Raw genomic sequence first — 287,551 nt, forward strand, 5'->3', positions numbered from 1 at the left:
TATAGGGCAAGAAGGGGGGAACCAAAGTTTGATGAGAGAGGAAATGATTGAATTAACAGAAAACAGGAGAGCAAGATGACCCAACCTGAATGATGTTTAGGGCTCATTTGGACATTCTCTGGAACCAATAAGCAGTATACAAACTGCCCATAACCAGGGCCGTAAAGAAAACAGTTCATTTAGGTTTGGGATTTTCCAGGTAGATGAACTGAAAAAAGAAAAAAAAAAGAGGAACAATGGAGTTTAGGGTTGTTTAGGTTGACAAAACAGTGAAATTATAGTTCATGAAATCTAACCTAGATCAGGTGGGAGAATAAGAGGGGCGCTTGAGTGGCTCAATCAATTGAGCATCCAACTCTTGATTTCTGTTCAGGTCATGATCTCACGGTTCATGGGTTCCAGCCCAGCCCCCACAGGCCTCTCTCTCTCTGTCTCTCTGTCTCTGCCTCTGTCTCTCTCTCTCTCTTTCTCTCTCTCTCTCTCTCAAATAAATAAACTTTAAAAGTGAAGGAGGGAGGGGCACCTGGGTGGCTCAGTCGGTTAAGCGTCTGACTTCGGCTCAGGTCATGATCTTGAGGTTTGTGAGTTCAAGCCCCATGTCAGGCTCTGTGCTGACAGCTCAGAGCCTGGAGCCTGCTTCGGATTCTGTGTCTCCCTCTCTCTCTGCCCCTCCCCTGTTCACACTCTGTCTCTCAATAATAAATACACATTAAAAAAAATTTTTTAATAAAAAAAAGTGAAGGAGGGAGAACAAGAAAGGAATTGAAAGACAGCTGATGAGGGTCAATGAATGAAGGTGCCAATGAGGTTGAAAAAAGCTGTAGGAGTAGTTAACAGACAATTTGGAAGGAGAAGAGATTGTAAAGAAGATGTTTGAATTAGTGATTCTGAAACTGACACAGTTATGATGACAGGGTCCAAAGGGTGATGGAAGGAGTAGGTGACTCCTGTGAAGTCAAGGAAAAGGATATTGAGATCAAAGAAATGAGTGGCCAGGACCCTAGTGGACAGATCATCTTGTTGATTGTTGAAGTCACCCAGGATAATGACAGGGCTTATGGTAGAGGGAAATAATTGGCCAAAGTCTTTGCTTGACTGAAGGGGGAGTTACATGAATACAGCAGATAAGGAGAAGAGAAAAAGAATTAAGCAGGTGAGTGGCATGGGCCTCAGAGAAGCTGGCTGTTCTTTTTCTTTTTAAGCAAAGTGTAAGAATAATAGCCAGAATATAGCAATAAGAAGCAAAACAACAACAATCCCACCTCTGTTAAAGGAAAATTTTTAAAAACTGTAAAAAAATTAAAATCATGGGATACCTGGGTGGCTCAGTCAGTTGAGTGTCTGATTCTGGATTTCAGCTCAGGTCATGACCCAGAGTCATGGGATCAAGTCCCAAGTTGGGTTCTGCCCTGAGGATAGAGCCTTCTTGGGATTCTCTCTTTCTCCCTCTGCCCCTCTCCTCTGCTCAAGTGGTCTCTCTCTCTCTCTCTCTCTCTCAAAAGAAAAGAAATCTTTAAAAAAATTAAAATCATGACTTATACAGATATAAAATGAAATGTGTTAAAGGTTTTAACCACTATTAATAAGTTAACCAGTGAGATGTCCAAAGGTGAATCCACATTTATAGGTCGGGAAAATTGAAGTGAACTTGAAAAGAAAGCAAAATTGACTTCTACCCATATTGGAGGAGGCTAGTCCACTAAATTTCCACTGGACAGAATTTATTTCATGTCTATAGACAAGAATTAGTATGCATTACTATTAGTTCTCTACAGTTTACAGAGTTGTAAAATAACTCAAAAGCAACAAAAAGCTAGGGGCACCTGGATGGCTCAGGCAGTTAAGTGTCTGATTTCAGCTCAGGTCATGATCTTGCGGTTCGTGGGTTGACCCCCAAGTTGGACTCTATGCTGACAGCTCAGAGCCTGGAGTCTGCTTTAGATTCTGTTGTCTCCCTCTCTCTCTGCCCCTCCCAAATTTGTGTTGTCTCTCTCTTTCTCAGAAACAAATAAACATATTTTAAAAATTTTAAGCAATACAAGGCTAGAATCAGATAACCTGAAGAATGCTTAGTTTTCCATTGGAAACACCGGTTATAGTTTTTGCTTATATCAAATTCTGTCTATAAACAGCACCATTTGGGTGGGGCAACAGGAATATCTGACTGACTGAGAGTCAGCCGGATTTTAATAAAGATAAATGGAAGAGAAAGCTTGACAACACAGGGACTTTTGCAGGTTATGGATAATGAGTTCCGGAGAGCATAGTGGAAGGGTTTGGAAGGTAGGATGAGGTTGGGAAAGAGGCAAGGATGTAGAGTAACATAATAAGTAACATAATAAGACATAAGTAAGTAATAAGACATAACATAAGTAACATAATAAGACTTTCCACCTGTGGTTCCCAATGCAAGAGTGGGTTTGCCCTCTTCCCCTAGGGTTGTTGCATAAAACACAGGAACCCAGTTAAATTTGGATTTCCAATAAATAGAGAATAGGATTAAAAAAATAAGTACCTCCTTTTGTTTTGGTTTTTGCTTTTGTTTTGTTTTGTTTTGTTTTGTTTTGTTTTGTTTTGCTAAATCTGACAACCCTACCCTAAGGGGACTCTTGTCACTGTTTGGGGGAGTTTTAGATTGTCACAACCGATTGTGCGGGGAGTACTATTGGTATTTGGTGTTTAGTAGGTTGAAGCCAGGGATGCTGTTAAATAACTTACAATGTACAGGAAAGTCCCCACAAAAAGAATTTTCCAGCCCAAATTGTCAGTAGTGCTCAGCTTGAAAAACCTGGTACTTGAATAAATGATCTCCAAATTTTTTATTATCACAAACTCTCAACATGTTATAACATGAACCCACATTATCAATACATTGTATGTGTGTAATAATGCCCTAATTTGTTGTGGACATTTTTAAATCATAAAAATGTTTTAAAATTTAAAAATTAAAGGATAAGATGAAGATGAAAGAAACATAATATTTTAAAATATAAAACTGTTTATTACCTTTTTGCTTCCACGACCTTGTTTTTAAAGTAAACTCAATTTGATTTTAATTCATTTTTGAAATGATGGTTTAATATACTATAATAATATTTTCAAACTTTGTACCTATTATCTATTACTTGGTTTTAATGGAAATGAAACTCACAAAGATATAAAGGATCCAAATGGAAAAATATTTAGCTGGACTTACTCAAACATGGGAAAAATATTTAGCTGGATTTACTCAAACATGAAAGTAAAAAAATTTTTTAGTGTTTATTTATTTTGAGAGACGGAGAGGGTGAGTAGGGGAGGGGCAGAGAGAGACAGAGAGAGAGAGAGAATACCAAAAGGCTCTGCACAGTCAACACAGAGCCTGATGCAGGGCTGGAACCCACGAACCTTGAAATCATGACCTGAACCAAAACCTAGAGTCAGACACCTAACCAACTGAGCCACCCAAGTACCTGAAACATGAAACTAATTTTTAAGTCCCATTCAATTTTATTCAAGTCCAGCTAATTAGTTTTTATTTTCCAGGATATCAATCAGCTGCATTTGCAAATTGATCAGAAGATGTTATATTTTTACTAAATATATTTAAAATCCACTGGATCTCTATTTTATTTGGAAGATTCTTAAACACAGTAGAAAAGTATTTCCAAAGATTTATGTGTGCAAATATGAGCATTTTTATAAGTGACATACTTCCAACAAGACACCTGGGTGGCTCAGTACATAGAACATGTGACTCTTGATCTTGGGGTCCTGAGTTTACACCCTATGTTGGGCATAGAGCTTACTTAAAAATAATAATAATTTTTTTCTATGTTTTTTGGCAAAAAACCCACCAAAACGCTTCTTAATATCACTTTTCAAAATATTTATAGTAGCTTTCAAAAAGCAATTGTTTTCTCATTCATTACACTATGGACTTTAGCTTGAAGGAACAGTTTCAAAACATGGGTTTTTTTTTGTATTTATAAAATAGCATACTATTCACAGCCACCTTGTTGAAAAAGTCAGCAAAATTTGAATGTCTTGTTTGTTTGGTTGGTTGGTTGGTTGGTTGGTTTTTTCAGCTAGAGAGAGAGAGAGAGAGAGAGAGCAGGGGCAGGGGACAGGGACAGATGGAGAGAGGGAATCCCAAGCAGGCTCCGTGCTCAGCACAGAGACTCACTCGGAGCTCAGTCCCACAACCCTGGGATCACAACCTGAGCCAAAATCAAGAGTCGGACGCTCAACCAACTGAGCCACCCAGGCGCCCCAGAATGTTTCTTTTTGTGAAAGAAAAGTCAGGTATTTATAGGTTCTGACAACTATTTTAATACTTTGACCAGAAATGCCTAGCAAATCTCTGAGTGAAGCCAAATACCTTTGTCATCAGTCCCCATTCCATCACAGACCACTGTATTATAAAGATTCCGCTATTTAAGTCTTGTTTCTACAAAAATGAACACACTGATGTCATCTCATAAGCACAAAAAATGTAAGATGGGCGAGCACCACTATCAGTCCATCTGCACTGTGGAACTCCTATCTCTCCCTCAAGATTCCAAAATGACTCACAACCAGCTGGCATCCAGACCAAATAAGGATACCAGTGTCCATCTGTATATTGAATAGTAGCAAACCTGAATTTCTTAAATTTTTTTTTTAGATTTAAAATGTGAATAGAAATCTAACATTTTCTTTTAACATTCTGATGGACCATCATGTACACCCTGGATGTGCCCATCCTACTCCACTCTGGGGACAATTACTTTAGAGGATGGGGTAGCCTGGGACCATTTCCACATTATTGCTGAGGAACATGAGGCCTAGACAGGCTGCAGTAAACTGAAGTCAAGAGAAGCCTGGGTTAGAGTTTACTAAAAGGGCTCCATCATTCATCAGCTCTGCAGTCCTGTGCATAATACATAATCGCAGTCCTTCTGTTTTTACATTTATAAAATAGAATAATATTGTAAAGTGGAGATAATACCTCATGGGGGTTGATGTGAGGATTAAATAAAATAATTTTGTTAATATAACCATAATACCTTTCTTAAACCCTCACAAATTAATCACATTCCCCAAACCCTTGCCCTTAGCCTTGACCTCTATCCTCCATTTATGAGGATCATGGAGGCCGTCAGTTGAGAACTCCTTTAATTTTAAGGCTCCTTATCACAAAACTCCTCTTATCCAAGCACAGTGCTTTCACTGTGCTCTGCAACCATCTCATGTTATCTCCTCATGGACCTTGTTCCATCAATTATCCGCTTTTTCCTATGTATTAATCTATTCCAATGCTACTGGCCTTTTCCCCTAAGTTGGAAACCATGTCCAAGTGTCTCCCAACACTGAAAAAATGGAAAAAAATTTTTTTAACTTAGGTAATAAGCTAAAATCCACATTTATGTTCTTCCTTTATTTCTGAAAGGACACTATAAATAATAGCTTACTTAGTATTTATAGATCTACTTCACTATTTTATTTTTTTATTTTTATTTTTTTTTATTTTTGGGACAGAGAGAGACAGAGCATGAACGGGGGAGGGGCAGAGAGAGAGGGAGACACAGAATCGGAAACAGGCTCCAGGCTCTGAGCCATCAGCCCAGAGCCTGACGTGGGGCTCGAACTCACGGACCGCGAGATCGTGACCTGGCTGAAGTCGGACGCTTAACCGACTGCGCCACCCAGGCGCCCCTCTACTTCACTATTTTAAACTGCATAACAATGTTCCATAGTCAACAAATATTTCTTGAGTGTCTACACTGTTCTATGCACTAAAGATATAGCAGTTAACAAGCTGGAGTGGGAAACAGAAAGTCAGTGAGGTAAACAAGTAAAATATATAATATTTTAGATGGTGATAAGTACTTTGAATTTAAATTTTTTTTGTTGTTTATTTTTGAGACAGAGAGAGAAACAGAGCGCAAGTGGGAGAATGGCAGAGAGATACACACACACAGAATCTGAACCAGGCTCCAGGCTCCAGGCTCCAGGCTCCAAGGTGTCACCACAGAGCCTGACTTGGGGCTCAAACTCACGAACTGTGAGATCATGACCTGAGCCGAAGTTGGACACTGAACCAACTGAGCCACTCAGGCATCCCAAGTACTTCGAGTTTTAAATAGAGTGGTCAGAGAAAGCATATCTGGGAAAAGTGACATTGAATAAAGATTAAAAGAAGGTGAAAGAGAAGCCTTTATGAATATGTAGGAGAAGAACATTCAAAGAAGAGGAAATAGCATCTACAAATGTCCTGAGTCAGGAGAATGCTTGCCATTCAGTTATAGTTAACAGTATCCATATATAAGTGATGTTAAGCACTACTCACATTCAGTCAAGGTCCTATCTGAATATACTAAACCAAAAGACTAAATTGTAAAGTTAACAGCAACCAGCAATCCTTATATAAAACAAGAGGAATCAGGAGAGAGATTCTTTTTATGTACACACAGAAAAAGTTACAAGAAAATAGGCATTGCTGTTATTGTGCTCATTTATGTAAGTGGTCACAGGTCCTAGCTGACATTTATAACTGTTGTCTTCCACTATCCATTGATTATTTCCTTTGCCCTCCACTAGAACCTTTGGGTTTTTATCTGGTGGGGTGAACCAAACTTTCATTCCTGAATCTCTCTCAGGGTCCTACTTTTTTCTGACTGCTTTAATTTCCCATCAGTCTTTCCTATTAGATGTGGAAGTGCTCAGAAAATCCCCTGGATTTCAGAGAAACTCTTGGGAAACTGTCCCTATTATGTAGCAGAGACCCAGTTCCCCCTTGGTATTTAGGATCAGTCATCTCACTCAGTGAGTAATCCATTTTTGGCTGTTGGTCCCATGGCATGAAGAGCCCAAAATGGCTAGATGACATCTCAACTTCCCATTCAATGGAATTATTGTATTTGTGGTAGAAGCATTTCCCTGTTGGAACTAAGGCTTCCAAACCAACAGAACTCAAAGTTGAAGAAATGGGAAGTAAAAATTCTAGAAGTAGATTATTAGGTGTAAGAAAGGGAAAAGCCACTTCTATTTCCCACCTTTGATTTGTGGATCTGTTCATTCTGGCTATAGAAGAGACAGCATTATACATTGAAGGATGTGTTAATTTTGGAAGATAATCCCAATCTTTCAAGATGTCCTCTCTGCACTGATATTGGCATTGAAACCAAGCCATCACTAGGTTGTTCGGACATTCCATCAGACTAGCTGCTTCTGGATAATGGGGTATGTGGAAAGATCAATGAATTCCATAGACAAGAGCCCATTAGCATGCTTCTTTTTTGGTGAAATGTGTTTCCTGATTAGAAGCAATGCCATATAAAACACCATTATAGTAAATACGCATTCTGTTTAAATCCATGGATGATGGTGGTGCTGGCCGAAGTACCATATGAGCAGGGAAGATACAATCCATACCCATAATATACATCTATTTCAATAAGGACAGATTGCTGTTACCTCTGTGATATAAGGAGCCCAGTGTAATCAATTTGCTACTAATTGGCTGACTGCTGCCCCAGGGAATGTCATACTGAGGGTCTAGCCTAAGTCTTTATTGCAAGTATGTGAGGCTTCCTAGGGGCTTAGCCAGGTCAGACTTATTAAGGGGAAGCTGATGTTGTTGAATCCATGCATAGTCTTTATCCCTGTAACATGGCCATGTTGTACTCGAGCTCCTTGAACAAACACTGCTATGTCTGGAAAAAGATAGAGTGACATTTATACTATGTGTCCTCTTGTCCGTCTGATTGAGAGCCTCCCCTTCAACAGATGACCTTTTGTGAGCATTTTTATTGAACTCAAATATCGTTATAGCTTGCCCATTGGAAAGGTCCATTCACATACCTCTTCCCCACACCTTCTTTCTAATTATCTTCAAAGGCCTCTATTCTCTCCAAGTCTCCTAAGCATGCAATGAAATCATTAGCAACTACCAGTTAATTAATCAGTATATATCTGTTCTTCTGGCCAGTTCACCATCCAGATAGAGTGGACAACCAAATGTATTTTTTGGAGATCTACCCACTGAGAGGATTTTGCTTCACCACTATCTTTCTAGGATTTTCCAGTTGAGGGTTGTAATGCTACAGCAGTATCTCCTATTGGGTGCAGAAGTATCTGAAAACCAGGCATGACACAGGTAACTTACATTGGTTGATTTTCAAATGTTAAATCAACTTTCAGTTCCTCAAATAGTTTTTATCGTTTCTTGATCATTCTGACTGGAGGCTTGTGGGTTTTATTAATTCAAAAAAGCAAGCTTTTGTTTGCATTGTTTATTGCTATTTTTGTCTATTTTCTATTTTGTTGATTTCTGCTTTTATCTTGATTATTTCCTTCTATTTCCATTGGGCTTAATTTGCTCTTATTTTCTAATTCCTTAAGGTGAAAATGTAGATTGTTGATTTTAGATCTTCTTTTAATATATAAACATTTAAAGCTATAAATTTCCCTGGAAGCACTGCTTTATCTGTATCCCACAAATATCAAAATGTTTTCATTAACATCCATTTAAAAATATCATCTTTAAAAAATTTTTTTAAATTTTTTAATGTTAATTCATTTTTGAGAGAGAGAAAGAGACAGAGTATGCATGGGGGAGGGGCAGAGAGAGAAGGAGACACAGAATCTGAAGCAGGCTCCAGGCTCTGAGCTGTCAGCACAGAGCCCCACATGGGGCTCAAACTCACCAACTGTGAGATCATGACCTGAGTCTAAGTCAGGCGCTTAACTGACTAAGCCACCCAGGCGCCCCTAAAAATATCTTCTAATTTCTCTTGATTTTTTGACTTGTGGATTATTTAGAAGTATGTATACTGATTTCCAAATATTTTTAGTTTTCTTAGAATCTTGTTATTTATAACTAATCCCAGTGTCAGAGAAACTTTCTTTTAAATTGTCAATGTTTAAAAATTTATCAGTACTTGTTCTTTGGCTTCACATATAGTCTATCCTGGTGAATATGCCATTTGCCCTTGAAAAGAATGTGTATAGTTGTTGGGCATTGAGTTCTATTAATGTCAATTAGGACAAAGTAGTTAATCGTGTTGTTCAGTTCTTATATGTCTTTGATGGTTTTCTACCTGGTTGGATTGTCAGGTTAAAGACTATAAAAGAAAATTCACCTCATGTCATTACTTGTAAGTGTTGACTCCCTGTCAGAATCTACCTGCTTTTGTTCACTCTCCAGTGCCTTCAGGGAGGTGTTTTTATGGTGTGTTTTGTCCAGAGTTTATGTCTCGTCCAGCACAGGGTCTTACTAGAAATACCATAAGTGGGTAATTCCAATAACATTTTATTAAGCTATCCATTTAACTTAGGACACCAGGATCAATCACCCACTGCCAAAGATTCTTACATATCAAAACTTTCTGAACACCATTTCATTTCTGCTACTCCTTATGATAATTGTGCCTACATTGTTTTTTTTTATTTTTACCTGTTAAATAAGCTTTTTATTTTAAAATATTTTAGATTTATAAAAAACTTGTGAAGATAGAATAAAGAGTTCCCATATATCCCCCACCTAACTTCCCCTATTATTAACATCTTATCTTAGTATGGTACCTTTGCATAATTAATGAACCCATATCATTACATTGTTATTAATTAAAGCCCATACTTCATTTAGATTACTTTAACTTTTACCCGATAATCCTTTTTATGTTCTAGGATCTTATCAGGGATACCATGTTACATTTAGTTGACATGTCTCCTTAGGTTCCTCTTGGCTGGGACTTTTCCTTGTCTTTGATGACCTTGACAGTTTTGAAGAGTACTAATCAAGTATTTTGTCACTCAATAGGGATTTGTCTGATGTTTATCTCATGATTAGACTGGGGTTGCCTGGCTGGCTTAGTTGGTAGGACATCTGACTCTTGACCTCAAGGTCATGAGTTCAAGACCCACAGTTAGGTGCAGAGATTCTTAAAAAAGAGAGAGAGAGAGAAATGAGGGACAGAAGCAAAAAAGCCTGGGGCTATGTGTTTTGGGAGGAAGGCCACAGAGTGCCATTTTCATCAAATTATATCAAGGATATTGCTATGGACTGGATTGTGTCCTTCCTTAGCCCCACAAATTCATATGTTGAGCCCTAGGCCCCAATTTGACCCTATTTGGAGATAGGGCCTTTAGGCTTTAATTAAGATTAAATGAAGTAGTAAGGGTGGGGCCTTGATCCAATAGGATTAGTGTCCTTATACAAGAGACACCAGAGATCTCCCTCACCCTCCATCACCTGAGGACATAGTGAGAAATGGGCCATCTATAAGCTAGGAAAAGAGTTTTCAACAGAAACAGAATTAGCCATCACCTTGGTCTGGGATTTCTCCGCCTCTAGAACTATGAGAAATAAATTTCTGTTCTTGAAGCCACCCAGTCTATGGCATTTTGTTATGGCAGTCCTAGTTTTTTTAGGCAGTCCATACATATTACTTATAGCCTTGATAATGTGGCTAAGGTAGTTTTGTCAGATTTCTTCAGTGTAAAGTTACTCTTTGGGCACCAACCCAGATGTCATCATTCCAGTTTCAGTGTCATCCCCTTCCCCATCATTGCCTTATCTTTCACTAGAGAGTTCTGGCATGGCTATGAAATCAACTTATGTTGTAATTCTGAAATCTGCACAATTAAATTCTATGTTTGATTTTCAGCAATATTAGTTTGTAAGTATAAAAAATAAGCGATTCTTTAGGACTGCCAAAGAAGCTTTCTCTGTCACTTGAACTGAATGTTTAATGACTTGACCTTTTCCATTTCTTATATGTGTTCTTTGTGGGGAGCAAATGAAGCCACTCCCAACATAGAGTTGTTACTGTCTACATTACCATCAAACAGTCATACGTGACTTCAAAGCGTTTGCTTTAGTGGGCACTCCAACACAAATGACTAAAGGTGATAAGTTGATCATTTATGATGCCACTACATCCCATTTCCCACTGACAACTTGCTCAACGTTGCATTTGAATTTAAGGATATAAACAAATCAACCCCAAATCCTATAGCTGAAAGTCAGCCTCCTAGAACTATTCTTGGGACCATTTTCTGTATTAGTCAGTGTTCAACAAACTACAGCAGTTACCTTAACTAAGAAAATTCATATAAACAGTTATTGGAGATATCATAGGCATTGGAGAACTGAAAAGAGAAAGTGGGACTAAGAAGTAGTAACTGCAAGAGGTAGATGGGGAAATAAAGAGTCAAGGTTGGGATCGTTGGGATTAAACACTTGAAGGAAGGGCCCTCGGGAGCTGGAACCCAGACCTTAAAAACACGCTACCTGACTTATACTGGTAGCTCAGTAGCTCAGTGGTGGGCCTCTTCGTGACTCAGACCTCTGAGGGGGTTGCTGCCTAGCTGGTACTGGTCCCTCTGAGGAATGTGATAAGGCTAGTTCTGGGAGTATGGAAAGGAGTCCAGGACTACTGCTGGCATGTGACTGGATAGAAACAAAAAGTGAACAGGAAGGAGCAGCAGTCCCTTCTCCCTTCTTCCTGCCTCTCATCTCCCACTATTGACTATTGGCAGGAGCTAACAGAGAGCCAGTCTGGTGAAGGAAAAGTGTGAAACGCAAAGACCCAGCCTCAGCACCACAAAACTAAGCATAAACGGCTTGAAGCTGAGGAACAGCTTCTTTATTACCAGTACAGTTAGACAATCATTGCTCAAATTATATACAAAAAGATGAAGGGGAGGCAGGAGTCTAGGACATTTCACCGATTTCTAGTGTTCGTAACTGAATGAATAGTGGAGAAAGGTAGAATAAATGTGGAGTTGAGAGTTAGAAAGGAGCTAGTTTGCGGCATGTGAAAAGATCTGCTGGGGTTGATAAATTTAGTTTGAGAAGCCTGGAGTCTAATATAGTACAATTCAAAGTGTAGTCTTTGGACTAGCTGGTCTGTAATGTAAACAAAAAAAAAATTGCAGTAAAGTATGTATAACTTAAAATCTATCACTTTAATCATTTTACAACTGTGGTAAAAAATATATATATATACATATACATATATAATTTAAAATTTACCATTTTAACCATTTTTTAATGTACAATTCCATGGCATTAAGTATATTTACATTGTTTTGTAACTATTACCACCATCCATCTCCAGATTTTTTCCATCATCCCAAACTGAAACTCCGTGCCCAATAAACAGTAACTTCCCATTCCTCTCTCCCCCAGCTCCTGGTCACCACTATTCCACTCTAGTCTCTATGAATTTGACTCTTCTAGCAACCTCATGTAAGTGGTATCATGCATTATTTGTCCTTTTGTGTCTGGCTTATTTCACTCAGCATAAATACCTTCAAGGTTCACTCCTGTTGTAGCACGTATTATAATTTAATTCCTTTTTAAAGCTGGAAAACATTTCACTTTCTGCAATTTGGGTTTTTTTTAAATGCATTTTTATTTATTTTTAAAGTAGACTCTACTCCCAATGTGGAGCTGGAACTCATGACTCTGAGATCAAGAGTCACATGCTCTATGACTGAGCCAGCTAGGTACTCCGCAATTGGCTTTTATCAGTCCTCAATAAGATAAAAGTTTGTTCCAGAATGTGAAGTATCTATGTCAGCAAGCACAGTTTTGTAGGAAGAATTTTTCAGTGAAGGAAACAGTATGGTGATTTACATTTTGGAGCAAGGTCCCTTTTTCATTGCTTTGAGTAGCACTGGGAGTAGGTATTTAGAGACAGCTTTTGACTGGAGATTCAGAAATCATTATTGTGTAAAAGAAAAAAAAATTCAAACTAGAACCAGAATGCATTTTTTTCATGTTGTAATTTACATCTGCCTTCGAGGGAGAAATGAGAATTTCTGATAAAATGCCTACACAAAATCCTAATAAAACTAAAGGGATTAAAACTTCCAAGAAGCCAGTTATGCACCCAGTCACCTTTCAGTTCAGAGTGTAGTGAATTTCACCAAATATTCTTTTTTTTCTTGTAACTAATCTAAAGTGATTTTTCTTTTTTTCTTTTTCTTTCTTTCCTTCCTTCTCTCTTTCTCTCTTTCTCATTCTTTTCTTTCTTTCTTTCTTTCTTTTGAAAGATTTTAAGTAATCTCTACACCCAGTGTGGGGCTTGAACTCACAACCCAGAGATCAAGAGTTGCATGCTCCATGGACTGGAAACAGCCAGCCATCCCTAAAATGATTTTTCTAACCAATCTCTTTTCCTCCCAAATATCCCTACCAAAAATAAATCTTTGAATTGGACTTCTCTTTTTTTTTAATGTTTATTTATTTTTTGACAGAGACAGAGTGTGAGCAGGGGAGGGGCAGAGAGAGAGGGAGACTCAGAATCTGAAACAGGCTCCAGGCTCTGAGCTGTCAGTACAGAGCCTAACGCAGAGCTCGAATTCACAAACCCTGCGATCATGACCTGAGCTGAAGTTGGATGCTTAACTGACTGAGCTACCCAGGCACCCCTGAACTGGATTCTTTTTTTCTTTTTCTTTTTCTTTCTTTCTTTCTTTCTTTCTTTCTTTCTTTCTTTCTTTCTATATTTATTTATATTTTTATTATTTTTTTAAATTTACATTCAAGTTAGTTAGCATATAGTGCAATAATGATTTCAGAAGTAGAATCCAGTGATTCATCCCCTACATATAACACCCAGTGCTTATCCCAACAAGTGTCCTCCTCAATGGCCCTTGCTCATTTAGCCCATCCCCCACCCACAACCCTCCAGCAACCCTCAGTTTGTTCTCTTATGTTTTGTCCCCTCCCTGTTTTTATATTATTTTTGCTTTTCTTCCCTTTTGTTCATCTGTTTTGTATCTTAAATTCCACATATGAGTGAAGTCATTCTGTGACTAATTTCCATAATACACTCTAGTTCCATCCATGTTGTTGCAAATGGCAAGATTTCATTCTTTCTAAATGCTGAATAATATTCCATTGTATATATAGACCACATCTTCTTTATCCATTCATCCACCAATGGACATTTGGGCTCTTTTCATACTTTGGCTATTGTCGATAGCATTTCTATAAACATTGGGGGGGGGTGTGCCCCTTCGAAACAGCATACCTGTATCCTTTGGATAAATACCTACTAGTGCAATATCTGGGTCGTAGGGTAGTTCTATTTTTAATTTTTTGAGGAACCACCGTATGGTTTTCCAGAGTGGCTGCATCAGTTTGCATTCCCACTGAATTGGACTTCTTAAAGGATAATAGTAAATAAAAAGAAAAGAAAAGAAAATTATGAATCAGATGCAGATATGGAATAAATACATGTCAAAGATTTGACTTAACTCATTATTTAATGAAGGATCTGGAAAAGATGTTACAATCAGTTCAAAGGAAAACCCAAAAACCAAATATCTAAGCCTATCAAAAACGTTGACATACATTTTCTCAATATACACAAAGCTGGCTTATTAAGAGGTGTGGGGGAGTGGGGTTGTCAATAAAAGCTTCACCTAACAGCATTTATTTGCACATCTAAAGACAATAATTATTTGCATTATTATCAGCTTTCTACAAATTAACATATATCTCTTCAGCAGTGTAAAACAGCTCAAAAACTATAGAAGGCAGAAACACCATAGAATCTGGTAAGTAGGAAGGGTATGCTTAGAACAATGCAGTTTTCTATTTCCCGATAATCTTTTCGCCCATTTAGAAGTATCCTACTATTGGCCTTCTTCATTGTTGTAAGATGCTAAAGAAAGTTTAATGTATGCTCATAACAAAATTATCTGAAAATTTTTTCGTATACACTTGGCTTCTAACGTTGGTTGCTGATGTGGGAAAGTGAGGTAGGAATCTTGAAAATATGAAAGTAAGTAATTTTCACTGAATCCTCATGTTTTTAGTATGACACCCCATTCTTTTTGTTGTTGTTAATTTTTTTTTAAGTTTATCTTTTTATTTTGAGGAAAAGAGCAAGCAGGGTAGGGGCAGAGAGAGAGAGAGAAGGAGACAGAGAATCCCAAGCAGGTTCTACACTGTCAGTGCAGAGCCTGATGTGGGGCTCGATCTCATGAACCAGGAGGTCATGACCTGAGCTCAAATCAAGAGTCGGATGCTCAACTGACTGTGCCACCCAGGTTCCCTAGTATGGCACCCCTATTCTTAACTAGACAAGGTATCTTCTACTTTATCGTCTCCAGGGAATCAATCCTAAACCTTCTGCAGGGTTGGCAGCTAGGAAGGAAATCAGGTGGTCCAACTGCTTCTGAAATAGACTTTTAACCAGTTATTCTGCTTTTCATCCCAACTTTACCACTGCTTCTTGAGGTACCTGGTGCTTTCAATTCTTGAGGCTTTTGGTGGTTTTGTAGGGCAAACCAGGCTTGCTTTTGGCCTGTCCTTTGATAGATGAAGAAGAGTCTGCTAAGTCAGTTCCCACTATCCGTCTGCTTTCCAGCTTCCAAAATGTTAGTGATTTTATCTCCTGTTCTCTAAGAGACTGACTATACAAACAGAAAATAGCCAGGTCTCATATGACAGTAGAACTCTGACCCATGACTTCTACAGCAACCACCAGCCTGGGAAGCCAAACCACAGCTTCTGAGTCAAACAGCCCAGAATGGTTAGAGCTTGTTGATGGGTCTGCTTTTTTATATTTTGCCCCTACTTCCAACACAGGACCAACCAGAGAAAGCCAAACCAGTCACATAAGAAGCCTGGCTTTTGTCAGCCCATCTCCAGTTTCCCCATTACAATGGCCGCCAACCATATCTGAAGCTGCCCCTGTTTTCATTATAAAAGTTTCCCACTTGTCTGCCTGCCTTTGAGTCTTTGCCAATTGCGAGTGATGGTGGCCGACTCTCTGCTAGGTTTACTCTCATTTTGGTCGTCTGCTTTTTCTATATCTTTTTTACCTTGAAGTTTTGTTTTTTCCCCGTTTTTACTTATTTTTTTATTTTTTTTAATTTTTTAATATTTATTTATTTTTGAGAGAAAGAGAGAGCACGAGCTGGGGAGGGGCAGAGAGAGAGAGGGAGACACAGAATCCGAAGCAGGCTCCAGGTTCTGAGCTGTCAGCACAGAGCCCGATGCGGGGCTTGAACCCATGAACCATGAGATCATGACTTGAGCTGAAGTTGGACACTTAACCGACTGAGCCACCCGGGCGCCCCTTGTTTTCAAAGAGAGATTTCAGTAGGAAGTAGAGTTACATGTGGCTCACTCCATCATCTTAAACTGGCATTCTCTTTGTGTGTGTGTGTGTGTGTGTTTGTGTGTGTGTGTGTGTGTGTGTGTGTGTGTGTGTGTGTGTCTGTGTCTGTGTCTGTGTTTCTGACTTAGATGTCAGGAATCCACTTTTACCCTCCAGCTTCAGAAGGCCCACACATAACATTTGCTTTTCTTCTTGCAAACATGGATACAAAATTCAACACCCATTCAAAGTCCTCCAAAGAATCTACTGGAACTAAAACATTAGAGGATGATACACAATTGACTTTCCTGACCCTTACCTATGAGAGATAGAGGATGAGGTTACATTATGTGTACACATCCCACACCAAAGAACTTAAACTCAACTCCCCAAATGCTTTAAACGTTTCTTTCTCCCTCAAAGTCTCTCCTCTGAGATGTCTTTCTCTTTCTCCCAGGAAGCTGGGAGCCTTGCTGACTCCTCCCTTTATCTCTGATTGCTCCCTGAATTTTCTAATTCCTCACCCTTTTACCCTAGGAAGCAGTTCAGCTCAACCTCCATGAGCACCACTCACTACAAAACAAAAGGAATGCTGATTCACCAGCCTTTCAACCCCTATTGTTAGGTGAACTTGTCCCATGGCAGTGAGAGTCTCACCCTCATTTCATTTTATTTCATTAAAAAATATATATTTATTTATTTTGAGAGAGAGAGAGCCCGAGCACAAGGAGGGGTGCAGACAGAGAGAGGGAGAGAAGAGAATCCCAAGCAGGCTCTGTGGTGACAGCTTGGGGTGCTATCACACAAATTGTGAGATCACCTGAGCCAAAATCAAGAGTTGAACACTTAGGGATGCCTTGGTGGCTCAGTCAGTTAAGCATCTGACTTCAGCTCAGGTCAGGATCTTATGGTTCGATCTCATGGTTCGTGAGTTCGAGCCCTGCTTCGGGCTCTGTGCTGACAGGCTCAGAGTCTGGAGCCTGCTTCAGATTCTGTGTCTCCCTCTCTCTCTGCCCCTCTCCCACTTGCACTCTGTCTCTCTCTCTCAAAAATAAATGAGCATTAAAATAATAATAATAAAAAAAGAGTTGGATGCTTAACTGACTGATACACCAGGTGCCCCAGTCTTACCCTTATTTTAAAGGGTCTTCATGAATTTCTTCTTTTCTAAGAAGTAGTTTCAGTCTAGCTCTTTAGAAGAGAGAAAAAAGTTCCATATATCTCTAAACCACCAAAAAAAGGATACCTTTTCTCATTTGATAACAAATCGTCTTTTTGTCTTTCCAACTAGCTTGTAAGCTTCTTGAGTGCATAGCTACATATTTTTATAATCTGTATAGTACCTAATAATATTACAAAAGTTTATAGAAGGGATCAGTGGACAGAAAGGATAGATAGAATTTTGATGGAAGGAAATAGGATTTTCAGAAAGAGCCTCTTTAGTGGTTCCTCTAAGCTTTGACCTTTATCTCCAACACACTAAACAAATCCAATAAAGGTGTTTTGTTTTCACCTTTATTGTGTATCTTCAAGGCTGGGCCCTGTATTCAACAGGGTTTTTGTTTGTTTGTTTGTTTGTTTGTTTGTTTGTTTGTTTTTAAGATGTTATTTTTAAGTAATCTCTACATCCAATGTGGGGCTCAAACTCACAACCCCAAGATCAAGAGCTGCATGTTCTACCGACTGAGCCAGCCAGTTTTAGTCAATTTGTGTGGTATGCATTCAGTATTAATACCTTTCATTTCATGTATCAGTTAGGGATTGGGTTTCATTGCTGGTAACAAAGACTTCACTGTAGTGGCTTAAAAAATTAGTTTATTTTTTGGGGCACCTGGGTGGCTCAGTGGGTTAAATGTCTGACTTGGGCTCAGGTCATGATCTCACAGTTGATGAGTTCCAGCCCTGTGTCGGGCTCTGTGCTGACAGCTCGGAGCCTGGAGCCTGCTTCGGATTCTGTGTCTCCCTCTCTCTCTCTCTGCCCCTCCCTCACTCACGCTCTCTTTCTCTCTCTCTCTCTCTCTCTCTCTCTTAAAAAATAAACATTAAAATTTCTTTTGTAAAAATTAGTTTATTTTCTAATGTAAAAGAAGTCTAGAGGTAGGTAGTTCAGGGTTAATATGGAAACCAGAGAAGGCATCAAGGATCCAGGTTTCTTCTCTCTCTCCACTCCACCCTCCTAGGCACCTGGCTTCCATCTTCAAAGTGCCACTGTGGTGGCAGAGAGCTGTTGGAGCCCCAGCTATCAAGTCCTAGTCTTAGCAAGAAATAAGTGGAAGGCTAACAACAAAAAGGCTTGTGACAGTTGTCTGTCCCCTTTTTAAGAACTACTGAAAGTCTAGGGGCACCTGGGTGGCTCAGTCGATTGAGTGTCTGATCTCAGCTCAGGTCATGATCTTGTGGCTCGTGGGTTTGAGCACCACACCACACAGGTTGTCAGCGGGGAGCCTGCTACAAGTCTTCTGTCCCCCTTTCTCTCCACCTACCCTGCTCACGCTCTCTCTCAAAAATAAATAAACACTAAAAAAAAAAAAAAAAAAGAACTACTGAGAGTCTAGTGCAAAAACTTTTTTTAGACCTTACTGGCCAGAACTTAATCACATGGCCATATCCATTACCAATGAAGACAGAAAAGAAATTTTGGGGAAATGCAATTTAAGTGCATTTTTAAATGCAATTTTAATTTTTTTTTTAAAGACACATTTATTCAACATCATGATCAGATTATTACATTTAGCAATCAATAGCATGGGCACAAAAAAACAATCTACGTTAAAACCATTTGTTGGAATGCTTTACACTTTCCATAGAACAGAAACTAAAATAACCTGTTATACAATTAGTCACAAATACAGTCTTGAGTTTTTTGCCCATACACATGAGTATTGTCTAAAACATGTCTTCTTTGTAGCAGTTAGGCCCTGCCACCACTGTGCTTGGCTGGGTTCACAAATCTGTTATAACCTGTAGCTTCCCTGTCACTTCTCTGGCTCTCCTCTCCTGCTAAGCTTTGTTTCCTGGCCGTAATTAAAACCTTCTGCCACCGCCATAGCCACTGCTGCTGGAACCACCATAGCCACCTTGGTTTCATGGTTTGACAAAGTACTGGCCTCCACCACCATAGGGGCCAGGGCTTCTGCCTCCAAAATTTCCTCCTTTCATGGGTCCAAAATTTGAAGATTCATTGTTGTAATTGCCAAAATCATTATAGCTTTCACCACCTCCAAAGTTGCTTCCATCGTTACCAAATCTGTTATAGCCATCCCCACTGCCACCATATCCACTACCCCTTTGATTCCCACCACAGCTACCTCACCCACTGAAGCTTCCTCCATGACCAAAGTTATTCCCACCAAAACCACCTCCATGACCACCACCAAAGTTTCCAGAGCCACTTTGACCTCTTTGGCTGGATGAAGCACTAGCCATCTCTTTCTTAGACAGAGTTCTCCTGACTTCACAATTGTGACCATTCACAGTATGGTATTTTTGAATGACAATCTTGTCTATAGAGTCATGGTCATCAAATGTTATAAAAGCAAACCTCTCTTTTTGCCACTGCCTCAGTTAGTCATGATTTCAGTCACTCCAATTTTCCCATACTGTTCAAAATAATCTCTTGGATGATGTTCTTAAATTTTTTTTTAACATTTACTTATTTTTGAGAGACAGAGAGAGACAGAGCATGAGTTGGGGAGGGACAGAGAGAGGGAGACACAGAATCTGAAGCAGGCTTCAGGCTCTGAGCTGTGAATACAGAGCCCGACACAAGGCTCGAACTCACAAACTGCGAGATCATGCCGAGCTGCAGTCGGACGCCCAACCAACTGAGCCACCCAGGCGCCCCTCTTGGATGATGTTCTTCAGTGTCTTCTTCAATGCCACCAACAAAAATCTTTTTCACAGTTAAGTGGGCACCAGGTCTTTGAGAATCTTCTCTGGAGACAGCCCTCTTTGGTTCCACAACTCTTCCATCTACCTTGTGTGGCCTTGCACTCATGGTTGCATCCACCTCTTCCACAGTGGCATACATGACAAACCCAAACACCTCTGGAGTGCTTGGTGTTTGGATCTCTCATAACCACACAGTCCGTAAGCATTCCCCATTGCTCAAAATGGCTCCTCAGACTCTAACCGGTTGTTTCAAAGCTCAAACCTCCGATGAAAAGCTTCGGTAGCTGTTCAGGCTCTTTGCGAGACTCTGACTTAAGACATGATAGTGGTGGGAGGGGAGACTTTAATGATGCTTCCTCAGCAGTGTCCACGGGCAGAAAGCTTAAATGTATTTTTTAAATCCCCCCTGACTTTTGCTACTAGGCAGAGGGGAGAATGGAGATATTGGGTAGGCCACTGGCATTTCCTGCCATTGTTCCTCTTGAATTTTCTGTCTATGACATCCCAGGGTTTGGAATTAAGTTGTCCTCAAAATCAATGAATAAATGAATAAAGCATTTTTAGAAATGCAGCTCATGGCACAATATTCTAAATCAAGCAGCTCATGGCACAATATTCTAAAATGAATTGACTTTATTTCTAGGACAGTTTTAGGTTTACAGAAAATTTGAACAGAAACTAGAGTGTTCCCATACACTACTCCCCCCACCCCAATACACACATACACATACAGTTCCCCCTACTATTAAATTTTGCACTGGTGTGGTACATTTGTTTCAACTGACTAACCAATATTGATAAATTATTACCAACTAAAGAATATAGTTTATTTTAGTGTTTTCCCTTTGTGTTGCACAATTCTATATGGGTTTTGATACATGCATAATGTCATGTATCCCCCATTACAGTATCATACAGAATAGTTTCACTGCCCTAAAAAATCCTCTGTGCTCCACCTATGCACCCCTCTTTTCCTCCCCAGGAACGCCTAGCAACCACTGATCTTTTTACTGTTGCCACAGTTTTGCCTTTTTTATAATGTCATATAGTTGGAAACATACAGTATGTACCCTTCTCAGACTGGCCTCATTCACTTAGCAATATGCACTTAAGATTCCTCTATGTCTTTTTGTGGCTTGATAGCTCATTTCTTTTTATTGCTGAATAACATCCCACTGTATGGATGTGCCACAGTTTGGTTATACATTCACCTATTGAAGAACGTCTTGGTTGCCTTCAATTTATGACTAAAGCTGCTATAAACATTTGTGTGTAGGTTTCTGTGTGGACTTAAGTTTTCACTCATTTGAGCAAAAACCTAGGAGCATGATTTCTGGATCATATAGTAAAACTATATTTAGCTTTGTAAAAAACTGACAAAATATCTTTAGAAGTGGCTGCACCATTTTGCATTCCCACCAGTAACGAATGAAAGTTCCTGTTGCTCCCATATCCTCATCACCATTTGGTGTTATCAGTGTTTGAATTTTAGCCATTCTAAAATGATTTAGCCATTCAATGAGATGATGTTATCTGTTTGTTGTTGTTGAGACAGAGAGAGACAGAGAGGAAAAGGGGAAGAGGGAGAGGGAGAGAGAGGAAGAGGGGCAGAGGGAGAGAGAGAGAATCTTAATCTCAACACAGAGCCTGATGTGGGACTTGATCCCATGACCTTGGGATGATGACCTGAGCGGAAATCATAAGTCTGATGCTCAACTGATTAATCCACCCAGGCGCCCCTCTAATTGTTGTTTTAATTTACAATTTCCTAGTTACATATAATGTTGAACATCTTTTCATCTGCTTATTTGGATAGCCTATATCTTATTCAGTGAGGTGTCTATTCAAATCTTTTGATCATTTAATTTTTTTATTTTTTATTTTTGAGAGAGAGAGAGCACGCACAAGGGTGAGTGAGGGGCAGAGAGAGAGGGAGAGAGGGAATCCTGAAGGGGTAGAGCTCACCTGATATGGGGCTCAAACTCACAAACTATGAGACCATGACCTGAGCTGAAGTGGGACACTTAACCAACTGAGCCATCTAGGAGCCCCACTTTTGGTTACTTTTTAATTGGGTTGTTGAGTTTCAAAATTTCCTTGTATATTCTGGGTAATAGTCTTTTATTAGATAAGTGTTTGCAGATGTATCCTCTCAATCTGTGGCCTATCTTTTCATTCTCTTGTCTAATCATTTTTTTGGCATAAAGTTGTTCATCATATTTTGCAGTTTCTTAAATCTCTGCTTATTTTATATCCCCCCTTAAATAAACATTATTTATTTGTTGCTACTTCTCTTTTATCTAGATCAATCTCACAGGAACTTGTTTTATTAGTCTTTTCAAATATCTAACTTTAGTTCTTTTGTTCATCTATCACATCTTTTTCTATTTTATTAATTTATTCTCTGATCTTTATCTTCTTCCTTCCTACTATTTTGGATTTGTTTTTTGTTTCTTCTACTGTATTAGGATGATCACATATATTTAATTTTTAGTTTTTCTTATTTTAGAGTGTAAAAGCATATAAGGTTATTAATTTGCCTGCATCCTATAAATTTTCATATATAGTATTTTTATTACCTCTCAAATCTATTATTATAACTTTATTTCCACTGGGATTTTTTCTTTGATCTTTCAGTTATTAAGATTTTTTAAAATCTTCATCGCTTCTCGGCCTTTTGGCTAAGATCAAGTGAAGATTTTTTAAAATCTTCAAATATATAGAGTTTTAAAAATAATTTTGTTATTGACTTCTAGCTTAATTGTACTAAGATCAGAGAATGAGATCTGTATGATAGCAATTTTATGCAATTTGTAGTAAATTGCTCAATGGCCTAAATAAAGGTTAATTTTCTTAAGTCTTCTTTGTAAGTTTTGTTTTGTTTTTTTGTTGCTGCTTCATTGTCCTTTATTTTTTTTTAATTACTTTATTTAAATTCAAGTTAGTTAACAATGTTCTATTAGTTTCAGGAGTAGAACCCAGTGATTTGTCACTTACATATGACACCCAGTGCTCATCCCAACAAGTGCCCTCCTTAATGGCATCACCCATTTAGCCCATCCCCTTCCTGATAAGTTTTAAAAGTATTTGTGTTCTCAAAATGCTGGATGCAGAGTTCTATACGTGTTCCTTAGAAACTGTTAATTAATGGTGTTGGAGATACTCCAGCAATGACTGGTGATTCTTGGATATATTTACCTATGTAGATGTTATTGACTGAATGTTTTGTGTCTTCTCAAAATCCATATGTTGAAAACTAACTTCCAGTATAATGATATCAGGAGGTGGGGACTTTGGGAGGTGATTAAGTCATGAGAGTGGAGCCTCATGAATGAGATTAGCGACTTATAAAAGAGGCCCACAAGAGCTCCTTATCTCTTGGCCAAGTGAGGGCACAATGAAAAGACAGCAGTCTATAAACTAGGTGGCAGGCACTCACCAGACAAAAAAAATCTGTCAGCACCTTGATCATGGACTTCCCTGCCCCAAAACTATGAGAAATAAATTTATGGTTTTTTTTCAATGTTTATTTATTTTTGAGAGACAAAGCATGAGCAGGGGAGGAGCAGAGAGAAAGGAAGACAGAGAATCCGAAGCAGGCTTCAGGCTCTGAGCTGTCAGCACAGAACCTGACACAGGGCTCAAACTCCTGAATGGTGAGATCATGACCTGAGCTGAAGTTGGACGCTTAACAGACTAAGCCACCCAGGCACCCCTAAATTCCTATTGTTTATAAGCCACCTAGTCAATGGCATTGTGTTACAATAGTCCACACAGACTAAGACAAAGAATGAGGTACTAAAAAGCTGACTGGGAATCCTTTATGCACAGATGGGGCTTGTTGGGTTGGAACTTCAATGTAGGACCCAGACAATTTATTATGGTGTAGGGGAGGAAAATTTGTTTCCTCTACCCTTCTAGATTCTTCTAGCTGGTCTATTAATTAAATTGACATAAGACAGATTAACAGAAGAAAACAAATTGAGAGTCCTATAAGAATGAGACCCAAGGACAAGTCAGGCAATTGAGGCTTAAATGCCATCTTAAGTTAAAGAATAGAATAGAATAGAATAGAATAGAATAGAATAGAATAGAATAGAATAGAATAGGCCTGGGGATTCAAATGGGAGGAGGGGAACTCCCAGGACAATAAGAAGAGCAGGTATTTGGTAATTAGATATTTGCCCTGCTGTACATTAAAAGTTATTAAAAGTTATCTCTGGTAATAAGTCTCTTTCTGAGCCAGACCCCCATTTTAAATTCTTTATGTAGTTAAAAGACAGGTAAAACTTTTCTTTAAACCTGTTGGGTCTTAATTGCCTTTAGTTCAAAATAATCCACATGTCAAAATGGCATATGTTGGTGTCATGTATTCTGCTCCTCCTCAATGGGATTCCTCAAATGTCAATATTCTGTCATTCCAATCAAATTTATGTCTTATAAAATTACACTGAGATTTGTTTGTCTGCTATTAACTCCATTCCTATTCTTATTTTTAAATGTTTTTTTAATGTTTATTTATTTTTGAGAGAGACAGAGACAGAATGCAAATGGGTTGGAGCAAAGAGAGAGGGAGACACAGAATCTGAAGGAGGCTCCAGACTCCGAGCTGTCAGCACAGAGCCCGATGTGGGGCTCGAACTCACGAGCTATGAGATGATGACCTGAGCCGAAGTCGGATGCTTAACCAACTGAGCCACCCAGGTGCCCCTCTCCATTCCTATTCTTTTTCTTCTTTGGGTTTATAAACTTTTCACTCCTTTACTTTCATTTTTTTTAAAAAAAAAAACCTTTTTATTGAAGTGTATATGCATCCAGGAAAGTGTCCACAAATATGTAACATGAACACACACATAAACCAGTGCTCAGATTAAGAAACAGAACGTTATCAGCACTTCATGAGCCTCCTCATGCTCTCTTCCAGAATCATTACTTTACGTTGACTTCTAACAGCATGGATATTTGGGTAGTTTCCAGTTTAGGGCCGTTGCCAACATGAGTATGGGTTTTTTTGTATATGTCCATTCAGTGAACATATGTACACATTTTTGTTGGGCTTATACCTAGGAGTGAAACTGTTGGGACAGAGGCTATGCATATATTTAGCTTTAGTTGATCCTGCCAAACAGTTTAACAAAGTGATGGTACCCATTTATTTACCCTCAGAAGCATATGAGAGCTCTGGTTGCTCCACAACCTTGTAGATCCTTGGTGTTTTGTGTCTTTTTCATTTTAGTCTTTCTGGTGGGTATGGTCTCTCATTGTGGTTTTAATTTGCATTTCCTTTTAACTTTTTTGTTTGTTATTTTAGATGTTTCTGGATGGAGCAGATTAAAATGCAGGGAGTTAATCCTCTACATCTGCCATAAATTTCCCCCTTATGGGTACTTACCTAAAGGAACTTAGAACTTCTTTTCCTTTACAGGAGGCAATATAATCTAGAGAATGAGGGCAACATGCTTTGTAAGAAGATATACTGAGGTTTGATTCACAGCTCCAATGCTTACTTGCTGCTACCTTGAGAAATTTATTTAACCTTTCTCCATTTTATGTAAAATGTCACTGATAATAGTACTGTTTCAGGAGGTTGTTGTGAGGATTAAATGAGATAAAATACATAAAACAATTTGCAAAGTTTCTAGCACAGTGCATGTACACAGTCAACAATGGCATCTATTATTGTACTTTACATTGTTTATGCACATCGCATTTCTCCTTCCGTTACACATTCTATGACAAAATAACAACACAGAGCACACATTAGCTTCTTCAAATATAATAGTTGCTGATAAAGACCGGTTGAATGATTTTAAATATAAACACAAGGTATTGTGGTTATTGTTATACAAGATGGCATAATTATTGTAATGGCAATGGTAGAAAATGCACTGCTACTCAGGAATACATTATTTAAACAAGTGTCTGTCTTATTTACCTTTATCATTTAACAGTTAAGAAAATTAGAGCAGTAGAGTAGCATTACTGGAGCTAATTAGTAATAACAATTAGATGTTCCATATTGCATTTGAGAGGGTTCCAGAGGCCACTCCTTTCAAAACCCAAATCAAAACAAACAAAAATACCACCCCAGAAACAAAAACACAAATACCCTTTTCTGAAGAGACGATAAGCCTTTCCAATTTTAACAGATCCTTTGTTCAGCACTGGAGAAACTGGGGCGGGCACAGCTGCCCTAGCAGCTACCGTACAATATGGCGTCGCCCATTTGTATACACCGGCTGGGATTACATCCTCCTAGCCCGTCGCAGGACCGGAAGTGGCTTCGGCCCTAGTGGATCCGGGTGGGTGCGCGCAGGTGGCGGTGGAGGGTTCCAGCTCTTCAGCGTGAGGTGCCGCAGGTGTTCGGTTTGGGTCCCGGTCGCAGGTGAGTGAGGATCAGGGACCCGCGAGGCCTTTCACCCGCCTCTGCGAGGGAAGGAGGGGGTTTCCAGTGCCGATTGAGGGGAAGGGTTGTGGAGCCGGCGATGTCACTGTCTGCGGGGGCGACTTATTGCGCGGACCCCGCCGTCCCCAAGCGACTTGGCCCAGCCCTTCCTTCTTCCCCTACCCGGCGCGGCCTCCTCGCTCCCCTGCCCCGCGGCGGTTCAGCACCCAGGGGTGCGACGAGGGCTCTCGTCCCGGGCCGCGGCCACCCACGCGCCCTCTCGAACTCCCTTCGTCTCTCTTTAGGAGCACGTACCAAACCTTCATGGTTTCTAGACCCAGTCAGCTCAAAAGGAGGCACCGCCCACAGCACCTGGCAACTCCTTGGGCGCCGCTGCGTGTTCCACGCGGCCACAGTGACAGTTTCTCCCCGAGGTTCGTGGGGACCTGCCCCCGCCTCTGCTGTTACCACCCCTTTCCTCCCAGACCACACCCGCTGCTCTGGGCCTTGCTGGGAGCCACCTCTTTTCTCGCATCCCTGAGATCAAAACTAGAACCCTAGTGGTTAGTGCACAATTGATCCTTGCTCATTAAAAGAAAAGCAAACCCAGCCCTTTCTAAGCTTTTGATATACTGATTGGACGCAAACTCTCTTAGGTGCCCATGCCTTGGAAACATTACATTACTTTTACCGTATTTTAAAAATTGTATTACATGGTTAGAAGGAACCTCCCGGGAAGATTTTGTTAATTATCAGAATTAGGAAGTGCGGGAGACAAGCAGTTTATTGGGGGAAGTAATGATTGGTTTTGGTCAAGTTCAGTTAGTTTTAAAAAATGTATTTATTCTTTTATATTTATTTTAGTTGCAGTCCATGCATACGGTCCTAAAAAAAAAATCATGTAAGAAATTTAAAATGGATAGTTGATCTCTTTCCATCTCCATCTTCTTTAATTTCTTAGCCCTAAAGTAAGAACTGTTACCAGTTTGGGATGTGTGTGTGTGTGTGTGTGTGTGTGTGTGTGTGTGTGTGTGTGTGTGTTTCTCTTTCTCTTTCTTTACATTTATTGACAAGTGTTTGTTCATATAAGTTACATGCATGTAAGATTTCATGTTAAATTTTTACTGACATACTTTGCAAATACAGCATATTGTACCTATTCAGCAACTTGATTTTTTATACTTAAAAATGGGCCTTGGAACTTTTTATTTGTCCATATGTAGAGAAACCTACTTTATTTTACTTGCTCTGTAAATTCCATGGTATATTAAGATTTCACAGTATGAGAAGTTCCATAGATTGTTTACAGTTAGACACAGTGAGGCAGAGAACATCCTTCCAAATGTGTGTGTGTGCCCATGTGAACATTTCAAACCTGCAGATTGAATTGCTGGGTGGGAGGGTGTGGACATCTAAGGCTAAACTGCCCACCACCAGTGTATAATGATGTCTGTTTCCCTAGCTCTTTAAAAATTTTTTTTTTCAACGTTTATTTATTTTTGGGACAGAGAGAGACAGAGCATGAACGGGGGAGGGGCAGAGAGAGAGGGAGACACAGAATCGGAAACAGGCTCCCAGGCTCTGAGCCATCAGCCCAGAGCCCGACGCGGGGCTCGAACTCACGGACCGCGAGATCGTGACCTGGCTGAAGTCGGACGCTTAACCGACTGTGCCACCCAGGCGCCCCTCCCTAGCTCTTTTAAACATGTGATGCTATCAATCTTTTTCATTTTTGCCCATCTAGTGGGTGAAAAATGATTCTAATTGGTGTTTTAATTTGTACTTACCTAGTTACCAGTGAGACTGGGAATCTTTTCATGATTGTTGGCTATTTGCATTTCCTGTTTCGAGAAATGTCTCGTTTTTATTGTTTTTTTTTTAATATATGGTAGAGTTTTATGTATTCTGGATATCAATCTTTTGTCATTTATATCTGTTTTAAGTATTTATTCCTAACTTAGTGCTTTTTTAATGTTGATTCTTGCCTTTTAACTATATGGCACTTTGTCGAACCATAGACATTTGAACGTATCTGTCTTTCACTATGTGTATTTTGTATTTTGTGGCTCTCATTCCCTATCTGAGTGGTTCTCCAGTGGGAGATATTTTGCCTTCCAGGGACCATTTGGCAATGTGAGGAGACGTTTTTTTGGTTGTCTAACGGGGGTCATCTACTGAGCGGAAACTACAGATGCTGCTAAACATCTTACAATACACAGGAAAGCCCTCCATAACAAAGAATTGTTCTGGACTAAAATGTCAATGGTATTGAGGTTGAAGAGCCCTGTTTTACCCTAAGGCACATCAGGGTTTTCTCTCTCTCTTTCTCTCTCTCTTTTTTATAATGTTTATTTTTGTGAGAGACATAGTGCAAGCGGGGGAGAGGCAGAGAGAGAGGGAGACACAGAATCCGAAGCAGGTTCCAGGCTCTGAGCTGTCAGCTCAGAACCCAATGCGGAGCTTCAACTCGTGAACCATGAGATCATGACCTAAGCTGAAGTCAGATGCTCAACTGACTAGGCCACCCAGGTGCCCCTAGGTTTTCCTCTTATGAGTATATTCTCTTCTATAAATTCTTGTATGTTTGAGTTTTTCTTTAATTCCTCACACACATCCAGTGTGTATGTGTGCGTGTGTGAATGGTGAGTGCATAATTATCATTTTCCCAACAGTATCACTCTGAATATTAAATCTATCCTTGACCCATTAATCTAAAATGTCACGTTTATCATTTACTACTTTCTCACACCCACAGTCTGTTTCTGGACTCCCTTCTGCTTTGTGACCTGGTTTTCTGTTTTGCAGGACCAATTCCACAGTATCCTATGTTCAATACATATTTTGATATCTAGTGGGATAAATACTCCCTTATATTTTTACTGTCATTTTATTGAAACTCATATACTTTTTCAGCTCACATACTCATTTAAAAAACATTTGTGGGGGCTAATCTTAGAATTTCTTTTCCTGACTTTTAGAATTAGCTTGTCAAGTTTTTTTTTAAATGGCTTTATTGAGATGTAATTTATATAACTCATTGTTTAAAGTATACACTTCAGTGGTTTTTTTGTGTGTGTATTCACAGTTGTGCAGCCATCATCACAATCTGATTTTGGAACATTTTTCGTCACCCCAAAAAGAAACCTGTGCCAGTTAGCAGTCATTCCCCATTTCATTCCCCAGTACCTGAGCCCTAGGCAACCACTAATCTTTCTGCCTTTATAGATCTGAATATTTTGTATAAATGGAATCATACAATTTGTGGTATCTTGTGACAGGCTTCTTTCACTCAGCATAATGTTTTCAAGTCTCATCCATGTTGTGGAATGTATCAGTACTCATCATTTTTTTTTTACCCCTGAATAGAATTCCATCCTATGGTGTGTTTGTTTCCTAGGGCTACAGTAACAAAGTAACACAAACTGGGTAGCTTAAACTAACACAAATGTATTCTCTCACAGTTCTGGAGGCTAGAAAGTCCAAAACCAAGGTGTAAGGAAGGCTACTCTGTCTCTGAGGCTCAGGGGGAGAATCCTTTCTTGCCTCTTCTTAGCTTCTGGTAGTTGCTGGCAATCCTTGGCATTCCTTGGCCTGCTTCTGTCTTCACATGGTCTTCTTCCCTGAGCGTCTGTCTTTACATGCTAAATCTCTCTGTGGGAGCCTGTTTCTGTGTCTCTTCTCCATTTAAGGACACCAGTCCTATTGGATTAAAGGCCCACACTACTCCAGTATGACCTCGTTTTAACTTGATTATGTGTGCAAAGACCTAATTTTCAATAAAGTCACATTCACAGGTACCCCTGGGATGTCAACATATCTTTTTCAGGGGCACAATTCAACCCATAACATTATGGAAATGGTATATTTTATTTATCCACATCAGCTGAAGGACATATACACTGTTTCCACTTTTTTGGCTATTATGAATAATGCCCTTAAGTATGTTTTCATTCTTCTTGGGTATATACCTAGCAGTGGAATTGCTGGATCATATGGCATCCCTATTTTTTTTTTAATATTGTTATTTATTTTTGAAGGAGAGAGAGAGAGAGAGACACAGAGCATGAGTGGGGGAGGAGCAGAGAGAGGGAGACACAGAATCCGAAGCAGGCTCCAGGTTCTGAGCTGTCAGCACAGAGCCTGACAGAGGGCTCGAACCCACGAACCATAAGATCATGACCTGAGCTGAAGTCGGATGCTTAATTGACTGAGCCACCCAGGTGCCCCAAGCATCCCTATGTTTAACCATTTGAGGAACTGCCAGACTGTTTTTCAAAGCAGCTGCACCATTTTATATTCCTACCAGCAATGTGCGAGCATTCTAATTTCTCCATATTATTGCTAGCACTTATTATCTGTCTTTTTGATTAGAGCCATTCTGGTGGGTGTGAAGTGGTATCTCATTGTGGTTTTGATTTGTATTTCCACAATAGCTTTTCAAGTGCTTATTGTCCATATGTATGTCTTCTTTGAAGAAATGTCTGTTCAGATCCTTGCCTGTTTTTAACCGATTTGTCTTTTTTTATTATTGAATTGTAAGAGTTCTTTATATATTTGAGATACATGCTTTTGCCAGATATATGCTTTGCAAATATTTTCTCCCATCCTAGGGTTGTCTTTTCATTCTCTTGGTGGTCAATTCATTCTTTAAAGAGTTTTTAAAAATTAGGTTGGCATTGCATTTATATGTTATTTTGAATATTTCTGTGAAACAATCTTCTCCTTATGAAAAAAAGTAGTTATAGTACTTTTTGCAGAAAGTTGATGAAAGGATTACATGAGCAATGTATACTTGATTGTGTATAATATGTGGTACTTAGCACACGATACATGCTCTGCATATGATAGCTACTATAATATATCTCTGCTCCTCCAGTCTTCTATATCTTCAGTAAAGTTTTCTATTTTTCTTCATATCAATCTTGCACATTTCTTTTGAGTTTATGCCTAGGGTTGTGTGTGTGTGTGTGTGTGTATGGTTGTTTTGTGTGTTGTTTTTAAAAAGTGTATGTTGCTATTATGAGTGAATTTTTTCTTTATATTCTTATAGTGGGTTTGGAAAGCTATTGATTTCATATTCATCGAACTTTCAAAATGATAAGTTGTAAAATGTATGACTTTTCTCCTTATGTAGGTGATACTAATGCAGCCATTCTGTTAGGATACATGGCTCCTTTTTTTTTTTTTTTTCTTTCTTTCTCTTTTTCTTTTTCTTTTTAATGTAAGCTCTACCTCCAGTATGAGGCTTGAACTCATGGCCCCGAGATCAAGAGTCGCATGCTCTTCACGTGACTGAGCCAGCCAGGTGCCACCCCCCACCCCCACCATGGCCCTTTTTCGTTCTGCCTTCTTCTGCACTGATTTGGATCTTCTTCCCTTCCCAGATCACTGTTGAGTCTCCCAGAGGTCTTCCTGTCTCTTGCCTTACTCTTTTCCAGTCTAGTACCGACACAGCCACCATGGTGTTCTTTGAAATATGAGTCTGATGCTGACACTCCCCTTATAAGTCTGTTACTGGCTCTCCATTACCCATGAGGTTTTATCTTGTAAGGTAATTTTAGGGCCCTCATGACTCAACCTGTATCTACTCATTCCAGCATCATCTGTCTCTGTTTCCTTATATGTACATTATGCTCTGGCACAGCACTGCCCAAATATAATATGAGCCCCATAAATAAAGTTTTCTAGTAGCCACATTCAAAATGTAAAAAGAAATAAAGCGAACTTAATTTAATAACATGTTTTATTTAACCTAGTACATCCAACTGTTATTTCAGCATACATATGAAAAAGCAATGTAGAAGTCATATAAATAGAAATTTTAATAGAAGTTCCTAGGGGTGGGAGAGATGGAATGGGAAGTTGTTTAATGTGTACAGAGTTTGTGTTTGGGACGATGAAGAAGTTCTAGAAATGAATAGTAGTGATGCTGCTCAACACTGTGAAACGTAGTTAATGCCCCTGAGTCATACACTTCAAAAATGGTTAAAATGGTAAATTTTGTGTTAAGTATATTTTACCAAAATAAAAAAGGTCCACCTTAAAAACTCGGTGTGAAAATTGTCAATAACATACTTTTACTTTTTTTGTGCTGAGCCTTCACAATTCTGTATTTTACACTAACAGTATGTGTTAAATTTACTTGAACCTTTTCACCTATACTGCGCTGCTCTGTGCCTTCCGTGTCCTCGCACACGCTGGGCCGCCTGCCCGGAGTGCCTGTCTGCTGTCTGCGTGTGCACCTGGGCAGTGTGTGCTCATGTTTAACACCAGCACCAATCTCAGATGCCCTCTCTCCCAGCGAGTGTTTCTGTTGATAATACCCGCACTCCTTCCTTTTGGCCATCCCCGTGCTGTGTGTGCTTCTGTTGTTGGTGCTCTCTCACTGCATGGCAACTTGCTCACCACGTGAATGTCTCCTTTTCTGAATCCTGCATTTCTGGAAGCAGACGGTGCCTTTTAACTCTTTTTACCTAGAGTCCGGCGCAATGTGTGTCTTCCTGAAAGTGCTACATACACTTTTGCTGAACGAATCCTTTGGCCGGGAAAAAACCTGCACAAAACCTCTCCGTGTAAAAATGGGTTTATATGTTTTTTGAATGTTGTCAAGAGTTCCCTCCTGCTTGCTCCTTCCAATTTCCCTGTGAGGCCTTTCTTTTACGTGGGCCACACATGACAAAGAATAAGTCGGGAATCTTACCATATGCCTGGGAACTTCATATCTGAGGGAGTCCTTCTCAATGGAAGCAAATCAGTAATATTTTGTAAAGCTTTTTCTACTTTAATGTCACCTTATTTTAATGTCATGAAATAGGGAGATAGTGTGAAATGCAAAAGAAAATGGAAAAAATGAGTAAAAACACGTGAGAAGATGTTATTTTCTTTGAAAACAAAAATTCACTTATCTATGCAAAATGATGTTTAAGTTGAGAGGGAATGCACAATCAGGATGCAGAGTGGTCTCAGAGGATGAAACATTTGGACATTTGGCTGAAACAAACAAGATGAAATTTGAAAGAAATGTAAAGTTTTGGATTTCAGTGCAAAATATAAATCATAAATATATGAAGTGGGGAACTCGTTTTGGTATCTGTGAATTTTAATTTACCACAAGCTTTATGTGACCCACCATTGGGTTTCTTGTACTCAAAAACAAATCATTTGGTACAGCATCCATAAAATATAGGGCCCAGACCCTAGGAAGTAATAGTACCAGTGTCATTCACACCAGTTGGACCCTATCTCAAGTACTGAGTGCTGACCTGGGTGCCACATTTAAAGAGATCCATTGACAAACTTGGAGGTGTTCAGAGGTATCTGCCCACAACGATGACCTTCCCAGGTCACTGGAAGGCTGCTTAGATTAAGAAGAATGTTCTAAGGGGAGTCCTAAGAGCTGTCTTCACGTATTTCACAAGCTCTGAGGAGGGAGTAAACACTGTCATCACTGCAGAGGCTGGACTGAACATCAAAGAGAGCAATTTCTAAGTAGGGAACTTTTGCAAAATACAAGGACTTTCAACAAAAACTCCCCTTAAGGTACTGAACTCTGTTCCTAGAAGGATTCAGGTAGAGACCAGGTCAAGATCTGTTAAGACTAGCACGGAAAGGATTCTTGACTTGTGCAAGAGCTTAATTTGCCTTCTAAATTTTAACTCTATAATTCGTTGATTTCCTTTAATAGGAGTTCTGTGGTATCTAGTAAGAACTGGCATTTATTGAACCCTAATGTCCTAGCCAATCCTGTGTTGTAGAGACTATCTTTCCCATTTTGCCAGTGAGGAAACTGAGACTTAGAGAAGTTCAGCTGACACTTAGAGAAGAAATTCGGGGAATTGCCCAAGTTCTATAGCTAGCAAGTGGCAGGGGCTGTGTTTGAACCCAAGGTATTTGACTCTAAGGCCCATCTCCTTACCCTCTACCTGAAGCTGCTCCCTGAATGTGTTAACATATTTGTTTCATTCATTAAAATGTGATTTATTTCAGGAATATAATCACGTCTTAAGTGTTGAGTGGGATATTTACATGGCCTATCTCTGAAAATCATGAATTAAAAAAAGTATTTTTCTCATTATGAATAAATATACATACTTGCATAGAATTTGAAAAACCAAAGTTATTCATAAGCCTACTACCCTTCGGTAACTACTGTCATTAATTTGATGTTCAATTACTGTGTCCAGTTTTAAAAAAATAAAAGCAGCAGATTGTTTCAGTCAGGGGAAATGTTGAGGCACTGAAAGCTTTGGATACCAGAGCGTGCCCTTAGAGAGGTATCTTAGTCTGTTTGGGCTGCAAAACTAGAATACCACAGACCGGGTGAATTATAAAAAACAAAAATTTATTTCTCACAGTTCTGGAGCCTGGAAGTCCAGGATCAGGGTGCCGGCCTGGTCAGTCCTGGTAAGAGCCCTCCTCCAACAGGCAGACTCTCCACTTCTCACACTGGCAGAGATCAGAGAGAAGCAAGCTTTCATAGGGTACTAACACCGTCCACGGGGGCTTCAGCCTCATGACCTCACCGCATTCTCATCAGCTTCCAGAGGCTCCATCTCCTAGTACCGCCACACTGGGGGGGGGGGGGCGAGTTTCAACATAGGGATTTTAGAGGGGCGCAAACATTCCGCTTATAACACAAGATTTGATTTTTCTCACTTCTAGCCCAGTATTGAACCATAATGCTTCTTTGTGGCACCAAGGCTCACTCAGTAAGGGGAAAAATACTTTTTTCACTGGAATAAACAGATTTTTGTAATATGATGATTGAAATAGAGACATTTATCATAAAATACAATACCTGGAATTGAGTTGTATTCATTCGATGAATATTTATTGTTATCATCTCTGTGGCAATTGTTGGATATGCATATATATGCAGTATTATATATAGTATAATATATATACTATATAGTAAATATGTAGTATATACTATATAGTAAACATATAGTATATACTATATAGTGAACATATAGTATATATATATATATGGGTGTGGGTGTGCATGTATATGTAATATTGAAGAAGCCAGGTAAGGTCCCTGTTTTCATGGGGTTTACAGTCTGGTGGGAAAGATAGACAATGAATAAATCAACAATTATCAGGCAGGCCAACAGGAAAAAAAAATTTGACAAATATGTACACCTGGGTAACCCAAGCCCCCATCAAGACATGGAATGTTATACAATTCTGGAAAGTTCTCTCTTGCCTGAAATGCTCTTCCCTAGAATTTTTCCTGACTGGCTTTTTTTTTTTTTTTTTTTTTTTTGATACTCAGTGTTCAGCTTAAATGTCTCTTCCCTGTAACTCACCCTACCCCCCAGAGGCAGCTAGTGTTCAGATCTTTTTCTACCATAGATTAATTTTAGTTGTTCTGGAACTTTGTATAAATAGAACCATACAGTAACTCTTTTGTATCTGGCTTCTTTCACACAGCCTAATGTTGAGATTCACGCATTTATCAGTAATTCATTTCTTTTTGTTATTGCCAAGTAGTATTCCATTGTATGGGTGTACCAACTGGACTTTTTCTAGGGTTTGGCTATTATGAATGAAGCTGTTATGAACATACTTATACAAGTCTTTCTGTGGATAGATTTAATTTATCCAGCTTGGGACTCAGAGGACTGTACTAAATCTGATGACCTCCATCTCAACTCTTCATTACATGGATGTCGAGATTCTCAATCTGTCCCCCATGTCTCTGCTATGTTTTCTACATCTTTCTCTCTGTGCTACATTCTGGGTGAGTTCCTCAGATTTATCTTCAATTCACTAACTCTCTCTGTCTGATCTACTATTTAACCTGTCTATTGAGTATTGAACTTTTAAACAATTTTAGCAAGTATTTTTTTGTATGTAGAATTTCTACTTTATGTTGTCTCCTGTTCATGTTTTAGATTTTATTTTCCTTAATTTCACTGAGTGTTATTTAAGTTCCTTTCAGATTTCAGATATGGATGTTTTTGTTTGATTCTTATGTGAAATATTTTTATTGGCTGTAGGGTATTTTAAAATTTTTGTTTTGTTTTGATTCATTTGTGAGTATTCTTCTAGGGACTGGTGTTGTTGGAAGTACTGCATGTTTCCTGGGTGGTAGAAACACACACACACACACACACACACACACACACACACACACACTCCAACCGAATTCACAAATTCTAACCATTTTTGCTTTAGTTTCTTTGGTTTTCAATTTTTTTAACGTTTGTTTATTTTTGAGAGACAGAGAGAGAGAGAGACACGGGGCGAGTGGAAGAGGGGCCAAGAGGGAGACACGGAATCCGAAGCAGGCTCCAGGCCCTGAGCTGTCAGCACAGAGCCCGACATGGGGCTTGAACTCACGAACCGTGAGATCATGACCTCAGCCAAAGTTGGACACTTAACCGACTGAGCCACCTAGGCGCCCCTTAGTTTTAGTTTCTTTAAAGCTAGTTTCTTTAAAACTTAGAGTTTCCTTTTGTGAGGATAATGTGAATTTGGGCCCTCTACTGCCTCACAGTGCAGGCCTGGGGATCTGCCTTCTCATGAGGAGTTCTGTTCATACTCTCAGCCTTGGGCGGGTGCTTGCCTGGACCATGGTAGTTGAACCCTTTCAGTTTCCTGTTCATGGACAAGGCAGCACTTCCCGGGTCCCAGCTGTGCCCTGGGCCTGTGGCCTAGACTTCTGGCCATGGACTGGCAATAAAGCCCAGCACTGAGGCTGCTAGGAGTTCTGGTCTGTGCCCTCCCCCCCACTCCCACATATCTCCCACCCAGGAGTTCCAGGGTTCCCTGTTTCCATTTCTGGCAGCTGATGATTTCCCTTTCTTTTGAGTTTAACTCTTTATTAAACATTTATATTTTTGATGTTTTCTCCAGCATTTTGTATTGTTTAAAGTGGGAAAGGGAAGAGTTTTTTTTTTTAAACGTCTTTTCAGATTATTTTAACTAGAAATTTGTGCAAATTCTTGAATCTCATTAAGCCTTCAGTAAAAGTACTGGAGAAAGTACATGAGTACTTAGGACTTAGTACTTCTGCAATAAAGTAAGTATTTTAAAAATAACACAGCTATTTTCTTGTTTTCATTAGCAGTGTAATAATTGTGTGATTTCATTTTTTATCCCCCCCCCCCCAGTTAATCCATGCCTACATGATTATAGCCCAGGGTTGTTGTAACTATTAAATTATTTAAAAAATAATTGTTATTGGAGTGCCTGGGTGGTTCAGTCAGTTAGGCATCCAACTCTTGATCTTGGCATGATCTTGTGGTTCGTGTGTTCGAGCCCCATGTTGGGTTCTGCGCTGACAGCACAGAACCTGCTTGGGATTCTCTCCCTGTCCCTCTCTCTCTGCTCCTCCCCTGCCAAAACAAATAAATAAACTTAAAAAAATTATTATTGAAGCTTTGAAAGATGATAAAAATAGTACACCTTCAGTGGGAAACTCTCGGCCATAGAAAAGTGTAGGCAGCATCTAGCAGGTCACCGTGTCTTTGGCAATACAGATTGTAGGCCAGAATCCACAGGTGGGTGGCACGGAGCCCAGAGTGTTTTTGTTTGGCTGGCACAGTGAATTTGTTGCTGACACTTAAAAATAGTGACATTTCACATAAAATTTAGATACCTGACTTCCCTTGAATAATGGCGTTATATGACTACACTGGGCCTGCTTCCCAAATGGGATCAATTACTTTGTGCCAAACGGTGTCTGCCTCATGATCGCCCTGTGTGACTGAGGCTAACAGCCACTTACCATTTATTGTTACACATTTACTGTCGTTATGTAAGTAGTACAGAAACAGCGCTGTATGTCCATTTCTCTGTCAAAAATAGGAACACAAAAGGTAGATGGAGAAAACCGTGTGGTATAGGAGAAATGGAAGAGAGACTGTTATGTGGAGTTTCCCTGACTGAAATGATCTGCCATTCTTATTGTTTATTTAATTGTGTGAAATAATTGAACATCACACTGATAACTGGTTACCTAAGGGTAGGAGGATTATAATTAATTTTAATTTTTCAAATTCCATACACGTATATGTATGTTCAGACACCCTGTTAATGCCTGATTAAGGGAGCACTGGGCAGCTGGTAGAATGCAGGGGCGTTTTCTTGGCTGAGAATGAAGACCGAGAAAGTACAAAAGTGAAAAAGTTAAATATCACTTTTTCCATGTGGAAATTTGTAGCTCTTTCTTTCTTTCTTTCTTTCTTTCTTTCTTTCTTTCTTTCTTTCTTTCTTTCTTTTTTGTTGTTGTTTAGTTTGTGGACACATGGGTTATAAGTGGAGCACTTTTTAGGGGAAAACATGTTTCCATATAGGTTTAAATTCTGTATATAAATATATTGTTGCCATTTGTTTTGCAGATTGTGGGATTACTGATATGCTTTCCTAAGCCGCAAAAAAGTTGAAGATGTCTAAATACTTAACGGCTTTGACAGTGACCACCCTTGTCGGTGTGGCTGTGGGGGGGTTTGTCCTGTGGAAGGGCATCCGGTGCCGGAGGAGCAAAGCGAGCCTTGACCCCTGGCAACGGCGGAGGCAGCAGCAAGCCCCGGGCAGGAGGGAGCAGCCCCCTCCAGCAGACGACCAGCTGCACTGCGGTGCCCCCAGAGCCTCGTGGGAGGAGAAGATTCTCGAAGCAAAGGTGGTGACTGTGTCTCACGAGGCAGAGTGGGACCACATCGAGCCATTGCTTAGGAGTGAGTTAGAAGATCTCCCAGTACTTGGAATTGACTGTGAGTGGGTAAGTTAAAAAGCAAAAATAAACCATGTAAATCTTTTCTGCTTTTCTAACTAGGGACCTTGAATAGTCAAGTAGAGGATAAGACTAAAGGAGAATTAGCTTGTTCTCAACTAGCTCATAAATAGAATTTAGCAGACGGAGAAGCTGCTTCTCTCGTCAGGAGGGGAGAGTGCTTAAAATCATGGGTTCTGGAGTGAGACAGATCTGTCCGAGTCCCATTTTGACCGCTTATTCTGTGAACTCAGACAAGCTACTTACCTTCTCAGAGGCTCATGAACTTGTTTGTCGTAGGGCTGTAATGGTAGCTCCCTCCCAGGGCTTTTCAAAGGAGTCAAATAGATAAGCCCTATAAAGGGTTCAGCATGATTTTCACATATAGTAAGTACTCATTATACATTAGCTCCTATTAATATTTTAAATAGTATTTTCATAAGGATGCCATGGAGAAGTTAGTTAAGGAAGTCTATTTAAATGGGAATTATTACACAAAGTAGCATTTAAAGAGATAACATTAAAATCTGAAATACTGTTTGCTCTCAGCCAGGTACTTTGCTGTTTGTTTGCAGCATCTCATTTAATTTCCACAGTAAATCCCGTGTGGGAAAATTCTATTGTTACCTTCACTTTACAGATAGGAGATGGGAGGCATAAAAAAGTAATCGCCGTTTGAGCCCAGGGCTTTCCTAACCATCTGGTTCATTTTTCTAATAGGTCTTCTTTGGGGAGAGTCGTTATTACATAGTTGTGATGAGGATCACAGGGTGCGTCTGTTCCTCTGTTATTCTGATTCACGGAGTGAACTTTAATCTCCTTGAAACAGAAGATATTACATAACTATAAATAAATCATAGTTATCATTCCTTGTTGATGTATATCTTATCCGATATATGTCTTTTGGATATGTAGAACATGGCCTACGGCCAGGAAGTGTAATCAGAAGAGGCCCTAAGCAGAATAGGTGCCACCAAATCGGGTCCCAGATTTGGTAAGAGGTCAACCAGATGCCAGGGATGACCACGAACGAGAACACTTGACAGCGTCCAGAAGGGTTTAGTAGTCACCCAAGACCTTAGGCCCGCTCAAGGGATTTCATCGTATCAGCAACAATAGTTGTTTCTGCCAGTGAGCATGGGTCATCAGGACAGCATTGGACACTTCTGGTCGATTCTGTATATGAAATTCTATCATTTTAGAAATAGTCCAACAATAATAGAAGAAAACATCACTAAACAGTGAGCTGTAGTAGATTAGGAACATTCACTTTTGCCAAGCGCCTTGATTTTCTAACTAAATGAAGTATAACTGCAGCCGCAGGGTAGTCTGAAGTGAGTGGTTAGTAACAGCGGTTGATTTAATAATGTTTAATTACTGTAGCAGAGATGTGGATAAGTTAAAGTGGCAAATAACCCAAAACCCACTTCATTTTGGCTTTGGATAAGTATTGAATTCATGTTGGATGCCACATCTTCAGGTGTGATTGCATTTCCCTGTTTGCTGCCACAGAAAAGCTTTATGAAGAAAATTATTCTTCCTTGTTGTCGCCATTCTTCCATTTCCCTTTCTCTTTTTAAAAAAATTTTTGTTTTAAATGTTTGTTTATTTTTGACAGAGAGGGAAACAGAGTATGAGTGGGGGAGGGGCAGAGAGAGAGGGAGACACAGAATCTGAAGCAGGCTCCAGGCTCTGAGCCATCAGCACAGAGCCCGATGCGGGACTCAAACTCACCAACTGTGAGATCATGATGTGAGCCGAAGTCGGATGCTTAACTGACTGAGCCACTCAGGTGCCCCTCCCTTTCTCTTTTATTCACTTGTGTGTGCTTGTATAGTTGACGTTTTTGTTCTTGTCTAATACAGTGAGTATTTGTTTGGATTTACCAAAATGTTTACCTTTTTCTTTGCTCATTTTTTCCTTAGGATCATTTTCTTTAAGGTCATTCTTAGAAGTTTATGTCTTCAAAGCTCATTAAACTAGTTGTCATTGTTCTTGTTTTGAAAGTGTCTTTAGTTTGCTCTTAAGCTTGAAAGAAAGGTATTTTACTGGATACAAAATTCTAGCATGGCAATTTATCATCATTTTCAAGACAGTATTCCATTGTCTTCTGGCTTCTGTTGTTGCTGTTTAAAATGACTATCAGACTAAGTGTTGATTCTTTGTAGGTAATCTAACTTTCTGTAGCTCCTTTTAAGATCTACACTTTGAGTTTGTGGTCCTGAAGATTCAGTATGATGAGGCTAAGTGTTCTTTCTGTATTACCAACATGGGATTCTGAGAGATAGGTAGAAATGAGGATTGACATCTTCTATCAATTTTTATTTTATTAGTAGTATTTTTTAAAGAAGTCATTGCATTTTCTTTCTTTTTTTTAAGCTTATTTATTTATTTTTGAGAAAGACAGAGAATATGTGTGTGAGTGGGGGAGGGGCAGGAGAGGGAGAGAGGATCCCAAGCAGGCTCCATGCCATCAGTGTGTAGCCCGACACGAGGTTCGAACCCACGAACGGTGAGATTCACCTCTGAAATTGAGAGTTGGACACTCAACTGCCTGAGCCACCCAGGCGCCCCTCTTTTATCAATTTTTGAATTCTCTTTGCAGATTGTCTTTACCCTGTTTGTTCTTCTCTCCACCACCCCCCCCCCTTTTCTTTCTCATCTTCTCCCTCCTCTTCCTTCTTTCTTGCTGTAATTTGATCAGCTCTATTCTCAACTTTTTATGTTATCCTACATATCTGGTAATCTCTTTTATATTTAACATATTGTAGTCTCTATGGATTCATTTTGCACGGTTTCTTTAGGTCCCTTTTACAGTCCCCTTTTTCTTTATTTAGTTTTGTCTAATCTGTTTTACTTGCCCCTGAAGTCTTTTTTTTTTAACCTTTTTATTGTGAAATAAAACACATCAAGAAAAGTGCCTGAACCGAAAATAGCTAAATGATTTATCTAAAGAGAACAGCTGTGTAACTAGAAACTAGGTCAGGAAATAGAAGATTGCTAGTACCCCAGAAGCTCCGCTTATAATCATTGTCCCCCAACAGTTATCATTATCCTGATTTTATAGTATTTACATTCTTGTTTTTCTTTATACTTTTACCACTTATGCATGCATCCCTAAGCACTGTAATTTAGATTTGCCTGCTTTTTAAATTTAATATATGTGAAACCGTAGAGTATGTATTCTTTTGTGTCTGACTTCTTTTGCTCAACATTGTGAGATTTATCTATGGTGTGTGTGACCGTGATTCTTTGCCATATAGTAATCCCTTGTATAAATATATCATGATTCACTTCATCCATTCTAATATTGATGGGCATTTGAGTTTGTGGTTTGGAGCTCTTACAAATAATGTTGCAATAAATTTATGGACACAATATTATTGGGCATATGTATCTAGGAGTGGAGTCCTACATCATAGAATTGTGTGTATGTTTAACTTACATGGATGATACCAAACTGTTTGCTAAGGAGGTTTTAACTAATATACCCTCCGGTCAGTATCGTATGAGTGTAGCCATTGTTCGGCTGTTTTCAGAAGTGGTTATACTGATTTAACCTCCCACCAAGGCTGTCTTTGTCTGTATCTCGTCAACAGTTGGTACTGTTAGATTTTTATTTTTAATTTTTGTTTATTTTTTGGTACTGCCAGATTTTTATTTTTATTTATTTGGGACTGTCAGATTATTTACTTTTTTACTAAGCCATTTTTTAATGCCTCTTTATTTTTAGAGAGAGGGCATGCATGCACAAGTCAGGGAGGAGCAGAGAGAGAGGGAGAGAGAGAATGGCAAGCAGGCTCTGTGCTGTTAGCCCAGAGCCTGACATGGGGCTCCATCCCACGAACTATAAGATCATGACCTGAGCCAAAATCAAGAGTCTGACACTTACCTGACTGTGCCACCCAGGCATCCCCACATCTCCTTTTTCCATTCATCAGTTGACGGGCACTTGGGCTGATTCCATAATTTGGTTATTGTAGATAATGCTGCTATAAACATTGGGGTGCATATATCCCTTTGAATTAGTATTTTTGTATTCTTTGGGTACTGCAGTTGCTGGATTATAGGGTAGTTCTATTTTTAACTTTTTTGAGGACCTCCATACTGTTTTCCAGAGTGGCTGCATTGGTTTGTATTCCCATCCACAGTGCAAGAGGGTTCCCCTTTCTCCACATCCCCTTTCTCCACAACCCACCGTGCCTGTTGTCTCTTGTGTTGTTGATTTTAGCATTCTGATGGGTGTTAGATGGTATCTCATTGTAGTTTTGGTTTGCATTCCCCTAATGATGAGTGACATTGATCATCTTTTCATGTGTCTGTTGACTATGTGTAAAAAATGTCTATTTGTATCTTCTGCCCATTTTTAAATTGGATTATTTGTGTTTTGGGTGCTGAGTTTGTAAGTTCTTGATATATTTTGGAATCTAACCCTTTATCAGATATGTCATTTGCAAATATCTTTTCCCATTCAGTAGGTTGCCGTTTAGTTTTGTTGATAATTGCCTTTGCTGTACTATAAAGTTTTAATTTATTTATTTTATTTTTTGGTTGAGCATCTTTTTACATTTTATTGATCATTTAGATATCTCTAAGTGGCAAGTCTCTTGCCCCTTTTTCTTTGATTTGTCTTTTTCTTACTGATCTATTATAGGAGTTCTTTTTACATTCTGGGTATGAATCCTTTGTGAGTTAAATGTATACCTCGAATGTTTTCTCCCATTCTGTAAATTGCCTTTACATTATTATTTTTTTAAGATTGTATTTTTTTTTTAAAACATTTTATTTAGTTTTGATACAGGGAGAGACAGAGCATGAACAGGGGAGGGTCAGAGAAAGGGAGACATGGAATCTGAAACAGGCTCTAGGCTCTGAGCTGTCAGCACAGAGCCCGACGCGGGGCTCGAACTCACGGACCGTGAGATCATGACCTGAGCCGAAGTCGGCCGCTTAACCGACTGAGCCACCCAGGTGCCCCTTAAGATTGTATTTAAAAAAAATTTTTTTTTTAATTTTTATTTTTGAGAGAGACTGTGAGCGGGGGAGGGGTAGAGAGAGAGGGGGACAGAGGATCTGAAGTGGACTCTGCGCTGACTGCAGGAAGCCTACTGCGGGGCTCGAACTCACAAACCGTGAGATCGTGACCTGAGCCGAAGCCGGGAGCTCAACCAACTGAGCCACCTAGGCACCCCTTAAGAATGTATTTTTAAGTAATCTCTACACCCAGCATGGGGCTCGAACTCATCACCCCATGATCAAGAGTTGCATGCTCTACCAACCGAGCCAGCCAAGCACCCCGCCTTTACATTCTTTTTAATATTCTCTTTTGATGATCAGAAGATCTGTATGGTACAGTTTAAGAAGTCTTATCCTATTCCTATGCATAAAGATATTTCCTGTATTATTTTCTTGGAGTTTTATGGCATTAATCTCGCACATTTAGATTTATGATTCACCTGAAATTCATTGTGTGTGGGGGTGGGGCTGCGAGGTAGGGTCAAGTTTTATTTTTCCCTCATATGGATATCCACTTGTCTTACCTAGTACCATAAATTGAAAAGATAAACCTTTCCTCACTGCTCAGCAATGCCTCTTTACCTCAGAACATATTATCTGTATGAATAGATCTGTTTATGGGCTCTCTAATAGTCTGTTTTGTTATTCTTGCACCAGTGATCACAAACTATCTTAGTTCCTGTTGTTTTATCATGACTCCTGATACCTAGGACAGTGATACTTGCTATCTTGTTCTTTTTCCAGAATATCTTCATCTTAGTCCTTTGCATTTCCTTATACTTTTTAAAACCTGCTTTTCAGGTTCTACAAAAAAATTCTTGATATCTTGATTGAGATTGTATTGGCATCAGTAGATCAATCTGTGAGGAATTAACTGCTTAGAATATTGAGTTTTATAACCTAGGAATATTTATTTAGATCTCTAATTTCTCTTAAAAATCGGTAGTTTTCTGTGATTTTAAAAATTCTTTATAAATGAAATCTTTAAAATTTTTTTGTGTTTCTGGTATATGGAAATGCAGTTGATTTTTATATATTTCTCTTCTATTAAGGACCCTTAATAAACTCATTAATTCAAATTACTTGTAGATTCTTTTGGATTTTTGTGTACACTCTTATATCATTTGAGAAGTGACCATTTTCTTTCTTTCCAGTCCTTACATCTTTTGTTTCTTTTCTTACCTTACTGTACTGACTAGGATTACAGTGTAAGTGCCCAGTAGAAGTGGTGACAGTAGGCATCCCTGACTCATTCCCTATCCCAAAATGACAGCTTTCAGAGGTGCCTAGGTGGCTCAGTCAGTTAAGCATCCGACTTCGGCCCAGGTCATGATCTCACGGTTTGTGAGTTCGAGCCCTGCATCAGGCTCCCTGTTGTCTACACAGAACCTGCTTCGAATCCTTTGTCCCCCTCTCTCTCTGGCAGTCCCCCACACTTGCTCTTTCTCTTTCAAAAATAAGTAAACATTAAAAAAAATTAAAAGACTAAATAAATTTTTAAAAATGACAGCTTTCAACATTTTCATGTTGAATACGATATGTGCCATGTTCGACAATGCCGATGTTTGTTTGTAGATCCCTTTACCAGATTAAATACATTGAATTCTATTCTTGGTTTGTTAAGAGTTGTTTGGTTTTTTTTTTTTTTTCATTATGAACAGTTGTTGAATTTTATCAAGTACTTTTCTGTATTTCTTGAGATGACTATGTAGTTTTTCTCCTTTATTCTGTTTTTGTGGTGAAAGACATTGGTGTTTTAATTTCTGGAGTAAATCCAAGTTGGTCCTGATGTCTTTATTCTTTTTATACATTGCTGAATTCATTTTGCTAATGCATTTTAGAGGATTTTTTTAAAACTATGTTCATGAGAGTGATATTGGATTATAATTTTCTTTTCTAGAAATGACCCTGTCTGATTTTGAGTAAAAGTTATATTGGCCTCACACAACAAGTTAATGTTGTGTTCTCTGGAAGAGTTTCTATACGATTTCATTCTTTTTTGGGCACCTGAGTGGCTCAGTCAGTTAAGCGTCTGACTTGATTTCAGCTCAGGTTGTGATCTCACAGTGGTGAGATCAAGCCCTTTGTTGGGTTCCATGATGAGCATGGAACCTGCTAAAAATTCTCTCTGCGGGGCACCTGAGTGGCTCAGTCGGTTAAGTGTCCGACTTCGGCTCAGGTCATGATCTCGTGGTTCACGAGTTCGAGCCCCGCGTCGGGCTCTGTGCTGACAGCTCAGAGCCTGGAGCCTGCTTCGGATTCTGTGTCTCCCTCTCTCTCTGACCCTCCCCCCATTCATGCTCTGTCTCTCTCTGTCTCAAAAATAAATAAACATTAAAAAAAATTTTTTTTAAATTAAAATAAATAAATAAATAAATAAAAATTCTCTCTGCTTCTCCCCATCCCCTGCTTGCATGCATGCTGTCTCTCTTTCTCTCAAAAAAAAAAAAAAAAGATTGTCATTCTTTTTTCCTTAAATATTTGATTAGGATCTACTGGTAAAGCCATCTGCAGTTATTTTTTTTTTAAGGGAAGTGTTTGAATTAGGGATATCATTTTTTAATAGTTTTGGGGCTCTTCAAATTTTCTATTTCTTCGTGTCTTTTAAAAAAAAGTTGTTTATTTATTTATTAAGTAGTCTCCACATCCAACAGAGGACTTGAACTCGCAACCCTGAGATCCAGAGTGGCATGCTTTTCCAACTGAGCCAGCCACGTACCCCATCTTCATGTCTGTTTTGGTAAATTATATTTTTCATCAGAATCTGCTTTCAAATTTTAAAATTATGAGCATAAACATGTTTATAATATCTTCAGGTTTTTTTCCCCAATCAGAAGGATATGTAGAGTTGGCTCCCTTTTCCTTCTTGACATCATTTATTTGTGCTTCTCTTTTTTCTTGATTTCTCCTTCTATGAGCTTATCAATTTTATTAGTCTTTTCAAAGAATCAACTTCTCACTTTGTTGATCTTCTTTATTGTATGTTTGTGTTTTATTTCATTGATTTCTTTTCTTTCTCTCATTTTTTTCTTCGACTCACTTGGGTATAATTTGCTCCATTTATTCCTCAAACTACTTTAATCTGACTTCCTACTATACTACCCCACTGAAACTGATCAAGTTGATGGCTTTCTTGTTTTCGAATCCAGTGGACACTTATTTAATAATCCAGTGTTATTCTAGCTGTCAAAAGCACCTGCACAGTTCCTGCATAAGACATTCTTCTTGGCTTTCGTGTCTTCATACTTTTCTGTCTCCTATCAGTATGATTCTTTCCTCTTTTCCTTCTTTTTTTTTTAAATTTTATTTATTTTATTTATTTTTATTTATTATTATTTTTAAAAATTTACATCCAAGTTAGTTAGCATATAGTGCAACAGTGATTTCAGGGGTAGATTCCTTGATTCCCCTTACCCATTTAGCGCATCCCCCCTCCCACAACCCCTCCAGTAAACCTCTGTTCTCCGTATTTAAGAGTCTCTTATATTTTGTCCCCCTCCCTGTTTTTATATTATTTTTGCTTCCCTTCTCTTATGTTCATCTGTTCTGTGTCTTAAAGTCCTCATATGAGTGAAGTCATATAATATTTGTCTTTCTCTGACTAATTTCGCTTAGCATAATACCCTCTAGTTCATCCACGTAGTTGCAAATGGCAAGATTTCACTCTTTTTGATTGCCAAGTAATACTCCCTTATATATATGTACCACATCTTCTTTATCCATTCATCCATCGATGGACATTTGGGCTCTTTCCATGCTTTGGCTATTGTTGATAGTGCTGCTATAAACATGGGGGTGTATGCGCTCCTTCGAAATAGCACACCTCTATCCTTTGGATAAATACCTAGTAGTGCAGTTCCTGGGTTGTAGGGTAATTCTATTTTTAATTTTTTGAGGAACCTCCATACTGTTTTCCAGAGTGGCTGTACCAGCTTGCATTCCCACCAGCAGTGCAAAAGAGATTCTCTTTCTCGCATCCTTGCCAACATCTGTTGTTGCCTGAGTTGTTAATGTTAGTCATTCTGACAGGTGTGAGGTGGTATCTCATTGTGGTTTTGATTTGTAGTTCCCTGATGATGAGTGATATTGACCATTTTTTCATATGTTGGCTGGCCATCTGGATGTCTTTGGAGAAGTGCCTATTCATGTCTTTTGCCCATTTCTTCACTGGATTATTTGTTTTTTGGGTGTTGAGTTTGGTAAGTTCTTTATAGATGTTGGATACTAACTCTTTATCTGATATGTCGTTTGCAGATATCTTCTCCCATTCCATCGGTTGCCTTTTAGTTTTGCTGATTGTTTCCCTCGCTGTGCAGAAGCTTTTTATTTTGATGAGATCCCAATAATTCATTTTTGCTGTTTCCCTTGCCTCCAGAGACATGTTGAGTAAGAAGTTGCTGCGGCTGAGGTCAAAGAGGTTTTTGCCTGCTTTCTCCTTGAGGATTTTGATGGCTTCCTGTCTTACGTTTAGGTCTTTGATCCATTTTGAGTTTATTTTTGTGTATGGTGTAAGAAAGTGGTGTAGGTTCATTTTTCTGCATGTTGCCGTCCAGTTTTCCCAGCACCACTTGCTGAAGAGACTGTCTTTATTCCATTGGATATTCTTTCCTGCTTTGTCAAAGATGAGTTGGCCATATGCTTGTGGGTCCATTTCTGGGTTCTCTATTCTGTTTCATTGATCTGAGTGTCTGTTTTTGTGCCAAATGTATATTTATTTTTGAGAGAGAGAGTGCAAGCAGGGGAGGGGCAGAGAAAGAGGGAGACACAGAATCCGAAGCAGGCTCCATCCAGGCTCTGAGCTGTCAGCACAGAGCCCAACGTGCGGCTCGAACCCATGAACCATGAGATCATGACCTGAGCTGAAGTCAGACGCTTAACCCACCGAACCAGACAGGCGCCCCTAAAGAGATTTTTTTAAAATAGACTTTTTAATAGTGTGAATTTTACTAATTTTTAAAATTTGGTACAAGTTTTTAAATATGTGGAAACCAAAATAATGGTAATATTAAACATGTCTGGGGATCAACAGATGTGTCCATGGACCACAAATTTATGTCCTCTAATCAACATTCTTTTCTTAAGTGATCTCGTCTGCCTTATAGCTTTAAATACCATTGACATGCTGATGACTCTTAAAATTAGAACTCTAGCCTTTTATGTCCACCTGTCTACTTGGTGTCTTCCCTTCAAAGGCTAATAGTCATCTCAAACTTACCATGTTCCCAACAGAACTTTTGAGTTTTCTTCCCAAACCAGTATTATCCTTAGTCTTCTCTACCTTTAAGATGAAAGTCAGGGAGACATTCTCCCCACTAAGGGCTGACCAACAGAAATGATAAGATTGAAAATCAGACACAAACAGGCAATTATGGTATGCTGAGTTTCTTCAGTGGCAACATATGTAGAAATTCATAGAAATGGTTGTGGAAATAACATAGCACGCTACCAGATAGAGGTATGCATTTCCAGATCCCCCTGAATTACTCATGGTAATGTATAATTATATGTAAATCACATGTACAAAATGAGGTTTCTGCCATGTTTGAGAAGCCAAAAGATGCCTTTCTCTTGGGAAGGTGGGGATGGACATGTTAAATATCTTTCTGGCCCCTGGCTCCTGCCTGATGTTTTCTAGAGTCTCTAGCTACAGATGTCCTCGCTCGATGGATGCAAATAATTGGTGCACTAAAGATTGAATGAAGTGAAGGTCGTTTTCCAAAGAGCATTGTTCTACAGGCCCAGGCTTCAAGCCTGCTGGAGGTCTACATCCTTTTCCTTACTATTAACCCTTTTCTGGTAATACTTCCTAGTGCTGTCTCCAGAATAGATGTTGCATCCATGTACTTCTCTGCCTCTCCTCTGCTTCCTCCCTAGCCTAAGCTTCAAGGGTCTCTTCTGTAGACCTTTGTGGTACCCTCCTGAGTTGCCTCCCAGCTTGGACTCTTGTGCACCTACGGTCCCCACACCCCGTATGGTAACCAAAGTGAACTTTTAAAAATGAAAATCAGATCATGTCAGTCCTCTGCTTAAAACCATTTCATTGCTTTCAGTAAAACCGAGATATCTTAATTACTTACGTTTACTTAGGGACTTACATGCTCTGGCCTCTCTCAGCATCTCTGATTTGTCTCCTATTCTTTTCCCACCCTATTTTTTTTTTTTTTTATCCTCCTATTGTTACTTTCTAGCCTCATTAAGCCTTTATTGTGTCACTTAAACAGGATAAGCTCATTCATATCTCAAAGCCACGGTCTAAATTTAACTGAAACATGAACTCCACAGACTAAGAACGCTTATTAATCTGTTCAAGTCCAGAAGATGGTCCCAGATCATTCTTTACTCTCTGCTGCCACCATGGGGTCATTTGAAGAATTGTGGGCTTTTCTAGAAAGTTGTACAGCTCTGGACTTTTAAGAATCCTGAAGCCCAAATAGATTATCCACTGGCCCTCAGGAAAGAGACTCTTTAAACCAGTGCTCTCTAAGTGAATCACTGGAATACAGAAAAAGTTTCCATACAAAAATTTTGTCCAAACTTTGATGCTTCATGGCATCATTCATTAAAAGTTTTTACTTTTGTGTATGTTTAATATTATCTGTGACATATTAGGATAGTACTACATGTTTATAATGTATAAATGCATACGTATATATATGTTATGTATGTCACAGACATTTTTATGAGTTGACTAATCTAAAGAACACTGGATTAAATAATGCTAATGAAATTTAAATGTGTCTTTTTTTTTTTTTAATTTTTTTTTCAACGTTTTTATTTATTTTTGGGACAGAGAGAGACAGAGCATGAACGGGGGAGGGGCAGAGAGAGAGGGAGACACAGAATCGGAAACAGGCTCCAGGCTCTGAGCCATCAGCCCAGAGCCTGACGCGGGGCTCGAACTCACGGACCGCGAGATCGTGACCTGGCTGAAGTCGGACGCTTAACCGACTGCGCCACCCAGGCGCCCCTAAATGTGTCTTTTTTTGTTGTTTTATTAAATATAATGTTGGTAAGCCAAGGATTCCATTGTTTTCCATAAGTAGTCAGTGATGTCAAGGCGAAAAGATACTAGGAAGCAAAAGGGGGGAATGTGAGAAAGACTAGATTAGATGTCTTATTCTTTAAGCCAAATTGACTCTGCTAAAAGCATTATTCTTCCAATGACACATTCCACATAAATTGGGTACCTATTTGAATCATAAACATTTGAATTCCTAGTGGAAAAACTGTATGTGATCCATTGGATCTTAAGCACAATCCCGAAACAGTATTAAAAAGACAACTTACTATCTAGTTATTTATTTAAAGTATTTTAGACAATGGAACACTACTCAAAAGATGTACAGAGATCCAGCCTTAGGAATTTGCAGTGAGTATTATGTCACATTAACAGTGCTAAATATTAGAAGAAGAGATGTTTAGCTTTTTCTTGGAGAGCTGGTATATGGAGGAAGGGAATTCTTCACTGATAAAAAGCCACATCTGGATGAATTGTTATAGAACAGGAACCAGTAGTCAAGTTTCTTGTAGGTCTTTTTTGACCTTGGCTAAGCCCTAAGAAATAGACACCTTAGAAATCAAACTGGCATGCTTTGTTTGAGGATATGGAAATAACCCTCATTGATAAAGCACTGCCTGAGGAAGGAGATCCTAAGATTTTGTGAGTTGGGCCATGATTTTACTTAGTGAAGTAGAAGTCAAAGACAAGGGCTCTCTGGATTTTGTTTTTAACAGAAGGTCTGTGATCTTAACTATTTCCTTTCTGTGGTTTTGGTAACCTCAACTCTGAAATATCCTACCTCTGATTACTTGTAACACTTTGAGTCACTCCTTTGGTATTTACCATGCAATTTGTGTAGATTGTACCCTACTAATAAGGCTCTAATCCCTAAGGCAGGTTCCATCTGTTACATAACTTCATATCCACGGTGGCACCTAGTACAATGCCTAGCCCTCTGATACATAGCAGTGAGAGAACTGCATTGCCCAGAGCAGCGTTCCCTGCTGTGAATATTTTGGGCAGATGATTGGTTGTCGTGAGAGGCTGTCTGGTACCTTGTAGGATATTTGGTAGCATTCTGGCCTCTACCTGTTAGATACTTGTGCACTGGCTCTCCAAGTTGTGACAACCCAAAATTTCTCCAGACATCGTCAGATGCCCCTGGGATGTGGGAGGGGGGTGCAAATGAATCTTGGTTGAGAACTGCCCTTCCAGATTTGGGAATTTGGGTTCTAGTCCTAACTTTGTCATTATCCCTCCTCGTTCAGGCAAACTGCTTCACCTGTAGGTCCTAAATTTCCTGTCCCGAAAAATGAGAAGGATTGGAATTTATTGGATGTTTAACCTGGGTTCAGTGGATAGCTTTAGAGGACTTTTCATTAATGTGAATTTTGCATGTAAGTTTTTCTAGGAATGACTTCTTAGCTGTCAGCTCTTTTCTCCAGCTTTGAAGTAACTATCTGTTACCTCAAAAAGATTAAAACTAGATCAGTTAATATAAAAAGTTATTTCCATCTCTTAAGATATAAGGATCCTAGCTCAGGCTCAGTATACATTTTTTTTTTCTTAGTGAACACCATTTGTGATCATAAAATGCTGAGAAAGCACCTTGGGCTACCAGGATTTATTATATTGGCAGTGCCGCTTACTTCTGGTACTGTTTCCTCCCTCTTTTCAAAAATTGGATCTTGAGGCAGTAACGATAAGGTAAATGAGTAGAGTTGCTAGCATGCGTGTTGGAGAGTCTGGGTAACAAAAAGGGTGTTTATCATTTGGCGCTCTACCTCTTAGACTTTTTTCACTTAGACTTTTAAAACCAGTATGTTTCACGTGACTCAGCCACCGCTCCTCTGTGTCACCATTTATGGACTGCTCACATTTCAGGCTCACGTTTGGGGCCCTCAGTAACCTTTGTTTAGGCTGCTGCTTCACAAAGTCCATTGTGCTTGCTGGCATCGGCTCATCCTTTGATTTGAACCAAAATTTGGCCAGCCACTTCCCTTGGGAAGTTAAGGAATTACTTCTTAGACTTTTTCTTGCCAGTTTCATGTTGTACTTGGTGCTGTGGTAGGGTATGAACTGTGGCCCTGTTTTCCTCTTGCAGGTGAATTCGGAAGGCAAAGCCAGTCCCCTGTCACTCCTTCAAATGGCCTCCTCGAGTGGCTTCTGTGTCTTAGTTCGCTTGCCAAAGTTGATCCGTGGCGGAAAAACACTACCAAAAACATTATTGGATATTTTGGCAGATGGCAGTATTTTAAAAGTTGGAGTAGGATCTTCAGAAGATGCCAGCAAGCTGCTGCAGGACTATGGCCTCGTTGTTAAGGGGTGCCTGGACCTCCGGTACCTAGCCATGAGGCAGAGGTATGGTTTGTATGAGTGCTTCGATTCCTGTAGCTGCGGGGCAAATACTTTAGCAAGATTTGTAGATTACTGAAAACGCTAATGAAGCATCTAACATTTTTTAGAAGCCTAGAGGCTTCTGAGATGCATGTAAATTTGTGAGGAAGAATTCCAACTTCTGAGAAGACTGCATTTATCCACGGTTGGTTTTTTCAGATGAAACATCGATGAGGTGCCCACCATAAGCTACAGGTTGTAAACTGATGGCCCCACCAGCTAAATTAGGACCGCAGGTTTTGTTTTTGTTTTTTCCCCGTATGATATATTTGGAGATTTTTTGTGTAAATCCAGAAGATTTAATGTAAAAGTCTGTATTTTGGACTGCTTTTGAAAAATCAGATGGTTTGACTATGGGAGGTCAAATGGTTCTACATGGTGACAATTCCTGGGGAGCAGTTGGCCTCTTTAGAGGCGCATGTTCTGTTCAATTTGCAGGAGTCCCACCTCTCCCTTTGTAACCCCAACTCATCCTAATAAGCATTTGAGTTTGCAAACCCTGCTTTAGGCCAAAAAATTTGGTAGACCTAATCCTTTACTGGGAGGAGGAGAGATTTCCCTTTTCCTTGGAATTCTGTTCTTACAGAAATTCTATCCTAACTTTTTTCTCAGGGAGTCAGAATTACCTTCTCATGTATAATTACAGGTCCTCATTTCAGTAATGTGGAGTGAAGCAGCCTCTCTCCTTGCCTCAGGTGACACTGACATTAAAGTTTGGAGGATTTGATAAACTAAGAGAAGGACTGATTAAAATCTCTTTTTATCATAATTTTTCAGGGTAAAATGAAATTTTAGTTTAGTATTTTGGCTTATGTAAATAAGACTTGTGATTTTTTTCAAGAAATACATTAAAGTATTTACTGTAAAAAATTGTAAATCTGTAGAAGTATTTGGAGTGTAACAGCAAAAGCCACCATTCACCGGGCCTGCCTCCCTGGGCACTGCCTCCCCAGAGGTGCCCACTGTTACTCTCTGCTGTGAGACGCGGTGAGTATAGTAGCTAAGAGTTTTTGTTGTTGTTGTTGTTGTTTTTTAAATAAATTTTTAAAAATAAATTTTTATTAAAAAAATTTTTTTTAATGTTTATTTTTGAGAGAGAGAGAGAAAGAGCACACAAGCAGGGGAAGGGGGGAGGGAGAGAGGGAGGGAGGGAGTCAGGATCTGAAGCAGACTCCATGCTGACAATGCAGAGGCCGACTCAGATCTCAAACCCACGAACCAAGAGATCATGGCTTGAGTGGAAGTCTGACACTTAACTGAACCACCCAGGTGCCCCTAGTAGCGAAGAGTTGACCCAGGAGCGGGCTGTGTGCTAGCCGCTTAGCAGCTGCGTGGCCTCGGGCAAGTTACCGAGCCTTGCTGTTCCTCACTTCCCTCTTTTGCAGCAATGATTACGTATGTTCCCTCCTCCCAGGATTGGTGTGACGGTTACATGAGTTAAACTATGTGAAGAATCTAGAAATAGTGTTTCACACAGAGACAGTGCTGTGGAAATTTCAGCCATTACTGTCCATCGTCATCGCTGCCATCTTCAGTGCTATCATCCGATTGGCTTGTCCTTCCAGATCTTTTCTGTGTGATTACAGTCCTCTCTGAAACTTAGAAATTAGAGGGGCACCAAATTCTCTGTTTGACTCAGCGCAGAATGGCCACGTCAAGGTGCAAACTTGGCCCAAACTGAGTATTACCATGAACTCCTCTGGAAATAAGAATGAAGTATTTATCAGGCCTTTCAGTTTTTAATGAAATTTTATTAAAATTTAAAAATTATTATTTTATTATTAAACATGTTAGTAGTAAAATTAAAAGTTTTTGACATCATAGTTTAAGAAATTTCACATTATAGTGCGAGAATTCTACTTTGCACCATTAGTTTGCTCCTGATGTTTGCCATAAGTAGTTGTTATTTTCAGTTGACTTTGGGAGGAGCACATTTTTTTTTTTTTTTGGTAATGCTGTCTTCTTTTCACTCTTCTTTATATTTTGTATTTTATGTTAACCAAAGATAATTTATTATAAAGATAAAGTGTTGTATGTAAAGACTTGGGAATCTTTCGTAGTGAAATTTGGAATTGGTAAGGTAGCGTCTTGTTTCTAATTCATCTTCAAGAAATGTGAAACCTTTCCAAACAGGACATTTAAAAAAGACTAATGACCTAAGTGGAATTAAGTAGCTTAAAAATTAAGTACTGTCCATCAGTGAGGGTAATGATCTCAAGAATCGTGGAATATCCGTGCTTGAAAAATTACACGGCTATCAAAATGAATGAAATAAGTACATTTGTACTTATTATCGTGGATGGAAGTCTCTGATACATTAATAGAGCAAGTTTCACAGCAAAAATCAAAACAAATACCAAAAAACTGTATCTCCTCCTCCGCCTGACCATCTGTTTATCTATTTGTGCACAGAAACAGTCTGGAGGGGCCACACCACACTGTGAAGGGCCATTATTCCTGAGGAGAGGAAGTGGGGGGTGTAGGCTTTCACTTGTCACCCATTAGGCTTCTCTATTGTCTGAACTTTTAATAATAAGTATTCATTACTTTTATAATTTCTAGTAAAACAAAAGAGAGGTTCATGTCACCCCCAAATCCTTCATTTTCACTAATTGAATGAAGACATTGTGTATTTTCCCTCGGTATGTCTGGACCTGTTTTTGCTTTTTAATCAGCGCTGCTTTTGGGGGGGTAATGAAATCTGTCAATTACTGCTTGTTTTTGTAGGGAAAGGCTTTCTTTTCTTCATCATCGTAATGATTTCATTTCCTCCAGTACCTGAGGGAGTCCTGCATGTCGTAACCGTAACTGTAACCGTAGCGTGAACCCCCACCACCAAGCTTCCTGCTCTAAAACTTCTAGTCTCTCACTTGGTAGCCAGGATGTCAGCTCCGCTTGTGTAGACCAGTGTGTTCTTAACTTCACATTTATTTCTTGTTTAGAATCTCCAATCCTTGAACAAATTGATTTTTTCCACCATCCTGCAGCTATTTTAATCAGAAAGTGTTTGAAGGACTGAAAGGTTATTTGGTTTTTTTTGTGCCTTCATCTGCTCAGTGAAAATAGCATTATCATTTTTTCAACTTTGAAAAGTAATTACGTGAACACTAGCCAATTCAAATACAGAAAAATAGAAAGAAGGTATATAATCACCATAAATCCCATACCCAGAGAAAATATCACTAACATATGATTGGTATCTTTCTAGTACCCCTTTGTGCCATGTCTCTCTCTTACCTAGAATCACACACATACATCTGTTATGTGGTATGTATATTAACATGAACCACAACATATTTTCTCCCACAGTCTCTTTTTACTTAATATGTCATTGACATCTTTTTTTTTAATGTTTATTCATTTTTGAGAGACAGAAAGAGAGACAGAGCATGAGTGGGGGAAGGGCAGGGAGCGAGGGAGACACAGAAACCAAAGTAGGCTCCAGGCTCTGAGCTGTCAGCATAGAGCCCAATGTGGGGCTCAAACTCAGGAAGTGTGAGATCATGACCTGAGCTGAAGTCGGACGCTTAACCTCCTGAGCCACCCAGGGGCCCCATTCTTTTTTTTTTTTTTTTTAACGATTTAGTTTATTTATTTTTGAGAGAGAGAGGGAGCATGAGCAGAGGAGAGACAGAAAGAGAGGGAACAGAGGATCCAAAGCAAGCTCCATGCTGACAGCAGTGAGCCTGATGAGGGCTCAACCGAATAAGCCACCCAGGTGCCCTTGTCATGGACATCTTTTCACGTCAAAATAGGTACACATCCTTTTTTTTTTTTAAGTCTATTTATTTTGAGAGGGAGAAAATGAGCAGGGGAGGGGCAGAGAGAGAGAGAGAAAGAGAGAGAATCCCAAGCAGGCTCTGCAGTACCAGTGCAGAGCCCAATGTGGGGCTCAGACTCCCAAACAGTGAGATCATGACCTGAGCTGAAATCAAGAGTTGGACGTTTAATCGACTGAGCCACCCAGGCGCCTCCCACTACAATCTTTTTTTAAATAGCTATAAGGAATTTAATTCCATAGATATTTAACTAATCTTTTGTTGATGGGCATTTAGGTTTTTTCCAATTATTTGCTACTATAAATAGTGCTGCAGTGAAGATCATTTTATGTACATTTATTCTTAGGATAAATTCCTAGAAGTGGAATTCTGGAATCAGAGGGTTTTTATGGTCAAAACTTTGATAGTTATTTATTGCTAAACTATTTTCCATAAAGATTGTAAAAATGGACAGTTCATGAATTTTAGATCAGACTACTCCATCAATAGTAGTTATATTTATTGATTTTTAATCTTTGCAATATGATAAACAAATTGTATATAATTTTTATTTTGTTTGATGTCTAGTAAGATTGAGTATCTACCATCTGTTTTTGGCCATTTATATGTCTTTTTTGACTTGCCTGTTCTTCTTTTGCCCATTTTTGATGCATGACTTTACTTATTTCCTTGTAGAAACAATTTGCTCTGTAATGGGCTTAGCCTGAAATCACTTGCCGAGACAGTTTTGAACTTTCCACTTGACAAGTCCCTCCTGCTTCGCTGCAGCAACTGGGATGCCGAGAATCTTACTGAGGACCAGGTACTTCTTTTGTTTGTTTGTTTGTTTTAAGTTTTTTAGTTTATTTATTTTGAGAGAGAGAGCACAAGTGAGTGAGCAGGGGAGGGGCAGAGAGAGGGAGAGAGAATCCCAAGCAGGCTCCGTGCTGTCAGCACAGAGCCTGACGTGGGGCTTGATCTCATGAATGGTGAGAACATGACCTGAGCCAAGATCAAGAGCTGGACGCTTAAGTGACTGAGCCACCCAGGTCCCCTGACAACCAGGTACTTCTTATCAGAGTAGTTGAAGAATGGAAGAGCCATTGTTTATGACGTATAGTTGTTTTTAAAATTGTAATCTTCAAATATAAGTATTGGGTGGAAATACTTTAAAATAGACTCATTGAAGGTAACTGTTCTATAGTATATAAATAGTACTTAAGTAGCAGAATAAGAGTGCCTATTCTATTTTTTTAAGCATTTACTATATGGCAGGCCTTTTAGAAAATGTAATTTTTAAAATGATGAATACAATTATAATTAGAAAAACAAAGTGTTATAAGACTTATTATATAAGAATTAGTAGTTCCCCGTCTTCCTCCCCTCACTGGCAACCGATTTCATTTATTTCTGGTAATTACTATTATATTTTTAAATTATGTACATATATTATTCTTTCTTATTTTTATATTGTCTTTGACTTCTTACTGTGGAAGACATGATTTAGTACTCATGTGTTTCCTCTGTCCCCAGACAAATACTGAGTCCCTTTTCCATCGTCCCAATATAGGTAAATCATCATTTTTATCAGATTCATATCTACTTATATTGGTATTATTTATAGCTGAGCCACATAGTAAGCTGCAATTAAGTTTTTCCTTACACAACTTTTTGCTTTCCTAGGACTAATAATTGTACTTCTGTTTGCTTTGTTTTCTATATACCTGTTAACTCTTTCAGCCCCAGACTTTTAACGGGACCGTCCATCTTTTCTCCAGTGGTTCAGACACAGGAGGTGACTTACTCCTCTCGCTTTCCCTTGGAGCCATCCCTTCTAGAGCCCTTTGTCACCCTGCTCCTTTCAGGAGCCCTGCTGCCTAGCTCTGATGCTGGAATCTGCATTTACCATCATCCTGGGGATTCCCTTCAGCTTTCTTCTGTAGTAGATCTTCTGTCTTCCGAACTCCATGTCTTTTCCCTTTCTTATCTGGGGTGCTTTAAGAAAGGGAGCATGGGAAGTTAATTTATGACACCTTGTGTGTCTGAAAAGATATTGGCTTCCCTCTATTAACTGATAGTTTGGCAGAGTACAGCATTTAGGGTGAAAATCATTTTCCTTCAGAAATTTGAAGGTACTCTTCCCTGTCTTATAGCTTCCAGTATTGATACTGAGTACGTCACTTGTTTTTCTTTCTGGAAAATCTTTACTTTATTCTTAGTTATTAAAATTCATGATGATACTAATTAGTGTGGGCTATTTCTCATTATAGCATTAGAATTCAGTGGATCCTTTCAATCTGGAAGTTCGTGCCTTTTAGTTCAGGGAATTATTTTCGTAATATTTCTTTGAAAACATCCCTCCCTTCTGTTTCTAGAATTCATATTATTTGGATATTGGATCCTTGAATTGATCGGCCTACTTCCTAAGAAAAATATTTTCTCTCTGATTTTTCTATCTGTATTTTTTGTTTTATCTTCTAGGAAATTTCCTCAAATTTGTCTTCTAACATTTCTATTGAATTTTTAATAATTCCTATCATAATGTTAAGTGACAAGAGATTCTTGGTCTCCTCTGAATATTCATGTTTAAAATAACTTTGTTTTTGTTTAATGGATGTAGTATCTTCTATTATCTTAGAGTATTAAAGATTTCTGAGGTTTTCTTCTGCTTCCTGTATTGCTTTGTTTTCCTCTGAGTTCCTTATTTGAAATGTTTGATTTGGTCTTTGAATTTCGCATTAAAGATTTTTCTTAAATGTTTAGATCCTTGGCTGTCCATTCATAGTTAAGGACACATTAAAAAGCTGATTGGGCACATCAGCTGATGAATGCATAAATAAAATATGGCATACCCTTACAATGGAGTATTACTCAGTACTAAAAATGATACATACTATGACAGGGATGAGTCTTGAAAACATTATGCTACTGAAAGAAGCTAATTGCAAACACATTTTGCATGACTCCATTTTTGTGAAATATTTCAGAATATACAAATCTATAGAGACAGAAAATAAATTAATAGGTTGCCTAGGGCTGGGAGAAGTGGAGGATGACTGCCAGTGGGTCAAAGGTTTCTTTTTGAGGTGATGAAAGTGTTCCAACGTTGATTATGGTGAATGGTTGCACAATTCTGCAAGTCTGTTAAAAATCCTGAATCTTGCACCATCTATAAAAAGACATTTTTGGAACAATTGGAGATGTTAGAACTGTATATTATTGTATTTTGCCACTGTTAAAGTTCTTGGGTGTGCTAATAGTGTGATTATGTAGAAGAATGTTCTTGTTCTTAAGAAGTACACACTAATGTATTTAGAGATGAAGGACTATAATAGCTGCAACTTAATGTTGCAATGTGTTCAGCCAAAAAGAAAAAAAAAGTGTGTGGTGTCCATATCATAAAGAGATAAAGCAAATGTTGACAATTATGAATGTCAGGTGGCATTATTATTTAACTTTTCTGTGAGCTTGAAAATCTTAAAAATAAAAAGTTGGGGAGAAAAAGTTAATTGCTATCAAATTTGAAACCAGATTTGTGATCCTTATTGTGAGAATTCAGAATTTCCAAAGTTTCTTATTCATGCTTTATTTAAAGTGTTTATTTTTTGTTCTAATTATGAACATAATGCTTAATGAGATTTTAGAAAATACAGAAAATGATATTTAAATTTTAATTTAAAAATTTTTTAATGTTTATTTATTTTTGAGAGAGAAACAGAGCACAAGTGGGGTGGAGGGGCAGAGAGAGAGGGGAACAGAGAATCTGAAGCAGGCTTCAGGCTCCAAGCTGTCAGCACAGAGCCCGATGCGGTGCTTGAGCCCACAAACTGTGAGATCATGACCTGAGCCAAAGTCAGATTCTTAACCGACTGAGCCACCCAGGTGCCCCTTAAATTTGAATTAAAAAAAATGGATTGAGAACACAGCAAATATGGCCAGTGCTTTTGGGCCAGTGGGCCTTATTATCAGTACCTACAGATTATAGTCACATGTCAGTAACTGGAACTCTTTTTTCTCAGGCTACTCAGTGTCTCCAGAAATGAACCATCTAGTCTTCTGCCAAAGGGGTATAAGCCCCTCTGCTTATATTCTGGTAGCTGAGTGGGAAAAGGTGCTGGTAGTTTTACCAGTCATTATGTAAACTTTCCCATAATCCCTTTCTCAGATGACATTTTGCCCCCACCCTCCACCAGACCTGTTGTTACTGGATCCAGATCCTCTGGGAGTTAGCCCATTATATGACTTAAACTTTTACTCTTTGGGGGGTTAGAGAAGGAGTAATTGCCAGCCCTGTGGTGTAAAGGAGAAGATCTAGGGTTTTTTGTTTTTTTTTTTTCAAGTTTATTTTTGTTTATTTTGAGAAAGAGATAGAGAGCAAGCAGGGGAGGGGCAGAGAGAGAGAGGGAGGCAGAATCCCAAGTGGGTTCCATGCCATCAGTGCAGAGCCCAGTTCAGGGCTTGAACTCACCAACTGTGAGATCATGACCTGAGATGAAATCAAGAGTTGGACGCCTAACTGACTGAGCCACCCCGGTGCCTCTGGTTCTAAGTGTTCTTTTTGGAGACTTTCACCTTATCCTATTATTCTCACCCCTGCTTGTACCCTTGCTTTCCCAGATACCTGGTGCTTCCCATTCCTTATGCTTATGTTCTGTGGCTCAAATTAACTTAATTCTTGGATTTTTGGCTTCCTTTAGGCCTAGGTTTTAGCCTTCTCTTGTTTGCTGAGTCAGTCACTGCTTGTTCACCCTTCCAAAATGTTGTTATAGAAAAGCTTTAGCACAGCTGGTACCTTAAGGTTAACATCCTTCCTGAGAGAGAGTTTTCGGAGTCATACTATCTGAATTTGTTTTTTGCAGCTGTTTCTGACTTTCTGTGACCCTGAGTAAGTCACTTCTTTGTGCCTTGGTTCCTTCCTTCCTTCCTTCCTTCCTTCCTTCCTTCCTTCCTTCCTTCCTTCCTTCCTTCTTTCCTTCCTTCCTTCCTTCCTTAACAATTTTAAGGTATAACTAACATACAGCAAAATTCAGCCATTTAAAGTACACAAAATGAGGCACCTGGCTGGCTTAGTCCGTAGAGCATGTAACTCTTGATCTTAGAGATATGAGTTCAAGCCCCACATTGGGCATGGAGCCGACTTAAAAAAAAAGTATACAAATCAATGGACTTTAGTATTTTTACAGAGTGGTACAACCATCACCACAATCTAATTTTAGAAGATTTTTGGTGTGCCCGAGTGGCTCAGCCGGTTGAGCGTCTGTCTCTTGATTTAGGCTCAGGTCATGATCTCACAGTTTGTGAGATTGAGACCCTTGTCGGGTTCTGTGCTGACAGCCTGGAGCCTGCTTGGGATTCTCTTTCTCTCCCACTCGCTCTGCCCCTCCTCATCTTGCACCCTCTCTCTCCAAATAAACAAAAAACATTAAAAAAAATACTTAAAAAAGAACATTTTTATCACCCCAAAGAGAAACTCCATATCCATTAGCAAGTCACTTCCCACCCTATGCTCACCCCCACCCTAGCACTAGGCAGCCACTGATCTACCTCTTGTCTCTATAGATTTGTCTGTTTTGGACATTTCATATCAATGGAATCATATAATATATGATCTTTTGTGATTGGCTTAATTTACCATGTTGTCGTGGGTCATTCACGTTGTAACGTTTATTGGTACTTCATTTCTTTTTATTCTAAACAATATTGTATGGATATATAGTACATTTTGTTTATACATTCATCAATTGGTGCATTGCTTTCATTTTTTGGCTATTATGAAAAATGCCACTATGAATATTTGGGCATAAAATTTTGTGTGGACACATGTCGTATGTTTTTACTTCTTTTGGGTATATACCTAGAAGTGTAGTTGCTGGGTCATGAACTTTGTGTGTCACTGAGGAACTGCCAGACTGTTTTGCAAAGTAACTACATCATTTATATTCCAATTAGCAATGTATGAAGGTTCTAATATCTGCATCCTCACCAATGCTTGTTATTGCCTATCTTTTTGGTTAGAGCCATCCTAGTAGGAATGAAATGGTATTTCGTTGTGGTTTTGATTTACATTTCCCTAGTGACTAATGAGGCTGAGCATCTTTCCATGTGCTTATTGGCTATTTAAAAATAAGTTATGGAAATTATATATTGTAGAATATATATTACAGAAATATCTATTTAAATCCTTTGCTCGTATTTTGATCGAGTTGTTTGTCTTTATATTGTTGAGTTTTAAGAGTTCTTTATATATTTTGGAGACTAGTCCCTTATTAGAGACGTAATGTGTAAATATTTGCCTCCGTTCTTCAGGTCATCTTTTCACTTGCTTGGTGGAGTTGTTTGAAGCACAAAAGGTTTTAATACTGATGAGGTCCAGTTATCTATTTTTTCTTTTATCACTTATACTTCTGGTGTCATAGCCAAGAAATCATTGCCTAACCCAAGGTCATGAACATTTACCCCTATGTTTTCTTCTAAAAGTCTTAGTTTTTAGCTCTTACATTTAGGCTTATAATTTTTGTTTGGATCCAACTTTATTCTTTTACATGTGGCCATCCAGTTGTCTTTTTTAAAATTTTTTTTTCAACGTTTATTTATTTTTGGGACAGAGAGAGACAGAGCATGAACGGGGGAGGGGCAGAGAGAGAGGGAGACACAGAATCGGAAACAGGCTCCAGGCTCTGAGCCATCAGCCCAGAGCCTGACGCGGGGCTCGAACTCACGGACCGCGAGATCGTGACCTGGCTGAAGTCGGACGCTTAACCGACTGTGCCACCCAGGCGCCCCTCATCCAGTTGTCTTAACACCATTTGATGAAAGTGCTTGGGTTTTCTTATCATTTGAAAACAGTGTTAAAAAGCACTTTAAGCTCTTCACATTGAAGCACACTCCTTTCCTTTGAGAAACAGCCTGCTGATCCGGCTGATAGATGTGTAGATTGTTGAGTCTAGGTGGAAAATTTTACCCAAATTGTTTTATTCTAAAAGCATAACAAATCCTTCCTAATAGTATTGTTTACCAGGCTTGGTTATTAAAGGTAAATTAAAGGAATTTTAAAGTCTTTACACCCTTTGTTGGGAAAAGCTATTGATTATAGATTTGACTACTTTTATTTATGATCAGCCTTCCTGTCACCAGTGGCTTGGGAGAATGACTTACCATTTTTAAATAAATAAATTCCAGAAATGGGCCCTTTTGACTTTTGATTTGAGGCCCATGCTTGAAACCAATTTGTTTTCCACATCTTATTAATAATGGCAGGTTGTTTCTGATTGACAGTCACACAGGCCTCTTAATGAATCTTGCTTTCAGGTGTTCTAGAGGATGACCACCTCCAAAGTGAATTTCGTGTTCTGGTTGTCAAACTTGTGGTAACTGGCCTCACCTAAACTTGACAAAAATCTGTCCATCAGGTTTGGTAGCAGAGAGAAAGAAACTTCACTAATTTATATATTGAATAGGATTATTGAGCATTTAGAGTAAGGCACTATTTTAGCTATTTTAGTTAAAAACAGAGACAGGAAAGAAACATGAAGATTCATTATACTATTCGATTTACTGTCGTATAGTGTGAAATGTCTCATAATAAAAGGTTGTTGAGAAGTACATGGTACATCTTGAATTAGAATCCTAAAAATTGTCTGCATCTTTGTGATTGAGTTGGAAATTGCTTTCTTTGCTTTGCCTTCCAGATTCCACTGATCTCTGACTTTTCTCTTCAGGTAATTTATGCTGCCAGGGATGCCCAGATTTCAGTGGCTCTCTTTCTCCATCTTCTTGGATACCGTTTCTCTAGGAATTCAACTCTAGATGAGAACGATGACCACATGAGCTGGAGGGAAGTCTTGGAGAAATGCCGGGATGTGGTAGACATCCCGTTCCGAAGCAAAGGAGTTAGCCGATTGGGGGAAGAAGTTAATGGGGAAGCAGCAGAAGCCCAGCAGAAGCCCAAAAATAAGAAGTCTAAGATGGATGGAGTGATGCCAGGCAACCACCAGGGGAGAGACCCCAGGAAGCACAAAAGAAAGCCCCTGGGGGTGGGCTACTCGGCCAGGTAACTGAGCTGTACCCTGTCTGCTGAGACTCAGAGGCCCAGCCTACAGCAAAAGGCACGATGCCTCATCTTGGGTCTGGGGACAAGGTTCTATGCTAGGATAGCAGAGGTGCTGTAGGGGTTAATTTTATTTTTCTTTTCCTTCAAGGACATTTGGAGCTGTTTTTTGATCTATTTGTGTATTTTCCTCCTTTCCCCCTTCTTTTGCTTTTTAATTTTTAGACAGTTGGAGTAGAAAGAGGGAGAACTTAACCGAGCTTTGTCACTGATCCTCATATGACCTTAGACTTGTAACTTCTCCAGTTATAAATGAGGGTATAATTATTACTCCTTCCTTGCTCGGGATAGCTGCGAAAATGAATAACATGAATTGCCTCCTACATTTCAGAAGAAATGCATCATCTGATTTCCTGTTCATTTGGTATTTGATTATTTAGAATGGCATCCAGCTCTAAGCCAATATTATTCTCTAACCAGTGAGAGTTTCTCTGTACGACTTATGCCTCTATTGCAGAAAGATGACTAATAAGTACTTTGGAGTGGAAGCTTGGTCCCTGTAGCAGAGTGCCTTTAGGAACTGGATGATTAAATTGAAGCAAGTATTGCGTTTGAGCCAGAAATAAACTCCTGTGGCCCTCATTACTTCAGCCTGAAATTCTTTAATTTTAATTTACTTTGTTTAACCCAGTGATTACTCTGTAGAGCAGTTTCTTGGTGCTTGCTCCTGTTCACTTTCACAACAGAGCTGTGTAAATACCACCCAACTTACTTCCTGTCCATAAATATAAAGACTAGCTAAATGAACTCATTTTTAGTTCCTAGCCCCATGCAGATGGAGGAACAAACATGATTTTTTGCCCTACTTGTTTTTTCCCATAAACGTAATGTTTGACCCTAGTATCGAGAGTAGCTGGGGTCACTCAGAAGACAGCATGGGAAGGCAACTGATACCTTGACCCATGGTTAGCTTTCAGTCTTAGATTAATCTCTGCCTTCCCTGCAGAAAATCACCCCTCTATGATAACTGCTTCCTCCATGCTCCTGATGGACAGCCCCTCTGCACTTGTGACCGAAGGAAAGCTCAGTGGTACCTGGACAAAGGCATTGGAGGTTTGAGACTCACCTGTCCTATTTCATCTACATTTAGGTGCATGTGTGGTCCAGCAGGAGTGGGGAAGAGGGACACGGGGCAGGGAGGGATAGAAGAAGGCAGAAAGAACTTGAGACAAGTGAGACGTGGCTGTTCAGTTGTGATTTCTGTCTGCTTAGAGACTCAGGCCCAGCCTCCAGCAAAAGGCATGAGGTCTCATCTTGGGTCTGGAGAGAAGGTTGTATGGTAGGAAAGTAGGGGTGCTCCAGGGGTATTTTATTTTTCCTTTCCTTCAAGGACATTCGGGGCTATCTTTTTATCTATTTGTGTGTCTTTTTCTCCTGTCTCCCTTCTTTCACTTTATAATTTTTAGACAGTTGAAGAACTAACATAAGGAGAAGTTAATCTAGCTTTGTCACTGATCCTAATATGACCTTAGACCTATACGTCTTCAGTTATAATCGTGATCTCTGGTGGATACAACAGAGAACAGTTCAGGTGGGGCTTCCTTCCTGAGGGAGAGGTAGGCAAACACTCACCCTTTTTCTTTTTCTTAAGAGCTGGTGAGCGAAGAGCCTTTTGTGGTCAAGCTACAGTTTGAACCTGCGGGAAGACCCGAATCTCCAGGAGACTATTACTTGATGGTTAAAGAGAACCTGTGTGTAGTATGTGGCAAGAAGGACTCGTACATTCGGTGAGTGTGGGGTCTGGCCACCCAGATTCTCTGCCTCTGATGGAATTTGCCTTTGTAGCCACATATGGAACCCTCGGGGGCCTTGGTTGAATCTGTCCACTTTGGCTGAAAGACTTGTCCATGGCGGTCATCCCAGTTTTCCTGAGAGCTTCTGAACTCTGTGTGGCCTTGCTATAGTGTCCCCCACCTATCCTGAGACCAGTTCTTGGTTTCCGGAACGTAACACTCTTTCTCAGTGACAGTTTGCCATGAACAGAGTGATTCCCTTTTGCTTACAGAAAGATCAGAGACCATTTCCTTCTGAAGCTGCCTTTCTCTGTGTGTTCTTATAATCCTTCCTTGAGTGGCTCACAAGCTGCACCTTGGTACTATTCGTGGAATACAGGCATACCTCAGATATATTGCAACTCTGGCTCCAGACCATCATAATAAAGCAAACACCACAATAAAGTGAGGCAGGAGCGCCTGGCTGTCTCAGTCAGTGGAGTATGCCACTCTTGATCTCGGGGTTGTGAGCTCAAGCCCCACGCTGGGTGTACAGATTACTTTAAAATAAAATCTTAGGGGTGCCTGAGTGGCTCAGTCAGTTAAGTGTCTGACTAGCTCAGGTCATGATCTCGCGGTCCATGAGTTTGAGCCCCACATTGAGCCTCAGTGCTGACATGACAGCTCAGAGCCTGGAGCCTGCTTCGGATTCTATGTCTCCCTTTCTCTCTGCCTCTCCCCCACTCACGCTCTGTCTCTCTGTCTCTCTCTAAAAAAATAAACATTAAAAAAATTAAAAAAAAATCTTAAAGTGAATGAGTCAAATGAATTTTTGATTTCCAGTGCATGTAAAAATTACATTTACACTGCACTATAGTGCACTAACATTATGTCTAAAACAACAGTGTATATATTTTAATTTAAAAATACTTCACAGGCACTTGGGTTGCTCAGTCGGTTAAGTATCTGACTCTTGATTTCAGCTCAGGCCATAATCTCACGGTTTGTGAGTTTGAGCCCCACGTTGGGCTCTGCACTGACAGTATGGAGCCTGCTTGGGATTCTCTCTCTCTCTCTCTCTCTCTCTCTCTCTCTCTCTCTCTGTCCCTCCTCCACTTGCATGCTTTCTCTCTCTGTCTCTGTCTCTCTCTCTCAAAATAAAGAAATAAACATTAAAAAATATATTAAAAAAATACTTTATTGCTGGGGTGCCTTACTGGCTCAGTAAGTAGAGCATGTGACTCTTGATCTTGGAGTCATGAGTTCGAGCCCCACATTGGGTATAGAGGTTATATACATACATACATAGAATACTTTATTGCTAAAAAATGCTAACCATCTTCTGAGCTCTCAGTGAGTTGTAATTCTTTGCTGGAGGAGGGTCTTGCCTCGATGTTGATGGCTGCTGACTAATCAGGGTGGTGGCTGCTGAAGGTTAGGGTGGCTGTGGCAATTTCTTTTTTTTTGTTAAATTTAAAAATTTTTTAATGTTTATTATTTTGAGAGAGAGAGAGAGAGAGAGAGAGAGAGAGAGACGGAGCTTGAGTGGTGGGGGGAGGGGGCAGAGAGAGAGAGAGGGAGACACAGAATCCGAAGTAGGCTCCAGGCTCTGAGCAGTTAGCAAGAGCCCGACACGGGGCTCAAACCCATGGACCACAAGATCATGACCTGAGCTGAAGTTGGTTGCTTAACTGACTGAGCCACCCAGGCGCCCTGACAGTTTCTTAAAATAAAATGACAAGGAAGTTTGCTGCACTGATGGGTTCTTCTTTCACAAACATTTTCTCTGTAGCATGTGATGGTGTTTGATAGCATTTTACTCACAGTAGAACTTCTTTCCAAATTGGAGTCAGTCCTTTCAAATCCTGCACTGTTTCATCAACTAAGTTGACATAATATTCTAAATCCTTTGCTGTCATTTCAACAATCTTCACAGCATCCTCACCAGGAATAGATTCCATCTCAAGAAACCACTTTCCTTGCTCATCGATAAGAAGCAACTCATCAGTTAAAGTTTTATCCTGAGATCACAGCAATTCAGTCCCATCTTCAGGCTCCACTTCTGATTCTAGTTCTGTTGCTATTTCTACCACATCTGCAGTGACTTCTTTTGCCCAGGGGCTGCAGAATAGATGTGCTAGCAGACATGAAAACAATATTAATCTTGTGTATCTCCATCAGAGTTCTTGGGTGGCCAGATATACTGTCAATGAACAGTAAAATGTTGAAAGGAAATTTTTTTTTCTGAGCAGTAGTCTCAACAGTGGGCTTAAAATAGTCAGTAAACCATGTTGTAAACAGATAGGCTGTCATCCATACTTTGTTTTTCCATTTAGAGAGCACAGGCAGAGTAGATTTAGCGTCATTCTGAAGGGCCCTAGGGTTTTTAGAATGGTCCATGAGCATTGGCTTCGACTGAAAGTCACCAGCTGCATTAGCCCTTAACAAGAGAGTCAGCCTGTCTTTTGAAGCTTTTAAAAAAATTTTTTTTTAACGTTTTTTATTTATTTTTGAGAGAGAGAGAAGAGAGAGAAAGCACGGGAGGGACAGAGAGAGAGAAGGACACAGAATCCAAAGACAGGCTCCAGGCTCTGATCTAGCTGTCAGCACAGAGCCCGACACGGGGCTCGAACCCACGAACCGTGAGATCATGACCCGATCCGAAGTTGGATGCTTGACCGACTGAGCCACGCAGGCACCCCTCTTTTGAGGCTTTGTAACCAGGCGCTGACTTCTCTCTAGCCATGAAAGCCCTGGTTGGCATCTTCTTCCAATAAAAGGCTATTTCATCCACACTGAAAATCTGTTGGTTACTGGAGCCACCTTCATGAATTATCTTAGCTGGATCTTCTGGAGAACTTGCTGTAGCTTCTACATATGCACTTGCTGCCTCGCCTTGCACTTTCATGTTGTGGAGATGGCTTCTTTCCTTAAACTTCCTGAACCGACCTCTGCTGGCTTCAGACTTTTCTTCTGCAGCTTCCTCACCTCTTAGCCTTCACAGAATTGGAGAGGATTAGGACCTTGCTCTGGATTAGGCTTTGGCTTAAGATAACACTGAGGTTAGTTTGATCTTCTGTTCAGACCACTAACCTCTCTCTATGTCAGCAGTAAGGCTGTTTCATTTGCATCGCATTTATGTGTTCACTGGAGCAGCACTTTTAATTTCCTTCGAGAACTTTTCCTAGGCATTCACAAGTCGGTTAACTGGTTCCAGAGGCATAGCTTTTGGCCTGTGTCGGCTTTCCACACGCCTTCCTCACTCAATGTAATCACTTCTAGCTTTTGATTTAAAGTGGGAGACGTGCAACTCTTTCCTTCACTTGAACACTAATAGGCCATTGTAGGGTTATTAACTGGCCTGATATCAACATCATTGCATCTCAAGAAATAGGGAGGCCCCAGGAAAGGGAGAGAGAGACAGCGCAATGGCCAGCTGGTGGAGCAGTCAGAACACACATAACATTTATTTATTGTTTTCATGGTCTTATATGGGCATGGTTCATGGGGTCCCCAAAACAATTACTGTAGTGACACCTGTGCTCACTTATCACAGATTAGCATAACGAATATAATAATAATGAAACAGTTCGAAATGTTGCAAGAATTACCAAAATATGACACAGAGACAGGAAGTGAAAAAATGCTGTTGGAAAAATGGGGCCAGTAGACTTGCTTGATGCAGGGTTGCCACAAACTTTCAATGTGCAAAAAATGTAAAATCTGCAGGACACAATGATATGAGGTGTGCCTGTATTTGGATGACCTGAAGGCACACTTTGGGTTTTCTCCCTGGCTTCTGTGGAATAATTCACTTTCCTACGTTCTCTTCTTACAAAGTGAGACAAATAATTGTTGCTCTTAAGAGTTTTTCCTGAGAGCTTAGTTCTCCTTAGAAAACACTGCTGGGCCTTGATGAACCATGGAAATAGTCTGAGTGAGGGATTTCTCAGGTAGAGGAAATTGGTTTTTTTAGGTCACCAGGCTTCCAGAATTTCAGAAGTAGAGGTTGCCTGCTACATGCTTTGAGAGTTATTTTCTAGATATTAAAGGCCATTAGTATTTTTTTTTTTCCATTTCTCTGATACTCTTCCTTCTGGGAATACAATCTTGGCAAAGGTGGTTATTAGCCTCCCTCTGCCATTGGCCCTCCGCTGGCTCTTGAGGGCAGGTGGTATGAACCTACTTCTAGGAGAGAGGAAACTAAGGCACAGGTAGCTACGCAGGCCGAGAGTGGAATAGGTTGTACTGCCTGTATGTAATCTCTGTTGGATTGTGGTGCCCAAGGCTTCTCAGTCATGTTTAGGCCCAGATGAGACTCCAGTAGCCCGCCTGCTAGCTCCACATGTGTGCCGTGTCATCTGCTAATGAGCTCTGCCTTCTGGGTGGGCTTGGCAGGAAGAACGTGATTCCACACGAGTACCGGAAGCACTTCCCCATTGAGATGAAAGACCACAACTCCCACGATGTGCTGCTGCTCTGTACCTCCTGCCATGCCGTCTCTAACTACTATGACAACCACCTGAAGCAGCAGCTGGCCAGGGAGTTCCAGGCCCCCATTGGCTCTGAGGAGGGTCTGCGGCTGCTAGAAGACCCTGAGCGCCGGCAGGTACGTTCTGGGGCCAGGGCCCTGCTGAACGCGGAGAGCCTGCCTGCTCATCGGAAGGAGGAGCTGCTGCGAGCCCTCAGAGAGTTTTACGACACAGACACAATCACGGATGAGATGCTTCAAGAGGCTGCCAGCCTGGAGACCAGGTACACAAAGGGTGGAGGAGTGACCCAGAGCACTGACCCTGACCACTCGGTGAGGTTGCTTGCCAGGTGGGGGGCGTGCATAGCCTGTGTCATCCCGTTACGTGTGTAATGGCTTAAAATACCACGGGACTGGGATAGTACAATCTGAGAATTTCCTTTCCATAGGAGACTTGTCTTCTGTCATTAACCCTTTTAAGGTCATATATGTCCGGTCATTTTCATGATTAGCAGGTGAGTTCAAGTGCGGTGGAGTTGTGCCTTAGAGATTCTATGCAGAAGTAAATCCTAAAGTCAGCACAGAAGATGAAAATCATACTCAAAAAATATCCTCAAGTCTCTGAAGTTGCCCATGAGTACGGTGTATGTGGGGTTTTTTTTTGTCTCTCACCGTATCCAGATCGGTGGGAACTGAGACCAGGGGATTCATGTTTGCTGTCTCACCTGGACTCAGGGTACTGGCCCATTGAATGGAATATTGGCTCTAACCATTTAAGTTACTTTTCTCCTTTTCCCTTCCTTCTTTGCTCCCTCCTTCCCCACGAATACATGGTTGAACTTACAGGACTTAACTCGGTGTTCCCAAATGAGAAGCTTATGGTCCTAAGAAATGAATGGGTGCATGGCTGAGGTGAAAAAAATTCTGCATCACCTGCTGTAGTTTTGCTTACCAACTGTCTCTTTTCCAGTCGTACTAGGGATTGAAATAATCGAGCTGATAAGTTCACCAAACAGAATGCGATGCTGTTTGCCTATAGAGTTTTGTTACCAAAAAATCTTAAATATAGCAGCAATTATCAAACAAATATTTCTAGATATCTTCATCTATTTAACCCAGCTAATAAACTTTCTATAAATTGCCTTAATTAGTTCTTATAACAAACCTATGAAATAGGATTTAGATTTCTTACTGGTAACTGCTCACATTGTATCTTGCATTTTTTTAAATCTTTCAAAGTTAATAAAACATTACTGAGTTTTATTCTTATAGCTACCTTGTGAGTCTGTAAAGTAGATGTTATTTTCCAAGCTTTGTGTTAGCTACCCTGAGGTAAAGTCAAATAACTTGCCAGGGTCCTATGAGAAATTAAGGGGACAGGTTCCTTTAACCGGTTCCCAGATGTATTTGCTAAAACAGGCAAACTTCCCCTTTCACCACAGACCTTTCTAACAAATCACCTGCTGACTTGGATAGAAGGATGCTGGATTTGGATGTCTGGGACTGGGAAGAAGAGCTGTTTGGGAAAAGATAGGCTAGTTAGTGGCACTCTGGTGAGCTAAGCAATAGTGTCTGCAGACCCCCGGAGAGCACCAGCACTGTTAGGATGGGGAGGGGGTCTTGAGAGTGGGGCGTGGATGCGTGGAGGGGAACTGAGTCCATGGGGTACCAGCTTCCTTGAGAAATTAGCCTTTCCTCACAGGAGGTGAACACACTGTTCGCATGGCAACAGAACAGTTTTTAAGGCCTCCGTGCTTAGGAAGGAGGCAGGGATTCATTTTCCCATTAAACAGCACCAGCTGCACAACTGAATATTTCATGGGACTGAAACAGGTCTCTCATGGATGTGGTTTGGCGTTCTTTTTTTTTTTTTTTTTTTAAGATTCTATTTTATTTTTTTAAAATTTGTTTATTCTGAGAGAGAAAACAGCATGAGCCAGGGAGAGGGAGAAGGAATCCCAGGCAGGCTCGCTCCATGCTATTCGCACACAGAGCCCGGCGTGGGGCTCAGTCCCATAAACTGTGAGATCATGATTTGAGCTGAAATCAAGAGTAAAATGTTTTTTTTTGTTTTTGTTTTTTTTTTTAATATATGAAATTTATTGTCAAATTGGTTTCCATACAACACCCAGTGCTCATCCCAAAAGGTGCCCTCCTCAATACCCATCACCCACCCTCCCCTCCCTCCCACCCCCCATCAACCCTCAGTTTGTTCTCAGTTTTTAACAGTCTCTTATGTTTTGGCTCTCTCCCACTCTAACCTCTTTTTTTTTTTTTTTCCTTCCCTAAGAGTAAAATGTTTAACCAACTGAGCCACCCAGATGCCCCTAAGATTTTATTTATTTATTTATTTATTTATTTATCTATTTATGCATGAATGCATGCTTATTTATTTTTGAGAGAGCGTGAGTGGGGAGGTGCGGAGAGAGGGGGACAAAGGATCCGAATCAGGCCCTGCACTGAAACCAGAAAGCCTGACGCAGGGCTCAAACTCACAAACCGTGAGATCACGACCTGAGCCGAAGTTGGATACTCAACCGACTAAGCCAGCCAGGTGCCCCGGGATTTGATTTTGAAGTAATCTGTACACCCAACGTGGGGCTCAAACTTATAACTCCAAGATGAAGGGCTGCATGTTCCACCCACTCAGCCAGCCAAACACCTCCATCTTTTTTTTTTTTTTTTTTTTTTAATTGAAGTGTAGTTGACACAGGGCCACACAACATTACATTCGTTTCAGGTATACGACAGTGATTCAACAAGTTTATATGTTATGCTGTTCTCATCACAAGGGTAGCTACCATCTGTGACCATAGAACGCTATCACAACACCAGTGACTGTACTGCCTATGCCGTATGGTTTGGCATTCTTTCCGTGAGAAAGAAGACACTAGAGAAATGTACCACCTTGCATTTTACATTCAGGTATTACAGTGTTATGAAAAATTGGAATATGTGGGGTGATGTATGGTTCAGAATGAATAATTAAGATTTTTTTTTTTTGATGTTTATTTTTTGAGAGAGAGAAAGAGACAGAGCACGAGCAGGGGAAGGGCAGAGAGAGAGGGAGACACAGAATGTGAAGCAGGCTCCAGGCTCTGAGCTGTCAGCACAGGGCCTGACGCGGGGCTCCAACTCACCAAGAGTTCGTGACCTGAGCTGAAGTCAGGCGCTTAACCGACTGAGCCACCCAGGCGCCCCCAGAATGAATCATTTAAAAGAAAGGCGAGTAACCGTGGAGTCAATAAAAGACCAACATTCTTTACTCGTCAGTCAGACACTAGGGCCCTGTAGTGGGGGCTGAGCCTTGTGCAGGGAGGGGCCTCCCCACAAATGTAGCTCAGCATCCCAAATACCTTGTGTTGGATTGTGTGCAATATGTCCAAACCACTTCTTTAAAAAGGCAGGTATAGGGAAGATGTTTTTAAAAACATTAAAGTAACCAACCCTTTAGAAGTCCAGCAACCTCCTCACATGCCCTTGCTGAAGCCCCTTGGCCCGCAGCATTTGGAGCCGTCTGTGAGACTATCCTGTGCTTGTTTTCCTCAGACCCTTGTACTTTGTGTCTTGCCAGGATTTCCAATGAAAACTACATTCCTCACGGGCTGAAGGTGGTGCAGTGCCACAGCCAGGGCGGGCTGCGCTCCCTCATGCAGCTGGAGAGCCGCTGGCGTCAGCATTTCCTGGACTCCATGCAGCCCAAGCACCTGCCCCAGCAGTGGTCAGTGGACCATAACCATCAGAAGCTGCTCCGGAAATATGGGGAAGACCTTCCCATCAAGCTGTCGTGATAGCTGCTTTCCTCCCAGGTTAGGACAGCTGGGAAGCTGAGCCAAGGTGGGAAAGTCACCTCTTCCCATGTCATTCATTGTCAGAGCCTAGTGTCGCAAGTCGGAATGCTAACCCACACTGATCCCAGGATGCTTCTGGTGGAGCAAGGCTGTTGCTTCCAGGGGAGCTTACGGGTTTGAATTTTAGTCGGGCAGGGTGAGAATTCTTTTTCCCTCCCTCTTATTTTATTTTTGTGAACCAAAGGGCCTTGGCCTTTATTTTACTTTCTTTCTTTTGCTTTCCTTGTACGGACAGCAAATGAAGGATTCTTCCCTGAAGTGACTTGTCAAGTTGCTCAGGTTTTTAATACATCTCTTCCCTGTGCAGTATGTTGGTTTTTCTGAAACAGGGGCAGTCAAGGATTTTAATCTCATCGGGTTAGGAGGGGAGAAAACGTTCTTCCAGAGGTTGGAGGGTCAGATTTGTTTTTCCCAGTTCAAGCACATCTTCGTGATAAATTCCTTGGCTTCATGCTCTCCCACGACTCACCTGGTTGAGATCCATCCCATCTAGGTCACTTTGGTTTATTTCCATACTTGAGAATGCTCCCGTTTCCACGTCCAGGACCACAGCAGCGACTTCCTGCCATATGCTTCCACCCGAACACTGGAGGAAATCCTTTTCTGGAAGTAGGCCTTGAAGCTGGCTGGGGCAGAGAGAAGCATAAGCAACCACCTCTCAAGAGAACTTTGATACCTGCTCAGCTTTCCCTTTCATGCTGTTTGTTGTCTGTTTGTTGTAGTCCTCTTGTCCAGAAGTGCAAGGTTTTTAGCTTAATCCCTTTCTGAGAGGAAGATTATCTTCTGTCAGAATCAATGTCAGGCCCCTTCCGTGTTCTGTGTTCCATCAGATTTGTAACACTGACCTCTTTTAAGCACTTAATTCTCTCCTGGAGTCCTTTGGTCAGGTTGCCTTGTGAGGATTTGTCCACCTCCCCTCATGCCTGGGACTCAGTTAATACGTTCAGATGTTCAAAACGGTGGCGTTTCATCTTTTTATGTGAGGCCACCACTTTGAGCATGAAATAAAGTTTTAGTAGTGATTAGTATTTTTTCTAAAGTTTTAGGAAAACTTTTTTACCTTACAAGATCTTAGAAATTTGAAAAAGAATTTTATGGCCAGAATCCAACAGGAGCTGTTTTGAAATCGTGCCCGAGTTGGTGATGGTTGTTCTAACACTGATAAATAAAACTTCTTCTAAGCACAAAGCTCACTGATGGTAAATGTAAACCTTTTTTCTTCACAGCTTTATAGAATTGGTAACTATTCTTGGGGGAGGGGATATTTGCCCTTCAGGTCCCTGCCGTGGGGGGGGCAGGGTGTGCCCAGTGTGTGCCCAGACGCACCACATACAGTGCGGCCGCAGCCCATCCCCGAACGGTCTGCAAACGAGTGAGCACATCTTGCGTTTTGCTCCTCTGCCCCTGCATTCCCCTTGTCCTCAGACAGGCATTTCTGGGATCTCAACTGGAAATCCTTGAAAATGAACAGTACCTTGGGGACGGGATGTTCGGTGCGGTTATGATGGGTTATTATGGGGCATGCGTGGCAGTGGCTGCACCCCATGCTCGGGAGTCCCAGGGGGTGGAGAACCACAGACTGAGGGGTGGTCAGCAGAGCAGGCAGTCTTGCCACAAGGTGGCACTCATAGATTTTGTTTTATATTCATTCTTGAGAAATAGGGCTTTTATACATAGTTCCTGAACATAACTGATGACTTAGGTTTCCAAATTTGTGGTAGCTGATTTGGGGTCATTTTGATAAGTTTACCAGAAAAACTTCTTCTTCTGAAACAGGGAGGAGGGCGCTTTCATTCTCTTCTCCTGGGATCCTCATGCCAAGAGGAGAGAAACACATACGAGGTCATTTAGGTGCAGCGGTTGCTGTGGGAAGAAGGAATCGATCCTGCCAGCAGACCTTCCTGCGTGGGCAGCCAGCCTAGAGGGAGCAGCTAGCCCGGCACACGGCATTTCTGCTCCTTCTCACAGGTTACAGTGTAGATCTGACTCTTTGTTCTCTGAGTCAGCCTTGGACTGCAGCAGACTTTGCCTAAGATGGTTGTGATCTCAAATGAGATATCTTATGGTAGACATATTATAGAACAAATATTTATTGGTTTTTGCTGATAGAAAAGTAGTGTATGTTCGTTAGAGCTGAGTCTAAAGAAGGAATAAAAATCACGCATCTTCCCTCCGTCTAGAATAGAGCTGACCTTTGCTGGTATGTCCGTGACTTTCCTTTCACTAGTTAAAAATGCAAACGATAAAAGCAAAATTCAGAGTTATACGTATATACAGCTTGGCATCGTGTTTTTTCCCTCTCACTTAACATGGCATCACAAGAAATTAATTTCCTGTGAAAGATTCCTGGTGGCTCTACCTTACTTTAGTTGTCCATTCCCTCACTGTTGAAAATTATGGTTGTTTGAGATCCTTTGTTAATGGCAGAGATACTGGGATGAGCTGTCTTTTGGATAAACCTTTGACCATACCTTTGATACTTTCCTTAGGATAGAATCCTAGAAATTGGATGGGGAGGCAAGGGCTCACATTGCTGGAGTGAGGATCAATCGATACCACCTTTGAGGAGTATATATCAAGGGACTGCTTCTCTCTGACCCTCTAGCTCGTGTCCCAGGGCACTTGCTGTGCTTCCATGAGAGCAGTAGTGAGAGGACAGGGTCATGGCAGGGGCCTCTGTGAGTGTGCCGTGATGGTTGTATTTCTAGGCTCAGAGTCTTTTCTCTGCTTCCCCTTTGTCTCCCGTCCTTTACTGACTCATTTCCCCTTACAGTCAATATTTTTTGGAAACGCTATTTATTTTAAAATAAAAAAGGTAAAATAAAAGTTACAGTTCTTTTTTTGTGTGTGTGAAACACAAGCAATCAGAGATTTGCTCTCCTGAAGTGAACAAGGTCCAATACTTAGGGATTTGTTGCTTTTTAAGCGTGCAGCCGTAAGTTACTTATTCTATCCACATCACGGATGGAGATCCGATGACAAAATGTGTTCTGTTGAAATAAAGCCGTTTTAATCCCTCATTTTAGACTCTTAGGAACCCAGCAGGCAGAAGGAGCTTTTGTTCAGCATCCTTTACTACCTGTTCGTTTGGAGCCCTAACATCTGACTGTAATTCAAGTTCTTGGTTTACTTTACCTCTCTGAGTTTTTCATTCATTCATTTATCCTTTCCTCTTTTTTTTTCCTTCATTATGTCTCATCCTCATGAGAGGTATCACTTTTTACTTTTAAAGAAGATAGTTTCTCGGTATGCTAGTTTACTGATTATTACATATTTTATTTATTATTTAAAAAAAAATTTTTTTTAACGTTTATTTATTTTTGAGACAGAGAGGCAGAGCATGAATAGGGGAGGGGCAGAGAGAGAGGGAGACACAGAATCTGAAACAGGCTCCAGGCTCCGAGCTGTCAGCACAGAGCCCGACGCGGGGCTTGAACTCACGGACCACGAGATCATGACCTGAGCCGAAGTCGGACGCTTAACCGACCGAGCCACCCAGGCGCCCCAAGATTATTACATATTTTAAAAGGATCCTTCTTTCTGATCTTTTGTCTTTTCTGTTGAGTAGTGGCCATTTTTAGAGTACCTAATCCTTTGGGAATACAGTGAGAATCAGTCTTTCTTGGATGAAATAAGCTGAAAGAGGATGTAAGAATGACCTTGTTATGATTGAACTCTTGGTCCAAATAACATACACATAATGCATAGTCCCCTGAATACTTTTGCTTTGGAATTCTGTGATACACTGTATGTATTCACCAAGTTGTCTCGTCGTGCTGGAGCCTCATACCTTCTGCTTGTCCCCAGTCTTGCAGCGGTTTCACGTCAGGTGATGGAGCAGGGCTTATATACAGCCGGATAGCTTACTTGTTCAAATTACCTATCCTGCCAGCCTCCTAGGAGATGTGTTAGTCACCCCCTTTGCTTGAGGCACTAAGGCCCTTGCTTTAATGCCAGGATGTTATTTGGGAGGGTGAGAAGCACATTAGACTGTTATTTCCATCTAACTGGCTCTGTCTGTGCCCCACTGTTGTTGGAGGACCCTAGATACGGTGGGTTACTGGACCAAGTGGGTAATCGTTTGGGGGATAGTCAAGAACTGACTTCCTTTGCATCGGAATAGGGAATGTCAGAGGACCTAGTTCACCTATCCTGGGTTGAATCCTCTTCTAATGTAGTGCACGCTGCCTTAAAAGGTCATTCTCTGCTCTGAATGGAAGTAGTTAATCTCCTACCCAACAGACTGAACTCAGAGCATTTGCTTTCCTTCTGACTTCCTTATTCGTTACCCGTTCTTCCGTTTTCCTCTTGCGAAATGGGTAGTCTGTTGCCTTTCTGCCTGCATAAGCTCCAAAAGTTGCTGAGTTTGAAGTCAGCATTATTATAAGCATGATGTGTGGTCCAGAATATTCCTGAGTTAGAGAGGCTAGTTATATTCTATTCTAGCTTCCCAAAGATCTTCCTTTTCAGGCTTCAACATGCTGGGGCAGAGTTGTGATTCTGACTATTCAGGCCACCAGAGTATCCATTAAGTCCTGGATAAGAACCAGACATTTGAGCTTAGTAAGCTAACAGCTGAAAAGAAATGGGAGATTAAGACATGGCCAGATTTAAAAGAAGTATGTTTATTTGGTTAGTGGGTTGATGGGGGTGTATCCCATGGACTTAACTTTCTCTTTTGCTTTTCCCTGTACTCAGTTCTGTCGTGCGTTGGCAGGATCAGAAGAGTGGGCTGGTGACCTGGGGTTGGGTTCTGGCCATTAGCCATGTATCTTTGGACTAATCGCTGAACTTTTCTGGACTCCTTTCTTTGCCAATAAAGTTAGGAATTGAAATTATATGTGCTGTAAGGACCCTCCTCACTGTAGCATCCTGTAACACATCCCCCGTTTCTTATGTGGTACTTTCCCTTGGGAGCTGTGTACCTTCTCCTTCGTTGCACACCCTCATCTTGCCCCTAGCTCTGGAAATGGAGACTGTGCATGGAAAGGGGGAGGGGGGCGGGATGAGGAAAGCAGGATGCTACGCCGTGTCCTCCTGGCCTCACTGACTAGAGAGAAGCCTGCTTCCTCCATCTGGTGCTCCCCCCTGGAGCTGAAATACGTTTCTCACCAGAGATGTGCTGTGTGCAGCCTTAGGGAACTCACATTTCTACTTAGTTCACTATTTAACAATAAAGAAAGAAGAGAAAGCTTTATCTTCAGTCGCATTGCTAGTGCTGTAAAGTTTAATAAGAGATAAGCACAGAATGGAAACGAGGCAACTTCGTCAGGTATCGTAGATGGAAAGATAGTGAGAAAAAAGGAGTGAGTGCTTCTCATTTTAAGGATAGGAGAAATTAAGGCTATACTGTAGAGGATTGAATAGAATTAAGTACTTTAAAAGGCAAACATTAAACCAATAAGTTAAAAATATTCTCTCTTTTTTTATGTTGTCATGACTGCCTAAGAAAATTTGAGGGATCCAAAATGTTAACACATTGTTATCCTTCTGTACGTCCTAAGACATGATCAACTCATGGGGAGACTGCAGAGTTTCTGGGGCCTGAATCTTGTATAACCCTGACTTGCCTTGGACTTTGTCCCTCTTACCTCTGCCTGGCCATCAGCAAGACAGACATCTGCAAAATGTGAAGTTTATATTTAATAAGCTTCTGGAAGACATTTCTCTATATATACGTTCCCTATGACCTGGCAGAAAATATATTTCCCAGTTCATCCTTAGTGCTTAGTTTCAGTCCCAAAGAGGGTGTTGATATATTGGCTTTTCTTTGTGTAGCACAGATTTGGACCAAATATGTTAGACTTGCTCTTTTTACAATAATCACCCAGATATAGACATGAACCCCCATGTTTCTACCAAATTAGGGTTATTTTGCTGTTGTGGTTCTGGAAAAAGCAACCAGATGGGAGGCAAAAGTATATTTCTCTGCCCTGACGAGCCCTAACTTTATCTAAAATTCTGACATCTTTTGTTATATCCCACAGAGCCAACTAGAGTCCCAGTCTGCCAGCTTCATTTGTTTGCTTTTATTTTATTTTATTTTATTTTATTTTATTTTATTTTATTTCTTTCAATATTTTATTTACTTATTTTTTAAATTTACATCCAAGTTAGTTAGCATATAGTGCAATAATGATTTCGGGAGTAGAATCCAGTGTCTCATCACCTACATATAACACCCAGTGCTCATCCCAACAAGTGCCCTCCTCAATGCCCCTTGCCAAGCCCACCCCCACCCAACACCCCTCCAGCAACCCTCGGTTTGTTCTCTGTATTTAAGAGTTCTTAGTCTTTTTTTTAACCAAAGTATGTATGTCTGGCCCTAGGGTTCGGTTGGCCTGAGCTGTAGCCACATACAGCTTCCTCTGAGTGCTTGGATACAATGAGCAGGACTAATGTTGGCTTGGAAAAGGAGCAGGAGATGGCTTGGGGTCCGTTTTTCTTTTTTAAATGTTATACAAGTGCAGAGCAGTTGGCTGCCGTCCCCCTCTCAAACCATCAGCAGAGCTTGACCTTGGCCAAGATTGTGCCTCATCCTCTCGGCATTTTAGCATAGAGTTGCGTTTCAGCCCTGGAATGCTTAACCAAAAGCACATGCTGTAGTGATGGTTTCCAAAGAACGAGTTTTTACAAAAGGTCTACATCATGTTGTCTTCTCAAAACAACAGTTTTCTCTGAACCACCAACCCAATAAACCCCCAAATGGTGATTCTTTGATTCATTTGTTCACAAGGGCTATGGGGTTTTGTTGTTGTTAATAATACTTTATTGAAGTGCAGCATGATGAACATACAATAAAATACAAATCTTAGGAGTAGAGCTCGTGAATTACGACAAATTGTATGCACCCATGTAACCCTCCCCTCCCTTCCCTTCGCCTCCCCTCTATTCCCTCCCCTCCCTGTCCTATCCCTTCCATTCCCTTCTTTCTCTTCCCCTCCCTTCCAACTTCCTTTCTTTCTCCTTTTCTTTTGTTGAGCAACCACTCATCACAGCCCTTTACTGGCTTGAATTAGCTAAGCAGGACCATCCTGCCCAGACTTGGGGCCATGTTGCTTGGGGACTCCCTGTTCCTGGCCAGGGACAGCCTGGCTCTTGTGGGCCCCTCAGCCTGCCCACAGAACATGATCTCCTCTAGGGCCCTTGGCCAGGCCTGAAGCTGGAGGGGCAGCTGGAAGCACCAGGGCAAGGGCCCTGCCCTCTCCCGCTGGCTGAGGCAAGTTTCAGAAAAGGCCGTTCACTGCTCAGTGATGCTGGGCTAAAGGAAAGTGATGAGTTGGGAAGAGAGGAGCCAGGCAACGAGTGAACGGGGGACTCGGGATTGGAAACCACTCGTAAAAGGAGAGCCCCATCTCCTCCTCAGTGTGAGTCACTTAGTGTGCAGACACCACATCAGTGTCTGGCCCACCTCTGTCATGCTCAGCACATGGGAGCCTTTGCATTCCAGCTTGTCCAGGGCTGTGTGAGGAGGGTCATTGATGAAGTACTCACAAAAGTTGTTTCCCAAGATGCTTTTCTTTGAGGCCCCCAGATCAGCTCTGGATCACAGTGCTCATTGTCCACCATAGTGGGGCCCACCTCCATGTGGATCGGGGTGCTGATGAGCAGGTGGGGCATGGGGTGCGAGTCTGGGCCAGGGTCCCACCCAGGGCTTTGGGCTCAGCGCCGGTGCCAGCCCCTGAGGCTCCCGGACTGTGACTCCCGTCGCCCCCCCTCAACCCCTCCCCCAAGTCCAGTAACTCCAGCTCTCAGGACTGGGGTTTCTTGTATCACATGGAACATCTATTCTGATGATGTACAGCCTGGGATTGGAAGGTTGTGCATTCATCTACCTGAGCAAATTACTATAAGACAGCAAATCCAGGTCAAAATGAAATAAAGACTTGGCATCTGAGTCTGGGCAGTTTGTTGTCACATCTACTTGATGTGGTTACTGTAAAGCTTCACGATACTTGTTTTTTACAAGTTACTTTTGAAAATAGGTGATATGTGCACATAGTACAACAAACATTTTTTTTTAATGTGTAATGAAAAGGGAATCTCTCCATCATCCTTTCCCTCCGTGAAGGTAACCACTGTACCTGTTCAGCCTGAGGGTGGAGGCTAGAGCGGGGTGGGGGGTGGTATTTTTTAAGTCCCAGCTCTCTTATTTGGTTGTTAACCAAGAATATGTTTCTCTGCCTTCTCTTTATACTCTAGGCTCTGATGTAGGGCATTTATGCAGAAACTTGGACCTACAGCTTCAGGACGACTAATCCTGTTTGTCCTGTCCTGTTAAGTTCATTCTCTGTATCTGCCATCTGGCTCAGAAGTCCAAGTTTCTCACCGGATTGGCCATGAGTTGATGATTGTTGGAGCTGGGTTTTTTAATATTAGGCTTGCTTCTTTTAAAATACATATTTGAGATTTTCCATAATCATTTTTTTTAAATTTGTATTTCTTTAGCAGTGGCTCCTGCAACACATTTATCTACGTGTTTTTTGTTTGTTTGAAAGTAATGTTTAATCGCAACCTACAAGCAGACTATAGGTGGATCTCTAGACAGTCACCCCCACCCCACAGCCACCCAAATCAGACACTGACAATTCTAAGGTTACAAACATGAACTGGGGTAATTATTCACCTTCACAAGCCATTCTTCTCTTTAAACATAGGATTGACCTCAGATTTATTTTGAAAAGCCAGCTTCTCTGGCAGCAAAATGTGACTTGATTTGTACACTAAATTTTTCAAGAATATAAATGTCATGCAGAGCAGAGAACTTATATTCAGCCTGGAACAGTATTTTACACAATTTACGGGCGCAAGAGCCAGGGAGGGAAGACTTCTCGTTCCCAACCCTCTCAATTGGAGAGAAACCAAAGCTTGATGGATGGATGGCTTTCCTTAGCCAGTTTTAGCTCCCAGCCTTATTTTGTATTCCTCTGTGGCAGGTGGATGAGAAGTCAGGTCTTCCCCGGATTAGAGCTTCCCAAAGATACACAGTCCAGGGAAAGGAGCGAGGCTGTTGGTGTTTTCCAATTCAAGTCCCATATGGTTTCCCTGGGGCCATTTTATCTTTGACATCCTTTGGTGCTCTCTTCTTTGTCTTGCTGCTATCCAATCACCCAAGGCCTCTTCAGTCCCCGTTGCGACTGTTCCCACTGGTCAGGGAGCTCCCTGGGAGCAGCCCTTTAGAGCAGCTGTCACAGTTGAGCCGCATCTGCTTTCTGACAAGCTTGAAGACAGAATGAAGGAAGTCATTGAGACTTTCCCAGTGGAAGCGGAGCACACAAGCAGCCTTTGGGACATGGATCAATATGCTGTGCATTTAGGGGGCCTGGCAGCTTGTGTCAGGGGAGAGGGGGCTGATTCCCAGAGGGGGCAAGGATCTCATGGTCTCAGCTCTGTCGTCATGCAGGGTCCTAATGCCGGAATGGTTCCCGGAGCCTTTGGCTCCAGCCTTTCCTGGACAGGGAAACAGACCGAGGCAAAATGCCTGCTGTGTCTTAAATAGATTCTGCTCGCTGCAGCCAATAAGCCCAACAGCTTGGGTGGTGAACGAGCCTTCCCGAGAGATTTCTGTTGCACCATTCCTCCTGCCTCCTGCCCCTCACATACTGCCCCCTCCCAGCCCTCCTGCTCCTCCTCTCTGACCTGATTCTTCTCACAGTTCTCCTGGTGGTTTCTTTTCAGGCCTGTCTGGTTTTGGTATTCATTACACTTTTATTGGTTTTCGCTCTCTGCTTTTTCCTTCCCTGAAGCTGTTTTTCCTCATACTCTGTATCTTTTCATCTCTTGTGTCCACTCTGTCAAGTGCACGTCTCCATCTGCTGCTCTTGTCTGACTCTGCCATGGCTTCTCCATTGTCCCCTTGCCTGCACCTTCCCGTGGCCTGCTGGCTGACAGCCTGCCCTCACCAGGGCTTCGTTGACCCTGGAGAGAAGTTGGGTGCAGGGATTTTGAATGGACGGTGGAGGAGCCTACCTTGAGCAATCCCAGTTACGGGGCAGGTGACACCGCCAGTCTGGGTAGTGGACCTCAAAGATGGTGGCCGTTGCTGGGCAGCGTGGCAGTGAAATAGGTAAGTCAGAAGAGGGGAGGTAGGGGACACAGGAGTGACGGCCTGCACCCATCGAAGGTGATAAGAACAGGAGATAGAAGAAGAAGGCCGGGTGGTAGCTAGACGTCACAAGGGAAAGCTGAGCAGGAGCTACACTAGGGGAGAAAACCAGGGGAGCGAGACCAGTGAGAGAGGCCAGCTCTGCCAAGCAGAGGCCAGCAGCATGAGGGTGGGGCCAGGAGAAAGGGGAGCCTTAAAGACCCTTCTCCCCGTGCATCTCTGGTCCTTTTGTTCTTTTTCCTTTCATGTTCCTGCCCTCATGTTATATCGGCAGAAAACAAAACAAAAAGCAGCCTGTCTTTGAAAGGGAATGGCAAGAGCTGGAGAATTTAAAGCTGGATTCTTGCACTTCCCCGTTTACTGGACTCTTGGGCCCCTTTGCGCATCAGGCTGCTGGAGCCATGAGAGCCAGCCCCTTACTGGAACCCCTTGAATGGAGTCCCTATACCAGCCCGACAACCCAGCCAGAGTGGCGGCAGCAAGGGCAGCCAGCTGTGGTGCGCACCCACAGAACCCTTCCACGCGCATGGGGCAGCCGGGGGGGCAGGGCTGTCGGCCAACCCAGCTGGAGGGCTGGGACTTGGTGTTGGGCAGGGCCTGGGCTGAGGGGTGGCTCTTCCAGGGCATGACGCCGGTCCGTCATGGTCTCCTCTACGCCCAGGAACTAAGCTGCAAAGAGGCCTGTGGTAGAAGAAAGAGAAAGGAAGACTCTTGCTTTAAAAAAAATGTTAAAACTGAAGAGGTAATAAATGCATGTGGCAAAAAATGCAAAAGATACAAAAGAACGTGTGATGAAAAGTCTCCCACTTCTGAAGTTCCCTCTTCGGGCATCCTGGATGTTCCAATTTCTTGCACATTCTTCTAACTTCTCCTTTTTAGGTCTGCTGTTAATCTAGTAGTTTTTAGATTTTTGATCCAATGGAACATTTGAAACTGGATGTATATGTATGTAATGTGTGTGGAGGGACTAAACGATAATAAAGAAAATTGTATCTCGGTTTATGGCCAATAATTCTTGCTGGGGCAGGAATGGTTTAAAATATTCAAATAACTGGGGCGCCTGGGTGGCTCAGTCGGGTAAGCATCTGACTTCGGCTCAGGTCATGGTCTCGCTCAGAGCCTGGAGCCTGCTTCAGATTCTCTGTCTCCCTTTCTCTCTACCCCTCCCCCACTCATGCTCTGTCTCTCTCAAAAGTACATACACATTAAAAAATAATAATAGAGTCTTAAAATGCTAGCACTAGAAAGGACCTTCCAAGACCCTTTGTACCAAAGCCTCACTTCAAACATGAGAAGAGGTCCAGAAAGTGACTTCTCCAGGGTTACCAAGTGAGCTAATGGCACTTTTTAGGTAGTGGCCTCTGGAAAGATACGGATTCCGAAATGAAAGACAAATGTGGGGCACGGATTTAGAAATTTCCTCTATTGGACACAAATATAGGGAAAGAAATCAGTCATTTCCGGGAAAACCCCAAAGTTAAATTTCACACTGAAAAATAGCACGCATATGTGCATGCACGTGTACACACACACACACACACACACAGGCATTGGCAGCAGACAGAAAACAAAAGTCTGCAAAGTCTACTGTCTGTTGTCTGTCCCACTGAGCTGGGCAGAGGCTGTGAGGGACAGCGTGACCTGGCTCCTCTACTGAGGAACCTACATCCCTCGGACCTCGTGTCATCGAGCTGGAGCCAGAGGCAGAGGCAGAGGCAGGCACTTTTTGTTGGGCAAGAGGGAGGCCTGCCCACCCAGAGTCGAATAAGAGGACAGCCCGTGCACGGACCCCAGGTCAGAGACGCCAAGGGGCGTGTGGAGGTGTGCCTGGCCATGCCACTATGGCGCTCTGGCACCACTGGATCCATGAGCACAGACAGTCCTACTGTTTACCCCGCCTCCCAGGAAGAGACGCCCCAAGATGTATATGCTGACAAAAGGGCAGCATAATTTTTAAAAATACTCTCTGCTTTGACATTCGCTCCAGACATTGTGAACGATTTCAGTGTCCAAGCCAGATTGATGGGCCTTTTGATGGCTTCAGAGAGAGGGGACATGTATGACTGTAAACACTGGCAGTAAAAACCCTCAATTGCTTTGAAATGGTAAATTTCCAGGCAATGTGGATCTGATGTTACACGCCTCCTGCATTAACAGCTTTTTCTTCCTGTTCAATTATTTTGGCTGGTAAGGGAGTGGAAATTACACTTCAAAATATATCGATGGATATTTTCAGCCTTGCTGAGAGCTTCAAAATATGTACCAATCCCAGGAACATTCCCTTAATTTCCACCCCCCACTCCCCCCCCCCCCCCCCCCCAGTTTCCCAGGGAAAATGGAGGTATCAACAGCAGGCACAATTAGACTGAAGAAGCTGCAGGAGCAGGGCTTTTTCACTTCAAATTCTCTCTGGTCTTACTGCGTACTCTCTGAGCCAAATTTTGCTCCAGCCCTAAGTCTAGGGGTCCATCCTAATATCCACCAGGTGATGGGGTTCTTGAAAAAGAAATGAGCATTCCCAAGAGCTTGGGCCCGGGGTCTTGAAACAGGGCATCCAACAGAAGCAGAAAAAACTGCCAGTTCTCCGTGGCATCATTTTCACCCGAGGGATCCAGAAGTCCTAATCTCACGCACATGGTCCTCTCCTATGCCTAGGTGCCGGGCACATGGGCAGCCACCCAGCAATGCCCCAGTTGTGTTTCTGGCTTTCTCCTCTCTACGTGACCAGCTTCTTTCACTCTTCTTCCTAAGCACCAGACCTGGATTTACGGCTGCCTTTCTGGACAGACCACAGAGAAATCAAGTTCAGTTGAACATACCTCCCAAATCTGCTCCTCCCACACTGCCCATTTCAGTTAATGGTTGGTTACCTTACACCAAAGCACTTGGCTCCTACACTAGAAATGTACATGCTGTTCTTAATTTCTTTCTCTATCCCCACTTCTAGCTGATCTCCAAATCCTTTTGAGTCTCTCCTCCAGGGTTTCTGCCCTAGTCCAGGCCCACAGCACTGCTTGCTTGGACTATTGCAGTATCATTGTGACCCCGTGCCACTAGTCTCCAGCCTCCTCACTAAAATGTATACCTGATCATGTCACTCCCTGTTTTAGAATCTTGGATGGTTCCCCACAGCTTACCAGAGTAAGTTCAAATTTCCTACAAAGACCTGGAAGACGTCTGTTAACTGGTCAACGCCTACCCCTCTAACCTCATTGCCATCACCACCCCCTCCCCCGTACACCCAACCCCCTCACAATTTCCTATGCTGCCATTCACTTGCACATCTTAGCGCCCTTCGTTTGCCTCTTCCTCTTCCCAGAATGCTCTTCCACCTCTTGCCTACCTGCCTGTCCTTGAACACAGCTCTCAGATGACTTCTTACTTGAAGAAACCCCCTTTGGGCTTCTATAGAGTTCCATTATATCGTCTTGTGACGATCTATGTGTATCTCCCCATGGTCAGTTACTGGGCTCCTTGGAAGCTGTGATCAGCTTTTGTTCATTTTTGTATCCCTGGAACGTAGAATTGCCTGGCATGGTGAGCCCTCAAGCAGGAAAGGAAGGGACTGGGAACACCCCCGCGCCCCCCCGCAATGGGTAAACAGGCTTTACCGTGGAGCAGGCTTATTGCATTTTCGTGCGACAGAAGGGGGAGTAGCAGCAGCCGGCCACCCTAGGTATTTATTCACTCCTTCGCTCACTTCACAAATATTCAGGGAGTGCTGCCGTGATGCCCAAATACTGTGCTAGAAACTGGTGACACAAAAGAAGGCTGCCAGGCCCTGCTCAGAGGAATTCCCATTCAAGGGTGAGAGACGGGCATGTGACAAGGACTGCCCTGGCATTTGCGGCCATCTGCTCTGCTCTGAGGACCTTTGCCACTCATCTCCCTGGAAGCCGTGCAGAGAGAGAAGGACTGAAGGAGAACATGATAAGAGATGGGGAAGGTCAGGGAAGCCTTGGAAAGGGCTCTGCCCCCGGGACCAATTCTGCTGACCAACTGGCTTTACTTATGCATCTCTCCTTTGTAGAAATTCCTTGCTGTTAAGAAAAAGCATCTGACACATTTCTAATTAGCCCTCAGCCTCTGCAATCTTATTATTCCCAAATGCAACAGCTGGCTCATTCCATGATCAGTAATAATATTCGGAGTTCCTGCAGTTATCCCCCAGAACCAGGGTCACTCCTCCCAGCTTCTGATGGAACCACAGAGGACCTCTCACCCCTCCATCCCGGCGCAGCAGCGTTCGGCCCCCATCACCGTGATTGCAGGGTGGGGCAGCACTCCCGAGGAAGCCCTGTTGGGCAGCCCAGGTTACTCACTCCGCTGGCCCGCACTGACCCCAGCCAAGTCGCTTCCTTTCTCTGGGCTCTAGTCCTGCATCGTCTCTCAGGTGCCGGACTCAAGAGAGAACTGCAGGCTGCATCCAGCTACTACGTCCCTCCCTCCCATCAACCCATACTTAATGAGCGTGTATGTGCGGCTATGTGCCAAGCACTGTTCTAAGAGCTGGGGAGACCATGGTGAACAGGACGAGGACTGCTGCCCTCATGCAGCTTATGGTCCAGTGGCAGAAAACACAGTGAAAAGCCAAACAGGAGAATGATGATGGAGTTCCTCTCAAACAGCCAGGTCCTCTCCTTGATGGTTTATGGAGACTTAGAAATAACATTCCCTCAGGTACAGCGGTGCCTTGAGTGTGGCCAGCTGGCAGTGGGCAGCACATGTGCCACTGATCGCTGGGTGACCTCCGAAGGCACTGGCCCGAAGAGGGTCCAGCCTTCCTCGTGGGGTCATTGTGAGTTTTCTGCGATCGGGCTTCGGCACCGTGCCTGTTGCGTGGTCACACACGTTCTGTCCCCTGTCTCTGCCTCCTTTCCTGCTTAGAGCAGACACGGGGGTCTAACCAGTCTCCCTCACCCACCGTCTGAGTCCCCGCTGTAGCTGCAGACAGGGCAAGAGGCTTCTAAGCCCACTGACTCTCAAGGATACTGGGTATGCTGGCGAGAATGGACGCAGGTGGGGCCCTGCACTCGGCCTCTCCAGGCCGCTCAGCACAGGCTCGGAAGAGGTGGGCAGGCACGCGCTGGTGGGGCAGGACGGTCATCGTTGTTTGGCCTCTCTGGGGTCTGTTCTTCATAGTCCTGCTGAGCAATCTCCTGCACGAGCCCCTCGCCCCAGCAGCCAGCAGCAGTGCCTAAGGGCGGGGGGGGCGGTGGGCTGGGGTAAGAGTTTGCCCAAGCCACTCTCCTAATATGTGACAGAACCGGCATTTGAATGCAGGTTGTCTGACTCCAGAGCTAGGCTCTCACCTGAACTCTACTCCCTTTCCCCACTCTGTTATCCACCCCGACATCAAATGTACACGGGCAGAGTTCCCTGGGGCCTCTGGGAGCGCCAGGGGCACACGGCTTTCCCAGCTTACCTGAGTGCTGGCTTTGCCCGCTTTCAAAGAGACGGGGACCATGCCGGAGAGTAATGCCACAAGGGAGAAACTGTCCAAGGAACGAGAAGTCCAAAAAGGGCACAGTTAGAGGGACCTCAGAGGTCATCTCCCCGCACGCCTCCTTTTCCGGAGGAGAAAATGGATGCCCCAGCGGGGAAGTAAGGTCCCTGCGTACAGAACTTCTGACCACCCTACAGACTCCCCAGTGTGCTCAGAAGCCCTGTACAGGGACCCAGGCAGTAGCATGGAGAATGGACTCAAACCCAGCCCCACCTCTTACCTGCTGTATGGCCCTTTGGCAATCGAGAGTGTCACCAAGTCCCGGCATGCGGGTTGTGGGTGCTCCAGAGATCACGTGTGTGAGGGGCCGGCACCTGGTGGGTACCCAGTGAACTGCAGCTATCATTATCACTCTTGTTTTCCAAGTTCAGTGCGTGTTGGGCAACACCAAGTCTCTTAGGTGTTGCTTTGATTCTAGGGTTCTGTTGGAATCCATTCCTAGGACCAGAGAGGAAACAATGCTTACTGTTATCTCTGAACACTGAAATCCATCTCATGGAGGGCTGAGCCTCGGCCCACACCTATTTAGGATCCAGATCTGGAAGAAAGACCACGGGCTGTAGCTGAGGTGGCAGGTGCTAGCTCCCGGCCCTTCCCAGTGTGCTGTGGCTTCCGGCCCATCACTTAGCCTCCGCCTACGTCAAATTTCTGTTGGCCAAATGAGCATGGTCGTGACCCGCCTCCCTATCCCCCACCCCACCCGCCCCACCACCGTGGGAAGTTTATTATGTCCATCTAAGGAAGGGCTGGCTCTGAAGTCTAACATCACCCAGAGAGGCGATGTCTCTATGGGGTTTTCCTGGTGGTGGGTGGAGCGGGGGTGGGGGGCAGGGAAACAGCCTTCTTTTTGGGACAGAGCTACAAGTGACAATTGTTTCAGAGGTGTAGCATCCTCACCACTGACCCCTGGAGAGGAAGAGGTGAGACATGTAGAAATCCTGCCAAATTCTGCATCCTCCTTGCCTCCCTCTCCTCATACAGCCCTCCTTCTAGAGCCATCAGAAACCCCATCCGCCTGATTCTGGGTTCTAGCTTCATTCCCCAGGCCTAGGCGTGAGTTTGGAGCTTCTCACTAGGGGTTGGTGCGATGTCTTTGGATCCCACATCCTCTCACCTGGTTTTCTCAAGACCAAAGGCAACTAGACATGCACAGGCCAGGCTGGGCTGAGGGAGGCAGCCTATGGCAGCAGAGGGCCATTGCCCAAGTCTTTCCACCTGGTTGACCTGAGAGCCTGTGTGGAAGTGGGGACACCAGAAGGGCAGTTTCCTTATGTTTTCTTGTTGTTTGGAGATGCCTGTGGGCCTGACCCTTAAGCAACAAACTTTTCTTGGCTTCCCACAGAGGACATGACTACCGGGTCAACCCCATGGCTCCCATGGAAACCGGGCTATGGCTTGGCAGTGGATAATGCTATGGCATTATCTGTGGAAATGGATCCTGGCTCCTAGTGCAACCTAATTAAACTCCCCAGGCGAGACACCTGACAGCAAGGCTGGCCCACTGCTCCAGGGCCAGTGGCCCCTTCACACCCACCTCCTGTTGTCCCTGACTGCTGCGTGGCTTGGGCCTCAGACTCCCTGCTACTCTTTGTGGGACTCTCTTTGTACATTCTCTTTCCAGGGTCATATTCTTGGTAGGGCCATTTTTGGACTTGTGTATGTGTCCTCGTGGTTAGTTTTCTGAGTCAGGAGGTGGGCACTGCAGTTGCAACGATGATCTTTCTGCAGCAAAAAACTAATTAGGGTTTTCTTTCTTCATTTTACTTCATTCCAACAGAAATGCACTAAGCATCTATTACATGCAGGGTTCAGTCCCGCACACTGGAGAAACAGGGGAAAATGAGTGGTGCTGATGAGGGGTGGTTGGGGGAAGGCATGAGCTGTCTGACCTCCCCTTTCCTAAGGCAGCTTCATTTAGAGGCCAGGACCTTAAGTGGGTCAGGACCCTATGTGGGAGCCAGTGTCCAGTAGCATAGGCAAGAACTAAACCCCCTGCTAACTCTGACCGTGGCATTCAAGCGCCCAGCCTGCCCAAAGTCGACTCCCACCAGGCCCTTTCCAGCATCCTGGCCCCAGCAATACCAAGCAGCTCTTGTCCTTGAATGCATCAAGGACTGCCATCCTCTGGACATTTGCTCTGGCTGTTCATGAATCTAATACCTCGCCCTGCCCTCCCCCTGCCCTCCCTCTTCAGAATTTATTCAAAAGTTTATCCAACTTCTATGAAAAGCCTTCTCTAAGACCCTCCCTTGGAATACAATATTTCTTCCTCCGTGATCCCTGCTTGGTTTAGGCAACATCTATTCATTGCGAGTCTGCTCTGTGCCCGACACTGTGCTGATCTCCTAGCCCACCTTTCCTTCTGCTCTGGACAAGAGCATTCCACCCGGGATTCTCAATGCCTCCAGGCCTGGGGTAAAATCTCAGTGATGTCTGTGTCCTGTCTCACCACGGTGTTTGCACTTCGTGGAAAGTGCAAACGGAGAGACGGCTTCTAGACTGGGCTCTGACCACTAATTAGTCGCGTGGCCTCTGGCCAATCTTCCAGCCTCTCTGGCCTCCTTTCTTCCTGGTGAAATAGTGGTAATGATATCTCACGGTTCCCCAGGGGGCAGGAGAAGGGTCTGGAGGGAAGCCTTATGAAAGCTGGGAGCCCCAGGCCAATGGAAGATGTGGAGGGGTTGTACCCCCATTCCTCTTTCGCTGGCTGTGAAGCAGAGTCGAGTCCCCTTCGCTCTCCTCGAATGTCAAGCGCACCAGCTTCCAATCCCTCCTCGGGGCCGGCCCTCGCGCGGCTCGGAATCCCAGGCTGCGGAGGATTCCCGTGCAAACTCCACTCTCCTCCCGCCCAGCCATCCCTTCCCAAGGCCCCGCCGAACACACCTTAAGCCCCGCGCCAGAGCGCAGTTCGGAGCGCAGCCCAGAACCGCAGCTTCGCGGCGCGGGCCCGGGCCGGGGTCGCGCATCTCCAGCCGGTGACTCAGGGCCGCTCGGGCGGGGGGTGGGTGGAGGTAGGCGGGACCGACCAGGGCCGCGCGGGGGCAGCCGCCGGGCGCTCGGGCGCTGAGCGGTGGGAGCAGAGGCTGTCTCTGGCCCGTCGCCATTCCACCGCAGGCGTCTGGCTCGCCGGGCCTCGCTCTCGCGCCGCTTCGCACCCGCCGCGCTCCCCTGCCGGTGCGCCGCGGCCCGGGCAGCCGGAGGGGACTGGAGCGCGGGGCGGGCTCTGCGCGCCAATGAATGGGCGCCCGGGGGACGCGCGCGCTCGGGGCTGAAGGGCATTAGGACCGTGAGGATCGCTCCGCGCTCCTGTCTCTCCCTATCACCCCCCACCCCCCACCTCTCTCCCTTTTCTGCTCTGCAGGACTGAGCAGCCAGGCGCGAGCGAAAACAAACAGCTGGGGCTGCGAGCGCCCTCACCCCGGCCCCGAGAGCAAGCCGGCCGGGCCCCCCACTCGGGGCGCCCGCCCGCCCACCATGAGGAAGATCCGCGCCAATGCCATCGCCATCCTGACCGTAGCCTGGATCCTGGGCACTTTCTACTACTTATGGCAGGACAACCGAGCCCACGCAGCATCCTCCGGCGGCCGGGGCGCTCAGAGGGCCGGCGGGAGGCCAGAGCAGCTCCGCGAGGACCGCACCATCCCGCTCATTGTGAGTACGCCCTGCGCGCCGGGCGACCGGCCGGGGAGCCGCGGCGCGCGTCCTTAGCCCCGCGCGGCTGCAGAGGGCGCGGGGCCGGGGGCGGCGTGCCCGCCGCGCCCTGCCGGCTTTGTATCTGTTGGAGCATTCCTGCCCGTTGTTATGGCAACCTCTGTCGGGCCAGCGGGGCCAGGGCGCACGGATGGAGGGAGGGTGACAGCGGGTGGGGGCTGGGAGAAAGTGCTGCAAGTTTGGTGGGCCCGGTGTGCGCGCGCGACTGGGAACGTGGCTCTCTCGGCACTGCGCCGCCGGAGCCAGGGGCCAGGGGCCGGGGACTGTCCGCACCTCGCCGGCCCCGGAAAGGCGGCTGGACCATGCGCGCAGAGAGCCGGCAGCGGGAACCTCGTGTGGCTGAGCGCGTAGGTGGCCGTGCGCACCCCCTCTCCAGTCTCCTGGGGGCAAAGGACGTGGGGTGGGGGCGCTGGGTAAGGCAGGGTGTCTAGGGGCGCAGGGGGCTTTGCGCCCTCTTTTCAACAAAGGATCAACTTGAAACTTGCTTCTTTGGCACGGAAGACTCCCCACTAACACCCGCGGCGTTCTCAGGGTCCGGGAAAGGTCTCTGTACGCGCCCCTCACCCCAACACGAGGGTCCATCACGATGCGTTTGCTGGCAGCGTGTGCTCTAGGTCTGGGAGAGTCCCTCTCTCTAGGTCAGCCCCGCGACATCAGAGCGAGCAGGGAAACAAAGGTGGCGGAGCACGGCGGGGGCCTCCGCGGCGCTGCCGGGGCCCTAGGCGCTCGGGGGACTTAGGCTAAGGCGTGCGGAGCCCCCGCCGCCCTGCAGGGGGCGTGCCTGTCGCCGCCTCCGCCCGGGCCCCGGGTGACAGCTCGGTGTGGAAGGGGCACCTGTTGAGGCGGGAGGCTCTGGGACCCGCGGAGAGGCTCCGTCGGGCGGGCCGCGTTCTTCCGACCGGGCCGGTGGTGGGCGAGAGACTTGGACGACCCCCGGGACGAGCGGCTGGGCTGGGGCAGCTTGGCCAGAAGAGGAGCCGGGGGAGGGAGAGCAAAGTGCGGGGCTGAGGGTGGGTGGCCTTTCTGATGGGAAATATCTGGGCCTGGGGAGGGAGGGGTGTGGAACTCCTCCGGGAGGTGCAGGTTCAGGAGGGCGAAGGCTTGCGTGGACTAGAATCTGGGATATTTGTGCAAAGGCAGCTGAGCCCCAGGAATATGGTGGAGGCGGGTGTTAGTGTGGAAGTGTTCTCATATTCCCATCCTGCCCCAGTTGCCGTGTCTTGTTACCCACCCGGGAAGAAGTAAAAATCTCCTGCAAAGGAACCATATTTCCCAGCTTTGCCTGAGGAGACCTTGGGGTTTATGGGTTTTCCAGCCCCCGCCCTCAATTCCCAGATCCCTGTCGGCTTGAACTCTCTGGGGGTGAGTCTGATTAGGTGGAGGGTTCCCTTCTAGGCTGAGGGTCCCTGTCACTAAGAACTGTTTCCGAAGGACTTGAGGATGTTTGGGCCAAAAGGCTGATGAGGATAAAGCCTCCAGTGTAAAGACCCCAGAGTGTTGGGATCTGGGCAGACTGACAGGCTGGAGTGGGAAGTGACCAAATCGGTAGTGGCCCCAGACCTGCAGGGAGCTTGCACAGCACTGACCCACATAAGCTGCCCCGTTCTCACACCCGGGGAGGGCCAGCCCTGGTCTCAGGGTAGGTGGGCTTGGAGCACCAGGGGAGAAGCAGGCTGGCCGGATGTTCTGTCCTTCGCTATGGTGATGTGTTGGGAGGAGGGTCTGAGCTGGAGGGGGAGGGTCTGACTTGGCAGGGGGAGGAGGAGGGAAGAAGGGAGAGGAGGGGGAACCGAAGGGAAGAAACTGCTGCTGGAGCAGAGCCTGAGGCTGGGTCTTCTCACCTTTGTCTCCACTTCAGAATCCTGACCTTGCTCTTGGACCTCTCCCCACTCCTCCTTGCCTTCTGAGATCAGCCGGGAAGGCCACTCAGACTGAGAGCCCTGGGCTCTGTGCTGGGCTCTGCTGGGGGCACATGGCACTTGTTTTGAGGGGTGGAAATTGGAGGTTATGGGGGGCTCCGGTGAATATCCCCTCTGGCCCTCTCCTTGTTCTCTTGGGGTTTGTTTTGCTGCAGATTAGGAAAGGGCAGTGAACTGGAAGCTAAGTTTCAAGTGTGAAGGGTTATCAGGTAGATCCCAGGGATCCAGGGAGTAGGGGTGCAAGAAGAGAGGGAGAATGGGGGTTTCCCGGGAGTGAGCCACAGACAGTTCTCTGGCCACCTACAGGCATGGCCAGCTACCTCTCTGTTCTTACATTTTAGCCCTGGGTGTCCGTTTTGTAGGCCTTGGTCCCCAGTCACACACCTCCCTGGACACAGCCTTGCATTTTCTTCCTACCTTCCGAGCTGTTTCACTCCAGGGGGGTTCTTAGTCATATATGCCATCATGCAGGGACTATGCTGGAAGCTTCTTACATCCCGGCATCGATGCACACAGCAAGATTTAAGTACTTGTTAGGCAAATCAAGTAGGATTTCTGCCCATCTCTGGGAGCAGCCAAGCCTCACACCCCCCCACCCCGCCAATATTTTGTCCCGAGCTCTAATCTGACTATACCTAAGGAGATGGGGGAATGCGTGTTCGTCTATGAACCCTATGTCCAGCCTGAAAGGGGCAGGTGCAGCTGAGGATTACTCTCCCCCCCCGCCCCGCCCCCCGAACACTGTGGTGAACCTCTCACAGGTCTTCCTGCCATTCCAAAACATGTCTCTGTGTACTTGGGCCAGGACGCTGCATGTGGATTTTCAAATTCTTAGCGGATGATGTGGCCAGCCCTGCCGACAGAGGCTGAGAAAATTCAGACAAACGTCATCATCACTCCCCTGGGGAACAGAGAGCAGAGCTGGGAAAGGGAGGGTCTGCATAACAGCCTGGGCCAGGGGGTAGTTCTGCCTTTACAACGCCCGGGCTATTCCAAGGCAGCCAAGTTGTTTCTGGACCTTGGAGGCGCTGTTTGGCATTGTGGGGTGTCGGCATGGCAACCGTATGGCCCGGATTTCTCCAGGAGGTCCTGATTTTTAATATTCTGTCCTGCTGTCAGCCCATGTGTCACAAATTGTGATGTGAAAAATTGGTAATGGAATGTGTAAAACTATAGGGAGATACTGACTCCATCCCTCAGTGGCTGCTTGCAGTGTGGCTGGGTTTGTGATTTCTTCATGCTGTGTTTTATGGGCAAGGCAGTGGATTTGAGGAAATCCACTCGAATCTGCATTGATGCAGGCTGGCATTGGGCGGCAGCTAAAAAGCAGGCGGTGGAGCAGACACGGCTGGCCTTCAGTCTTCAGACCTCACGGTCAGGAAGAACGGTTGTGATTGACTTGGCACCTAGGTGTTCCATATGCCAGTTCTCCAAGAAGCCTGGGTAGGATGCTAAGGTGTTACACGGAATGTCACTTTACAGACATACTTTTTAAAGGCTGTCCGTTATGAATATTTTCAGGGTAGGGGTACTCATTTGCGACATGTCCTGTTTGGAACCCTGGAAGTTTTAGGCAAGAGTTTTCTTAAACTGGAGTTTCTCACCCTACACTTGGAATACTGCTGATGACCGTGGACAAAGTCCTTCTACCTCTGGACCTTGATTATTTTATGTTAAATTGGGGTTAAATGATTCGTAAGGTTTGTTGATCCTTGGATAAGCTGATGAGAGCCTCATTTCTAGAAGCAGACGAATGGCTTTAAGGGAATTTTCCTGATGCGTGTTGTGAGGTTTCTTGCTTGTGGACGGACATGGCCCTGTCCGGAGGAGGTCCCGCGGTAACCCTGAGGCCTCGCAGGGATCCCTGCTTACCTAGCGGGAGGGGACACATATGATGGCCGTTCTGGTGCCGTTCGCTGAGAGCAGAGGCTTCAGTCAGATCTGGAGGAGTTTATATTTTATTTATAATGTGTGCATTTTGGAACTTTGGGAATACGGTTTGCCTAAATCACAGAAAAGGATTTTATATTTCATTCATCTAGGTGCCACACACAAGGAAGAGGTTGAGGAGGGAGACGCACAAATACCCACAATTCCCTTTGCCAAAATGTTCAGATTGGAAGGGCCTGGTTTCCTGCCCCTGGGGTCCCATCCTGGGTCATGTTGAGACCTGCTCATAGGACTTGGGGACAGCATAGAGGCACCAAGACTGGTAAGGGCCTGACAGCCCAAGGGTCACCTCCCTGGGAGGCCTGAGGCTTGAGGTCCCAGGATTTGTAGTAGGGAGCTGCTCACTCTCCTAGTGGGCCCTATGTTTCTGTGTTCCAGGCATCGGGCCTGGCTTCCTTCTCTGGTGGTTTATCAGCTCTGTGAGCAGACGAAGCCCTCAGGTCTGGAAATGCCATTTAAGTAGACATGGAGGGGCACTGATAGGCAAGGCGGGGCTGAATTGCCCAGGGAACTGTCTTGCAGTAATGGAGGAAACCGCCCTGGGGTCAGAGGTGAGCCTGTATCCGAGCAGTTCATTACAGTTAGAAGATTGAAGATTTATCCCCTGTCGGCTTCTGGAGGAGACCTGAAACCTTCCCTGTGACCGGAGGGCAAAGACACAAGGAGGCTAAGTAGACAGGAAACTGAGGGCTTCTGAAAGGAGCGGGGAGCAGATGATGTCAATGATGATCACACTTGGGCAGCGGTTCCATTCACTGAATCAGACAATTTAGTACACTCGCAGATGGTGTGCGACTAGCTCTGGAAACAGTTTCCAGGGGCTTGATCTCTCTCCTCTAAACAGACACTTGTGGTCTTCGATATGTACCCGACTGGCCTCTGTAATGCCCCTTACCTCCGTATGATATTTATAGACGCTCCATTCATTAGACCCTTCGACACTGTGTTAGATGTCTCCCAAACTTTAACTTTTCTGACTCCCCTCAACAACCTAATAAGTGGGTGCTGTTATCAGGTCCACTTAACATATGAGTAAACTGAGGCTTACTTACCGATGATCAGGCAACTAGGAAGTGCCTTTAAAATTAGGTGTTTCTAGGGGCACCTGGGCGGCTCAGTTGGTTAATTAAGCATCTGACTTCGGCTCAGGTCATGATCTCATGGTTCGTGGGTTCGAGCCCTGTGTTGGGCCCTGTACTGACACTTCAGGGCCCGGAGCTTGCTTCAGATTCTGTCTTTCTCTCTCTCTCTCTCTCTCTCTCTCTCTCTCAAAAATAAATAAAAAATGTGTAAAAATTAAAAAAAAAACCTAGGTGTTTCTAGGGGTGCCTGTGTGGCTCATTCAGTTAAGCTTCTGAGTCTTGATTTCGGCTCAGGTCATGATCTCACAGTTCATGAGTTCAAGCCCCGCATCGGGCTCTGTGCTGACAGTGGGGAGCCTCCTTGGGATTCTCTCTCTCCCTCTCTCTCTGCCCCTCCCTCATGCTCTCTCAAAAATAAATAAATAAACATAAACCTAAAAAAAAAAAAACAAAAAAACACCAAACCCTAGGTGTTTCTGCCTCTGAGGCTCATGCTGTATCTTCTTTCCCCTGAAGCATCTTTAGGGCAAGATTCAAGTCTGATGCATCCATCGGCGTGTCTTTCCAGGAGCACCTAGGTCAGCACCATGCATTGTGTTTACTCCTTAAATATTTGTTGGGGGAAGAATGCAAAAACCATATAGAACAAAATGTTAGCGGTAGGCAAGTAGGAGTATGAGTAATCCCCCCATCTGTCTTTTGGCTTTTTCTACATTTTTTATAATGAACATCTATTAACATTATAATAACAAAACCCATCAGGATAGTTATTTTAAAAAGTATTCAGGGGCTGAATAAAATCACTGTGGACCCCTCAATGAAAGTAAACATCTTAAGCATGTCTCGCACTTCTGAATCTCCCATCAGTGCTTAGCGTTGAGCCAACAGAAAAGGCACGAGACACAAGCGTATCGAGGAATATAACTGGGGCCAGTGGGTAGAAGTTGCAGGGGGAGAGAAGAAGGAAGACTTTGTCACTGAACCGTCCATCATTGGAATAGTCCAAAGGCTGACCACACCCCTCTTCAACTGGTCAGCGCTTCCTTCCCGCGGCAGTTGTGAGGGGGTGAGAAAAGGCTTGTTGTCTAGCCTGTCTCCTAAGATGTCAGGCAGTTCCGTAACCGGATTCGAAATAGGCTCCAATTAGTGCGCCACAAGAGACCTGGCGCCCTGGGAAGCAGGGCTGGCTGAGCACACGGAGGCCAAGGAAGAGGATGACTAAAGGACCCATAACTGCCGCTGTGTTGTCCCCTCCCTGTTCCTTTGAAGCCGCCAAGCAGGGAGGGAGAGGGCGCCAAGGCTGGTCAGAGGCAAAGCTGCGGAGTAGGAAACGCTCCTCTGTAGTGTCTTTTCTGCTCCTCAGAACGAGGCTCCCACCAAGGTTTCCTGCCTGCCTGAAGCCCAGGCCTGCCTGTGTCCCCCACACCCTGAATTTCAGCTACACCCTGTAACAGTATCTGCCTGGAGACAGTGAGGCCACCCCGGAGGACTTCTGTGAACATATCAGAACACGTAGGCGTGGCAGGCTGGGGTATTTTGAAACAGAGGAGCAAATGGAAGAAACTTTTCAGTTATACTTCTTAGGCAGGATAAGGCTCAGGCCACCTTTGGGGAGACATTAGGGCAAGAGTGCCTCAGATGTAGCCTTTCTACTTTCCTGGACCCATCAGGAAGAGCTTCAAGTGTAGCTCAAGGGCACGGGTGCCTCTTTCCTGCCATTCTATGAAGCGAGGTGTGGCTCAGGGTACATCAGGCACAACATGGTCGCCGAGCTCAAAGGTGGGTGGCATCTCTTAACATGCTGAGTGTGAGACTTGCCATTATAGGCCCTAGCAGGGCCAGGACCGAGCAGGACAGAGTGGCCCAGGATGGAGACAGATGTTGGCTGCCAGGGATCAAGGTGTGAGGGGATGGGGAGAGGATGTAGAATGAAAACCAAGCGACCCGCATCTAGCCCTGCCCCCGAGGGGCTGTGTTTTCTCGGGCGAGTCACTTCCGCTCTCCGAGCCTTAGTTCCTCATCTGTCGGATGAGGGTTGAACTATAGCATCTCCGAGGTGCCTCCCAACTGAAACCATCTTTGACTTTGTTGACCCACTTCTGTACCAGTGAGGTGGCCCCAAGCCAGGGCTCAAGGTCTGATGGTGCTTAGATGAAGGAGAGTAAGGCTGGGGGCTGAGGTGTGCAAAAACCCAGACCACTTGTGTGCAAAAGAGTGTGAAACCTCTAACTTCTCACAGGGAATAAACCGGACCTACCCACCCCCCCCACCCCCCGTTCTCTTCTCTTAAAACACTGTCGGATGGAGCTATGGGGCTCTCCTTCTGCTAAATCGGAAGTCTGAGGTATTTGTGAGCGTGTCTGGGGATGCTCACAGACACCTATGTAGGAGTGTCCAGTGGGTGGACTTCAGACATCTCAACAATCTGGGAAGATCAGAAGGAAGCCACAGAGAGCCCTGAGCAGAGAATTAATAGTCAAGCGCCCTTGGACGTGACTCCGAAGACAGGCATGGAATTGCCCTGAGGCCGCAGCCTGGAAATGATCATTGTTGGCGATAAAAATCAGTTTAAAGAGTTCGGGAGGTTGGCCTTCTCCCACAACCTTCCGCTTTTCCTGGGTTACAAATACAACAGATTAGAAGCAGCAGGATGAGAGAATTGCTAGGAGCCTGCCACTGCACTGAGAGGTGACAGTTGGCAGCAAAGGACCAACCAGGAAGGGGCGTGGGAGATTGGAGCAACCCCCTCCCCCAACAAGCACACACTGGTCCTCAGTGCTGACAGCATCATTTGTTCCTTCGCTTGACAGTTATTTCCTGAGCGCTTACTATGTGCCCGGACTGTTCCAGGCCCCGGAGATCACAGAACAGGTTAAAAGCCCTGCTCTTGAGGACCATGCATCCTAGTGGGAGAGACAGACCACAAACAGATAAATACACAGTGCATTAGGTGGGGGCGAGTCCCATGAAAATCAAATAAAGCCACAAGAGGGGACAGAAAGATGAGAGAAGGGGGGCCAGGAAAGGCCTCTCCGATTAAATGGCGTTTGAGCTGCCGTGTGAATGGAAAGGATGAACCAGACAGGCATCTAGGGGGAGACTGTTCCAGACAGCCAAGGCCCAGGGCACAATGTCCACAGGGCGTGTGCTCGGTGCGCTTGGCTGGGGCAGACCCAGCAAGGGTAAGAGTGACCCGAGGTGAAAGTCCAGATCGTTAGGCCTGTGGGCCGTGGTGAAGAGGGCTCAGAAACATGTCCCTGAGTCATCAGGAAGTGATAAATTACATTCAGTGTACGGGCTTGGTACGTCAGCGGACCGTCAGTCAGTTCAGAACATTTTCCAGAAATATGATCAAATGTAATAGGAAGTGTTGATTCTTAAAGAGGTAAACCTAAGATACTCTTCAGCTGGAACGCTTCATTTCTTTATAATGTGAGATCAGTGAGGTACTTGTGTGTGTGTGTGTGTGTGTCTGTGTGTGTGTGTGTCTTATGTGAGAGGGAATGGAGGGTGCTGGTGCCTGAAGAGATTTAAAAGACAAAAGATAATGGGGCCCTTGTTGAAATACTGGAGGGAAGCAGAGTGGGGGAGGGCTCTGTCTCCAGAGAGAGAGTTCTGTGTGGGAAGGAGAATTCCTCCATACGGTGGTCCCTAATCAAGTCCCCCTTTGTTGTTGCCCGGTTCATCGCGTCCTCCTCAGGTGCATTTGGGACTCTGGAAAGGAAGCCTTCTGGCAATGCAGGAACTTGGAAGTCTTGTCCTTCTGTGCAAGCGGTTCCCCTTCTGCCCTCAGTCGGCAGGTTCCCCTTCTGTACAACAGAGCCCCGAAGGCAGAAGCATCCAGGCCCTTCCCCCCAGGCACAGAGGTGGGAGGTGGGCACCGGAGGCCTGGCAGGATCAAGGACCCTGCACAGCTTTTTTTCAGACAGGCAGTGGATGAAAGGGGCTGCCTTCAGGAGCAAGATGGCTGTGCCGGGGCCTGCCTGAGACCGTGCCCACTGCTGTTCAGCTGGCTTGCCCGTGCCCCGGTGACGGGGACCACATGGCTTCGTGTGTCCCCGGAAAGCTGCCGCTGCTCTCTCTTTGTGGTTCAGGTCACACGCGCTCAATTCCAGACCGCTGTCAGTCATGCCCTTTTAGATGCTGCTTTTCAGAGTTCACATTTTCATCCCTTTATCTTCTCACAGCAGCCCTGGCTCCTAGTTTCTTTCAACCAACTGTTGGGGAGTACTTCTGACATTTCAAGGCCTTTCATTTCACGGGGGTCTGGCCCCGGGAGGCCACAGCCAGAGGGGACCCGTGTTGCCAAGAATGCAGTCAGTTTGGGGGCGGGGGTGGGGGGGTAGCTTCTGGCGTCTCACAAGTCTGTGACCAGATTCTTGGCTTAGAAGCCAAATCTTTCCCCCTCCGTGTGAAATTCCTCACTGGGGGGTGGGACTGGAAGAGGCTGAGGGGAGTGGGGGAGGTGGGGGGCATTATCCCAGGGCTTGAGGTAGAAGAACACTGCCTGAGGCTCCGGAGACAGAACGAGTGATCCGGTTAGTGATGTCTGCGGTGGTGTGGGTGCCTTGGAGGAGTGAATTAATAGGAATGAGCCACAGCCCCCAGATAGTTCACCAACCCGAGGCGAGAGGGAGAAAGGGAATCAAGGGACGGAGAACACACACTGCATGGATCAGGGAAGGTGATGGGGGGCTTTTTGGAGGCATCAGCCAAAAGGCATTTGCCAGGTAGAGAGCAGAAGCTGCCCATGGTAATGTGTTATTATAGCCTTGGTGCCACCTTGTGGGGGCACGAAAATGGCAGGGGCCTTCTCCCAAAACATGGAGAGAAAATGTCTTGCCCCTGGGTGCTCCCCAATGTTGCCAACCCTTGTTTTTTTGTTTTTTGGTTTTTTTGGGGGGTTTGTCTGCATAGCAGAGAATGAAGCATCACCCACTCAGCCCTTCCAGTCCAGCAGGGTCCCTGAACCACGCCTGGGTGGGCTGGCCTGAGAACCGCAAAGCACGGAGCCCAGGGAAGCTGAAGGCTGATTTGACCAAGTCGGGGGGCAAACCACGCAGAGAGGGTCAGAAAGGGCCTGGGCCTGGTCAGAGAGAGAAACTGGTTGTGAGGTGACAGTTCTGAAGAGCCGGGCCAACAGGTACCCTGAGCGTCATCACAGGGGCTCTGGTGGAGGATGGCACCTGCCCACGGGTAGGGAGAGCCCTGCAAGGCCCAGACGGGCGGTGACCGATACGTGGCCACCAGCCACACGTGCCACGAGCGCTTGAAGTGTGGCCAGTGCAACAGGAGGAGCTGGGCTTTTCGTTTAGTTTCAATTTAACTGATTGAAATTTAAAAGCAGACACTCATTGCAACTCTCGGTAAACTGTTGGGAGTGTTTAAAAGAACACTCTGTGTGTGGAATCTGCGTTTTCAACTGTAAGTTTTATGAAGTCTCAATACAAATCAGGTATTTCTGGTGAAAATTTCGTGTCTAAATTGAAGCGTGCTGTAAATGTAAAATGCACACTGCATTTCAAAGACTTAGTACAAGAGAAAAACAATGAAAAAATCTCACAAATATTTGAAAATATTGACTGTGTTTTGAAATGGTAATACTTGGACGTATTGGGCTAAATAAAATACATTACTGAAATTAATTTTGCCTGTTTCTTTTTACTTTTTGAATGTGGCTACTAGAAATTTGGAAATTCCTTATGTGGCTTGCATTCCATTTCTTTGGGCTGTGCTGGTCCTTATGTGTGTTGGTGACCCCTCTCCAAAGGGCTACAAGGTTGTAGGCAGAAGGTTTTATATAAAGTAAAGAATATGGCTACATTCCCAGTTTACCTTGACTTTGGGGTAAGTCCTCTTCGGTCCAGCTGCCGCTGAGGCGTCGGTTCCTAACGCACCATCTTCTACGGGCACGGGACACCTCCCAGCATGGGCCTTTGTCCTCACACCATCATTAAAACCAAGGTCAATGTTTTCTTGCAGCCTCTTCTCTTTTCAAAATCCCTTCTAAGCTCTCGCTGTGATGAAAATGGGTTTTGGGGTAGGAGGGGTAGGAGGGGCAGGAGCCCTGGATGCAGGGAGCCTTTTACTCCCTTGGAAAGTAGAGGGATTAGTTCTGGTCTGTTGCTTTTGGTGTTTCGTCTTTATCCTGTTAGAACCAGAATGATAAATAGGTCTCAGCTCTACTGGCAGCCCAGGACCTGTGGAAGTGGCAGCCTGCAGCACTGTGGATTCCCAAGCTGTGTGCAGACTGAGCGGGAAAGAGGAGATCGATTAGCCACGTCTGTAAAGGGCACGGGCTGGGACTGTAGAACACGGGCTTTGTATAGAGTGATCCTGCCCTGATGAAGTTGTCTTCTTTGAGAATTCCACCCCCCCCCCCCCTTCAAGACCTGATATGCTTTAAGAAGTTGGCCACTTTGAAGAAGCAAGGAGGAGGCTTGCACGGTGTCAGGAGATGTACGGAGGGGAAGCTGGTCATCTCGGTGGAGCAGAACCCTAACCAAGGGAATGGGACAAGAGCTTTAAACCACTGTGCAAACGTTCAGTGGCACTTTTTCACTTACTCAGTAGAGCTGGGTCAGCTCTGGTCTGGGACCAGTCTACTGGCAGCAAAGAGACAGAGCTGTAAACCCAAGGAGCAGGGTAGAAACCTGGAGGGTCTGAGGGAAGAGAAGAGGGTTGGCTCTTTTCCTTTTCCTCTCCATCTTCCCTCCCTTCACAGTGGGCTCTGTGAACTTTGGAACCTTTCCTGCTTCTTGGTGCCACATTCCTGGTTGTGGCTTTGCTCAGGACGCAGCTGGAGAGAGGTCAGGGGCATAGCCACTGGAGCCAGAGTGTCAGCGTTCATGTTCCAGCTCTGCCCCTTACTAGCAAGTTATTGAAACATGCCGTGCCTCAGTTTTCTCATATGTAAAATGGAGCCATTCATACGGCTGCTTGCTCTGAAGGTTAAATGAGTTAATCCCCATAAAGTGTGTAGAATCATGCCTTGCACATAGTAAGTGCTATACGAGTGTTAGTACACGAGTTAGTAATGACACTGTAAGTTCTCATCATTTGTTCATTTGTATGTTACTAATTAATGCTGCGTATCAAATCACCCTAAAACCTATTGGCCGAAAACAACAATAATCGTTTGTTCTCTCCCGTTGTTTCTGTGGGTCAGGTATTTGGAAGTGGCCTGGCTCGGGGTTTCTCGGTGAGGTTGTAACCAGATGTCAGCCACCGTCATCCAGGGGAGCGAGGGTGGCTCTCTCCTGTGGCTGGCCAGCTGGTGCTGGCCGTAGGCAGGAGGCCTTGGTTCTTCTCCGTATGGGGGTCTCCCCATGTCTGCTTGAGTGTTTTCACGGTATGGTGGCTGGCTCCCCCTGTGGCAAGCAATCCAGGAGACCAAGGTGGATATGGCAGAGACTTCCTGACCTCACCTGGGAAGTCACACAAGCAAAGAAGTGATGTGCTCCGTCTTACATATTGAGAGACCGCTGTGGCTGCTGGTTTGAGAAGAGACAGGAGGTCTGAACGGGAGGCTTTGGCAAGGGCGGAAGCACTTTTGACCGCCTGGCATGTGCCAGAAACCTGCCAGTTGGGTTTCATATACTTTTCCCTTCATCCGTCACAGCAGGCTGGTGGCCCGAGTGTTACAACCCCCCTTTTACAGGTAGGGAACCTGACTCAGAGAGGGCAGGTTATCTGCCAACAGAGCCAGGATTCACCCAGGGTTGCCTGGCACCAAAGCCTGGGGAGACGCACAACCTCTCAGGACGCCCACCTCACGATGGGACGGCTTACGAGGCAAAACAGACTTTGTGAGGGATCTTAATTCCTGTATTTCTCGAAGTCAGGATGGGGAACCCAAGAAAGCCAAGAAACATTCACAGGTCAGACAAGGGAGAGGAGCAGGGCCCTCTCAGCACCTGCCAGCGTTGGGGGGAAGATCAAAGGGCTGGGGCAAGGTTTGGAGGGTTGGCTGGACCAAAAGGTATGGGCTGGGGAGATTCCCTGCACTTGGCTCAGGATCCCCAAATTAACAGAACTTCTGAGGTCAAGGGAAGCCTTCGTGTTACCTGAGCCCTCGAGAGTTCCATGCGGAGGGATCAGGCCCACCCACCTGGAATGGAGTACCTGGGAGTAGTAAAATAAATGAACTAGATCAATGTGTATCTGCACAAATGGTGTTTAAAACCATGATGTTAGAGGGGGATGGCAGAGGATTCTGTAGGATGCAGTTGTGCAAATTCGAAGAATATAGTTGTGTCTATTGTTCCTGGATGTATGTGTGTATGTGTGCGTGTGTATCTCAAAGTGTAACAACCGACCAAAGAGGATACACAGCACACTTAGAGCAGTGAGCGTTCCTGGAGAGAGACGGAGGAGGGGACCAACAGGGAGTTTGACTTTATTGGCAACATTTTATTTCGGTTGTTTTTTGAAAAGAGAGGCTTGCAGCCAATCTGACAAAATGTTAACAAGTTGTTAATTCTGGTAGCAGGGCAGGTGATTCCTAGTCTTTGTACTTTCTGGAATTGAAAAAAAAAAAACCAAAAAAAACCAAACAAACCTTGAATCTAAAAACATTTTAAAAGGAAAGGAAAGAAACAGCTGGTCCCCCAAAGTCGATGAGTCTCAGCTGCATGAAGAAGGAGAAGAGGGCTGCCTGGGTGGCTCAGCCCTCCCACACGTGTTCTCTCTCTCTCTCTCTCTCTCTCTCAAAATAAATAAATAAACATTTATTTATTTAAAAAAAATTTTTTTTAATGTTTATTTATTTTTGAGACAGAGAGAGACAGAGCATGAACGGGGGAGGGTCAGAGAGAGAGGGAGACACAGAATCGGAAGCAGGCTCCAGGCTCTGAGCTGTCAGCACAGAGCCCGACGCGGGGCTCGAACTCACGGACCATAAGATCATGACCTGAGCCGAAGTCAGACGCTTAACCGACTGAGCCACCCAGGCACCCCAATAAACATTTTTTTAAAAAGATGGAGGAGGGTAGTGGAAGACTGAAGGCAAGATTCCTGCCCCCGCCCCCCCCCCCCAGGCCCCCAGAAAGCCTGTCACCCATGCAGCGCTGTTTTCACTTGCCTGGAGGACAGCAAAGTGATTCTCAATCCTCTGTGCTCAGGCGTGTCTTCTGTACCTGAAGATCAGCCGAGGAGGGGCTGGCAGTGAAGGCGGCGGTGGTGGAGACAGCACGTTCTCCAACAAAGCCCGAGTGTTGAGGGTGCAAGGGCCGGAGGAAAAGAAGGGTCAGGTGCCGGGAGCCCAGGCCAGGAGGACTGAGAGCCAGAGCCTGGAAGTTCCATCTGTGAAAGGACATGACTAGTAAAATGGGTGTCTCTCACCCTCTGTCAGGGGTGAAGGGATTGGAAAAGTCTTTTGATAGGAAGGTATGAGACCAAAGGTATGAGGTTTTTCTTCATTATTCTTTTTTCTCCCTTTAGACATAGTACATGGTTAATATACAAAAGACAGGAAATTGAAAAGGAGATGAAAATCACCCCAAATAATACCATTATTAACATCTTGGTGAATAATCAATTCAGATCTTTTTAGGTGGATTTTTGAAAATAAAATCATGCATTTTATGCTGTTTTGTAACTGGTTCTTTTTTTTTTTTAATGTTTATTTATTTTTGAGAGAGACAGAGACAGAATGTGAGTGGGTTAGGGGCAGAGAGAGAGGGAGACACAGAATCCGAAGCAGGCTTCAGGCTCCGAGCTGTTGGCACAGAGCCCGACGCGGGGCTCGAACTCATGAGCTGTGACATCATGACCTGAGCTGAAGTCGGACACTCCACCGACTGAGCCACCCAGGCGCCCCTGTAACTGGTTCTTTTAACACTGTATCATGAACACCTTTCTATGTCATCGCCTTCCAAATATTTTTTAATGGCTGCCTAGATTTTCGATGGGTGAATATTCCATAGATTATATATACCATCACAGTTCATGGACTCTGAAGATTAGATTGCATAGGATAATATGAAATTGGGTTGTTTTGGGGTCAAAAATGGTCACTATTGGAAGTTTCATAGGGTTCAACTAAATATGTTTTCCAGTTTTTCATTTTTATAAACAACACAACAATGGACCCTTTGTAGGTGCACCTTTACACATAGCCTTGATTAATTCCTTAGATAAATCCTGGCAATGGAATTGTTGAACACAGTATCAAAAATTCCAATAAAGACAGAATCGGATAGGGCTGGGATTAGGGCGAGGTGAGTGGAGTGAGTGGTGTAAGTCAGGGCCAGATCTGTCTGTATCTCAGATGTTAGTTTCTGTTCATTCTGGATACTTTGCATTAATTTTGATTTTTCAGAATATGTCTTTAAAATATCTATTTTGGGGCACCTGACTGGCTCAGTCAGTACAGCCTGCAGCTCTCGATCTTGGGATTGTGAGTTCACGCCCCACACTGGGTGTAGACATTACTTAAAAAAAAAAAATCTGTCTCGATTTCTGAGTTTGTTTGGTGCCCCCTTACATTTTGCACCCAACATGAGTGCCTCAGTCCTTCCCCCTGCTCCTGGCCTGGGATAGCACTAGTGTTTCCCTCAAGGAATTGTCGAGGTGAGTGAGGCCTGTAAACCACTCAGAACGGCATCCAGAATAAGTGTGCTCAATAAGTATTATGTTTATCTCCTCTCAGAAAACATTTGTCAGCCAGCACGTGACAGGTGCTAAGCTAACAGCTGGGATGCCAGGGTGAGTAAGACCCGGTCCCTGTGCTCGAGCTGCTTGGGCATGTCAGGACGTCCGCCAGCGTTGGGGAAGGTGGAGGGTGCTGTCGCAGGGCACGTCCTTCCTGGGTACAGTGAAGTCTTTGCCTTGTGCACTGGAGGGATGATAATGTGGCCTGAAGTCGTTAATACGAGCACATGCTGGTCCCACAGGAAGCAAAAGGGACATCAGGCAGGAGGTGTGGCCTGAGCCAAGATGCAGTGTGGGAGGCCCAGCTCCAAGTCTTTCTCTTAGTATGGGAGGAGGACTGGGCCAAGGACGGGTGGCAGCTGGGGATCCTGCTGGGCCAAGAACGGGTGGCAACGGGAGAGACACGGGGATCCTGCCCTGAGCCCCATGTCCGCTTGTTCCCAAGCCATGCTGACTGCAGGAAGGCCAGCCTGCGACGGTCCGTTCACACTTCCAGGGGTGCTACCTTCCTGTGTAACGTCAATTGTGACGTTGATGCCTAATGTTGATTTCTTCTTGTTGTCTTATTTTTAATCATGGCAAAATATACATAACACGAATTTTACCGCATTAACTATTTTTTTACTGATGCTTTTTTTTTTTTTTAAGTTTATGTATTTTGAGAGAGTGTGAGAGTGCATAAGCATTGGGAGGGGCAGAAAGAGAGGGAGAGAGAGAATTCCAAGCAGGCTCTGCACTGTCAACTCAGAGCCCGACACAGGGCTCGATCCCACGAACCCTGAGATCGTGACCTGAGCCGAAATCAAGAGTGGGATGCTCAACCAACTGAGCTACCGAGGCACCCCTTTATTAACTATTTTAATGGTACACAGTGTCATTAAGTAGCATTAACCCTCACACTGTTGTGCAGCTTACCCCCACCATCCATCTCCAGAACTTTTTCATCCCCACTATTCTACTTCCTGTCTCTCTGAATGTATCTATTCTGGGTGCCTCACAGAAGTGGGATCATACAGTACTTGTCTTTTTGTGACTGGCTTGCTTCGCTTAGCTTGATGGCCTCAAGGTTCATCCGTGTGGTAGCAGGTGTCAGAATTCCCTCCCCTTTTGAGGCTAGATAATAGTCCATTGTATGCCTAGACCACATTGTGTTTATCAGTTCATTCATGGACGGACGCTTGGGTTGCTTCCAACGTTTAGCTATTGTGAACAATGCAGCTATGAACACGGGTGTACAAATATCTGTTTGAGACCCTGCTTTCAATTCCTTTGGGTATATTCCCTGAAGTAGAATTGCTGGGCCATAGGGTCATTCCATTTTTAATATTTTGAGGAACCACCATACTGTTTTCCTAGTCTTATTATTTTTATTTTTTTAATTTATTTTTTATTTTTTTAAATGTTTATTTACTTATTTTTGAGAGAGCGTGAGTGGGGGAGGGGCAGAGAGACAGGGAGACACAGAATCCCAAGCAGGCTCCGGGCTCCAAGCTGTCAACACGGAGCCCGCTATGGGGCTCGAACCCGTGACCCGTGAGGTCATGACCTGAGCCCAAGTCAGAGGCTTAACCGAGGCACCTGGGCCAGTGCCTGCCCCTAGTGAACCCTGGTTGCCTGGATGAGGCTCCTGGAGGTTGAGTAACTTGCCCAACATCCCACAGCTGGAGGGGAGGTGAGGGGAGGTAGAACACATTCGAACCCAGGCGCCAATCCCAGGGGCCAAAGACTTTATCTCTGGGCTGTACGTGCTCTCCGAGATGGCCTGGCTCCCATCAGTCCTGGGAGAAGCCTCACCATCCCTACCCTTCCCTTCCCTCCTCTTGGGGTAGAAGCTGAGGATACGGCCCTTCGGGAGCCCCACCCCACCCCCCAGCTTCACAACAATCGGTTGCAAAAATTGCCAGTGACAGTCATGACTCTTAAGAAAAGAAAGGGGCAGACAGATCCAATTTCGGTCACCCAAGTTCAGGAGGAAATACCAGCTTGGGCAGCTCATGACAAATAAAAAACTGGGAGTGTTAGGGGCGCCTGGGTGGCTCCATCAGTTAAGTGTCCAACTCTTGATCTCAGCTCGCTCAGGTCATGATCTTATGACAGTGCGGAGCCTGCTTCGGATTCTCTCTCTCCGTGTCCCTCTGCCCCTCCCCTGTGCATCTCTCTCTCTCAAAAAATAAAAAAATCAAAAGTAAATAAATAGACATTAAAAAACAAAACAAAACTGGGAGCGTTCGCCACAGGCCAACCCTACTCCCTGAGTGCGGGGACAGCTGCTGCTGTGTCTCAGCCCAGCTGCGCTCTAGATTGCTTTTCTTTAGCTGTTCCTTGCACGCCAGGGGACAGGGTCATCATTTGTACCTGACCTCTGCAGTGTCTGCTCCACGGTGAGCACTCAGGGACTCTGTGATGGTTGAGCCTACAGGGCCTGGAAGACCTTGGATTTAACTCTGTGAGCCACGGACTGTTGACATCTCCATTTGACAGATGAAGAAACTGAGGCTCTGAGAGTGAGTGACTTATTGATGTTTTCAGCCAAACAGTCACAGTGCTGGGATAAGAAGCAGGCGCTGGGCTCATCTAAGGAGAGGGAAATCCAGAAATCCATTTCAGGTCCAGACCTGGTCAGGTTTTTGAGGCTGCCCTGAGGGCACCTGCTTGGCTCCCTGGAGTGGGAGGGAGGAGACATGCGAGAGGAAACAGGGCAGTTCCAAAGCCAGTGGACCCCAGCGCCCCCCGCTTGTCTGCCCTCCCAGTTTTTCAACCTTTTGTGAGCTCTGGCGGTGGAAATCCCTCTCCTTTGTTGCCAGCCAACGGGGCTGTGTGGTCATGACAGCAACCCAGCCCTCCATCCCCCTGGGCCGCACGTGCTCATGGGACCCGGCAGAGACGTGGCTTGCTTAGGAACACTGACATCACTCTCCCTTCTCCCAGGACACTGGCCTGTGGCGTTCGCGACTCCTGGTGTTTTTCATGCCTGAGGACCGACATAGTCTCCCTTCACTCCAGATACAGTCCTCTGCCCAGGCGTGGGGGCCTGGGTAGGAGCTGAGCCTGTCCAAACCCCACACCGCTACAATGGTCATTGGAAAAACGATATTCATTCTGAAATTACTTCCCGCCGGTGACTGCTTGCATACAACGAGCACTTCAAAGACCAAGTGTTTGGACTATAACTTTTCATAAGTTAGGTGTTGGGATTTGCCCCAAAGGACCTCTGAGAGGTGTCAGAATTGACAAAGATCTGCCCTAGCCGATTTGTTTTTTCTTCACATGTGGACAACTCAAGCTGCAGGGTGAGGTTTTATACCCTCTAGAGGGCCTTGGAACCCCAGACCGCCCTTGTCCTCTAGAGATGAATTCTGCGAGGTTCCCTTGCACCCTGCCTGCTGTGCATCAGAGCACACGATCGGGCCAGGTTTGAGACCCCCACTTTACTGGTCTCTTTGGTTCCCTCTGTTCGCTGTGCCCCAGCCACACTGCCCTCCTGTCTTTCCGTGGGCGCATCAAGCTGTCCTGCCCCAGGCCCGCAGGCTGTCCCTCTGTCCGGGGCCCCCCGCTCCCAAGCTGACCACGGCCGGCTCCTCTCTCCAGCCCTCTCCAGCCCTTTACCTTGTGTCATTGCCTTCCACACAGTTGCCAGTCCAGGAGATGACCTTGCTCTTTGCTATTCTCCATCTCACCTCCTCCCCTGGCCCGTGCAGCCCATGAGAGGAGGGACGATGTGGGGTGCACCTCCCTACACTAGATGGCTGTCAGTATGTATAGTTACCACGGGACAAGTGACCCGACCTCTCGAGCCTCTGTGTCTTCGTCTGTGCAGTGGGCATCATTAGTCCTGAAAGCCACATTAAAAGAGCCCTACCATACACATGGCTTGTGGCACAGAGTAGTCACATCACCAATGACAGATCACTAATGTCATTCCTCCGGGGCTCCTGGAGAGCCAAGAACATGTCTGCCTTGTTGTGCTTGTGACTGGCACCTAATGGATAGGCAGCAAATGTTGACGGACTTGGAGGGAGGCTGACCATTTTGGGGATGGCTGCTGTTTCTTTGCTCACGACATGGCCCTTGTGGGCTGCACCTTGTGTCTGGGTTGCCAGGATGTCAGCGTGTTTGCTAGGTTCACACTTGGCCTCAGGCAGGTGAGGAACTCGGCCTAATATGCCAGGAAGCTTTTCCAGGGGAGGAAAGATAGGGTGATGGGAATCACAGGAGCTAAGACCACGGACTCTGCCAGGGTTCAAATCTAGCTCCACTGCTTACAAGCTGTGTGATCTTGGGCAAGTTACTTAACCTGTCTGAGCCTCAGTACCTGCCTCACAGGGTGGTTATGAGGATTTGATTACTCACTGTGAGTGTTCTCTTAGAATGCCACCTTACTTTTGTTATTATTATCCCTTTACTTTCTCGGCTTCCCCATGTCATGTCTTCGTTCATTTAAGATATATTCATTAAGCACCTACTGTGTGTCACCAATTGTGCAGGGTGCCAAGGAATCAAAGGTGAACAAGACATCCTGGCCTCTGTCGTCCAGGTGTGGGAATAGGTGGTGACAGGGGCCTGGAGAAATGCCAGAGAAGGACATACTAAGAAGGATTCAGCTCAGCCGTGTTGCCGCTCCTGCTTTGGAAAAATGGGTTCCTGCCTTGGGGTGCTCACTCTTGCCCTGCTGAACGATCTCTGTGGCCTTTTCCTGGGACTAGAATCATCCCGACTTCTCGGAGCTGGCAGGGGCCCTGGAGACCCCGCACCTCTTTCTTATCTTCCACCCCAAAAACCTGCTGTGGTTCCTCCAGGAAGGGGTGCCTGCTCTTCAGCCACAGGGAACAGGGGGCAGAGTGTCCTCTTTGATGCTAGCAGTGTCGCTGTCCTGTCACCATCCAGTGTCAAGGGGTCCCCGGGCCTGTCACCATCAGCGAGGACAGATAAACACAGCTGTCTCGGGGAGGGGGTGGAGTGGCAGTGCTGTTCTGGCAGGCACGGTGACACACAATGGGCATAACCGAGGGAGGCCCAGCCCTGGCTCGGCTCCTGGGCGGTGGGGAGCTCTGCTTCCACAGCTCACAGTGAACTTGGGCAAATTATGTGTCCGTCCTGTATCTGTTTCCTCAACTGCAAAATGGGGACAGTGAAAGCAGAATGCCTCTACTTGAAGAAGACTGCTTTGAGGGGCGCCTGGATGGCTCAGTCGGTTAAGCATCTGACTTTGGCTCAGGTCATGATCTCATGGTTCGGGAGTTGGAGCCCTGCATCAGGCTCTGTGCTGACAGCAGGGGGCCTGCTTGGGATTCTCTCTCTCTCTCTCTCTCTGTCTCCCTCTGCCCCTCTCCCACTTGTGCTGTCTCCCTCTCTCTCAAAAAAAAAAAAAAAAAGAAGAAGAAGATTGATGTGACGATCAGATGGGATTACACATTAAAACCTGTCCTATTGGACTTGGTTTTATTATCACTTATTATCCTGCTGTCATTTACTATTGTTGTTATCATTTTTAGGGACATTTAGGTCATACCTACAGCCCATGCCACACAGAAATAGAATGGCTGTCATGTAAGAAAGATCCCTCATTTCTTTTTTTTTTTTAATTTTTTTAACGTTTATTCATTTTTGAGAGACAGAGACAGAGTGTGAGCAGGGGAGGGCAGAGAGAGAGGGAGACACAGAATCTGAAGCAGGCTCCAGGCTCTGAGCTGTCAGCACAGAGCCCGACACGAGCCTCGAACTCACGAACCACAAGATCGTGATCTGAGCCGAAGTTGGATGCTCAACGGACTGAGCCACCCGGGCACCCCAAGATCCCTCATTTTCAAAACAAACCATTTTAATGTATCATCATTTGCATTCCTCTTTCAGGGGTTCTGTTGTAGTTGCACAGAGAGACCCATCCAGGTTTCCTCAGACACTGGAGACCTGAAGGAAACTGAGGCCTTCCCTCCGGTCCCTCCCTTAGGGACTATGTTGTCCTTTACACAGAGGGTCTTTGTCTCCTGGGTACACACCCCGTGTTCCTCACTAGCCCTGCCTTCTCTGTACTTCTGCTGGCATGTGGCTCATGACCATTGTGACTCTAGCCCCAGATCTACCTTAAGCTCCGTGTCTTTGCCCGGCCAAGGTAGCCTCAGTTTCCCACCTCCTGAGAGAGACTCTGATTGGCCCAGGTCGTCCTGCTAAACCTGGCCACAGAGGTTAAAGGCCACTAGGTAACACCCAGATGGACTGCATTTGGGTCAGGTGCCCACCCTGGGCAAATGGCGTCATCAAAGAGCTCAGATTCCCAGGGCACAGAACACACAGATTAAGGCAGTAGGGGATACGGGGATGGAGTGGAGAGAAGGCAGAGTCCTTTAGGAAGGGGTGGACAGGGGTGCCTGGGTGGCTCAGTTGGTTAAGCATCCAGCTTCGGCTCAGGTCATGATGTCATGGTTCATGAGTTCGAGCCCTGCGTTGGGCTCTGTGCTCTCAGTTCAGAGCCTGGAGCGTGCTTCGGATTCTGTGTCTCACTCTCTCTCTCTGCCCCTTCCCCACTCACGCTCTGTCTCTCGAAAAATGAATAAATGTCAAAAAAAATTTTTTTTAAGGGGGTGGACAAAGGAACTCTCTGGAGTGATACTGATGTTCTGTTTCTTGGTAAAGATGTGGATTACACAGGTGTATGCATTTATCAAAATTCACTTAAAACTATTCTTAAGATTTTACATCCACGCACACACAACCTTACACAAATGTGAACTCTAGCGAATGATAGGCGTGCTGGAAGTATTTAGGGCTGAAATATACTGAAGTGTACAGCTTCCTTTGAATTCACGAAACCATGAAGATGGACTGATTGACAGATGAAAGGCTGGATGGAAGGACAGTTATATGATGAAGCTAATCTAGCAAAATGCTGATGGTGGAAACCAGTTGGTGGGTGTATGAGTGTTCACTATACAATTTTTTCAGCTTTTCGGGACGTTTAAAAAATTTTTTTTAATGTTTATTTATTTTGAGAGAGAGAAAAAGCACGAGCAGGGAAGGGGAAGAGAGAGAGAGAGAGAGAGAGAGAGAGAGAGAGAGAGAATCTCAAGCAGGTTCTACGCTGTCAGCACAGACAGTGTAGGAGCTCACTGAACCAGGGCAGGAACTCACGAACTATGAGATCATGGCCTGAAATGAAGTCAAGAGTTGGATGCTTAACTGAATGAACCACCCAGGTGCCCCACGTCTAAAAATTTTTATGATGAACTGTAGAGTCTTATTTATTTTATTTATTTATTAAACGTTTATTTATTTTTGAGACAGAGAGAGACAGAGCATGAACAGGGGAGGGGCAGAGAGAGAGGGAGACACAGAATCCGAAGCAGGCTCCAGGCTCTGAGCCATCAGCCCAGAGCCCGACGCGGGGCTCGAACTCACGGACCGCGAGATCGTGACCTGAGCTGAAGTCGGACGCTTAACCGACTGAGTCACCCAGGCACCCCATTATTTATTTATTTTAGAGAGAGAGAGAGAAAGAGAGCATGAGTGGGGGAGAGGGAGAAAGAGAGAATCTTTAAGCAGGCTCCACATTCAGCAACGCGGAGCCTGGCTCGATCCCAGGATGCTGGGATCGTGTCCTGAAATCAAGAGTCAGACACTGAACCGACTGAGCCACCCAGGCGCCCCAGATGTAAAAGCTTTAATAGAGAAAGGAAAGGAGCATGAGCAACCAGGCCCTGCCTGGCATCTCAACACAATTTGCTCCTCCTCCAGGGCACTCGTGCCCCAGGCCTGCTACAGAAGGCTCAGCATCACTTAACCAGCACCTCACTCCTGTCAGAAGCTGAGAGGAGTTGCTAATTGAGAGAGTCCCTAGGACATGTGTGAGTCACCCACCACTCCCGGTTTTCCAGACCAGGCCCACATCAAGCCAAGTCCCTGGAAAGGGACATCCCTGGAGGTGACTGGGGATCTTGCTCCCTGTTGGCATTACAGCTCTGTGCCACACCCTCAGTTTTACGGTGAGCATCTTTTGTGCCATCACTGTTGACATCATTGCCGTATTTCCATTGTGTGAGAGTCCCCGAGATAAAATCCTCCCTGTCTCCAGGGCCTCCGGTCTGGTTACTTTTGGAGGCCCAGCGCAGTGAGCTCTCCCAGCTGCTCAGTAAATGTTTACTGGTTACATGCAAGGATGGGTGAATAGTAGAATTCAGTGCAGGAAAGAGGCGTCTCTCTGCTGACTGATGGATAAGCTTTCTTTTAGCAAACAGTGACGAGTAAGCAGCTCCTAGTGCTTCCCTTTTGGTGTGGCTAGAAATTCAATACAATGACAGCTGTTCTGGTGGCCTGGGGTCCCTCACTGGGAGTGGGAGGGCTACCCACTCCCTCCCTCAGCGACTCTGGATTTTTTGCGTTCCTATGTCAAATGCTGCAGGGAATACGTAATAAATGAATAAAATCAAGTTCAGTTCTTTCATTTTGCTGTTGAGGAAAATGATGCAGAGAGGTTAAGTGACTTGCCCGAAGGAAAACAGCAATCTGCCGCGCAGCACAGCCAACACAGACCCCCTTCTTCTGCCTCCACAGTTCTTTCTCCTGGACCACCCTGCCTCTTGTGCTCGGGTCTGAGGCGAAGCCACAGCTTGGAAATGATGCGACTACCTCTGAGCGAGAGGTGCTAACCAAATCTCCTAACTGCAGGGCCCAAATCCAATAGAAAAGTCTCCACTTAATCCTTGCCTGGGTATTGAGTAAATAATTCTGAGGACTCAGACAAAGCCATCCATAGTACGCGGAGCTCTGAATGGTCCCTGAAGCTTCCTGAGTCCTGAAAGACTCTGGTGCTAAGAAACCAAAATGTTCCTTGGAATTAGTGACCCTGCGAGTCCAAAGCAAACTAGCCGAAGTATCTGCCACTGCCCCTCCCAAGTCCTGGCACCCTGTTTTCCAGTAGGGACTGGAAGAAGGGTCAGTAGGAGGATCTGAGGGAATGACCTGGAAGGCCACCTAGTGATGTGATTTACAGGGGAGGAAACGAAGAGGGTCCCCTGTTTAAAGTCACACAGCTTGTTTGGGTAGACGAGGGCTGGGATCCAGGCCTCCCAGCCTGTGGCCACAACTCTTCCCACTACACCAGGCTGCCTCTTTAGAAAGCCACGGGACAGTTGTTCTGCATTAGGCCAAACCAGAAGGCAGTTGGAACGGGTTGACAGCCAGCTGCAGAGAAACCTCTGAGGCAATTGCTGGTGAACGGATTCAGCAGAGATGCTACCAAACCCAACCCACACTAACATGTCAGGCCCTCGAGACTGCGGCATCCTGCCAGTAACCCTGGCACCAGAGTGTCCCCAAGGCCCAGCAGGGCCAGCGGCACTGCCTCCATTACTTCTGCATTTAATGAACTCCTAGCCTGGCCCAGTGAGTGTGGCCCCAGGAGTTACCCAGACATGATGGGATTCGTAGGCCTTTCACAGGCTACATCCTCCAGGACCAGAAGTTTCCAGTGGGTTTCCACCAACACAGAACTTATGGATTGGAAGACAGTCTCTACAGCATCAGAAACTTAAAAACTCATCCCAGGGTCTGGGAAAGTCAACACCTAGAGAGTGAAAGAATGCATGGGTGACCCAGGCTCGTGGCTGGGTCTGATGTTGACATGGGCTTTCTTCTCGGCCAGTGGACAGGGGTCTTTAATTACTTTTCCTTTGGGGCCTCCGAGGGATGCTGAGGTGCTGGAGGCCTTGGAGAGGCTGAGAGTGTCTGAGCCCGTGTGGAAGTCATTGCTTTGATGGGAGCGCCGTTTTGGAGTCTCTGGTGGTAAGCGTGACAGACTTAAGTCATGGGGGATGTATTGCTAGGATACGTGGAAGGCTGGGAACCAGCCATAGCAGGTGGTCAAAACCTCTGAAGGCTTCACCCTGCTAGAAGACTCACACTACAATTATATCGTTGTGGGGCTTATGTCCTGTGGTTACCCTTTGGCAGGAAGAAGTGGGATGTCTCCAAAAGAGCCTGCAAGGACCCCTTGGGTTTCCGTGGTGATGTTGGAGAGGGGAGGGGAAAAGACCCTTGGATTTACCCTCCCGGTGAGGTTGCGCTCAGAGACAAGAAGCAATTCCTTACAAGGAAACCAGAGACCTCTTCAAAAGGGGAAGTGGATACTGGCCTCCCCAAACAGAGACTGTCTTCCACGCCCAGTGTAGAAATTGTTCTGAGCTATTTTTGTGAATTAACTCAATTGACCATATGCTTTGTTGGCCAGTGTCAATGATGTAATATGTCACATTCTTAAAAGTGAGAGACGTGCCACAGTGCTAATTATTGTTGCATGCACATACGTGCATCTTTATTGTCAGAACTCACAGCTGCAGGTGCTCTCAAGTTCATGCTTTGACCCACCCCATCTCGCTCGATCTTTGCAAGGTTCTTGGGAGGCAGCTGTTTTATGGCACCCAGTCCTCCCAGGAGAAGGACGCTTTGCCTCAGGAAGCCAACATTTTGGATGGCCTTGCAGGCAAACAGGAAGGTGGGGGAAGAGGAAACTGTCCCAAGACATCAGCAAGGAACCCAGGCGGCCTGTGCTGGGATCAGCTCGGCAGGGGTGGACTCCACAATCATCTGTCTTTGGTGCCTCCCCAGAGGAGCTAAGACAAAACATGAGCGTAGACTTTTTTCCTTTTGGTTTCACTGTGGATGATTTGAAACTGACAGAAGCAAATAAAAAGGTTACAAAAAGAGTAAGGTTCTCATTGACCCCAAGATGCTATGGTGGAAAGTGACTGAAAGAGTCACATCAAGAATGTGATTCCAGGGGCGCCTGGGTGGCGCAGTCGGTTAAGCGTCCGACTTCAGCCAGGTCACGATCTCGCGGTCCGTGAGTTCGAGCCCCGCGTCAGGCTCTGGGCTGATGGCTCAGAGCCTGGAGCCTGTTTCCGATTCTGTGTCTCCCTCTCTCTCTGCCCCTCCCCCGTTCATGCTCTGTCTCTCTCTGTCCCAAAAATAAATAAACGTTGAAAAAAAATTAAAAAAAAAAAAAAAGAATGTGATTCCTGAGAGCACCTTCCAGCACTCAGACCTGCTGAGGAAAATTCCCTGTGCACTGCACCTCTGGGCTGGGAACAAAACAGCAGCCCAAATGGTAATTGTCTCAGAAAATTGCCAGCCCTTGGAAATGAGGGTGGGGAATGGAAATGCTATTTCAGCCCTGTCTGGAAAGAATTAAACGCCAAAACCCCCCCATCTCAGTTCCATTATTGATGACAGTTAAATGGGGTCAGAGGAAGCAAGTGTCACGTGGGAAGGCTTCCCAAAGCCTTCCCAGGACACAGGGAGCTCCCTGGCCACCTATGATTCTCAGAGGAGGTGGGGACTACAACCCACAGGGCAGGAGAGGCGGTTGGAGGTCTTCCAGACCCACTGGGGCTCGGTGACCCTCTTCTCATGTTTAAATTCTCAACTTCAATGCTCTTTCCCTTAGGGTTAAGGGATAAGGGAGATTCTTTTTGGAAGGACGGGCTTTTGGTTTTTTCGTTACACTTAATATTTTCTAATTTTACATAGAAATGTTTGAAGTTTGTCTCCAAAGACTCACGGGGACTCAACTCTAACTGTCCCACGTCTCTACACCCGGGTGACTCCAGGTAGATCAGCCGTACAGACAGCTGGGTTGGCGCAGATATAGCTTGGTGGGACCAGGGCCTGATCTACCTGTCCTGTTTATTTATTTATTTTTAGTTTTTTAATGTTTATTTATTTATTTATTTTTGAGAGATAGACAGAGACAGAGAGACAGAGAGAGACAGAGCGTGAGTGGGAGAAGGGCAGAGAAAGACGGAGACACAGAATCCGAAACAGGCTCCAGGCTCTGAGTTGTCAGCACAGAGCCTGAAGCGGGGCTCAAACTCATGAACCGTGAGATCATGACCTAAGCCGAAGTCAGATGCTTAACTGACTGAGCCACCCAGGCGCCCCACACCTGTCCTGTTCTTTATGGCCAGGGCAGTGGAAGGGACCGCTCTTTCCACAGGCATATACCAAGCCCGGACCTTGACCCTAGCCTGCCAGGCCTGTGTTTGCTGACTGCTGGGGCCAAACCCTGACCTCTGCCAAGAAGGCCCAGAATGGTGTGGGACAGGAGTTTGATGCTCTGGGTTTCGGGCTCTCTTCACTAGCTGTGGAGCTTCTCTTGAATCTCTCCATTTTTAAATCCGTAAAATCACTATATGATAATACACAAAGGCTTATCAAATGAGACAGTCACATGAAGTTACTTTACAAACTGGCCGGTGCCATAAAAGCATAAGGAACCACAGTCGTTACTGTAGTGGGTTCCCCAAGGCCGTCAGTGGGCATGATGCCACAGGCACTGCTACCTAGGGAAGGTTCAGTTCGGATGTCCCTCCTAGGCACAGAGCGGGTGGTGTCCCGATGGGTTCCTCTTTTAGGCAGGAACCCCGGGTGGGGGGGGGTGGAAGGGGACCTGTTGGTGGCTTTGTCTCAGCCTCCACACTAGCTTCATAACAGCTGCCGTTTGTGGAGCATTCACTCTGTGCCCAGCACCGTGCTAAGCATTTTACACACACAATGTCATTTTCTTCTCCCAACATCCCTGTGCGGTAGGTAGCGGGGCACCGAGCGGTTAAGTAACTTGCCCAAGGCTACACAGCTAGTCAGGGACAGAGCTGGGACTCCCTACCAGGTTGTCTCCTTCTTAAGTTAGTGCTCTTAGCCTGTGTGCCAGGTTACTTCTGTATTTCCCACGATGACCTCTGTCCTGGGACGGAGAGGAAAAGGTGGGTCAGCTGCTTGATGGTGTTGCGGGTGCTGGGCCCTGCTCCTCCTGGGAGAAGAGACGAAAGCCAAGGCATGCGGGGTGGGGAGTGGGAGCACCATCCCCGAGCCCGGGGGAGCATATCTGACTCCTCCTCGTTCATCCCCTAAAGACACCAAGGCGGGGCCCCCTCCACACCTTCGCTGGTCTTGTGGCCCACAAGATGTCCTTTATGCTTAACCCTCCCAGGTTCCTGCCCCCGCCTGGACCCAGCCACGCTCTCTCTGCTCTCTGGGGAGGTGGAGAATTACTCCATCCCACCCATAACAAGACTTCTTTTTCCAAACTCACAGATCTACTTCAATCCCTCTCATCCTTTGTCCTTACTGTCTAGACGCCAGCTTCCCCTCACCTGTTTGGTTGGCAGGCACCCTGTGGGGAGGCTGACAGATGCCTCCTGGGGACAACAACGGCTGCAGTTCCTAGGCCCCTCCAGCCTGAGGACAGGGTTGGCCCACTGGGCGGCCTTGACCCAATGTGGAGAGTCGGATCCCAGCGCTGGGAGGCATAAGTGGGTAATCTTCCTTTACGAAGAGCAATGCTTTCCTAACAATCTGCAAGAGAAATGTACCTGCAGGTGACAAGAAATTTAGAAGACATCCCCTCCATTCGTTAAGCACTAAGTACATGCTACGAACCTCTGTTGATCCCTGTACACGTATTGTAGTCCTCACAACCCCCAAGCTGGTACTTTTTTTCCCTAACCCGTTCTACAGATGAGGAAGCTGAGACAACAGAAGTTAAGTGTCTTGTCACGGGTCAGATGGCTAATCAGTAGAGGAGCCAGGATCAAACCCCATTCTGTCTTGCCCCAAAGTCTTCGCTCTAAACTCGCCAGTACACTGTTCCACTGCCTTGCAGAGAAACAGACACTGAGGCACACAAGAGGGATTGCACTGACTCCTTTCTGCTGTCTCCACCCCTTTAATGTCTAAACCAGATAGTAAAAGGATTTCTTTATGGCTACTCTGTAGGGTGTAGCACTTTCCTTTCAGACAGACTATTTCTTAAACAGGGTTGGCTGTTTACTGCATAAACATTTCAAAATACAACTGGACAACCCCAAGCCATTTGAATCAATTAGACAGTGGTTTCTTCCTTGGCCAGCATTTATTGAGTACTTACTTTAGATCAAGCATTCTGTGTTAATTATTTTTATTTAGTTCTCATACTAACCTGAGTTAGGTGGTGGTGTTGTGAGTTCAGTACGTGGTTAAGCACCTTGCCCTTAAAATCAGGCTACCTGCCCCGCTGCTTGCTAATCATATGACCTGTGTGACCATGGGCAAGTCACTTAACCTCTCTGTGCCCAGTTTCCTCGTTTGTTTTTTTTTTATCTTTTTTTTTTTTATCGTTTATTTACTTTCGAGATAGAGACAGAGTGTGAGTGAGGGAGGGGCAGAGAGAGAGGGAGACACAGAATCGGAAGCAGGCTCCAGGCTCTGAGCTGTCAGCACAGAGCCCGACATGGGACTCGAACTCACAGACCGTGAGATCATGAGCTGAAGTCTGACGCTTAACCGACTGAGCCACCCAGGTGCCCCCAGTTTCCTCATTTGTAAAATGGTCACCACAGGAGAGTTTAAATGGGTTAACAATGTAAAGCACTTGGAAGAGTGCCTGGCATTCTAGTAAGCCTCGGTTACTGCAGACCATTTTACAGATGAGGATGTTGGAAGGCAAGTAGTTTGCCTAGCTAAACTGGGAGAGCTGACATTTTAATCCAATGAGTCTGATGCCAGGACCCATACACTTAACCGCTACCACCTCTTAGTGGCCCCAATTCCTTTCCTTTAAACACACACACACACACACACACACACACACACACACACTTTACTGGGGCACCTTGTTAGCTCAGTAAGTAGAGCATGCAACTGTTTTTTGTTTTTTAATGTTTTATTTATTTTTGAGAGAGAGAGAGAGAGACAGACTGTGAGTAGGGGAGGGGCAGAGAGAGGGAGACACAGAATCTGAAGTGAGCGCCAGGCTCTGAGCTATCAGCGGGGCTTGAACTCATGAACGGTGAGATCAGACCTGAGCCAATGTCGGACGCTTAACTGACTGAGCCACCCAGGCGCCCCTAGAGTGTGCAACTCTTGATCTTGGGGTTGAGAGTTTGAGTCCCATGTTGGATGTAGAGATTGCTTAAAAATAAAATATTCAGGGGTGCCTGGGTGGCTCAGTCGGTTAAGCGGCCGACTTCGGCTCAGGTCATGATCTCGCGGTCCGTGAGTTCGAGCCCCGCGTCGGGCTCTGTGCGGCTAGCTCAGAGCCTGGAGCCTGTTTCAGATTCTGTGTCTCCCTCTCTCTCTGACCCTCCCCCGTTCATGCTCTGTCTCTCTCTGTCTCAAAAATAAATAAACATTAAAAAAATTAAAAAAATAATAATAAATAAATAAAATATTCAAAAAAAATTCTTTTTAATTCCAAAACCCACTTTACTGAGGTATAATTTGCATACTATAAAATTGACTCACTTAAAGTATATTTCAATGACTTTTACTAAATTTATAGAGTTGTGCAGCCATCACTATAATCAAGTTTAGTACATTTGTATGATCCCCCAAAAGATCCCTCCTGCCTATTTGCAGTCCCAGCCCCACCCCTGACTGGGGCAACCACTAACTTACTCTTTGTCTCTATGGGTTTGCCTCATTTGGGCATTGCATATAAATGGAATCCTCCAACAGGTGGTCATGTGTCTGGCTTCTTTCGCTTCCCAGGATGCTTTTGAGGTGCTTTCACATAGCAGTTGATATAAGTAGTTTGTTTCTTTTTATTGATGAGTAGTATTTCATAGTATGGATAGACCATATTTTGTTTGTTCGTTCTCTGGCTGATGGACATTTAGATTAATTCTACCTTTTAACTATTACAAAAACCTTTTAAAGTTTAATAATTTATTGTGAAAAATGTCAACCATGCAGTGAGCCACCACAGACCCATCAACCAGCTTCAACAGGAGCATTAACACCCGCCATTATTCTTTCATCTAGACCCTTCTCAGACACCCTATCATCTCAGTCAGTCTTTAACTTCTTCCTTTAGGCAAATGAGTTTTTATTTAATTTTGAATAGGTAATGTATTCATAAGATTTGAAGAGTATAAAAGATATACAGTGAAAAGTTTCACTCTGGAAACTTCTATCCCCCATCTGCTCAGTTTTCACTCAGTGCCTTCCAACTACTGTTATTTTCATATATTTTACCAGAAGGCGTATATAAGAAGATATGAATATATAGTCTTTTCCCACTTTTCACACAAAAGGTAGCATATATTATTATACTGTTTTGCACCTTGATTTTTGTTCACTTAATAATATAGTTTAGAAGTCTTTTCATATCAGAAGATAATTTCCTTACCCTTTTTTTAAAAAAAAATTTTTTTTTAACGTTTATTTATTTTTGAGACAGAGAAAGACAGAGCATGAACGGGGGAGGGGCAGAGAGAGAGGGAGACACAGAATCGGAAGCAGGCTCCAGGCTCTGAGCCATCAGCCCAGAGCCCAACGCGGGGCTTGAACTCACGGATCGTGAGATCGTGACCTGAGCTGAAGTCGGACGCTTAACCGACTGCGCCACCCAGGTGCCCCCTTTTTTTTTATTTTTTTATTTTTTAGAGCTTCTGTTATTCCATGGTGTAGAGGTACCTTAACTTATTCAGCCTGCCACCCACTCTGGACATTTGGGCTGTTTCTGGTCGTCTACAGCCAATGCCATGGTTCTTAAACTTGTACCTACATCATTTCTCACTTATACCAGCATGTCTGTAAGATAAATTTCCTAAGAAGGAGTTGCCGGGTCAGAACATATGCATTCATAGCATTTGTAATTTTCATTGATTTGCCCTCATTGGCAACAGTACCAAGTTACACCCACACCAGCAATATGTGCAAGCACTTGAGTCTCCATTTTCTCGCCAACAGTTAGGACTTTTTAACTTTTGCATAATAGTCCAGATCTCGCCTCATTTTCTCTCCCTCTTTCTTTCTTTTTCTTCTTATTTCGCTTTAGTTTATACATTTTTATGTTCAGAGTCTTTGAATGGGTTATTCCCTGCCCACCTTGAGTCATTTTTTAAAGCATTTTTGTGAACAGCTCTTTGGCGACGTAATTCACATACCATCCAATTTACCCGCTTAAAGTACACCCTTCCATGGTTTAGTCTGTAGCTCATTTTTAATGCTCATCTCTAACCTTTTAAAAGTGTTTTTTCTAATACAGAAGCCATACCTGTTTAGTTCAGAAAACTTGGAAAAAACAGAAAGCCCCAAGAAAAATAACGTAGTGCCATCACCCAAAGGTATCCATTGTTAACATTTCTTTTTAAACAAAAATGGTATGGGGAGCCTGGGTGGCTCAGTCGGTTAAGCGACCCAGGATCTCACGGTTTGTGGGTGTGGGGCTCGAGACGGCTCTGCCCTGACGGTGCAGAGCCTGCTTGGGATTCTCTCTCTCTCTCTGCCCCTCCCCCACTCATGATCTCTCTCCCGAAATAAATACATTTTAAAAACTTTAAACAGGGGCGCCTGGGTGGCGCAGTCGGTTAAGCGTCCGACTTCAGCCAGGTCACGATCTCGCGGTCCGTGAGTTCGAGCCCTGCGTCAGGCTCTGGGCTGATGGCTCAGAGCCTGGAGCCTGTTTCCGATTCTGTGTCTCCCTCTCTCTCTGCCCCTCCCCCATTCATGCTCTGTCTCTCTCTGTCCCCCCCCAAAAAAAATAAATAAACGTTGAAAAAAAAATAAAATAAAATAAAAAAATAAAAACTTTAAACAAAAATGGGACCTAACGTGTACGCTCTGCTGAGGTTTGCTTTTGTCTTTCTCAGTTCCTTTATGTCTCTCACTCTGGTCCTCAACCTCTAGGCTGCAAATCAGCATAATTACCATCGTGATGATAACAATTGCAACACTGGTGAGAATACGCCCCGCTCACGGTGAGCTTGCTGGGGGCCAGTGGCTGTGTGCTGCGCACTTTATGCGCTCGATCTCAACCAACCCGTGAAATCATTTAGCAACCTTGGTACTGCGCTCACCCCATTTTACCGCTGAAGAAACGGAGGCTCAGAGAGGTTAAGTAAGCTGACTGATGTTAAACAGGTAGCAAGCGAAAGGAGCTAAGGCTTGAATTCTCATCCGTGTGACTTCAGAAGTCCTGGCCACTAAACTATACGTCATACGAAAGACACTCAGGCCTGGTTCAAAGAAACCAGCCCCTCTCTCAGGAAGACAGAGGCCTCCAAGTGACCAGATGCCATCCTTAATTCCTGGTCCTCATCTTTCTCTTCTATCAGCCGCTTTTGACACTGCTCTCTCAGGAGGGCCCGGGGGTTACCGCCCCTCGAGAGCAAGCTTGGGGCCCACCAACACCACCTCCAGAAGGCCCACTGTGTTTGGGGGCAGGGCTGCCTCAGGGTCAGCGCCCTTCTGCATTTGCAGGATTTTCTGGCTGCGTGTGGACCCTCTCTGTCCCTCTCTGCTCCTTTAGCCTGCAGAAAGGGAGTAGAGGGAGTGGGGCACCTGTTGCTAGAAGAGTGGCCTACATCACAAAAAGATGTAGCGACCCCTCCGGCACCAGTCAGTTTATAGCTGTCCCAGCCCCAACCTGTTGGTGGAGAATCACGGGACAATGGTAAAAGCACTGACCTCCGCCCTTCATGAACACCCTCCGGTTCCCCTCCCTCACTTCCCACGCCCCCCCCCACCATGTTCCAGCCTCTCCAGCACTTTGGGGGTATCTTGCCCTGAGTTTGCTAAGCCAAATAGCCAGCGGGAGGCCCATGGCTGTTAACCGGAACAGCAGGCTGGTTGCTTGGTTGCCATGGCAACAGCTGTTGTGAGTAAGTGGTCCTTGTGGCAGAAGACGATGTAATATACCAAATTTGGGGCCCCCGTGGGCATCTGCTAGAGGCTTATTGGGTGCCTTCTGTGGCACTGGGCTGCACGCAGGGGCTGTGACTGAGGAGGTGCCAGCCCAGAGGTGCATCCTGTGTCCCGAGACCCAGCTCTAGACATCACCCAAGGCCAAGGCCTTGCACTTCTGCTCCCAGCTATGATGTATGAGAGCAGCCCTCCCGCTGAGAACAGCCGGAAAATCTGGACAAAGCATTGAAAAGTCTGCACGAGGTTGCGAATGAGGTGGATAGGGCAGATGTCCCCCCCCTAGGGACCCATTTTGGCGTGGGCACAGTGGCCCTGTGCTGCTGTTAAAATAGCAAAACTCCTGCCAAAAGTTGTCCAGGCTTGCTGCTTGCCTTCTCTCCTTCCATTCCTCCTTGATGCACTCCAGCCAGGGTTTTGTCCCTACCGTTCCTCTAAAATGCTCTTGTCAAGGTCACCAGTGACCTCCAAGTGACTAGATGCCATCCTTAATTCCTGGTCCTCGTCTTTCTTTTCTATCAGCCGCTTTTGACACTGTGAGTCACTCTCCGGTCTCCTGTCACTCTTGGCTTCAGGGAGACCAGACTCACCAGCTGTTCCTTCTCCTTGTCTGTGCTGGGGCTTCCTCTTCCCTGACCCTTGAACCTTGGAGGGCCCAAGAGCTTAAGGCTTGGTCCTCCGGTTTGTTCAGTCTTCACTTGCTCCCTGAGGGATCTCACCTAGACTAGGATCCCAGGAAACAGGCTCTAAGCCGGAGATTTGCCTCGGGATGAACACCTGTAAGAACGCAGAGGCACCAGGTGACCTGTGATGCTGTTGCAGGAAAGGCTTCAGCCCACAGTGCTGGGATCTGGGGAGTGCCAGACACAGTGCTGTGCAGGAATTAGCTCGCTAAAGCCCTCGCGGAGGAGGTTGTGTCATCGTCTCCATTCTGCAGGTGCAGAGGTGGAGGCTGGATGAAGTTATCCAGCTTGCCCACCATGAGGAGTTGGGATCCGACTCAGTCTGGTTTCCTCCCAGCACCCTACCCTCCTGCTGCTCTATAGAGCTCCAGCAGAGCATGCTGGGTAAACTCCAGGGCCAGGTCCCTCGGAGGCCCCCTGGAATGCCCACTGCAGGGCTCCCTGGGCCTGTCCTCACCCTGCTGAGGAGAGGAAACGTGTCCCTCTAGAGGTCTGGGCCAGGGCTGGAGGCCATACAAAGCTGTGGCAGTCTCTTGTTTCACTCAAAGATGCATGAGAAATTTGTACCTGCTTCTTGATCATTAGAAAAGTAATATCCAGGTGCACCTGGGTGGCTCAGTCAGTTAAGCCTCTGACTTTGGCTCAGGTCATGATCTCATGGTTCTTGAGTCCGAGCCCCGCTTCGGCTTCTGGCTGACAGCTCAGAGCCTGGAGCCTGCTTCGGATTCTGTGTCTCCCTCTCTCTCTCTGCCCCTTCCCCACTTGTGTTCTCTCTTTCTCTCTCTCTCAAAAATAAATAAATAAACTTAAAAACCAAAACAAGAAAAATAATGTCTGATCTCCCAAATATTTGAACAAAAGGAAGAAGCACTGTGGTTACCTCATGTCTTTGTGTTTCCCTGGATGGATTACCTCATATCCTTGACCCCTTTATCCGGTAGATGTGGGCACTGAAAATGAGGACAGAGGAACAGATTCTGCTTTCCCACCACCTAGGCCCGGAGCACACCCCCTCCATCTTTCTTTCCTTTCCTGCATTTTCTCCAGGTGCTATGACTCACAGCCCCCTGGGCTGGCGGCCGTCAGGCTGGGGGTGGGGGTGGTGGAAGGTGCTGCTAGGGAGGCCCCCCTCGGATTCTGTCCCTATCTGCTCCTAATACACCAAGGCTGCTGCGTTTCAGGATCTGACAGAGCTGTTCTCTGTTGGTGAAAGAATTCAAGCAGCCCCAGAGACAAGATGAAGGGATGAGGACCCAGAGAGCCAGACCTCTCTTTTCCCAAGTCCCCTAGTGCCCCCTCTCAGCATACAGCGTGCGCACCTCAGGGAGCCACGTGGCACAGATGGTTCTGGAATTTGAAGAAAAAAAAAAAAAATCAGTGACCAAATAAGCAGATCTCTAACCTTCGGGGATGAACCCCTCTGCCTTTCTGAAGAACTTTTATATGTAAAGTGTACGTGTGTGTGTCATATATGCTCCATACTCACGAGCATGGCCCTGTCCACACAAAAGCTTGTACCCGTGTGTATATGTAAGCACATCGGCACTACCCACACGCGGGCCCGTGCACACACACACAAGTGCACCCACACACTCCTGCAAGCAGCCGCACCCAGAACTGGAAACCCTGACGGGGTCAGGACTGGGATGAAACCGTTCTCACCCTTGATGTTGCTGGAGCCACAGCTGTTGGCTGCTGCCGTGGCTGCCAGGGCCACCTCCAGAGTTGCTGTTCCCCAGGGGCTGGGTGACAGTCTGTGGTCTCTTGGAAAGCCATTCTTGCCTTTGCTAGTCAGAGCCCAGGGTGATGTTTAAAGCGTGCAGGAGACGCTTCGAGTGTAGGTTTGGGGGACAGCCATTGAAGCACCTGCAGAATTTTCACAGCATCCACCCTGAGGCTGGAGGGAGAGTAGAGTAAGTTGGCTTTAGATGTGACCTCCTGGGTTTCTCTGACTTTTGAAGTGCTGGGCATCAGTTTGGGGCCCACAGGAGGAGGGCTGAAGACGGGGCTCTTAATGGGTGATGGGAGTTGGAGGCGGAGGAGGGGCACTGGTCTAAGGTGGAGTCCCTGGGGTGGGGTCCTGCCCAGACAGGGGAAGGAACGAATGACTGGCCAATGGCGGAGGCCAAGGACATTGGGTGGTCAGTACCTGAGAAGGCCAGCTAGCAGTGCTCAGTGTTAGGGCTGCGGCTGTGCCCCTAGCCTTGGCCCAGCCAGACAACTCAGGAAGGACTGGAGCTTGGCAGATCCCTGAAGGGGAACAAGGGCCGCGTGGCAGGCATTGTCCCCATTTTACAGTGAAGACATCAGGCCAGACAGCTCATGAATGGCAGAACCAAGAAGGAAAGCCCATGTTCTTTCTTTAAAAAAGATGATTCGGTTTTTAAAAATCACAAAAGCTACACATGCCTGTTTTAGCAAATGCAATAATACAGAGCTATCTAAAGAAGTGAACACTGGGGGCGCCTGGGTGGCTCAGTCGGTTGAGCGTCCGACTTCAGCCCGGGTCACAATCTCGCGGTCTGTGAGTTCGAGCCCCACGTCAGGCTCTGGGCTGATGGCTCAGAGCTTGGAGGCTGCTTCTGATTCTGTGTCTCCCTCTCTCTTTGCCCCTCCCCCGTTCATGCTCTGTCTCTCTCTGTCTCAAGAATACATAAACGTTAAAAAAAAAAATTAAAAAAAAAAAAAAGAAGTGAACACTGTCCTTCTGCCCCTTCTCCCCACCCCACTCCAATACCGTCTACCCGAGCTAAACATTAACAGCCTGCCGTGAAATTTTCTTTTCCCTGTGATCACAGAAATGCACACACACACACACACACACACACACACACAGCTAGCTCTCTCTCCCTGGCTCTCTCCTTACACACAGAAAATGGACTCTCACCCTTATAAATGATCCATCTAGTGTCCCTTTCCCCTTAAAATACTGGAGACATCTCTCCAAGACAGGGTGCTTAGGTCTACCTCATTCTAGAGGATGGCCTTACCACAGTTTGTTTAATGGACCCCCACTAATGGACACTCAGGGCGTTTCAAGGCTTTGCCAACATAATACGCATGCTAGAAGAGACACTCATACGTACGACTTTATACACTCATGCTTTCTTTCTGTTGTGTGAAGCTCCCACACTGGGATTACTGCTCAAAGCTCTATATGTTTTATTTCTTTTTTTAAACTTGTAAAATATTTATTTATTTTTGAGAGAGAGACAGAGTGCAAGTGGGGGAGGAGCAGAGAGAGAGGGAGACACAGAATCCAAAGCAGGCTCCAGGTCTGAGCTGTCAGCCCGGAGCCCGACATGGGGCTCGAACCCACAAACTGTGAGATCATGACCTGAGCCGAAGTCAGACGCTCAACCGACTGAGCCACCCAGGTGCCCTGTATGTTTTAAATTTAAACACACTTGGAGCACCTGGGTGGCTCAGTCGGTTGAACATCCGACTTCGGCTCAGGTCATGATCTCACGGGTCATGGGTTTGAGCCCCACGTCGGGCTCTCTGCTGTCAGCCCTGAGCCCGGTTTGGATCCTCTGTCTCCTTTTCTCTGCTTTCCCCCCACTAGTGCATGCATGCACACACTCTGTCTCTCAAAAATAAACATTTTTTTTTTTAAAAAGGATCTTCCTTAATGTTCGGTTATTCTACTGAATTTTCTTACAATATTTTTTTCATATGTATATTTTAAATTCATCTGGAATTTGTTTCAGTATCTGTTGTGAACTAGGGACTAATTTTGTTTTCTTCCATATGATTAGCCAGTTATGCCAACACTAATTATGCCAAACTATCTTTTCGTCACTGAATTAGAATGCCGATTTGTCATATACTGAGTTCTTGTATATATTATTTCTGGATTATATCCTGTTCCTCTGATCTTTTTGTTTTTTCTCCAGCCAGCACCATATCGTTGTGATTACAGAGGCTTTAGGTTAGGTTTAATAACTGGTGAGGCAAGTCTCTACTGTTGTTGTCGTCTTGTTGTTGTTGTTGTTTGCTTTCTTTTGGGGGGGAGGGGCTGGGAGAGAGAGGTCTGCGCCCTCTTCAGATGTTTGTTCTTCCAGAGGAACTTTCCAATTTTGTTGTCAAGATGAAAGCAAAGGTGACTGGTATCCCCACTGGGAACGGCATCTGTGTCGGCCCTACGTGTGTTTGGAAGCCCATGGTCCTGTCACCTTACGGGGCTGTCGTTGGCACCTCCCGGCCTTGTGATCCCTCGATCACATAGGAGAGCAGTGAAAAAGGTAAAGGCAGCTTCAGCCTGAGCTTGGAACTTCCCCTCTGCAGAATATTGTTGTGCTTTCCCTCGGAAAAGAGATGCAAATTCATATCATGTTCATCGGGTTTGGTGATTCCGTCTTGGTTTAACACCAATAGTGGCTCGGAGATAACTTAGTGCTGCCTGACATGCTGCAAAAATACCCAAGACCAGTGTTTTGGGGTATGTAGGTAAGTTTTGTTCGTTGTTAAGAGATGCCAAGAGGCAGAGTTGCTAGAAAGGAGGGCGTGTGCATTTAACGCAGCACTAGCTCCATCCGGATTGCCCGTGGCACCCCCCCTTGGGGCTGTCCTCCTGGGCTCCCAGCTGTCTCTCCACCTTGTCTCCCCACCTTGTCGTTGGCCCCTGCTTGGTTCTTGGGGGAGTGCGTAATTGGGGTTGGTTCACTGTGCAGCTGTTTAGGAGAGCTACTAAAGGGAGTGGGCAGCAGACCCAGAGCTGACACAATACTCCTTTCTCCGCTGCCTCCTCCCTGCCCCTTCAGCCATCCCAAAGGCCCAGATCACACAGGTAAGAGGCACCGACTCTGGATTCCCTTCTAGTTCTTCTCCCTGTCCGCGGGACCCCCACCAGCTCTAATGCTTCTTTTCTCTGCATCACATGAGATGAGACATTTCAGCAATTCTTCCTCTGCATCACATCCCCCTCCATCCCCCTCCCCACCCTCCCACCCTCCTCCCTCCCACCCCACCCCCCTCCTGCCCCATTGCTTTAGAAGTGCTTGCTGTGTGGCAGTGCCCTGGGAGTGCTGAGCTAGATTTGATCCCTGGCTTTGTCTCTTTTTTTAAAAAATCTATATTTAACCAGTTTGTCCCTAAAGGGAATTAGCCAAGTCAGGCCTTCAGTGAGTGCCAAAGGCTTGGGATTGCACTAGGAGTTCTGAACCTGGAGTCCAAGAATGGACCTCAGGGAGTTTGTGCAAGTCTGAAGCTGCCCACAGCAGCACGTGGGTCTATGTGTGCTTTATTTTCTGAGGAGAGTCCTTAGCTCTTAACAGGGTCTCAGAACAGATGTGTGACCACTCCCCTCCTCCCCAAAAAGAACCACCGCCAGGAGGACAGGGTTAAGTAGCTTTATAGGCAAGCAGAGTAAAGGAAAGGCATTCTAGAAATCGAGGGAAGGGTCTTAACAAGAAGGGATGGGAGGGGGAACTTTGTATGCAAAGTTTTGTGTGAATATACCTTCTGAGACTACGATACAGAGCTTTCATTACATCCCCAAAGGGTTCATAAGTCCCATATTTAAGAATCACAGATACAGAGGCTCAATGACATTTAAAGCATTAATGTTATCTGAGAAGATAGATACTTCTAATAGAAATTTTTTTCAAAATGTAAATGCATTTAATTCATCGTAGAACATCTGAAAAACTCTTCAGGGAGTCTTCTAAAATTCATTTATAATCCCAATGCCACTTTTTTTTTTTAAGATTCTTCCAGAATGTCTGCTCTCTATCTGTCTTTCATTCTCTCTCTCCATGTATGTGTATATGTATGCAAACTTAGAATCACAACGATTTTTAACATGATTCTTTCTACTTATTTTATGAGCACTGTCACCTGTTGTTAGTTTTCTAAAAGTGTTTTTCAAACTTCTCTTAATAATAGAACACTTACTTTCAAACCAAATCTTATGCAGAGGTCCAAAATATGAAATAAAAGATGAGAAGTTCTAGCTAAAACACAGGGAGAGAAGAAACCATTTGAAAGCCACTGCTTTTAAAATGAGTTTTAATGGCTACCTAGTATTGTATCATATGTATGTGCAGTGTGGCCATGGCTGGATTTAGCAAATAAAAATACAAGACATCCAGGTAAACTAGAACTGCAGATAAACATTGAATAATTAAAAATTTATTTTAATATTTATTTTATGTTTTGAGAGAGAGAGAGACAGAGAGCAAGTGAGGGAGAGAGAGAGAGAGAGAGAGAGAGAGAGAGGGAGACACAGACTCTGAAGCAGGCTTCAGGCTCTGAGCTCTCAGCACAGAGCCCGGTGTGGGGCTCGAAATCACCAACCACAAGATCATGACCTGAGCCAAAGTCAGACACTTAACCAACAAAGCCATGAAGCGCCCCTAAACATGGAATAACTTTTTAGTGTAATTATATTCCAATTTGAATATCAGAGAAACAATGAATACTTTTTTAGAATAAGTATATCCCATGTAATATTTGGGACATACTTACACTAAACAGATTATTCATTGTTTATCTGGAATTCTAATTTCACTACGCACCTGTATTTTACATGGCAACTTTATGTGCCCTAGTTTATCTGACCAAGCTCCCATTGTTGGACATTTAGATAATTTCCAATGTTTTGCTAACTAAAAATTACTGAGCAGTGTATCTTTGTACCCACATCTTCATAGACTTATTTTATAATATCTTAGAATCAGAATTGCTAGACCAAAAGTGGTAAACAGTCTAAAGGCTTTTTATTTATTTTATTTTTTATCTTTTTATAGACAGTGCAAGTGGGGGAGAGGGGCAGAGAGAGAGACAGACAGAATCTCAACGCTGGGCTCGATCCCACGACCTGGGATTATGACTTGAGCCGAAGTCAAGAGTTAGATGCTCAGCCAACTGAGCCACCCAGGCGCCCCTAAAGGCTTTTGACACATTTGCCCTGTTGTTTTCCACCAAGGAATATATTCTCAAGAGCCCTGCATGCAAGCATCTGTTTCTGGAGGAGTTAAATATGCATCAACCCATTATTGATGATTAGTGTTAGGTGTTGTTCTGCCCTGTCCAGACCCTGAGGCAGTAAGCTTCAAGGGGGGCAAGTTTGATCCTTGGGGTCCAGGATAGCCAGAAGGGCCTGGTTAGTCCAAGGGCATCTAGGTGCTTGGGGTCAGCAGTCGGGGCTGATAAGAAATGGGGTAGGGGTGCCTGGGTAGCTCAGTCGATTAAGCATCCGGCTCTTGGTTTTGGCTCAGGTCGTGATCTCGTGGTTCGTTAAGTTTGAGCCCCACATCGGGCTCCATGTCGACAGTGGGGAGCTTGCTTGGGATGCTCTCTTCTCCCTCTCTCTCTGCCTTTCTCTCTTCTCTGCCCCTCCCCCACTTGCGCGCGTGCAGGCTCTCTCTCAGAAAAAATAAATAAACTTTTTAAAAAAGTGCAGTAAGAAATAGGGTAGAGATGTGCAGGCCATAAAAGGAGAAGGGGTCACCGTGACAGACTTGACCCAGGAGAAGTAAAAGTAAGCTGTAATGAACGAGGCCTGTTTTAAGGCATTATTTTTAGTAAGCAGGCTTGCATTCCATAAAGACAGCCATTCCAAGGAGGGGAGAGGCTACAGAGGAAAACTTCTCAAAGGAGGGTTTTTTCCACTTAACAAATAAAAATTACATAAACATAGTAATAACCGAAAGGATAGAAAAATCATCCATAATCTCCCCATCCTAATAGATCACTGGGTCTATTCTTAGGTAGGCCTTTCTGGTCAAGCTCCATAATTTTCACAAAGCTGCAGCCACCCAGCGTATACGATTTATATCCTGCCCCTTCCTCCCCATTACCATGCGAGCATTTTTCTGTGCCGCTACAGAGCTTTCAGAGCGAGGACTGTTGACGCTATTTTTTCTTGATCTCACAGGTAATAATTATTCATCAAGACAGATTAGAACATCCAGAAAAACAAAAATGGAGTCACAATGCACATATTAATTTGTAGCTTGCTTTTTTTTCACTTAGCTTTGTATGGTTCGAGAAAATACATTTCTACCATCTTTTTAAATAATCGCAATGTGTTCTATGGAAGGACTATACCATGACTTATCGAACCAATTCTCTGTTCCCGGAAGTCTAGGGTGTTTTTTTTTTTTTTCTCCACAATCTTTTGCTATTATAAATGGAGCCTATTTTAATAATTTCCTTAGGACAGATTCCTAAAATTGAATCATATGTATACATCATTTTCAGCCCCTTGATACATACTGGTAAGTTTACCCCTAGAAGATTTATACCAGTGTATATTCCCTCTAATAAAGCATGAGAGTACACTCATTTCCCCACAGACTCAAACAATTATTCTAAATGGCTGCTAAATATTCTTTTCAATTGGTGGGACATAATTTACTTACTCTTTTCGCTGATGCTGACATTTAGATTGTTTCTAGTTTTCATTCTCATAAATAAGACTGTTGTGAACATCTTTGTGCCTAAAATTTGTCTATGACTAATTAAGTGATTAAAATAGGAATCCTGGATGAGAAGGCATATTTACACAAGTTATTCCCTCTTTCCAAAGGTTAAATTTAAACCTTCTGGATATATGGGAGATTTGGGGCCCAACTGGCACCCTGCCATGGCTCGGGGAAGATAATGGATAGAATAAACCAGAAAAGGCTGTGCGCCAAAGGATATAGCACTAGAAATGTACCGCCAGACTGTTTTCCAAAAAGGTACCGATTTAATAACCATTCTGGTGGCTTAAAAACAATTTAATGTAATATTCAAAGATATTAGTCAAGAAGAAAAGCACTATCTACCATTAACCCACAACAATGTCATTCCCCACAGAGGACTCTTCAACTGCAATAAAACACACATTTCTGTCCCTCCTGGCCCCAGAGCTAGCATGCCCATCTGCCTAGCTCATGCACTTGGCAGGAGCCACTGGTGGGGCTCCAGGTTAACCCTCTTCCCGCAGCTTCCCCATCCTGGGGAGCCTGTGCCTTCTTACCTCCTGTGCAGAGCTCAAGGAGGAAACACTTTTGTGCCACTCAGAGCTGCTGAGCACTCCTGCAGCTCTGGGGCACCATGTACACCCCTTCTTGATGTGACAGACATCTCCTGAGCACCTACTGTGTGTTGAGAACAGCTATAGGTCGCATGCAAAGAAGTTCTTGGCTCTTTAGAGATGCTCCAGGATCTGCAATAGACACATAGGGAAGAATGATGGGGTGAGTGGATGGATGTTACAGATCATTTAATGTTCAAGAGGAAAGGGGCCTCAGAGAGCCTTTTGCTCAAAACCCTCTCCTTCTTAAAAAAATCGTTGAGCCTTTTCTTTTTAAGTTTTTATTTAAATTCCAGCTAACATACAGTGTGATATTAGTTTCAGGTGTACAACATAGTGATTCAACACCTCCAGACGACACCCGCTGCTCATCACAACAAGTGCCCTCCTTCATCCCCGTCACCTATTTCACCCATACCCACTCCTCCCCTCTGGCGACCATCAGTTCGTTTTCTGTAGCTAAGAGTCTATTTCTTGGTTTGCCTCTTTTTTTTTTCCTCCCTCTTTTGCTCACCTGTTTCAACCCCCCTCCTTTTACGCAGTCATCGCAGTCATGGAGAGAAGGCCTCTGGTGGATGCGGTGCCATGATTATTTAAATGCACTCACAACCCCTGGGCGGTAAGCATCATTACCTCCTTTCTGCAGCCTTGGAAAGTGCTGTTTGCAGAGGTTACCTCAGGCCTCAAGAATGGCTTGTGGGCTAGCCTGAGGGACTTGACTGACAGCACTTTTCGGCTCCCCTTGGCCTGCCCGCCCCTTTCAACCAAGTTACTAAGTTAAGCACTCCATCCAAAGCACTTTACAAAACGTTTTTTAAAAAAAGTGAAAAGTGGATAAAATGGCAGAGGAAATACCTGAGTACCAACCCCTTCAGAGTATTCTGTGGTCGGTGCCTAGAGTACAGGTGAGGTCAATGGCCCTGGACCAGCGCTTGGCTTCTTGGCTTCTTACTCCCCCTCCCCCCGTACCCCATTTTCAACTGCGAGGCTTGTGCTTTGGGGAAGAATCGGGAGCCATCAAGCTGGGCCTCCCAGCATTCCCTGAATGTTGAATTCACCTGCCACAACACCCACCCACACACTCCAGGACTCAGCAGCCCTATACTGCTCCCCTCTGCCTCCACTTTGAAGGGTAGCACAAAGCGCCACCTCAAAATATGCCACTTTGGTATATTGATTATTTTGAGCTGTGGGCATTTGAAAACCAGCAAATGCAGGGAGAGGCTTTCTCTGAACTCCCATCATCTGCCTAAACACAGATCCTCCAAAAAGGAACTCGTTGGTCTTATCTATGATTTATTTATTTAAATTTTATTTAAATCCAAGTCAGTTAACATATAGTATAGTAATGGTTTCAGGAACTCACTGGTCATAAATCCCCTTCCCGTGAGTTTCAACAACCAAGGAAGATGGACTGTTATCATGGGAGAGGAGACTAGAAGTCAATACCACATCCAGACAAACTGTCACAAACCATCATACCTCCCATCTGTTCTTCTAAGGGACCATTCGTCTTCCTAAAAGCCCTTTACTTTCCCCTAAGAGATCCACGTCCCCACCCCCTTTCCCTATTAAGATGGTGTATAATCCTGAATTCTAAGCGCCTTGGGGAGTTACTCATTTTTCCTTGGGCATCTTCCATGTATGCATGTTAATAAACTGTTTTTCTCTTGTTGACCTGTTGCTGTTTATAAAAAATGCAGCTTTGGTCTTAATCCATGGTGCCTGGCTCATAGCCCTCAAACCCTTGGAATTTCCTGAGTGATAAGAGCAATTGGAGCATTTTTTATTATAATATTGGGTCTTGTGTCCTCTGTTATGTTAATGAGGTGACTTTGGGATGGGGGGGGGCGCTGCTGGTTGCCAGGGGAATGAATATTTTGACCTGTGAATAGAGGGGTGGACCTTTCAGTCCCATCCCCTGATTTCCAGGGAGAGGAGAAGGGGCTGAAATTTGAATCAATTGCCAATGACCAGTGATTTAATCAATCATACCTATGTAATATGAGGCCTCCAGAAAAGCCAAAAGGAGGGGGTCTGGAGAGCTGCCCGATTGGGGAACCAGAATGCTTTCATGTGCCACCCAAGTTCCCCTAGAACAGAAGCTCCTTTGTTCCGGATTTTGCCTACTGAATCTCTTCATCTGATTGTTGATTCATATCCTTCAGTAGCCTCTGTAATAACCCCATCATGGAGTAAGCTCTGAGTGGCTCTTGCATATTAATTGAACCCTAGGAGGGGGTCATGGGTTTTTAGCCAGTTTGTCAGTAGCACAAGTAACAACCCTGGGCTTGTGGCTGGCATCTGAAGTGGTGGACAGTCTGTGGGACTGAGCCCCCGACCTGTGGGATCTGAGCCTCTCTCCAGGTAGACAATGTCAGAATTGCGTTGAACTGTAAGACACCCAGTAGGTGTCTGAGAATCACTTGTTAGTGGTGTGGGGGAAACCCTGCCATGTTGGAATTGGGTCCCAGACCCTTTATCTGTCTTTTAGTGTAGGAGTCTCAGCTAAGAACTCAGAAAGGTAGAGGGAAAATTATTTTTCTTTCTGATAACTTCTCTTCCCCTCCTCTCCATCAGGAGTAACCCGTTCCTGGCTGGTACTTCTGCCCCCAAATGTTAACAGATGAGGAAGGGCTTACTTTTCATCTATTTATTCATATCTGAGATTCATCCAGGAGATGATGATGTTGAGGATGACAATCATTTAGCTCAATTCTTTTATCTTAGATAGAAAAGTATTAAGGCACATGTTTTTAAAAAGAAATTTATTGTTGGGGCGCCTGGGTGGCTCAGTTGATGAAGCGACCGACTTCTGCTCAGGTCATGATCTCGCAGTTTGTGAGTTTGAGCCCCGTGTCGGGCCCTGTGCTGACAGCTCAGAGCCTGGAGCCTGCTTCAGATTCTGTGTCTTCCCCTCTCTCTACCCCTCCCCTGCTCACACTCTGTGTCTCTCTGTCTCTCAATAATAAATAAATGTTAAAGAAAAAAACTTTTAAAGAATATTATTGTAAAATAATACTTATTTATAAAAAAGAAAACAGGCTTGTATAAAAGAAAAGGTAAAACTCTTCTGTCTTCCAGCCTACTCTTGTGCCACTTTTTTGTTTTAATGTTTATTTAATTTTGAGAAAGAGAGACAGAGACAGAGCACGAGCGGGAGAGGGCAGAGAGACAGGGAGACACAGAATCCGAAGCAGGCTCCAGGCTCTGAGCTGTCAGCACAGAGCCTGACACGGGGCTCGAACCCACGGACCGTGAGATCATGACCTGAGCCGAAGTCAGACACTTAACCGACTGAGCCACCCAGGCGCCCCACCTGTGCCACTTTCTGGAGGTGATCACTGTTTACCGGCTTGCCGTGTATTTTTCCGGGTATATCTGTGCATTTACATATGCATGTATTATGAACTGTTTGTACGAAATGAATCATAATAGACATACATAACTTATTCCTTCTAACATTTATTTAGAACTCTACTGTAATGATAAGCTATAATTTAGGGATCATATAATCTCTTACCTAAACAAAGACAAATTCTAATTCACAGGGGCTCCTGAGAACACAGGTATATACTGCGACTGTCTCAGGAAAGTCAGGTTTATGTTTACCTACAAATGGAACTTCTATTGAGTTGAAAGGTAGTATTTAAAATGATATTGTGGGGCGCCTGGGTGCCTCAGTTGGTTAAGTGTCCAACTTCAGCTTAGGTCATGACCTCACAGTTTGTGGGTTTCAGCCCTGCGTCGAGCTCTGTGCTGACAGCTCGGAGCCTGGAGCCTGCTTGGGATTCTGTGTCTCCCTCTCTCTATGCCCCTCCCTTGCTCACACTCTGTCTCTTTCTCTCTCTCAAAAATAAGTAAGTGTTAAAAAAAATGAAAATGATGTTGAACAGTCTTGGTCACACCAATTTATAATCTACTGACATATAAGGCCTCCTATTTCTTCAAACTTTCAAAATACTGAGCATTATACATATTATTCTTGAATTTGCCAAATCTGTAAGAAATTGTATCTTACTTTAATCTGCATTTATTTAATAATCAATGAAGCTGAACATCTTTCATTTCTCATTGGTCATTTTATTTCACATTGCTATGAACTACTTGTTCGTATCCTTTGTGTCTATGTTTCTGTTGAATTATTGGTCCTTTCTTCTTGATTTGTAAGAGCTCTTTGCATTTTGGATTTTTTTTAATTTTTTTTAACTTTATTTATTTGAGAGAGACAGAGACAGCACAAGTGGGGGAAGGGCAGCTAGAGAGGGAGAGAGACTCCCAAGCAGGCTCCGCACTGCCAGCACAGAGCCCGATGTGGGGCTTGAACGCACAAAGCCGTGAGATCATGACCTGAGCCGAAATCGAGAGTCGGACACTTAACCACCTGAGCCGCCCAGGCGCCCAGCATTTTAAAGGAATTAGTTATTTGTTTGGCCTATATTTGGCTAATATTTTTTCCCCAGCACGATGTTTGTATCTTGACTTTGGGGTATTTTTAGACTTAAGAATCCTAAGTCTTTATGTAGTTTTTGGTCTTTTTTGGTGACATTTGGATTTTATATTCAAGATTGCAAGAAACAAGAACAATGGGAACAAAAAGTAACTAACTTCTTCTGCATACTTTTTAATTTCCTTTTTAAATTTAAATTTTAGGACTCCTGGGTGGGTCAGTTGGTTAAGCGTCCGACTCTTGGTTTCAGCTCAGGTCGTGATCTCACCATTTTGTGATTTCGAGCCCCGTGTCTGTCTCTGAGGTGACAGTGCAGAGCCTGCTTGGGATTCTCTGCCCCTCCCCCACTCACACTGTCTCTGTCTCTCTCAAAATAGATAAATAAACTTAAAAAAAAATTTAAATTTAAATTTTGAGCCGCCTAGAATTTATTTTGGTTTAAGAAATGAACTCAGTGTTATTTGTTTCCATATCGTCTGGTCACTTTTCCTAACATCATTCACAGAATAGCATATCTCTCCCTTCTCCTTCCCATTGGAAATGCAACTGTGCCAACCCTCCATATGTACTTGGTTCTATTTTTAACCTCTCTGTTTTCTTTTATTGATTTGTTTGGCTTTATACCAATAGTATCTTGCTATATAAAGTCTGCAGTCTTTCATATGTCTTAATATCTGGTAGGTCTATTTCCCTATCTTCATTTTTCATTTCTTCAGATTTTTCCTGATCACTCATGTTTAAATTCTTCTGGTTGAATCCTCTTCTCCCCCCCCATCCCCCACCCCCCCACCCCCCCCCCCCCACCCCGCTGCCAACACACAGGATTTCACTGAATTTATAGATTAAGTCAGGGAGGAGTTATACCTCTGTATCACTGAGCCTTTTTCAAGAATGAGCCACATCTTCCCTTTAGGGTTCTGTTTAACCACAGGGTGGCCATCAAGGAAAAACATGGACGGACATATATACTAAGTGGTTTATTTAGATTACATTACAATGCATGACATGGTCATTGTGTTGTTGCTCATTAACAACGTATGGTTTGGTGCACTGTGCGAAACTGCAATGAATGAGGTGCATAACACTACGTTTCTATTGATCTCAGCCATGATCAGATTATTTGTGTCTCTGATTTCTGCTTGAATACCACTGCAGCTTTAGCATATCCTAGCAGAACTAATCAAAAGAGCTCTATCCATTAAAAAATTTTAGGATTATCCCCGTTTCCAGATTTTTTGGCCACGTTGTATATTGCACCTGGGTAGAATGCTGGGCTGTGGGGGAGGTGCCCATCTAGGGGCACGGTGCTGCTGTGGAGACATGTACTTGCCCCAGCAATGGAGTGCCCCTTAAAGAAAGTCACATGTGCTTTTTTTTTCCCAGTTCCCCTTCCCCTCCTTTTTCTTTTTGCTTAATTTGATTTTTAAAGTCCGCCTTTGTGTAGAGCTACCTTACCATCCAGCAATTACACTATTAGGTATTTACCCAAAGGATACAAAAACGCAGATCAGAAGGGACGCATGCACCCCCATGTTTATAGCAGCACTACCAACAATAGCCAAGCTACGGAGACGGCCCAAATACTCACTGACTGACGAATGTGTAAAGAAGATGTAGAATACATGGAATATTACTCAGCCATCAGAAAGAATGAAATCTTGCCATTTGCAACCACTTGGACGGAGCTAGAGTGTATTATGCTAAGCAAAATAAGTCAGTCAGAGAAAGACGAATATCATACGATTTCATCATAGGTGGAATTTAAGAAACAAAACAGATGAACATATAGGAAGAGGGGGGTGGAGAGAAGACAGGGAAACAAACCACAAGAGACTCTTAATGATAGAGAATAAACCGAGGGTTGATGGAGGGAGGTGGGTGGGGGATGGGCTAGATGGAGGATGGGTATGAAAGACGGCACTTGCTGTGCTGAGCACTGGGTGTTGTGTGCAAATGATGAGTCACCGAATTCTACTTCTGAAACCAATTATGCACTGTAGGTCAACAAACTAAAATATAAAAAAATAAATAAAAGTCTGCCTTTATAATGCTCTCTCCTATTGGTGGGTATAACCTAGTTATTTAATTCTATTAATTAGAGTATATATGAAGCACAGGTAATGTACCTCTAAACTTGATCTACAGTGTCAATAATGTACTGTGCCAGTTCACTACTCTAATTTGGTTTTTTTGTTCCAAAAAGTGTTGCAAACTGAGGCACCGGCCCATGATCAGGGCCTTGCTGACTTCTGATGGGTTGGACTTGAACCTGGCCTCGCTTTGAGCCTCAGTGGGTGAGGCAGGAGGCCGTTGACCCTCTTGAAATAGTCATACTGGATGTGTTCTGTGTATTATATGGCCCATTATTGCTTTTATTTTTCTAGTTAATATCTGACAGGTTCAAGTTCAATGGTTTCTGAATATGAAACACCAGAAGTGCAATGGTAACTCACAAACACTGACACATTACACTCGTGTGATCTGCACCGTATGTTGGCCAGGAGTGTGTTTGTGGGGGCCCGGGGAGCCCTGAGGTGGCCCTGTCTTGGCCATTCGTTCTGCTCCCTTCCTTTCTCAGTCGCAGAGCTGTGTCGTTTGGGGGCTTGGTATGGTCAAGCAGACAAGAACCTGAACAAGAATCGGCTTTGTCCCCCTTTGCTGTGACTGCTGCTGAAGGTCACTAGGGCCTTGAGGACATGCCTGGCCGGAAAGACCGAGGAGGGCCAGGACTGACCCAAGGAAATTTAGTTATGTGCTGTTTTGGTCTGAGTAATACAAACTCTTACACTTTTCATTTTTTCCATGTCCTTTCTAGCCAAAGCAGAGAAGTGTTTCCATGCCTGTGTCAGGCCAACAGATGACAGCACTGGGCAAGTCCCCATCTGAGCCATGAGCTGATGCTCTGAACCCTGAGCCCAGCGGGGAGGCAGCCTCCAGCCTGCACTTGTCAGGGCCTGGTTGTGTTCCGGGCACCAGAGGCCAGCTTGTTTGGGAGCTGAGGGACTCAGTACTGGAAGGGGCCGCCAAGCACATCTGCGCCTGGGAGTAGTCTGAAGACACACAGAGAAAGCTTTGTGCTTAGGCTCCGCAGCCAGACAGCCTCAGTTCCAGTCCCAGCCCAGCCGCTCAGCAGCTGTGTGACGCTGGCATGTTATTTTATCTCTCTGGGCCTCGGTTTCCACTTCTGTAAAATCAGGATCAGAAGAGCACCCACTCGGCAGGACGACTTGAAGCTGGAAATAAGCACCTAGTATAGCATCCAGCTCATCGTAGGCCCTCAGGGAGCTGTTGGCATCAGCTCATTACTGCAGCGGAGACCTAATTGTTCCTCACTCTGCAGCAGCTGCAACAGACTTGGGGGGGGGGGTGGCTGGGGACAGTAAGGCAGGGTTCTGGGACCCTTCAGAGACCCAGGAATGCTCTACTCAAGCCGAGTAAACGGGTAAGCAGCTGGGAACAGAGCTATCCCACCACGCGTCCCTAGCATTGCCCACCCTCAGAGTCCCTCCATCCCTAGATGACCTCTGGGCCAAGCAGAGTGTGGGAAAGGGGACCCAGGGAGCTTGGTTGGACCTGGAATCTCCCTGAACCTGAACAGAGACCATCTGGGGAATGCACTCCCCTTCTTTCTTGGTGAGACAGCTGAGTTCCAGTTGGCTCTGCTGATGGTGAAACAGTACAAACGGAGGCCAAAACCCAGACCCATGACGAGGCTCCTTGGAAAGAGGGTCAGGGGGGATGACCTCCAAGTCCCTCCTAGTCCTCCGTCCTGTGATTTCACCAGCCCATGACTAGCGCTGGTTCCGTCCTGCCTCGATATAAAGCAGCGTCTGAGCCTTGCTAGCACCTTGGAACACCTGGAGAGCTTTAAGAACTCCTGATGCCAGGCTCCCACCTCCAGAGTGTCTGATTTAATTGGTCTTGGGTAGGGCCTGGGCATCGGGACTTTTTAAATCTTCTGATTCTTCTGATTCTAATGTGCAGCCAAGATCGACAATGACTGGTAAAAAGGCAGGTGAGCTAATAATAATGAATAATTACAGTGTATGTGCCAGAGACTGTGCTAAGCACATTATCTACATCATCTCCTTTAATTCTCACAATAATCCCCATTTTCCAGGTGAAGAAGTAGGCTCAGGAAGTGACTTCCCAAGGCCAGACAGCAGTCAACACTGGCATCCTAGCCCAGAGCCCTCAGATTTCCAAGGCCAGGCTGGTAACCCTTATGTAACTGCCTTCGAGGTCATGTGAAAACAGAAATGGGGACGTGTCTGGAGCAGGCCCCTGAGGGCCCCTGAATACCCTAGGCGAGTTTCCCTGTGCCCACGCTGAGGTGTTCGGCCCTGTGCCACCCCAGCATCTTGTCTGGTTGGATAGGACCAAGCGGGGGTTGGCTGCTTCCCCAGAACCCAGCGGCTTGGGTTTGCCGGGAGGGAGGCCCTGTGGGACCCGCCTTTTCATTTGGGAGCCTGACACCTTGCGCTCAGAGCTGGTGAATCATGTGCTTGGTTTCCCAGCCCTCCTGATGAATGGCAGTCTTTCAACTTAGGACACAGCATCAGATGAGATTTTGTTCCCAGGGGAGTGGGGAGTGGTTGGGAGCACATTTTGTTCGCCAGGTGTTTTGGGTTTAGAGCAGACTCAGACAAAAAGTCAGGAGCCATCCATAATATAGAACCAGAGGCTTTTTATTTGCAGTTTCACTGAAATTTAGTGAAAGGCAAGCCCAGCAGGTACCTGTTTTACTGGCAGTAAAAGGAAATTAGACAGCAGTTATTTAAAAGGAGTTTGAGTTGTTCAAATCTTCAATCTAGGGGTACATGTGTGTTTTAAAAGAAAGTTTACAAGGCTGGGGGATTTGGGGTTGAACTGTTTTTTGCTAAAAATGATGTGGAAAATATTTTCCTTTCTTATTTTCAACCTCCCCCTTTGCTGTTTGTTTCCTAAATTTAGCAGTCAAGAAGAAGTAAGCAAATCTAGCTGGAAAAAAACCTGAAGCAGGTCAGGCAGGATTCAAAGTTTAATTGAAGTGATGGACTGAAAATAAAACTCTCCAAAATGAGAAATCATTCTTCCCATTTTATAGAGCAGACTCATTATTTCAGCTTAAACAATTTCAGATGTGGTTGACCTTGTTGGACGTGGAAGTGCTGGGTTGGGCACTTCCCAAAAGGACAGACTGGGGAGGAGGCCACCGTCTTTAGACGTCAGCCAAGAGCTGTTGGAGGAGGCTGGAGGGCTGTGGGAGGCCCAGGAGGCTGTCACTCACCATCTCCCAACCCTCCTTCCTCACCCGGGGAACTCCAGGGGGCTCTTAAGTTATTGTCCAGATGGAACCCCCACCCCCACCCCAAAGCCTGACCACAACCCTGCCTGCTGGGGAAGGCTGGGTTTACCCCTCCTGACTCTGGGCTCAAGTCACTCGGCCAGATTCCAGGGACCAGCCTGATGTCTTGGAATGGTTGGCTGCCACCAAACTGTGTCATTGCCATTGGTGGCTCGTTTTTTGGTTTTGGTTTTTGATTTGTTTCTTACTTTTGGAGAATGGTTTTCTATCCATCGAAATGACTGAGGGACTGACATCTCTGGATTTTTGGTTATTAGAGAAGGACAGTCAACTCAAACTAGTTTACGCACACACACACACACACACACACACAAAGGGACAGATAGGTAGTAGATAGACAGGTAGGTAGGAAGGTAGATAGACAGATAGATATAGACAGATACCAAAAAAACCCCAAAAACCCAAGATGAATTTGAATCAGATATGACTAGCCCATGAGGAACCCCAAACAACATCACTATAGAGCTTTCTTTCTGTCTCTTGGCTCTGATTGTTTCTTCTTGGCTTCCTTCTCCAGAGAAAATTTCTTCATGTGGTAGGCAAGAAGACTTTGCCTCCCAAGCTTAGCAGTGATGATAAAAAGAGCTCATCTTTTTGTTTTAAACCTGCCTATTGTATGAATGTATGTATGTATGTATGTATGTATTTTAATGTTTATTTATTTGAGAGAAAGAGAGCACACATGCACACATGCAAGCAAGAGAGAGGCAGAGAAAGAGGGAGAAAAAGAATCCCAAGCAGGCTCCATGCTGCCAGTGCAGAGCCCAGCATGGGGCTCGATCCCATGAAAGACCATGACCTGAGCCAAAATCAAAAGTCGGACACCCAATCAACTGGACCACCCACCCAGGCACCATAAGAGCTCATCTTACAGAAAGTTCTCAGAATGGGGGCACCTGGGTGGCCAGTCAGTTAAGACTCTGACTCTTGATTTCAGCTTAGGTCACGATCTCACGGTTGGTGAGATGGAGCCCTGCATGCATCTCCGTGCTGACAGTGCGGAACCTGCTGGGGATTCTCTCTCTCTCTCTCTCTCTCTCTCTCTCTCTGCCCCTCCCCTGCACTTGCATGTGCGTGCGTGTGTACATTTTTTTCCTCTCTAAATAAATAAATAAACTTAAAAAAAAAAGTTCCAGGATGGATTCTGATTGGCCCAGATTGAGTCGAGTGACAATTCCTTCATCCATCCCTGTGTCCGGGAGTGCACTCGCCTGGGCCTTGTGCCCATCCCCGTGGTGGAGATTGAGGTGTTGGTAGGGCAGGAGGACAGTGATTAACAGCTCAGCCAGGAGATAGGAGTGGGAAGGAAATCCCCAAGGCAAGCAGAAACTACCCTGCCACCCACTTTGGTCCATCTCAGCTCCAAGTAATGTGTTAGCCAAGTACATGTGTGTGGGAGGGGGAAGGGGGACGAGTGAGGTCATGACAGCTCATTGCTCGTGCGTTCATTAGCCATTGATCTTGAAGCCTACCTTCACACAGGCACTGTTCTGGGCTTTGGGGTCCAGCACTAAACAAAACAGATGGCCCCTGCCCTTGTGAAGCTTCTATTCTCGTGGGGAGAAGCCGTCAAGAAGATAAAATAAACAGAATACACACGTAGAACACCAGATGACACTAAGTGCCATAAGGAAATATAGAACAAAGAGGGAAGTTAGGGGGTGTGAGCGTGGGGCTGAGGTCATAGTGTTACCGGTAGTGGTTGGGGAAGGCTCACCGGAGAAGCAAAGTTTGAGCAGAGCCCTGCAGAAGGGTGAAGGAGGGAGCCACGCAGAGACCTGGAAGAGCCTTCCAGAAGGAACAGAAGGGCTGAGGGGAAGGGTGCCGGCAGGCTCAAAGAACATGAGGCTAGTGTGACCAGAACAGAGCCCGGGAGGCAGCAACGGCAGAACCCGAGTCCGGTGTTAACTGGGCCCCCACTCACGGGGCGTCCTGGGCCACTGTGCCTGGGGGGAGAGTGAAAGCCACTGGAGGTCACAGGATGCGTCAAGGAATCCCATTTGTTCTCTGTGTTTTTCTCCCCTGTTGATTATACTTGAGACAGGGACAATATTTAGGTATTCATTCCTTTGCTCATTCATTCGTTCCTTTATTCAGCAGACATCCACTCAGTACCTACCACGTGCCAGGTGCTGGGAGCCCAAAGGCGGGGAGCTCACCTTCTAGTGGAAAGGAAAGAGAAGGAAAGCACGGACATCAGTGTCACGTGATGCAGGAATTGCACAAAGAGCTCCAAGTGCCTTCGTCCCCTCCAGAAAGGGCAGCAGTACGCCTCCCATCCAGAGGCTCCAACTGGCTCCAAGCCCAGGATCTTGGGCCTCTCGGGCTGGTCCAGATATAGCTCCTCATAGTCCTGAAGCCTAGAGCCAAAGGATGCATTTACCCCTCGCCAACGTGCTTAGTAAGCAGTGTGGGTGGGAAAACAGGAGAACAGCTACACACTTCCCCTTTAGAAGAGGGGAGAAGGGGAATAGCATTCACTGGTCACCAATCCATGATGCATGCGCCATCTCTGGACTGTTCCAGCTAGGCTTGGGATGGGATGAAGTTCCTTGGCCCATGCTCCAGCTACCCGTGATCTGATTGAGGGTGGGGATATCTCTTCATGATCTTCCATGGCCATGTCTGGCATGGGGTGGGGAGCAAGGAGGGGTGATCTGGACTCCTAGATTTCTTTTCTGGGGTCCATACTGCTTTTTGTTGATTTCTATCTTCCCAGCCTCTTCCACAGTGTCTGCACGTACTAGACTTTCAGGAAATATTTGTTGATTTAGCACTAGCGGTACGCCCATAGGACACCACTGTGGATGCGCAGGGCAGGGGTCTCAGTCAGGCTGTGGAGCATCAAGGGGAGGGGCACATCGGGGATGACCCCTGGATGTGTTGCCTGGAGGACCAGGGGGTTCGCCCTGCCCCCCTCTGCAAAAGGCAACGCAGGAGAAGCAGCAGCTCTGGTGATCAGTGAGGAATTTGTTTTGAGGTGTTGGGTTAGAGGTACCCATGGGACATTCAAAGGTCTGCAAGTCTCAAGATCAAAGAACAGGGCCACAGGAAATGAGCTGCGGGTGTGGGCGTGTAAACGGGGGTTAGATACCAGGTAGAAGAGTTCTGGGTGGTGCCTGCCGGGTAAGGCCAGGGAGGCGCTGGATAGAGGAAATTAAAGCCCCGCAGAGGTCACGTCCTGCCCTTCCTCAGCGTCTCCTCCACTTCGGCTGACTCAGGGCCAACTAATGTTTCAGCTCCCGGCCCCAGAGATGCTGGGTCAACGTGAAAGCAGAGCTAAGACCTCTGGGAGGGAGCAGGAACTGTGTTTCCACGGCACCCCTCTTCACAAGGTGGCTCACAAGTGAAGGGTCTAACCATGGAGGACAGTTGGAGCAGCAGAGGCTATGGATCTGCTGAGGGAGCAGCAGGCATTTCTGGACATCTTTGAGGGTGTCTAGCTTAGTTTTGAGGCCCTGAAGGGACTAAGCCCTTTAAGGCAGGAAGGCAGCTGGCTGGGGATGGGGGAAGCACCTCTTCCTTCTGGCACACGGGAGTGCTCAGTGGCGCTCTGCTCAATGAATGGGTGGCTGGATGAAGGAGTGAGTGAATTCAAGCGTTCTTAAATGAATGAATGATCAGATGGGCCTTGGAACTTGCAGAGGGGTGTCCCAGTGCCTGGTAGATGGGCCACTCTTAATCAACGTTTACTGGGCGATGGGTGAGTGTGGGATGAGGGCTCAGAGGTTTCCTGAGCCCGCAGAGTGGCCAGAAGTCCTAAATAAATAAACACGGTTATTTCCCACAGTTGACTTGCAGGATAATAAAGCGGCATCCTCTCCCTTCGGGAGCTTTCTGCACTTCTTCTTTTATTTTGCCTCAGCCATCAACTGGAGGCTGCTTGCCATTTCTCTGACCTGTGCTGGGAGGGATGCGGGGGGAGGGTGGGGGGGAGGCAGAGTTAGCACCCCACCTTCTCCCAGGTGGGAAGGACCCAGAGCACCTCTTGTGTTCCCTCTCAAAGTTGGACATCCTTCTAGCAATCCAAGACTCAAGTCAGAACAGTCTCCCCTGCCCTCTCCCTCCCTCCTTCCGTCTTTCCTGAAATGGACTTCCAGTCCAGGGGGGCTGTGCCACATCTGTCCAGTCCCTGGCATGGCGCCAACTCCGAATACCGCAGTGGCACAGCTGTGGTCACCATCCTGAGCATGTGTGCGTAGCGTGGGGCTGGGCCCAGTGGACACGAGGAAACCTCCCTCACTGGCTCTGCCCTTAGGGGGCTCAGGGACTGGCTCCCAGGACAGGATGAAGCTGGAGGCTGGAACCCTACAGGGAGGCAGCTTTGATGGAGATACTCCTGGAGGCTTCTGCACTCTTGTGTCGTGAGGCTGGGGGCTAGGCTCCCAGGGGGACACAGAGGCCCCGGGCCACTGTGGATGTGTTCCAGAATCACCCAACACCTTGCTCTCCTCTTCCCCAGGTCCGGCCGCCTTCCAGGGACCATCCCTCTAGAGCTAGACCTGTGATGGGGTCCTCACGCAGAGGGTCTATGTATGGGCGATCCTCACCCACCTTCCTGCTGCCTCTGGGGGCCCACAGCTCCCGCCCAGGCTGCCGGTCAGGCAGAAGGGTTGTAGTTGGGATGCCTCATGGTTGGTGATATTTCAAAGCACGCTGGGAAACATCCGGCCAGCAGCTTGGTTCAAATAATGAGATGTCAGGATCCATCTATCTATCCATTCACCTCAGATGTGTCCTTCCCCCAGGTCTTTCGTGGGGGGACTTTGGGACCACAGAGTGGGGTGTGGCTAAGAGGAGAGAGGCTGGGCCATGGCATCTGTCATCCATCACTCCCCAGCTCTTAGCACCTGTGAGCCAGGAGCTCTGACACAGGGCTACTCCAGCAGCACCGCACAAGTCCCCGAGAATATGCATCATTGTCTGCGTTTGCCTTCTAGCAGCTCTGGCATGAGCCTGGAGGGGCCTGCTTGTTCTCACAGGTAGTTCTTTGTGCAGCAGCTTGTCCGAGCTCTGGGCGTTTCACCGATTAGGCACTTCCCACATGCTGAGCCGGTGTCAGGCCCAAGTTCATCCATAGGAGGCCGCAGGCTGCTTGACAACCTCCAGCTTGTTTGGTGGTCCCCTCAGGACCCCTCATCTTGGGAGTCGCCTTCTCCAAATCCCGCAAAGAGCACTGGTCAAGAGAATGACCTTCAGGGTCAGAACAACCAGTTTGAATCCAGAACCTGTGACTTACTAACACTGACCTTGGGTTTAGAAAAAAAAATAGATTTCTTTTTTTTCCTAGAGCAGTTGTAGGTACACAAAACTAAGCAAAAAGTGCACAGAGTTTCCGTATGCTCCCTGTACACATGAGGGTACTGTTTTTTAACTTCTTGAGCCTCAGTTTCCTTAGGCTCAAGAAATAACGGGGGAAATAACGATCTCCTGCTCACAGAGTTGGGATAAGGCACAAATGAGGCAACGCAGTTAGCTCCTGCCTAGTAGTAAGTACTTTGCGCACAGTGGCTGCTTTTTACTCCTGCCCGGGACCTCTCTGATGCTGACCTTTGTCTCAGGTGACAGGAACACCCTCCAGAGGCTTTGATGAGAAGGCGTACCTGGCAGCCAAACAGCTGAAGGCTGGAGAGGACCCTTACAGGCAGCATGCCTTCAACCAGCTAGAGAGTGACAAACTGAGCCCCGACCGGCCCATCCGGGATACCCGCCATTACAGGTAAGGCCTCCATTGTGCCAAGGGAGAAAGAAAGGTGGAGGGAAGGGCCAACACCACTTAGCTTGCTTCCTTTTGGTCACGTGGATTTGAGAAATGAGAAAGATTTTGGGCGCCTGGGTGGTTCAGTCGGTTAAGTGCCCCACTTCAGCTCAGGTCATGATCTCATGGCTCATGAGTTCAAGCCCCACATCAGGCTCTGTGCTGACAGCTCAGAGCCTGGAGCCTGCTTCAGATTCTGTGTCTCCCTCTCTCTCTCCCCCTCCCCCGCTTGCACTCTGTGTCTCTCTCTCGCAAAAATAAATACACATTAAAAAAAAAAAAAAAAAGGAATGTGAAAGATTCCCTCAGACACTCAGGAGACTCAGAAACCCAGTCTAGTTACTGAGACACTCAAACCCTCACCCTCCGTTGTTTCCCTGACTCTTCTGTTTCACTGACCTCCTGAGGGCCTGAGAAGGCCAAGGAAACTCAGCTGGGGCCGGGGAAGCCCTTCAGCACCTCAGTCCAGCGTCCCAGTGAGAGGGACCTGCCTGGGGGCCGCACGGAGGACTGAGGGGGTGGCCGAGCCTGCTGGTGGTGCCTGAGGTGGAGAGGTGCCACCAACCGTGCCCACACTGTGCAAACAGTGCAGTTCTGTGCACTGCCCCATCGACATCCCTTCCCTTCTCCTCTGCTGCCCCGGCTTCCACAGCAGTGGAAGCATTTCCCAGAAAAGCTTCCCAGCCTTGCTCTTGGTTCTGTCAGTATGGTAGGTGGGAGAGGCCCCAGAGCAGACCAAGGACGCCTTCCATGATGATTCTCGCTCTGATTCCACCCGGTGTGAGTGACCGACCTTGGGGAAGTCATCAAGCCCCCCTCCTTGGTTCAGGTCCTTGACGTGTCCTGTCTAGATTATAGTCACCACCTCCAGCGCCCTCTTCCTGCCCTCACCTATGGGAACAGTCTGAGCCCCTCCACCCGAAGTGCAAGCCACCCCTGCTGACCCCGAGCCTCTGCTCCTTTTCCCCCTAGCACTTAATGCTCCTGCAGTCTGATACCCTCCTGCCCCTCTCCCTGTCTATACACGTGCTGTTTCCTCCACCGGAACCCCCGCCCCCACCACCTGCACCTTCACAACACCCCTCAGTGTCCTCTCCTCTGGGCAAGGCTCCTTGCCAACCCAGGCTGGTTTGGGGGCTTCCTCTGTACTCCGTGCAGACAGGTCAGCAAGGGCCTGTTGGAGCTGACCACTCACGGGCCTGCAGTTTTGAGTGACCATCATGGGCTGGGCTGGACCTAGCTGTGTACCTAGGGCCGGGCTGGTCCTGATTTGAGGGTAGGTGAGGATGACGCGGGCCAACGTTGCTTTTCCTTCTGAAGCGGCTGCTCCACAGCACAGAAGGTGTATGAAGTAAGGGTGCAGAAGGGGACAGGCTTCTAGCACCTTCCTTGTCGGTCATGGAGATGCGCCTGAAATCCAGTGGGCTTGCAGCCTGTCAGAGTGAGATGGATGTTGAGTTGGGGGGGTGGGGCCCAAACTGTCCTCGCTGTCCTGGAATCCCAGCGCTGCCAGCCTCCAGAAACTCACGCTGCCAAATAGGACAATAATCCTGCTACTTGGGGAGACCCCCACCCAGGTCCAGGGGCCAGCTCAGGTCTCAGAAGCTCTTTCTTGGTCCTGGTGCAGAGTCTACCTGCACTGTGGGGTCTACGAGGCCATGTCCACACAGCTCCACTTGGAGACCTTCCTTGGCAGCCCTGGCCATGGCCAAGGCCTAGAGGTTCTGCAGACCCGAATCTCTGAACTGACCCAGGGTTAGCCTGGATCACCTCTGTCCTCCCTCCCACCAAGCCCCCAACCCCCACCTTCTCAGGTGTTCACGGAAGAACTTAAAGGAGGAGTTCCTCTTGGGACGACGCGTGTTTTAAAATGAGACTCTTCAAATCCAAGGCAGGAGTGGGTTGGTGAGGTCAGCCTCCCCTCCTGCCCCAGGGCTGCTGCCCGCCCTCCCAGAGGCCCGAGGTGGATTGGGTGTGTGTGCATATGAGCGCACGCGTGTGTAGGGGGAGCAGCCAAGGTGCTGGCTTTCGCGCACTGGGGTGAGCCACGCTCTTCTCCTGGCCCTCCAGACTGCAGCTTCTGCTGGACTCCAAACTGTCAGGCTAGTTCCTAGCCCAGCCTCGATCTCCCTCAAGGGGAGCAGAGAGACCAGGCAGGGCAGACCTACTAGCATCACAAAGAAAACCCCACCAGCCCCAAACTCAAAACGTAGGCATGGAACAAACCTCTTCAGAGGCTCTTGGCTCCTGGGAGCCAAATTAATCCCCATCCTCATAGTTGTAAATCCCAGAGAAATGCAGAGTGGAGAGGGTTGGAGGGGGCGGGTGGGGAGGGGGTCAAGTTCACCCCCCCAGATGGGGTATGGGGAGGTTGGCCACTTTCAGGTGAAGAATGGGCATCACTATCCAGGGTCTCTGCTTCCTGGGCACAGGATAGTTAGGGTTCACAGTGAGAGACCTGGCCCCCTAGAGGTCAGTGCCGGGGGGGGGGGGGGCGCTGAGCTGGGCACCCGGGAGGTGGCTACTTCTTCCAACACTCCCCAGCTCAGCAGGCCAAGCCCACCCCCAGCCCCAAATCCACATGCCTCTGGGAGGATGCACTTGGAAAGTCTGGCTTCTCAGGGGGGCAAGGGTGAGTCTCCCTACCCCTCCACCCCTCCTACTCCCCGCATTGCTTCTCAAGGAGAATTATTTTAAAGCCTCACAGGATTCCTCCCAGGGGGGTCCCAGGCTGGTGGAACTCCTGCCTGCCTGACCCAGTCCGCTCCGGCAGGGCAGGAAATGGGCCTGGGAATTCGACTATAAGCTGCTGTCAGTGGAATGAATGCTGGAATAAAAAAACAGTCACTGCCGAAATAGTCAGAGAGCAATTGTAATAAAGAAGAAGATTGCCATGAAAACCAACTGCCTTCCCGCCGGCCCCAGGAACACGAAGAAAAGCATTCGCAGTAGCAACAGGGCTGAAGGCTGGCAGGAATGGATTGTTTTAATTCCTTTTCCTGAGGAGGGGGAAGCCAATGCCTAAAAATGTGGGAGAAGGTGAGCCCAGAGCTGTGCGGGGAGGGAGCGGGGTAGCAGGAGCTGCTTATGGTGTCTTCTCAGAGGCTTCTGTTTGCTCCAGAGGTCCAGGGCTCGGGAGGAGGGAGGCTGCTCCCCTGCCGGGTGTCACCGGCCTGCTGTCAGTATTGGGCAGTAAGTATCGGGAGTCACATGCGGGCAGAATGGGGGTGATTCCTCTCCAGATCCCACAAATGTCATGAGCCAGGAGAAAGAAGCGACAGGTGCCAGGCACAAAACAGAGGCTGTTCCCTCCTGTCCCCCATGTCTCTGTGTCTATCGGGCGGGGAGTTCTGTCTGCTGGCCCCAGGCTGGGGCCCGGAACGGTGCCTGCACATGGTGGGCCAGAACCCCCATAAACGCTTCACTCCTAGGTCTTTGGCAAAGGTGACCGGGCCTGGGAAGGTGCCCCAACCTGTGGCTCCAGGGTGGGCTGCGTGGGCACGGAGGAGCACTCCGTGGAGGGGCAGGCTCGCACCCTGGTTTTGGCTGGCCTTCCCAATCCCACAGTGGTATTCCAGGGGGCAGCAGGCTGGACAGAGAGAAGCCTCAAGCCTGCCCTGAGGAGGCTCTCACAGTGCCCTCTGACCTCTGTGCTCCATTCTCAGTTGCCCCTCTGTGGCCTACTCCGCCGACCTGCCAGCCACCAGCGTCATCATCACCTTCCACAATGAGGCCCGCTCCACCCTCCTGCGCACGGTGAAGAGGTAAGCCACCCCTTGGGACCCTCATCTCAGTAGTGCTGCTCCCCGAGGCCTCAGGGAGCGCTGCCAAGCCCCTGGCAGGGGGGCACGGGGGCAAGGGGGCGCACTGGGACAAGGTGCTGGGCCAGGCAGCATGAAGACCGCAGCCACTGGGAGGGGGAGTCCAATCCTTCTGAGAGGCTGGGGCTGGGAGACCCCAGAAATCCAACTGATATCGGGATACACAAACACAATGTCAGGTCCCCAGGACAAGGGCAAACATTCTAGGGTCAGGGGCCGAGGGAGGCAGGGATGGACATGAAGCCTCAGGTGGATGAGTGGCAGGCCAGTAGGTGTCTGTCAACGATTCAGAGGGAGGTGCTCCTCTGTCCTCCTAAACTTGGTCCTGTGGTCCAGTACAACTCCTACTCACCCCATTTCTTTAATGAGAACAAGATGTGGAAAGGAATGCCCAGTGGTATTCCAGGGATTAAGGAAGCATGGGTTTCTTTTACCAGGGAGTGGAGGAAGAAGAAGGACGGTGGGAAGGAAAGCGGGAAAGGGCTTCCCTGGGAACACCCCTGCTAACCCATCGGGCCAGGAGACTCGCTAGCCTTCTAGGCAGGCAGTTCGGGGTCCAGCTGTGTATTGCCCCCGGGCAGGGCTTGTTAAGCCTAAGCAGCCAGGGCAGCTACAGGTCCTGTCTACACTGGAGCAGTTACCATCACCTGTCCGGCACAGGTCCCCGCAGGTGCAGGGGCGGCCGGGTCTCCGGAAAAGCCTGGAGAACACATTGTTCCTCAGCCGCTGCTCAGGGCCCAGAAGGTTTGCAAGCAGCTGCCGGTGGCCAGTGTGCTGGCCCCTGAGCTGGGTGGTGGGGGAGCTCTGTGGCAAAGAGAGGTAAATGGAAGGTGGCCCCCGAATCCGGGATCCTCTGTCCCCATCTTTCTAGTGTCCTGAACCGAACTCCAGCCGGCCTGATCCAGGAGATCATTTTAGTGGATGACTTCAGTTCAGATCGTAAGTTTGCACTTTCTGTTTTTCGCATCCCTCCAAACCCTCCTTCCCCCAGAATGTGGAGGCCAGCTCTCCGGAGGTCATCCTGGACCTCACAGGCAGACCTCTGCCCCCGACCAGATCTTCAGTCTTTTCTGGGTGCCCTCCCTGACTCTGCTCCCAGGTGCCAAAGGAGGGGAAAGAGTGGTGTTTTGTTTTGTTCTGTGTTTGTTTATTTATTTATTTATTTAAGTCATCTCTACACCCAAAGTGGGGCTCAAACTCACCACCCCGAGAGGAAGAGTCCACGCTCTTCCGACTGAGCCAGCCAGGCATCCCAGAGTGGTGGTGTTTTTGGATGGGACACCCCAGAGATGACCTTTTTAACAACTGAAACAACACCAGTATAGCATCCTTTGTTATTACAACTGCCATATGCTGAGGATTGTCCCTTCAGTGTGGCTATGCTGGTGTTGGCCCTGCGCCCTACTGGTGCTCTCTGGCGCCCCCTGGGGGCAATCCCATTAGTACAGGCATTCCTCCGTCTGGCCTGGGAGTGGGGCACAGGGCAATCCTTTGGCCATTAGAGATGACTGTGCTCCTGCGTGCCTCCCCAGCCCCAGCCCCTTCCCTGGGCTCACCATGGGACACCTTCTGGGCAGTTCCAGGGGCGACCGAACCCCTTAGGGCCTGATGCCCCTGTCTGAATGAGCTTGCTTCCTTCTCCTCACCTTCAGCTGAAGACTGTCTGCTCCTGACCAGGATCCCCAAGGTCAAGTGCCTACGCAACGATCGGCGGGAAGGTAAGTTCTTGAACCCGAGGTGTCACCGCAGACCTGTTTTGGCCTAGACCTCCGCCCCTCCCCACTCCCTTTTGGAGCCATGTCACGGTAAGCCAGCACGCGCCTGCCGCATTCCGGGTGGCCAGGAGCAAGGTCTGTGGAAAGACGCTTCTTTCCACAGCCACGGCATGACTGTAGGCGAGTTGCTCTACTTCTGGCTGCCTCGGTTGTCTCTTCTGAGAAATGGAGTCAATAATTGTACCCTTTCTGCCTCGCATGGCTGCTGTAAGGATTAAATGGGATAGGCCATGCGGAAATGCTTTGAGAAAATCAAAGGGCACTATCAAGCAGATGTAACCTCATTTCCAATCAAGAAGAGTTTTGGAGCATCGTCCACAGCACAGGATTGTACATGGCACTCTAGGAGGCACTTTGTACTTCTTCTGAAGTATAAAATGTGGTCCCTGCCCTTGGAGAGCTTATTGTAAGGCCAAGGAGTCAGAATCTACCGCAGGGACAGGCTGGCCATGATTATGTGGGGGTAGAATGGAGACCGCAGGACAGGGGAGGGACCGGGGAGTGGGCCTTGACTGGGTGAGGATGTTGTGAGACAGGGGAGCGGGAACGGGCAGGGGAGTCCGGGCTCGAGGACACTGCAGGCACTGACGTTGATCTGGCACAGGTACACATGGGATACTAACAGCCCTTTTCCTGAGTCCTCCCCGCAGCAGACAACCACGTTGCCTGCCTGCGTTCTCACGTTCTCGCATTCACTCCACATAACAGCCCATTGTTTTGCACATAAGAAAATGGGGCTTAAGGAGGTTTAGGAATGTGCCCAGGGTAATGGGTAGAGGAGCCAGAATTCCAACCTGGAGGAGGGACCCCACCCTTAACCTCCCTTACCTCCTCCCTGCCAGGGAGAATCTGGGCCTGGTCAGCAGGGGAAGTGGTGGGGTGAGGATAGATGGCAGAGGACCCTGGAAGCCAGAGAAAGGCATTTGGACTTGATAAGGCAGGTAGGAGGGAGCCACTAAAGGTTAGAGAGAGAGAGAGAGGTGAGAGGTGTGATTAAGAAAGAACTGTCAGTCTAAGGAGACCTTCTAACTGGCGTGGAAGAGGCCAGAGAGAGACTTCTAGCAAGCACAGGGCTGTAGGTACCTTTAGGCCTAGGAATATATTGTTTCCTGAGGGATTTGCCCAACACAGGTGTCAACTTTTGATTACAATCACAGTAACCCAGAGGAAGCCTTGACCCCTGAAGGGTGCAGAGCCCTGAGACTTTTGAGGGATGGGGGGAAAGCAAATCGGCCCAGTCCCAGTTACCAATCCCTGTCCATTCCCATTGCAGGGCTGATCCGGTCCCGAGTCCGTGGGGCAGATGTGGCCACAGCTGCTGTCCTCACCTTTCTGGACAGCCACTGTGAAGTGAATACCGAGTGGCTACAGCCTATGCTGCAACGGGTAAAGGAGGTGAGTCTGTCTGTCCCTACAGGATCTCTGTCCCTTGGGACGTGCCCGCCATGTTCTTGGCATGAGGGCATGTGAATAGTCTTTGAAGTTGGACAGGCAGAGTAGGGGCCTAAAGAGTCTGCCCCCTCCGGAGTGACTCCATGTTATGGAGCTTTCTCCTCTGAAAATGGGGGTAATTGTAATATTTGTCTCACGAGGTTGTTGTGAGAATTCATTTGGATGAGAGCTTGGGTGAGCTATAAAGCTCCTATTCCTAATGGTGTTGTTTTCTTCCTGGGGGAGACGGGTCCTGTGCTGGGGCAAGAGGTATTTTCAGCTCAAGGCTGGGAAGCCTGAGAAGGAAGGAGAGGGGGATGGTGTCCTCAAGGAGAGATGAGGGCAGGGGGCCCTTACTACATGCCAGTTTTATGCTAGAAGGCAAGGGTAGGAGAAATGGAGGATAGGATGAGGTGATTACAGATCAACCATAAAAAGACCACCCAACTTAAAAATGGGCAAAAGATTTGAATGGACATTTCTTCAAGGCAGATGCAAATGGCCAACAAGCACATGAAAAGATGCTAAAAAGAAAAGAAAAGAAAAGATGCTCAACATTATTAAGACTTGAGGGAAATGCAAGTCAAAACCCCAGTCAGATACCACTTGATACGTACAGGATGGCTGTAACCAAAGGATGGACAGTAACAGGTGCTGGCGAGGATGTGGAGAAGTAGGAGCCTTTTCACTCATTGCTGGTGAGGACGTAGAATGGTGCAGCCACTTTGGAAAACAGTCTGGCAGTTCCTCAAAAGTTTAAACATGGAGTTACCACGTGACCCTTGCAGCTGCTGGGTGTATACCCAAGAGAAATGAAAACATACTCCACGCAAAAACTTGTACAGGAGTGTTCAGAGCAGTATTATTCAGAGTAGCCAAACTGTGGAAACAGCCCAAAGTCTGCCAACTGATGAATGGGCAAACAAATGTGAGGCAGCCATGCAATAGGATATTAGCCATAAAAAAGAATGAAGTCCTGATACATGCCACAATAAGGATAAAAACATTTCCCTAAGTGAGGGAAGCAGGTCACAAAAGGCCACGTATTATATGATTCCACTGATGCGAAGTGTCTAGAATGAAACAAAGCCACAGAAATAGATAGGAGATTAGCGGTTGTGAGGGCAGGGAGAGGCGGTTGGGAAGTGACCGCTAACAGGTACAGGGGCTCTTGTCGGGGTGATGAAAATGTTCTGGAATTAGATAAGGGCGGTGGGTGCACAATGTTGTGAATATACTATAAGCCACCAAACTGTATACTTTAAAATGGTGAATTTTATCACATGTCAATTATGGCTAATAAAATTGTTATAAAAATGGGAATTAGATCTCAGGACAAAAAGGTCTTTAAAAAGGAGACGGCGAGGCCCCCGCAGGGCTCTGTGAGAAACTATGAGTGGTCTCCCCTGCTCCGCTGTCTCCCAGGCTCTTGTGGTCCTGAGATGGGATGTAAACTGAGGGGCAGAGCTGGGTTCCAAGTTGCGGACAAGAGGATTTTGAGGGTCCGCGCAGAATGCGTGGAGAGAAGAGGCTCTGTTCTGTGTCCCTCCACGGAGGGAGAGAGAAGAGAAGGCTGATGGCAGTTGATAGTTTTGCACAGGGTATATGACATGATCCACCAACACCATTACCCTTGGATAAAATTAACATTACCCACCAATGGGGGTGGATTTGTGTCTTGGGGGATGAAGGGTTCCTTGAAGTGGATGTGGCATAAGAGAGTGACACCCAGGTTGCACAAGGACCGCGGAGTCCCTGCCCTCAAGCTGCTGGTGGTCCGATTGGGAAGACTCAATGCAAACGTGTACAAAGGTGGATGACAGTTAATAGAACCACAGTTCAAACCAGCAACAGAAGAGCCACGTCAGTGGCTCAGTGCCCCAGGAATTGTCTGGACTGTAATTGTGAGAACAGCTCAACAGAGGAAGAAATCCCAGCCTGCAGCAATCAGGCGGGGCTTCATTGAGGAGGTGAGATCCCAGCAGGGCTCAACCTGGTGTGAGAAGAAGAGGCTGGGAGAGCACTGTGCCCAGGGAACCCAGGTGGGACCTTCCGGGAGCCTGGATGTGGTGCTGCAGGACAGGCTTCCGGGAACCTGACATGTTCTGCAGGAAGGGCTGGGTGCCCCACGCCTTGAAGAGCAGGCGGCTGGGCCTTTCTTCGAGGAGTCCCTGGCCTCACACCATCTCTCGTTCCTCGCCTAGGACCACACCCGCGTGGTGAGCCCCATCATTGATGTCATCAGTCTGGACAATTTTGCCTACCTCGCTGCATCTGCGGATCTTCGCGGAGGTGGGTCTGGCCCCCGGGGGGGGGGGGGAGGAGCCGCAGGCTTGAAAGAGGCAGGTGAGGGCAACCTAAAGCCCTGGGTTTGGTGCTCTTCCTCCTGGTGTGCAGGAGCGTCTCACTCCACCCCCTTACCTCCAGAACATGGAAAGGGATAGTGTAGAGCCCCGAGGTTGGGGACAAAGCCCTCTGGCACAGTCAGTGATAGCTCCAAGCTAGTCTTTTGTCTTTCTCTCTCTGCAAACACTGACACATCCTTCCCCAATGCTGCCAGCCCTGGGACCATGGCCACAGGCCCTGGCAGAAGGCATGATTATGACAGTGTCTTGGGCGGGGAGGGGAGTCCTCAACCTTGCATGACTTCTAATACGTATAGCTGGAGGTGGTGTGGACACGGACTGTCTAATACGGTAGCTATTAGCTCCATTTGGCTATTGAGCTCTTCAAATGTGACCAGTCTGAATTGAGATGTGCTGTAAGTGTAAAATACACACCAAGTTTCAAAGTCTTAGTATGAAAGAATGTGAAACATCTCCTCACGGGGTGCCTGGGTGGCTCAGTCCATTAAATGACTGATCCAACTCTGGCCCAGGTCATGATCTTACTGTTCATGGGTTCGAGCCCCACATAGGGCTCTGTGCTGACAGCTTGGAGCCTGGAGCCTGCTTCAGATTCTGTCTCCCTCTTTCTCTGCCCCTCCTCTCCTTGCTGTCTGTCTGTCTCTCTCTCTCTCAAAAATAAATAAACATTGGGGCGCCTGGGTGGCGCAGTCGGTTAAGCGTCCGACTTCAGCCAGGTCACGATCTCGCGGTCCGTGAGTTCGAGCCCCGCGTCAGGCTCTGGGCTGATGGCTCAGAGCCTGGAGCCTGTTTCCGATTCTGTGTCTCCCTCTCTCTCTGCCCCTCCCCCCGTTCATGCTCTGTCTCTCTCTGTCCCAAAAATAAATAAACGTTGAAAAAAAAAATTTTTAAATAAATAAACATTAAAAAATTATTTTAATATCTCCTCAGTGATTTTGTATATTGATTACATGTTGAAATGAAAACATTGGATATATTGCACTAAATATATTATGCAAATCAATTTCATATGTTCTTACTTTTGAATATGGCTACTAGAAAAATTTAAATTACGTATGTGGCTTGCATTTCTGGCTTGCATCTTATTTCCTTTGGACAGCTCTGGTCTAGACTTCAGAGTGGTGCTGTTCAATAGAATAGCCATATTTGGCTACCTAAACTTAAATTAATTAAAATTAGGTAAAATTCAAATTTACTTCCTAAGTTGCACTAGCCACATTTCCAGAGCTCGGTAACCACGTGTGGCGACTGCTTACCATATTAAACAGTGCGGATACAGAACATGACCATCATTGCAGAAAGTTCTATCGGACAAGCTGCACTAGACAATCTGTTGCTAGGAGCTAGTGGGCAGAGTGGTTTTCCTATTTGGGGCCCAGAGTTCCAAAAAATGGATACAGCAGTTCCTTAGATCTTGGGAGTTGAGTGGAAGTCTGAAGGGAGCCAGGCATTTCTCCTTTAGGAAAATCACCTCAGGGCCTTTGCATGTGCTGTTCCCCCAGCTAGAATTCCCTTTCCCCAGATATCTCTCCATGAATCAGTCCTTCGTTCAGGTCAAATGTGACCTCATTAGGGAGTCTTTCCTGACTACCCTTACTAGAATAGCATGGATACCTTTCTTTTTTTTTTTTTTTTTTACTTTTCTTTTTAGCACTTTCCCCCTTCGACTAGCAGATTATCCTTTTATTGATTTATCTTTGTAGTCTCTGTCTTTCCCAGTAGATTGAAACTCAATGAGGACAGGGGCCTGTCTCATTCTGAGTGAAGGAACGACTGCATGAATTGCCCAAGGCCCTCTATAAGCTGGGCTCTGATCAAGGGAGACACCAAGGGCTGGCAGAGCGAGGGAGCAGCCACCGCCAGCGGGCTCTGCCCAGAGCTCTGTCCTCACCCTGCTCTGTCCCTTAGGATTTGACTGGAGCCTGCATTTCAAGTGGGAGCAGATCCCTCTTGAGCAGAAGATTGCCAGGACCGACCCCACCAAGCCCATAAGGTCAGTGCAGCTTTGGGCTCTGCAGAGACCCCATCCTTCCCTGGGTTGAGGGCCTGGGAGGCTGTTGGGGGGCCGTTTAGTTGCTGGTGCTCCTGCGGGTGCATGATCTAAGTGCTGACTCGGTTCTGGGTCCCAGGGACAGAGAGGACAGAGGCCAGGGAGCTGGCCAGATATCCTGCCCCTGTGACTCTGCAAGCAGGTGATTGCGGGGCAAATGGCCCGGGGTTCTGGAACCATCTAGAAGGGCTCCCAGCTTCTCCAGCTCATGCATTGCCTCTCTCCTCTCCTTGCTCCTAGGACGCCCGTCATAGCTGGGGGAATCTTTGTGATCGACAAGTCCTGGTTTAACCATTTGGGAAAGTATGATGCCCAGATGGACATCTGGGGGGGAGAGAATTTTGGTAAGTTGGAAAATAACAATAGCAATAATAATAGATAACCCGCTCGAGCACTTTCTATGCACAAAGCCCTGTTCTAAACATGTATTAATGTGTTTCATCCTCACAACCGCACAACAATCTGAGGTAAGTACTATTTTATCTCCATTTTACTGATAAAGAAACTGGGAGAGAGGTTAAGTAATTTGTCCAGAGCCACACAGCTAGCAGCCAGAGAGATTTAGGTGGTCAAGGGGAGACTGTGGCCGCATGGCTAGATGTGTGTGAAAGAACATACAGACTTGTAGCCTGGACTGCAGCTTAAACACGCGGCAGCTTCTCTTCCAGAAGAGCCAGGCGGGGGCAGAGTGGACTTTGGTGGTCAAATGTAAGTAATGGGGTCAGATGGCCTGGGTACAAATACTGGCCCTACTACCTGTGAGCTGTTTGGCCCTGGACAAGTTAAAGCCTCCCTAAGTCTCTTTCCTCAAGAGGCCGGTATGAATACTAAATGAGAGATGAGTTAAAAATGTTTGGTGTGGGGGCACCTGGGTGGCTCAGTCGGTTGAGCGACCGACTTTGACTCAGGTCATGATCTCACGGTCCGTGGGTTCGAGCCCCGCGTCGGGCTCGGTGCTGACAGCTCAGAGGCTGGAGCCTGTTTCGGATTCTGTGTCTCCTTCTCTCTCTGCCCCTCCCCCACTCGTACTCTGTCTCTCTCTCAAAAATAAAGAAATGTAAAAAAAAAAAAAAAGATTAAAAAAATATATGGCATGGTGCTGGCAGCCATTATCATTACTTTTGGGGCCATGGGAGCCCTCTCGCTCCAGCAGGAAAGGCAGGAGCCCAGCAAACCCCCAGGGTCACCCGTGAGGTTCAGTTAGATAAAGGCCCGGTACAGATGGAACACCCAACATGGGTAATTCAAGGGGGGTTACTAAAAAGCCAGTTCACACAGCGCAGGCAAGATACAGACAGCCGCAGGGACAGTACTGGGCTGGGCTGGTGGCTGCTATGAAGTGTAGCCACCCTAGGTCTGAAAGTCGGGGAGGGAGTGCCCTCTGACAGGAGCTGTGGTCTTGGGACACCTGTAGCCAGCCCACAGCACCGAGGTAGAGGGTGTGGGGGGATGAACACCCACCCTCACTCTCCCCTCTCCTCTCCTCGCTGCCAGCCCACAAGATGGGAGCCTGGTGGTGCGGCCCACGCGGCAGGGAGTGGGGTGAAGGATGGGGAGTGAGTGCTCGGGGGTTTCCAGTTCTTGCTCCTGTGGTGACCCAGTCCTTTGCAGAGCCCTCTGTTCCCTTCTTCATCCTGACCGGGTTTCTTGCAAAGTAAATATGGCTGGTGGTATTGCACCCATTTGCCAGGTGGGAAAACTGAGGTGGACGCCGCCTTCCAGATTTCAGTCAGGATGCTCCACGTCTGACGGGGGTATGGAGTGCCTCTACCAGAGCCCTTTAAATGTGAGGTGTGATCAAAGCAAATGCTGGGTTTCTGAGAGGTGAGGAGGGAGTCTTCCTTCGCTCTCCCTGGTCAGGACACGGATGAGCAGCGGGGCTTACAACAGGCCTGATCCCAACTCAAAACCAACTGGAGTGGAAACAGGCGTGGAATGTTCTCCCCTTTGTAACTTACTCTTGGAAACCGTTTCCAGACAGGCCTTTAGAGGAGTAAATTCTGGGAACTAGGGTGCGTTGACCCTTCCGTTCTGACCTCCTTTGCACATGTTTTTGGCTCAAGTGGCCTCCTGTGTGTTCCTGGGAGCTTTGGCAAAGCCAGTTTCCTGCAAAGATTCTGAGGACTAGGAAACTAATGGTCTCTCCTGCATCCAGGAGCCTTTTTCTTTTGTCTTTTTTTTCTTTTCTTTTTTTCAAGGCTGGTGATTGACAGAGAAACAAGTGACTGATCAAATAGCTAACTTCAAACTCTGCCTGAGGCAAGGGCTCAGTGGTTAGGGAACTTGAAAGGTGAACCACAGAGTGTTTCTGGGAAGGGTTTTGTTTCTTAGAAGAAATTCAAAGAAATTTCTAGGCTAGCCATGGTGCTCAGATGTTCAGCTGCTGGGAGCAGTTTTGAGCCAGGAGAGGCCTGCCGCTGGTGGGTTTGGGCCTTTCGTTTTATTCCTTTGTTGAAGGAAGGGAAATGTCCAAACTGAGACTCATTCCCGCGTCCTCAGAGAGCCAAACTCAGAGCCCAGAGGCCACCGTAAGGGCAGGCGACAAACATGAAAACCCTGGGATTCCCATTAGAGAGACTTTCATTATTTTTTCTTTTTTTTTTTTAATATGAAATTTATTGTCAAACTGGTTTCCATACAACACCCAGTGCTCCTCCCAACAGGTGCCCTCCTCAATGCCCATCACCCACTCTCCCTCCCTCCCACCCCCCATCAACCCTCAGTGTATTCTCAGAAATCCTTTTATTTTTTTTATTTTTTTTTTTAACGTTTATTCATTTTAGACACAGAGAGAGACAGAGCATGAATGGGGGAAGGTCAGAGAGAGAGGGAGACACAGAATCTGAAACAGGCTCCAGGCTCTGAGCTCTCAGCACAGAGCCCGATGCGGGGCTTGAACTCACGGACCGCGAGATCATGACCTGAGCCGAAGTCAGTCGCCCAACCGAATGAGCCACCCAGGCGCCCCTAGAGATCCTTTTAAAAGACAGTCCCGGGGCGCCTGGGTGGCGCAGTCGGTTAAGCGTCCGACTTCAGCCAGGTCACGATCTCGCGGTCCGCGAGTTCGAGCCCCGCGTCGGGCTCTGGGCTGATGGCTCGGAGCCTGGAGCCTGTTTCCGATTCTGTGTCTCCCTCTCTCTCTGCCCCTCCCCCGTTCATGCTCTGTCTCTCTCTGTCCCAAAAATAAATAAACGTTGAAAAAAAAAAAAATTTAAAAGACAGTCCCATCAAGCCAGTCCCCTGCTCCTCTGCTCGTGACCCTGCAAGGACTCCCTCAACACTGACAGCAAAACCCAAAGTCCTCGTGCCTTGGGTCCTTCCCCCACAGCACACTACCAGCTCTGCCCACATCTCCTGCCTCTCTCACCCGGCCTCACTCCACTCCAGCAGCTAGCCCCGCCAGGCCTCTTTGCCACCACCTGCAACTTGCCATGCCTGGGACTTACCGCCTACTCTAGCCTCTACTTCTTTTCCCTTGCTGGTCCCTCTGCCTGGAATGCTTGTCCCCTAAAAGCCACACGAGTGGCTTCCTCACCTCCTTCAGGACTTAGCTCAAATGTCCCCTTCTGAGTGATAACTTCCCAGTCAGTCTAATTAAAACTGTAGCCCCCCCCCCCAACAGCTCCCCCTTCTTCAGCCCCACCTGCTTCCTTTGTCTCCATTGTACTTACTACCGCCAGATAGACTACGTATTTTATTCATTTTCTGGTCTACTTGTCATTTTCTTTCTTATTTTAGTGAGTCCCTGTCTCCTACCCATCAGTGTAAGGATTCTAGAACAGCATACAACACATAATAAACAGGTTCCCGATAAAATTTTACTGAATGAACGAAAGAATCTGGTTCAAACAGTGCAGCTTGCTGGACAAAATGTGAACTTGACATTGTAATTCTGCAGCAGAGTGTTTGGGTGATCTTGGAGAGGTTAAGATGTTTGAACTTCCCAGTCCTGATTAGGAACATGGGGACAGGGGTGCCTGGATGGCTCAGTTGGTAGAGCATGTGACTCTGGATCTCAGGGTCATGAGTTCAAGCCCCAATTTGGGTATGGAGCCTACTTAAAAAGAATAAATAAATTTACAAAAATAAAACAAACAAAAAGCCCATGGGGATAATAATACTAGCTTCATCTGCTTGCTGTGAGAATTAGACCTGGCATGGCACATAGCAAGTGCTCAGTAAATGGGTGATGCTTACTGTTCGTTACCGCCTTGTGGATAATGACAATAACAGCATGGACAGTATGGCCTGGTGGGATGAAGTGACTTAACTAGCATAACCAATCTAGTCTGGCAGAAATGGAACTAGAAAGTAACTCCTCTGTCCCCCAGGTCTGCCCCTAGTTCTAAATCTCAGTTGTTGAACCAGTTGCAAAGCTCATCCCGGGAGAAGGGACACAAGCCCGGCAGTCTGCAGGCCTACCTAGGAAGCCCATTAACATACCCGACCATGAGCATGGGTCCGGATATGCCACATGTCCAGTCCTCGACCCTGGCCTGTGTCTGGAAGCTGCCTGCTGCACACAGTCTAGCCAGAGGTGGGTGTTAGTCACAGCAAGGGGGCTTGGGCCCTGACCATCTGTGCCAGGTGAGAACCCCCAGACCTGGCCACGGACCAGTGTCTGTATGGCCAACTGGGGAGTGGGAGATGGACCAAGGCTAGAGCTCATGAGAAAACGGTCTTCCTTTTTTTCAATTAAAAACAAACAAAAAAGGATTATGTATTTTCTGGGACAGGAAGGAGGTGTTTTATTATTTTTTTTATTTTTTTTTTTTTAATTTTTTTTTTTCAACGTTTATTTATTTTTGGGACAGAGAGAGACAGAGCATGAACAGGGGAGGGGCAGAGAGAGAGGGAGACACAGAATCGGAAACAGGCTCCAGGCTCCGAGCCATCAGCCCGGAGCCTGACGCGGGGCTCGAACTCACGGACCGCGAGATCGTGACCTGGCTGAAGTCGGACGCTTAACCGACTGCGCCACCCAGGCGCCCCTGGAAGGAGGTGTTTTAATGTCACAGGGTGCCCACCTGCAGGGTTAATATGAAAGAGTAATCAGAAGAGATGATGTGAGGTCCAGCAGGCTGCCAAGATGGGTCCTTGCCAGAAGTGACGACTGTTGAGTGTAGAGTAGAGTAGGCAGGGGCACCTGAGTGGCTCAGTCGGTTAAGCGTCCGACTTCAGCTCAGGTCATGATCTCACTGTTGGTGGGTTCGAGCCCCGCGTCGGGCTCTGTGCTGACAGCTCAGAGCCTGGAGCCTGCTTCCAGTTCTGTATCTCCCTCTCTCTCTGCCCCTCCCCCATTCACACTCTGTCTCTCTGTGTCTCTTGAAACTAAAATAAATGTTAAAAAAAAAAATTTTTGAGAATAGAGCAGGCAGCTTGCGCTGTTCCCTTCCGGGAAGCAGAATGGCCACCTTCTTGCATCTCCCAGCACTAAGAGGGACCACAGTCACCTGCAGAAGCTCTTTCAGCATCCCAACCACTCTCAAACAGAAGTATGTCTCAAGAGGGCCAGTGGTAGCCTGTGCATGGAGACCACCTGCACCAAGAGGGAGGTCCGGGGCCAGAAAGAGTGGCCCGTGGCCTGATTGGTGGCGGGTTTTCCAGCCTCATGGGTGTCTAGGACTGACTGACGAGCAAATGCATTCTTCTTTAGCAATGTCTGGATGGGGCTTTGTAGTCAGAGGCTGGAAATGATACTGCATTTGATTCGGTTTTCCTTCTGCTCATGGTCTTGGTGTTCCTTCAAAGCTTTTCCACCTGGGCACCTGGGTGGCTCAGTCCGTTGAGCCTCCAACTCTTGATTTCAGCTTGGGTCATGATCCCGGGGTCATGGGATCGAGCCCTGCATTGGGCTTCGCCCTGAATGTGGAGCCTGCTTAGGATTCTGTCTCTCTCTCTCTCTCTCTCTCTCTGTCTCAAAAAAATAAAACAAAACAAAAAACCTTTCCTCTCCTAGGGCTCAGATATGGGCAGTGTGTATGGGGAGCATGTAGGGAGGGTACGTATGGAGGGGACGTGTGTGGAGGGTGTGTGTTTGTGGTGTGTGTGGAGGGGGGAATGTGGGTCAAAGGGGTGTATATGGAGGGTATGTGTGTGTGGTGTGGGTAGAGGGGGTGTGTGTGGAGGGGGCGTGTGTGTGCTGGGGGGCGGGGGTATGTACATGCACGGAGCGAGCGGTCAGGAACATGTTCAAGGTTGGGCATACCCCATGTAAATAAATGGCCCTAGGAACCCTGAGCCCAGCACATGCCTTCAAAGAGACACCAAAGGCAAGGGAGGCTAGCTCCTCCCGGCCTTCACTCAGTGGGGACCTGTCAGGGGCTCTTCCCTCCTGACGGCTGCCATTTCCTGCAGAGCTCTCCTTCAGGGTGTGGATGTGCGGTGGGAGCTTGGAGATCGTGCCCTGCAGCCGGGTGGGCCACGTCTTCAGGAAACGGCACCCCTACAACTTCCCTGAGGGCAATGCCCTCACCTACATCAGGTAGGTCACAGTGCAAAGGGCACCAGGCTAGGAGCTAAGACACCTGGCTTCTAGACCCCAGCCCAGTCAGTTACTCGTGCGACTCTGGGCAGCCACCCCACCTCTCTGGGCCTCAGTTTCCCCATCTGTTCCCTCCAATTCTGGGATTCCAGGTACTTTCAAGGGTGGAAGGATGAAACCGAGTGTGGACACCAGGCCTCCCTTGTCTTGACTCTCTTTGCCCGGGAGTATATTGGAAAACTGGCCCAATGCCTACCTGGGAGCTGCCCTCCACTCACTGGGCCCCAAGTTCTGGTCATGGATGCCATGTCCTGACCCTGACTTGGTCAGCATCTGCCCACCCATGTCCCCAGCCCCAGGATGTGCTTGGTCTTGAGGGGGAGTGGGCAAGGTCCTAGAGACCAGCCATCGCCTGCTCTCCTGGAGGGGGTGGAAGGGGAGGCGGGGATGAGTGTCATGAGCACCCCCTTTGAGGACAGTTTTTTGGCTTGTCAGGCCTGTGCTCCCTTGTTTGTAGCAGTGGCTCCCCAGTCTAGCTAACCGAATGGCTTAATATTTCGGTTTGCTTCTCCCCCACCCCTTTTTGCGTTGTCTCTATAATGATAAAAGTAACACGTGTTCACCGTAAAATGCAAGATATTATATATACATATCTGTCCACACATGTGCTTTTACTCTTTACATCACATGTGGAGAAAAAAGCAAAAGTCCCTTTTACCCAGTCTGACTCCTATCCCCCTTGGCTCTCTCGAAGTAACTACTGGGTATAGATTTCTGGTCTCTCATTTCGGCCCTTTGACTCATTTTCATGCACATACTTTAGGTGGAGGGAAGCATACATACCACAACTTTGTGTTTTACGTACATAGGGTCAAGCTGTGTGTTCTTTCTGCAATGTGCTTTCCTGCTGCTCACACTAAATTCTAGACATCCTTCCATGGCACATATTTCATCCTGGAGAAGTCGGGGTCATTGTGCTCCTATTGGTGGGCATTTAGGTTGTCACCCATGTCTTACTAAACAAATATTTGGTACATGTCCTTTTGCCCCCATGTAGGTATTTTGGCAGAACAGATGCCTCAAGTGGAGTGTCAGAGAGCATACAGACACGAGCTGATGGACGTTGACAGATTACATAGTCATTTATACCATCAGTATTATTTCACGCACACTCCTGAGGTCCTCAACACCCTGTGCTGCGCAGAGCTGATCTTGATCCTAACTCTGTGACCACCCTGCTGACTTCGTTTTGCTCCTTCCTCCCCTTTTAGGAATACCAAGCGCACTGCAGAGGTGTGGATGGATGAATACAAGCAGTATTACTATGAGGCCCGGCCCTCGGCCATCGGAAAGGCCTTTGGCAGGTGGGCCCCCTCGACCAGCCCCGTTTGCCTCCCTCCGCCCACGTTAGCACAGCCATAGCAAAACACAAACCGTGGACGCCAGGGAAGAACTCACTGTCTCCTCGGCAACTGAGCCCCTCCCCACTGGGCTCTTGGGAGTCGGGGGATATGGTAGGATATGCAATGTGAGATAGGACTGGGTTCTTGAGGAGCATGCAGCCTCTTGGGGAGAAATAAGCAGAGAGGGCTCGCTTACGAAGAGCTGCCCGTTCACAAGCTGCCTGCAGGAAAAAGGACATCTGTGGGAGTACTTAGTGCCCTGCCCGACTGTCTGCGGAAAACACTTGGGGTTTTGCCGCCACCCCCCGCCGTTAGCCTGTTTTCCTGTCCTGGACTCGTGTGACTACCATCTAGTTAAGCATTTTCAAAATGTAGATTGGTTATAAAGTCGATTTCGTGGGTCGTGACAGTCATTTAAAAAAAAAAAAAATGATAGACCTAGAACACTATAGATTAGTACAGAGCAGACTAGAAAATAGCACTTGATTGCAGTTAAGGCTAAGTATTGTTCGGTGAAATTTATTTCAGTTATATGTGCGTGTGTGTTTAGCCGTATTTGCACATGGGAATACTCGATCACTGTATAAGATGTATTTATTTCTTACTTAAGGTTGTGGTCAGAAGACTGAAAACATTAGCAATCATCACTGAATCTTCTTGCCTCTGTTTACGCATACCTAGCCCTTTAAAAAAGAAAAGCTGTGTCACTATTTCTGTTAGTGGCAAACTGACGTTTACTGACTAACTACCCTGTGGTAGGCTCTTATGCCCTCTTAATTCATTTGATTCTCCGAAAACCTTCCGAGATAGGTAGTCATGTCCCCAGTTTACCAGAGAAGAAACCGAGGCTCGGAGAGGCAGTGAAGGTCATCTGTCAGTGGCCATTCTGGTCAGTGAAGCTGAGGAAGCTGGGGAGATCAAACTGTGGATCCATGGGCACATCGGAGGGTTCTTATTTGCCAAAATTCCCCAAAGATGTTTAAAGCGTGCTTTTCTTACTTGACCCTTTCTGCTAAAACTGGAATGCAGGAAAGGAAAGCTTGGAGTTCACTGAGGCTCTGCTCTCTGTGAAAATAAGGACTAGGGAGGGGGCACCTGGGTGGCTCAGTCACTTAGGCATCTGATTCTTGATCTCGGCTTGGGTCATGATCTCACAGTTCATGAGATCGAGTCCTGCATCAGGCTCAGAGCTGTTAGATTCTCTCTGAGCCGGGATTCTCTCTCCTTCTCTCTCTCTCTCTCTCTGCCCCTTCCCTGCTCATGCACTCTCTCAAAGTAAATACATTAATAAACTTAAAAAAAAAACCCAAAGGACTAGGGAGTGCTGAGGTGTCGAGGAGTGAGAAGCCAGGAAAAAGCAGGACCCTCCGTGGGTTGCCCTGATCCTGCAAAATGAGTGGGAATTTGAGGAAAGAAATGAGGAATCGCCAGGATACTTGGAGTGACCTTGCAGGTTGCAGAATGATTTATGGCTGGAGGGCAGGCTTGGAAAGCCGCTGGTCCTGCCCAGCCTGGGGGTAGGCGGACAGAGGGGGCTGGCCTCCTGGGGCTTCCTCCCTGGGCCCCCTTGCCAAAGCCTGAGCCTTTCTTACTGTTTCAGTGTAGCCACACGGATCGAGCAGAGGAAGAAGATGAACTGTAAGTCCTTCCGCTGGTACCTGGATAACGTCTACCCAGAGCTCACGTGAGTGTAGCCCTCAGCTGGTACACCCAGCCTGGGTGGGGCCAGCAGCTAGCTTGGGGGACCCACACTCTGAGATCTCCTCATTGCGGGCAGTCTGGCTCTTTCTAGCTCTCAGTGTGTATCTTCACACGAAGGCTCTGGGGGAATAGGAAGGACACCGCTGGGAGTTAAAAGTGAGATGTGGTAGGAGCCAAACTTTTAACAGACTGGGTCATAGCGCCAGAGATGGGCTTTGTCCCCATAGGAAAACAACTCTGCATTACGTAGCAAAAGCCACAGAAATAAAGATTCATCACCTTCGACTCTGTTCCCTCCCTTCTGGGAGTTTATCCTAAGGAAATAAGAACAACCAAAGCAAACAACAACAACAACAAAAAAAAAACTATTGACAAGCAGATGTTCAGTTGTAGGCTTCTCTGCTGCTGTGAAAAATCGAGAGACAGCTAATAATAGGGGATTGGTTTACTGAGTCCCAATTCCTGGGTCTAAACAAATACTATGCGTCCATTAAGACTACAACCATTGGGGCGCCTGGGTGGCACAGTTGGTTAAGCGTCCGACTTCAGCCAGGTCACGATCTCGCGGTCCGTGAGTTCGAGCCCCGCGTCAGGCTCTGGGCTGATGGCTCAGAGCCTGGAGCCTGTTTCCAATTCTGTGTCTCCCTCTCTCTCTGCCCCTCCCCCGTTCATGCTCTGTCTCTCTCTGTCCCAAAAATAAATAAAACGTTGAAAAAAAAAATTAAAAAAAAAAAAAGACTACAACCATAAAGACTGACAAAACACTGGCAAATGTTTGCTCTGATAGACTCGAGGCAGAATGCAAATGGCGTGCCCGCTCGAGCCCTAGGGCATCTGAGTGTGTGTGTGTGTGTGTGTGCACGAGCTGAGCTCCCGGACTGTGGGTGAAGCTGTAAGGCAGGGGTGGGGCAGTGAGGATTCCTTTTTTCTCATTGCAAAATCCTTTTCAGCAGCTTAACTACATCCATATGGCTCATGTCCTCACCTCCTTCAGGTCTTGACTCCAATGTCCCCTTCTGAGGGACACCTCCCCGAACAGTCTCTGTTTGAAGACCGCCCCTCCCCCCAGCATCCCCTGCCTAGTTCACCCTCATCACCATCCAGTGCCTGTGTGGCCGGTTAATTTTGTCGTCGCCTCCCTACACGTGACAGTAAGCTCCATGAGGGTAGAGGTGTGCATCTGCTTGTTCACTGCTTTAGCTCCAGCCCCTAGGACAGTGTCTGTCACAAAACTGACACTCAGCTCGATACATATTTTTAACTGAATAAATTGCATGGTTAATAAGCCTCAATAGTAATAACTTGGAAATTAGCATTCTCCCTTCTATATAACTGTCACCTTAGGGAACGGGTTATTCCATTGCTGCCAGCTTTCTCCCAAGGATGCTGCTTTGCTTTCCAGAACACTCCACCCCTCAGAGCCTGCATGTCCTTGAAAAAGGCAAGTTGTTGTTCTTTGAGTGCAGATTTGATTTTTGGAAAACAGCTGTATTAGGTGTCGCCAAGTCCAGTGAATAAGGCGATTACCCCAGATAATGGATCCTGGGTCCCACACAGAGCATGACAAGGACTGAATCAAGTGTCAAGAATGAACTGATTCTGGGGCGCCTGGGTGGCTCAGTCGGTTAAGGTCCGACTTTGGCTCCAGTCATGATCTCGCGGTTTATGAGTTCGAGCCCCGTGTCGGGCTCTGTGCTGACAGCTCAGAGCCTGGACCCTGCTTCAGATTCTGTGTCTCCCTCTGTCTCTCTGCCCACCACCCCCAACCCCCCCCCCCAGCTCACACTCTGTCTCTCTCTCTCAAAAATAAATAAACATTAAAAAATGTTAAAAAAAAGAATGAACTGATTCTGGGAGCAGATTTAAAAGAATTTGAAAACAATTTGAGCAACAGCAGCATCCTTGCAAAGGGTCGGCGGCCTAGAAAACCCAGCTCTCCCGACGATGGCTGTGAAGGGAAGAACATTAATTTATAAAAGTATAATAAATGAACCGCTTTTTCCAGCGGCCACTCTTAAGGGGAAAGTTTCATCCAGACATATCATTTCTGAGGGAAAAAGCACAGTCTTCCTTTTACCTCCTGTCAGGGTTCAGACAACGCTGGGCTGGAGCCACGGGCTCTAGGCCTCGCGCAGGAGCTGGGAAGCCCCATGGGATGCATCGGGGAGGAGCCGGAACGTGCCTTTCCTCCCCACGCCCAGTCCCCACACACATTCTCCCATGTCATCCCCGGAGGAGCAGGAGGAAGAAGGATTTTCTAACACTCAGAAAGCTGGATCCATCACAAGACAGGAGAGAGGCTGAAACCAGCCATGTTAAATGAGGAGCATGAGTCATCTGTTCTGGCACTGCGGGGACGTTTTAAAAAGCAGTTTCGTTGGTCAGATAGAAACTGTGCGCCTCCTTCCTGTCCAGGGTACTCATCCTCGGTCCGCTGTTCGCGTCCTGCCTCCGTTCTCAGGCTGAGGGTCCAGGAGCGCCTCGGGTTGGTTTGGAAGGCCATGTATACACCCAGGGATACCAACGTTCCTCCAAGCAGGGGACCCTCATGGTTGGGCCACACTTGCAGATGGTCAGTGGGGAGACCAAGGAGACCGAGGAGGCCGAGAGCAGCAGCCTGTGCTTTCCTAGGCCCGCCTGTAATCCCAGCACAGCCCTGCCTGTCCCCTCTCGGATCCGAGCTCTGCGGCGGGCCTCAGCAATTGCTAATTTATGACTCTTATTAGGATGGTCAGGAGGAGTTGTACAACTGTGCACACCGTGTTTGCAAGGGTGCCAGTCACACAGTAGAGATTGTACATTTATTACAACACTTCCTGGCAGATGGTGGCAAAAGTCTTCCAACAAAACCAGTATATTATGACAGTTTTCTAACAGATGGAAGGGAAACGTCTTGAGGAAGGGACGCCTTTTGCTATTTCTGCAAGGGCATCTTAAGGGCTAATGGCAGCCCAGCTGGGAGGAGACCCACAGAGAGGCAAGCGGATGCTGACGTAGCTGAGCCTGGCTCGGCCAGGGAGCCGAGGAAGGGTGCTGAATGGTGAAGGTGGCCATCCCAGCTGCTCCAGGGCTGTTACCACACACACACACACACACACACACACAGGAGCCGCATCGGGTTTGGAGATTGTTGCCCGTGCCCCCGGTTTCCTCCTTTGTGCCGGGACCATTGCCATGCACGGTGGTGCCCACCTCAGCTCTGAAAGCGGATCGCCCTGCACATGTCCCATTCCTTAGCACAGCTCCTGTGGGGTCTTTGCATCTCAACGCCCTTGCACCTGGCAGGGGTTGCAAGTTCAAATCCTACACTGATTCTATGGGTGATGCAAATCAATCAGGTGGGCAGCAATGAGACACTAGGGAGTTGTAGGGACTGTGGCAAACTGGGATGCAACCCCACCCCCTGCCATGCGGCAGCTGCTACCTACCACCGTGAAGTAGCACCTCTCTGGAAGGCGAGCTCAGTGTGGCCTGATCTTCCTATTTTCTCAAGAAAAGCTGGATTCAGATTTCTTTGTGTAACCCTCAGGGTTTTAATATTGCCAACTAATTAACAGCAACGACAACCATACTATGCAGGTCAGACGGAACATGTATGGGGCCAGATTCAGCTTGGGGGACAATGGTTTTCAACCTGTGGTCTAGAATTATGCAAACTCTCAAGAGGGGCCTTGAGGAGGTGGATGCTCCTGCCAGGGGCGTGCAAGAGAAAGCGAAGGTGTCTTCCTGACGCACCGAGGGAGTAAGTCACAGTTTGGGGGTTCTGGGAGCTTCTGGCCAGCCCTGAGGAAGGGAGACTTGGTTTGGTCGAGATCCTGCAAGTGTCCACAACAAAGAATGCCGGAAGTGTTATGATGCCCCCTCCGCTGCCCACCCGGGTTCTCTTCAGACAGAAATAACAAGAGGTGGTTAAGATTAGGCCAGACTCTAAGCCCTCCTGGTTCCCCTAACCCTCTGGGGCCACAATCCAAGAGGGTATGACATTCCGAACCCAGGAATATAAGCCTGCATCAGCTGGGGCCAGCAGTCTCCTTGGGTTTATTATCCACAGAGTAAGACGATGTGTCATTTGTGTGTGTGTGTGTGTGTGTGTGTGTGTGTATAATGTGTGTATAAGCATATTTTCCTGGGCATAGCAACATTTCAATAATACAATATTTTGAACTATGCCTGTTTTACTTAACAGTACGTTATAAACATTTTTCCATGTTATCAGATACTCATTCAGTCATTTTTAATGGCTACCGGGTTTTCATTACTACAGATGAATCAGAATTTATTTAGCCCGTCCCTACTGGGGGATATCTATGTTTTCAGTATAAGCAATCACTCAGAGATGGATGTCTTTTAAATTTAATCTCTGCAAACATCCGTAATTATTGAGGCAGTGTAATAAATTCCCAGGATGAGGATTGGGATCGTTAGGTCAAAGGTATGCACATTATTTTGGGGGTGTTTTTTATTATTGGAGTACAGGTGGCATACAATGTTGTATTCATTTCAGGTGTACAACACAGTGAGTCGATAATTCTGTGTACATTATGCTGTGCTCCCCATGAGTGTGCACACCGGCCACCATACAACGTTATTACAGTATTATTATATTATTGACTATATTCTCTATATGCTGTACTTTTCTTCTCTCTGACTTATTTTACAACTGGTAGTTCATACCTCTCCACCCCCTTTATCTGTGTGTGCACATTTTTAAGGCTTTTGGTACATCATGCCGCATTGCCCTGCAGAACCATTGGGCTAAATTTATGCTCTCGCCCACAGGGTGTGAGGAGATCCAATCCCGCAGCAATTGCCAACACTGGGGATTGATATTGATTGGTGTTGATATAATTGTGGGTATATCATACATTTTATATAAATCGATATGTTGAAATAATACATATTTATCACACATTATATTTTATGCACATATACATGGTAAACAAATACTGGTAACTCTCTAATATGTATTTCCTTGATCGTTAGTGAGATCGAATGCATTTTTATATTTGTGGGTGTTAAATTTGCCTCTCCAAAGTGACTTCTTCCCTGTCATTTTGAGATTGCCTTTTGAGTCTACATTTAGACCCTAGCTTCTCCCCAAACTTTCTTCTTTCTGGACTGGGGAGCCCTGGGTTTCTGATCTGAGCTCTCTCCCAAGGGTCCTCCCAAGGCATGGCCTCTGGGGCGGCCCCTGGGGCTCCCAGAGCTGCTCAGACCCAGTGGGCGAGGCTCAATCTTCCCAGCGGCATCCCTGCTCTTTCCCTGTCCCTTGCCCTCCTGCCCCTGCTGGCGAGGGCTGCTCCCCAAGGCCCCTTCCAGTGAGACTGAGGCCAGACCTTGGTGCCTGGGGAGCTGACCAAGTGCTGCCCTCTGGTTGAAGGATGAGTGAGCCTGGAGGGAGCAGAGGACAAGCCTGACCATTCGCTTTTCTCTCAGAGTCCCAGTGAAGGAAGTGCTCCCTGGCATCATTAAGCAGGGGGTTAATTGCTTAGAATCCCAGGGCCAAGACTCAGCCGGAAACTTCCTGCTTGGAATGGGGATCTGCAGAGGGTCCGCCAAGAACCCCCCAGCACCGCAGGTAAGCTGCTTAGGGCCTTGAGGTCCAGACCAGGACGGGGAAAGGAGCCATGGTCGTCATCCAGGAGTGGGGTGTGGGGCTTTCCTCTGCTCCTTCTCATTTTCTCTCTGCTTGCTCCCTCCACAGGGGACCATGCACATTATCCCCTCACACGGCTCCTTGGCTCTGCTCCTGCCACATTCCCGTCCCCTTTCCTACACTTTGCACAGTTGCCCTCTGTGAACCACCCACTTTCTCCTTGCTGAGGGAGAAATGCTTCCCAGGAGCACCCAGTTCTCCCCCGGGATGCAGCCATGGCCAGCATGTATGATGGGCAGCAGGGCATCCCAGACTCCTGTGTGTGCATGCATGTGCCACCTACGAGTGCGGGTGCACCTATGTCAAGACTAGTGCAGGTCATGGAAACCCCCCGGCTGCCCTGGCCCCATGTCCTGTCTTTCTCCCTATCCCCCCAGCATCCCTTGGTACATCCTTGATTGCCATTCTGGCCATTCCAGCTAAGCTCCCCCTAATACTTTATTATGAAACTTTTTAAACATACAGAAAAGTTGAAAGAATTATACGGTGAATACCGTGCACTCCTATTATTTGTAGAAAATTCTACCAAATACACAGTATATTTGTTTCATCACCAATCTACCCATCTATCCATCCATCACTGAGCATTTTGACTTGGCCTTTGATGTCCCTGCCTTGTAGGCGTGGCTGTTCAGTGACCATCTCATCCAGCAGCAGGGGAAGTGCCTGACTGCCACCTCCACCTCCATCACCCCGGGGTCCCTGGTCGTTCTGCAGGTGTGCAACCCAAGAGAAGGCAGGCAGGTAAGCCTCCTCGCCCCCAGGGGACACGCAAGGGGGTGGCAGCTCCTAGCAGGGGAGCCCTGGGTTGAAACAGATAGACTCAAGTAAGCCCTCCAGAGTAAGAGTCACTGTAAGTCAATATCTAGGTCAAATCTCTTGTTTCACTCACCGGGAAACACTTCTTCAAGTAAATGTCTGTTAAATGCCAATCCTGCCAGCCTGTGAGCTCCATGAGGGCAGGGACTGTCTGTCTTGTGTCCCTACAACACTATCCCTAGCCCCTGACAAGCACCACAGTCAAACTCGTGTTGGCTTTTACCAAGAGCCCATGCTAGGAGTTTTACAGATTATCTCATCTAATCCTCATGCAGCCCAGGGACTTGGGCCCTAGTACTATCCACATCTTATAGGTGAGTTACACTGAGGTTCACTGAATTTAAGGGACATGTGTCAGATGAAACACAGCTGGGAAGGGGTGGAGCCAGGATTCAAACCCAGGTCAGTGTGACCCCTAAGCCCACAGTCTTAACCCAAAACACAGTAGATGCTCAATAACTACTTCCTTTCCTTTCTTTTCTTTTCTTTTCTTTTCTTTTCTTTTCCTTTCCTTTCTTCTCTTCTCTTTCTTTTTCTTCTCCTTATCCTTCTTCTTCTTCTTCTTCTTCTTCTTCTTCTTCAGAGAAAAAGAGAGTACAAGCAGGGGAGGGGCAGAGAGAGAGGGAGTGAGGATCCCAAGCAGACTCTGGGCTGTCGGCATGGAGCCCCATGCTGGGCTCTATCTCATGACAGCGAGATCATGACCTGAGCCAAAATCAAGAGTCAGACACTCAACCGACTGAGTCATCCAGGCGCCCTTCAATAAATATTTCTTGATTGTGGCTGTTGGGAAACTGAGATCCAGATACACTGATTTCCAGGCATGAGCACTGCTTTTTCCATTTGTCAAACACTCACCCACCCTGTTTCCATTAATCCTGGGAGACAGGCCAGGCCCACCTGTTGAGGAAGAAACCCATGTTCAGAGAGATGACATCACTTGCTCAGAATACACAGCAGCCAGTGACAGTCAGCCGGCTCCCTTCCTGGCTGGGAGGGTGCCCCTCTGCCCGAGGAATGGGACACAAAGGCTGGCGGCCTGCTCCGGCCCTTCCTCTGCCCACCAACTGCCTCCCCTCTCCCTCTCTGTGCCTGACCCTGGCCAGCCAGCGGCACAGTGCAGGGACGAGGAGAGCGCCTAGCTCTCTGACTTGGCCTGCAGGGCTTCCTCCCACCCTTTTCCTGTTTGCCTGGGTCAGCTCTTTCTTTAAGGATGACTGGCAGTTTGCTATTCCATTCTGGAAAAGCAGCCAGATCCTCTCCTCCAGCCTCTGGGTGTATGTGAGTGCATGCGTGTGTGTGTGTGTGTGTGTGTGTGCATGCACACGCGTGTGAATTGTGTGCCAAGATCTGCTTGCTGAGCCCGAGGGATACTTCTGAGGAGTTTCTGATTGGCAGATGTAGTTTGTCCTGCCCCCTCAGGCTGCCTGCCCTCTGCCCCTGCCCTGCAGGGAGGGAGGCCCTCAGGCTCTCCTTCACTGGGAGCCTCAGACCTTTCTGAGGACCAGGCTTTGAGCCCACTCCCATTCCTCCTTGCTGAGGCCGAGCTAGGAAGTAGCTCCCGGGGCGGCTGAATATTTCTCTGGAGCTGAAGCATCCTTTCCCCTCCATGCTGACCCAGCCCCAGGGGCTTGTGGGAATTTCTCTTGGCCCCATTCACTCTGCTCCTACAAGTCTTGCCGGGCCCCCAGCAGTGCCCTGGGCCACTGGGGCCTCTCCTCCAAGAGGACAGGATGAGCAGGTCTCCCACTGCTGGTGCCTTCTCAAAGCTAGGCCTCCCTCCTTGGTCCCCTTTTGGCCTCTAAGGCCACTTGGGTATCATGTATCTAAGAGGCCCTATATATTGGAGCCAGTATGATGGCATTGGCAGACCCCAGCCCAACCACCCCTCACCTCTCCGAGCCTCTGTCTCCTCCCTGCCTGCCTTGCAAGGCACCTGTAAGAACAGAGGCTGAAGAGATGGGAGAGTGTCCAGGGCTGAGTGGCCAAGAGAGTTGGAAAGGCCCTGTAACTGCCCGATGACGGCATGGGTAAGAAGTGAGAATCCTGCAGTTTGGGGACCGCCTCCAGTGATGGGATGATTCATTCCTTCATGCGCACATTCATCCTTTGTAAACACTGTGCTAGGTGCCTACCTGTGCCAAAGGATATCCTTTGCCCAGTAGGGGCGAGTGTGGCCAGCCCCTTCCAGGAGGTCAGGGACTAGAGGGGTACAAAGCAACTGATCCTAGGAATTCCAGAGGGACCAAGGCCTTGTCCTACCCACTGCCCCAACTTTCAGGCCAGGGACCCCTCACTGCTGGGGCCGCGTGGGCACCCCACAGGCCTACATTCCGAAGGGGAGTCTGCAGCCTGCAACTTCCCCCCCCCCACCCCCGGTCCACCTCCCAAGTCAGTTCCCTTCTCTGCCCACCTCAGCACCTGCAGCCCTAGACCCGGCCCTGTAACTGGGTACGGCTCAGGCCTTCTGCTGGCACTCCAGCTGAGTGTGTGACCTCACCCTTCAGAGCCCTGGGGGCTCCATGTGTGGGTGAGCATTCCCTACCCCCTTGAAGCCTGGGCCAGCCTCTCTCCCCTTCTCCCGATGGTTCCAAAGGACACACCATCCTCCACCCAGGCACCTCCAGATGTTCCACAGGAACACCTCTTTTCCCCTTTGTGAAGCCTGGAGAAAGGGAGGCACAGGGTGCGCACTGGGATGGGGACCCCAGGCCTCCTACCATCCTGCTGGGCTCACTGAGTCATCACTGCAGAGATGGCGGCCGGTTCCCACTCAAGGGTGTCGGTCACCCACCGCACAGTTACAGGCCAGGTCAGACCCTTAGAGCCGCAGGGAGAAGAAATCTTGTTTGAAGAAGCAAAAGATGCACCAGGCCAGGCCCCACAGACTCAAACGCCAACAGGGAGGGGCAGGCTGTGCTGGAGGAGAACGTAGGGACCGGGCAGGACCTTGGTCAGTGGACAGCAAGAGTCCCAGCTGCAGCAGGGGACAGCCGCTCAGCCCCAACCGCCTGATGCCACATGAGAAACTGGGCCCACGTCTAAAGGGAAGCTGGAAACACAGAGTTTCATGTGATGACCAAGCCAAAGCTTAAACACTATGCAGGCCAAACAAAATATATCCCTGGGTTTGATTAATTCAGCCCGTGGGTCTCCGATCTAGACTGCTGAATGAGGCAAGAGTGCATCAGAAGGGGAGGGGGTTAAGGAGGTGTGCGGGGTCAGGGAGCTCTTGGGTAGGGGACAGTCCGCTTCAAATGAGGAGGGTGTGTCCTAGGTATATTCAGGCCACTTACATACATGTGAAATGGACTTCTGAGCATTGTTTCTATTTTTAATGATTGTGTTTTCGTCATCCTCTTTCCCCCCCAGAGATGGAGGAGAAAAGCCTCTTTCATCCAGCACTCAGTCAGCGGCCTCTGCCTGGAGGCCAAGCCCGCCCAGCTTGTGACCAGCAAGTGCCAGGCCGACGCCCCGGCCCAGCAGTGGCAGCTGTTGCCCCACACATGACGGTAGCCTGGGGCCTCCTGTACCTTTTGCATGAGACTTTGGGACTGGAAGCGGGTTAGGGTGGGGGAGTGTAAAGCAGGCCGTTCCCATCTCCTCGCATTTCTGCCGGAATCATCAGCAAACACCCCCTGCCACGACACACGTTTCTCCAAAGCTTGTTCCGGGGGGGCCACGGGGGAGCAGGCCCCGACGCCCTGGCTGCCGTCCCGGCCTCGCCCCAGAAGAGGAGACGGTCAGGATGCAGGACTGCTGCTGGGCTGAGACTGGGCAGGCCCCCTGGCCCTCTGTTCCCTCCTTTGCCCTCCTGGGGTTCCGGACCGTGTTTTGGGGGCCCTTACCTGTTGGCTGGGGAGAACAAGGACAGAAGCCCACGCAGGGCCCCTGCTGGGTCACAGGGCCCGCCTGTGGGGTCAGCGTGAGAGGCGAATGTGGGTGGCGTGGATGGGGAGGGCGGGGAGGGGGCAGCCTGAAGGCAGGGAGAGAACAGGGAGGAGGTGAGAAGCTCAGTGGCCTGTACCAGGCAGGTGCTGGGTTGAGTGTGGGAGGGATGGGATCTGGAGCAGAGGATGATGGGTCATTTGCAGAAGGACATGGATGGAAAAGCAGCGAAGCACCAAAAGAGTGACTCTCCTCCCGACAGCCCATCCTTCCTCCCATGCTGTACCAGTCCCCGGGCGCCGTGCCCTGCACTCTGGTCTTCACGCTCTGCACAAGAGGCTGCAGGGGGCTGTTCAGGGGCAGCCTTGGGACACGGTTTATTAAACAGATCCCACTTCTGGTTGGCCGTGCGCCAGGCCAAGACCTCTTTCTTGGACCTTAAGACCAGCTGATGCCCTGTCCCCTCTGCCTGGGTCCATGGTGATGACCCTGTAGGGACAGGTGGCCGCCCCGCACTGCTGAGCAGCCCCATCCTTATTCAGACCTTTTGACTCCTGCCTTCTCAAAAGCCTTTGCCTCTGTAAATACTGTATCATGGCATTGAGGTGGCTGGGATGAGCAGGACCTCCCTTCTGGAGCTAAACATTCCCTAAGACATTAGGGAAGAAGTCGTACAGCCTAAGCCTCATCCCCGCCCCTCTCCACTGCAAGAGGGAGGCCTGAGAGGGTCAGTCCCCGCAGTGGGCCGGGAGGCCGGCTGGCAGCTCCGGTTTGTGTAGAGAGCCCCCTTCTCACAGCCACTGGGCCACGGCCTAGTCTCAGAAGGGCTTCTGCTATTCCCCATCTCCTCTTGCCCAACCCCACTGGCTCAGGCAGCGTGATCTTCAGCAAAAGACCAGTGGTACAAGGACCCCTGGGAATCCCCCCTCCCAAAGCAAATCAGCCTGGGCCCCCTAGAGAATTCATGGATTCCAGAGGGCCTAGGAATCCTCTGAAATTGTCCCCCAAATAGTGCATGGGTGTGCATATATGCATTTTCCTGGGGAGAGGGTCTGTGGATTTCCCCAGCTTCTTACAGAGGTACCCGATCCCCAAAGGATCTGAACTTCTGCTCTGGATTGGCACGACCATCCAGCTGAGCTGCCGTGTCCCTTCTCCCTCCCTGGTGTGCCTAAACTGCTAGTGTCCTCTTCCTTGCTGTCCTCCGGCCAGCAGCCCCACGGTGGGGGGTTCTCAGTGGCTTCCTCTCACCTCCTGGCTCTCACCGGGCCCTCTTAAGCAGTGCTTCTGTGCTCCAGCAAGGGACCATTGGCCCCCAGGGCCACTATCTTCCGTCCTCTGCCACTACGTTTCATCCACCCCCATCTCTGTCGTTCGAGTCCGTCCCACAGGCAGCGCGAACCTTTGGGGAGGGGGGCACGGCTTCCCTCGTTGAATGTAAGAGGACTGCCGCTCAGGGAAGCCCCTGAGAAGCCGTTCCTTCCCTGTGGTCAGGCTGCACTTGTCAGCCGTCCTTTGTGGGACTCAGCCCTGTTCTGGTTTTGCTTTTCCTCCTCTTGACCAAAGCATGTGCCACTAGCTGTCCCCGAGGGCCTTGTCTTTATGAACCACACATCTGGAATAAAACCACTTCTCACACGTACACGTGCACCGGTGCCTTCCTTTCTGATGCCAGGGCTGCCCTCCCCTGCCTCATGGAGGGGAAGTTGAGGCGTCCATTCTGCCAAGATGAACCACACGGGGGTCTAACCCCCTCCTGCACCTGACAGCTTGCTTCTCGGCCTACGTGCCCCCTGGTACCCCAAGGAGTCCTGGACGAAAGACTGGCTGCTCCAGGGGAGCCGGCAGGTGGCCCCGCTTCTGGAGCAGGCTGGCACCAGAGGCCAGGTTCCCGTGACCTCGTGGACCCTCCTTGGGACCCTATGTGGGGCTTTGGAGTGGAAACCAAGGGTTTTTTTCCAAATTCTTGCCTTTTACCAACCCTCTCTCCTTCCCTGGGTGATAGCCCCAGCCCCTCAGAACTGCTCTTCCCCACCCTTACCACATAAGAAGGCAGCGGTGAAGTGCAGGCAGGACATCTCCCGAGGTAGGCACAGCAAAAGAATTCCAGAAAGAGCCCTATCAGCCTAGCCTTGTTGATCCGATGGCAGATGCTCGGCCTAATGTTTCCATGGAAACAACAGAAAGCCCCCACTGCTTCTGATCACAGAAGTCGAACCTACCCAGGTAAAAAGAAACGCTGCTTCAGTGCATAGACGAACTGTTGTGGGCAGGCCAGCGTGCAACTAAACCTGTCCGGCACACAGCCATTTCTGCTCCCACCCCCACTTCACCTCGGGGCTGCTCGTCCTGGGCCCCCCAGAACTGTGGACCGCCAGACCTGACGGGCCCGGAGCAAAGCCCTGGCTGGTGAGTGTGGCTGCAGAGCCCAGCTTGGGCTAACTGGGTGCAGGGCACAGTTCACTGCAGAAGTCTTTCTGTCTGTCCATCCTCTCAAGGAGCGCATCCCACTGCCCACTGCCTTCTCCGGCCTCTCTCCTGGCCAGGCTGGGCCAGCTTTCCACCTTCCGTCTGCTCTCCTTCCCAGCCTCGAAGGGCTCCAGTGCTGCTTCTCCTGAGTCGTGCTTTCTTGCCCTCCCCCAAACCTACCTCTCTGGAGGCCCAGTTTCTCTGACCCTTATTTTTTTCTTTTTTTTCTGGAAAGTAAGACTGGTAGCCTTTAGTCAGCTCTTGGAGGGGTGAGCAAAAGCTCTCAGGTTGGCCCTTAGCAACAACAGACCTTACAGAACCCAGCAGAAGAGTCTCGAAGAGCACACAAGTGGGGAGGGCAGGAGGGACGTGGCTGTGAGGCCAGCCTCCCATTTGTTCAGCAAGGAGGGATTCCTCCATCCCTGAGCCTCTGTGACTTGGCTTCAGTTTTCTCTTCTTTTCTTTTCTTTCTTTTTTTTTAATGTTTATTTATTTTTGAGAGAGGAGCACAAGCAGGGGAGGGGCAGAGAGAGGGAGACACAGAATCTGAAGCAGACTCCAGGCTCTGAGCTGTCAGCACAGAGCCCAATGCGGGGCTTGAACTCCCAAACTGTGAGATCGTGACCTGAGCTGAAGTCAGAAGCTTAACCGCCTGAGCCACCCAGGCGCCCCTTGGCTTCAGTTTTCACAGAGGCTCTGTCCTGTGTCCCTCAGGAGGGGTCTCTCCATCTGCAGTTGGGAGAAATAACGTGGGCAATACCTGTCTCCCAAGGGGTCCGGCAGCCCCACGCCTGTGGAGAATCTTCCAGCACCAAATGGGGTTTGAGGGAACAGGAAAGGAAAAGCTACAGGTCATGATACCCACAACTTCATTCCCGACTATGTCCCCAGTGTCCCTGGTATTGCTGTATGTCCCCTATAGTGGTTGAGTCCATTTCCTCCAGAAGGTGAGGGGCGGGACAGGCAGCTTCTCATCTTAAAAAGTCTTCACTGGTGGGCACTTAGCAAAGACCTCAGGTGTGGCAGGCCGGGGCCACCCTCTCCTGGGCCCGCAGCCGGACTATGTGGTCACCAAGCAGGAAGGAGCCTCCAAAGCCATCTGAGGACAGCCCTCTGTCGTGGGACTCGATCCCTTTATACTACAAAGAAAATAGGAGTGTGGGCCTCAGGCCCCTGTCAGTCAGTCTGTCCCCGCTCTGCCACTTACTGGTCATGGGGTCCTGAGTCCCTTACTTCATCTCTCAGCCTCGGTTTCCTCACGTGGAAGTTGGGGGTACTCATAGCACTGGAGGGGTTTTGCGAGGACTGATCTACCTCACGAGTGCAAAGCATCTTTCTAAAAGCTCAGTAAACGTGTGTGAGTGCTACTACTAATAAGCAGTGCCTTTCGGGGTGCCTGCTACATGCCAGGCACTTTACCAGGGGTGAGGACACAGACGTAAAAAAAACAGAAATATTCTAGCAGGGGACATGGCCACACAGGCCATCATAAAAGCCCCAGGGAACTATGGGAGGAGCAAGGAGGGGCCTCTCGCTGTGGCCTTCGAGCCAGGGAGTCCCGATGCACTCTGGACCATGCCTGCCTCGGCTGGGCAACGGGCTGGATGAGGCCTGGCAGACCCTAGCCACACCAGCCCGGCCCGAAGCTCGGCAGGAAGTGGTGAGTGGCCCAGACTTGTTACCCCAGTGCGCGCAGCATTGTAGTGATGCAGACCAGCCCGTAATCATAGAAGGATTTTAGAAGGAAGCTATGGCAGCGGTTTAACTCCAACAGACAAACCCTTTGCTTCTTAAGCTACTGGCCATTCCTCCAGGGCTCACTTTCCTTTATTTGGTGAGGGCAGAAGAAAGGACGGGGAAATAGATGGCCTGAAAATTTTAATGACTCTCATCTGGCAAGAATGAACACAAATGACCAGGAGGTGTTCCAGAAAGACTTGTTTTCTCCTTCCTCCTCGGTTCAGGTTATCTCTGATCCACCCAAACCCCCTGAAACCCAAGCCTGTCTTTCAACAGATTGCCTTTCAAATAAGTGTCTCTCAAAGTTTGGCCCAGATCACCTGCTGGAATCACTCGAGGTGCCTCGTAAGCATGTCGGTTCCCGGGCTCTGACCCAGACCTGCGGACTCCGAGTTTCTGTGTGTGCCCAGTGGCCTAGGTGATACAAATGCACCTGAAGTCTGCAGCCCTCTGAAGCAGGAAGGAGAACTGGAGGCCCGGGGAGGAGAGGCCATGCAGGGGAGACTCAGGACGAGCCTGAGCTCTTCGGGGATGCCTCTCATGGATCATGCAGTCTCTCACACCTGCGGCGTATTCACCGTGAACATGACCGAGCCCACGATGATGTGCTGAGCACCTACCCCAGAGTACAGACAATGGGCTCAGAGAGTCCTGCAAACCACCAATGGTCAAGGCTGTCCCTTGCCAGGCACCAGACCACCAGGCCAACCTCAGCTCCCACCCCGTGTCCTTCACCCTGGGATCCAGCCACACTCACCTATGTCATTTCTTGAAGTTTCTTTCTGCCCTCTCTTGACTGTGCTTGCTGTTCCTTCCACTCTCTACCTTGTTGTCTCCATGGGTCGCTGCTACCCATTTTTCCAGACAGATGTCGCTTCCACGAGCAAACGTCCCTGGGTCACCGATGTGTCTGAGGGCACCTTTCCAACCTGTCTCTTCAATGTCTTGAATGTTCCTCTCCAGTCATGCTGGCCACCTTCCTCCATGTGCTGTGATAAGGACTTGTCTTCTCTAGTCCTTCTTTGTCCCCTCTTTGCCGTGGGCTGTGGCTCTTGGATAACAGGACCCGTGTCTGCTCCCCATAGCTGCAGCACAGAGCCTGGCTCTCCGAATCACAGTAAAGTCTGGCTTGCCCCATGAATGAGCTCACAGATTCCAGCGGGGCTGTTTTTTATTTTGTTTTGCTTTGCTTTGTTTCGTTCTGTTTTGTTTTGTTTTAGTGACAAGGCATTTCTACTTTTAGGAAATAGGACATTGCATACGGAAAGCACTCAGTCCATATTTGTTCATTTTTCCTCTCACTTGTCCCTAAAAGCTCAATATCTTCACAACTCCACCTTTCCTACTTGTATTTTCAAATTGTCATTTTTATGTTTCGTTGTCTCTAAGCCCTCAACAGCAATGCATTGGTAATGCCGAGGGCTGACATGGATCATTTCCCGGGTACCCTGAGCTTGAGATGCCAAATGTGCATTCTTTCATTGCTCCCCAACACCTCTCGTGAGGTAGGTTCTGGTTTGCCCACTTCATGGATGGGGGATAGGGGTGGCTCAGTCAGGAGAAGAAACTTGCCCAAGGACACATAGCGAGGTTTAAACTCAGTCCCAGAGAAGTGTAAGTTGTGTGGTCCCACGGACCAGACGCGTCTGGGAACCTACTAGAAATGCAAACTCTCGGGCCTCACTCAGACCTACTGCAGCGGGGCTCAGCGCTTGTCCTCACGCACTTGCCCGGAGTGTAACCGGCCCCCAGAGGGTTCCGATGCTCACTCAAGTTTGAGAGTCACTGGTTCTGTGACTGGGATGGGTCCTGGTCCCCTGACCGGAGGGCATGAGTCACCGCCTGGCACAGTTGGCTCGGAGAGCCGATGCTTGGGCTGCGGGTCGTGCTCTCTCTGCTAGGCAGGCTGCCTCCCGCAGAGCCCTGGGCTGTGACGGGTCTCTCTGGGGCAGAGGCTGGGTGGGTATGAGACCGAGCCAAGGTTTGCTGCTGAGCCAGATGCCGCATGCCAACCTCGCTCTATGTGATTGATGAGTTTCTTCCCCAACACCAGCCACAGATGGCTGACATGGTTATAGAAGCGCTCTCAGCCTAGAAGACCCATTAATCAAGGAATCAGGACTGCACCCCGCAGCCTGCGGGACAGGCCTGCGTTTCGCCATGAGTTATGCAGCCAAGTCCTTCCTACGGATCATCTGACTGATGACATTCATAGCCAGTCCTATCACTTAGTCGCCAGTCACCGAGCTTCGCACATTTTAGCTTCTTGAATCCTCGCAGGAACTCTGTCAGGTAGGTGTTTTCATTATCGCTCCATTTACAGACTAGGCAGCTGGGGCCCAGAGAGGTTAACACGCTTGCCCAAGATCACCCAGCCATTAGGGGTAGAGCCAGGATGTAAAATCACAAAGTCTGCAGGGCCTGGGGGGCTCAGCCGGTTAGGCGGCCGACTTCAGCTCGGGTCACGACCTCACAGTTTGTGAGTTCGAGCCCCGTGTCAGGCTCTGCGCTGAGAGCACAGAGCCTACTTGGGATTCCTTGTCTCTCTCTGTCTCTGCCCCTCCCCTGCTCATGCTCTGTCTGTCTGTCTCTCTCTCTCTCAAAAATAAACACTAAAAAACAATTTTTTTTAAAGAAAAGAAAATCATGAAGTTTGAACCAGGGTCCATATTCTGCACTGCCCTTTATCGCCCTTCACATATGACTTCATATCCTCCTACCAACACCACAAATAAATAATGTCAATTTATGTTGAGAGAGAGAGAAGGAGAACATGGGGGGAGGGGCAGAGAGAGAGGGAGACGGAATCCCAAGCAGGCTCTGTGCTGTCAGCGCAGAGCCCGACACGGGGCTCGATCTCACAAACTGTGAGGTCATGACCTGAGCGCAAATCAAGAGTCTCAGCCACCCAGGCGCCCCCAACGCCAACACTTTTGCATTGTTCTTTCCCCATCTTGCACATAAGGAAACTGAGGCCCCATGCAAAGCTCTCAGTCTCAGTCCAGGGCCCCAACCTTGTCCCCCGCCAGCCAACATCTCTTCATAGCCGATTCATAGAAGCCTGAGAGGGAGGGGTGGCCGGGGTTGACTCATCATCTACAGATGTAGAAAAGGCTGAGAGGCCACGAGCCCCAAGCCACGGGGCAGGAAATGGGGAGCACCGGGACTCAGTAGACTGGAGAACACGACGGTCCACATCACGGTGACAGAAGCACTTGCCGATGGCTCTGCCTAGTGCCAGCTGTCTTCTCTGGAGCTCAGGAGGGTGAGACCCTCTGAATGATCTGGCCCTACAGGCAGAGGGCTGCTTTGCTGTGTGGTCTGCTTTCTCTCTGAATGCCGGCCAGGACTAGTGTTTTCCAAAGGCATTATTTTTCCTCGACAGCTCGCCTTGTGCTTGTTCGGGTGGAATCTTCTGCAGACCTGCCGCTCTGGCTTTGTCCACCTACAGCGGGGATTTGAGGATGCTTCGTGGAGCCCAGGGGTTCACTCTCAGTGTGAACCAGAAGCCTGGGTCTTTGCGTGCTCATCAAACGGCTGGGCTTATTTTAAATGTATCATAACCAAATGTGTCCATGCCAGTTATTTGGGGGCTGGTTTACTGTGTGCCGGCAGGGGTGGAGGAGGAGAGCTCTAGCCTTGCAGTTAGAGCCTTGCTCCAGCCCTGGCCCAACCATTCTGTACTGGGTGACCTCTGGCAAGCCACTTAGGCTTCCTGAGCCTCAGTGTCCTCCTCTGAGGAATGGGAGTGACATAGGGAAAGATCAGATGAGAAAATGTGCCTTGTAGATGGGAAAGCATGTGCAGCAGCCTGGGAACGGGGAGAGTGTCTCTGCCCCTGGGGCAGGCCAGAGCTACTAGACCCCCAGGCTGAGGATTTTCCAGATGCTAAGGACATGCTCCAGCCATCAGAGCTCAGTCAGGGGGACCCAAGGGGGTGGGAAGCTGCCTAGGAAAGAAGGGGTGCGGCGTCCAGGGTCCCACCTTGTTCCTGCTGATGAAAAAAGCCTATGAAAACTTTTTTGGTGGCACTTGCTTTTCCCTTTGAGAACCAAGAGTAGTAGATCCAGCAGGGGACTTGATGTTACAAGAAGGCTTTGAAAACCTTCAGACTCCCGGGGTAAACCAGGACGGGAGCCGGGAGGGAGGCTAAGGCAGGAAGCGTAGCTCCGTCTGGGGTCCCTCTCTCATCTGCATCCCTCCACCCCACCCCTGATATGGAGTAGGGTTCACTGGGCCTGCCCCAGGGAGCAGAGGAGATGACTGTCCTAGGCCGGGAGCCTCTGTCTGTGGAGGACACATAGGATGAGGCCTTGCCTCTCTCAGAAGGCCTGAGGGCCGATGCCCAAGCCACACCATTGAGAAGGCCCCAGAGATACTGATCAGTGACACAGAGGAAGGCATGGTTGGGCAGCCCCTTCTTGGCCCAGGCTTCACTCTGCCTGGCAGGGCACAAAGAGCACGGGCTGTGGAGCCAAACCTAGAGCTGAAGCCTGGCTGTTTCTCTTAGTACCTGGGCAACATGTGGCAAGTTACTTGACCCCTCTAAACCTCAGTCCTCTCACTGGCAAAGCGGGGATAATACCGCCTACTTCTTAGGGATGCTGTAAAATCTGAACGGGCTGACATTTGTGGAGGGGTTGGCCAGAGGAGGGCCCAAACTCTTTGAGGGGCTGTTTGTCTTGTCGCAGCTGGACCATCAGACCTTCACACAGGGAATGGGATCAAGAGTGTTTGTGAGTGAATGAATGAGTGAGTGAATGAATGAATGAATGGAACTCTGTGTGGGGCAACTGAGTCTCCCTGGGAAGGCCTTGACTCCAACCTTAGCCCCAGCGCTAGCTCAGGGTCCCCAGGACTCCCAAGGGGGGCATGTATTCAAGATAGATACATGTTAGGCTCATTAACTTTGTGGACAGAGGAGACTGGCAGGCACGGAGCTGAGAGATGGACGAATGGATGTAATTTATGGGCAAGAATGCCCGAGAGCATCCCTGAGATTCTCCACCTCCATCCCTAGTCCTAGGGGTTCCCCGAGTGCCCATTCTTTCCCCTTCTACTGTGAATCAGGGTTGTATTGGAGTTGCCTGTACTTTTCTATGCTCCCACTAGATTGCAAACTGCATGAAGAAAAAGACACGTCCACAGCACCTCGGACAATGCCTGGCACATACACAAAGATGTGTGTCAAGGGAGTAAAGGAGTATAAAAAAACTGCTATTCTCCCTCAGTTCTGAGAATGTCTGGTCTTGGAACACAGGGTTCTCAGCTTTCTTTTCTTTTTTAATGTTTATTTATTTTGAGAGAGAGAGAGAACATGAGCCGGGGAGCAGGGCAGAGGGAGAGAGAAACCCAAGCAGGCTCCACACTGTCAGCACAGCACCCCACGTGGGGCTTGAACCCACAAACCATGAGATCACGACCTGAGCAGAAATCAAGAGTCTGGCGCTTAACTGACTGAACCACCCAGGTGCCCCTCAGCTTTCTCTTCTAACCTGGCTGTTGATTTGGGTTTTTAAGCAATCAGATGAGGTCTGACCAGGGAAAATTCCTTTTCATCAGGCCCAGGAGACCCAGCATTTGCAAGTTAATGCCAAATCAGTGCCTGATTAAACAATGCATGTGAGAACAAGGGGAGACAGCAGAGATGATGCAGCAAATACAGAGGGAGAGGCACCTGCCTGGTGGGAAAACTGCCTTACATACTAATGAATGTGTCCAAGGCTAAGGCAGCGACAACTACAGCTTTGGGATGATCTGAAGTTTTAGTTTAAACTGGCAGCAGGGAGAAAGGACGAAGGCTTCTCTGTGTACTAAGCTGTGGCCTTCTTGCAGTGTTTGTCCAAGGCCAGGTCTTGGCTCAGGATGCAGAAGTCTTTATTTGCATACAAATTGCTAACAGCAACAAAGTCTTTGCTCAAACAATTTTTAGGTAAGATGTTATTGCTTCCCTGAAGGCCATAATTCCTTGTTTTTTCTCCTCAATATTCTCCTCACTTAGAGCCACTCACATTGACCCAGATCTTCCACCCCAGGAGCGTGGAGGGAGAGTGGAGGGAGCCAAAGGAAGGGAGCACGAAGAAGGGAACAGGTGGTTGAGCAATTGGACCCGCTTTCAGGATGCTCAAAACTTGACCTAAGGGTTTTAAGTATTTTAATCCTCAAGCCAACTCTGGGGGTTGGTCACTATTATCATCTCCATTTATAACAAGGGAATCGAGGTCAGGAAATGTTATGAATTGCTCAAGATCCCATAGCCAGGAAATGGCAGGGTCTGGACTCACAAGATGTCTGGCTCCTAGAATTATGTTCTTTTTCTTTTTTTTATGTTTATTTTTGAGAGAGCGAGAGCGAGCACAAGCAGGGATGGGGCAGAGAGAGAGGGAGACACAGAATCCGAAGCAGGCTCCAGGCTCTGAGCCATCAGCACAGAGCCCAACCCGGGGCTCAAACTCACGAGCTGTTGAGATCATGACCTGAGCCGAAGTCGGATGCTCAACCCACTGAGGCACCGAAGCACCCCTCCTAGAATTATATTCTTAAACTAACTATCTCTGTAAATCACTTACTCTTTACATCTCTTTAAATATATTAGACAGTCCTGTTAAAATTATTGATGGTGTGCAGGGGTTACTGGCTTGTCCTTGAACTGTTTTCAGCTCTGAGAGAGCTGGGGAGCTTTCTGGAGTCATCGCCAGGGTAGGGCTGGCTACGTAATTTGCAGGGCTCAGTGTAAAATGAAAATATGGGTCATCTAATTCATAAATTATTAAGAATTTCAAAAATGACGACGGCAGAGTGGGTCCCTCAAAGCCCTGGGCCCTGTACAACTTTTAAGTGCATAGGTTGTATGCCTATGAAGCTGGTTCTGAGTCAGGGTTCTGGGTAGAAACATGTCTGCTTTGTCCTGGAACTTGCCATTAGGTCTGGCACACGATAACCATTAAAAAAACTACTGGTTATGGGGTGCGTGGGTGGCTCAGTTGGTTAGGCTTTGACTCTTGATCTCACAGTTTGTAAGTTCGAGCCCCATGTAGGGCTCTGTGTTGGCAGTGTGGAGCCTGCTTGGGATTCTCTTTCCCTCTCTCTGCCCTTCTTTCGCTTGTGTATGCTATACTCACTCTTTTCTCTCTCTCAAATAAATAAGTAAGCTTTAAAAAATTTTTTAAAAAAAGAGCCAGAGAGATGAGTCTAAACTGGTGAAGCTTAAAGACTCTGCAGACAGCCGTATTGCCCACTAAGTGGAAGAAGCTGATCTTTGGGACAAACGGAGCTGACACATAAAGGGGGACAGAGACCAGAACTGGTAGGCATTCCTGACTGCCCATGTTTCTGGTTTTGTTTGACCCGGAGATTCATCTGTGTTCTGGCTTCTCCTGCAGTTTGACATATGACCCAATAAGCCACACCCCCTCTATTGCTGCCCGCACAATGGCTGGTTGGCAGCCCTGTTTAAGACGGGAAGGGTTGGGGCGCCTGGGTGGCGCAGTCGGTTAAGCGTCCGACTTCAGCCAGGTCACGATCTCGCGGTCCGTGAGTTCGAGCCCCGCGTCGGGCTCTGGGCTGATGATGGCTCAGAGCCTGGAGCCTGTTTCTGATTCTGTGTCTCCCTCTCTCTCTGCCCCTCCCCCGTTCATGCTCTGTCTCTCTCTGTTCCAAAGATAAATAAATAAACGTTGAAAAAAAAAATTAAAAAAAAAAAAAGACGGGAAGGGCTGTTTTGGATGGGGTCAGCGGTGGGGGGGGCGACGAGTTCCCTCTGGAACTGGCCTGTGTTTTCTTTTTTTTTTTTTTAATTTTTTTTTTTTTCAACGTTTATTTATTTTTGGGACAGAGAGAGACAGAGCATGAATGGGGAGGGGCAGAGAGAGAGGGAGACACAGAATCGGAAACAGGCTCCAGGCTCTGAGCCATCAGCCCAGAGCCCGACGCGGGGCTCGAACTCACGGACCGCGAGATCGTGACCTGGCTGAAGTCGGACGCTTAACCGACTGCGCCACCCAGGCGCCCCATGGCCTGTGTTTTCAAGATGAGTGTCTGGTCTTAGGGAGCAGAAAAGTTAACCCATCTACAGGAGGAACATTCATGTGTGGGCCTCCTTCGCTCTGACCACGTAACCAACTGATACAATTACCCGCACTCGAAGCATATTTACTCTGTAGAGAAAGACCTAATTTTGCAAACAGGCAATGATCACAGTCTCCTCGGGAACTGGTGGTCCTCACTTAGGAAGGGACTGAAGTTAGCAGGACAAAATCAGCTCTCAAGTGTCAGCCTAACGAGTCCTTCTGACTCCTAGCACATGGTCCCCCTGTATGACAGCTCACCTCCCAACCAGACTGAGGAAGATTACGGAGAGGGGCCGAGAAGCTTGAAATTGGGTATTCAGAAAACACATTTGCTTTCCTCTAACAGGAACGACGTGTCAAGTGCAATTACCCACACTGAGGCTGGGCGTGAGTTGGCAGCTTTTTAAAAACCGTCGTTGTAAAGCTGTCAGAGGTGGGAATGCCTCCTTTCAGGCTGGCGCGCTGTGTCCGGTCAGAAGCAGACTAGGGAGATGGTTAAGCAAAGGTTGTTAAATTCTACCAGAATTCAGTTTGAAGTGCTGACTCTGTTTACATCCTGGAACGCAGCTCATTAGCATGTGTCAGAAAGGCAGCTTCAGTGGCTCCAAACATCCGCTGCTGCTATCGGGCTCCCAGAATACCAGCCTGACACAGCACACTAGCTCGGTTTCCGTGCAAGTTCCTCCCGCCCGAGTGGCCAGGTTGTAGAGCGAGGCTTCATTTGTGACCCAAATATGTCCTGCCTTGAGAATGTGGCGTCTCCTCTTCCGGGCTCATGATGTGTGGGAGCCGGGCAGGGTTCCGGGCTGGATGGGGCAGAGAACACGAGGCACGGTGCGGTACAGGCGCAAGGGACAGGGGCTCGTCGCCAGCCCCAGAGACGACCAGACTGGCTGCAACACCATAGCTATGCAGTCGTCAAGACAGGATTGTCATTGCACTCTCAATCTTTTTTTTTTTTTTTAACTTTTCATTGTGGAAAATTTCAAGCATGTAAACAAGCAAGGAGATGAATACCCACCACCCAGCTTCAACAATTATCAATGTATGACCAATCTCGTTTGTTTCATCTCCATTACTCGTACTGGATTATTCTGAAACAAATCACAGATACGATGTCATTTTATCTGACAATAGTTCAGTACAGGCTCTAAAAGATAACCAAAAAACCTCATAATAATTCCTTAATGATGATGGAATCTACACCGGTGATGGGAGGTTCCCGCATGCCCTTCGTTTTCAACCCTGATTTCTAACAGGAACAACACGTCAAATGCAAGACAATGAAAAAGGCATGGGATCAAGGTGAGACACGGTTACGCCCATACTTGGATCACCACTGATGTGCTTGGCAACTTTAGTAATTTCATTTTTTGTTTGTAAAGATTTTATTTTTTTTAAAGTAATCTCTACGTCCAACACGGGGGCTCGAACTCATGACCCGAGATCAAGAGTCCCATGCTCCACTGACTGAGCCAGTCAAGGCGCCCTGCAACGTTAGTAATTTTAAAACATTTCTTGAAAAGGCTTAATAGAGAAGGGAAAGAAAACAGCAACCCCTTGCATTTTTATCAGGTCTTCTGATATTTCCCAGTGTTACAGGACAGCCCGTTAGAGAGCCAGCAGGTGTTGGAAGAATCTTTGATCAGCTGGGGGCTGGACTGCCACGGAGTCCCAGGCCTCTAGAGAGGTACAGGGATGATTATGGTAACATGACTTTTCTTAGATGTCTTTCTGGTTGTTTGTTTTAATAACAGTATTAAATATGTCTTTACAATAAACTTTATTAAAGTGTAACATATACGTATACATATGTACATATACACACACATATATACACATATACACACATATATACATGCACAATATTCTTAGGAGTTTAATGGTTTTGTAGTAACAGTTACAAAGCTTTACGTTTGTCCTAAGGAGTAAGATAAACACTGGAAATGCGATGAACAGCACAACTGCTATTAGGGTAGCGTTTCTATCATATGGCCACGTAAATGTTTACCATGTGAAACCATCTTGATGGAGAAGCAGAAGGGCCCGTGAGGGAGTGGCATGGAGCGGGAAGTTGGGCTAAGTGGGGAGAGATGCCCATACAGAAGGTGGCCAGGTGGGGGGTGCTGTCAGAGCCCGGGGAGGGGGGTGGTGAGGAGGCTGTCCTTGGGGGGAATGAGTGATCCTTCCCTACCCACGGACTCTCAGGACAGCATGCTCCATGTTGAGCACCGACACCGACTTACTGTTGGGTGGTCCACTGAAAGGGTGACACAGAATCCTTCATACAAACCATACAATCCCAGTATCTAGGTTGTTCAGTTGCAGGGATTGCTGGGATATGTTAGAGATGGTCACTGTTCACGTAACAGGTCACACGGGATTCAAATACTCTAGCAAGTAGTTACCATTAGCCTTTTGCATGAAGGGAAAGTGTAATTTCTCCATCCAAGTACTTGAACAGAGGCAGAGAGGACCTGGCTGGAGATGCCACCCAATCACTGGAGTATGAAGACTTCCCACCTTTGGAGATCCCAAAGAGCTGCGTCGGGACTTCATACGAATGAGCACATGCACTCAAATGGCCTTTCGGTACCTGTACTTTTGAATCCTTTTTAACACTCCTCTGAAGGGAGTATGAGGCTAACCCCCCTCCCTCACTACAACTGCAACCTCCTACTGGGACTTGCTTAATAACTGGAAGGGCATTACGGCATTCCCGGAGTTGCATGGTGGGTGGAAGAAAGTGGGTACCCATGCTTCCAGCACACATCTGGGCCCGCTGTCAGTGTCAAGGACAAAGCAGTCTCTGGAAGGGCCAGGGCCACTGGGAAGAAGGGCCCCAGCATTGTTAGATGCTCTTCAAATTGTTCACCCTGGAGCAAGACTTAAACGTACTCTTTTTCTCAGACTAGAGAGCCACTGTAATTGGCCAGGCCTGGGGGGGTCCTGGAACTGAGTAGATAGTCCACAACTAACGCCAGTAAGTGAGTGAGTTAGCGTTACCATGGCAACCCCTCCTCCCTCAGGCTTCCAAGGGAAAAATCATGCTCTATCCCATTTCTCTTCCAGTCTAGAGACTTTAAATTCAAACATCTGTTGACAAGGACAGAGGGCCTGTCTCAGTTAAGTGATCTAATCAGTCCTCATTAGCCTTCTCCCCACTCTCTTGGAAAGCATAAAGAAAATTACCTTTGGCACAGAAGAGGCTTTTAAACCAAGCTCTGCACAGTATGCCTCAAATCGAATACCTAGTTAAAGCATGTGATTGTAAAAAAAAGAGTGTGCCAGGTAAGTTGACACGGGATCTCTAAATGTAGCTGAAAGGACTACTATTGTCTTCAAAGGGCAAATATCTTTCTTAGATCAGGCTTCCAGGTAGAACTAAGTAGTGGAGGAGACAGGAAAATGAATCACTGAGAAATTATTCCAAGTTTCTATCATTGAAATTCCCCTCATACTATCATCTAGCCTCTTGTAACTTCTTTCCCAAATGTCTTCATGATTTCAGTCTCTCAGCCCCTCATCTCTTGGCCCATCCCTCACTTGCCTTTCTGTGTAGCCTTGAGCTTGGCTGTTTTTTTTTTCCAAGTATAATCGCCATACAATGTTACATTATTTTCATGGTTAGCCTTTTGATAGTGTGCTTGTGACCTACGATTATGGATGTATTATGATAAATTTTTTAAATCTTAGATCCTTCCTCTACTTACATACATGAACAAATTACCTGTATTTATTTATTTTTTTCAACGTTTTTTATTTATTTTTGGGACAGAGAGAGACAGAGCATGAACGGGTGAGGGGCAGAGAGAGAGGGAGACACAGAATCGGAAACAGGCTCCAGGCTCCGAGCCATCAGCCCAGAGCCCGACGCGGGGCTCGAACTCGCGGACCGCGAGATCGTGACCTGGCTGAAGTCGGACGCTTAACCGACTGCGCCACCCAGGCGCCCCAAATTACCTGTATTTAAAAAAAAAAAATGTGTCCTTCCAACTCCTCATTCCGTATTACCACTTTCTTCTTTCAAGTTTCCCGTGGACTTTGCCTTTCTTGCCTATGCTTCGTCATTTCCTGTACTTTTTATCTGCAAATGGTTTTTGTCTTCGCGTTACACTCCTGAAAAAATTTCCTGAATTCCAAACCCAAGCCTTTTTATAATTCCTCATCTTACCTGTCTCACTGAAAAATTCTCTTGACTTGGCTTCTGGGACATTATAGTCTCCAGTTCTCCAATCTAGTCTACACAGAGCAGTGGATTTAATCCTCCTAATGCAGCTTTGACAGGTTTGCCTTAAAAATCTTTAAAGATTATTCACAAAAGCCTACGAAGTTAAAGTCTGCAGCTTTATGTTCAAGGGGTTCCACTAGTAGCTTTCCTGGCCTTTATACCACTGCTCACCTAAATACGCACTTTACCTACCCCGGCCATGGCTTCCTTGCTGTTCCTCAAACGTTACAGTGCTTTACTACCTTGTTATCACTTCTGTCCTGTTGTCCTATTTTCCAAGCTCAGCCGTTCCTCGAGGCCCAGCTCAAGTGTTAGCTTCTGCATGAAAGCCAGCTAGGTGTGCCATCTCACACTTCTTAAATGCCTATGGATAAAGAATTAGCAAAACTGCTCCATGGACAAATCTGACCTTGGGTTAGGAAAAATATGGTGGACACATTCTTATGCAGGCCCCACACTCAGTGTGGAGCCAGGCGCAGGGCTCGAACCCACAAAGCTGGGATCATGACCTGAGCCAAAATCAAGAGTCTCGGACATGCAACCAACTGAGCCACGCGGGCGCCCTGTCCTGTATGCTTTTGATTCAACTGGTGACAACTGGGACCTTATTCAGGTCTTGTGAATCTAAATATTCAAATCGCAAAAGCTCCCTTTGAAAAGTGTCAGAGATCCATTATTTAGCTCACAGCTATTCATTTTGTGGGGGCTTCCTACTTCTCTCAAGATCTGAGGTTAAGACCATGTCTTTTACACCTAGCAAAATCTTTGTGGTTATGCTGTGTGACCTGGGTGAAGGATTTGAACAATCTGAACCTATTTTTTCACCATTAATAGAGGAACAATGATCTCCAACTTCAAAGGGCTGCCATGATGATTAAATAAGATCTATGTAAAAATGTTTCCTAAGCCGTAAATGCTATGCCTAAGTGCTATTGCTAGGAGCTTTACACTAACACATAAATTAATGGCCTTTCTTCTAAATGTATCTGAACAAAGGTAATAATATTTTCCCACCCCAAACAAGAGGAGTAAGAGATGTATCTTGTCCAAATAATGCCCAAGGCATTTAATGAGTTGCTATATTTTAAACCAGAGAAGCACAAGTGAAGTCAAACAGTTAAAATCTTCCTTTTACACTCCTACAACTTCTTAGATCGAATGCTGAGAGAAGTAGCATTGTCAAGAAATATTTTAGAAATGCTCAGGTATATAAAATAAGGTGGATTAGAGAATCGGAAACTTTGTAATTGGTCCGGTGCAGGTTTCACTTTTAGGTAGCAGTATAAGCGATCGCTGTATGAACAGAAATCAAACCTGTTTTACTTGTGGTTGGGGAAAGGCCACACAATCAATACTCCAACCCTTGAACAACAGGGGAACAGTGGCTGTAGCTTGGCCAAACCGCTGAAGGTTTTATCGAAGACTTCACCTCAACAATGAAAGTCTCCCTCTGCTCCTTTTCTGTGTAATGCTGGACATAGTTAAATGTGTATTTCTCCACATTTATTCCAGTCCTACTCTTCTTTAAGCCTTATAAAGTTATCATCCAAAATACTGATCTCTTCCTCTTTGCTCTCATTATCCAACATCTAGGACCCGGAGTTCTTCCACATTCCTTAGGAAAATCATATTTTCCTCTTTAAGCCCAATACCAGAAACTGTATTGTCTTTGAGTAGCAAGGGGTCCCATTCCTCCCAAACGTGCTCTAGAGAATTTTTTCAAAAAAGGAAGCCAAGATCACACCTGTTACAAAAATAAAACTATACTAGCAGCAGGATAGGCCCAAATGAAAAATAGGACAATTGGACTCACTTTGGGATCTATTCCTTTTTCAGTGAGAACATTTTCATTTTAATATCTGGCTGATTCACAGTAAAACATTAACCATAGCTATACATAACTTGGTAAGGCACCCTAATTTTAATAATCCTTTGATACAGTGATGATACTTCACTAATAGAATCATTATTCTACAGAAAAAGTGAGCACATATAACTACTAATTCAGAATCTGGTTCTGCATAAAGTAAGAAAAATATTTAAGGCTCTAATGTAGAAGTAGGAGTGGGGACATGGGGAAGGCCAGTCACAAAGCCTCCCAAAAGACTGCCAATCTTAGAATGTGTCAAGATATTGGCTATCGGTGAAGTATGAAGACAGCAGAATCGGGCAATGTACACGGACTTGATGACCGGAGGTACAGAACAGCGTACGTTTGAGTCACAATGTGATCATAGTTCATTAAAAACAAAATTATCTTGTCCTTTACTGTGGTCTCTCCAAGATCCTCCCAGAGAGTACGTGACCAAAACTAAGGAATTAACCTGGCAGCTGCTTCAGACAAGCTATGTCACCAGGAAATCTTTCATCATGTTTGCAGCAATGTCAAGTACAAACCTTGGAGTTGCAATTGAGGTTCACTTACAAGAATGGAAAAATGAGGTAAAAGCTTGTTAGCTTCATATAAACCACAGTGAAATGTATTCAACACACACATAAGCTTTCTTCAAATTCTCTGCGTGGCAGCCTACTGGCTCTGAGACCGATAATGCTTTGCAAGAAAATGCAATTGTTCAGAGACCCTCCACTCCCCCACCCCCGCCAAAAAGACAATCACTCAAGGGGAAAATATAGCTAAAGAACATTTATTCATTTTTCACTAAGACTTTATCTGTAGGACACTTAACTAAACTGTCACCACCCCCCCCACCCCAACCTGAAGAAGGGTTAGTATAGTGAATGTTATAAAGAAGATATGAACAGTTTGAAGGATTGGAACCAACATTAACTGACAAACAACTTCCATCTAAATTATCATAAAAATGTTTAAGTAAAAAAAAAAGGGGGGGTAAGGGGGCAATGGGGGTTTCAGATTGAACAAGATCCTCACATTTCATCTAATACATTCAATCCTGGCTAGAGTATACCAAAATGGAAACAGGGTTCCTATAATACAAAACTTCCACTACAGCACGCTGTACACACCTGTGTTCCAAGCCCACCCCTATCCCCCTACTGCTTCCAATTCAACTATTTCCCGGCCTGCTGGGCCTGCCGACGAAGGAGCACATAGATCTTCTCTTTAATCCAGTCTTTGTTATATGGCTGGTATGTCTGGGTATCAGCTCGGTAACTGAGGAACAGAAAAGTAATAAGCAAAGTTACAATAGCCAATTATCGTCGTGTTTTTAAAACCCCAAATTATAATTGCCCAGTGATGGCACAGGTGTGCCATGTATATGTTTAAGCTCATGTATATGTTTATACATGAACTTAATGAAAACATAAAAGAGCTGCTTACATTATGCTGAATTTTAAGCGATAGGAACGTTAGACCACCTAGTGCAATCTTCTAGCAGAAAAAAGAAACCAAGGTCTAGAAATCTTAAGTTAAATGCTTGATGTGTTATGTTACACATCTACTTCTTGACACAGTATGACCAGAAACTGTGTTCTTTCTCCTATAGAGTTACAAGGTTTATTGTTTCTTTAGTGATTAAATAAGACAAAAACCAAACACTGGTACAAACTTGAGATTTGCTATATACGTTACAATTAACTAAAAAAATCTTTGAAAATCTTTGTAAAGGATTAAGAGAGGAAAATCTTTTAACCTATATTTCAGGATTTGCTTCTTAAAATAAATCACACTAGAGGCTGTTGGAGAATTATTAGAAGGTGAATGAGCTTCTTATCAGCCAGGAGTGCAAGGATCGGCATTAGCGAAGAAACTCCAGTGGGACGCCAGGGTTTCTGAGGCCAAGGTATCGCTTAATAGACAATCACTAGAGGTATCCTTAGAAGACTCCAATAGTACAAACATTCCAGGTGACCTACCACTGAAATCTAGCTGGGTAAGCAATACAATCATTTTTGGGGCTAAAAAACTAAGGCCTGGGCATAAAAAAAGCAGACAATAAGTAACCACAGATTGGACAAAAACAAAGCACTTCAGCATTTCAAAGCCATGTGCGTCACGTGGTAGAAACACTATAAGGGATTCCGGAGAGGCAAAGATGGAGTTTGCCTAAAAAACAACAAACACCCAACAACAACAAAACAAACCTTAGGGATACTTTAGAAAAACAAACTATCTAATTTACCAATTATTGTTTTATTTGAGCCAGAAGTTTCATTTTTTAACTTCTCAGCAAAAAATTATATACAAATACAAGTGATAATAACGATTAAGAAGTTACCAATTGCTGGGTATTACTTTAAGTACTTATTTGAATCAACTCACTCAATCTTAATTACAACCCTGTGAAGTAGATACTATCACCCCCCCCCTTTTTTTAATAAGGAAAAAGCAAAGAACAAGCAACTTCTTAGTTAAGTGACTTGGGCAAGTAGTAGAAGCTTAAAACACTCTTGGACAGGAGTCCTCCTCACTATGAAAACACTAAGTTAGAAACCTATGCTCCAACTTTTAGCAAGAGAGACAAACTCCAAAGTCAGAATGTTTTATACCAGTATATTCTTCCCCTGGATAGTAAGGTCAGAATCTGGTTTATTAAAAATGCATAAACCTTCTACCTTAATAAAACGTTTAAAAAAAAAAGGACATTTTTCATTTTTATTAATGTCCTTTTGTTACGAGAAATATTCAAAAAAAAAGAAACAATTTTCTTTGATTATTCTTTATTCATGCTTCCTAATTAAATAAGGGTTAATCTAGTCTAATTCGGGTATGGTACAACAGACTACAATATTTACATCAACACTGGGAAAGAACTAAAAAAGGAATCGAATTTTTCAGAACTATATCCAGGTGGGACTTATTTAAACCATCTCCCCCAGCAAGACGACTTTGGTTTGTGAACATTTAGGAATCCATCAACTTGCACGCCATTTTTCAACTGAAGAAATAATAATGCCTTTTTTTATAGCAAGTTGTGAGTTGACAGCTGTTTACTGGCACTTGAAATCAGATAATTAGCTGTTAAATTCATTAATAAAATCCCTAGCTCTTGGTACAGATGAATCTTCTGTGTTATGTCTATGAATGCAGGTTTATCCAAGAACAGAAGCTGTGAGTCTGAGCAGTGAAATTAGCCAGCGTCCTCACTGATACCAGGTTGTCTCCTTAATTAGGAGTAGTACGTCTTCATTCCAACAACTGAGGATGAAAAGACGTCCCTTTGTCTTTAGGCAAACAAGGAGAGCCTGCATATTGAAAAGGCCATTATTTTAAACTTAAAAAGTTTATTTAAAAAATCCTAACCACTCTCCGAACTGTGAAGAAATTTGTATTCTGATTTCGAATATATGAAGTACCAAGCCTCCAGGCCTAAATTTTACTATTAATGCAGTCAGTTTGTCCAGGGTTTAATTATGTCACAAAGTATCAACTTATTTATTGCTCATTTCCTCCTATATGGTTTAAACAAGAAAAATCAGAAAAAGTCCTATGTCGCTGCCATGTAAATTTGATAGAAGCAATAAGCTCATAACAATTTACAAAAATGGACTCTATTCCTGGTCTGAGGAGTAACAGCCCAAGTCACAACCCTGATTAAGGAAAGGAGCAGGATGTGCTACCATCGGAAGCACCATGGCAATAGGTGACCTCTTTGGAAAAACACTTTATTTCTCTTGAATATTCAAATAACAAAGTCATATGGGGAAAATGGTTTTAAAACCTAAAGTTGACTCTGAGAGTTTTCAGAGGGGCACCTGGGTGGTTCAGTCTGTTAAGCATGCGACTTCCGCTCAGGTCATGAGCTCGAGAGCCCAAGTCGGGCTCTGTGCACAGTGACAGGTTGGAGCCTGGAGCCTGCTTCAGATTCTGTATCTCCCTCTCTCTGCCCCTCCCCTGCTCACACTCTGTCTCTTTGTCTCTCAAAAATAAATACACATTAAACAAAATTTTTTTTGTAAGTTTTCAGAGACCAAAAAAGTTTCATTAGAGAGCGAATCCTAAATAGCTACAGTTTACAGTCAAAAAGCCCAACATAATACCTCTTTAAGTTAACAGTATAGTTTAACTCCCATGTGGAATTTGAAGCTCATATCGTTTTACTCTAAGCTAATCTTAAAAAATTCACCTACTCATTGTAACATAAAATAAAACCCTGCCCTGACTTGGTCAAGCTAGTTAAAAAATGGAGTTTCCGCTATATACTCAATACCACCGTGCTAAGCAAGTATTAGACCCCCTCAAGTAGTCCTGTGGGTAGATTTCTCTAAATTTTACAAACAAGCAAACTGAGGGTTAGCAATATTAAGCTCATCTGCCTGGGTGAGACGGGGGGGCGGGGCGGGGCTAGCTAATGACAGAGCCAGGGTTCAAACTCAGCTGTGTCTAGTTCTAAAACTCCAGCTAGCTCTTAACCCACAATCTCCTGAGGGGAGTAAAACATGATCCTTGGCTTTAAGTAACTCCCCATCTGCTGAGAATGTGTGCCACATCCCAAAGCATCAGCATTAGGTACCTGATGTCTCAACAAGTAGTTGTTATAAGACAGCTATTCATTTTTAAAATAAAATCAGTAGTTCATTTGAAGAACAAGGTGAGGGCACGCATGTGAACTCTATTAAAATCTTTAAGTTCCAACTGAAACATCTAGTGTTCAAGCTCAAGTGTGAAAATGTCCCAAAACAAACACACCTAGAACAAAACTGTATTAAAAACACCATATTTTCATCAGATAAAAACCTTACGATTTCTCAAAACGTAAGACAACTTCAGCATGAGAGAAGTCACATTAGATTCTTTCACTTTTATTGAGACCATCCTATCAATTCCAAAGATAGCTCTGTAAATGGGAAGCTCTGTAAATGTAAATGGGAAAAAAGGAAGATTACCAATAATTTAAAAAAACTACACCTCAAATCATATTATAAGGGTGACGTGCATTTGTACAACCGATATTTACTCAGTACCAACTATGTGCCAAATACTATTCAAGGCACTGGGGCTACAGCAGTGAACAAAAACAAACCTCCCTGCTCTCAAAGTCTACAAAGTAAATGTATACATTATTGGTGATTTCATCCAGTAGATGATTCTGCCAACATCGGGGTCTCTTAGTTCCTTGAACTCCTCTCTTTCCGGAGCTCATCTCCCACCCTCCCTTGGCCAGATAGCTTTCCAGCACCTTCAGTCTCCCAAATTCAAGCATCTCATTCTTGCACTACTTCCCAATACCCCAACTTCAACAACTCCATGACCCCACTGGGACCTATAACAGATCCTACCTCTGTCTCCACCCCACCCCAACCCCCACTTATGTTTCACAGTCATTCAGTCTCTTGCATGATACTTCCTTCCATACACCCTAAACTTATAGCAAAATCTTTGCTGATTCTCTACCTGTAGAGCCTCCCCTGTAATCCACCCAGGCTAAGAGTGACTAGGAAAAAACCCAACACCATAATGACTAATAATTCCATCTTAAATTCATTATCAGGTACCTCAGAAATCACAACTTGCCCTAATCCCTTCACCCTCCTAGATTATTTTGCACCTCTTTTCACAAACCTCCAACATCTTCCCCCCATCCTTAATTTCAAATGATTCCTTCCTGTTTTCCTGAGATAACTAAAACAACCATAGTAATTTCCCCAAGCTTTCCACATCTGCCTGCCCTCCCTACTCTATTTAATGGAATGTCTGATATCCTATCTAAAGCCATCAATTTCTCTCCCTCTACTAGATCATCCCAACAGCCTGCAAACTTACCATTATTTCTCCCCCCTTTAAAAAAACAAAATTAAAAAAAAAAAACTTCTTCTTCCAGCTATAATCCCATTTCTCTGCTTTCCTATCAAGCTAAATTCTTCAAAAAAGTTATTTGTGTTGGCTGCCTTTTATGCTTCCCATTACCTTCAACTCCCTGAAACCTGTGAAGATTTCACTCCTGTCTCTCTTCCAGAACTGCTTTGGAAGTCATCAAAGACTCCCACTGCTGAACCAGGGGTCAATTCTCAGTCCTCATAAATTTGGCCTATTAGTAATATGAAATACTTTCAAGTTGGCTCCTAGGACATCACCACCCTCCTGCCCCTGCAATTTCATGTCCTGTGCTCTCTGCCTCACTCCTCTGTAGCTTCACAGGCATCCTTTCCATCTCTATTTACTGCTCAATTCCCAATGCCTAGAACAAGCATGGTATACAGTCAGCACTCAACCGTTTGTTAAAAGATTATGTGTTGCTTTTTCTGTATGTCCTACTATAAGCAAATTAACTATAGATAATACAAGCCAACACAGAAGAATACCTACAGCCCTGTTGGCCTCTTATATGAGCTTTTTATATTGAAATAGTTACAATAAAACTTTCTTATTAATACATTTCACTAAAGACCAGACCTGAATCACTGGACTGTTTTCAGGAAGCAAAATAAAACTCAAATGTTCCAAGGAAATGCGAATTTTCCACAGGAATCTTTGGTGAGACAGCAAGTCCTGGCCTGGCCCCAGTGGTAATCCAGGAATCCCAGGAAGTCCCTGTGAATAAGACCTATATATTTTTCAAGAGCGTATTTACTTCTAGCACAGTATCTGGCATGTAATAAATATTCAAGTACCTGATGACTGAAGATTATCTTATTATAAGGTACTCTCATTTTCCTTTGTCATGAAAACAGCATCATCTTAGCCAAAGCCAACTGCTTTAGGACAAAGACTTTAAAGGAAAAAACAAACAAACAAACAAACTAAAAAAAGACTATTTGGTTCAAGAAACAAAGAAGCACTTTGAAGGACTTTGAACTTCTTCTTTAGCATTCTCTCTGCATATTGATGGCCACCAATTAGCAAAACTATTAACTTTTCCGGTGCCATTAGCTCTATGTTACCAACTTTACTTACAAGCCACACTAGATGAAATATTACTACACGGTAGTCAAAATGCAAAGATCAGTGTCAGGCACACAGTGAGCTCCCAATACCAAAATCAAACAAATGGATAAACAACAGAAAGATACAACTTAAGAGATATGGTGGCCGATACTTACACAAGACAGCTGAGGTCTGCCAGATCATCGATAAAATCAAACAACTGACTGATATCATATGTGATAGAGGGGCTGTTGGGATTCATTCTCTTCAGATGTTCTTCATACATTTTACAAACACCTAAGAGAGAGGAAAACCAAGATCTTACAGTTGTATAAACTTTAGGTATGAGTAGCAAATATATAGCAATACCGTAATATTTTATTTTTATAAAGTTGGGCTGGGAAAAGGACAGTAAGTTGACCACTTTTAATTATTGTCACTAGTGGATTTCTTTAAATTTCATACATTTGCCAGAATGTTAAGTATATTATGCCTTAACAATAAAATGATTACTTCAAGCCACTAGATCTAAAAGAACTTTAAAGACCTGTCACAGAAAAGTTCAAACAAGTGATGACACTGTGGGTCTGCTTTCAAATTCTGATACAATGTAAGACAACAACAAAGCTGGCACCAAGGAAGAGATTATTGTAAGAGCACCTTTAAAAAAAAATTTTCTTGGGCGCCTGGGTGGCTCAGTCGGTTAAGCGTCCGACTTCGGCTCAGGTCATAATCTCACGGTCAGTGAGTTTGAGCCCCGCGTCGGGCTCTGTGCTGACGGCTCAGAGCCTGGAGCCTGCTTCAGATTCTGTGTCTCCCTCTCTCTCTGACCCTCCCCCATTCATGCTCTGTCTCTCTCTGTCTCAAAAATAAATAATCATTAAAAAAAAAATTTTTTTTTTAATTTTTTTAATGTCCATTTTTGAGAGAGAGAGAGAGAGACCGACCAGGGAGGGACAGAGAGAGAGGGAGACACAGAATCGGAAGTAGGCTGTAGGCTCCGAACTGTCAGCACAGAGCCCGATGCAGGGCTCGAACCCACAGACCACGAGATCATGACCTGAGCCGAAGTCAGACACTAACCAACGGAGCCACCCGGGCACCCCTTTCTATATGTATTTTCAAGTGCATATACGGTATCTATTAAAAAGCTGAATTATATCTGAATTAGGGCTTTTGATTGGTTCTGGTACACACACTGTGATCAAAGAATATCACTCACGAGTTACTGAACAGAAAGATGAAAGTGCAAAGGAAATAACCAGGGAAAGAAATTCACCATTTATCTTAAAAAGGCACTGACCCACTTCCACCATCATACTTAATGGTGAAAGACTGGATGCTTTCCCACTCAGATTAGGAACACTAGAGTACCTACTCTTGTCATTTGTATTCAACATCGTATTGGAGATTTTAGCCAAGTGATCTGACAAGAAACAGAAATAGCAGGAACTCACACTGGAAAAAAAAAAAGTGCAACTATGTCTCTTCACAGATGACATGATCTTATATACAGAATATCCTAAGGAAACCACACACACACACAAAACCATTAGAACTAATAATAAATGAGTGCAGCAAAATTGCAGGATAGAAGATTAATATATAAAATTCACCTGTATCTCTATACCCTAACAATAAATGAGCTGAAAATGAAATTAAGAAAACAGCTCCACGAACTTATGAATAACAGCATCAAAAAGTAAAATTCTTAGGAATAAATGTAATTAAAAAAGCATACGACATACACTGAAAACTACAAAATGTCACTGAAAGTAAAGACTTAAATAAATGGAAGATCTCGTGTTCATGGATCAGGAGACTTAACGTTAAGATGGTAATGCTTCCCACAATAATCTATAAATTCAGTGCAATCCCTATCAAAATCCAACCTATTGTTGCAGAAATTGGCAAGCTGATCCTAACGTTTGATACAGAAATGCAAGAGACTCAGAATAACCCAAAGAATCTTGAAAAGTAACAAAGTTGGAAGACTCACACTTACCAATTCCAAAACTCACTATGAAACTATAGTAACAAAGACAGTGTGGTATTGCTTATGTATAGGCATACAGATCAATGGAATAGAAAAGAGGGTCCACAAAGACAACTTGATGAAGAATAGTCTTTTCAACAAATGGTGCTAGCACAACTGGATAGTCACATGCAAAAGAATAAAGTGGGGCTTAGACTTCACACCCTATACAAATATTCAAAATGGCCCAGAGACCTAAATGTAAGAGCCCAAACTATAACATGCTTGGAAGAAATTATAGGCACAAATCTTCATGACTTTGAATAAAGCGATCAGTTCTCAGATATGACAAGACCAAGAACAACAGAAGAAAAACATATATAAATTAGAGTTTATCAAAATTTAAATCTTTTGTGCTTCAAAGGGCACTATCAAGAAAGTGAAAAGACAAGCCACAGACAGGGAGAAAATCTTTGCAAAACACAGATCTGATAAAATACTGTCATCCAAAAAATACGCAAAGAAGTCAATAATAAAACTCAACAAAACAAAAAACACACCCAAACACCTCAATTAAAACGTGGGCAAGAGATCTGAACAGATACCTTACCAAGGAAGATATACAAATGGCAAATAAGCATGATCAAGATACTCAACATCATGTCATTAGAAAACTACAAACTAAAACAAGACGTGTCGGTATATATCTATGAGAATGACAAAAATCCAAAACACTGACAACACCAAATGCTGTGAAGGACGTGGAACAGGAATCCTCATTCACTGCTGGTGAGAATGTGAAATGGTAAAGCCACATCTGAAGACCGTTTGTCAGCTTCTCGCAAAGCGAAACACAGCCTTACCATATGATCCAATAATCACATTCCTCACTGTTTACCCAAAGGGCTTGAAAACTCGAGTCCACAAAGAAACCTGCACGAGTGTTTGCAGCAGCTTTATCATAACTGCCAATACCTGGAAGCAATTTGATGCCCTTCCCTAGCCAAATGGATAACCAAACTGTGGTATATCCAAACAATGGATTATTCAGCAATAAAAAGAACTGAGCTGTCAGGCCATGAAAAGACACGGAAGAACCTTAAAAGCACATTGTTTTTTGAAAGAGCCAGTCTGAAAAAGCTATATACTGTTTGATTCCAACTAGATGACATCTTGGAAAAGGTGAAACTACAGAGACATTAAAAAGATGAGTGGTTGCCAGAGGTTTTGGGGGGAGAAAAAGATAAAGCACCAGAGATTTTTAGGACAGTAAATGGTAGATACATGTCATTGTACGTAAGCCAAAACCCCAAAAAATGTCCAAAGCAAAGACTCAACACGAATGGAAAAGATGGCCTTTATTCAATAATAATAATGTATCAGCATTGGTTCTACAATTTTAACAAACGTATCACATTAATACAGGATATGTAAGTAACAGAGAAAACAGGGAGGAGGAGGTAAGGGAAGAAGGGGTGTGCTAGAATTCCTGTACTTTCAAGTCCATTTGCCTGTAAACCTACAACTACTCTTAAAAAATTAAATCTATTAATTTAAAAAGAAATGGAAGAACCTTAAATGCACATAAGTGAAACAAACCAGTCTGAAAGGGCTACGTACGGTAATGATTCCAACTCTATGACATTCTGGAAAAGACAAAACTATGGATGCAGGAGGAAGACCAACAGCTGCCAGAGTGCAAAGGGTGAAGTGGGGAGGGATGAACAGGTGGAGCACAGGGGTTTTGGGGTTAAGCGAAAACGATTCTGTATGATATTGTAACGATGCGTACGTGATGCTATGCATTTAGTAAAAGCCACAGAACTGTACGACATCAAGAACAAACCTAATATAAGCTTCAGTTAATAATTTTAATAATGGACTTTAGTTCATAGCCGACTTTAATTAGTAACAATAACGTACCAGTGTATCAATAACGGGTTCACCAACCTTACCAAACATACAACTCCAAATGCAAGGTGTTATTAATGGGGGAAACTGTGGAGGTGAGGGGTACATAGGAACACAGGAGTACATGGAACTCCTATAGGAGTACATAGGAACTCTGTATTTTCCACTGAATTTTTCTGTAAACCTTAAAGTGCTCCTAAAAATAAAGTGTATTGGGGCGACTGAGTGGCTCAGTTGGTTAAGTGTCCGACTTCAGCTCAGGTTATAATCTTCTGGTTCATGAGTTCTAGCCCCGTGTTGGGCTCTGTGCTGACAGCTCGGAACCTGGAGCCTGCTTCAGATTCTGTGTCTCCCTCTCTCTCTGCCCTTCCCCTGCTTGCACTCTGTCTCTGTCTCTCTCAAAAATAAACATTAAAAAATACATTAAAAAAATTAAATAAAAAATAAATAAATAAAATGTATTAAATTAAAAAAATAGGCTTCACTAAAATCAGCAAAGATTGGCAGAGTACTGCAGAATCAAAGACCAAACATGATAATATAAGGTAAAGCAATAATGCGTTAAGGCAGCATGTGCACAAAGTCTACCATGGTGAGAAGAGGAAGGGTCCTAAAGAGGGGGAAGAACAAGAGCCTGCTCTTCTTTTAAAATTAAGAGAATCTGCAATCAGGAAGGCCTGGTGCCAACTATCTAGAAGCTGTCTCTAATTATTACCAGTAGCTTTCCCCCCAGATCTACCCACTGTTGGCTTTAAATGGACAGATTTTAAGTCTAATCCAGTTAGCTCTGGATAATCAACAAATTCGGGGACATGCCCAGCAGCAAAAACAGTGACTATAAAATTTTTATAGAAAGAAGTGAAGAATGGACAATTTGCAAAAGGGCTCGGAATGTCCACACCTGGCTTACTTGATGTAATGATTAAATGTAAGGATGAATCCAATTTGTGATGATCCGATCTCTGGGCTCTCACCTAACGGTTTATGGAGTAAGACACACTCACTATTCCCTTCAGGGTGGTGCCAATTTATCAAATGCACAATAAAATAGACTTATTTGGTTCCATTTGCCTTTATTCTCTGAGATAACTTTTATTTTCTAACACACTGATGGACTGTAACCAAACCTCACCAGCTTTTAATGTTTATCTGTTCAATGAGCAAACTGATAGGTTCTGAAGGCATCCCTAGAACCTGCCGCTATAGTGCTGGAGTTTAACCAGAATACTTAAAAAGTACCTGTAAGATATTTACCTAACAAAGAACATCAACATAAAAATGGGAGGCTTCAGAAAGTCATTTATTGTAATTATGAGCTGGATAAAAAAAAGGTAAAATAATATTTGCAGCAGAAAGACAATACGTATAATCAGTGTTTCAACTTTCATCAGATATGGTCCTTAATATCTTCCTTCCCCGTTCAAATTAGTAATTCAAGAAATGTGGAGGAAAAATAAGCCCAGTTCCTAAATGAGACACGGTCTACAGTGAATGTCAGGAAAAAACAAGCGAACTCTTGACTAGTGTTTCAACTCACCTTCCATGCACTCATTCACAGATTCATAGTCAGCGTAAGTTCTGCCTTCTGGCCTCTTGGTAGGCTGTACCAGCAAAATGGTGTGAGACTACAGGGGAAAAAGTGATATCAACGTAAGTTTCTAACTCATATTTGAGAAATTCATAGTATGATATAAAACCCTCAGTCATGACACAAATGGTTATTAAAACACTATTAATAAAATTGTTAAAAAAACCCACTATTAATTAGGGTGCTCTTCCTACATTTCTGCCTTTATACAAGTGCAGCATCAGAAGATGGACAGCTTTGGGGCGCCTGGGTGGCTCAGTCGGTGGAGCGACCGACTTCGGCTCAGGTCATGATCTCACGGCTTGTGAGTTTCAAGCCCCGCGTCGGGCTCTGTGCTGACAGCCCAGAGCCTGGAGCCTGCTTCTGATTCTCCCTCTCTCTCTGCCCCTCCCCCACTCATGCTATGTCTCTGTCTCAGAAATAAACATTAAAAAAAAAAAAAAAAAGAAGAAGATGGACGGCTTCTCTGTAAGGTCTCTTCAGTCTCTCAGTCTTTAATGGCTGCTTTCTTGAACTCCTGTTGTACTTACTGCCTGTAAGCATTCAGCATAAGCTACCCTGTACTGTTTTTTCTTTCCTATCTTTCTTCCCAACTAGATCATAAACCCACTTAGGTTTTCTATCTTCACTGGTCACTTTCTATCTTTAGCCCTATTAAGTTCCTTAATAAAAAATCAGATGTGGGCTGATAAAAGGAGAGAAAAAGTGAAACACTATTAGTGATTGCAAGCACTGTATCGATCTATGTTCTTTTTCCAATCTCAGCACAACAGTGGAGTTACATCTTATCCGTGGCTTAGACTCCAACGTTAAGGCAGAAGATAAACTGGCAGTACAAAATTAATATATGTAGTTAACGTTACCCTAGAGAAACCATTGAACTATTCACCCAGTAGGTGACTCACCTTAAAAGCCTATGCTATCTCAAAATCCTATGTTTTTAACCACTAGGATCACACAAAATAGATGATCACACTGTGACAAATGTGAATATGCCTGAAGAATAGCAAATAGACTTAACATCTTCCACCGCATGCTCACTGAGGGGACATGTTTTCGTTAGTGGGTCTATTTCAGTTTCTGTGCTATTACAACTTGGGGTGGAAGGGTCCTTCTTGTGGAAGTAGTCCTGTGTACCACAGTATGTTCAGCAGCATTCCTGGCCTATTCCCACTAAATACCAGTAGTACTGGAACCCCCTGTCTCCTCCTGGGCAAAACTATGACAACCTTCTCCTCTGCTGTACTATTATTTTTGGGTTGCAAAAATCCTTTATGACAGGCCCCCCCAAAATGTTTTGAAATGATAATTTTTAACAATCAACACGGAAATAGACAAGGCCTAGAGTTTCCAGATAGGCACCCCCCCAAAAAAAAACAAAAGAAAACAAAACAAAACAAACCCAAAAACCCAAAAACCAGTACTCTGAACACTACATACACAGCAAAGGGGGGTGCCTGGGTGGCTCAGTCGGTTAACACTGGACTTCTGATTTTGGCTTAGGTCAAGATCTCATAGTTGGTGAGATCAAGTCCCAAGTCAGGTGGAGCTTAGGGCTGACAGTGCAGAGCCTGCTGGGGATTCTCTCTGCCCCTCCCCTTGCACTTGCATACACGTGAACTCTCTCAAAATAAATAAACAAACATTTGAAAAAAAGGAAAAGAAAAACATCATTAAAAATAAAAAAAGCAAAGGGGGGTGCCTGGGTAGCTCAGTCGGTTATGCATCCGACTTCAACTCAGGTCATGATCTCACGATTCGTGAGTTTAAGCCCCACATCCGGCTCTGTGCTGATAGCGCAAAGCCTGCTTTGGATCCTCTGTACCCCTCTCTCTCTCTGCCCCTCCCTTGCTGGTTCTCTCTCTTAAAATAAATAACTTAAAAAAAAAAAGGCAAAGGAATTGCTCATAATCCTCCCTCTCCATCAAGAACTCATTCTTATGAAAAGTTTGAGGATTTGAGATAAAAATAGAACTTGGTGACAGAAATGAAGGGTAATTCTCACCTATAATGACCATAACAGTCAAGGCCTTTGTTAAATAGGGATTATAAACCAGAGAAAGCAGTTTATTAGATTATTTGTTACATAGAAGTTTTTGTAAGCCACCTACTCAAAAAAAGTAGTTTCAATGGGCCACATGTTGAGAAGAAAATAATTTTATAGAAACCACATTAGCATTCCTGCAGTAGCACCTGCTCGGTACATTAGCCATACTAATGGCTACTACATTAATTTTGTTCTTACCCTAATGCAAATTAAATGACTAATTTACTTAAGAGAATAAAAATATGGAAACGGCTACTCAGTATGTTACTTCTTACATCTTAAAATGAACCTCTGACAAATCTCACTATTTTCAATACTTACTACCCAAAGACAAGGATTAAAAACTACTAAGAACAAAAAACTTCATTTACAAAGCTGTAGTCAAAACAGGTATTATTTGGGGCCCCTGAGTGGCTTAGTTGGTTGAGTGTCCAACTCCTCTGATTTTAGCTCAGGTCATGATCCCAGGGTTGTGGGCTCTGCGTTGAGCGTGGGGCCTGCTTAAGATTCTCTCTCTCTCCCTCTGCCCCTCTCCCCTGCTCATGCCCTCTTAATAAAACAGGCAAAATGGGTATTATTTTTAAGTGGTAGTGCCTTCCTGTCAACAGTTCAAGATCATAAAACTTCCCAAATCAGTTTTAGTCACATTCTTTTTACTGGAGCTATTTTCAAAGCCCTTTTGTGTTATTAAAAAACAAAGATAAATATATATGCAAAATATAAGCACATAAAAACAAATATATATACATATATATATTCAAACTTCCCACAATAAAAAAATAAGATTATAAAACCTAAATCAGTAAAAGTTATGCAGAATTACCTTAATAAAATCCTTATTCTAATTACCAAGCACAGGTGAATCACTTTAATGAATAATCTGGCCTTATTAACTTTTTAAATGTTTATTCATTTTAAAGAGAGAATGTGTGCAGGGGAAGGGCAGAGAGAAAGGGGGGACAGAGGGTCCAAAACACAATCTATGCTGACAGCAGAGAGCCCAATGTGGGGTCTCGAACTAATGAACTGTGAGATCATGACCTGAGCCAAAATTGGATGCTTAACCGACTGAGTCACCCAGGCGCCCCCGGCCTTACTAACTTTTTTAAAGTCTCACACACATGAACTCTTAAGAATCATTCTCCTGCTACAGAAATATTATGTACGACTTGCTCATTAGCTTCAAATGCTCCTCCCAAACGAACCCCCCAAAAAATCCAAAGCTGAAACTTGTATCCTTGATAAAGCACAAGTATTTAAGATTGTTGAACCAATAATTGTTTGATTTGGGGCGCCTGGGTGGCGCAGTCGGTTAAGCGGCCGACTTCAGCCAGGTCACGATCTCGCAGTCCGTGAGTTCGAGCCCCGCGTCAGGCTCTGGGCTGATGGCTCAGAGCCTAGAGCCTGTTTCCCATTCTGTGTCTCCCTCTCTCTCTGCCCCTCCCCCGTTCATGCTCTGTCTCTCTCTGTCCCAAAAATAAATAAACGTTGAAAAAAAAATTAAAAAAAAAATAATTGTTTGATTCATATACAAATTCTAATTTTTAATGCTACTTGGACTGATAAGGAATTATCACTGATATTTGCCCAACAGAGAATGGGTTGTTGATATTAACTGCTGTTACTTTCTCAGATTTTAATCTAAGTATTTGAACACAATACCAAGTAGTGACTTAAAAAGCAGAGAATGAAAACTCAAGAGTAAAAGATCTAAGGTCACATTGCTAGTATGACAAAACAAGAACTGGAAACCCAGTCTTCTAATTCCTAGTCCTCTCTGGGAAACTATGTGGAATCAAACACTAAAACATCTCAATTTAAAAAAGTACAACCTTAAAAAGCTGTTAACAACGGCTGCATAACTTGTTAACAGTAACTGCAGCAATCAGAAAACGAAAGCTGAAGTGTGGAAGTAACCATGATTCCTCATAAACCCTAGGAGCATCTTTTTGGTGGAATAAAATATAAAACACAATCAAAATACCCACTTACTCCACTACCACCCTGATTCGACTCCCAGCTGAGCCTATCTTTTTCAGCCTTCAGTCCCAAGAGATTATGAGTAAATTACGAGTAAGAACAGGATTGAGGGCTGGGAGAAACGCCAAATCGGGCATTTGGAATCTTGGAAAAGAGAAAAAACGTTCTATGTGTACTTAAAGACAGAGCACAGAAAAACAAAAGGAAATAGCCGAGAAGCACACTACAAAGCAAAGACGACCCCTCCCGGCCCACACGCTGGGCGCAGAACGCTGCATCTGTCAGCTTTGGGAACAGGTTTGTCATACATCCCTCGGCCATTGTTCCTGCACTCGGCCAGAGAGTCCGGTGGGACAGAGCAGCATGTCCACGCCTGCCTCTATCAAGCAGCAATTGGGAGAAAGTGCATCCTCCGCACCGCACGCCTCGCCGAAGCCTACAGGCGGGCGCGCAAACGCAGGGCGGACCCGGGCTCCGGGGCCTAGTGCCAGGCCCTGCCTCTCCGCGGCGGGAAGGGGAAAGGTCGAACCACGACCAGGAGGGCCGTGGAGCTGCACGCTCGCTCTGGATGAGACGGGGAGGAGATGTACAGGGCTGGGATCGCCCCAGAGGCCGGGGGATCGGGGAGCCGCGGGGGCCTTTCTCACCATCGCGCCAAACTCTCTCGCTGCAGCCGCTGCCGACACTGCCGCCGCACACGAGCTTAGCCGCAAAGCCGCCAACAGCCAATCCCCGCGAGAGGAGCCGCCGGAAGTCGTCAGAAACGCACCGCGAAAGAGCATTTGGGGCCATAGAGGCGCACACATTTCCGGCAGCTAGAGTGGATACTGACTCTGTCACAGCCATCTTGGATAAGGGCGATGGGGTGCGCAGGGAATTGCTGCAGAACTTGAAAAATAATCATTTCTTTTCAAGACGCTGTCTTCCGTACTCTTGTTATTGGACAGGCGCCTAGAGTGATCACCGATATAGACTGTGACTACAGATATCTTTCAATGGCCCTATTCAAAAATGGCGGTAGCATAAGCCTCCTGGGCCATAGGTCGGTTGTAACCCGGAAGTACTCTTCTAAAGGAGGGGGCGGTGAAGCAATCCGGAAGTGGATTAATGAAGAGGTGCCACTTGGCGGCCATGGCAGCTGTAGTATCGGTGGCTCTGGGTCAAGGCCCAGCGGAGTGGAGTAACATGGGCAGTATCGGGTATAGGGCAGAGACAGCTTTGTATCATCTTCGCTGCTGAACCCCTAAGCCCATCGGTAGAGACCTGCAGGACTCTTTCCCCATTCTAGACTCGGAGGAGAGTTTGCCGGGACTGGTGGGCTGGTCCCAGGCTGGCGAGAACCGCCCCAAGGAGGTAGGGGAGCCGGGAGGACGAACAAGTTTGCTTGGGTTTTCCTCCTTTTCCTGCTGCCACCTGGGACGTTGTGGAGGGAGTGGGTCCATTGTGCCACCATTCCGACGATTGAAGAAATCGCCCTTTGCATACCTTTAACTGTTAACCCTAGGGAATCCAGTGACTGGCGTCTGAAAACAGGGATTGGGACCTGAGATTGCTGAAAGTTCTCTCTGGTGCTAATATCAGCAAAAAGGGACTGTTTTCAGGTGCGTTCCAGAGAAGGGTTTCGTGAACACATCTGTTGGTGAGGAGGACGAAAAAACTGGAAAGTCCACTTGTCTTGGAATCACCACACGCGTTTAAGAACCTAAGCACCCTTTGAAGCCTCTGAAAATTTGTAGTCTGGTGGCGGTGGGTAAATAAAGGAGGACAGAATGGATGATTTCATCTCCATTAGTCTGCTGTCTCTGGCTATGTTGGTGGGATGTTACGTGGCTGGAATCGTGCCCTTGGCTGTTAATTTCTCCGAGGTAAGAAATTCTCAATTTTCTGTCAGTTGTCAGGATGGGTGCTAGGAAGTACTGACAGTTGTAAAGAGAAGCGGTTTCCTCAATTAAGCTCAGAGCTAAAGATCTTCTTAGGAAAGACTATCTTTTTAAAAGATGCATAACATTTCATGGGGCGCCTGGGTGGCTCAGTCGCTTAAGCGTCCGACTTGGACTCAGGTCATCGTCTCACTGTTGGTGGGTTGGAGCCCCGCGTTGGGCTCTGTGCTGACAGCTCAGAGCCTGGAGCCTGCTTCAGATTCTGTCTCCCTCTCTGCCCCTTCTCATTATCTCTCTCTCTCTCTCAAAAATAAACATTAAAAAAAAAAAGATGCATAAAATTTCATAATAGGAACAAACCTCATTTTAGGTACTAGAGCCCTTAACTTGGGGTGGGTGGATCCACTGAAGATCCTGGGGTACTCTGAACCTTGTGAAATTGCATACAAAAATTTAGGACTCTCTGCACATTTTCCTGGAAAGAGGTACCGTAACATTCTTTGGATTCCCAGAGGTTCCAAGGAATCAAGTTTCCAGATTGCTATCAAGGAACATAAATGGGGAATATTATTTGTCTGTATACATTGAAATCAATATACTTTATCTTTTTGAGGAAATGAAGCATAGTTTTTTGGGGGGAGAGGTAATTTTTTTGGATTAGAATCCAAAATTTTCTGGTTTTTTGAATTAGTTTTTTGTTAATACAAAAATGAATTCATGCTAACGAATGAAGATAAGAAAACTAGATTGTTCTTAACTCACATTTCCTTTTAAAGAAAGAGAGCATTGGAATGCATATTTGAAGTTGTTTTAGATCTTTACTTAGAAATGAAATTTTTGTTAATATGTTTTGACATTTTGGTTAATTTGTACATTTGTCCTCATTTGCCCAAACATTAATGAGTGGGGAAGAAAGGTGGAAGCATTGTTCAGTTAAAAGTGCGGATAAGTTCCTCGTAAAGAGCTCACAGCATGCACAGTGCTCAGACATCTAGGGGAGAAAACCCATTACATTTGGAAGGAACAGGATTTCATGAGTATTTGGGGGTTCAGCAGTAAAATAGGCCCAGTTTCACCGCCAGTCCTGAAAGAGCTTTGTGAGAGAGCAAACTGATAGACCAAACCTAACCCACAGACTTAATTTGTTAGGTTAGCACAGTATTTAAGGTTGTTATTGCTTTTTTTTTTTTTTTTTGTCTGTATTCCCTCAAGGCAGTAGTTGGCTAGAGCTGAGCAGTGGTAGATTGTTAAGGTCTTTGGCTGTGAAGCCTGCTTCACTCATTTGGGCCACCTGCTGTCCAGTACTTTGTAAGCCTGCTTTATTCTGCCTTGAACCATATTTTCTATTAACTGCATTAGAATTGAACTGGCCTTATCAGAGCTAATATTTGTGAGATTTAAGTTGGCGTATATATTTAAAAACTTAACTGAGGTAGCATTTATCAAAAATTATAATGTCTTCAAATAAAAGATTAATGAAACTTTATTTGTATAAAGTGCTGAGAACTTTTCCAGTTTCAGTATCTTCTTGAACCATCTTGAGTGGTTTTTGCAATATGCGATCTGCTATCTTCTTTTTCACTGAAAGGAAATGTGTACATGAGTGGTGTAATTAACCAAGCCATTAATAAAGATAATTAGTATGACATGTCATTTATGGCTATCTGAATTGATGGTCAAGTGGTCTTTTCCAGCTGTAGGCCTTAAAATGCTATAAATCACATTCATGACATTCTTTTATTATTACAGCAGGCACAGTCCATTTTGAGCTCGTAGAATAAAAATGAAAATTATATATAACTTAGACATGTTAGAATCCAACTGATGTTTTTTATCTTCTAGAAATTAAGCATTTTTTCTAGACAGATTATACTATTATGTATTGATGTATCATGAAACTAGTGAGATGATAAATGTGTAAAAACTAAACTTCATTCATGGAGGCTGGGAAGCAGTTTCTACCTTTAGCAAATAGTTCCTAAGCTTCTATACTGGCTAAACAACTTTCCTTTAAAAATTTTTTTTAAGTTTATTTATTTATTTTGAGAGAGACAGACAGCATGAGCAGGGGAGGGGCAGAGAGAGAGGTAGAGAGAGAGAGAATCCCAACCTGGTTCCGTGATGCCAGCGCAGAGTCGGACATGGGGGCTCAAACCCACGAACTGTGAGATCATGACCTGAGCCGAAATCAAGAGTCAGACACTTAACAAATTAAGCCACCCAGGAGCCCCTGAACAACTTTACTTTTTAAGGAAATCTGGCTTTTTTTTAGAGACTAGCATTATTATAAATAAAAAGACCAATCTAATTTATTTTACAGTTCACTTTCATCTATATGGAAACATATGCTTTTTATTCATGTTCTTAATCTAGCTGCTGCTTTTATTCAATACAGTATTTTCCCCTTAGAATTTCTCAGACAGGAATAAAAGTTCAAAAACCCATTAATTATGGCAAAATTAGTGTTCAGAAATGAGTTAAAATTAAGTAACCTGAAAATTGCTGCAGCAGTGGTGCCTACCTGCTGTATCTGACCATCCGGCTTTATGTGACAGTGATCTCATCACTGTCTTCGGCATTCCTTGCCCCCAGACCAACTTTCTTGATGCTTTTGTAACTTCTTTCTTGCTTCCTTTATGCCTAAGTGATTTCTAAAATGAAGGAAAGGAAAATCTCTGATTCCTTTTTTTTTTTCATGTTTACTTATTTTTGAGAGAGAGAAAGAGAGACAGAGCACGAGCGGGGGAGGGGCAGAGAGAGGGAGACACAGAATCTGAAGCAGGCTCCAGACTCTGAGCTGTCAGCACAGAGCCCGATGTGGGGCTCGAACCCACAAGTCATGTTCTCATGACCTGAGCGGAAGTTGGATGCTCAACTGACTGAGCCAGCCAGGCGCCCCAAAATCTCTGATTCTTGAAAATACTTATGAGCAACTGATGCTGAAGATGCTCCGTTCTTCAGCATATGGGAAGGAGAAAAACTAAAGTTGTAAAGAAGGCCAGAGCATGCCTTACACAAGTGAAATCCCGTCTGGTAAAGGAGTTGGAACCACTAGGTTAGTACTATCTTACGATGTTAGATTCAGTTGGTAACGAGCAGTTTTCTTTGGCTCTAAAGGAAAACGCTACGTAAGTAGGTGAAGAGCCTACAACTTAACGCTAGCTGGAATTAACCCAGCTTAGCAAGTGCTCTGACTGATGAATGAAGTTAACAGCCGAAGTGAGAACAGACCGAAGTGAGATGTTAGATGGGTTATCTGAGGATTGTTACTTACCTGAGCACGTCTCCTCTTTGCCACAGAGCTGGTAACAGAGAGCAAGCTGTTTGCACCAGAGCTCTAGGGCAGTGCTCCTCCAGCTGTCTGGTAGATGACTAATTTTTGGTCTTGTTTAATTTCCATTCTATTGCAGACCAATATATTTATAAAAATTAAACACTAAAAAAATGAAATGGAAAAAAAGGCATATGAACTACAAGCCCAAATGCAGTGTAATCATATTGAAGAGGCATACAATTTCTTATATAATTGTAATGTTTCTATCATATACAGTGTTCTGAAGGCTTTGTCTCAGTTTCACACTTCTCTTGTTGCAGACCAGTTTGGGTTATAATGCCATCTTCTTCCTGTGTTAAAATCGTATAAACCCATAGGTATGCAGATGAAAGTAGTGCTGCTCTCACTTCAGTAAGGGATTCAAGATGACCAGTAATGCACTCAAGCCCCAGGAACTGTCTGGGACAGGTAGTGTAGTTCAAAAACAGTGTTGCTTTTTGAACAAGCTCTTTTAACAGCCAGATCTTTCCTTTTAAATGACCTTATAGGACTGTTGTGAGGATGTAATGAATTAATATAAGGGTGAGGCTGTATTCTAGGCCATAATAAGAACTTTAGAAAATGTTGAGGACTATACTCCTTACTGATTATGAAAACTTCTTTAAGGTTTTCATTTTTAGAACTTTGTTCTAAATTATAATTTTTTTCTAAAGTTTATTTATTTTGAGAGAGAAAGAGAGAGGAGGGGAGGGGCAAGGAGAGAGGGAGAGAGAGACTCCCAGGCAGGCTCCACACTGTCAGCGCAGGGCACAGCACAGGATTCGAACTCCTGAACTGTGAGGTCATGACCTGAGCTGAAACCAAGAGTCAGATGCTTAACCAGCTGAGCCACCCAGGAGCCCCTTAAGTTATAATTTTTAAGACTTTATTTTGAAACAGACTCCTAATAGAATTCCTCCATCCCATTGTCCAGTTACAGAAACTTCTCAGCATTTTTGTTTGGAATCTGAAAGGTCTTGTTTGGGGATTGGCATTCCTATTCACCATGAATGCTCCATTTGGAGAGACCAAGCCTTCTCTAGTCTGCCTGCCTTATAGTATTTTTCTTAGTATTTGCCTTTTTTTTCTTCATTAGTTCTCATTTTAAGCTTTGTTTTACTTTTCATGTGTTTAAAAGTTTTATGTCTAATTATCATAACTCATTCATGATAAGTATCTCTGGGACTTTGAGTCACCAACAAAACAGACATTTGTGTCTAAGGAATAAATTTGTTCAGCGTGCTTTTCTGACAATTGGTTCTTTTTGAAATAGATGTGACAAAGTGGTATTTTTAAGGGCTTTTGCATTGTCTGGTATATTAACGTTTTATTCTCTTCAGGTAATGCGATAAAAGTGATGCCTGTTTGGAATTTCATTTCTAAATTCAAACAGTTTACACTTTGCTTTCTCTCTACCCATACCTGGAAAACAATCAGTAACTTTATGTCTTAGAAGATTATTGTTTCATAAGTGTCTTTGCTTGATAAAAATGTTTGGATCAAATAAAAACTAGATAAAATCTGGTCCAATATTTTCCTGAAAAGCTTTCTTTTCCCTAGGATATTATGTGGATAAGTGCTATTGAAACTTATCTGTTTAATAATATTAATAATAGTTAATGCTTATTGAGCTCCTTCTGTGAAGTGCCAGGCACCGATATGCGGTATCTTATTTAATCTCCAAGAGGAGACAGATAGGTACTGGTATACCTCACTTTACAAATGTGCATACTCAAGGCTTGGAGAGTGTGGTAGACACTGGTAGAGGTGGGATTTGAAACTAAGTCAGTTTGATTGCCAGTCCAAAGCACTTGATCGTTAGATATTTCCTTTTCTGATGAGCACTGTAAGAAGGAATGAAAGACCATGGGTCTAGATTGGCACCTTAGCTCCTCAAATTAGGAACATCTTAACACCACTAACTTTATCTCCATTAGGAGATATCCCCAAATTAGGAATATCTTTAACATCACGGACATTCTACCTTCCACAGTACATCTCCTGCCTTGTGCTTTGTCAGTGTAGCAGAATTGAAACTACAGAGGTAAACCACCTTCAAATAGCATTGAAACCTTTAAGAAAGAGCGGAATATATCCTAAATGCCCTTTAAATTGACACCTGCCAACTTAGAATCTGAAGCAGTTCCCATTTTGAACTGTCTAAAATTAATTTCATACTTCGTAATCAAGTCAATTGTAAATTGTGATATTCAAGAATTTGCATCGGAGGTGTCTGGGTGGCTCAGTCGTTTAAGCGTCCGACTTCAGCTCAGGTCACAATCTCGCATTCCGTGAGTTCGAGCCCCGCGTCAGGCTCTGGGCTGATGGCTCAGAGCCTGGAGCCTGCTTCCGATTCTGTGTCTCCCTCTCTCTCTGCCCCTCCCCCGTTCATGCTCTGTCTCTCTCTGTCTCAAAAAGAATTAAACGTTAAAAAAAAAAAAAAGAATTCACATTGTTTTTGAGGGAAGAAGACCTAAAATGAATTCAGAATGCCTCTGTATGTGATAGTCTTAACCTTTCCTGTAATTGAAGAATTTAGATGTGCAACTTTGTTGAATGGTAACAAGGTTTAAGATCCTCTGTAGTTCAGTTTGAAATCCCAGGTAATAAGTAGTAATGCTAAGTGTAGTACAGGTATTTCTTAAAACCTGATGGAATTGTGGAAGTCTCAGTCTGCCTCAAATACTAATATTGAATGTCTAATTTTATTGAAATAAAATAGAACTAGGTAGCAGTTGGTCTGGAAATTCTTCTGCCCCGGTTATATGGATTTTTAAGTGATGAGGCTTGGGGTTAACTACTGGATAATTACATCTAAGTATCTGTTGCAAGCCCTGTATGTCACTGGGGGTCAGTTTTGTAGTAACCAAAAAATATACCCTAGTTTCTACACCTTACATATTCCTTTCATTAATTCTTCATGCATTTGACAAAGGCAAATTGGGGAATCAAGATGGATGCTAAAAGCAAAAAAAATAAAAAAAAGAAAGAAACAATGAAATAGGTTTTGTGGTGAAGCAGTTGAGCATAATGTTTAAGAGTACAGATTCTGGAGCTAAATTACTAGATTCAGATAGTGGCTCTGCCATTTGCTGGCTGTTGTGAGCCTGGGCAAATTACTTGGACATTTTATGACTCTTTTGTAAGATGAGTATCTATCTCATAGGATTGTTGTGAGGACTAAATGAATTAGTATATGTAAAGCAATTATAGTAGAACATGCTTAACATAGTACTTAAAAAATATTGGCTATTATAATAGAGATGAAGGAGAATATTGGTAGCACCTCTGTTGTATAGAAATTGTCCATCCGGAAACCTCATTAGTCTAAAAGATCAGAAAAGTCTCTGATTAGCTAAATAGGCAGACTGACTGTCCCTGGCTGTCACTTCTATGTATCATTTTTTGTAATTCTAGTGGGTTAGTATGCCAGTTATCAATTTACTGCCTCTCAGCTCCAAATTCACTCTCCGTTGACCACTCTGCAGAAATGGATCTGGGCCCTTTAAATATCTTTCCTTTGCCAGCTGGCACAACATCGCACTTTGTCAACAGGGGATACTGGAGAGAAATTTAAGAGGAATGGCTTTTCCTTCTTGGTCCATGCTTGCCCGCAGGCTCCTAGGCAACTATTCTGGCAAGAATTCTTATAGGCCCGGCTGCCCAGCTTCCCCCACAGGCTCCTCGCAGCGCGTACGTTTGACTTCTCAGGCCTCTGGAAGGCTTCTCCAGGGCCCAGCTCCTGCAGGCAGGTTTTCAAGCCCCAGCCTCCCGCTGAGCACATACTTCTCCAGCACCCAGCACCCAGCAGTTCTCACTGGCAGCACTTCCCCTTGGCAGTTTTGCAGGAGAGCCTCTCCAGTAAGACACTTTCCCATAAACAGCTTTCCCCAACAGCCAAGAGTGCAGATTTCCAGCAAGTTCCACCAGTGTGGCACCACAGAAACTTCTCTGCCTGTAATATTGTGACTTATAATCAGTATGTATTTGGTCTTCCTGTTTCTGGCACAGAGCTCCTAAAATCCTTGGAATTTCCCAAGTGATGAGAGCCATAAAGGTATCTTCTGGCTGTGAATGAGATGATTTTTAGAACGCCCATAGTTAACGTAGGGTTGGAGGCTGGGTGCCAGGGGAACCAACCAACTGAGGGATTGGAAGGTTGGAACCTTCATTCCCAGCTGGGAAGAGAGAGGGGCTGGAGGTGAGATCAACTGCCAGCGGCCAATGATTTGCTCAATCTTGCCTAGGTAATGAAGCCTCCATAAAACCCCAAAAAGACAGGGTTCAGAGAGCTTCTAGGTCGATTGACACATGGAGGTGCTGGAAGAGTTTTACGCCTGCGGAGGGCATGGAAGCTCATCGCCCTTTCCCCATACCTTGCCCTGTGTATCTCTTCCATCTGGCTATGTCTGAGTTCTGTCTTTTTACAAGTAACTGGTTAATCTAGTAAGTAAAATGTTTCTTTGAGTTCTGTGAGCTGCTGTCTCAGGTTAACCAAATCCAAGGAGAGGGGATCATTGGGACCTCCAGTTTATAGCCAGTCAGACACAGCTGACAAACCTGGACTTGCACCAGTGTCTGAATGTAGCCAGGGCGCAGGGGTGCAAGAGCACCCCGTTTGGCCACTGGCCACTGACAAAACCCAAAGGCAGAGAGATGAGAGGTGGTAAAACAAGAAAGGAATTTATTTCAGCGAGGCCAGTGCTGGGAAGACAGTGCACTGGCATCTCAAAACTGTCTCCAAAGGGCCAAAAATACTTTCAGGTTTCTATAGGAAAATGTTGGGCAAGGCCCGATGGGTAGATGCAGGATAATCAGGTCAGTCATTGCCTTGGGGTCAGTTATACAGGGTCTTGCTGGCTCTAGGCAGCCCTTTATCGCTCTCAAGGGGGTAGTTTCAAAGGGGGTGGTTTCAGTTCCCTTCAGGGGATGTTTGTCCCTCAGGGTGGGTCTTTTGTCTGAGTTAAGAGATAACCTGGAAAGAAGAACTTGATCAGTTAGAAAGTTAGAATGGAGGTAATTGAAGTCCTCTTTCATGAAGGTGAGGGGCAGTCTTGTAGGACTGAACCCTTAACCTGTGGGCGCTGATGTCTCCAGAAGATAATGTTAGAACTAAGTTGGATTGTGGGACACCCAGCTGTGCCCCAGCATTGCTTGATGTGGGGAACCCCTCACCCCCCAACACACACACACACACACACACACACACACACACACACACACCAAAATTGGTCCCAGAATCTTTAACCTCTCTTCACTGAGCCCCAGCCATGCCCCTTCCAGCAGGGTTTGGATTTCAGTCCGCATGGGACCTCTTTGACCACCCTTACCTCAGTCTTACAGTAGACACTCCTCCTTTTATCTGCTATTCTTACATTCTTTAGAGGTCTCGTTTATTAGCTCATTTCTCATTATTCCATCCCCTGTTTTAAGCTTTCTCTGTTCAAATTATGATTTTTCTTTCTTGATTGGACCCTGACTAATACAACTGGGGAATGGGTCATAAAAATCGAATAACTACTAAGACTGAACAGTGAATCAGGCCTGGAGGAAGATAAGGCAGTTCAAGTGCCATGATGTGAGGTAGCTGACCTTCAGTGTCAGTGCCTGGAAGTCATTAGGGAGTAGTGGAAACTGTGGTCATCTGAAGAACTTGGGCCATTTGACGACCTCTGCCTTGGTGTCACCAAATCTTCCTCCTCTTGAGAAGCTGGAAGTCAGGATTTTTCATGAAATTTTCTGAATTTTACATCTTGGCTACCGAATCAAATATTGTTACATCACTGTGTGGGCCAGACAGCCCATGTTTGTGAGTTGCCAGTCTAGAATTTCTGGGCTGGACTGATTTCTAAGCTCTTGGAAAACTAGAAGTAGCAAACTAGGAGGTGTGGGGGAAGCAAGGAGAGGAGACACATTGTAAAACAATAGCCAGAGGGGGAGACTGGAAAACACTTGGAACTGCAAAACATCAAAGTGCAGTCCTTTGGAACCATTTAATAAAGGAGAAAACATCTCCCTGTTTACATTAAGGGCATTGTGCTTTCTAATCTGACCATAGTGCAATAATAGTAATAATAGCTACAGTGTAAGTTTATGTGTTAAGTTCTGTGTTGATTTTAATAGTAACCTTGAAAGGGAAGAATTTTTGTCCTCTTTATAGATGAGGAAACTAAGCTCATACTGATTTTACAAAGTTCAAAGGGGCTATTTATATAGCCTCTAAATAAATGAACAAAAATTCTTTCCTTGAAAAGAATGGCTATATAATATAAGCTCTCTGTGAAAATTTAGAAAATATGATAATCTGTAAAAGGAAAATAAAATCATCTATTATCACGTTGTCCAATGAGAATCACTAGTAACATTTTTTATTTCTTTCCATTCTTTTTTTTCTACTTGTCTACATTTTTAACGTGGTTAATTATGTGGTTTATGTATAATTTTGCATTCTCCCTTCTTTTAGCTGGTAGTATAACATAAGCACTCTATTACTAAAATTGTGTTCTAGGCATTTTTTAATGTTTTCATTACGTTTAGTTATTTTATGCATAGAATTTTTTTTTTAATTTTTTTCAACGTTTATTCATTTTTGAGAGGCAGAGAGAGACAGAGCACAGGTGGTGGAGGGGCAGAGAGAGAGGGAGACACAGAATTTGAAACAGGCTTCAGGCTCTGAGCTGTCAGCACAGAGCCCGATGCGGAGCTCAAATCCACGAACCATGAAATCATGAGCCAAGCCTAAGTTGGACGCTTAACCGACTAAGCCACCCAGGCGCCCCTGCATAGAAATTCTTATATATTTAATTTGTTCTCAAAATTTTGCCATGGTAATAGTGTTGAATAAACATTTTTGTGTCTAATACTATGAACATAGTTCAGATTATTTCCTCAGAAGTAGAATGACAGGATCAAAGGGCATAAATGTTCTTAAGGTTCTCAATCTGTATTACCAGGTTTTTTAATGCATTTTTTTCCAACACATGCAAATGACACTGTATTCTCACAAACTTTGAATACTTTTATTGTTAAGTTTTAAAACTTTGCTAATTTAATAGAGAAAAATGTATCTTTATTTACATTTTCTCAGGCCAACTGAACTTCTTATGTATTAATAATACATATATTGCCAGGTTCTGATGTTTTCCCAGGTTCTTTCCCAACAGGTTTTGGTTTGTGTTTGTTTTTGTAGTCACACTGAACAGTCTTATGGGATTTCCATTTATGTTTAGTTATTTTATGTTTGAAAAGACTCCTGCTCAAAAAGAAAAACAAATTAGTCCTGTCTTCCAAGGTTGGAGGAAGCGGCATTAATAAAGTATTGCTTGTTCTTACCTCTATGTCAAATGAATTAGGAAAGCAGAAGCCTGTATGCCACTGGGAAAATGGCAAATTTGGAGCCTCGTTTGCTTGAATTTTTATCCAAGTATCCGGGTTTTGAGTTCTTATTCTTGCGAAGGAGGGGCTTAGGAGCCCTTTATGCGTGCTGCTAATGATGTTGGAGATAAGTGCCCACGGTCCTCTGTGCTGAGTGAGCTGATGTCATGCACCTACGTGGTGATACTGGCAGTACCACGTGCCCTTCTAACAGAAGAGGACACTGAACTTGCTCAGGGTCACGCTGCGGCAACTTAGAAGCAGGAAACCTTTGGGCATCTAGTCTCGGCTGTAAGGACTTGAAGGACAAAGTTCATATTTAAGTTTTCTTCGTCATCTGTTACTGACAATTAAAAGCAGGTAATATAGCAGTTAAAGTGAATATCGTCAAGTTAAAGGAAGTCCCTCCTTGAAGTAGGTTTTTGAAGTAGGTTTGTGTGTAAAAATATAAAGATGGCCTTTGTTGCTTGAACAGTAGTACTCTGCACTTGGGATATTTCATTGCTGCAGTGCCTAGAGCTTTGAAGGGAGTAGTCTTATAATAAGTGACGCATCTTGAATTTTTTCGGAGACTATAGCTGATGCTGTCAGTACTAAAATGAGCATGGTACAAGGGACATTGAAATAAACTTTTAAATGCTAAAAGCTTTAAATTAGTGGCTTATATTTCATCAAACCAAATAATTTGACTGTTTGTATGAGCAGTGAAGAAAAACCATTTAACTATGTTGGTGTCTGCCGAGAAAATTAAACTGACTTCAAAGCTTTACACTGATAGTTAATGGCATTGAATACAAGCTGTTTTAATTAATACATCTGGTCAGTCCTTTGGCTCAGTCAGGCTGCAGCTGTGAAACTGTAAAATGAAATAACATAAAGCCAATGGCATTGCATGGTTCCTGCCTCTCTTGAGCAAATACGTCATTTCTCTGGCAGAAATTATTACTTTGGGCACTCTCTTTTCATCTTGAACCACACTTGGAATTTGTAGTTCTTCATTTAAGTACATCCTAACTGATTTACCAAAGGCAAAAGAGAGAATCTGTCAGCATTTTAACTTTGACATATATACAATTTTGAGATTGAATCTCAAGTTGTGAAGCTCTGTGAAAAAATAACAGCTATACAGATAACATGGAGCCACGTTCTCTAGTGCTTGAAATAAATCAGATTGCATCTAAAATAGTTTAGGTAGTTAAGAAATTAGTAAAAAATAAAACTGGAAACTAACTGGTGGCAGTGATTGACTACTGGTTCTTTTTTTCATCAGAAGTGTTACCTCTATAGTATTAGTCACCCTGAGAAGGTTAGCAGACATTTATCAAGCTCATAAAAGTTATGGAGGGTAAATAATCTCTGTATTGCCTGGTTGAAGATTGAAATGGTGACTAAACAAGGTTTTGAGCTCCTTGGGAAAAAAAAATAAGTGTCATTTCAGGTAGTTGTATTAATGAGACAAATGACAACATTACCTCACATTCACTTTAATGGAATCCTGTTATGGTTCTTTATTATATGTACTTGAATACCCTTTGAGCCGAAGCTTAAATTCTAAAGCAGCTAACCACTGAAAATTCTTGACATGGTTACACTTGTAAGGAATATGTTAGGCCTATTTCCCAGGCCTGATGAAGCTTCACTGCATTTGTGTATCTGTTGATATTAGAGCCAGTGACATGGGGGGTACCAGTCCCTAGTGCTTTGCATGGTGCCGGGCATTTAATTCATTCTTCCAATAAATTTTTAGGGAGAATCTGGTATATGCCAGATTCTGTCCTATAAACTGCTGAACGTTGAGCAGTAAATTAAAAACAAAAATCCCTTCTCTCATAGAACTTAGAATTTTGGGAGGGAAGGACAAACATAGTACTCAGTGGATGTTTAACTTCATTTGGTAAATAAATGTGCTTTACTTAATTTCAAAAGGAACTAAAACATAATGCAGTTGTTTTAGCTTGCTTGGTCTTTCCTCCAAGAAAGTACTATAAAACTAGTTGATTTACTCATGTTTACCTTGATCTCTTCTTACAATTTCTCAAATTCTTTGTTTCTAAATTTGCTTATGTATTATAATACAGACCTCATGTTTACACTGCAAGTCAGGGTTTTCCAGGCTTTTGGGTTTCACGGTCCAGTAATATATTTTTTTTTAAGTTTTTATTTATTTTGAGGGAAAGAGAGAAAGGGAGAATCCCAATCAGGCTCCGCCGTTTTGGCACAGAGCCTGATGCAGGGCTTGATCTCATGAAACTGTGAGATCATGACCTGAGCCAAAATCGAGAGTTGGACACTTAACTAATTGAGCCCCAGGCTGGTAATACTTTTGAATTTAGGAAGATTGACACAAGATTGCTTGTTTTTAATTTTGCCAAAAATTTTGCTAAAAAACAAAAACTGTTGTCACCAGATGATTTTTTAAAAGAAAGGACATTTTAAGACCAAAAAGTAGGTAGGGCATAATCTCAGAAGAAAGAATCGTCCTCTACATTGACGAAATAAAACCTTAGGAAAAGCTTGCTACATTGTCCTCCTCTTACTTTGCCCTGGACCTTTAGAAACTGTCAATAGAGAACAAATATAACTATAATTTTGGTTTTCCTCTTGATGTTGCTGAGGGATTCTTCCGGCTCATACTGTTTAAAGAGGTTGTACAATTGCATGTTATCTTTTTTCAGATAATGGGTTGTATGGGTTTTTGTGTTTTTTTTTACATATTTATTTTGAAGGAGAGAGAGAACACACACACACACACACACACGCGCGCGCGCGCACACACACATGGGAGGGGCAGAGAGAGAGAGAGAGGGAGAAAAAGAATCCCAGGGAGCCTCCGTGCTGTCAGTGCAGAGCTCAACTTGGGGCTCAATCTCATGAACCGTGAGATCATGACCTGAGCCCAAATCAAGAGTCTGATGTTCAACAGACTGAGCCACACAGGCGCTCCCAGACTGTATGTGTTGTGCCACGTGGTGGACGTTGCCTTCGAATGTACAGGGCAACAGTGTGCATTGTCAAATCTAATCATGCCCCTGCCACTAACTAGCCCTAGCCGTGTGATCTTGAGCAAATTATTTCTCACCTTTGGTCTTTGGTTCTTCATCTGTGTATCAAGAGAGGATCATTTTGTACATTTTCTTTGAGTTCTTAAACTTGGATTCTATGTCAATAACTTTGGTAGCTAGTATCCCTCTTTTTAAAGTATGCACCTAAAGATTAATAAAATAAAAATAAACAATTTTTGTTGTGTCTTTCTAAAGATTTGGACCAAGTTCCTTTTCATATTCTTTCAGCTGAGAGCGTTTAATTGTTCGTACGTGATTAAAAAAGAGATGTAATTTCATGACTATGTGCTTTAAAGACTTACCATGATTTCTTGTAATGACATTTTGCTGCAGGTGGAAATGCAAGTGTTTTCAAGCTTACTAGGGCCTTTGGGACATTCTTACAAAATCTATTGCAATATATTTAGAAATATGGTCCATATAGGGGCGCCTGGATGGCTCAATTGGTTAAGTGACTCTTGATATTGGCTCAGGTCATGATCTCACAGAGCATGGAGCCTGCTTGGGATTCTCTCTCTCTGTATCTCTCTTTCTCTTTCCCTCCCTCCCTCCCCCCCCTTTCCCATTTCTTCTCTCTCTCAAAATAAATAAACATTTAAAAAAAAAAAGAAATGTTGTCCATAGAAATAAGTGAATGGAATTATGGGTAATTTTGCCTTGGAGAGAAGAATATCTAAAAATACTAGATTATTTTATTTATTTTTTACTTTTATTTTTTATTTTTTAAAATTTACATCCAAATCAGGGTTAGCATATAGTGCAACAGTGTTTTCAGGAGTAGATTCCTTAGTGCCCCTTACCCATTTAGCTCATCCCCCCTCCCACAACCCCTCCAGTAACCCTCAGTTTGTTCTCCATATTTATGAGTCTCTTCTGTGTTGTCCCCCTCCATGTTTTTATATTATTTTTGTTTCCCTTCCCTTATGTTCATCTGTTTTGTCTCTTAAAGTCCTCATGAGTGAAGTCATATGATTTTTATCTTTCTCTGACAAATTTCACTTAGCATAATACCCTCCAGTTCCATCTATGTAGTTGCAAATGGCAAGATTTCATTCTTTTTGATTGTTGAGTAATACTCCACTGTGTGTGTGTGTGTGTGTGTGCGTGCGCGCGCGTGTGTGTACACATACCACATCTTTATCCATTCATCCATCATTGGACATTTGGGCTCTTTCCATACTTTGGCTGTTGTTGATGGTGCTGCTATAAACATGGGGGTGCATGTGTCCCTATGAAACAGCACACCTGTATCCCATGGATAAATGCCTAGTGGTGCAATTGCTGGGTCGTAGGGTAGTTCTATTTTTAGTTGTTTTTTTTTTTAATTTTTTTTTTAACGTTTATTTTGAGACAGAGAGAGACAGAGCATGAACGGGGGAGGGGCAGAGAGAGAGGGAGACACAGAACCGGAAGCAGGTTCCAGGCTCTGAGCCATCAGCCGAGAGCCTGACGCGGGGCTCGAACTCACAGAACATGAGATCGTGACCTGAGCTGAAGTCGGACGCTTAACCGACTGAGCCACCCAGGCGCCCCTCTATTTTTAGTTTTTTGAGGAACCTCCATACTGTTTTCCAGAATGGCTGCACCAGCTTGCAGTCCCAAGATTATTTTATTTTTTTAAAGTTTGTTTATTTTGAGAGAGAAAGCACAGGTTGGGGAGGGGCAGAGAGAGTAGGGAAGAGAGAGAATCTTAGGCAGGCTCTGAACTGCCAGCAAACAGCCAGACTTGGGCTCAAACTCACGAAAATGTGAGATCATGACCAGAGCTAAAATCAAGAGTCAGAGGCTTAACCAACTGAGCCACCCAGGTGGCCCCCATTAGATTATTTTAAAGAGGTTAAAATTTAAAAGGCAACATTTTAGGAAAATTCTTTGTTTACTTTATTGATTTGAAGGTCTTTTTCTTCATGCCCATAGATATCTAAGTTCTTCTGGATGGCATGTATCACTCAGTTATCTTAAATTTCACCTGCGTCTTTTTTTTTTTTTTTTAATTTTTTTTTTCAATGTTTATTTATTTTTGGGACAGAGAGAGACAGAGCATGAACGGGGGAGGGGCAGAGTGAGAGGGAGACACAGAATCGGAAACAGGCTCCAGGCTCCAGGCTCCGAGCCATCAGCCCGGAGCCTGACGCGGGGCTCGAACTCACGGACCGCGAGATCGTGACCTGGCTGAAGTCAGACGCTTAACCGACTGCGCCACCCAGGCGCCCCTCACCTGCGTCTTAATTTTGTGGTATGCGAGCCTCAAGAACTCACCTCTGCTCCTGCTTTTTATAACTTGTCTCAATGTAGTACTTCATATGAGCCAATGTAGAATATTTTAAAGCACTTGGTAAATGCCTAGTAAATTTGTGGATTGGTCCAGAATTGTGAATACCACTGGGTTTTCCATGCAGTCATTGACATAAAATTGTGATGAATGATTTTTAAGGAATGTTTGAATGACAGATGAATTGTTTAAGAAAAAATTTGGGGGAGGTGCCTGGGTGGTTCAGTCAGTTGAGTGTCCAACTCTTGGTTTTGGCCTAGGTCATGATCTCACAGTTTTGTGAGTCCCAGCCCCATGTCTGGCTCTGCACTGGCAGTGAGGAGCCTGCTTGGGATTCATTCTCTCCTTCTCCCCCTCCCTCCCTCCCTCCCTCCCTCTCTCTCACTCTCTCTCTCTATCTCTCTCTCCCCCTCCCCTGCTTGTGCTGTCTCTGTCTCAAAATAAATAAATAAATTTTAAAAAAAAGAAAAAGAAAAAAATTTGGAAATGCCTTTTAGTATCCCACATAGACTCTGAGTTTGGTTTCAGAGAGTTGCCATGAAGAAGCTTTGTTAAAATTGAATGGTTCTAAAATGAATCCTTTCAAGGATCCTGGCTGAGTAAATTACTACCTAGGTAATTTTTATAGATCTGTAATTTTGTAGAGTAAAAGGTACCAATCTTAATAGTTCGATGAATTTTGGCAAAGGTAAACAAATGTACCTAACATTCCAGTCAAGATTTAGAACCTTTCCATCATCCTAAAAAAGAAATAACCTGGTGCCATTTTCTGGTTAAGCCCTCCTGCCACTGTGTTTTCCCACTAACCCCATCTGCTATTGGCAACCACTGTTGTGATTTCTTTTGCCAAGGCTTAGTTTGGCCTGCTTTTGAATTACATATAAATAGACTCAGTAAGTAACTCTTGTGTAAGGCTTCTTTCATTCAAACATCAGGACATGTTTTTGAAATTCATTCAGGTTGCTGTATGTAGCGGTAGTTTATTCCTTTTTGTTACTGAGTTCCATCGTATGAATATATCACAGTTAGTTTATACATTCCCTTATCGATGGACATCTGATCCAGATTGTGCCTAGTATTGAGAAAGCGTCTACGAACATTCTTGCACAGGTTTTTTTGTGAACATTGTTATGTCTCCTGGAAAATACCCAAAGTGAAATTGTTGGTTTAACTTGATATGAGACTAACGGTTTTCCAAAGTGGTTGTACCATTTTATGGACCCACCAGCAACGTGTGAGTCTTCCAGTTGCTCTGTGTCTTTGCCATTACTTAGGTTTGTCAGCCTTTAATTTGAGCAATTTTAGTGGCTGTAAAGAGGTATCTTGTAATTTAGATTTGCGTTTTCCTGGTGACTAAAGATGTTGAGCACTCTTTCATGGGCTTATTGGACATCCGTGTATCTTTGGTGAAGTGGCTGTTCAGTGTTTTACCCATTTTTTGTTGTGTGGGTTTTTTGTTTGCTTTTGCCTGTTACTGAGTTGTGGAAGTTCTTTATCAGTATCTTAAGTTGGGTTCCCCAGAAAACAGACTCTAAGGAGGAGATTTGCACACAGGAAGTTTATTGGGGGACACTGTGGGGAATAACACCTGGGGAAGAACGAGCAGGATTAAGCAGATGGAGAAGTTGAACTGTTATTTGGTTATATTAGAGGCCTCAGCTCACCTTGCAGCAGGCTCTGAAGCTGGATGGCCCTTCAGAGATTTCCTGAATGGAGACAAGGAGACCTGGCTTTGTACCTCCCTCCATACAACCCAGTGGACTCGTCATGGGATATGGACTGCCCTGGGAGAGGTTCGTCAGTACCCTTTGGCCCAAGGTCAGGTCCTCACAGGGACTCAGCTGTCTCATCAGACTGCAACACTCCCCGTGGCTAGGGGAACAGGTGTCTCCAACCTGAAGGAGGTGATGTGGACAGTGTTCCCACAGCGTGTTACAGGTGTATGTATTGTAGCTATTTTCTTCCTGTATATAGCTTGTCTGTTCGTTTTCTTAGTGGGTCAGCAAATGTCTTAAGTTCTGATGTGGAATTTTTTTGTGTCCTTGATAAGAAAATTTCGCCAACACCAAAACTGCACAGATATTCTTCCTTCTAAAAGTTTTTGAGTTCTAGATTTTATATTAAGGTATAATCCATCAGGAATTAATTTTTATGTATGATGTGAGCTGCCACCCAAGTAATTCTTGAGGGCGATCAGCTCTTTTTAAGTACATCAGTTTCATTTCTTCTCATCTTCCCTTAATTTGCACTACAGGGGCGTCTTTCATTTCCATTTCCCAGAGTTGACCATGGTCAACGTCAAGATGCTGACAGGACAGTTTTCTTCCCCAAGCAATGTATTCGCTAGTTTGATCGTGGAGTTCTGAAAGCAAGTCCCTAAAATGAAATGGTGTGCTCAGTGCAGTTCAGTTTACCATTATTTTTGTCCTTCCTTAGAAGTAAAACTTTACATTCATGAACGTTTTTTTAAAAACCAAGGTGACTTTTAAGAATTCGTTGGAGAAAATGAGAAGACTGACTCACATACCATGTCCCCTTCTACACAGAATAGAGCTGTTTTTCTGTCTTGTGTTCTCTGTGCTCTGACAGTTTGTCTCAAATGAATGCTGTGATTAACAGTGCTTTGATGAGCTTAGTAACTTGTAAAGGACAAAAACTCTTAGAATAGCTCAGTATTAAATATTAAAATAGTAACACCAGTTGTTTGGTGTCATTTTTCCAAAATGCTTCAGTCACTTTCTCCTGTTGCCTCCTATATAAGACATGTACAACTGTTCTTATTTTACAGAAGAAAAGCTGAGGTACTGAATTATGAACCAGTTTGGACATGGGGCCATTTTCTGCCTCCCAAGCCAGTGCCCCCTACTACTGGATGCATTCAGAATGCTGTATCTATAAGTAGCTAATAACGGCCATCCTGAATGTAGGAAGGACCCACCTGGCCTGTGTGCTGGGAAGCAGGGGGTTTCCCCTCTTGCTACATAGCAGGTATTAGCTGGTGCTGACATTGCAACTGTAGTTTCCCCGTTTTCACTGGAGACACAACGAGATCTAGATTCCTTCCTTCCTCCCAAACAAGGAAGGAGCCTTAATGCTTCAACCAGCCTTTCAACTAAGAACCCATTTTCCCACAGACAAAGTATGTATACGTCTGTACGTACATATGTTTGTCCCCCTAGCCTCAGAGTCACAGGTTTAGTAGGAGAACAGAGATAACGCAGACGGTTATTTTTCTTCACCTCATAAGGGAAACTAAGACAGAAAAGTGAAGCATGTACATGACACACCACTAATTATTAAAACATTTTCATAAACAACATACATAACTACCCCCTTTTAGTTTTTTAAATCATTTTTCATACTGCTAAGACTCCAGGAAGCCATATAGGGCACACCTGCTTCAAGACACTTTGAAATGTAATCTTATATATCTTGTATGTTGGGAGGCAATCTCTCAAAGAAAATTGGGTGGAAAGAAAAAAATCGAGATTAGTTTGGATTAAAACTGTAGATCATTTATGGCATTGATTGTGATGATGGTTTCACAGGTATATGCGTATCTCCATACACATCAAGTTGTATACATTAAATATCTACAGCTTTTGGTATTTGAGTCATATCTCAGTGAAGCAGTTTTGAAAGAAAATCCATAGAACATTTTAGTACCGAATTAATTAAGCACATTTTTTTCATCGTACTTCGTGTTCATTGCAGCTCAATTATGAATACGTTTCACAAATTGTATGTTACATATTATGTTTATAAAGTATAAAGTCAAAAATTTGTTAATGTTTAATTTATACTTAACTCTACTTATGTATACTTGCATTACAAATATGAGATTATCGTTGCATATTGTCTGCCATCAGCTTTTTCCTCATGGCAGTACATCATGAGTTTCTATATCCATGAATAGAATCATAGTGGGGGTTTTTATTTTGTTTTTTTTTTTATTTAATTTTTGAGAGACAGAGAGAGACAGAGCCTAAGTGGGAGAAGAGCAGAGAGAGAGGGAGACACAGAATCCGAAGCAGGCTCCAGGCTCTGAGCTGTCAGCACAGAGCCCGATGGGGGCTCGAACCCATGAGCCACGAGATCACGACCTGACCCAAAGTCAGACGCTTAACTGACTGAGCCACCCAGGCACCCCTCTTTTCAACAGTTTCTTATGTTTTCTTTCCAGGAGCGACTAAAGCTGGTGACTGTTCTGGGTGCTGGTCTTCTCTGTGGAACTGCGCTGGCGGTCATCGTGCCTGAAGGAGTACATGCACTTTATGAAGATATTCTTGAGGGTGAGAGAGAGAGAAGAGGGCCTTCTTTGAGAGATGTTGTTGACATGGAGAGTTGAAAGGAGAAGCCTAGTGGGGGTTTTTTTCCTGAACATAGTTCATATTTGCCATACAATTCTACCCTGAGAAGAATTCTTAAAACTTCTCTTCTGACATCTTTGACATTGAACACACCCTTAGCAGTTTGTGAATTGGATGCCCCAATGGCTAATGATGTTAAACACTTTTTCATATGCTTGTTTACCTTTATTATGTGTTCTTTATGATTCAAATTTTTGCCTATTTTTTAAATTGTGTTTTCTGGGGTGCCTGGGTAGCTGAGTCAGTTGAGTGTCTAAGACTCTTGATTTTGGCTCAGGTCATGATCCCAGGGTCATGGGATCGAGCCATGCTTTGGGCCCTGCACTGAGCTTGGAGCCTGCTTAAGATTCTTTTCTCTCTCCCTCTGCCCCTCTACCTGCTCCTACTGTCTCTTTCTCTCTCTCTCTCTCTCTCTCTCTGTCTCTGTCTCAAATTAATTAATTAATTTTCTTATTATTGATTTTTGAGAGTTCTTTATATATTCTAGACACAAGTTGTTATTTTTTTGTTTTTTTTTGCTTTTTTAAGTAAGCCCTAGGCCCAATGTGGGGCTCAAACTCACAACCCCAAGATGAAAGAGTCACATGTTCTACTGACTGAGCTACCAGGCATTCCCTGGATACAAGTCTTTTATCAGATAGGTGATTTGCAAATATTTTCTCCTACTCATTGGCTTATTTTTTCATTCTGTTAACAGTATCATTCACAGAGTAGTTTCTAATTTTGATGAAGTCCAATTTATCAATTCCTTCTTTCGTGAATTATGCTTTGGAGTCATATCTAAAATCCCTTTGCTAAACCCAAGTTCACAAAGATTTTCTCTTTGGTTTTCTTCTAGAAGTTTTATAATTTTAGGTTTTACACTTAGATCCATGATCCATTTTGGGTTAATTCTGAATATGGTGTGAAGGTTTATTTTTTTGGATATGGATGGATGTCCAGTAGTTCCAACACCATTTGTTGAAAAGACTATTCCTTCTCTGTTGAATTGTCTTTGCAGCTTTGTCAAAAATCAATTGACTGCACTTGTGTTGGTCTATTTTTGTACTCTCTATTCTGTTCAATTGATCTACATGTCTTTCCTTTGCCAATACAGCATTGTCTTGATGACTATAACTTTATAGCAAATCTTGACATCAGATATGGAGTCCTTCTAACTTTGTTCTTATTTTTCAGAATTGTTTTGGTTAAACTAGTTCCTTTGCCTTTCTAAATAATTTTAGAATCAGCTTGTCAGTATCTACAAAATATGGTGAGACTCTGATTGAGTTGAATCTAAGCTTAATTTGGGGAGAATTGACGTCTTAAAAATACTGTATTTTCCAATTCATGAATACAGTATAGATCTCCATATTTTTTTAGGCCTTTGATTTCTTTCATCAGTGTTACAGTTTTTAGTTTTTGTTTTTTTTTATTTTTTTTAACATTTTATTCATTTTTGAGAGAGAGAGAGAGAAAGTGTGAGCAGGGTAGGGGCAGAGAGAGAGGGAGACACAGAATCCAAAACAGACTCCAGGCTCCAAGCTGTCAGCACAGAGCCTGATGCGGGGCTCATAACCTGAGCTGAAGTCGGCCGCTTAACCAACTGAGCCACCCAGGTGCCCGTTTTTGTTTTATTTTTTTTATTTTTTTTAATGTTTATTTTTGAGAGAGAGAGAGAGAGAGAGAAGCAGAGTGTGAGTGGGGGAGGTTCAGAGAGAGAGGGAGACACAGAACTCGAAGCAGGCTCCAGGTTGTCAGCACAGAGCCCGATGCGGGGCTCGAACTGAGATCACGACCCGAGCTGAAGTCGGACACTTAGCCAACAGAGCCACGCAGGTGCCCCTGTTTTGTATGTTTTTTTTTTGTTTTTGTTTTGGGTTTTTTTTTTGGGGGGGGGGTTGTTTGTTTTTTAAGTAATCTCTACACCCAGCATGGAGCTCGAACTCAAAGCCCTGAGATCAAGAGTTGCATGCTCCACAAACGAGCCAGCCAGGTACCCCCAGTATTGTGGTTTTTAGCATACAGATCTGCAGGTATTTTGTTAGATTTATACCTCAGTAATTCATGTTTTTAGTATGATTGTAAATGGTCCCGTAAAAATATTTTGATTTCCAGTATTCTAGTATATAGGAATTTGCTAAACCTAACTTGTTATAGGAGTTTTTTTGTAGATTCTTTGGGATTTGCTAAACAATCGCATCGTCTATGAGTAGAGACAGTTTATTGTTTTCCTTTCCAGAAACACTTTAATGTTTATCTTTCCAATAGTCTTTTAAAATTTTTTTTCCTTTTCTTATTGCACTGGCTAGACTATCTAGTATGAGGTTTACTAGGAATGAAAGTAGTCAGCCTTGCCTTATTCTCATTCAGTCTTTCACCATTAAGTATAGTGATAGCTTGGGGCGCCTGGGTGGCTCAGTCAGTTGAGCGTCCGACTTCAGCTCAGGCTATGATCTCACACTCCGTGAGTTTGAGCCCTGCGTCAGGCTCTGTGCTGACAGCTCAGATCCTGGAGCCCACTTCAGATTCTGTGCCTCCCCCTCTCTCTGCCCTTCCCCTGCTTATGCTCTGTCTCTCTCTGTCTCAAAAATAAAAAAAATACTAAAAAATTTTTTTTTAAAAAGTATAGTGTTAGCTATAGGTTTTTTTAAAGACTTCCTTTTCAAGTTAAGAAAGTTTCTCCTTTTGGGGCACCTGGGTGGCTCGGTTGAGCGCCCCACTTTGGGTCAGGTCATGATCTCACAGTTCATGAGTTCGAGCCCCATGTCGGGCTCTGTGCAACAGCTCAGAGCCTGGAGCCTGCTTCAGATTCTGTGTCTCCCTCTCTCTCTGCCCCTCTCCCACTTGTGCTGTCTCTCAAAAATGAATAAATGTTAAAAAAAAAAAGTTTCTCCTTTTATTCCTAGTTTGTTGCAGGTGTTTATCTAGTCTCTTAATGTGGTGAATTACAGTGATATTCAAATGTTGAACTAGACTTGTGTATACCACCCCCCTTGATTGTTAGTAGATTATCATCACTGGATTCAATCTGCTGATATCTTGTTGAGGGTATCTGTATCTTTGTTCAGGAGGACTATTGGCCTGTGGTTTTTCTTTCTTAAAATGTCTTTGTATGGTTTTGTTGTCAGAGTAACGCTGGTCTCTTAGGGTTGGAAAGTGTTGCCTCTTCTGCATTTTGGAAGTCTGTAAAAAAGCAAAAAATATTTCTTTCTTAAATGTTTGCTAGAATTTACCGGTGATACCATCTAGGCCTAGAGTTTTCTACTTTGGAAGGTTTTTAGCTATGAATTCAGTTTATTTAATAGACATAAGACCATTCAAATTACCCATTTTTTTCTAAGTTAAAGAATTAGTCAGGGGCGCCTGGGTGGCTCAGTCGGTTGAGCGTCCGACTTCGGCTCAGGTCATGATCTCGCGGTCCGTGGGTTCGAGCCCCTCATCGGGCTCTGTGCTGACAGCTTGGAGCCTGGAGCCTGCTTCGGATTCTGTGTCTCCCTCTCTCTGCCCCTCCCCCACTCATGCTCTGTCTCTCTCTCTCTCTCTCTCTGTCAAAAATAAATAAACATTGGGGCGCCTGGGTGGCGCAGTCGGTTAAGCGTCCGACTTCAGCCAGGTCACGATCTCGCGGTCCGGGAGTTCGAGCCCCGCGTCGGGCTCTGGGCTGATGGCTCAGAGCCTGGAGCCTGTTTCCGATTCTGTGTCTCCCTCCCTCTCTGCCCCTCCCCCGTTCATGCTCTGTCTCTCTCTGTCCCAAAAATAAATAAACGTTGAAAATAAATAAAAAAAAAAATAAAAAAAAATAAAAATAAAAATAAATAAATAAACATTAAAAAAAATTTTAAAAATTACTCATAGTTGTTCATAGTAACCTTTTTTTCTAATGTCTTCATTAAATTTTTTTGCCCCAAAGAACCATGTTTGATTTCATTTTTTTTCTGCTTTATATTTTGTTGATTTCTGTTTTGCCTTATACATATTAAAGCTTTTTGGTCAGGTACCTACTACACATTTAGGATTACTAGGTCTTATTGGTGAGCTGACCTTTTTTCATTATTATGTCCCTATTTATTCCTGATAAATATTTCTTGTTCTCAAGTCTGCGTTATTTGATATTAACATAGCCACTCCAGCCACGTTCCTTTTGAGTAGTGTTTACATGGTATATCTTTTTTCATCCTTTTACTTTTAACGTATATCATTCACTATTTTTAAATTGGATTTATTGTAAACAGCATATAGTTGAATTATATTTTTTAAAATCTCATTTGACAATTTCTCTGTCTTCTAGTTGGTGTATTTAGACCAGGGGTCAGCAAACTTTTTCTGTAATGGGTCAGACAGTAAATATTTCAGACTTTGTGAGTCATGTGGTCTCTATTGATACTATTGAATTCTGCCATTGTAATCAAGGGTACTGATTCTTTCCTTTGTGATCACCACTCTTCTGCTGAGCCATCCAGTGAACGTACTGTTTCAAATATTATATTTGTCAGTTTTAAGATTTCTACTTGGTTCCGGGGCGCCTGGGTGGCGCAGTCGGTTAAGCGTCCGACTTCAGCCAGGTCACGATCTCGCGGTCCGGGAGTTCGAGCCCCGCGTCAGGCTCTGGGCTGATGGCTTGGAGCCTGGAGCCTGTTTCCGATTCTGTGTCTCCCTCTCTCTCTGCCCCTCCCCCGTTCATGCTCTGTCTCTCTCTGTCCCAAAAATAAATAAACGTTGAAAAAAAAAATTAAAAAAAAAAAAAAAAGATTTCTACTTGGTTTCTTTTTATAGTTTCTATTTCTTCAAATGACATTCATTCATTTGAAGTGTTTTTTTACCTTTACCGATGAAAGCGTAGTTATAATACCTGCTTTAAAGTCTTAAGTATTCCAGTATCTGAGTTGTCTTGGGGTGGGTTGATTGTTTTTTCCCTTCATAATTGGTGAAATTTTTCTGTTTCTTTGTATGTCAAACAAGTTTGGGTTGTATTCTAGACATTTTTTTTTTTTTTTTTTTTTTTTTTTTTTAATTTTTTTTTTTTCGACGTTTTTATTTTATTTTTGGGACAGAGAGAGACAGAGCATGAACGGGGGAGGGGCAGAGAGAGAGGGAGACACAGAATCGGAAACAGGCTCCAGGCTCCGAGCCATCAGCCCAGAGCCCGACGCGGGGCTCGAACTCACGGACCGCGAGATCGTGACCTGGCTGAAGTCGGACGCTTAACCGACTGCGCCACCCAGGCGCCCCTAGACATTTTTAATAATATATTTTGGGACTTTGAGTCCTTTCAAAATCCTCTAGAGAATATGTAATTCTTTTGTTTTAGCAGTCACTTAGCCTGGTTGGTTTCAGACTGTGAAACCAGTGGTGCCTTTTTGGGTGATGGTTTTAATTTTAGTTCAGTTTTCAAAGCCTTTGTAATGCTGCTTTGGGTATGTCCCATCCCTGCAGAGCTCAGGGGTGAGTCTGGGACTTGTGCCTTTATACACACTGTGAAGGGAACCCTTCTTAGCTCTTTCCTCTCCCGGATTCCTCTCACACTCCCTGGCTTCCAGGGGCCCATTTACTTCATTCTCTGGCCAGAAAGATGGAGTTTTTCTAGGAGTTTTAGCTGCCTCTGCTGTCACTGCACACTTCTGTGTAACTTGGGACACCTTCAGGCCAAAGTGGCAGGAGAAAAGAGAGAACAGAATAGCCAAATCCCCCCCACCCCCCATGCTCTTCAGTCCACTCCTGCCAGAAAGATGTGGTTTTTCTGGGGCTTGTAACTACCTGGGTTGCTGCCATGCCGTTCTGCAACTGGGACCACCTTCAAGGTAGGGCTGGGAAAGAAAAACGAGGGGTGGTTTCCCTCCGTACCAACACCTCTCAGCAGCCCCTTTCCCTGGTCCTCTGGCCAGAAAGACAAGGTTTCTTTTGAAGTTTTTGCTGCCCTCTCTCCTCTTGCTATTGTTTACATTTGTTAGTCCTTAGGTAGTTGTTCTTTGTGTGTTTTGTTCCGTTTTTGTAGTAATCATTGTGTAACTGAGGCTATAATAGGTTTACTCCATCTTAGCCAGCTCCAGAAGTCCCTGTCATTTTTTTAAAATTTTTATTTTAGTGTATTTATGAGACAGAGACAGAGCATGAGTGGGGGAGGGGCAGAGAGAGAAGGAGGCACAGAATCCCCAAGCAGGCCCCAGGCTCCGAGGTGTCAGCACAGAGCCCAATGCGGGACTCGAACTCACGAAGTGTGAGATCATGACCTGAGCCGAAGTCAGACGCTTAACCGACTGAGCCACCCAGGTGCCACCCCCATCATTCTTTTTAAAAAGTAAAATATTAATACCCGATTCTGTGAACAGTTCTTGAAGTAGCTTAACCATCATACTAACTTCAAACTTTTTTTTTTTTTTAATTTTTTTTTTTTCAACTTTTATTTATTTTTGGGACAGAGAGAGACAGAGCATGAATGGGGGAGGGGCAGAGAGAGAGGGAGACACAGAATCGGAAACAGGCTCCAGGCTCTGAGCCATCAGCCCAGAGCCCGACGCAGGGCTCGAACTCACGGACCGCGAGATCGTGACCTGGCTGAAGTCGGACGCTTAACCGACTGCGCCACCCAGGCGCCCCAACTTCAAACTTTTAATCTCCAAATTTCCCACATCTCTCTGCACTCTGGTGAGCTTGCTCACATTGCTTTATTTTCTGCAACTTTATCATTTTCTTCCCCCACCCTTTTCCTCTTTTTCTTTTTGTAGATCAAATCAACTTTTCTCCCAACTTTAAGAAAGGAGTTTGTGTACATGTTTACCACAGCCTATAGTTTAGTTCTTCTGTGGACCTTATAATTATGATAATTAACAGATATTTTTTCAGAGCTCAGTGTACTGTGTTAACCAAGTGCCAGGGTACTTTAATAAGCATTATTAAATACTAATTAATGTAAAAAGGAATCTCTCACATATTTTTCTATAATTATAGCTCTAAAATCACTGGAATTAGATCAGCATTCATATGAGAAGACTGTCTTTCTACAGAAACAAGTTTTAAGAAGATGGTTTATGGAGGACTTCAGTGCTTGCTTACTGTGGGGCTAGATTTGAAGCCACCGTAATTTTTTGGAACATGAGAATTGGTACATTGAGGAAGACAGGCTATGGGGTCAAAAACCTAAATATAAACCTGATACATTATTCATAACTGTTAGGATAGTCATTGGAACTGTTACCAGAAATGGCTCAATATAGATTATTTTACTAATTTATCAGTGAATGCCACATATCAGATTTTTTAGAGAAATACAGTCATCTTATGGTTTTGTCATTTTGCTCTACGTTTAAATAAAAGGAAGGTAAATCTGTTATATTTAATTAACTCTTGTTCTGTCTCTTTAAAACTCTTAAACTTTATCCTCAGGATTCTGAAACATGGATGATTGTGGACTGATATCTGTCTCTTCTACTTCTTAGTTTGTCTGCTAAAGTGTCTGATCTCTACTTTTTCTCCCTCCCTGCCCCCCACATTGTTTTATTACTCACTATTGTTTCTGACCAATATTCAGGTCAACTATGTAACATAAGATGTTTAAAAATGAATCTCCCAAATTCCATTTGATATATACCTATGTTCCTGGATATTTACTGAGCACTTAGCATATGCCAGGTGTTATGTGAAGCTCTTCAGATATGTTGTCTAATTATCACAACAACCCTCTGAGACAGATACTGTTTTGCAAACGAGGACATTAAGCCACAAGGGAATTGAACGACTTGTCCAGGGTACTCAGCCAGTAAGTGTCAGGATCAGGATTTGAACACAGACAGTCTTTACTCTGAACCCTACACTTTTTTTTTTTTTTTAGCATAAATTTCCCCACAGGAAGAATTTAACTGATGGCACTAGTTTACTTTCCTCTTAAAAGGCTAATTGCAACCAAATGAAGTGAATGTAACCTCATGATTTGATTCTCTTCATAATATAACAAAATATGAAGCTTAGAACTGGACCACGTGGCCCTTTCTCTTTGAATCGCCTCCCAGTTCGGAATGCTTGCCCCTCTTAACAGCCAGCATTTTGTTAGATCTGCAGTTGGACTCAGCACATCCAAGCCTCTGCACAAGCTTCTTTGTACTTTTACCCTTTTTCCAGAAAATCGGCTTAGTCTGCCCACCATAGCCACTCTGCTTCCTGTCATAATGCCACTTGCCCTGGGCATAAAGAGAACCTTTGCCTTTCTTGTACTGTGTCACTTTGTGGGGTTAGTGCCTGCCGCACCTCTTGCAGCAAGTCCAGCGTGTTTTGGGAATGTTCACCGTGTTTGCAAGAGCACTATCAGCACGGGAAAAAAATTAGGCCTACCCTCTTAATGATGATGCTGTGCTACATGGGGTATGTCGCGAGGAATTTAAAATCACCGTTGCAGCGTTTATCTGCTGAAGAGTTCTTACAAAAAGAGATTTTTTTCCTTTTAAAAGCACAGTAATATTTTGACCAAAGATACATTAACTAACATCGCTTTAAAGCGTCAGCTTTATACATTTGATTGTGATCAAGTTTTCTCTTTTACATGAGAAACAGAACATGTCACCAATAAGCAGAAGCTATTCTGCCCTTATTACTGAAAACACATCAGGTGTAATAACTATTTGTCTTTGCCAGAAATAAAAAACTATATAATAGAGATCTATAAATATTGCAAGGCATGAGTAAATGTTGGCCTTGGGGCGCCTGGGTGGCGCAGTCGGTTAAGCGTCCGACTTCAGCCAGGTCACGATCTCGCGGTCCGGGAGTTCGAGCCCCGCGTCAGGCTCTGGGCTGATGGCTCGGAGCCTGGAGCCTGTTTCCGATTCTGTGTCTCCCTCTCTCTCTGCCCCTCCCCCCGTTCATGCTCTGTCTCTCTCTGTCCCAAAAATAAATAAAAAAAAAAAAAAAAAAAAAAAAAACGTTGAAAAAAAAAAAAAAAAAGGCCAAAATGAAAACTGGAGATCACTTCAAAAAAAAAAAAAAAAGCCAGATTACCTGAAAATTTGTTTCTTTTATAGAAGTACATATTAATCTGAAGGAAGAGCTTCAACGAATCTCCTTAAAGGGTGAATTGATTCTGTTACCTTTAATGCAATGAATGTCTGTGACAAAGGACGGCTACAGGCTACACATCATACAAATGGAACTTACTGGAAAGATTCCTATATAAATATCTAGAGAAAGAAGCTCATAATGATTTTCAGAACACTTTGTTAGTGGCGTGAGTAATATGTGTCTGATGTGCAATATGCAGGGATAACACCATTGGTTTGCGTACTTTGCAGCAAGGAGTATGATGTGGAACAAGTCTCAGGCTAATCAATTACCAGCCGGTGTCCTGAGTAATCAGACATACTAACCTGAAAGCTCATTCATGAATAACACATATATACAACTTAATATATTTTAATTAAGTTAAAATTAAACTATTTTGAAATCCCAGTTTTTGTTAGGTTCAGTTTCATGTCCAGAGTAGAAGGAAGAATGAGTGTATTAATATTCAGTATCTGGATTCCATTGCTAATTTGTGTATGTACCAATAAGGTGATTATCATTCACTTTGAAAAGGGTTTATGTTTGTTTTTTGGTTAATGTTTGCAAATAAGACCAATAATGCCTACCATTGTATATATTCCAATAAGTATTTCATGTTTTTATATAAAGCTAAATTCCATGTGAATGATAAGCATTCAGATCTTTTATGAGAAGCTCAATCAATAGCACATTTATTTCAAACAATATTTACTATATGTTGCTGATATTTTACTTATTTGCTAAATTTTTATATCAAAATAAGTATTAACCCCTTCAAAATTATAACCATGAAATTAGGTGCTTATAAAAGTGATTTCTTAAAAAATGTTGGAAATCTTTCTCTAATTTACTTCCAGAGTGTGTGGCACGTTTAGATGAGTATCATCAGCGGCAGCAAGATTTTCCTTGAAAGTTGTTTTGGTTTGGGGAAATACAAAATGTATTCAATGCCAATCTGCACAATAAGATAGCTGATCAATTTATTCAATACTATTTTATATCAAAAACAGGTGATAACTATAAAGACAGTTTTATTAGGATTCATAAACTTGACTCTTAAGCAGTAACAAAAGAAAAGTTCCAAAATTATTTTAAGAAAGCATTGTTGGCATCTTACACTTGTCAAAATGGCTAGAATCAAAAAGATAATCAAAAGACAATGTTGGTGAGGATGTGGAGAAAAAGGAGCCCTCGTACACTGTTGGTAGGAATGTAAATTGGTGCAGCCACTGTGGAAAACAGTATGGAGGTTACTTGAAAAATTAAAAATAGGAATACTATATGATCTAGTAATTCCACTACTGGTTATTGACCTAAAGAAAACTAAATCAAAAAGATACATGCACCCTTATGGTTATTGCAGCATTATTTACAATAGCCAAGATATGGAAACAACCCAAGTGTCTATTGATAGATGAATGGATAAAGAAGATTGTGTGTGTGTGTGTGTGTGTGTGTGTGTGTGATGAAATATTACTCAGCCATACAAAAGAATAAGATTTTTGCCATTTACAACAATGTGGATGGATCTGGAGGGTGTTCTACTAAGTGAACTATATCAGACAGAAAGACAATACAATATGATTTCACTTATATGTAGAATCTAAAAAACAAACCAAAAAAAAACTTCTTTTTTATTTTTAAAGAGAGTGCAAGCAGAGAAGAGGGAAAGAGGGAGAGAGAATCTTAAGCACACTCCACACTCAGCACAGAGCCTGATGGTGGGACTCAATCCCATGACCCTGGGATCGTGACCTAAGCTGAACCTGAGTCAAATGCTCAACCAACTAAGCCACCCAGGTGCTGCCCCCACCCCTGCCCAACCCCCGAAAGAACCCAAACAGACTCTTAAATGCAAAGAACAAACTAGTAGTTGCCAGCCGGAAAGTGACTGGGGTGATGGGTGAAATAGGTAAAAGGGATTTAGAGGTACAAGTTTCCAGTCATAAAATAAGTCACAGGGATGAAAAGTATGGCATAGGGAATTTAGTCAATAATATTGTAATAACATTGACAGATGGTAACTGTCTTACCATGGTGAGCACTAAGTTAATATAACATTGTATGTTAATTATATTTCATTTTTTTTAAAACATTGTTGGAATAAGATAATGAAGGGTCTTATACTCACCTAAGTTTTAAAATTCTGATATAGTTATACCTCATAAAATAAAATGATGTTGGCTATCCTTTGAACGTTGTAATTAGGCTGACGTTTCAGGGCTATGGACACCCCGAAAGTAATTACCTTTAAAAATTATTATGCAGCTGTTCACAAATAATAGTATGACTATACCCAAACTCTTGGCGTAACCTGTAACCTAATTTAGTGTGTTTATTTCTTACCTATTACAGCTGAATTTATAAAGACACATGTGCATAATTATCTTCAGACTAGAAGATTATATTTTATTTCCATTAAAAAATATTTTTATCTAGGAGCGCCTGGGTGGTTTAGTCGGTTAAGTGGCTGACTTTGGCTCAGGTCATGATCTTGTGGTCCATGAATTCGAACCCCGGGTCAGGCTCTGTGTTGACAGCTCAGCCTGGAGCCTGCTTCGGATTCTGTGTTTCCCTCTCTGCCCCTCCCCTGCTTGTGCTCTTTCTTTGTCTCTCAAAAAAAATGAATAAATCTTAAAAAAATTTTTTCAATCTTTTTATCTAAGAAATTATTAATTGCCATAACTTTTGTTTTTTTTTTAATTTTTTTTTTAATGTTTATTTCTGAGACAGAGAGAGACAGAGCATGAGTGGGGGAGGGTCAGGGAGAGGGAGACACAGAATCCGAAGCAGGCTCCCGGCTCTGTGCTCACAGCTCAGAGCACAGCTGTGTGTTTAAGCTCTGACACGGGGCTTGAACTCACAGACTGTGAGATCATGACCTGAGCTGAAGCCAGATGCTCAACCGACTGAGCCACACCCAGGCTCCCCTAATTGCCATAACTTTTGAAATGAAATGCCACATTAAAAAAATATAGAATTGAAGGCCATTTTTTTCCTTCAGCACTTGTTTGTTGAGTATTTGCTAGATTTTTGGCCTTCTATTGATTTTTAGCAGTTCAGAGATCTAAGATCTAGCCCCAGCCTTCAAGAATTCACAGCCAATAGAAAATGAATAACAATCAATGACAGCAAGGGTTAGCTTACTTTTTCTGTAAAGGGCCAACTAATAAATATTTCAGGCTTTGTGGGCCACATGATTTCTGTTGCAGTTACTTAACCCTGGTGTCATAGCATGAAAACAGCCATAGATAATCTGTGAACAGATGAGCCTGGCTATGTTCCAATGCAATTTGTATTTACAAAAATAGGCACCAGCCCTGTACCATAGTTTGCTGATGTCTGAATTCTGATATAGTGAGGTAGGACCTGTGGTAGAGAGATGCCTAGTGTGCTATGTATGAATGAAGAGAAGAGGACATAAAATCTCAAGGAGGAGGAGATGATGAGCTGAGTCTCCAAAGACAAGGGATTATCCAAGAGAGGCAGAGTGGAGAGCCCCTGGATTCATTAATGTGTGCAGAGTACAGGCAGAGGCAGAGAGGAGAGCCCAGTTAGGTGTTAAGTGGGCACCTTATGAAAGTGTAATCATTTAGATCCTCGCCAATAGCATCTTTCTAAATAGTATTGTAAATTGTCGCTACGTAGCTTTTTTTTTTTTAAGATGATTTAGTTCATATTCTCGAGGCCATGCAAAACTAGTCTCTCAGCTTGCAAAGAAGACCTACTTGAAAAATGATGAGGGCAGCCATCTCAGTATTGGCCTCAGTACTGCATTTTGAATTTTTTTGTTTTTATTGAAATATTGCTTACAAAAAAGTATGTTATACACGTATGGGCAGTGTATGGCTCAGTGATTTTCACAAACTTAATACAGTCATGGTACCATGAGGCTACATTTTAATTGTCCACCATTACTAATTCAAGAGTCTTAGACTGCTTCTCAAACTTAATTATTTTTCCTCTCTGAATTTTCAGTCACTTCTTTGGCTTAAAACCCTTACTGCTAACAAGTTTGTTTGTGTAAGGAACTGAGTGGTTCTTACACAGCCTGCCCACCTTTTTCTCCTAGGCCTGTTTGACGTTCAGCTCTCTTTAGTTGACCACTGCAGGCCCAGGCTTCTGATTTCTAGAAAATGCTCCTTATTCCAAAATCATCCATTTCTCCCCTGAGTCTCTCCACCTCCAGTAGTGCTTTCAAACTAAAAGTAGCAACTAAGTGAGTCTTCAAATACATTCAGCGAGTTGGACTTGTAACCAGGATTTAAAAAGAGCCTGGGGGCACCTGGGTAACTCAGTGGGTTAAACATCTGACTTCTGCTTGGGTCATGATCTCACGGTTCGGTTCGTGAGTTTGAGACCCGCATCAGGCTCACTGCTGTCAGCACAGAGCCCACTTTGGATCCTCTGCCCACATCTCTTTCTGCCCCTCCCCTGCTCATTCTCTCTCTCTCAAAAGAAATAAATTTAAAAATAAAATAAAAACCTGGTGGAGGGACAAAGAAAGAGGGAAAGACAAAGAAATGGAAGAGTGCGTTGTTAACCAGTTGAAGCTTCACTGTTTTGTGAAACTTTGTAGTTCGTTTTTCATATAAATAAAATTTATTTTTGGGGCGCCTGGGTGGCTCAGTCGGTTAAGCATCCGACTTCGGCTCAGGTCATGATCTCACGATCCGCGAGTTCGAGCCCCGCATCGGGCTCTGGGCTGATGGCTCAGAGCCTGGAGCCTGCTTCCGATTCTGTGTCTCCCTCTCTCTCTCCCCCTCCCCCGTTCATGCTGTGTCTCTCTCTGTCTCAAAAATAAATAAACGTTAAAAAAAAATTTTTTTTAAATAAAAAAATTTATTTTTTACTATGGGTCATGGTCTTAAAAGTTTAAAAACCATCATAAACCTCAACTTAGTCATATAAAAATACCACTTAACATTAACATCAGAATAACAATTGATAGTCAAAGACCTTGTTTAAATCAATAAAATGGAAATGTATTGGCCAAAGTAGAACTTTTCCGTGTCCTGGAAGAACATTCCATCTCATTTTTGAAGATGACACGACCAGTGTGATTCAGAGATGTTACAGGACAACAATCACTCATGAATGTATCCCTCATGCATGTACACGCAATAGTCTTTTACCAAATAGTAGTAAAATGAATCCAGCAGTATAGAAAAAGGATAACACATCTTTTTTTTTTTTTTAATTTTTTTTTTTTCAACGTTTATTTATTTTTGGGACAGAGAGAGACAGAGCATGAACGGGGGAGGAGCAGAGAGAGAGGGAGACACAGAATCGGAAACAGGCTCCAGGCTCTGAGCCATCAGCCCAGAGCCTGACGCGGGGCTCGAACTCCCGGACCGCGAGATCGTGACCTGGCTGAAGTCGGACGCTTAACCGACTGCGCCACCCAGGCGCCCCAGGATAACACATCTTAACCAGGTGGAGTTTATCCCAAGAATGCAAAGCAGGGTTTAGAGTAATATCCAGAAACCGGTTTCAATTATTATATTAACAAAATAAAGTAGAAAAACCATTTCATCATCCTTAACAGGTACAGAAAAGCCTTTGACAAAATTAACGTTTATTTATTTATTTATTTTTTTTAATTTTTTTTTTCTCAACGTTTATTTATTTTTGGGACAGAGAGAGACAGAGCATGAACGGGGGAGGGGCAGAGAGAGAGGGAGACACAGAATCGGAAACAGGCTCCAGGCTCTGAGCCATCAGCCCAGAGCCCGACGCGGGGCTCGAACTCACGGACCGCGAGATCGTGACCTGGCTGAAGTCGGACACTTAACCGACTGCGCCACCCAGGCGCCCCAACGTTTATTTATTTTTGAGACAGAGAGAGACAGAGCATGAATGGTGGAGGGTCAGAGAGAGAGGGAGACACAGACTCCGAAACAGGCTCCAGGCTCTGAGCGGTCAGCACAGAGCCCGACGCGGAGCTCGAACTCACAGACCGCGAGATCATGACCTGAGCTGAAGTCGGACGCCTAACCGACTGAGCCACCCAGGCGCCCCGTCAAAATTAAACTCTCCTTCGTGAAAAAAAAAAAAATCACAGCAGACTAGGAAAGGATTTCCTTAGTGAGAAAGGGCTTATTTGAAAATCCTACGGCTAAGACACCTAAAGTTTAGAACAAAGCAAGGCCGTGTCCTCCCAGCCATTATTTAACATCGTATTTGGGGCTTCTAGCCAGATCCTACCCCACAGTAAGGCCAGGGAAAGAAAGAAAAGGCATAAAGATTGGAAAGAAGCAAAACTTTGTGAAGATGACATGATCATGTACGTAAAAATGGTTGAAGTTTTAAAGCCTCACAATAGCAAATGTTGACAGTGGCATAGAGCACCTAACACTCCTACACTGCTGTTGGGCATGGAAGATGGTACAGCCACTGGAAACTGGAAAACAGTTTTTCATAGTTAAACCTACACACAACCCATCAATTCCAAGCCTATGTATGTACCCAAAGGAAAAGAAAACGTGTATCCACAGAAAGACTGGTACCTGAATGCTTATAGCAGCTTCATTTATAGTAGACCGAAATTGGAAATAACCCAAATGTCCATCAATAGGTAAATGGGTAAACAAATCGCATGTGATACATGCAAAGCATAGATAAATCTCAAAACATCATGCTAAGCAAAAGAATCCTTACCCAAAAGAGTACATCTTGTATGGTTGCATTTATACGAAATCCTAGAATAGGTGGGAAAAAAAAACCCAAAAACCTCTGGGGACAAAAAGCATATCAGTGCTTGCTTGGGACCAGGAGTGATATATTGACTTCAGAGTAGCATAAGAGAACTTTCCTGGGATTTTTAAATATTTGGTATCTTGTCCTGGTGGTAGTTACTAGAGTTTTTGCACTTGCAAAAACCCATGTGTCTTATTCTATGTAAGTTATATCTCAGTAAAGTTGTTGTTGTTGTTGCTTTTTAGAGAGTTTTTTTTAATTTATTTTTTTTAGAGAGATCTAGACGTTTAATTTAAAACAAGTGGACAAAATCAGTGTTAGAAAAAAATCTCCAGCTTAAAAAATTACCGTGGGATGATGAAAATTTCTGGAGATAGATGATCGTGATGGTTGCAGGGCAGTGTGAATGTACTTAAAGCTGCAAATGGCTTAAAAATGGTTAAGGGGCTCCTGGGTGGCTCAAGCGGTTAAGTGTCCTACCCTGGATTTTGGCTCAAGTCATGATCTCACGGTTCAAGGGGTCGAGCCCTGCCTTGGGCTCTGTGCAGACAGCAAGGAGCCTGCTTGAGATTCTCTCTCTCCCTCTGTGTCTCTCTGCCCCTCCCCCACACTCACGCTCTCAAAATAAATGTTAAAAAACAGTTAAAATGGTAAGTAAATTTTACATTACGTATATTTTATCACATTTTTTAAAAGGTTAAAAAAAGAAAACAGCTATGAAAACCAAAAAAAAAAAAAAATCCTTCAGGAATTAGATGGAGATATAGGTGGGTTTTTTTGTTTTTGTTTTTAATCTTAAGATAGCATGTGCTTTGTGCCCCTCAAAAATATCTTTTAAAGAATTAAGGCAGGGATATGCATGGGTGGCTCAGTCAGTTGGGCGTCCAACTTCAGCTTGGGTCGTGATCTCACAGTCTGTGAGTTCGAGCCCCGCGTCGGGCTCTGTGCCGACAGCTCAGAGCCTGGAGCCTGCTTCAGATTCTGTGTCTCCCTGTCTCTGCCCCTCCCGTGTTCATGTTGTGCTTCTCTCTGTCTCAAAAATAAATAAAAACACTAAAAAAAAATTTTTTTTTTTTTAAATAAAGAATTAAGGCAGGGACGCATGGGTGGCTCAGTCGGTTAAGCATCCAACTTTGACTCATATCATGATCTCATGGTTTCTGAGTTCAAGCCCCACATCAGGCTCTGCATTTACAGTGCCGAGCCTGCTTGGGATTCTCTCTCTCTCCCTGTGTCTCTGCCCCTCCGCCACTCATGTGCGCACTCACACACTCGCTGTCTTTCAAATAGATAAACTTAAAAAAAAAAAAGAAGGCAGAATCTAAAATATTACAAGGATCTAAAAATTACAACGAGTAATTTCTTTGATCAAAGGTAAAAATGCTTAATCCAAGTATGAATGAATAATGTCTAATGTGTTAACATGAAACACAGCAAAGATCAGGATTCTGGCCTTGAAGTATTTATGCTTTGAGTGTCATATGTGAATATAAACTAGGAAGTATTACCTGTCCAAGTGCCACTTCCTGTAATATGGAGTATCTCAGCAGTTGTATTTCTAGAACTGAATTTAGACTGAAGGATGTGCCTCGTAAACTGCTCTGCCCTTTTGGTTTCTAGTTAGTGATTGCCTCCTGATATTTTTTATGAATATATGATTTTATATTTTATAAAATGTTATATTTATATCTTATAAATATATTTTCATAAAACTTACACAATTTTTATACTCAGTTTACTCTTCATTTGCAATTTCTAGATCAACCTAGGTGTGAAACCAGATCCACTTGGTTAAAATTATTTTCGTTATTACTGCTCTTCATTCACCTGTTTTCATCAGAGTAAAACTCACTGTAGTTTCTGATGATATTGGCAGGAATTTCTCAGCCAGGAAAGAGGACGATATCACTTGGGAATATGACTGCTTTCTTGCTTGGTGATTTGCTTCCACTTCCTAGGTTTTGAGAATAATGGGCAGTTAAAAGGTCTACATGCCAAAAGGAGTTTATGATTGGCTGGATTACGATACAGGAAGTAGATGTCTTTGCAGTAAAGTAAGTAGGGCTTGAAATGCAGAGGAATGGAAGCTTCTATGTGAAAATGTTTCAAGGGGGACAACCTTTTCTCTTTATGGTTCATTCTACTCTAGGTAAGCACCACCAAGCGAGTGAGACACAGAATGTTATTGCATCAGACAAAGCAGAAATACCAGTTGTCCATGAACATGAGCACAGCCATGACCATACACAGCTGCATGCCTACATTGGCGTTTCCCTCGTTCTGGGCTTCGTTTTCATGTTGCTCGTAGACCAGATTGGCAGCTCCCATGTGCATTCTACTGATGGTAAGTAGCCCCAGCGCTTTATGGGCAGTGCAATAAATTTGCAGTTTAGAAAGTCACAGATGATTAAACAATTCAGTATGTATCAATGGGCTTATTTAGTGCTGAAAACTCGTCTTTCTTGGGTTCTGGTGAGCATTTTATTCAGTTGGGGGAGCTAGTGAGTTGTGACATGGCACAAGGGAGTGCTCAGTGGGTTATTAATCTTAAAACTGTCTCATTGAGAGTCTAGCACAGAAATTCTTAACTTTTTTTGTGCCGTGGAGCCCTTAGACATTCTGAAGCCTGTGGACTTTTTGAATGTGTTTAAATGGGTAAAGCATAATGCATAGAATTGCAGAGAAAGCCCAGTTATATTGAAATATAGTTCTAAAACGTTAAAAACAAATGTATGATACAGTAATGTGTATCTTCTTTATTGATGCATTAATTAACAAGATATAATATATTTAAATCATATGCAAGGTGGAGTTAAATTTTATTTTTTAGGACATCAGCATGACAGCTTTTGTTGCTTAGCTCGCTAAAAATCTTAAGTTGTGAGATGGGCTTTAACAAGGCAACAGAGTGTCATGTTGAACATTCAGTTGATTTGGTTTTCTGTTTTAATGGTTACTAGTATAGAGAACCCTGATTCACAAAGATATTTTCTTACAGATATACTTAAACACATTCATAGCTTGCTTTCCAAAGAAAGCTAAACTTCTCTCAACTACAGTTCTCTAAGACTTTAAATTTAACTCCAGATACAGTAAGTTTTTAAAGAAATTTTTAAAATAATTTTTTAATTTATTTTTTAAAGTAAACTCTACCCCCAGCATGGAGCTCGAACTCACGTCCCCAAGATCAAGAATCACATGCTCCACCAACAAGCCAGCCAAGTAACTTTTTTGTCTTAAGATCAATGAATTCATCTTTGGCTAGGTCAGCATCTTTGATATGGTTTGTATTAAATAAAAAAAAATTCTGATCCATGACAAAAATAAATTTGGAAGAGTTGCATCAAACTCTTGGGGTTTGGTGATATAGGGATTTATAAATATCTCTTTTCAAATACACTGACAGAGAACTTTGCAGATAGGAACTGTTGGAGAGCAGCATAGATATCTTGGTCCCCAGTGAGAGATCCCATGGCTTTTGCTGTTTAGTTGCCTGAATGACTGTAGGTGAAGAGTTACCGGAGAGTGGCCCAGCTTTGCCACATGAGCATCTACAGACAAGAAGACTGTAATCATGCAATGTGGAGGCATTATAAGCCCTTAAATTTAAAATAGTGATGAGTGAAAGCAAGAATATGAAGATATTTACAACTGTAAAATAATATGAAATTATCTGATTACTATTGGCAATAGAGTATAGGTAGTGCTGATCTTGTAGCATATTGTCTATGTTCACAATTAAAGGAAATAATAGATTTCAGTTAGAGGTTAGTAAAAATTAAAATGCGGGGTTTTTTCCACGTTAAGGTCACAGGCATCCCCTACATTCTACCTGTGTTCTTCTATGTGGGCCCCAGGTTAAGAATCCTTGGCCTACAAAAAAAATCAGTGGAAAAGCAGGCAAAAGACATGAACAGATAGTTCATAAAAAGTTATTAAAATGGTCCTTAAACATATAAAAAGATGTTCAATTTCACTTAAGAATGCAAATCAAAACTCTGCCGAGATGTCATTTCTTACCTGTCAGGCAAAACTTCAACAGCTTGACAATACACTCTGTTATCAGAGCTCCGGTGAAACACACTCTCATCTATTGCTGTGGGAATGCAAAATTGTACAGCCCCTGCAGAGGAGAGCTTGGCAATATGTAACAAAACTGCACTTGTATTAACCCTTCAACCCCAAAGTCCTATTTGTAGGAATTGCTCCTGATAATATAGCTCCACTATGAAAATACACATGCACAAGATTATTTAGTACAACATTATTTACCACTGTAATACCACTTAAATGTCCAGTCACGGAAATTGGTTGAATGAAGTGTGATGTGTGCATATAATGGAGTTCTAGGTAACTGTGAAAGAGAGTGAGGAATCAGATCTCTGTGACTTGATAGGGAGAGATTTCTAGGAGATATTGTTAAGTGGGGGAAAAAAGCTGAAATGTAAATTAGTTTCCATCATATACTACATTTTGTGTAAGAAAGAAGGGGGAATAAAACAAGACCAGTTAGACAACGGTTAGTTACGTGTAAGAAGCGGGTGCAGGGTAGGATAGGGTAGCAGAGTTTCAGGAGGGCATGACACTTCCCTGGGCAGGCCTGTTTAATATAGCTTTGACTTTTGGAAACATGTTGATATTTCCTATATTCAAAAAATAAAATGAAATCAACAAGGATAGGGGAAGCTAACTGAAGCAGATGAACTGTAATTCGGATGAATAACAATCACACTGAAGGGGTTTAAAAAAAAATGAATTTAAGTGACTTATGAATGTAATGTTTGACTATATATTTTTAGTTTTGGATGGAGTTGGGGGAAGAAGCATTAAACAATTACTGAACTCTTTATTAGGCTTTGCTTTTTGTAATGGCATAGGTGAAAACAATTCTGAAACTATTTTAGGTGTATTATAAGATTGAGCAAATGAGTAAGTGTGTTGATGTTGGTGGAACCAGAGTTCTCACTGTGGAAGAGGGGACATACAAATCTGAAATGGGGGAAGGCCAGAAAGAACCTCTGTAGGGATGGACTGGAATTGGAGCTATTGGACTCATGATTTCTAAAATGTATATGTGTATATGTGTGTATATGTGTACATATATACGTGTGTGTTTATGTATACATGTATGTATGTCTTAGCTCTGTCTGCAGAGAGGGCCTAGAAGTAAAGACACCTCACTAGCAATGAGCATACCAGGGCTCTTCAGAGAAATGGCTGATTCCAGGACAGGGGCAGGGTAAGTACAAAATGAGCTTGGAACATCTAGTGCTCATAAAAAAATAAAAATTAAAAAAAATAGGAAGGAAGAAAATGGAAATTTGTCACGGAATATAGAGCCAGCTTGAAGGGGCTCCCACTGGCCAGATATAGGACAATTTGAGCTCCAATATAATTAAGAATAGTAACGAAGTATAAACCATTGAAAAAATGAGGATCAGTGAGCACATCCACATGAGAGAGAGAGAAGGAGAAGGGAAGATGCTTGTTTACAGTAGGTTGCTAAAGGCCAACTTGTAAATGTGGAAAGGGTGCTGGCATTAGAAAATCATTTTTGCAATCCTCATAGTAAAAACTGGCTCAGGCCAGAATCACCAATGAATATTGCATCTAGGAGATGAATTTTGATTTGCTTATTAGTTGCAAAGGAAAAAGAAGTAACTAAACAAAGAAATCCAATAATACCTTGACCAGATGATTAAAACTAATGTCACTGGCATCTGTTTTCAATGTGGGCAAATAAGTTCCCATCAGACCAGCCTCCTTACAGATAATTATAAACTCTGGGCATATATTTTTTAAAAATACCTAAAGACACTGGAGAGTGACCCAAAGCAGGAAAATTCTGGAGGGGAGTCAACCCGTGGAACAGGGTGAGTTCCTATTTGTACTGCCTAAAAATACCTAAAGACACTGGAGAGTGACCCAAAACAGGAAAATTCTGGAGGGGAGTCAACCTGTGGAACAGGGTGAGTTCCTATTTTTGCTGCTTTTAAGCAGTCAGTGCCCAGTGAGGTAGCTAAAACTGATAGAAAACTCAGTCTCTCAGGCCTAAGGAACCAGAGGACAGAGTTCAGGGTAACTATAGCCACTGGAAGGTACAACCCCACATTTTATGTATAAATTCTACCCAAGTCTGGCAAGGCCCTGAACCATTCTTTTGTGGGCAGACTCAGCTAAAGATGAGAGAACTAAACCAGGATTTGAGCAGCTTCCCAGAAGACAGACTTTGCAGTTTGAGCTAAACCAAGTTACTTAAAGCACAACACAAAAGCAACGCTCTTCAGGGGCACCTGGGTGGCGCAGTTGGTTAAGTGTCCAACTTCAGCCAGGTCACGATCTCGCGGTCCGTGGGTTCGAGCCCCGCATCAGGCTCTGGGCTGATGGCTCAGAGACTGGAGCCTGTTTCCGATTCTGTGTCTCCCTCTCTCTCTGCCCCTCCCCCGTTCATGCTCTGTCTCTCTCTGTCCCAAAAATAAATAAACGTTGAAAAAAAAAATTAAAAAAAAAAAAAAAAGCAACGCTCTTTGGAGGAATATAATAGAATTCAGAGTGTCCACAAGATAACGTTCACAGTGTCCAGGATATAATCCAAAATTCACTCCACTAGTAAGCAGCAGATGTACATTCTGTGCGTCTAGATGTGACATCCTGAGAGGCAGCATCTGTAGAGTATTCAGCGTGCATATTCAGCCTGTATTCAGAATGCATAATCTAAGGACACATCAGACAAACCCAAAAAGGAAGGATCAGTCTGTTAAAAAACAAGAAAGGCTGAGGGAAGGGACGTGTATTCTTCAAAGATACCAATGTCGCAAAAGTCAAAGGCAGAGAAAATGGTTCAGATTAAAGGGAACTACAGAGAAACAAGTAAGTGCATATATGATCCCAGACTGGATCCTTCCTGGGAGGGAAAAATGCTCTGAAAGACCTTCCTGGACAGTTAACAAATTAGAATATGCAAGAGAGATTAGAAAAAAGTATCAATATTAGATTTACTGAAGTTGATAACTGTGCTGTGATTATATGAGAAAATGTCCTTCCTCTTAAGGAAATATACTTTGAAATATCTAGGGATAAAGAGTTATGATGTATGCAACTTACTTTGAAATGGTACAGAAAACAAGTGTGTGTGTGTGTGTGTGTGTGTGTGTGTGTGTGTAGTATGGATAGAAAAAGAACATGAACACAAATAATGAAGCAAATGGGGCAAAGTGTTAGACAGTAGGTCGTTCTGAGAAAGGAGTGTGTGAGTGTTTTTTTTAACATTGTCAGAACTTTCTGAAGATTTGAAATTATTTCCAAATAAAAGGTTTTTTTTTTCAAAATTCATGGAATTGAATTTAGCCTTTTTAGTCCAAGGCTATTTTTTGTTTCGTTTGTTAATCTTGCATTTACTGTTTCTTTTCAGTATTTTTCCATGCACTTTTTTTTTAATGGTCTTACATGTATTGGGAAGCTGATTTAGAAGTAAATGCTTTTATTTGTGTGCTTTTTTACCAAATAGCAAATGAGAAACACCCTCTGGTTGGATGGGATCTGATTCCATCTACGTTACATAGTTGCCCACAGTGGCCTCGATGACATTTTTGCGATTCTTGTCAGTTTTGATTTTAAATGCACTTAAAGACCCACTAGTGCCCTATGATACTATACAAAGAATTAAAAATAGCATGTGTTCCTTTATTCTTCTTCCTGTTTTATCTTTGAAGTCACTGTTTTTGCTGGCTTTCATGTATCTAGTAATCTGGTTTTACCAATTATCTGCAGGGTTTTATCTATTGTTAAATCTCAGTAAAAATTCATTTATTAAATTTATGCTAAAGCAGTCTTTTCCTATAGATTTATAAAAACTGCGTTTTAATTGTAAAGCCTCTAATTTTTATTTAAGATGCTATTTATAACTAGAAAAGTCAAAGCAAACTTATCACACAGTATAATATGATAGTCTTCACATTTTGGGGCGATACTGAAATATTTGTTGTCTCAGACCAACTGGGGCTTTAGCTTCCCTTCCTTGTAGTATTTTAATTAGAAGATAATTTTATTTTTAGTAAAAAGATAACATGTTACTTTACTTGTATGTGTTTTTTCCCACTGTAAACCATTCTTCCTATGTGCTGGGTTCCCCCAGAAGATTAAATCCCTTGGAATTTATTTGGCCAATGTCCATCTGTCATTTCATCTGGCATTTTGATGTCCTCATCTTTAACTTTACATTGTTTGGACATTATTGACTTGCTGGTATATTTCCTATTATAGCAGTAACATTCATACAGAGAAATGTTTTTCTCCCCTCTCTAATAAGGATTTATTAAGCAGCTATTGGGTGTCCATTGCTGTGCGACATTCTGTAAGACATGTGAAAAGGGAATGGAGAGAAGTGGAAAATTCACTTCTGTGCAGTTTACAGTCAGTCTGGGGACATCAGACCTGAGTGAAAACAGTTTTGCATATCTCAGGTGGTGGTATAGAAGAAACTGAAGTAGTATGTGCACTTAGAGCTCTTGGCGAGGGGAACCTTTTGAGCTGGAATTGATCTTTAATTCTTTCTTAAGGGAAGTAGTCCTAGAATTGACTTTGAACAATGGCTGTGTTTTGGACTGAGGAGCTGAGAAGTTATGCACATGCCAAGAATTAAAGACGAGAGATTTGAGGAAGAGAGAATGAGAATGTTTTGTTAGAAGGTGTTAAAGAAGCTGGTTTAACTGGACTGAATAGTGAGAAATAAGATGACACCAGTTGATAAAGAGCTTAAGAACCTATGAATGGAGCAGTTTGGACTGAGTTTGATAAGCAGCAGATTCTTAGCTAGTTAACTGGCACGTCAGAAGGGTGGTGATTCAGAGATGAGCATTCCGACAAGGATGTGTAAGACAAATCAGATGAGGGAGAAATGAGAGCTAGGGGAGACCAGCTGGGAGCCTGTTGCTAAGTCAGGTTCAAGTTGATGAAAGTTTAGGTTAGGATGATGGCGATTAAGTGGAGAAGGGCAAGCACGATAGACATTTTGGTCTTGGAATAAAGCTAAAGTTTCAGGAGGCTGGGGAGAGGAGCAGGTAGGCAGTGACAATTCAGTTGGTCTGGAGAGAAGTGAGGAGAGACCACAGAGCACTTTCCAGGGAGAGCCGGAGCGCTCAGGGGTGCAAGGCAGCTGAGGCAGTTCGGGCTTACGTATTGTCTGTTCAGGGAAGGCTGGGGCAGATGAAGGGTTCCCTCCTGCCCACTTCTTTCAGGACAGGAGAAACTTCTAAGTGTTTGAAGCCAGTCGTGAGGAAAGACAGTCAGGAGGAAAACAGAATCTACTTTAAGAGCTTTGAAAGAATTCTTCCACCTCCAGGACAGCGTTCTAACAGTTTCTGTTTCACATTGCTTAATGACTGACTCGCTTATTTTTACTTCAGATCCAGAAACAGCAAGGCCCAGCAATTCCAAAATCACCACCACGCTGGGTCTGGTCGTCCATGCTGCAGGTAGGGCGGGACTGGAAAGAGAGCCCTTTCTCTTCTGGTGCACCATGGGGAGTTTAGTGTTTACATCCCAGGGACCACCCCCATGAAAGCTCTTGGGCTGGCCTTCAGGGAGAGGGTTTCGTGATGAAGTTCTCCAACCCAAGTATAAACCCTGGCGTACTCAGTGTCAGGGTTTTGCGAGCTAAGAATGGTTTTTATATTGTTTAATGGTTGAAAATATTTTGTGGCACCTGAAAATTACATGAAATTTAAAGTTTAGTGCCTGTAAATAGTCTTTTTGGGAACACAACCATGCCCACTTGTTTACATCTTACCTGTGGCTCTTCGAACAGTAATGGCAGAGTGCTGCAAGAGAGCAAATTGCAAAACCTGAAATATTTCCTCGTTGGCCCTTTAAGAAAAAAATTTGCTGACCTCTGCCCTAGAACCTCATCTGGAAAAGAGTTTTGACACTTTTATACTGAATAGCCCTGTTGCTCAGTGTATACCTAAAGTGCCAGTTGAGGCAGAGGTGGGCTGTAGAATGCAGAAGGCTCAGCATTGCTAATTGGGCATGCCTTAGAATGATCACCAAAGACCAGTCCTAGTAGTGGGATTCTGGGAAGGACAAAGGCATGTGAAATGTGGCATGCTATTACTTGGACCTTTCTTTTTTTTTTTTTTTTTTTTTTTTTTTTTTTTAATTTTTTTTTTTTCAACGTTTATTTATTTTTGGGACAGAGAGAGACAGAGCATGAACGGGGGAGGAGCAGAGAGAGAGGGAGACACAGAATCGGAAACAGGCTCCAGGCTCTGAGCCATCAGCCCAGAGCCTGACGCGGGGCTCGAACTCCCGGACCGTGAGATCGTGACCTGGCTGAAGTCGGACGCTTAACCGACTGCGCCACCCAGGCGCCCCTACTTGGACCTTTCTAACAGAACATGCCTATCTGACAAAACTTTAGCCAGCCAGCCAGCCAGTGTTTACTTTTGACGTATAAATCATCTCTGTAAAGTTGTAGTGTTCTTATGTTGTGTTTTTTCATCTACAAGATGCAGAGTTGCTTTCTTTATAATCTTTGCTATTTCTGCTATTACAGTTTGATTAATCAGTGGATTATACCTTATAATACTTTATATAGACTTTATATACTTACATACTTTATATACTTTCTGGCATCATACTTTTCTAATAACAGCTGATACATTGAATATTTGGGGCCAGGTGCTAAGCAGCTTACAAATGTTATCTCATTTAACCCTCATGAAAACCCAAAGAACACATACTTCACTGAACCCATTTTAGAGATGAGAAGACTAAGGTTGAGAAATGTTAAAGAACCTTCCCAGAATCAAATGCAGGTCTACCTGACTCTAAAACTCATATAAGACTAGGACACTAGTATAGATGCTGTTGTTGTTGTATTTATAATGTTTTATGTTTCGTTTTTTCCAAATTTAGCTGATGGTGTTGCCTTAGGAGCGGCAGCCTCTACTTCCCAGACTAGCGTCCAATTGATTGTGTTTGTGGCAATAATGCTACATAAGGTAAGGGGAATCCTAGTGAAAGATTTGATATTGAATATATTCACAATTAAAATTTCTCTTTGGTCATTAACATTTTCCTGGAATGGGGAAATATTTTTAGCTATTTTCATAATTGCCCTTCGTTTGAGACAGTTGACTAGATGGAAGGGATTTTTTTATGGTCCTATACACAAATTACTAAATTCTCTACAGATTTCTGTATTTTATAATAATTTTTGTTGGTAAATATTCTTGTTTTTTTATAATCTTTTCTTGACTATTTCTCTCTTCCTACTGTCTAAAACACACACACACACACACACACACACACACAGGATATTTTCTTAGCTTAGAACATTAGTTCCTAAAAGGCAGAGCTCAGTCTTGGTACCATGCCTCTTTTTTTCAGTGAGAATTCAGTCCAATGACATATACTTCATAATATAGAAGCAATCCATACTTTAAGAGTATTTAAGACTAATTTTTTTTTTTCCAGGCACCAGCTGCTTTTGGGCTGGTTTCCTTCTTAATGCACGCTGGCCTAGAACGGAATCGAATCAGAAAACATTTACTGGTGTTTGCGCTTGCAGCACCAGTTATGGCCATGGTGACATACTTAGGACTAAGTAAGGTACGTCTTATTCGTTCCTAGTTTATCTAGACAAGTATCCAATTTTTTTGTGATCTACCAGAATCTATGGTCTTTTATGTTGAGTTTCTCAGTTAAGTTACTCTCTCAAACTAAAAATGAAATTGGGGCTCCTGGATGGCTCAGTTGGTTAAGCATCCAACTTCGGCTCAGGTCACTATCTCACGGTTAGTGAGTTCAAGCCCCAGATCAGGCTCCTCGCTAACCATGCGGAGCCTGCTTGGGATTCTCTCTCTCTCCCCCTCTCTCTGCCCCTCCCCTGCTCGCTCTCTGTCTCAAAAATAAAATGATAAAGAAAAATGAAATTATGAGTAAAAACCAGTACAAGGTAAACATCTCAATTCCAAGGCATTCCCTTCATAAATTTACATCTTCCTGTTCATTTAATTTGAAAATGTCTTCCCCTTCAATTCCGAAAACATTTGCACATATACGTGATCTTTCAAATAACATAACTTAAGCCTAACCAGACCCACTAATTTTATTTGACAGACGTATAATAAGCCATGGTACATATTTAATGTTTAAGCAGGCACGTGAAGAGTGAGGGACAAGCAAATGGCAGCTTTGAAGAGAATAGGGGATGAGCAGAGATGCCTGTATTCTCATATCACCGCATACTAAATATCCAGTTCTTTATCATTGCGCTGAACATAACGTCAGACTTGAAGTAACGTGTCTGTCGCTTGTCAGTTCTGAGCCTGAGTATCCTTCCCCTGCTGTTCAAGTTGGACCTTTCCCTGTCTTCCAGTTCTGTCCACTGGGGCTGCGGGTCTCATTGACCTGTTGTATTTCAGTGTCAGCTGGCAGGTGACAGGAGGAAAATCTTAGCACCAGACTGAGTGCTAAGGGTTCGTTCATGGAACTGCTTTCCCATACTCTCTCTGAAGGTCACTGATTCTTCTGAGTGTCACTCAGTTCATAGCTGATACCGCAAAACTTATATTAAATTCTTTTTTAATGTTTATTCATTGTTGACAGAGAGTGAGAGCAGGAGTGGGGGAGGGGCAGACAGAGAGGGAGACACAGAATCCGAAGCAGGCTCCACAGCAGCTCTGGAGCACAGAGCCTGACACGGGGTCGAACTCACCGACTGCAAGATCATGACCTGAGCCAAAGCCGGACGCTCAACTGACTGAGCCACCCAGGCACCCCCCAACAAAACTATATTAAAAGGAACATATGAGAAACGAGGTGGTCAAAACATGGTTAAGTTCATGTTAATCAAGTTTGTTGATTTGGATTGCTAACAAATGAGGTGTCTTAAAAACCCTCTCTGATCGTTTGAAGAGCCTTTTCTTCTTTCAGTCAGTATATAGTTCCTTTTAAGTATTACCCTATATATCACTTCATTGATCATCGATCAAAGTCTTTAGAACTTTCGACAGAAAGGTGTAATTCTGGAGGCATGGGGTTACATGTTACATTATGGCGTGCTCCTTTCTTAAATTTTTAATTGTTGTAGTCCATGGGTCCACTTTTTTAATAGAAAAAGTTGAAATTAATTGTGTCAAGATTAGCTTATAAGATGTTTCTAGCCTCTGAGGGCAGGTGCTGGATGTTGATTACCACTGTATCTCAACAGCTGGCCTGGAGCCTGGTGTATAGGGGATGTTTGTTAACTATTAGTAGAATAAATGAGTGAATGTACAAAATTTAATATCTGCATTAATAATGCCGTTGATTCCATTGTAAGAATAATACATGCCAGACCTGTTCATCCAGACTTGATGTTTGCTTGAAGAAGCAATTGTGTACAGTATCAATAGTCTTAAACCCTTATTTGGAAGCTTCTCATCAATCACAAGATTGCTCTGATCTCAAGATGTCCCCAGTGTCCCATAGTGCACCAGTTGTGAATACTGAGTGTTTTTTTAATTGGAACTTCTTCCTGACCCTGAATTTTAATTGTTCTCCTTCTTCTCCTCTCTCTGTCTCTCTCTCTGTCTCTCTCAATTCACAGAGCAGTAAAGAAGCCCTTTCAGAGGTCAATGCCACTGGAGTGGCCATGCTTTTCTCTGCCGGGACATTTCTTTATGTTGCCACAGTACATGTCCTCCCGGAGGTGGGCGGAATGGGGCACAGTCACAAACCCGACCCCACTGGCGGGAGGGGCCTCAGCCGCCTGGAGGTGGCAGCCCTGGTTCTGGGTTGCCTCATCCCACTCATCCTGTCAGTAGGACACCAGCATTAAACGTCAGGTTCCAGCCTCAGTCCGTGGCTGTCCAGCATCCGGTGAGAACAGCCAGCGCGTGACAGCTGCTCACTTCCTCAGTGTCTTGTCTCACCTTGCCCATCTCCACCTGTGTTCCTAGAGTCCGGAGGGAGGTGAGATTAAAACCTGGAGTCATGGAAAGCTTTTAGACAAGAAACGACACACCGCGACTGGATGTGGACATTCCGTTGTGTTGTTTTTTAAAGGGCCCTTGGCATTTTGAGTTTTGATGTTTCTCTTAACCCCTATTCTCAGGGAAGATGGAATTTCATTTTAAGGAAAAGTGGAGAACTTCATACTCACGATGAAATAGTAATTATGAAAGTACAGTGTTCTGTAATTAAGCTAAATCTCTTTGTTAGTTTAGAGGCTCCGCCGCTTACTTTATCCATTGATTTTTAACATGGTTCTCACCGTGTAAGACTGGTGCTTTAGCATCTCTGCCACATGCCTTGATCAAGGTCATAATGTCCACTGTCTTAGATGCTAAAGAGAATTGTCATCTAGCTGGGGCAAGGGTCAGGAAAATGACGGCAAGACACATTAAAAGCTGACTTCTTACTCGAGAGCTGTCCATTGAACAGGGGGTGTCTGGAGAGACTTAACACCTCCTTTCACATCTGCCTCTTTAAAGAGGGCCCGCCCTCCCATCAAATGGAGCCACAGAGATGGACTAGCATCGGAGGAGGTGACTAGTATTTCTTTTTAAGTTCTCTTTTGCAGCACACCTGCCTACAATGCATTCATACAGAGGAGCCAAGTTCTGGTAGGTTCAGGCCTCCCCCCAGCCATTCCTTCAAGAGCAGTCAGATCCCAAAGTACCTTTTGAAATTGAGGGGTATTAATTTTAAGTGAACTTGGATAGTGACTGACATCTTTGTAGTAATCTTTTTAAAATTGAGATTACCAAAACCTATGTTGTCCCTTTTTTTTTTTTTCTTTTTAAGTATTTATCTTAGCAGACCGGCAGTCCCTCCGGCAGAATACTCGGTGTCCCGTGGGAAGTGCTAGGTCAGCGTCACATAAGCACCTGCAGCAATGAAGATGGTCACGATGTATCACAAGTGGGAAGTGTTTGCCTCTTGATTTAAAGCTTATTGAAATCATGTTTCTTGTCTCTTGTCTCTTCATCTTTTCCGTGCTTTCCTCCTGACTTTCCTCTCCAGCACCCCCTCCCTCTAATGTGCTGCTCACTGCTGACAGCGACGTTAGGATTTGTGTGAATTGAACTCTCATCAGGACAACCACTTCTTGAACGGTGATGATGAAGATGACAATTGTCTCTTTACTTTATTCCCTTCAGTGAAGTCACTTTTGTGTCAAATGCAACTCTGCTAAGCCCTTAAAATGTCACTTCCTCATACGTGAGATGATGCAGTCACTAATATTCTGGTAATTTAAACAATTGAGATAGTAAAAGCGTTTAACAAACTAGGATGATTTTTCCGTGTTTGCCAAAGTCCCTGTAAAACTTTGTGTTATCGACTCAGTGTATAATACTGTGTTATTAATTTATTTTGATTTTCTGTACCATTTCAAAAACACATTATAGAAAGAGGGAACCAAGACCGTTTTCTTCAGGGCAGTGGGTTTAGGAGTCCGTAAAATGTTTTATATGACGTATATGCCAGCATGCCTGTAATTTCTTTATTTCCGTCCTAGATTTGTCACTGGGTCAGCAGCTATGGAAATAGACCTCGAGAGCCCCCTGCTGGCTGTAGACCAAAGTAGCATAAATAGGAGGCGGTTTCGTATAGTGGCTGCAGCCATTGCATACGCGCTTAAAACCAGCAGAAGGTACAGCGTGGAAAGTCTGAGTGACTTTTCCTGATAGCAGCTCTGACTTATGAAGAGTCTTGGGGCTTCATGTGGTCCTTCAAGATGTCATGGTTGCCTTGATTCTCCCTGGACATTTACTTTGTTAAATAAATAGTACATTTTAGTGTCTGGCCTGGTTTGGATGGCAGCACTCTCTGCCATACTGTTGTGTGAGAAATGATGAGAAATTTGTTCTGCTGGCCAAAGCCTCTTGCAGCAGTGCCCTGCCATCACTAAAAGTGTGGCTAGAATAGCTTGCTGGGTAGGTGGGGCCTTGAACTCTGGCAAGGATCGAACCATCAGACTTCCAAATTTGCCTTCCCCTCTGGACCTCACATTAACAAGCAAACCTTTCAAGGCCTATCAGCTCTCAGAAGCTATGGGCCTCCCCAGATTTTAAAGCTGCTACCTCGGGAACTACTCCTGTGTCTCCTGGTCAGCATGCAGAAATAGCCATACTAATCTTACAGGGCTCAAATGCATCTTCAGGCAGCAGGGGACCAAGCAGCATGGCAGAGGCCTTCTTCACCGGGGGAAGAACTTGCTCGTGGTGGGCAGTGTCCCAGAAGAGACCACAGCAGTGGTCGCTTACTGGCACATTTCAGTTCTGTTTTCCTCTTGTTTAAAACTGCCTCCCGCTTTAGATGTAGATGCCTTAACGCTCTCACACATTTGAAAACGTTGGCAATACTTAAGCTGCTGCCATGATTACAGATGGAATTATTGGCTACCAGAGAGATGCAGTTGATGAAAAGCATGGTCCTTCCTTCCTCATAACCAAAGCTAATCTTAATTGCAATTTGACTCCATTTCCTTGGTAGGGATCAATTTATTCAGATTCCAGATGCACTCTTAAATGGCAAATTAAATTGAAAAACACTACTGATCCATTCCCCTCACTTGTTTCCCAGTGAATTGCATATCAGTCCCCATTTCCCCGAAGCGGCGAAGTTCCAGGTCTGGTGGCTTTCCTGCACCAGAATGTAGCGAGTTGGAAACGGTACCACCTGCAGAGGCTCTGTGTTCTCTCTTCCCCCCATTACCTTTTTATTTCCTTATTCAAAACAGCCGAGTCAGCCGTGTTCCTGTATAATGAATTATTAGAAAACGGAGAGAGGTGGTCATTTGGAGGGGTCAGTTCTTTGTAAAGAGGAGACCATGTAAGTGTGTTTCTTACCAGCCTACTTCTAAGGGTCACTTCCTGGTGTTTCTCTTGTTGGAGGATTAGAGCTAGGAGGACACCCCCACATCGGAGTATATTATGCCCCTCAGACACATGGTAGCCAGGTACTAAACACGGGAGCTGTCTGCCAACAGCACAAGCCCCCAGAGAATGTTCTTGCCTACATGGCTCCTGGGCCCCTTGGGAGATTGAGAATAATGACCAGATTCTTCTAAAACCACTGCAGTGCAAGGTGATCTACAGGGGAACCGTCGAAGATTTCTGGTCAAAACAGAATGATCCCGAGAGCACTGTTGGGAGATGCCATGAACTTAAAGCCAACGATGTAGCCCCCTTTGTAGCTGAGACATCTAGATCGATCGCCTCAGGAGACTTGAGGGAAATTTGTGACTTGTAGGAAAGGAGACAACCATTGGGAATTCTCTAGATATGCTCAGCCTAAACACAAGGAACTTGGCTTTGGTCTTTTTTCTGATAGCATCTTCTAGCAAGTTGGAAGTCTCATGGGATAAAACTGCATTTCCCCTGGTTCAGTAGCCTGAAGAGTGATTTTAAATGTCCCCTTTTCTGGATCCTTTGTAAACATGAAATCATTCCATGGATGGCTGCCTTATAATTTTGTCTCTTTCCACGTTAATTGTGAATGGTTAAAAAAAAAATTTTTTTTTTGCTGTTTTCTGATTTGTTTTATGATATTAAATTTTTATTAGTGCATACCTTAAGTGAGTGGCTCATTACTTCCTCTCTTGGCAGTTTGCTTCTCTGTTTGATGGCTAGACTTGACCCACATCTGAACATCAGAAAAGGTAATGAAAATCTTTGAAGGCCAGAGAAAGATGTGCCCACTATATGATATCCTTAAGGAAAGGGGGAGGGGAGATGAAGGACTCAATACACCAGGTGCCCCCAGACATACTAATTCATTGACTTTTATTTTTGCTTTGCCGTGGTTGTTAGTAAATATTACTTAGGAAGGTAGCTGCCTGCTCCCAGAAAAGAGAAGCAGGCAACAGATCTCAATCGCAGTGGGTTCATTTCAAAGGGCAGAGCTGCTCTATGAGAATACAGAGGCTGAGACCAACTGGCCCTGGAAATAGAGATTTTAATGGAAGTGCAATTTGTAAATTCATTTCTAGTTCTTCACAAGCTAGGGCAGCATCCTACGTTGTAGTTTTTATAATGTCAGAAATAAGCAACCTTGTGTCCAGTCCCTATGTCTAAAATGCCCTTTCCCCTAGCTCCCTCGCGTCCTTCCAGTCTGGGTCTAAAGCCTCCTTCAGTTAGACCTCTTGTGACCACCCTGCTTAAAACTAATCTGCCCACCGTGTCCCAGTACTTTTTACCCTATTCTATTATTTCCTTTCCTGTAGCACTGGTCATCTTTTAATCTGCTTTATAATATATATCCTTACTGTGTCCTTCCCTGCCAAAATACAAGCTCCAGGAAGCTAGGTTCTCAATAGATACGTGTTGTTAAATGAATCGGTGTGCCAAGGAGGCACTTTCTTTCTAATCTGTCGTCCCCCCGCCCCCCACTTCCCTGGCACCAGCTGTCTCCCTAATCGGTGGCAGGACCAGCTGCTGGCCTTACTTGCAGCTCTGCCCTTGCTCACACCGAGGTGAGGGTTTGGGAGTCAGCAAAGAGGTGAGGAGTCAGTGCATGGGGCTGAGTGTACAGGTGGGAAGTTAACTGGGTTTGGGTTCCTAATCCATGACCAGCCAATGTTAGTAAGGTACCGTGTGACGGATGGGGGACCGGAACATCTGGATCCCACTTCTGGTTCAGCTACTGATTTCTGTTGCGATGTTAGCCATTGCTTCCCCAGTTTGTAAATTTGGGTCAGAACATGAGGGACAACGTGTGTCCCATTCTGACTGCCTTATTTATAGAGGGATCCTGACAAATACAAGAGCCATGAGAGGAGGGAGCCCAGTGGAGACAGGATGGAAAGCCAGGGCATGTGAGGAGGTGTCAAAGAAACTGGATGTTTGCCTTCATCTGGAACGTTCTCGGGGGCAGAACTTGATAGCCACCGTCAGACTTCAAGGGCTGTCATGTGTAGGAGGGCATAGATCCTATATTCTCCAGAAGGTGGAACGGGATGTAAGCTGAGCCTTACCTCTTCATTCAGCAGCATCAAGTGAACCCTTCCTACAGACGGGGCCCTCACGAGTGCCGAGTGCTCAAAAGGGAGGAGGGATGGCTCCCGGTCCTTAAAGAGCGTGTGATTCAGAGAGGGATTCAGACAAGGAAACACGGTTGCCAAGAATGAGGTGGGTACTGGGAGGCTGAGAGAACGGGGGGCGAGGAACCCAGAGCGAGGCTTTGGGACAACAGCCAGGGGGAGACGAGGCCTGCGCTGAACTCACAGGTAGAGCAGAATGAGCCGTGAAGCGTTGGGAACGGTTCTCAGGGCAGGAGGACCTTCGTGGCAAAGGCCTGGTGGCACTCGACAGAACGTGGACTCTTCACAGACGGTGCTGCTGGCTGACAAACGGGAGGCAGCCGCAGGTGGTGCGCGGGACCTGTCGGTCCCCTAGTTGACATCTGTGCTTCCAGATTTAAAATCCCACAGATAACAGGGCCCGGCCGGGGTCTTTGTGATTGCAGCCTCTCCTCCAGCCTTCCCAGGTGCAGTCCCGGCTGGCCTCTGACTTCCTATCACCAGGCGGAGGGTTCACGGGCGCGGTGGTCCAGAGGTTCCTCCGGCACCTCAAGGTGGGGCTTGGCGACTTTTCCTCTCTCATCCCTGCTTGTCTCCCCCACTTCCTGGCTGGGGCTCAAAGATCCCCCCCCCCCATTTCCACACATCTGTGTTAGTTACAGTTACATACAGAGGACCAGGTGAGTGCTCAGTCTTCCTTCTACCCTGTGGTTCTCCCTCCCCCAAAGCCCTGTCCCCTCTGCTCCCCGGTTGACTCAAGGGGACATATCACGGAACACGAAACCTCTGTCGTCACCCTCCACCTCTTCCAGCTCTCCAGGCCCTGTGTGAATCAGGTGTTCCCCTGTCCCGAGGGGGCAGGTAGGAGCAGGAGGGGCAGGCATGTGAGTAGACCCTCGCTTTTGTTCTCTCGCTTGGTATTTGGAGAAACCAGAAAAGAACATAAGCTCTCGGACCCGGAGAAAACATTCCGAGGGTAGCACGATGCTGAGAGTTGGCAGGGCCCCTTTTTGATATACGAAGCCTCAGGGGTTTCTAAGTCACTTGCCCAAGGGCTTTCATCAAGTAAAATGGAGCTAATGCTGGGGCCCAAGCCTCTGACCCAATGAACTGCTAATTCTCTTCCAGATGAAAAGCCGGCACCCTGGCTCTTGCTCACACGTTCTGGGAGAGTGTGTGAGATTCTAACAATAAATGGCCTTAGGCCTATTGGCCAGACTGAACACATCCCCTCTCCCCCAGTGAAATGATCTTCCTCTTGGAAGCCAACTTAATGTATACATTTTAATCCACACAGCACCCACGAGGGGGAGCACTGAATCCCTTCAATGTTCCTGAGCAGCGTGCGATGATGCCTTTGGATGCCAGGGGACCTTGTTAGTGCTGTGAAGCAGCTGGCAGGCTGGCAGGGCAGCAAGGCCGTTGGGCCACCCCCAGAAACACTTCTACGTTGGCAACCCTGGGTGTGAGCAGTTGTTAGGCAGAGAGAGGGCCAAAGCCTAACAACCGCTGATGAGAACAGAACTATCTGGTCAATGTAAGAAACTCCCAGCTCAGGCATCTCAAGTGCGGGGTGCCTGGACACAGGGCGGTTGGTCTGCACCCGCACAGACTCTCCTTTGGCTTCTCACCCCCTTAGACCTTTGGCCTACTGGCTTCAAACATGCGTGTGGTGCCCTGTACCCCACCTCCCCCTTCCTGGGTTCCCCTGGGGGCGGGGGGAGGGGTAGCCAAGCCCCAGGCAGGTAAAGGAGACTAGGACTCATGCCTGGCCTTAGAAAATGCAGTCCCAGTGGAACACGATTCGTGCGGCATCCCTAAAGATGAGTCATCTGAGCTGAATCTTAAAGCAGGAGTTGGGGGAAGAGGAGAAGAAAAGCATTCTGGACTGAGGGAACGGCAAGTGAAAAGGAGCTGTGAAAATTTGGTGGCTTCTCAGAATATCAGAATGGGCGTGAGGGCACCGGGGCCGAGTGTGGGGGGAAGAGAAGCGGGAGCCCGGACAGCAGGTTGGGATGAAGGGATAGACATCCAGTGGGGCTGAGAGAACACCGAGGCCCAGAGATGCCCCGTGATTGCCCTCAGTTCACACAACGGATGGCAGGGCCTGGATTTAAACCCGTCTTCACACTAAAAGCAGGCAACAAGCCTGCCATCTAAAGATTGCTTTCTCAGACGTTGTCAACCACACCACAGATTCTGTTTTGTTCTCACGAGGGAAAACTGAGGCCCTGAGGGGCTGGGGCTCCATTTGGTTTGCAAACAAACAAGAAATTACGGCCCCATAGGGGCCGAGGGAAGACAAATCGGTTCAGTAAGCATTTGTTGAGCACCTTCTACATGCCCTGGACTCTGTCCTCAAGGAGCTCACAGTCCGGAAGGGACACACACGCACACACACACACACACACACACACACACACGCACACACACACACAGAGGACAACTCCAAACAAGGCAGGCAGACAGCGCTAGAACGGGAGGAGGGGCAAAGTTCCACAGGAGTCAGGCCAAGATGACCCGCGGATGGTGGTGTCGTTTAGGCTGAATTAGTGCCATAACCTGTGGAATCCAGGACAGGAGCCCGAGGGATGGAATTAGGGTTGGAGGAAGGAAAGAGATTCCACGAGAGAGACTTGATGCTACAGCAGGGCCTGGCCTGGAGCCCAGATCTTTCTGCCTCTTCTCCCTCTTGGCCCCTTAGGGATACTTGTGCTGGGTCCAGCCATCAGGCTGACACCGGTGTCAGGGCAGCTCAGGGAACCTAAAATAGGAACATTCCTGGGTCCTTCCCCTGGCACCTGCCTGGCCTGCCTGCCTGAGAGTGGGGTCGGGGACAAAGAGGGCTGGGAACTGAGGGGGTGGCGCCATGGGAAGATTCGCTCTTGTCCGGGTTGCTGGGAGCTTTGGGGGGCCAATCAGGATGTGATTCCCCTGTCGCCGTTTCCCATGTGAGAATGCCTGCCCATTCCTGACTAGAGTGGGTCAAGGAAGACTGTGTCTGGCTCGCTCTGGCTGAAGTGTAAGATCAGAGAGCTGGATCCCAGTCAATATTCACACATTTCCTTACCATGGGCTAGCCATGTGTGATGGGTACACCTGTCTCGTGGAACAATGGTGACTATCCTATGAGCCCGCAGACTCTGGATAAAAGCAACGCATTATGATAATGTATGTTCTTTCATACAGCAAAGGAAATAAAATGAAAAGGCAACCTAAGGAAAGGGGGAAAGTGTTTGCAAACCATGTATCTGGTAAGTTAATATCCAAAATATATAAGGAGCTCACATAACTCAATATAACCTGATCAGAAAATGGGCAAGGGACTGAAATGGACATAACGGTACTGAGGTAGGGCTGTTAGTCCAGGTGCCAGCTGAGGTGCTTACGTACAATATAAACACACCCTCTGGTGGTTTTTAAGGGGCAAAATATATGGTATCATCCCTCAGGGAAGATACCTAAGCCAGGAGTGGTATTGTCTCGCGAGGACCAAACCACGACCGTGTCGTTACGAAATGAAGATTCACCGAAAGACACCAAAACCAAAGGCGACGAAAGCAAAAATAAACACGTGGGACTACGTCGAACCAAAACCCTGGCAAGCGAACCATCCACAAAACGAAAAGGCAGCGTGTGGAATGGGAAAGGACTATCTGTAAATCGTTGGTCTGATGAGGGATTAAAATCCAAAGAACACATGAAACTTGATAGCAAAAAAGTATAATCCAATCCGCACTTCTGGATATACATCCAAAGGAAATAAGTATCTTGAAGACATGGCATTATTCACAACAGCCAAGATACGGAAACAACACAAGTGACCGTGGAAGGAGATGAATGGATGAAGACAATGCAGTGCATGTAGACACAATATTATTCAACCGTAAAAAGAAGGAAATCCTGCCATTTGCAACAACATGGGTGAACTTGGAGGACCCTATGATAAGTGAAATAAACCAGACACAGGAAGACAAATACTCTACCGTCTCACTTATGTGTAGAGTCTTAAAAAGTCAAATTCATGGGGTGGCTCAGTCGGTTGGGTGTCCGACTCTTGGTTTCAGCTCAGGTCACCACCTCCCAGTTTTGTGGGTTCAAGCCCTGCCTCGGGCTCTACGCTGACAGTGCGGACCTGCTTGTGATTCTCCCTCTCTCTGTGCCCCTCCCCCACTCTCCCTCTCTCAAAATAAATAAACTTAAAAAAAAAAGTCAAATTCATAGAACCAAAGAGTAGAATGATGATTATCAGGGACTGGGGGTGGGGGAAATGGGGAGGTAGTGGTCAAATGGTACAGACTTTAACTTATAAAATTAGTAAGTTTTGGAGATCTGACGTACAGCATAATGACTATAGTTAATAACACTGCATGGGGAACATAATCTCACAGCCACAGCTGATACCCCCCCCCAATGGTAAGCATTTTCCAATATATACATGTATTAAATCATGTTGTACTCCTTAAAAAAACATGTTGGGGCGCCTGGGTGGCTCAGTTGTTTAAGCGTCCGACTTCGGCTCAGGTCATGATCTCGCAGTTCGTGAGTTCGAGCCCTGCGTCGCTGGGCTCTGTGCTGACAGCTCGGAGTCTGGATCCTGCTTCGGATTCTGTGTGTGTGTGTGTGTGTGTGTGTGTGTGTGTGTGTGTGTGTCTCAAAAATAAATAAACATTAAAAATAATAATAAAAATCATGTTGGGCGCCTGGGTGGCTCAGTGAGTTAAGCGTCCAATTTCAGCTCAGGTCATAATATCATGGTTCACGAATTCAAGCCCCTACCTCCACCACCATTAGCTAAGGTCTGTTCAGGTGTCCTGTGTGTAGAGGGCATGGGTAAAGACTGCCTTCTCTTCACCACTGAAGACACTTGTGCTCTCTTTCTTCCAGTAAAAACACCAAATCTTTCCCGGACACCATCTGGGCTCACGCTGCCCTTCTCCTGGGGAAGGGTTTCCTTTAAGGATGATTCCAGGTACCCTGCCTTTCTCCCTCCTATGGCTCATGAGCTCATCACTGGTCCTTCATGAGCAGCCAAAGCTGGTCCTGACCTGATTAAGCAGAAAAGGAATTAATATATTAAAAGGATATTGGTAGGGCTAGAGAACTAGGCCTGTCCGGAGGTAAAGCCACCAGGAATGCCACCCAAAACCATGCTGAGGAAGCACGCTGATGAGAGAGCTAGCTGGGGCTGCAGAGCCCTTGCCGCTGCTGTCTGTGTGCCCCCTTCCCGCCACGGCCACTGCAGCCAGTGTGGATACTGCTAGCTGCAGGGCAAACGCAGTCTCCCAGCCGCAGCTCGCCCCCAAAGTCACATGCCCTTGGTACCACCTTCCCTTGAGAAACCGATGCCTACGCAAGCTTTTTTCTTCCTGCTTGTCACCTGCATTCTCGAAGTCCTGTCCTAGTACCCCTGACCCATGAATTCCACCCCACGGGCTCCTAACACAAGTTTTCTTGATTCCGTCTGGGAAAAAGCAGGACTCCCAAAGTCAGAAATTTTTCGTGCAATAGCACAAGTGTCCCAAAGAGCCCCAAAGCGTGCCAGATATCCACTCTGCACTCTCCACGGGCTCCCGTCATCTGCTTGGTCCTGTCCCACCCCACCTGGTGGACCCAGGCCCTGAGCCCTGTATTAAGGCTGGACCTGAGATGTTCGGGCTCCCGTCATCTGCTTGGTCCTGTCCCACCCCACCTGGTGGACCCAGGCCCTGAGCCCTGTATTAAGGCTGGACCTGAGATGTTCTGCAGGGGCATGTGAGCCATGAGGGGCCCAAGGGAATCCGGATAGGCCCCTTCCCACAGCCAGCACCAGGGGGTGCTGCCTTGGCTTGGGAACTCCAGAGTTCATTAGGGGGAGGGTGTGGGTGCTCTTTGCGAGGCCCCTTCTTTTTTTTTTTTTTTAATTTTTTTTTTCCTCAACGTTTATTTATTTCTGAGACAGAGAGAGACAGAGCATGAACGGGGGAGGGGCAGAGAGAGAGGGAGACACAGAATCGGAAGCAGGCTCCAGGCTCCGAGCCACCCGCCCACAGCCTGACGCGGGGCTCGAACTCACGGACCGCGAGATCGTGACCTGGCTGAAGTCGGACGCTTAACCGACTGCGCCACCCAGGCGCCCCGCGAGGGCCCTTCTAAAGTGGACTCATGGACTGCTAGACCTGGGAAGGCCTTGGGGAGCATCTACTGAGGATCACAAAGTCAAATGGCTACAGGGAGGAGCCAGGCAGGTAATGAATGAGCACAGCGAGCTGAGCAAAGGAAAATAGGGAGCGGTGGGTCTGTGGAGAAAAGCATTTTAGGCGGTAAAATTTAAAAAAAAAAAAATTTTTTTTTTTAAGGTGTAGAAATGTTGGCAAGAGAAAGTAGTTGCCTGGGAGGGGGCGAGAGATGGCAGTTGCCTGGGCAAAGTGCAGGAGGGATCCTTCTGGAGTGAGGAAAATGTTCTGCATCTTACTTTGGGCGCTGGTTACTCTGCATACACAGTTAACAAGGAAACTTCCTCAGATAAAGACGAAAGATAATTTTTTACTTGGGCAAATTAATAAAGTATATCCATAAACCAGCGTGGCTCTGAGGCCACCCATTCGCAAACTTCCGTTCCAAACCGACTTCTTTCTCTAACAAAGGAGGAATCAGAGCCCCCTGAGGGGGGAGAGTGGTCTTCTCCAGGGCGCGGAGGTGGCTCGTCGGCCTTGGGGAAGGGTGACCGCAGGGCTGTCCAGTGAGCCGACTGCGCAAACTCACTCCCCCCGCCTTCCGAGCGCTGCCTTTCCGCCCGCGGTCCCCAGGGGCTGGGCAGCCGTCTGCCTCTGCGTGAAGGCGAGCCGGTGGCCCCGAGCGGAGACAGAGAGGAGCGGATGTGATTGGAGCGCCCGCGCCCGGGAACACCCGCCCGGCGCGCAGATTAATCACGGACACAAACTGCACTGACGCTCAGGACTGGCACTGAATTCCAAATGCCGACGCAGACGACCAAGTTCTGGGAAAAGGAATCTGATCCCGGCAAGGCGGCGGCGGCGGTGCCGAGCGGAACCCACCTGATGGGGCGGGGAAGGCAGGGAGCCTGCTCTCCGGGCGGGCGCTTCGGGCACTTACTGAAGTCTTTCCTGGCCAGCGCCCTGCCCGAGGAGGCACTGGCATCCCTGCTTTACAGGTGCAGGAAGCAAGGCTCTCTGCAGCTTCTCGGGGCCGCAGGACTGAGTTGGGATTCGGAACCCGCTTGTCTGACACCAAACCCTTGCTCTTTGCTCTCCTCTACCCAGACACCGAGTAGGTGTCTCCAGGAGAGACTCCAAGCCCATCACAAGGCACACGAGTTCCCAGTTTCTGTGTAGGGCCTGTCTGCACGCCAGCGACAACGGGGGTGGAGATGGGGGGGGGGGTGGTGGAGAGCCGGGCGCGAGGGGTGGGGGTGGGGAAAGGCTGCGGCCGCATCCCGGGCCGAACGACCCGCCGGGACCTTCCGGACGCGCGGAGCCCGGCCCTCCAGCCGGCGCCCGCCCTGATTGGCGCTCGCGGCCGGCCTCCAGCTAGCTCACCTGCCCCTCCCAGCCAATCGGGGCCACCAGAATTGGGGCTGTCGCGGGGAGCCTGGGGAGATGCTGCCTGCTGGAGGCTGAGCGGCCCTCCCCGCCGGGTTCCCGCCGGGCCCGCCCCAATCTCGAGGCCGAGCGGCAGGCTGCGCTCCCCGCGCCCCCTCCGCGCCGCGCTCCCCACCCCGCGCGCTTTCAGGCGGCGGGTCCCGGCCCCCGCAGCTCCGCGTCCCTGCCGGCCGGGACGCGCCCCGACGGCGCCCGGAGCCCGGAGCCACCGGCCGACGCCGCCTCCCCACAGCCTTCTGCCGCGCGCCCGCCCTCGCCCGGAGCCCCAGCGTCTGTGCCGGCCCGGGGGAGAGGGTGGGCCGGGCCCGAGGCAGTCCTGCCGAGGCAGGATGTTCACGTCCAAGTCCAACTCGGTGTCGCCCTCGCCGTCTCTGGAGCAGACTGACTCGGACGCGCTGGACATCAGCACCAAAGTGCAGCTCTACGGTGTGCTGTGGAAGCGGCCCTTCGGGAGGCCGTCGGCCAAGTGGTCCCGGCGGTGAGTGCGCCTTCCGCGCCCGGTGAGGACCGCCTGGGGAGGGGAGCCCAGGGCCCAAGGACCCCGTACCGGCCTCTATGTTACCATCCTGCTTCTGACTTCCTTTGTGACCTTGGCCTCGCCCTATTTCACTCAATCCTGGCTCTCCCTGGAAGATACTGAACTCGGTCGGGGCTGGGGTCATTCTCTCGGTTACTGGTCGAGCTGGCGTGGGCCTGCTGGCCTGGGGGCGGTGGGGAATTCTCCGCGGAATGGATATAAGCCCCAGTGGGGACGTAGGGTGTGGGCGGAAGAGATCATGGCCATGGTAGGAGACCATCTGTGTCAAGGTGGGCTAGATTCTCCTGGGGAGGGAGAAGCCCTATCTCCAGCCAAAGATATCCTCTTGGGATCCCCACTGACAATTCCATCATCTCCACAACCTACCCCCCCCCCCCCCCCCCCCCCGCCAGGCATCTAGCATCGGGCTTAGAGGTGGGGTTCCTGTGTCCTACCCCTCTCCCCTACTTCACCTGTGCACACTGCTAGCTCCACCTATGGCCCTGTGGAAAGGCTCAGGCCAGGGGAGAGAGGAAGGGCCAGGAAGGGTCTGTACGCACTGGTGGTGGCATAATTTTGGCAACCCCTCCGACTGTCCCTTGAGCTAATTTTTAAAAATCTGGGCCCAGGAAAAAGAGTGCCCAGTGCTTCAGACACAGGGGCCTGAAAGGAGGGACTGAGCTGGGGTAGAGAGGCACAGAGACTGAGGGGGGGAGGGGAGGGGATTGATCTGTTGGAAGGGGTGGTGGAGAAGGTCAGAGCAGCCCCAGCCCTGTCTTTCAGACCAGCTTCCCAGTCCCCAACTCAGAGGGGATTCACCAGATGTCAGTCAGTAGTCACTTTCCACTTATAAATGGGCCTACAAGGTACTGGAGGAAGGGGCTCCTTATTGGAGGAAGGTACTGAGGGAATGGCTCACAGCCCTAAACTTACAGGAGGCTCCCAATGCTGGTTGCAGGAGCAATGGGCTACCTTCTGGACTGTCTCCACCCTCAAGCCAATCAATCTGAGTTCTGAGACTTGCTATTAGAATGGTTTGTAGAACTCAGATCCTGATATCCAGCCTCTCCCTGAAGGCATGACCCCTCCAGGAAACTAGGAGTGTGTCTAGATTCTCTTTCCCATCCCACTACGAGTCTGTCCTGAAGCAGAGCCTTAGATGTTTCCAGAACTACAGATCACAGATCACAGAGATGTGGTTGGTTCTGATGTTCTATTTGGATTAATAATTTAATATTTCTACAAGACCATACATAGAACGAAAGGAGGTGTGGGGGGGGGGGGATGTTCCACGTTTTCCATAGCTAGTTTCACATACCTTTGTTGGTTCTGCCAGGTTTCTTTCTGGGATTTAATGGGATATAGGTTACTTGCATTCCTCCCAAGTTAAACTTATGTCTCCTCCCCTAAAAGGAGGCCTGGGGGAGCTCGGAGGGCATCTTATGAGGGGCTTCCAGGGCTGTGCTGTCTAAGACGCACTTCCTGAGTGCCAGGAGCAGCCTTGTCTCTACCCGCACAGCCTAGTAGGGTGGGTGGGTGGGAAGGCTGCTTGTAAATTCAAGTACTATTAGCACGAAGCTCCCCTCTCCAGCCTCCAGGCAGCCACTGCTCCTTCTCCATTGGGTCTGGTGGCTACATTGAGTCTGGGTCTTGTCCTCCAGGATTCTTCTTGCCAGCCAATTGCACCCGATCGCATCCCTAGTACATGCTAGGGGCCTGTGAACTCCAGGATATGTCTCCTTGCCCTCCTCACCCACAGTGGTGGGGACCTAGGCCCTGTACCCACAGTTGATTCCAGGGCTGGGAGGAGTCAGGGGCAACGGCTCCCAGCTCAAAGCAGGGTAGTGGAGCCAAAGGAGGCTTGGGAGGTTTTAGCCCCCCGCCCCCCACCTCCACTCCATACTCTCCAACAGCAGCCCCCAAAGCCACTCAAAAACCATCCAGTCTAAGTCAGAACAGTGCACATGCTCTGCAAAGCCAGCTTCAGGTCAAGTCCTCCAGCCCCCTTCT

At 45.1% G+C, this 287,551-nt stretch overlaps 5 protein-coding genes, 1 non-coding gene and 3 pseudogenes across 8 annotated transcripts in view; 5 read left to right on the forward strand and 4 right to left on the reverse strand.

Annotated features, from left to right (window-relative positions):
* Nucleotides 1-19,040: 19,040 nt before the first annotated feature.
* Nucleotides 19,041-26,283, reverse strand: LOC115516606 (annotated as a pseudogene).
* Nucleotides 26,271-76,587, forward strand: EXD2 (exonuclease 3'-5' domain containing 2). Of its 3 annotated transcripts, none has more exons than XM_030319411.1 (10): nt 26,277-26,364; nt 38,712-39,091; nt 53,203-53,459; nt 57,950-58,076; nt 64,972-65,303; nt 66,307-66,413; nt 66,952-67,087; nt 71,471-71,827; nt 75,118-75,352; nt 75,939-76,587. In XM_030319411.1, exons 2-9 carry the CDS (start codon nt 38,759-38,761, stop codon nt 75,332-75,334), a joined length of 1,866 nt encoding a protein of 621 aa, XP_030175271.1. In that variant the 5' UTR covers nt 26,277-26,364; nt 38,712-38,758; the 3' UTR covers nt 75,335-75,352; nt 75,939-76,587. The 3 variants fall into 3 exon arrangements, with proteins under 3 accessions (XP_030175267.1, XP_030175271.1, XP_030175269.1); XM_030319409.1 differs by adding an exon at nt 35,957-36,106 and having other exon boundaries at nt 26,307-26,364; nt 75,118-76,587; XM_030319407.2 differs by having other exon boundaries at nt 26,271-26,364; nt 75,118-76,587.
* Nucleotides 76,588-82,711: 6,124 nt separating this feature from the next.
* Nucleotides 82,712-83,014, reverse strand: LOC115516607 (annotated as a pseudogene).
* Nucleotides 83,015-94,297: 11,283 nt separating this feature from the next.
* On the forward strand, nt 94,298-187,288 carry GALNT16 (polypeptide N-acetylgalactosaminyltransferase 16). Its single transcript, XM_030319413.1, has 15 exons — nt 94,298-94,656; nt 154,056-154,213; nt 157,918-158,016; nt 158,945-159,012; nt 159,726-159,791; nt 161,122-161,243; nt 163,484-163,571; nt 165,554-165,638; nt 165,936-166,039; nt 172,053-172,179; nt 173,451-173,543; nt 175,183-175,266; nt 180,720-180,861; nt 181,561-181,683; nt 185,131-187,288. Exons 1-15 carry the CDS (start codon nt 94,480-94,482, stop codon nt 185,266-185,268), a joined length of 1,674 nt encoding a protein of 557 aa, XP_030175273.1. The 5' UTR covers nt 94,298-94,479; the 3' UTR covers nt 185,269-187,288.
* Nucleotides 169,671-169,743, forward strand: TRNAQ-CUG. The gene has a single exon. It is a non-coding gene; the product is annotated as a tRNA-Gln (tRNA).
* Nucleotides 187,289-204,784: 17,496 nt separating the features above from the next.
* ERH (ERH mRNA splicing and mitosis factor) lies at nt 204,785-221,180 on the reverse strand. Its single transcript, XM_030319414.1, has 4 exons — nt 221,089-221,180; nt 216,364-216,451; nt 211,117-211,237; nt 204,785-205,288 (listed from the first exon to the last, which is right to left on the reverse strand). The coding sequence occupies exons 1-4, from the start codon at nt 221,089-221,091 to the stop codon at nt 205,186-205,188; spliced, it is 315 nt and encodes a 104-aa protein (XP_030175274.1). The 5' UTR covers nt 221,092-221,180; the 3' UTR covers nt 204,785-205,185.
* Nucleotides 221,181-221,540: 360 nt separating this feature from the next.
* SLC39A9 (solute carrier family 39 member 9) lies at nt 221,541-275,061 on the forward strand. Its single transcript, XM_030319416.1, has 7 exons — nt 221,541-222,306; nt 242,526-242,634; nt 260,564-260,758; nt 267,819-267,887; nt 269,329-269,414; nt 269,890-270,024; nt 272,006-275,061. Exons 1-7 carry the CDS (start codon nt 222,211-222,213, stop codon nt 272,234-272,236), a joined length of 921 nt encoding a protein of 306 aa, XP_030175276.1. The 5' UTR covers nt 221,541-222,210; the 3' UTR covers nt 272,237-275,061.
* On the reverse strand, nt 250,653-258,389 carry LOC115516091 (annotated as a pseudogene).
* A 10,269-nt stretch (nt 275,062-285,330) lies between the features above and the next one.
* Nucleotides 285,331-287,551, forward strand: part of PLEKHD1 (pleckstrin homology and coiled-coil domain containing D1) — a 30,832-nt gene continuing 28,611 nt past the window's right edge. Inside the window, exon 1 of the mRNA XM_030319418.1 lies at nt 285,331-285,502. Coding sequence (XP_030175278.1) covers nt 285,354-285,502 — 149 coding nt within the window. The 5' untranslated portion in view covers nt 285,331-285,353. The remainder of the gene's footprint in view (nt 285,503-287,551) is intronic.

The sequence above is a fragment of the Lynx canadensis genome, chromosome B3 (genome assembly GCF_007474595.2).
Source record: "Lynx canadensis isolate LIC74 chromosome B3, mLynCan4.pri.v2, whole genome shotgun sequence".
Lineage (NCBI taxonomy): Eukaryota > Metazoa > Chordata > Mammalia > Carnivora > Felidae > Lynx > Lynx canadensis.

Coding starts and splice junctions, on each gene's coding strand:
- EXD2 (XM_030319407.2), top strand. CDS start 38,759: ATGTCTAAATACTTAACGGCTTTGACAGTGACCACCCTTGTCGGTGTG. Junction 58,077..64,971: donor AGAATCTTACTGAGGACCAG/GTACTTCTTTTG, acceptor TTTTCTCTTCAG/GTAATTTATGCTGCCAGGGA. Junction 65,304..66,306: donor GGGGTGGGCTACTCGGCCAG/GTAACTGAGCTG, acceptor CCTTCCCTGCAG/AAAATCACCCCTCTATGATA.
- GALNT16 (XM_030319413.1), top strand. CDS start 94,480: ATGAGGAAGATCCGCGCCAATGCCATCGCCATCCTGACCGTAGCCTGG. Junction 165,639..165,935: donor GACCCCACCAAGCCCATAAG/GTCAGTGCAGCT, acceptor CCTTGCTCCTAG/GACGCCCGTCATAGCTGGGG. Junction 175,267..180,719: donor AACGTCTACCCAGAGCTCAC/GTGAGTGTAGCC, acceptor CTTTTCTCTCAG/AGTCCCAGTGAAGGAAGTGC.
- ERH (XM_030319414.1), bottom strand. Junction 211,238..216,363: donor TGTGAATGAGTGCATGGAAG/GTGAGTTGAAAC, acceptor CCTCTCTCTTAG/GTGTTTGTAAAATGTATGAA. Junction 205,289..211,116: donor GCAGACCTCAGCTGTCTTGT/GTAAGTATCGGC, acceptor TCTGTTCCTCAG/TTACCGAGCTGATACCCAGA.
- SLC39A9 (XM_030319416.1), top strand. CDS start 222,211: ATGGATGATTTCATCTCCATTAGTCTGCTGTCTCTGGCTATGTTGGTG. Junction 260,759..267,818: donor CCATGTGCATTCTACTGATG/GTAAGTAGCCCC, acceptor TTTTTACTTCAG/ATCCAGAAACAGCAAGGCCC. Junction 269,415..269,889: donor TGGCAATAATGCTACATAAG/GTAAGGGGAATC, acceptor TTTTTTTTCCAG/GCACCAGCTGCTTTTGGGCT.